This window comes from Phyllobates terribilis, unplaced genomic scaffold (assembly GCF_046119375.1).
Source record: "Phyllobates terribilis strain yellow unplaced genomic scaffold, ASM4611937v1 Scaffold_2__4_contigs__length_985480577, whole genome shotgun sequence".
Classification (NCBI taxonomy): Eukaryota; Metazoa; Chordata; class Amphibia; order Anura; family Dendrobatidae; genus Phyllobates; species Phyllobates terribilis.
The window spans coordinates 742,876,234-743,164,591 of NW_027362762.1; the positions used below are offsets into that span (position 1 = coordinate 742,876,234).

Sequence of the window (288,358 nt, forward strand, 5' to 3'; positions counted from 1 at the left end):
CGCTGCTCTTTTAACCTGACGTAATTGCCTGTAGGAAAGACTCCTCAATTTTACCTTATGAGCACGCACACGTGTGTACTGTGAATCAGATACATACTTCTTGATTGTGCGATGATCAGGATGAAGTGTCTTAGCAATGTTGATTGTAGTGATGCCTTGACCTAAACACTCCACAATTTGTTGCTTCTCAGCAGCCGACACATCCTTTTTCTTTCCCATTTTGGCAGAAAATGTAGGCTGCTTAATAATGTGGGACAGCCTTCTTAAGTAGTCTTGTCTTTCATTGGACACACCTGCCAAACTAATTAGCACAGGTGTCTGCAATTGCTTACAATGATATAAAGAGCCCTGACACACATCACCATCAATGAGTTTAACTGACAAACAAATTCTTCCTTGCATAATAATTTGGAACACAGTGTACATGTGCTTTTCCACAAAACACCAGTGGTTCACGTAGTGAATCTTACAGTTCTAACTTGCCAACCGTGGTCTGTATGGAGTTGTTCAATAAAGGGCCCAAAATTAAGATAACAGACGGGAGAGGTCTCTATGAATAGGAATTCCTAAGTATTTGATACCCTGTGAGGGCCAGGCAAAGTTGGACTGGATGGAATCCTGTATGGATTTGGGGAGGGAGACATCAATGGCCTCAGACTTCGCTGCATTGATTTTAAAATTTGACCATGTAACAAAGTGATCTATTTCAGCCATAACAGCAGGGATGGATATACGTGATTGAGTTATATATACTAGGACATCATCAGCAAATGCAGAGCACTTGTACTCGGTGCCTCCCACCTCAATCCACCTAATATTGGGGTTATGGCGAATTGATGAGAGCAGGTGCTCCGTCACTAGGATGTATAAGAGAGGGGACAGAGGACATCCCTGCCTTGTCCCATTGGTGATTATGAAAGGTGATGAAAATGCTCTGACGCACCCCCTGGGCCTTGGGACACCCGGAGCCGGACCCTTTTTGGTGGATGCTGGAGGTTGTAGTCTCCGTGGCGGCGACCCGGTTCCGTGGCTCAGGGCGGTCAAACCAGTGGCGGAACTATTTATGTGGTTTTGATGTTTAAATGTCCGACTACGCCACCCGTGGATTGCGGTCAGAGTGAACCGCTGCTGCAGGGCAGACCGTTGAGGCTGGTGTTGTGGGTGCAGCAGAGCGTAGTATAACTCCCCACGGGAGGAGTATAGCCTCAGGGCAGTGTATGCGGAGGATGGGGGTGATGGTGCAGGGCAGCAGCAGTAACGACACTGAGTCAGTGATGCAGTCCAGGGCCTTTACTCACAGTTCTTATTATCCAGACCACTTCTGCAGGTAACGGCTGCCCACGTCGCACTGTGCTCACCAGGTGAGGGGCTCAGACAACTCCCAGATAACTTTGGAGCGCTTCACAGGACCCCCTTTGTGTGTCCTTTGTCTGGCCTTTCTTACCAACGCTTCTGTCCGGCTGCCTCGGGCCTCCTCTTGGTAAACTTGGCGCCAGTTTCCCTGACCCTATGTGGTGCCTTCCTAGCGGGTGTAGCGAGGGGCTGCGCCACATAAAATGTCACAGCCTCCGGTTTCTAGCTGAGGGTCGTTTCCCGCCTCCACTAGTTTCGGGGACCGGTCTCCCCCTTTGGCCTGACCCCTCCACGCAGGTGGATTCAGGCGTGCGGTGGCGACTCGCCCATCCGCACCCCTGGGATCCCTTCGTTCCTCGTTCCTGGAGCCTTCTCCGCTCCTCTTCCTTCCTTCTCCCTCTTCCAGGCCTGGGCCTCTGTTACTAGGCCCGCCTCCGGAGCAGAGCTCATGCAGAGCCCCTGCTCCCTGTCACTTCTGCTCAGACTTCTCTGCACTGAACTAAGATGGTGCCCACCTTTTATACTCCCTTCTCAATGCACCCAGGAACTGCTTCCTCCCTGCTCCTGCACTACAGGGTTCCCCTTCCTCGGTGTTCCCTCCCCCCACTCCAGCCAGGGACAGGGACTGTCGTGCCCATCTCAGGGGCATATTGGTTGCCCTGCCCCACGGCAATGTGGTGTAATGCATGCAGGTGTCGGGGTCCTGATCCACACTCCATCCTTACCTGAGAGTGAGATATCACACCTCTGGGTGAGGTGCAATACCTCTGTAGCAACCGAGCCCTCGGGGTGCTACAGGTCCATTTATCTTCAGCCTAGGTGACGTATTGCGATACAGGGCCGTGATTTTGGCTATAAAAGGGTCCCCTAGACCCCTACCCCAAGCTTTTTAAGAGAATAATATATGGCGTGCCAGGAGACTCTATGGAATGCTTTCTCAGCATCCAACGAGAGTATCTAATTACAAATTTTTAACTGCATCTAGCCCAGGAAATACTTTGTGCCTAGTAGCAGTGTCTGCTAGTCAGCAGATTATCCCAGCTGTTAAGCAAGCTACACCACCTGTAGTTTGGACACTTAATTTTTTCAAAGGAAATGCTTTGGGACCCAGGGATACTCAGTGAAGAGCATCAGGAGGCACCCCAAGGCATAGGGGCTGGGACTGGCGGTTGGAAACCTTGCGGTGGACCGCCAAGCTCGATCCTTATAAAAGCTTTTTAACTGCAGCATCTTTAGTGGACGCTACTGGAGCTGGAATTACGCGGCTGCTGGCATGAGACTTGCCCTCCAATAGATCCTTGTAAAAGGATTTAAAGTGTATTCATTCAAATTAGAGAGACAATTTAAATTAAAAAGCTTAGACCTGCCTCCACCACAGGGGGGCTCGCTCGACCCACCAGCGGACAGGCACCAGTATGGGGAGAGGGGGGCTGGCCGTCAGGGTCCACCGCAGCTCTGGCACAAAGCCGGTGACACGGAGGTCGCACGGGCAGGAACGGACTGGCCGTGTCGGCTTCGCACTTTTTTGGTTTTAGAAGGGCATGACATGTCTATATCTGTGTCTCCCCCTCCTTTTACTCCTCCACCTCTTTTCTTTTCGCATGACTATATGTACTTGTCACTTTTCCATGTGTTAGTTGTGTCTTCTGAGCAGTTTGTCAGCTTTTGGACACCTTTGAGGGTGTTTTCTATATGTTTCTATGTGTTTTTGTTTGCCTGCCATTGGTTTTAACGGTGTTCGAAGGTGTTCGACGAACAGTTCGGCGAACATACGGGTGTTCGACGAACCGAACCGAACACGAACACTACGGGGGTGGCTCAACACTAATGAGAAGGACACGATTTGAAGCAATCTAAAAAATTTTGCATTATAATGATAATGCGCAGTGTCCTCCCCGAGACAATCCTAACTTTGATTGTGTATACAAAATTCGGCCAGTAGTTGAACACTTCAGCAGAAAATTTGCTGAGGCGTACAACCCCCAAAGGGACATCGCTATAGATGAATCTCTGGTTCATTTTAAAAAGAGACTAAAATTCCGACAATACCTGCCCAGTAAGAGGGCCAGGTACGGAATAAAACTGTACAAGCTGTGCGAGAGTACCTCAGGGTACACCCACAGATTTAGGGTCTATGAAGGGAAGGACACCCAGATTTCCCCCCCTGAATGCCCTCCTGTCCTGGGGGTGAGTGGTAAATTTGTGTGGGAATTGCAGGATAAGGGTTATCACCTCTACATTGATAACTTTTACTTCAGCTTCCCGCTCTTCAATGCCCTCTTTGTCAGAAGTACAGTTGCATGCGGCACCGTGCGAAAAAATCAGAAAGGCCTCGCTAAGCCACTAATTGGGCAACCACTGAGAAGGGACAAAAGCAGAGCCCAATGATGCCATAACATGTCAGTGGTCAAGTATAAGGACAAGAGGGATGTCCTTGTCTTGACCACCATACACCATGACAACAGCTACCTTGTCACTGTCCGAGGTACAACAACACAAGTCCCAAAGACAGATTGTATCTTGGACTATAATAAGTTCATGGGAGTGTAGATCTCTCAGATCAGGTCCTAAAACCATACAGTACCATGTGAAAGGCTAAAGTATGGTACAAAAAATTAGTGGTGCACATTGTACAGATGGCACTGTACAATGCTTTTGTGCTGTTTAGATCTGCAGGCAAATACGGTGACCTTCCTTCAGTTTCAGGAGGTAGTCATCAAGGGCACTCAGGAAGTTGAGGGTCCCAGAACTTCTGAAACTGATAGTGCCCGTATTGTCTCAGGTCAGCATTTTCCAGGAGAGGTTACCTAAACTGCGAGGAAGGGAAGATCACAAAGATGGTGCAGAGAATGCTCCAAAAGGGGAAACCGAAAAGACACAATTTACCATTGTGAAACCTGCCCTGAGAAACCTGGCCTTTGCATTAAGAATTGCTTCAAAGCATACCACACGTCCACAAATTACTAAAATTTGTTTTTACCCTGTTGACACAACACACTTTTACAATCTGATGTACTCTGCACAATTCACACATACCACATCATGAATCCATACACAAGTAAAACCAAAAGCATTATAATAATTACTATAAAACTATGCCTCTAGATAAATTCCTTGAGGGCTGTAGTTTTCAAAATAGGGTCACTTGTTGGGGATTTCCACTGTTTTGGCACATCAGGGGCTCTCCAAAGGTGACAAAACGCCCGCAGACCATTCCATCAAAGTCTGCATTCCAAAATGTCACTCCTTCCCTTTAAAACCCTGACGTGGCCCAAATAGTGGTTTTCCTCCACATATGGGGTATCAGCATATTCTGGAGAAATTGCACAACAACTTTTGGTGTCCATTTTTTTTCTGTTACCCTTGTGAAAATAAAGAAATTGGGGTGAAAAAATCATTTTTGTGGGAAAAATTAGATTTTTTTTATTTTCAACTCAACATTATCATTTACTGTGAAGCACCTGGGGGTTCAAGGTGCTCACCACACATTTAGATAAGTTCACTAAGGGGTCTAGTTTCCAAAATGGGGTCACTTGTGGAGGGTTTCCACTGTTTAGGCACATCAGGGGCTCTCCAAACGCGACATGGCGTCCGCTCTCAATTCCAGCCAATTTTGCGTTCAAAACATCAAATGGTGTTCCTTCACTTCTGAGCCCTGCCATGCACCCAAACAGTGGTTTTACCCCACATATGAGGTATCAGCGTACTCAGGAGAAATTGAGCAACAACTTTTGGTGTCCGTTTTCTCTTTTTACACTTGTGGAAATAAAAAAAATTGGGCAAAAAGATTATTTTTGTGGAAAAAATGTGTTTCTACGTTATAAACTTCTGTGAAGCACCTTTGGGTTCAAAGTGCTTACTACACATCTAGATAAGTTCATTGAGGGGTCTAGTGTCAAAAAATTGGGTCACTTGTGCAGGGTTTCCACTGTTTAGGCACATCAGGGGCTGTCCAAACGTGAAATGGCGTCCGCTCTCAATTCCAGCCAATTTTGCGTTCAAAACGTTAAATGGTGCTCCTTCCCTTCTCAGCCCTGTCGTGCACCCAAACAATGGTTTTACCCCACTTATGAGGTATCAACGTACTCAGGAGAAATTGCACAACAACTTTTGGTGTCCATTTTCTCCTGTTACCCTTGTGAAAATAATACATTTGGGGCGAAAAGATAATTTTTGCGACTAAAAAGTAAAATATTCATTTTTTTCTTCCACATTCTATTAATTCCTGTGAAGCAGCTGAAGAGTTAATAAACTTTTTAAATGTGGTTTTGAGCACTTTGAGGTGTGCAGTTTTTAGAATGGTGTCACTTTTGGGTATTTTCTCTCATATAGACCCCTCAAAGTCACTTCAAATATGATGTGGTCCCTAAAAAAAATGGTTTTGTAAATTTTGTTGTAAAAATGAGAAATCACTGGTCAACTTTTAACCCTTCTAACTTTGTAACAAAAAAAAATTTTGGTTCCAAAATTGTGCTGATGTAAAGTAGACATGTGGGAAATGTTATTTATTAACTATTTTGTGCGACATATCTCTCTGATTTGAGGGTATAAAAATTAAAAATTTAAAAATTTTCTACATTTTTGCCAAATTTACGTTTGTTTCACAAATAAACGCAAGTCATATCGAAGAAATTTTGCCACTATCATGAAGTACAATATGTCACAAAAAAACATTCTCAGAATCAGTGAAATCGGTTGAAGCGTTTTAGAGTTCTTACCTCAAAAAGTGACAGTGGTGAGAATTGAACAAAATGGCCTGGTCAGGAAGGTGAAAACAGGCTTTGGGGGTGAAGGGTTTAAATCTGATCAGTTGAGAATCTCTGAAGCTTTCCTGCTTTGATGATCTGAGCTGTTCAGTGTTGGCAACTCCCCTCTGCTATTTATACTCGCCTCTGGCAATCAGGATTGCCACTGTTAGTTTTATACTGCCTGGTGTGGAGTTTAAGGTGTTTCTTGAGGAGGCATTTGGGGTGTTGATCTAAAGACTGTTGCTTGGTTATTTGTCTGTATGCATATCCTCATCCTCTCCTATTTGTTTTTTTCCTTCTTATTACTTCCCGGTGTTCCACTCTGGTGTTTGTGAGTGCATATTTGTATGATTGGTATTTTCATTTATGCCTGTATATCTTCCCTTGTTAGTCTGGTTTAGCATAATTCTTATTATTATTTATTATTATAGTGCCATTTATTCCATGGCACTTTACATGTGAAAAAAGGGGTATACATAGAAAACAACAAGTACAATAATCTTGAACAAAAAAGAGTCGCAGGAGGAGGGCTCACAAATAATCTACAAGGGATGGGTGAGGATACAGTAGGTGAGGGTAGAGATGGTCGTGCAGCGGTATGGTGGAGCTAGGGTTACTGCAGGTTGTATGCTTGTCGGAAGAGGTAGGTTTTCAAGTTCTTTTTAAAGGTTTCCACGGTAGGCGAGCGTCTGATATGTTGAGGTACAGAGTTCGAAAGTAAGGGAGATGCATGGAACAAATCTTGCCTGCGATTGTGGGAAGAGGAGGGGAGTGGAGAAGGAGATCTTGTGAGCAACGGAGGTTGCACGCAGGTAAGTACTGAGAGACTAGGTCACAGATGTATGGTGGATTGACAGAGGGCAGAAGCCGGGGAATAGTGGAGTGACAGGTGGATTAGTCGACCAGCAGAGTTTAGGGTAGATTGGAGGCGTGTGAGAATGTTAGAAGGGAGGCCACACAGCAGGAGGTTGCAGGAGTCAAGGCGGTACATGATGAGGGCATGCATTAGAGTTTTTGCAGATTCATGGTTGAGGAGATATTTTGGGTTTGGAGTCAGCAGGAAGTGGAAAGAGCTTGGATCTCAGGTTTGAAGGAGAGATCAGAGTCAAGCTTGCGGGACTGGGGAGAGTGGGCAGTCATTAACTTTGATGGTTAGGTCAGTTGGGGAGGGTTGAATGAGATGGTGGAAAGATTATGAATTTGGTTTTATTCATGTCAAGTTTTAGAAATCTAGCAGAGAAGAAAGATGAAATAGCAGACAGACATTGTGAGATTCTGGTTATTAAGGAGGTGATATCATATAAAGAGATATAGATCTGTGTGTCATCAGCATAGAGGTGATACTAAAAGCCGTGAGACTCTATGACCTGTCCCAGGACGAAAGTCATCTCCAGGACTTTTTCATCTGACCCCTTCCCAGCTACAGAGAGAGCATGTGACCGGAAGTGAGAGAGCGCGCAGGGTGTGAGCACATGGGCTGTGGTGTGGCTGTGGTGAGCGGCGTGCGGCGGGCGGCGAGGTCCGACTCGGCTCGCGGCCCTCCGGTGAGGGAGCCAGGCGGAGGTGACCGAGTGGACCGGGTGGACGAGCGCAAGAGAGCGCTGTGATAGCGTGCAGCGCCGGCCGGCGGAGGGCGCCATGTGGTGGTGACCAGGAGGACCGGTAAGAGGCGACCGGAGGGGCGAGCGCGCTGTGATAGCGTGCAGCGTCCCTAGAGGAGGTGAGTGAGGGGCAGGAGGCCGCGATAAGCGGCCCTACTGAACCCGAGTGTGTACTGTACTGTACTGTATTGTATTTGTATTGTAATTGTATTATATTTAAGTGCTCCCCCCCCGGCCTTATTTAAATTAATCCCCTGTCCATACTTGATCGATCTCCCCCTATCCATAATTAATACAACTTCCCCGGCCATCTTTAGTGATCCACCAGTCCATATTTAATTGATCACCCCCCGTCCATATTTAAATTGATCCCCTGATCACCCCCCATCCATATTTAACTGACCCCCCTGACCACATTTAAATTGACCCCCCGTCCTCATTTAATTGATCCCCCAACCACCCCCGTCCATATTAAATTGATCCCCCCGACCACATTTAACTGATCGATCCCCCCCAGCCCATAATCAATTGATCCCCCTTGTCCATATTTAATAGATTCCCCCTGTCCACTTTTACTGATCCCCAGTCCCTATTTATTTGCCTTATCCCCATCCATATTTAATTAACCCCCTGTCCATAATTAATTGATTGATTCCCCAGTCCACAATTAATTATTTCCCCAGTCCATATTTATTGATCCCCAGTCCATAGTTAATTGACACACCGTCCATACTTAATTAATCCACCTGACCTACTTAGCTGATTCCCCCGTCCATACTTGATACTTAATTGATCCCCCATCCATACTTAAATGATCCCCCGCCGATATCTAATTGATACACTTGCACATCCCTAATTGATCCCCATCCATACACCTATATATAAATAATTGAGTTTTGTACTTGTATTGATATACTGACTGTATCCCCATATTTAGAATGATGTCCATGTTGGCCGGAGCCGTGCAGTGTACATCTTGCGCAATGTATGCATTCCGTGAGCAACCGCTTGAGGATCCATACTGCTGCGAGAGATGTGAGCATATCGTGCACTTTGAAGCCCAAATTCTGGATCTAAGTGCTCAGATAGCGATACTGAGGAGCATCGACAACATGGAACGGAGTTTGCTGCTCACCGAGCAGACACTCAATGGGTCAATACTGGGGGTGGAGCATAGATGGGAAGTGCAGGCTGAACAGGCAGGGAGCTGGATAACAGTTAGGAGGGATAGAGGGAAGAAGTATAGGAAGGCTGGTTCAGAACCGGCATTATTGGAGCACGACAGATCCTCTGACCGCCGGGGGAGTGTATGCTCTAGTAATGAGGGGGAGGGGGGTAGTGTAGGGCAGGCAAGACAGGTTCTGGTAGTGGGTGACTCTATTATTAGGGGGACAGACAGGGCAATCTGTCACAAAGACCGGGATCGCCGAACGGTGTGCTGCCACCATGGCGCTCGAGTCCGGCACATCGCGGATCGGGTTGACAGGTTACTGGGTGGGGCTGACGAAGACCCAGCGGTCATGGTCCACATCGGCACCAATGACAAAGTGAGTGGTAGATGGAGGGTCCTTAAAAATTATTTCAGGGACCTAGGTAGGAAGCTTAGGGCAAGGACCTCCAAGGTAGTTTTCTCAGAAATACTACCAATCCCGCGAGCCACACAGGAGCGCCAACGGGAAGTTAGGGAGGTGAATAAGTGGCTAAAGAGTTGGTGCAAGGCAGAAGGGTTTGGGTTCATGGAGAACTGGGCCGACTTCGCGGTCAGCTACAGACTCTACCGTAGGGACGGGCTGCACCTCAATGGGGAGGGTGCAGCGGTGCTTGGGAAGAATATGGCTAATAGGTTGGAGGAGTTTTTAAACTAGAAACGGGGGGGGGGAACCAAGGAAATAGGTGGGATATGAGGCAAGCAAGGGGGAAGGGGAGAAGTGAATATAATGAGGGTGGAGAGGGGGGTGGGGATAGTACAGTTAGATCGTTAGAGAAGAATAGGATGCTAAATAACCCCAAAGTTTTATCTTGCATGCTGACCAACGCAAGAAGCCTGACCAATAAGGCGGATGAGCTGCGGGCGCTTATATCGGAGGAGAGGTATGACATCGTAGGTATAACAGAGACTTGGCTAGACGATAGCTACGACTGGGCGGTAAATTTATTAGATTATAGTTTATTTAGAAGGGACCGGAAACAGGGGAAAGGCGGAGGAGTCTGCTTATATGTAAAGTCATGTCTAAAACCCAGACTAAGGGAAGATATAGGAGAGGGAGAAGAGGGGGTCGAGTCCATGTGGGTAGAGATAGAGGGGGCAAAAAATAATAATAAAATATTACTGGGGTTCTGCTATAAGCCACCAAATATAACAGAGGAGAATGAGAATCTGCTATTAGGACAAATAGACAAAGTAGCAAAACATAATGAAGTGATTGTAATGGGGGATTTCAACTACCCGGATATTGACTGGGAAACAGAAACCTGTAGATCTCAGAAAAGAAAAAGGTTCTTGACAAATATTAAGGATAATTATCTCTCCCAACTAGTGCAGGAACCAACGAGAGGGAAGGCCATGTTGGACTTAATATTGACTAATAGGCCTGATAGAATAACTGAGGTACAGATAGGGGGTCACCTAGGTAATAGCGACCATAATATTATCGACTTCAAAATGCCCTTCAGTAGGGTTATCAATAAGGGAACAACAAAAACATTAAACTTTAGGAGGGCGAAGTTTGATCAGCTGATAGAAAACCTTCAACTTATTGACTGGGACAAAGTACTTAATCAAAGGAATACGAATAGTAAATGGGAAACCTTCAAAAGAATTCTGAATACTCAGTGCGAGAGGTATATACCGTATGGGAATAAAAGGGCCAGAAATAAGAGGAAACCAATATGGTTGAACAAGAACGTAAAAGGGGTGTTAAATAGCAAAAAAGATGCATTCAAGAGATTAAAACAGGAAAACAGTAAGGAGGCACTAATGTGTTACAAGGAAAAAAAGAGAACCTGTAAAAAACAAATAAAAATAGCGAAGGAGGAAACAGAGAGACGTATTGCTAGGGAAAGTAGATCAAATCCCAAACTGTTCTTTACGTATATAAATAGTAAAAGGATTAAATCGGATAATATTGGACCGATAAAAAGTGAGGAAGGCAAAATCATAGAGAAAGATGAGGATAAAGCTAATCTATTAAATATTTCTTTTTCGACAACTTTCACAAAGGAAATAGAACTAACAGGAGAAATGAGAAGTGACAAGCTTAATCCTCCACTAAGTATGACTAATCTAACCCAAGTTGAGGTACAGAAACGCCTCAGTAACATTAAAATAAACAAATCACCAGGACCTGATGGCATACACCCACGGGTACTAAGGGAACTAAGTAATGTGATAGACAGACCGTTATATCTTATATTTAAGGACTCTGTTGAGACTGGGTCTGTACCACTTGATTGGCGACAGGCGAATGTAGTGCCAATATTCAAAAAGGGAGCGAAAAGTGACGCCGGAAACTATCGGCCGGTGAGTCTGACGTCCGTTGTGGGCAAAATTTTTGAAAGCTTCATTAAAGAGGCAATTACGGAGCATCTTGATGCTAATAATCTTTTAATCCCGAACCAACATGGATTCATGAGGAATCGCTCCTGCCAAACAAACCTGATTGACTTCTACGAGGAGGTTAGCTCTCGAGTACATCAGGGGGAACCAGTGGATGTCGTGTATCTCGACTTCTCAAAAGCGTTCGATAGCGTGCCACATAATAGGTTGGTATACAAAATCAGAATGATGGGGCTGGGGGAAAATGTCTGCAAGTGGGTAGCTAACTGGTTAAAGGATAGAAGGCAGAGGGTGGTTATAAATGGAATATACTCAGATTGGGTAAGCGTCACTAGTGGGGTACCACAGGGGTCTGTACTAGGCCCAATGTTATTTAATATCTTTATTAACGACATAGTCAACGGGATAAATAGTAAAATATCAATATTTGCAGATGACACAAAGTTATGTAAAACAATTAATACAAAAGAGGACAGTGCAGACCTACAGAGGGATTTGGATAAGCTGGGTAGGTGGAGCATTAAATGGCAAATGAGGTTTAACTAGGAGAAATGTAAGGTCATACATATGGTAAGGAAAAATGGAAGTCACCAGTACTCACTGAATGGGAAATCATTGGGGAATTCAGAGATGGAGAAGGACTTGGGCATCTTGATTGATAGCAAACTAAATTGGAGTGCCCAAAGTCAGGCCGATGCTGTAAGGGCAAACAGGGTAATGGGATGTATCAGAAGAGGTATAGCTGCAAAGGATGAGAACATTGTTCTTCCACTGTACAAAGCACTGGTCAGACCACACTTGGAATACTGTGCTCAGTTATGGGCCCCAATATATAGAAAGGATATAAATGAGCTTGAAAAGGTACAAAGGAGGGCAACAAAATTAATAAAGGGAATGGAGGGACTGCAATACCCAGAGAGGTTGGCAAAACTAGGACTATTCAGCCTGGAAAAGAGAAAGTTGAGGGGGGATATAATAAATGTGTACAAATATGTTAGGGGACAGTATAGAGATCTTGCCCGGGATTTGTTCAAAAGGAGGGATATTACGGTAACAAGAGGGCATTCACTAAGACTGGAAGAGAAAAGGTTTCAGCACCAGCATAGGAAGGGGTTCTTTACGGTAAGAGCAGTGAGAATATGGAATTCACTGAGTGAGGAGACGGTAATGTCGGATTCACTACACCAGTTCAAGCGGGGACTGGATGCATTTCTAGATACCAGGCAGATTTCAGTGTATACTTAAAAATAAAATAAAATAGTAGGTTTATACAGGGATTTATTCTGACTGCTGGTTTCAGAGTCGGGAGGGAATTTTTCCTCAGGTGAAGATTGGCTAAATCATTTGGGGTTTTTGCCCTCCTCTGGATCAACTTTAGCAATTACAGAACTAATAGGTCGAACTTGATGGACGCAAGTCTTTATTCGGCTTTACAAACTATGTTACTATGTTACTATGATGGAGAAGAGCAGGGGTCCTAGAACTGAACCTTGAGGGACACCAACAGATAGGGAGTGAGATGAAAAGATGGTATGTGAGTTGAGGGCACTGAATGTCCTGTCTGTTAGGTATGAGATAGGGCCAAGTCTGTAATGCCAAGAGATCAGACTGTAGTAAGAGGGAATGGTCCACTGTGTTGAAGTCAGATGCCAGGTCCAGGAGGAGGAGGACAAACTAGTGTCGCTTGGATTTGGCGGTTAGTAGGTTACTGGTGATCTTAGTCAGGGCAGTTTCAGTGGAATGGTGTGGTCGGAAGCCTGCAGTCAAAGTGGGAGCAGAAAGAGAGGCGGGAGGAAAGTTCAAAATGGAGGTGTTATTCCAGTAGTTTTGAGGCATAGGGGAGAAGTGATATGGGGCGATAGCTAAACACAGAGGATGGGTCAAGGTAGGGATTTTTGAGGATGCGTGTAATCGAGGTATGTTTGAAGCATGAGGGGAAGACACTAATTGTTAATGACAGGTTGAAGAGGTGATTTAGGGCTGAGATGAAGACTGTGGTACGGTTTGGTGTGGTAAGACTGTGGTAAGCTGGCTACACACTGACACAGGAGTGTTATCGCTCCTGTGTCAGTGCATAGCACTGAGCTGCCATGAGAGAGGTCACTTGAGTTCACCAGCTGATGAACCCCGGTGACCTCACTTATGGCACCACCACTGAGTGAGAATTTTCTTACGCAGTAGCGGTGCCATAAGTGAGATCACAGGAGCTCATCAGCTGCTGAACTCCTGTGACCTCTCTCAAGATAACTCAGTGCTATACACTGTAGGAGCGATCACGCTCCAGTCAGTGTATCGCTGGCGGCTGGATAGAGCAGTCACATCTCCCGATGTGACTGTTCTATAAGTGGGATCGCTGTAGGACACTCTGGATTACCGGGATTATGGCAAACAGGTGAGTAATATGGTGGTTTATTATTTTTCCTTTTTTACAGGTGACATGGGCATTGGGGATTAGGCGTTAAGGTGAGTATTATGGAACAATAGATTAGCATTCGATATATTCTATATATGTTATTTTTTGTAAATGGTGTTACTTGATTGAAGAGTGCTGGCCGTATTCATTGTGGATTTATTCCTTGGACACGTGAACCCCAAAATACCAGTACAGAATAATTTTTTTTCTTATATGGATATATACATATTACCTCCATGGAAAACTACAGCAAATGATTCTCTTTAACATCACTGTATTTTGATGCATTCTCTTAACTACTGCTGTCACAAGCTCTGGTTTGCAGATAGATCAGATAAGAAGTCACGACAGCCATCCATATCTTGAAGTGAAGTAGATTGTTTTTTCCTTTTCTGCATTTGTTTTGGCACCAATCTGATGTGCCAATCTCAGTTTGCATTGATGTAAACTGGGTGATGGCAGGTGTTGGCAACCTTTTAGATGTTGTGAAACTACAACTTGTAAGCATGTCCTGCAAGCCGTCAGAAGGCGGCTGGCAGAAAATGTCAGGATATGTAGTTTCACAACAGCTGGAGTGCCGCAAGTTCTGTTTCATACTATAGGGGCACAGCAGCTGGCATTAATAGGGGGCACCTTGATTATATCGTCACCCATTTCATAGAAGCAAAGCATAAATCTCCAAGTGCACTCTTTACTACTCCTCAAAAAGCCCTACCTTGACCCATCCTTTGTGTCTAGCTATCGCCCCATATCACTTCTCCCCTATGCCTCAAAACTACTGGAATAACACGTCCATTTTGAACTTTCCTCTCGCCTCTCTTCCTGCTTCCTATTTGACCGCTTACAATCTGGCTTCCGACCACACCATTCCACTGAAACTGCTCTGACTAAAATTACCAGTAACCTGCTAACAGCCAAATCCAAATTAATGTGTGTTTTAATTATACTATTGCTATAGAGTATATCCTACATATTTGTCTTCTCATATTCACACGGTCACTGTTCAGACAGTGCCTAAAACTAAGCAAACAATGGGGCAGGTCTTTTCATTAATCAAGTAAATAAGACACTTTAAAATTAATATATGAGTAAGTTGAATAAATGCATATTTACAACACTTTTCTTAAAATTAGTTATAAATTGGCAAGCCCATTTACCATTGATAAAAAATAACTAAATTTTTTGCTAAGAAAACTGGTTTGTCTGCGGCTTGATCTTTCAGATATTTTTGCTACAATCACTTCAAAGGCCTTGAATCAAATCTCTTGCTTAAGTGAGAATTTTGATGTTTCATAGCAATTGGGGTAAATCATATGCATATTACTTGTGTTTAACCTTAAAATTTGTACCATACACCACATATGTGCACATGACTTGTTCAGCCAATCACCCAGTAATTTGCACATGAGTGCATGTATGCTACATCATCGCTACAGGACAAAAGACAGGCAGGGCCACAAGAGTGGCAAGGGATTTACCTGGTGGGTAACAGTTATTTTGTTATATATCACATTCCTTCATTTAATTAAAAAAAAACATCCTGTACATCCACTTTTAAACAGCATTCTCATAAGGGAATTTTGCATAATATGAAACATATAAACTAGAAACACCAAAATAAAATATACTGTTCATTTGATTTGAGCAGAAATAAGCAGTCATCGTATGGAAAAGAAAATATTTAAGACATAAATGCATCTGCTTATAAAGAATAGAACAGCTGTCGATTACTAAAAAAAATTGCATTGCAAATAGATTTTGTAGCTATTTTGGAATGCAAAGTTTCAATATTTGAAAAACTATTGTGTTTTTATGGTGATTGTGTTTTTTCTTCCAAGTAATGTAATGATACTTTGTGATTGACGTGGGTCAGGTCTGGAGCACACACACATTATCATTTTCTATCAATTAGGAGTAAACCCTGGCGTTTATGCAAAGGACGCAGATAACAAGCCAAAATGCAAATCTATATAAAACATCGCCTCAGCTAAAATGCGCTGTCTAAACACATATCTTCTTCCAAGTTAAGTAAATACTGTTGTCAGTTTCCTTGTCATCTACAAAGCTTTATTTTAAAACAAGTAGTCAGACTGTGTATATTTCCATTGTAATCAATTGGCCCAAGTCAGATAGATGTCATTTACAACAATAAATATTTATATTATTATTTTTTTTTTTAATAAATTCCCTTTACTCTCATGAGCCACTTCATAAAAATAGTTGTAATTTTTACATTTTAAATTTGGATAGAGAATTTAGTGGCTGCACTCACCATTAAACCTTTTTCAACTTTATATAATAAAGTAAATAATTAAATTGTACCAAGACCAGAAATCTTGAAGTTTTGTAGTCAATTGTTCTTAAAGGGAACTTGTCACCAGGTCTTTCCCATACAGAGTAGGGCCCGCACCTGTAAGCCCTCATATACAGCATTCTAGAATGCTGTATATATAGTAAGTCCCCAATCTGCTCTGCAAAACACACAAAAAAATAATTATTATTATTACTTTTAGTTTGAAACATAGCCTACTCTGATTAAAGCCTGTATGGCTGACAATGATTACTGCTACTTTCTGTCCTGAATCCCAAAATCATTTAGTATAGGGAACCTGTCTCCAGGTTTTTCCCATATAAAGTACAGTCTCACCTGTACGCCCTCATATACAGCATTCTAGAATACTGTATATAAGTCTCCAATGCGCTCTGCATAACACAAAAAATAGCTTTTATTATACTCACCTATGGCACGGTCCGGTTTGATGGGCATCTCTTGTCTTGATTCATCGTCTCCTCTCTTCTTGCAATCGCCGTCCTCCTTCTTCCTTTGTGTGAATGACATGTGCTACGTCATTCACACAGTGTCCTGCATTGCGCTCCTATAGAGATGTACTTCTCTCTACCATGCCGAGGGCAGAGCAAATTACTGTAATGCCCATGCGCGGGAAAGGCCAAAGAGCGTTGGAGAAAAATGGTCCAATTATGTTAATCAGACTCTGATTAGAGTATGATCAGAGTGGGATCCGTTTTTCTCAGAGGTGGAGAATAAAAAAAAAATGACCTGTAAACATGATTTTACTGGTCAGTATGATTATGTAGATGACGCACCCCTGGGCCTGTGTCGCGCAGCGTTGCGCACGCGGGAGCTTACCCGGAGCCGGATCTGTTGAGGGTTGTAGTCTCGTGGCGGTGACCCGGTCCGTGCCCAGGGAGTCAGACTAAGTGGCGCTGTATTAGCAGTAGATGTTGGACGACTACGCCACCCGTTGAATGCAGCTATGGAGCTGCCGCTGCAGGGCAGACCGCTGAGGCCGGTGGTACGGTTGTGCAGCGTGATAGTATCACCCACCAACGGGAGGGGTATGGCCTCAGGGCAGCCGACGTGGATGATGGGGGTAGTAGGAACCACTCAGAGACGATGCGGTGTAGTTCAGGGTCTTTACTGGTGATAAAGATAGACCCTCCCGGAGTACTGGCTAGCGATTGGGGCCTGGTCAGTCCTTGAGCAGATGGGATCTCCCCTGGCCAGGCGGAGTTGTAGGCCTCCCAAACTAACTGTACTCTTCTGGCTACCTTGCTAGAGGCGGGTATAAGTAGCCCACGTCCCTGAGTGTACCGTGTGGTGCTCACCCGTATGGCCGGTGACTCGGGGCCTTCTAGTAGCTTCCGCTCCACGACGGCGGTGCTGGTCCCATGCGTGTGACCGTGCCTTCGGGTTTCTTGGCCAGAGGACCTGGAATCCCCTGCCTGACGGATTCTGCTGCTGGGTAGGAGTTAGTCCCCACAGCCTCGGACTCCGGGTCCGGTAAGAAATCTTCTCAGTCAGGGCGAGCTCTGCAGCTGCCAGCCCCTGACTCCTTGTAACACTGCTCCCACAGAGCTCCAGTTGTTTCTTCCCATAGCTGCTTCTCTTCTCTGTCTCTACTTCTGGCATGGCCCAGGAGTTGGGCCCAGCCGGAGCCACAGCTCCCTGTCAGCCCTCCTGGCTGAACTCTCCCTCTGAACTCCCTAACCCTGCCTCAGCCCCAGGTTTATATAGGGGAAGTTCTTCCCCTCCCAGGACTGGGCAGGAGGTGTGGCATGCATAGGATTCCTGACCAAGAGACCTCCCACCTGCTCTCAGACATAACATTGCCGTTACTGTGGAAACCAGACCCCTGGGGTGCCACATAGACACCAAGCTTGCATAGGTATTATTTTTTTTAAAGTGATGAAAAAAATTCAGAAGCTTGTAAAAAAAAAATAAATTAAAAAAATTGGGGGTTTGGGTTGCCATTTTCCAAGATCTCTAACATATTTATTTTTCTGTCGATGGCGCTGTGTGTGAGCTTCTTCTTAGTGTGGTGAACTGAAATTTTTTAAATTTATTTTTTTAGGAAGATTAGGTGACTGAAAATTCACAATTCTGCCGTTTTGATTTGTTTTCTCTTTAAAGCATTTACTATATTGATTAATCAATTTTATATTTTGATAACCAGAACTTTTGCAGATGTAGCAATACGAAATATGTTTTTTGGCTGAACCTCACAGGAGTATCACATGACAGCAACGACGGCTATCATACCTACTTAAATGTCACTGTAAGAGATTAACAGTATCATCTAAATGGTTAACAGGAGTAATCAGAGCTCATCTCTGACCGCTGTTGTTAGAGACAGATATTGACTATGTAAAATGGCTGGCATCTGCCACGTGTGGATGGAGCTCAGCTCTTGAGTCCCCTCCACAAATGATGAGCTCAGTATCACTTTACACTAAGATGTTAATGGGAGGCCACAAAGTGCCAGATTCATAAAGACCAGCATGAACAATAAGAAGGAGATGTGCTAGAGTTGTAAGGTCTGAATTCATGAAGAGGCATACGGTCTCTTCATGAATCAGGAGCGCTGGAAGACTGGTGTGCACCTCTGTGTACGCCTCGCCACAAATCCTTCTCCAGTCCTTGCAGGAGTAAAATTTTGTGGCATAGTGAATACAGCCGCTCATCCTGAATTTGACATTCGGCGGTCGCCAAGCCCCCATCCTGCCCAAGCCCTGTCCACTTTGGCAGAGCTGGACGTCAAAAGTCGCATAATTTTTGCATATAGTACAGTTGCGTCAAAACTATGTGACTTTTCAAAGCTACAAGAATACTGGTAAAAAAGCCTTGATGAATTGGGCCATGAAGCCTCATTTACATGGACCGGAAATTGGCAAACAAGCATTCATAAGACCGCTCATTTCGATTGGTCGTTGTAAACCTGCTGCTGTTTAGCAGATGAATGAGCAGAACGCTGACTGCACTGTTTATGCCAGGATAACAAGCATTGTTGTTGGCAGCATATCTCCTCGAGGAAACAAAAGTTGTGCTGCTGACAACGTCCATACAATTTGCTTATCGACTCTGTAAATGTGCATAATTCATTGTTATTATCAGTTTTAGGTTACATCCCCAAGTACTGAAACCATTCCATTCCTGATGGACAATAAATGACATTCCCCTCAATGACCATATATAACAGAACATACACCTACAAGATGACCGACTTACTATACACACTGTAGATGTTTTAAAAATTATTGATTGTTCAAATTTTTTCATCATTTTAACTGAACACATTTTTTGTCATCTGACAAATTACATCGTTTTTTTTAGGGATTTTTATTTTAAAGATGAGTACTATGGAAAACAATGGTGGATATGATGGGATTTTTCCATTTTATTACAAATTTGTTTTGATGCTCAATTGCAAGAAAGTTAGACAACAGCAGGCGGCGCTACGTGTATCTTGCATTTCAGCAGACACGTGTAAGCTTTCTTCTTTTGTTTTCCTGGAGGAGAACATTATAACTATTAATGGATGTGAACGTGGCCAACATTTTGCTGTTTATCTTTATAGATTTCATTTAATTAGACTTCTACATTTTTAAAAGAAAGAAAACACAATTTGGGAAACATATATATACATTGAAATAAAACTTGAAATAATAATAATCATTTTATGTATAAAGTGCCAACAGTTACTGCAGTGCGATAGAGGTTACAATTATGTCAACTAACCCCAATCTTTTGCCACAAATATGGTACCCTGATAAAAAATGTTGAGCCATTACATATGTTTAAAATGTTATAAAATCCTTATAGATCCATGAATGCAATATTTGTCATTCACTTCCATAAAAAATATTCACGTTTTTCTTGTTTTTGCTCCTGTCTAACATTATGTCCTCCCTCTGCCTAAAACTGAATCTGTCAAAAACTGAATTACTCGTATTTCCTCCCTCCACTAACCTACCTGTGTCCGATAAAGCCATTTCCGTTTGTGGCTCATCCATTACTCCCCAGCAACAAGCCCGCTGACTTGGGGACATTTTTTATTCAGATCTTTCCTTCACTCCTCACATCAAATCACTTGCTCGTTCATGTCATCTACACCTCAAAAACATCTCAAGAATCAAGACATTTCTCACCTTTGACTCGGCAAAAACTCTTACTGTCGCTCTTATGCATTCTCGTCTCGACTATTGCAACTCTCTACTAATCGGTCTCCCTCTTACTAAACTCTCCCCTCTCCAATCCGTCCTTAGCGCAGCGGCAAGGATCATATTCCTCGCCAACCGCTACACCGATGCCTCTTCCCTGTCCCAGTCATTGCATTGGTTACCCATCCAATATAGAGTTCAATTTACACTTATCACGCTCACCCACAAAGAGCTCCATGCTTCAGCACCACCCTACATCTCCTCCCTTGTCTCAGTCTACCACCCTACACGTGCCCTCCGTTCTGCCAATGACTTAAAACTAAAATCCTCCATAATCCGAACTTCCCACTCCCGTCTCCAAGATTTCTCGCATGCTGCGCCAATTCTTTGGAATGCACTACCCAGGACAGTTCGATTAATTCCCAATACCCACAGTTTCAAGCGGACCCTAAAAACCCATATCTTTAGACTGGCGTATCACTTAAACACACTATCTGTCTGTCCCAGTTTTCCCCCATATTAAAATCTTCTTCAATTTCAGGTTCATACCATCCATGTACTTAATAGCCTCGGTCAGGACTGTACGACCAGTCCATGTATTATTATTTATCCTATTTAGTATATCAAGGCTGCATTATACAATATATGTACATTCTACCTTTTGTGTCTCCCCCATTTCCTCATAGACTGTAAGCTTGCGAGCAGGGCCCTCTCTCCTTTTGATTTGAGATATGCTTATTCTGTATTGTCTGTATAAGTCCCCCCTAAAATTGTAAAGTGCTGCGGAATATGTTGGCGCTATAAAAAATAAATTATTATTATTATCTTTGCTAATAAATATTTGCACATCACTGAATGATTGTTCTTGTTGCTCACTGTTGTAAAAGTTATCACAAACGGCTGAGGAAATCCACACTGTACTGACCTCCAGGGAACACCCGTCATTCCTGTGTATAAACAATTTTATTTAGTTTATTTGATGTGATGCAATGCACCTCTCCAAGGGCATAAAAACATCACATGAATCACTAAGTATTGTACATACTAATGTGATATAATAAGTATAAACATGCGCTAGATTTCTAGGATTTCTAGCATTTATTTGTTGCTTTCTATTTTATGTTCATATATCAGTATAACATTGTGAGGTATTTGCTAGTGTGTACATGGTGTTCTTCAAAATATCCTCCTTACTAAATTATTTAGAACACTGTGTGGGTATGAATTCCATCTGATTAAAAGGAATCTATAGTCAGAGAGTGACAGATTGTGCTGCTTTGCTTATATCACATATCATTTACTTTGATGTTTAGTATTTTTTTATAACTTTCTGTTCCACTACTTATGACAATAGTATGACACTGACCTACAACATAGTTGACACTTCCTATTCTGAAGAGATCACCTCTTACCTAGGAAAAGATTAGGGAACCAGCTCACCTCCTCGGTTCTAGGTGTGCAGGAGCAGGGAAACCGTGTGACCACACGTGTGTTAGCAAGAAAAATGAGGAAAAAATTCCAGCTCCTAAAATCCCAATATTTATTTCAAAGTATTAAAAGCATCCATGGTGCAGAGCAACGCGTTTCGAATGCACGCAGGCGTTCTTCAAAGTCAAGCAAGTAACTTGAAGGAGAAAAAAAAAGGATAACGTGGTGATTGCATCAGGTGCCGAGTCCAGAGATAACAGGGTGACCAGAAGATTAGCAAGAGGGGAATTTTATTGACAACCTGTTTCGGAGTTGTTCTAACTCCGTCATCAGGTACAAAATAGGGAGGCATAGACACCTTCTCAATCAGCTAACATGGATAATTGACTAAAGCATTGGTATTCAAAGATTAAAAAAAAATAATTTTTTTTTTTTACGAATAAAACCCTTAGATTATACATGCAAATAATTTTTAACGGAAATAAATATCTGTAAACAATGTAAGAGAAAAGCAAATCCTGTTATATAAAACAAAATACAACTTACAAGTTGCTCAGCGGGTGTTTTCGATGGTTTCATTTAACCCTTTAGAGGTCAATGTGCATAGTTTGAAAATCCAATAGGACTCCCGATTAATTAATATCTGAAACCAATTGGCAACTGTTCCTGGTATCTGTTCCAATATTATCAAATGAAGACCACTAGGATCCTTGGAATTTTTCATAAATAAATGTTTCAATAAACTAAGCTGCAATATATAATTTCTAATATTGGACATTTGCTTGTTCATACTTTTCCTGGCAGTTTGGATGGTTCTGCCGAAATATTGGAGATTTTTTTTCCCCAAATAGTTTAACAGCCCCTGACATAGCCCTCCAAACAGTATACTGGCCTCCACAATGTACTCATTGATTTAAAAAAAAAAATACTCACCTCTCCTCTTTAACCTGCTGCTTCGATCTCTGCAGCGTGTGGTCTGAACAACAGAAGAACAGCTCTGCACAGGGGGCGCAATGTAGTGATGTCATCACTCCTGCTGCACTGAGACGTCAGAGCTCAATAGCACAGGGAGAATGATGGAGGAGGGAGCTGATGGAGCTTTCAACTGTATATGCATCCAGGACACTGATAAAGTTGAAAGTGTGATGAAGTGGCGGGGGATCCAGTGCCAACACCAGCACTAGGCCCCCCTGGACTCACAAGCCCCATAGGGCCATGCATTCTACCCTTTAAGTCGTACACCACTGATATGTCAATAAGTTATTTTATGACCTTAGCTGCAGACTTTTTTCAAGAATGTACCAATAAGAAGCAACAGGAAAACAAAGAGAGGATAGAAATTAGGGACTATATCAAGAGGGCTTACAAGTGCACTTTAAACCTATGAAGCAGTTGCCATACAATGAATGCTTGTAACTCCATTTCTACTAGTCTCTACTGGTAGATATAAAGATATGAACTTTTTGAATATCCATAATACACCAAAAACATTGTCTATATGCATTTTCTATAAAAATTAAAGCAACAACTAACTTGACATATCATACTGGTGCAATTAACACTATCCATAGTGGCTGATATGGGATCATGGTGTCAGGTGATCTGGGACTGAAGTACATACAATTGAATGCTATGGTGGAGCAAAAAAGCCTTTATCAGCATGCTCCACCATTCATACTGTTAGGCTATGTGCCCACGTAGCGTTTTTGTAGTGTTTTTGCGGCGTTTTTACGGCCGCAAAAACGCTTGTAAAACCGTCTGCCATGCAAAGCAATGTGAATTCGGATGTGCTGTGCACATGATGCGCTAATTAGCTCGCCAAATTCGCACCGCGATTATGCTGCAAATTGGGGCTATTGAGGAACATTGAAATGCAGCAAACCCGCAGGTATATTTGGATTTGCTGCGTTTCAATTAAATTCAATGGCCGCAAATTTGCGGAGTAATCGCGGTGCGTGTGGTACCCTGGATGAAGAGGAGACTACAACTCCTCTTCATCCCGGCTACCACGCTGTGAAAAAAAGAAGTAAAAAAGTTTAAAATAAAAAAAACCTGTATACTCACCTCTCCGGTCTTCTCCCGGCCGCATCCTCTCTCCTCGGCGTCCTGCGGTGTACTTGCAGGACCTGCAATGATGTCATTTAGTCAGCTGATGGTCACGCCACCGTTGACATCAGTGGTCAGGCGATGGTCGCGTGACCATCAGCTGACTAAATGACGTCACCGCAGGTCCTGCCAGTATACCGCGGGACACCGAGGAGAGAGAATCGCCTCCGGGAGCAGACCGAAGAGGTGAGTATACAGGTTTTTTTTATTTTTACATTTTTAATTCTTTTTTTTAACTATAGATGCTGCATTTAAAGCATCTAAGTTGGTCACACAATATAAATCCATGCCAGTTGCAGGATTTATATTGTGTGACCAACTTGTCAAGCACTTTTCCAAGTGATGCTCAAAATCGCTTGGAAAAGTGCTTGAAAAAACGCATGCGAAAATGCATGTAAAAACGCTTCTCTCTGGCAGAAAAAACGCATGTAAATCTGCATGCATTTTTTTCTGCCAGAGAGAGGCAAAAACACACTGCATCAAATCTGCTACATGGGCACATAGCCTTAGAAGGGCTGGAAGAGAGAGGAGTATTGTAAATAGAGGTGATGACATTATTGCCAGCGAGACTGATTTGTCCGGGTCAATGACCGAAAAACATGCTTTTAACATCTTCAGTCAGAGGACACTGTAAATAAATAGATTACTTTGGTTACAATGCCATTTATTACATTGCAGAGTTTGACCCCATGTTTACAACGAAATACTGAAAAGACAATTAAATCAGAACTTGTAAATGCAGTGATGATAATAACAACCTTTTGTTTTTATATTGCTTTAGTTTAAACACAATTTAGCCGCAGTTCACTATCAAGGGAAGCATATGTATGTAAAACAATAAAGTAATGAAAATAATACAGCATCAATTAAAATAAAAGGGCAAGAGAAATAAACCTAATTGTTAAATTTTCACATCAAAGTAGAAAGTCATGGAGAACGCTACACAGAAAAGTTATACATTAAGCTAAAGACATCAATTCCAAATAACATATTAATGTTATTCTAACATAAAGTGTTGATTTTTATGATTTTTTTAAGTACCCCAATATGATGCCTTGAAAATCAATGACACATCTCACAAAAAAGGACCTGCTACAAAACCAAAAGAAATATGAAACCATCACCTGAGAATTTATTTTACTTGCTTATATATTACCACCATATTCCACAGCACTTAGCGGATTTTATTGTCACTGTCCCCACTGAGACATACAATCGAAATTATAAGGGTGGAATCTCCAATATCACAATAAAAAATAATACTAGCAAAAGTGTTAAAATTAAAGCATAACGTTTAACTCTTTTATGACATGTGCCGTACATATATGGCACATGTCAGGTCTCTCCCTTTTGTGCGGGCTCATCGCCGGATCTGATCAGCTGTCATGTGCCCCTAACAGTTGCGAGTGGAATCGCGATCCATCCATAACATGGACTCGGAAGAAGGATGTCATAAGTCCCACCCATCGGCACCCAAATCACATGACCGTGGGTCGCCGATGGGTTGGCATGACAACCCGGGGTCTGCAGGAGATTCCTGCAGTTGTCATTGCCAGGAGGCTATGAGCGCCGCCCAGAGGTCAACACTCATAGCCAGTGAGCATTTTTGCTACACACAGGTGATGATCGCCTGTGTGTAGCACAGGTGATCTGATGATCGCAGCTTCTAGTCTACCATGGAGACTATTAAAGCCAGTGTAAAGTAAAAAAAAATGTTTTTAAAAATATTTAATAAATTGAAAAAATATACAAAAAAAAAATCACCCCCCTTTCAAAATAAAAAAAATAAAATATACACATATTTGGTATTGCTGCATTTGTGGCACCCCAGGGGTCTGGTTTTCCACAGTAATGTAATGTTATGTCTGGGAGCAGGTGGGAGGTCCTTTGGTCAGGGATCCTGTGCATGCCACACCTCCTGCCCAGTCTTGGGAGGGGAAGAACTTCCCCTGTATAAACCCGGGGCTGAGGCAGGGTGAGTCAGACAAGGAGAGTGGAGACAAGAAGCAGCATAGGAAACAGCAGAGTTACAAGGAGTCAGGGGCTGGCAGCTGCAGAGCTCGCCCTGACTAAGAAGATTCTTTACCGGACGCGGAGTCCGAGGCTGTGGGGACTAACTCCTACCCAGCAGCAGAATCCGTCAGGCAGGGGATTTCAGGTCCTCTGGCCCAGAAGCCCGAAGGCACGGTCACACGCGTGGGACCAGCACCGCCATCGTGGAGCGGAAGCCATTAGAAGGCCCCGAGTCACCGGCCATACGGGTGAGCACCACACGGTACACTCAGGGACGTGGGCTACTTACATCAGCTTCTAGCAAGGTAGCCAGAAGAGTACAGTCAGTTTGGGAGGCCTACAACTACGCCTGGCCAGGGGAGATCCCATCTGCTCAAAGACTGACCAGGCCCCGTTTGCTAGCAAGTACTCCGGGAGGGTCTGTCGTTGTTACCAGTAAAGACCCTGAACTACACCGTACCGTCTCTGAGTGGTTCCTGCTACCCCCATCATCCACGTCGGCTTCCCTGAGGCCATACCCCTCCCGTTGGGGGTGATACTATCACGCTGCACAATCCTACCACCGGCCTCAGCGGTCTGCCCTGCAGCAGCAGCTTCCTAGCTGCACTCAACGGGTGGCGTAGTCATCAACTATTTACTACTAATAGACTGCCGTCTAGTTTGACTCCCTGGGCACGGACCTGGTCACCGCCACGAGACTACAACCCTCCACTGATCCGGCTCCGGGTAGGCTCCCGCGTGCGCAACGCAGCGCGACACAGGCCCAGGGGAGCGTCAACTTTGGCGTAGTCGGCAGGATTTCGTGCCCGCAACCACCGGGTACTGCGTGCCTGAAAAGCAAAGACTGTTCAAACTTACCAGTGGTGAAGGTTTCCCGCCATCCGGCGCCATCTTCTACCTTCTTCCCGCCATCCGCGAAGTTTTCCCGCCATCCGGCGCCATCTTCGACCTTCTTCCCGCCATCCGTGGAGTTTTCCCGCCATTGGACGCCATCTTGAGGACGCCGCGCGGGAAGAAGAGGGGCGTGGACTCCGAAAGCGCGCGAGAACTGAAGCCCCGCCTCACGTCCGGACGTTGCGTAAAGTCCTGGAAGGAGCCCAGCAGACGCCGACGTCACAGGAGCGCGACGGAAGGTCCTCAACCCTGACGATCCACTGCGGAGCCGCGGCCTACGGAAGAGGATCATCGCAAGGTAGGCCACGGTCCACTAGGGGGGAGGAAGATGTCGGATACGGAGGAGAGCTTCACTGCCTCAACCCCCGCCAGCGCTACCGCTGCTGCAGTTATGCCCTTCACCATGCCCTATATCCCGGGAGCAGCTTGGCTACCCCAGTACTCAGGGGAGTCACATACCCTGCATGACTTTAGAGAAAAGCTGGATAGCCTCTTCCAGGTGTACCCCCTCACAGAAGAGCAAAAAGTGAGCATCCTGGTGGCCCAACTAACCGGGGCAGCCAAAAGGGAAGTAAAATCCTGGCCACCTGGGAGGAAGACTGTCGCAGGGATACTAACCCGGCTGAAGGACACCTTTGATACCCGCACCTCAGCCGAGATTAAGCTTAGATTCTACGGGTGCAAGCAGCGAGCGCATGAGAGTATAAGGGACTATGCACTAAACCTACAAGAGGCCCTGAGGGCCATAAAGCAGACCGACCCTGATGGGGTGGGAAACGAGGACAGGCTATTGACTGAACAATTTATAGAGGGTTTATATTGCAATGCCCACCGAACCCAGTTGCGGGCAATGGCCTTACAGGATCCCCATCTGGACTTTGCACAGTTCAAGGATAGAGCTATCCGGGTGCTCCGAGAACCAGCACCGGGTGGCGTTGTTACCCACAGGCGCCCAGCTATCACTTACCACCAGGAGGCGGCGCCCTTGTCGGCAGGGCCTGTGGGAGCTGATGCGCAGGCTTTGGACAATGACCCGGCTCCAGACCTACACCATCAGGTCCAAGAGCTAGCTAAGAGCGTTGCTGCGCTAACCCGAACTGTGCAGTCTTTACAGGTTTCCACCCCAGGGAAGATCCAGCTGGCATCCGGACCGGAGGACATCCCGTGGCATCGACCAAGGAGGACCCCACCGGCCAGAGGAAGACCCAGTGACCGATACAGCGAGGACGGACGACCCATCTGCCGCCGCTGCGATCAACCCGGACATATGGAAAGGTACTGTTCTTTAAACGGGCACAACCTGGGGTAGAGGGCCAACCCCCAGGAAAAAGATCACCAGGCCCATCGAACTGGCGCGACAGATATGTGGGAGGACGTCCAGTCTTGCCTGTGGTACTGGATGGCATTCCCATGAGTGCCCTACTGGATACCGGGTCACAGGTCACCACCATCCCATACGTGCTCTTCAAGCAGTACTGGAATGACTCGGATATTACCCGCTACCCTGACGACGACTTGAGTATCATCGCCAGCAATGGCCAGCCCGTGCCACAGATCGGATTTAAAGAGGTGACCCTCAAAATCGGTAGAGTCAAACTGGCCGCACAGGGACTGATCATTGTAGATATTGATAAACATGAGAGTCACCCAAAAATAACTCTAGGAACTAACGTAATTGAAAATTGTCTTGCAGAGGTGATTTTCCTTTTACAGCAGGTTGCCAAGAACGCCAGCTCCGGCGAGCAGCGGGTGCTCCAGAAAGAGATCCGGGCACTGATGCAACGGCAACAAGTGGAACTCTCCGGCGGTGAGATTGGTAGCGTAAGAATGTGTGACCCTTTTCCTATTGCCATGCCCCCAAAAAGTGAAATGATGATTTGGTGCCGGGCAGCTATTGGTCTGAGAGGTAGAGATTACCAGGCAATGGTAGAACCAGTTTACTCAGACAGTAGGCCCACCATTTTGACAGCACGGGGGGTGGTCAATGTACGCCATGGGAGGGTGCCCATTCGCATAATAAATATCGGGGAGAGGGAAGTGTACCTGCCCCGGTATGCCACGCTAGCCAAATTATATATCACTAATCAAAATTCTATACAATCTGTGGAACCCTTGCCTCCATCTCACCCGGAGGAAGGTAACGGCTCTAAGAAAGACAAGGAGGACTGGTGTCAGCAACTACATTTGGGTACTGATTCCACTCCCTCACATCAGAAACAAGGAGTCTATCGGGTGGTTCAAGAGTATGAGAGAGTGTTTAGTAAACACCCGTTAGACTTCGGGCGAGTCAAGGGGGTAGAACACCGCATCCCCACGGGAGATCATCCTCCCATAAAAGAGAGGTATCGACCCGTACCCCCTGCACATTACCAACACGCCAAGGGGATGCTTAGAGACATGAAGGAGGCTGGGGTAATCCGGGATAGCTGTAGCCCCTGGGCAGCCCCACTAGTTTTAGTCAAAAAGAAAGACAACACCATGAGGATGTGTGTAGATTACCGGAAAATCAACCGTATCACACACAAGGATGCGTACCCCTTACCAAGGATAGAGGAGTCATTGGCTGCTTTAAGATCTGCTAACTTCTTCTCTACCTTGGATCTCACTAGCGGGTACTGGCAGGTTCCTGTAGCAGAGGCGGACCGGGAGAAGACCGCATTCACCACCCCGATGGGACTTAGCGAGTTCACCTGCATGCCGTTCGGACTCTGCAACGCCCCAGGAACCTTCCAACGATTAATGGAGTGCTGTCTGGGCCACAGAAACTTCGAGACGGTCCTGTTGTACCTGGACGATGTCATCGTATACTCCAAAACTTATGAGGACCACCTGAAACACCTGGCGGAGGTGTTCGAAGCTCTGGCGAGTTACGGCCTAAAGGTGAAACCCTCCAAGTGTCACCTCCTGAAACCAAAGGTGCAATACCTGGGACACGTGGTGAGCGCTGACGGAGTGGCTCCCGACCCCGATAAGATCACCGCAATTAAGGGATGGCCAAGCCCCTCCAGCGTAAAAGAAGTGCGGCAGTTCCTAGGGTTGGTAGGCTACTACCGAAGGTTTATTCCCGGTTTCACCAAAAAGGCAGCGCCTATGCAGGACCTCCTGATAGGCCAGTCCCGAAAGGCCAAGAACCAGAAGCCGCCCTTCAAATGGGAAGAGCTAGAAGAAGAGTCCTTCTGCCAGCTGAAGATGGCCCTCACGGGGGATGAAATCTTGGCGTACCCGGACTATAGCCAGCCCTTCATCCTCTACACCGACGCCAGTAACATCGGGCTAGGAGCCGTACTGTCCCAGATTCAGCAGGGGAGAGAACGAGTAATCTCCTATGCCAGCCGAAAACTGCGACCCACCGAAAGGAACCCCGAGAATTACAGCTCATTTAAGCTAGAGTTCCTGGCCGTGGTATGGGCAGTCACCGAGCGCTTTAGGCATTACCTCGCTTCTTCCCGGTTCACCGTATACACGGATAACAACCCGTTGACACACCTGGACACGGCAAGACTCGGTGCCCTGGAGCAGAGGTGGATGGCCCGTCTGTCCAACTACGAGTTCACAATCAAATACCGGGCAGGACGCTCCAATACTAACGCGGATGCCCTGTCCAGGATGCCCAACCTGCCGGACGAAGGAGAAGATCCGGAGGGACTGGAAGAAGTTGAACTCCCTGCGTTCCACCGTCATGGGACTATCCAGTATTCCCACCGGGTAAGGGGTAAGCAGGCTGCTACGTTGAACCCCTTACCCCACTACAACTGGGCGGAAACGCAAGACAGCGACCCTGCCGTCCGACTGGTGAAGGAGATGCTGACTCGGCCGGAGGCTCGCCTTGAACCAGACGCTCCGGAGGAAGCCAAACAACTATGGGCGGAGAAGAGTCGACTATTCCTTTACAAGGGGAAGTTGTGCCGCAGAATGGTCAACTCCCGGACGCATGAACTACTCTGGCAAGTAGTGGTGCCACGAAGAGACGCAGCCATGGTGATGGAGGCATACCACGACGGAGCTGGACACTTCGGGTGGAAAAAGCTGGAGTTCCTGCTGCGCGAGCGGTTCCACTGGGTAGGCATGAGGGGAACCATCGAGAAGTGGTGCAAAGACTGTGGCCTGTGCAATCTGAGAAGGAAGGACCGGGCCAGCCAGAAGACTCCCCTGCAGTCCATCGTCACCCGGCAACCGTTGGAACTGGTAGCCTTGGATCATGTAAAACTGACCCCAAGCAGAAGTGGCTACGTCTACGCGTTAACCATCGTGGATCATTACTCCCGGTTCTTGGTTGTCGTCCCCGTCAAGGACTTAACGGCTCAAACAGCAGCTAGAGCCTTCCAGCAGCACTTCTGCCGTCCACACGGGTACCCGGACCAAGTGCTGACGGACCAGGGACCTGCCTTTGAAGCGGAGGTCTTCCAGGAATTCTGCAATCTGTATGGCTGCCGGAAGATAAGGACGACACCCTACCATCCGCAAACTAATGGACTTTGTGAAAAAATGAACCAGGTGGTAATGGATCTTCTAAAAACATTGCCCCTGGAAGAACGCAGTCTGTGGCCTGAGAAGTTGCCCGATCTGGTGGACCTATACAACCACATCCCGGTAGGTTCCACCAACTGTACCCCGGCTTACCTAATGAGGGCGAGACCTGGTAAGTTACCTGTTGACCTGGAAATGGGAGTCCTGACACCTGAGGACACTTCACCAGAAACAGACTGGGACACAGAGAGGCAGCAGCAGTACCGGAGAGTACAAGAGAGCGTGGAGCGAAGTCTCTGTCAGGCTAGGGAAAGACAAGAGAAGACTTACAACCAGTATGCTCCCGCTGTTCCCCTGGTACCCGGAGAGCAGGTCTTGAAGAGGAAAAGACGGCTCCACAAGTTGGATGACCAGTGGGAGAAGGACCCGTACACCGTACTGCCCTCAAGCCACGAGAACCCGAAGGTCTGTACCATCAGTAAAGACGGAGGGGAAACCACAGCCATTGTATCCCGGGACCACCTGAAGAAGTGTCCCGAACAACTGAGGAACCCTGAAGAAGAACAAGAAGACCATCGACCCGTAGAGGAAAGGGAAGATATGGTTAGTACCGTGCTCGGGGACTTCCCTCGGTCTTGGACTCAAGTCAATGGTGCAGTTGTGGTACCCGTACTCACCTTCCTCCAACCATCATCCCAAGAACCTATGGAGCAACGGGTAGAGCTGGAAGAACAGCCGGTCCAGGAGGCAGAAGACTCCACACGAGTAGAACAGGAGAATCAACCCTCTGCTTATAGTGAGCCTGCCGTACCCCTAGTGAGACAAAGAGCCGGTAGACAGCTGCCCAGTTTACCCTTGACAGCTCCTACACCCTGTAGTTCAGGGCCAGGCAGTCAGCTCCGTAGGTCCACTAGGGCCACTAGAGGCCAGTTACCCGCACGCTGGAGAATTTGAAGTGTAAAAATAGTTTTATTTATGTTTATCTGTGTATTGTTGCTTGTGTATAATTTTGTGTTTCCAGTTGTTTTTAGGAAACCTTGGTGGATTTACCGGGAATCCTTGTATATAGTTGGAGCGTAACCCAGGATGGACTAGAGACTGTTAAGGACTCGGGGTAGGACAGACCCCTACCTGGTTACGTCTCCCTGTGTTGGTGAAATGGACACCTTTGCTTTTCTTCAAAGACTGCATCCGGTTGCGGACACGCCGTAACCATCTTATGTGTTTTTCTTATAGTATTGTTATTGTTATACTTTGTTATGTTTTTCTAAATGTGTTTAGTCCCGGAGTACTAAATTTCACTAGGGGGGAATGTGGCACCCCAGGGGTCTGGTTTTCCACAGTAATGTAATGTTATGTCTGGGAGCAGGTGGGAGGTCCTTTGGTCAGGGATCCTGTGCATGCCACACCTCCTGCCCAGTCTTGGGAGGGGAAGAACTTCCCCTGTATAAACCCGGGGCTGAGGCAGGGTGAGTCAGACAAGGAGAGTGGAGACAAGAAGCAGCATAGGAAACAGCAGAGTTACAAGGAGTCAGGGGCTGGCAGCTGCAGAGCTCGCCCTGACTAAGAAGATTCTTTACCGGACCCGGAGTCCGAGGCTGTGGGGACTAACTCCTACCCAGCAGCAGAATCCGTCAGGCAGGGGATTTCAGGTCCTCTGGCCCAGAAGCCCGAAGGCACGGTCACACGCGTGGGACCAGCACCGCCATCGTGGAGCGGAAGCCATTAGAAGGCCCCGAGTCACCGGCCATACGGGTGAGCACCACACGGTACACTCAGGGACGTGGGCTACTTACATCAGCTTCTAGCAAGGTAGCCAGAAGAGTACAGTCAGTTTGGGAGGCCTACAACTACGCCTGGCCAGGGGAGATCCCATCTGCTCAAAGACTGACCAGGCCCCGTTTGCTAGCAAGTACTCCGGGAGGGTCTGTCGTTGTTACCAGTAAAGACCCTGAACTACACCGTACCGTCTCTGAGTGGTTCCTGCTACCCCCATCATCCACGTCGGCTGCCCTGAGGCCATACCCCTCCCGTTGGGGGTTATACTATCACGCTGCACAATCCTACCACCGGCCTCAGCGGTCTGCCCTGCAGCAGCAGCTTCCTGGCTGCACTCAACGGGTGGCGTAGTCATCAACTATTTACTACTAATAGACTGCCGTCTAGTTTGACTCCCTGGGCACGGACCGGGTCACCGCCACGAGACTACAACCCTCCACTGATCCGGCTCCGGGTAGGCTCCCGCGTGCGCAACGCAGCGCGACACAGGCCCAGGGGCGCGTCACATTCAGAATTGCCCGATTTTTCAATATATAAAAAGAATCAATCCGATCAGTAAACAGTGAAATGAGGAAAAAATCAAAACGCCAGAATTACATTTTTTTGGTCAACGCAACATTGCAATAAAATGCAATAACGGGTGATCCAAACATCATATCTACCCCAACAAGGCATCAATAAAAATAAGCCCTCACACGGCCACAGATCCAGAAAAATGGAGACGCTACGGATCTTGGAAAATGGTGACTTTTTTTTTTAACAAATTTTGGATTTTTTTTCACCACTTAAATAAAAATTAACCTATACATATTTGGTATCTGCAAACTAATAATGGCATGGGGAATCATAATGGCAAGTCAGTTTTAGAATTTAGTGCATATGTTAAAAAAAAACAAAAACAAAAAACAACTGTGGAATTGCACTTTTTTGCAATTTCACCGCACTTGGAATTTGTTTACCGTTTTCCAGTACACGATATGGTAAAACCAATGGTGTCATTCAAAAATACAACTTTTCCCGTAAAAAATAAGCATTCACATGGCCATATTGACCAAAAAATAAAAAAGTTACGGCTCTGGGAAAAAGGGGAACAAAAAATAAAACGTGGGATTCGTTTGCTTGTTGGTTGTGACGGAAAGTCTTGCTGGTCAGAATTCATCAAACGTGTTTAGAAGAAAAACGAACCCCTTCATCAGGGATTTCAGCCAGCTACAGACTGCTGTGGTTTATAAAGGTCCATAACGAGCAGAACAAGCAGTCATCTTTAACCACTTAGGATCCATGAAATGCCAGTAAGAGGTGAGTATTAGCCATCCATAAATGTAAATGCAAATAGTTCAATCAAATTGTTTAATCCAGCTGGTATCAATTTATTTAAATGAAAGATCCAGCTTGTTTCAACCTTTCACATTTGTTCTATGTAATCCCCACCTTTCCAATGTTTTTTAACTCTTTCTATCCCCCTAAAGCTAGATTCTTTTAGGCTACCATTGTATTTCTCTTTAAAATATTTAGAAAATGGATGTACAATGTATTATTTATTGATATTGTAGACATGTTCCCCTCATGTGCATATTTAGCTCACTTTTTGTGCATTCCACATATAATTTTTGGCACATAATACAATAAATTACCTCTTTTGTATGGTAAGTGATATGTTGTTTTATTGTGATTTTTGTGGGCTCTTCAGATGATAAGAATGTATGTACTGTTTTATTATCTATTGTAGCCTGGCATATAGGACATTTTATGCATGGGTACAAAAAAACTCATTGGATTTAAAATACAAAATTTTATTATTACCTTATTTAAAAAAAGAATTCCGGGTGACAAATAATGATATGGAACACACTACAGGCTGATCCAACTTAGATGTAATGTCCTTAAAACAAGTCAAAATGAGGCTCAGTATTGTGTGTGGCCTCCACGTGCCTGTATGACCTACCTACAATGCCTGGGCACGCTCCTGATGAAGTTGAGGATGGTCTCCTGTGGGATCTCCTCCCAGACCTGGACTAAAGCATCCGCCAACTCCTGGACAGTCTGTGGTGCAACGTGAAGTTGGTGGATGGAGCGAGACATGATATCCCAGATGTGCTCAATCAGATTCAGGTCTGGGGAACGGGCGGGCCAGTCCATAGCCTCAATGCCTTCATCTTGGAGGAACTGCTGACACACTCCAGCCACATGAGGTCTGGCATTGTCCTGCATTAGGAGGAACCCAGGGCCAACCGCACCAGCATATGGTCTCACAAGGGGTTTGAGGATCTCACCTCGGTACCTAATGGCAATCAGGCTACCTCTGGCGAGCACATGGAGGGCTGTGCGGCCCTCAAAAGAAATGCCACCCCACACCATTACTGACCCACTGCCAAACCGGTCATGCTGAAGGATGTTGCAGGCAGCAGATCACTCTCCACAGCGTCTCCAGACTCTGTCACATCTGTCACATATGCTCAGTGTGAACCTGCTTTCATCTGTGAAGAGCACAGGGCGCCAGTAGCGACTTTGCCAATCCTGGTGTTCTGTGGCAAATGCTAAGAGTCCTGCACGGTGTTGGGCTGTGAGCACAACCCCCATCTGTGGACTTCGGGCCCTCATACCACCCTCATGGAGTCGGTTTCTAACCGTTTGTGCAGACACGTGCACATTTGTGGCCTGCTGGAGGTCATTTTGCAGGGCTCTGGTAGTGCTCCTACTGTTCCTCCTTGCACAAAGGCGGAGGTAGCGGTCCTGCTACTGGGTTGTTGCCCTCCTATGGCCCCCTCCATGTCTCCTGGTGTACTGGCCTGTCTCTTGGTAGCGCCTCCAGCCTCTGGACACTACACTGACAGACACAGCAAACCTTCTTGCCACAGCTCGCATTGATGTGCCATCCTGGATGAGAAAAACTACCTGAGCAACTTCTGTGGGTTGTAGAGTCCGTCTCATGCTACCACGAGTGTGAAAGCACAACCAACATTCAAAAGTGACCAAAACATCAGCCAGAAAGCATTGGTACTGAGATGTGGTCTGTGGTCCTCACCTGCAGAACCACTCCTTTATTGAGGGTGTCTTGATAATTGCCAATAATTTTCATCTATTGTCTATTCCATTTGCACAACAGCATGTGAAATTGATTCTCAATCAGTGTTGCTTCCTAAGTGGACAGTTTGATTTCACAGAAGTTTGATTCACTTGGAGTTATATTCTGTTGTTTAAGTGTTCCCTCTATTTTTTGAGCAGTGTATATATATATATATATATATATATATATATATATATATATATTATTTCATAAATCACCTTCTTGTCCTAAGGCCTTCTGGTTACACTTCCCATAATTCTTGATTACATCCATGGAACACCTTTACGTTCTAATAACCATCCTTATTGGATATAGATGTTCCTAGATTACTCAATAATAAGGAAGAAAGACATTATTATTATGATCATATTAGAGGTAAGTAGGTCAATATTTCTATTATTCCATATTTATTCTTCCTAGCTATTCCTAAAAATAATACCTGGGGGGAAGATAAACATTATTATTATGGTCGTATAGAAGGTGAGTAGATCCATATTTCTAATTTCCCATATTTATTCTTCCTAACTATTCATAAATATATAGTACCAGGGTCTATAATTGATCTTTATTGGATATATCTACACCTTCACTTTAGACATTGTCACTTCATTATATAAATTTAGAGTATCAAAAGAGAAAGTAGGGAAAAGGGATCAACAGCTTTTAAGTCATTTAATTTCCCAAATCAGTTTAACCTCCCAGAAAAATACCCTATTCCTCTGACATATTCGTAACTTATGTCATTATCATTCATTGTCTGATTTTCAACCTAAAACCATGTGCCATAATATTCCAAAACCATAGTTTTTCTTAATGACAGGAATCCCTATTCACATAACAATAAGAGTAAGATTTTATAGAGATTTTTAATTCTTCTAAGAGGGGCTATTCCTGGAGGCCACACAGTCTATAATGACCGAGACTATAAATGAGACCTCTAACCCATAAATTACAAAGGGCCAATTCCAATATATCATCTTTTAATCCAGAAGGAATGCTGAGAAGGTGAAACCCTCATTCAAACCAAAGGAGCTAAAGACCTTAATCTATAAATCCACCTACATTCCTCTTGAAGAAGCATTTTATCCAAATTGCCCTTTCGTGGTCCCTGGGCTAGGTGTTTAATTGCCCATACCTTAAGATCCACGGAATTAGTAGTGTGGACATTTCTCATCTGGACCGATAGTGGTGTATCTGTTTCTGTATTAATCAAACTGATGTGTTTCGACATTCTTCTCCTGCACCGTTTTACCTATGTTTCGTTTCGGACATGGACACATTATCATATATACTACCTCTTTGGTTTTACAGTTAATGTTATCCATTATAAAAAAAATCTTTTTTGTCCATAAGGTTAGTAAATTCCCTCATTTTTGGTAGGTACCTAGAAAAAGTACAGGAACCACAAGGATGGGATCCCTCTTTCATTCTCCTTATTATCCTATCAGATGTGGAGTGGCTTTTTTGTGGGTAAAATGACTGCATCAAGAAGCCTTGTAAATTTTTCCCTCTTCAATATGTTACTGACAGGTACACTCCAATAATATCCCTCAAATAGGATGGGCTCTCAGGATAGGCCAATATTTACGTAGAATGTTGTATGCACTTGAGGCTTATTCCTCATGTATAAATCTTACAATCAAATTCTTCCGTATATCGGGGCTACATCCAACAGCCTATCCCTCTTCGTCATTTTGGCCCTATTAAAATCCCTTTTTGTTACATTCCCTTGAGGTGAAGCACTGAAACAGATTCTGACTCTCTTTACCAAATGAGGCATCACTCGAACAATTACGCCAGCCCTAAGTTACTGTCCAACTGGTATTCTGGCTTTCAGAGATGGGGGGTGCCAGTTTTTCCAATGCAGAAGATTGTTAGTAGAGGTAGGCTTTCAATAAATATTCGTATGAATGTTCCCTTCTGTGTCAATAGAAATAATTTATTTTTTCTGTGTCCAATTTCTTAATGAAGTGCATCTCAATTTTCTTATTGTTGTGGATAGATACAAAATTCAAAAATAATCATGCATCACCATCCCATAAAATCAAAACATCATCTTTGTATCTCCCCCAAAAATGAAATGTGACTAGTGTAAAAAGAAAGATCTTCACAAAAAACGTGTATATCTTGCCACTACCCTAAAAATAAATTAGCAAAAGTTGGTGCGCAACAAGTACCCCTCACGGTACCCCTTATCTGATAAAAGAAGGTACCACTAAAGGTAAAATAATTGTGAGTGAGTACGAAATGTAATAGTGAATAAGGAAAATCACAATGTGTTTGGAATAGTCTACCTTTGGTAGAGAGAAAATGTGACATCACTGTGATACCTAATTCATAGTCTGTATTGCCATAGAGTGCCTCTATATTCCAACTTGTAAAAATCGTGGTATGGGGGACACTTAAATTCCTCAACTTGTGGACCATATCTTTTGCATCTCGAATAAATGAAGGTAATGTCTGCACAAAAGGCGATAACAATTCATCTAGGTACTGGCTGGCATCTTCCATCAATTAATTATTGCCAGACACTATAGGTCTCCCTGGTATCGGTCTGATCTCTTTATGCACCTTGGGCAAGGTGTAAAAAGTTGCTATTGTGGGATGAGGATTCCACACACTTTTAAACTCATCCTCAGATAGCAAGTTTTGCTTCCTTCAATAAGGTGAATAGAGCTCTTAAATAATTTTCTGAAAGATCCATCCTCTCAGTTACCTATGTTTCTTTATCATTTAACAGATCCCTCACCATTCTAATGTAGTCATCCACATCCATCAGGCCAATATTGCCCCCCCTTATCGGAGCAATTTATCACAAATCCCTTATTGTCCTATAGCTCTCTCAATGCTGCTGTTTTTTCCTGGCTCAAATTTGTGGATCTATTACCCAGGGGCATACATAGAAATCATGGGGCCCCAAAGCAGAAGTTCTAGTTGGTCCCACCCCCCCAAAAAATAAAAAATAAATAAATAATTGTCGGGGTCACAGAAGAGCATTTTTCACAATTTTCCAGCTTTTACATAGTAATTTTCCTCCTGCTGAAGTCCCAGTTTCCGCGTTCATTGGCCCCATAAAGTATTATGCAAACAAAAGTACCCCCCAAACACAGACAATCCATTGGCGCCCCATGATCATTTCGCAGGGTCGCCAATGGATGGTTAGAACAGCGTACCCCTGGGATGCGTGCTGCAAATGCAGTCATCACAGATTTAACAGGTCAACAGCCGTGGATCGACCTCCTCTGTAAGAGGCAGTTGATGTCTGAATATCAATTTCTGAGCCTGCAACAAAGTCAGTATCATATGTTGTTAAGGCGTTAAAGAGCTGAAAGAGGTTGTCTGGCCTTAGGGTACAAATCTGCAGTGCCTCTATGTGGCTGCACACTTGTGAATCCTCATAATGTGTGCACTGGTGCCGAGAGTGGGTGGGTGGTCATGTGACTGCAAGTATGCAATTTGCATACTTTTGGCCACATTTTGACTAGACAGGGCTGCCACCAGGAATTTCAGGGCCCCATACTGGCAACATTTTTGGGCCCACTTGAGACTCTCCCCAGGCGCCACCCCAGCTCCATCTCCACCCAGTTCCGCCTCCACCCCTTGAACCTTCCACAGTGCCACCGCCCACTATTGGAAAAACTTCACTTCTGCACCACGTCCTCACCAATCACACATTAACAGTTCCCATCGAACGCCATATCATATACATAGCGAGCAGCTTTTGTTTTGGCCAAAAGATTTTTCAAACCGCCATCATGACAAGGTAGACTCTTCTGGCCAGGCCTTACTCTACCATATTAAACATTTCTTATAATACCCAATACTCTTTTTGATTTATTTTTCTTTATGGTAATGTGTCACATACATTTTTTAAAAATGACCAATAATACCATATACAAGGAACAAATACCGCCACACCATAACCAGACCACATAGTGACTGAATAATACCACATAAAAGGAACAAATACTGTCACACCATGACCAGACCACATATTACCACTACATAGTGACCGAATAATACCACATACCAGGAACAAATACCGCCACACCATGACTAGACCACATATAACCACACTTAGTGACCGAATAATACCACATACAAGGAACAAATACCGCCACACCATGGCCGGACCATATATTACCATCACATAGTGACTGAATACTACAATACTGATCATTAATAAAAAAACACAATACTAATATTACCATAAATGCCATTATACTCAGGAGCTCTGTACATAGTATACAGTGTGTAGTGTCAGTGTATGGGTAATACAGGGATCACCAGTGACATTGTACACAGGAGCTCTGTGTATAGTGTACAGGTAATACAGTGATCACCAGTGACATTATACACAGGAACTCTATATACAGTGTCAGTGTACAGGTGATACAGTGATCACCAGTGATATTATACACAGGAGCTCTGTATATAGTGTATAGTGTACAGGTAATACAGGGATCACCAGTGACATTATACACAGGAGCTCTGTATATACTGTAGTGTATAGTGTACAGATAATACAGGGATAACCAGTGTATAGCGTCAGTGTACATGTAACACACCGACTCACTGGTGACGACTCTAGTTGACGTCCTTCATCTTCACTTTTCTCCTTCATCCAGCACAGACGGCCATCACTTCTTCCAGCCAGAACATGTCTCTGCAGAAAATAACACAGTTATCTAGAGCAGTTTGCAGAGCACTCTCCTCAATTTTTCCCCAACTTCTACACTACAACAGATGAAGAAAAAAGGGATATAGTGCCACCCTGCACAGTAACAGGACTACCCCGTCACTGAAAACAGTTTCTTCAAAAATATAATACATCCTGCCCCATGTGTCTCATCATAACAATCCAGCCCCCATGTGTCTCATCATCACCATCCTGCCCCCATGTGTCTCATCACCAGCCTGCGCCCATGTGTCTCATCATCACCAGTCTGCCCCCATGTGTCTCATCATCACCAGCCTGCGCCCATGTGTCTCATCATCACCAGCCTGCACCCATGTGTCTCATCTTCACCAGCCTTCCCCCATGTGTCTCATCACCATCCTGCCCCCATGTGTCTCATCACCATTCTGCCCCATGTATCTCATCATCACCATCCTTCCCCCATGTGCCGCATCATCACCATCCTGCCCCCATGTGCCGCATCATCACCATCCTGCCCCATGTGTCGCATCACCATCCTGCCCCCATGTGTCGCATCATCACCACCCTGCCCCTATATGTCTCATCATCACCATCCTGCCCACATGTGTCTCATCATCACCATCCTGTCCCCATGTGTCTCATCATCACCATCCTGCCCCATGTGTCTTATTACCAGCCTGTCCCATGTGTCTCATCATCACCATCCTGCCCCATGTGTCTCATCATCAGCATTCTGCCCCCATGTGTCTCATCATCACCATCCTGCCCCCTTGTGTGTCATCACCATTCTGCCCCCATGTCTCCTCATCATGCTGCCCCCATGTCTCCTCATCATTCTGCCCCCATGCCCCCATGTCTCCTCACCATTCTGCCCCCATGTCTCCTCATCATTCTGTTCCATGTCTCCATCTTACAAAAAAGTAAAATAATGTAAAAAAAATAGTTCACCTTACCTTGCTGCCGCTCCAGCGGTGACTCTGGATGCCAGCCAGTCACAGGCCGGCAGTGACGTCATACACCGGCGACGTGCTCACTGACATCAGCTGCCGGCCTGTGATTGGCTGGTGGCTGTTAACTATTGCCATGCGGGAGCTTCCCACATGGTAATAGATTTAAAGTGAACCTGCGTCCGAGGACGCATGTTCAGTTCGCTGGGGCCCGGTGAGCAGAGGGGGGCCCTGTACTCCAGTAAGGGCAGTAATGCCCTGTGACTAAATGTGTCCGGTCTCACTCAATACACTTATTTTGAGTGAGACCACACATGTCTAGTCTGTACATGATCGCATGTATGCAAATCACACACTTGCGGTCACGCGCCCGCACTAGAATCCTCAGAGCACTTGCACAAGATTCACAAGTCTGTAAACACATAGAGTGACATAGAGTGATTGCAGACTTGTACCCTAAGGCCGAACAACCCCTTTAAAATAAATCTGTCACTAGCTTTTTGCTACGACATCTGAGAGGAGCATGATGTATGGACAAAGACCCTAATTCAAGTGATATATTACTTATTGGTCTGCTTGCGGAAGGACACATGCATTCAGCATTTGGTCAGTAAACCAAAATAAGGAGTGTAACAATCAGCGGAAAAATATAATAGAAACACGTGCACCACTTCTGCTTTTTCCACCCACTCCTGGTTTTGTCTTACAAATACTGTTGTAAAATACTGACTAAATACTGAACGAGTGAACGTGGCATAAAAATCACTGTTTGATCTGCTGCAGATCCACCAGTTCTAGGAATGCTGAGCTCTGTATATCCATGCTCACAACACTGGAATCTGGGTCTCTGTCTCTGCTCTCTGATTAGGTCGCAAAAACTTGATGACAGATTGCCTTTAAAAGGAGTTCAAAGCAGTCCTATGTCCTAAGAGACACGTGTCTTTTCTGGGCAATTGCAGACTTTGCAGTAATGTGATCTGCAGCGAATCACTTCATTGCAAAATGAATTTATGGGGAAAAATTTGTCTCTATATTTAAAGCACCACTCCACTGCAACATTTTTTTCATTTTACCTCTGGAGTGGTGTCACTAATGTAAGTTCCCTGCATCCATTGCTTGCTGGGTGAGCTGGAGGTCACTTCTCATAGGAAGTCTATGAGAGCCAAAACGAGCATCTCATACACTTGCATCGAGAGCTGGTGACCTTTACCTCTGACTTCCGATCACTGGCCACAAGCGCAAGCAGGATACTTGGCTGTGACGTGCGGTAAAACGCCGCCTACAACCCTGTCAATCAGGGGGGTGTGTGCGACTGGGTCACGGCTGGGTGAATCAAGAAAGTCCGGAAGTTGATGTGACATCAGCGGACATCAGTGGCGGCTGCAGCCAGGGTCACGTGATCCGGACTGAGCACTCAGCAATAACGACGCTCACAGGCACATATGGCAGCAGAAGGTATTTAAAAAAATACTTATTTAAAAGGTCTAAATCGATGGGTGCATTATACAATGTAGTGGACCACCTCTTTAAAGGAAGATAGACATTTTCCCTCTAATGGCAACAGACTCACTCCTTCTAACTAATAACACATAAGCCATAGGTGGCTACAGCAATGCAATTTATACATTCCAGTGGGGGCCCAGTTGCCGCGTATGTTAGCACACGTACAGGAATTGTTGCTGCATTTTAAAATAGCAATCAAAGTAAAATCCCTTCAGTAAGGCTGTGTGCCCACTATGCCTTTTTTAAGCTTTTCCGCAGCGGCAATTCCGCTGTAGAAACGCTTAAAAAACACTTTGCAGAAGGTCTGCCATGTTCCCCAATGATAATCCGCATGTGCTGTGCACATGCTGCGGAAATTTCCACTGCGGATTATCATTGCGGAAAAATCCGCAGCACTACCAATTATTTTGCGGAATCGCGGCGTTTTCGCCGCCATTGACTTGCATTGGACGCATGACATCCGCATCACTGCATCTGCAGATGCGGATACCATGCGGTTCAATGTGCGGATGGTACCCGGGTTTGGAGAAGAGGAGACTCTCCTCCTTACCCGGGTACCATAGAACCTGTAAAAAAAAGAATAAAATAAAGCATATACATTATACTTACCTTCTGATGGCCCCCGGTGTCCTTAGCGATGCGTCCTGGCTTGCCAGCAGCTCGCAATGGTCTAAAAAGGACCCGCCATGACGTCATGACGACGGCGGTCACGTGACTCGTCACATGACTAAATGACGTCATGGCAGGTCCTTTTTTGTCCACTGCGAGCTGCCAGCAAGCCAAGACAGATCGGATAAGGACACTGGGGGTCATCAGAAGGTAAGTATAATATTTATTTTTTATTTTAAACCATTCTTTTACGGTCACACTATATAAATCCATGCTGGTTGCATGGATTTATATAGTGTGACCAAGTTGTCAAGCACTTTCCAAGTGATGCTAAAATCGCTTGGAAAGCGCTTGACAACCCGAATGCGGAAATGCATGCAAAAACGCTTCACTTATGCTTGTCCCTGGCAGGAAAAACACATGTAAAATAAGCATGCGTTTTTTCTGCCAGGGAGATGCAGAAACGCTCAGGAAAAAATCCGGAGCATTTCAGCATCATGGGCACATAGCCTAACAGTTCTTTCATGAACGTCTTAGCAGTAGAACCATAAGTCCATGTAGTAACCCCTCAACAACATTTCTCTTATAGATTCCATAGTAGTGGAACCACACTTCCCTGCAGGATGTACTCACTCCTTGAGGCAGCAACTCTTTTGTCTCACTGGAATCCAGCCTAGGGCTGCAGCATTCAGATATCTGGAAACACATGGAGTGAGGGCAGAATCCTTCTTTGGGGTAAACCAGGCGGCAGTGGACATCTCCTGGTAACCTGTCTGGTCTGCAGATGTGATTCAGCTCTAGGATTATCTTTTCTCCTCGGGGTTTCCTTGTAAATTCCCCAAAACTGCGATTCAGACAAACCCCCTGATGGAACCACTCACTTATGGGGCAGATGGAGTCACTTTGGACTGGTCTGTGTTCTGTCGGTGTCCCATCATTATAGGCATCTATTAAGCACACAAGAGTGGACGCCCACAGATCTGTGCACGTCTAAAAAGATGGATACAACCAGAGCAGACACCAAACGGACTCCAAAGTGTCTCCATCTGCCTCATTATGGTGGATGGTTCCATTGGGAGTTCAATCTGAATCACATTTTTTGTGGGATTTACAAGAAAACCCCGACGTAAGTGCTCAGCATAGAAAACAAGATTGTGATCCCAGCGTTATTCTGGAAGCGATCGAAAAATATTATGTACAACAAAATGTTACCAATAAAAACCCTAACATCCCGCACAAAACCAGCCACCACTCAGGTCCGTCATCTGTCACTGAAACTATAGGGGGTTCCCACATTACTGGTGGAACAAAGATTCTGGAATAGCGACACGGCTACCGCCCACTCAAATAGAATCCAGTGAATTCTGCGCTCCCAAATCCAAATGCCCCCTCCTTCTGAGCCCCACTGTGCCTAAACCACTGTAAGTGGTCACATGTTTGGCATTATTGTAGTGGAGAGAGAGCACTTAACAATTTACTGGGTGCATGTCACTAGAAGCACAAGCTGGACATAATGTATGGGGGCTCTACACTTTATGGGGGCACAATGTATAGGCACTAAATTGGTATATTTGCAATTCTTCAGAATGAAGCATGGCATAGATGCAGCAGGGGACAATTTCATTGAGAAGTGCAATTTGTACAATGGAGTCACTTTGGGGGGGTTTCTGCTGTTCTGGCACCTTTGGGGCTCCGCAAATGTCACCCGTAAACTACTCTACTAAAATCTTTACTCCAAAAGCCACAGCGCTCCTTCCTTCTCAGTCGGACTAACAGCAATTTCTGATGACTGTGGGGGAAAACCGCGTTTGGGAGAAATTGTGCAATAAATTATGGGGACCAGTTTCACCTATTAACCCTTGTGTACCTGACAAGTTTACAGCAAATACAAAAATTACATTTTTTTACCACTAAAATGTCATATTTCCACGTCTAAATGTAATAAAATTCCGTGAGGTACATATGGATTCAAAATACTCACTAAAACCTTAGATGAATTCCTTAGGCACTGAAGTTTCCAATAGGGGGGGTTCTGCTGTTCTGGCACCTCAGGGGCTCAGCTAATGGAGCCCACAATCTATTCAAACAAAATCTACATTCTAAAAGCCAAGAAGCGCTACTTTCCATCCGATCCCTGCCGTGTGCTCAAACAGTAGTGTACACCACATATGGGGTACTGCCACATTCGGGAGAAATTGCATAACAAAATGTGGGGTCCATTTTCTCCCATTACCCTTAGTGTAAAGTATAAATTTGGTGATAAAACAGTATTTTAGTGGAAAAAAAAACATTTTTTGTTCTCACATATAAATGTTATAAAGTTTTGTGAATCACCTGTAAGTTAAAAATGCTCAGTACACCCCTAGTTGAATTTCTTGGGGGGTCTAGTTTCCAAAATGGGGTCACCAAATGCAACATGGCATTCACAATCTATTCCAGACAAAGAGCATTTTCCTTTCCTAGCCCTGCCATGCGCCCAAACAGAAGTTTTTGACCACATATGGGGTGTGATGAATGGCAGCAGAGAGAACCCGCAGAATCCCACCGCTGCCACCACTTGTGATGAATCCACACCTCGCCACCCGCCTGATGTCACAATTACATCAGACGGATCACGTGATACGGATCTGCCCTTTGCACCAACCACACCCCCTCGGGAATGCGTAAGGTCAGATTGGTACAGTTCTACACAGACACTCCTTGTCCACACGGATGCAGGAAGGCACCGGGAGTGAGAAGAGGCGGCCCATTCAGTCACTGACGTGGCAGCACACTCAATCACACCCCCGACAGGCTGAGAGGTCCCTTCACTAGACCCAATGAAGCAGAACCTTGTAGGCCTGGTCGCGCTGCTACTAGTTTCCATTAGATATAAGTCCCCGGTCCGTTAACGGTGATTATATCGGGCCAGAAACCCGCCCCGTTAGCATGAGAATTAAGTCGAACAACGGATGTGTGGGTTCGTGGATCGAGATAAAAGAGCAGCCCAAGGTTAAATTATATATTTAATTGCCTTAAGGGCACACTAGACATTACACTATATACATAAGGGTTATACATACAAAATAGTCAGAGATGCAAACACAATAGTAGTGGTACAAAAGATAGAAAGCAGTTATTAAGACTCAATTACCACTCAGATGAAAGGCATGGCTTGAGGGGGAGGGCCTGCCACATTGGAGGCTTGTGGGGCCCTCTCTCTTTGTTGCAGGACTTCTCCCACACAATGTATCCTCGCGACCTCCCAGGGAAAAAGACAATGAAGCCAGGGCTGCTGGGCTCTTAATCCCTCTGGGTCACTCCCCATCCTGCCTCCTGGTTGAACCTAAATCTCCACCCCTGACCTCTCTCAGCTAAAACCCCAAAACTAAAATTGGCTATACTTCCTTAATGGACGGTCCTAGGGAGCTGGTTCTGGTGTCATCGGATCCAGCAGGGCCCTTGCTACGCGTGGATACCAAGCACAGGGGCCCTAGAGGCTCCCGCAAGGTTGTGCCGTGTATCTCCCTTTTCCTACACGCTGGACTGTGCTGAAAGCCAGGGTGACATTCATCTGGTTCATGTGTTTCCAAAAATCTATTTGGTGTATCACTGGGATGTATCATATTCCCATAAATCAGTGTTGAGTTATAATTGTCTGATACAAAGAACATGCCGCATGGCTTGGAAGCCACAGGGGGCCTTCCTGTGGCAGCTCACAGCTGCTGGTGGTTTTTTTTTTGTCACTCACTGTGTCTCTCAGCCCCCTCCCTTGCAGAGTGTTCAGTTATAGTTGTACACTGTGATCTGTATAATCCCACGCCAAACAATGATTGACATGGGATTATGTTTTCAATATTCTTCACATGCGGTATCATCATGTACAGGAGAAATTGCATTAAAAATTATGTGGTCTGTTTTCACCTATTATTCATTGTGAAAAATACAAATTTTCATGCAAAAAAAATGAAAATTTTAATATAACAACCCAGTGTTATCAAATTTTGTGCATTACCTGTGGGTTCAAAATGCTTACTATACCCCTGTATAAAATCCTTCAGGGGTTTAGTTTCCAAAGTGTGGGGGGTTTCCACTCTTTAGGCACATCAGGGGCTCTCCAAACGTGACATGATGCCCGCAGACCATTGCATTGTCTGCATTCCAAAGCATCACTCCTTCCTTTCCGAGCCCTGCCGTGCGCCCAAACAGTAGTTTTCCTCTACATATGGGGTATCGGCATACTCAGGAGAAATTGCAAAACACATTTTTGGGTCCATTTTCTCATGTTACCCTTGTGAAAATAAAAAACTTGGGGCTAAAAGTACATTTTAATGTGATTTTTTATTTTCACGGCTCTACGTTATAAACTTCTGTGAAGCACCTGGGGTTCCAAGGTACCCACCACACATCTAGATACATTCTTTGAGTGGTCTAGTTTCCAAAATGGGGTCACTAGAGGGGAGTTTCCACTGTTTAGGCACATCAGGGGCTCTCCAAATGCGACATGGCATCTGCTCTCGATTCCAGACATTTTTGCTTTCAAAAAGTCAAACGATGCTACTTCCATTCCGAGCCCAGCCATACGCCAAAACATTTGTTTTCCCCCACATATGGGGTATCGGCATATCCAGGAGAAATTTCACAACAAATTTTGAGGTACATTTTCTCCTGTTACCCTAGTGAAAATAAAAATATTGGGGCCAAAATACATTTTTGTGGGAAAAATGTGATTTTTTATTTTCCCGGCTCTATGTTATAAACTTCTGTGATAACACCTGGGGGTTCAAGGTGCTCACTACACATCTAGATAAATTCCTTGAGGGGTCTAGTTTCCAAAATGGGGTTACTTGTGGGGGGTTTCCACTTTTTAGGCACAACAAGGTATCTCCATACGAGACATGGCGTATGCTCTTGATTACTGCCAGTCAAACGCGCTCCTTTCCTTCCGAGCTCTGCCATGCGCCAAAACAGTAGTTTTCCTCCACATATGGGGTAACGCGTACTCAGTAGAAATTGCACAATAAATTTTGCGGTCCATTTTCTCCTTTTACCCTTGTGAAAATAAAAAATTTAAGGGCTAAAAGTACATTTTTATCTAAAAAATTTGATTTTTATTTTCATGGCTCTACATTATAAAATTCTGTGAAGCACCTGGGGGTTCAAGTTGCTCTCCACACATCTAGATACATTCCTTGAGGGGTCTAGTTTCCAAAATGTGGTCACTTGTGGGGGTTTCCACTGTTTAGGCACATCAGGGGCTCTCCAAATGCAACATGGCGTTCGCACTCGATTTCAGACATTTTTGCTTTCAAAAAGTCAAGCTGTGCTCCTTTTCTTCCGAGCCTTGCCGTGCACCTAAACAGTAGTTTTTGTCCACATATGGGGGATCGGTGTACTCAGAAGAAATTGCACAACAAATTTTGGGATCCATTTTGCCCGTTACACTTGTGAAAATAAAAAATTTCGGATTAAAGCAAAATTTTTGTGAAAAAAAGTAAAATGTTCATTTTTTTCCTTCCACATTGCTTTAAATCCTGTGAAGCACCTGAAGAGTTAATAAACTTATTGAATGTGGTTTTGAGGACTTTTAAGGGTATAATTTTTAAAATGGTGTCACTTTTGGGTATTTTCTGTCATATAGGCCCCCCAAAGTCACTTCAAATGTGATGTGGTCCCTAAAAAAATGGTTTTGTAAATTTTGTTGGAAAAATTTAAAATTGCTGGTCAACTTTTAACTCTTCTAACTTTCTAACAAAAAAAAATTATGTTTCAAAAATGATGCAGATGTAAAGTAGACATGTGGTAAATGCTATTTATTAACTATTTTGTGTGACATAACTTTCTGGTTTAAGGGCATAAAAATTATTAGTTTGAAAATTGCAACATTTTCAAAATTTTCTCTAAAGTTCAGATATTATCACAAATAAACGCAAGTCATATCAAACAAATTTTACCACTATCATGAAGTACAATATGTCACAAAAAAACTATTTCAGAATCACTGGGAAGCGTTCTAGAGTTATTACCACATAAAGTGACAGATTTCAATTATTTGGCCTGGTCATTAAGGTTAAAATTGGCTCGGTCACTAAGGATTTAAGTCACTCATATCGTTATTATGATTGAGGCGGGTACAATGATTGTGATTGCTGCACTGTAATTTTTTTTACTTATTTAAAGCCACTGATATCATATATAATTGAGGATGACAAAGACTTTATACAGGTCGAAACGTTTCTTGTATTTTGCAGGTGGATGGAGGAATAAAAGGATTTTTTCTCTTTTTCTATCAAATCTTGTGAGGGCTGGCACTTTTTCATTGTACTATGGTTGATTTATCAATTTATCTCCTTTTAATTTCTGGTGATTTGTTGACCAAACTAAATGGTATGCAGTACTTTTATTCCCATTACGTTGGCTTATCATTCACTTTTTTATTTGGTTCCCAACATGTGATTTTTTTTTAAGACATCCCTTCAGGTAACTGCCAAAATAAATGAATAGTGTTACCCACCGTATATATGATTCTCCACATTACATCTTGTTATAAAAAATATCCTGGAAGGTGAACTAGTACAAGTCATGGCTAATTATGTAATGGAATGGGAGATACTTGTCTCTAGCCTTAAAAATCAGGACTATCCTTCCTAGCCTCTGGATATTGTCAAAGAGATGGAAAGAGGCAAGATTTATTATATTTGAACAAATTGAACAATAGGCATTGTAAAAGCAAAAAATTGGAAACATCCCAACATTTTTCCATAGCTGATAGTTTGAAATTTGGATTAGACAGGCAAATCAAATTTCCTATGTGCACAGAACGATTAGTAAGGCCTCATTCAAATGTCAGTTTTTCTCAAGTACAAGAAAAACAGACTGATTATATTAATCAGACTTTGATTAGTGTCATCCAAAAAGTTTCCCTACCTTATCCTACGTGATGGTTCTTAAAAATCAGACTGCACTCGGATGCCATCAGAGTGCTGTCTGACTTTTTCAAGGACTCATAGACTTGCATAGAAGATTCTGATCTGACACTTGGATCCAAATCGGACATGCCTGTGTGATTTTGCACAAACTGAACAGTCCGTGAAAAATCACTGACATACAAATGGCCCCATAGTTATACATGAAAAGTAGGGATAGCACTCGTATGCCAAAAATGGATGTCTGAATGAGCCCTAATAGATCGTTCTATGCACATAAACTGTCTTTGCTCTCAGCAGCACAAGTCCTGTTTACACAGGATGATGTGCTGCCAAGTTGAATGATTTTTAATCCTTCAGAAAAATTTTTCACCTAACAAATGAGCCTCAGGCTCAGACATCAGTATTTTCAACGTACGAGAAAAACAAACCGATTATTCTGATCAGACTTTTATCAGAGTTTGATCAGAGGGTGATCCATGCGTTATCCATATTTCTCGTACGTGGAGAAAAAAAGCTTCTCCACTTTCTCCTTTCTGATAGTTCGTGATGTCATCCGAGTGCAGTCCGATTTTTTCATGGCCCATATACTTGCATTGACGATTTTGATCCGACACACAGATCAAAACCAGACATGTCTAAGATATTTTCCGTGAACCACTTGGTCTAAGGAAAATATCGGATATGTGCACAGTTCCATAGACTATCATAAATACAATTGCTATCTGTGAAAACCATACAAGAAAATCGGATGTGTGAATTAGCCCTCATGCTTGTTTATTGGGTAATTGTCAGCCTGTTTACACTGCCCAATTTTAAGGAAATGACTGGTCTTACAGTGCTGCTCACCATTATTGGCACCCCTTCATTTTTTTCATAGACTGTACAATATCTTCAGAAATAAATGGAAATGTACCAAAGTTATAACCTCAGGATTTTTTAATTGGCGGTCAAAAGTACTACAACAGTAATACATTATTTTTCAACTTCCATGTTGCAATTTCAAAGAAGAAACAGAATAAACAGCATGTGCAGAAATAAAGGCACCCCTAATTAATACTTGGTTGTACACCCTTTGGCATTGATGACAGCCTCAAAACATCTCTTGTAGCTATCTATAAGCTTCTTGCATGTCTCAGCTGGAAATTTCTAACACTTCTTTGCAGTTTGTTCAAGCTCTTGAATGTTTGCAGTTATTTTTCCCCCATGGCAGATTTCACATCACCCCAAAGATTTTCAATGGGATTGAGATCAGGACTGATTGCTGCCCATTTTAACCCCTTTCTGATGTGGGGCATAATAATACGTATCTGCGATCTGGGCCTATTGGATGAGATACATATTATTACGCCCTAGAGATTGCGCCCGCACAGAGGCTGTGCGGGCACGTTCGTGGCCGGGTGTCAGCTGATTGTCACAGCTGACACCTGGTACTATGTGCCAGGAGCGGTGCTGCACCGCTCCCAGCACATTAACATCTGAAATGCTGCAATCAAAGTCGATTGCAGCATTCCGGGAGCAAGGGGAGGTAAGCGCGGCTTACTTACTTTGTCTCCGGCGTCCCGCACTGTCTGTGCCAGGTCCCGGTAGTTGCCATGGTGACCCAATGTCATTATGACGACATCCGGGTCACCAGGCATCAGCAAGTTAGCTAGATCGTGCTCAATGCACGGTCTAACTAACTTGTGTGTGCAGGGGCTGCAGCCTGCATAGCATAGAGATGCTGCTGCAGCATTTCTAGGCTATGCAAGTGATCTGCCTTCAAAAAGTGAAAGTCCCATAGTGGGACAAATTGTAAAAAAAAAAGTGAAATTTAAAAAAATAAATAAATAAATAAATAATAATAATAATAATAATCCCCCCCCCAAAAAAAATATACTGTACCCATAAATATATATTATTATGAAAAAAAAAAAAACAAACCAATAAAAGTACACATGTTTGGTATTGCCGCGTCCGGAACGACCTCACCTATAAAACTGTCCCACTAGTTAACCACTTTAGTAAACACTGTAAAAAACATAAACAAAAAATGAAACAAAAAACTATGCTTTATCATCATACGACCAAACAAAATGGAATAAAACGCGATCAAAAAGACGAATGTAAATAAAAATGGTACCGCTGAAAACATCATCTTGTCCCACAAAAAACAAGCCACAATACAGCTCCAGCAGCTGAAATATAAAAAAGTTATAGCTTTCAGAATAAAGCGATACAAAAAAAATATTTTTTCTATAAAATAGTTTTAATTGTGTAAAAGTGTCAAAACAAGTGTGATTTCTTGCCTTATAAATGGGGTTGGGACCATCAGTTGTGTTGTGCAGAAGTCTGGTGGATACACAGCTGATAGTCCTACTGAATAGACTGTTAGCTGCTTTTTTCTTGCCATAATACAAATTCTAAGTAAAGAAAAACGAGTGGCCATCATTACTTTAAGAAATGAAGGTCAGTCAGTGCGAAAAATTGGGAAAACTTTGAAAGTGTCCCCAAGTGCAAAAACCATCAAGCGCTGCAAAGAAACTGGCTCACATGAGGACCACCCCAGGAAAGGAAGACCAAGAGTCACCTCTGCTTCTGAGGATAAGTTTATCCGAGTCACCAGCCTCAGAAATTGCAGGTTAACAGCAGCTCAGATTAGAGACCAGGTCAATGCCACACAGAGTTCTAGCAGCAGACATATCTCTTCAACAACTGTTAAGAGGAAACTTTGAGCAGCAGGCCTTCATGGTAAAATAGCTGCTAGGAAACCACTGCTAAGGACAGGCAACAAGCAGAAGAGACTTGTTTGGGTTAAAGAGCACAAGGAATGGACATTAGACTAGTGGAAATCTGTGCTTTGGTCTGATGAGTCCAAATTTGAAATCTTTGGTTCCAACTACCGTGTCTTTGTGCGACGCAGAAAAGGTGAACGGAAGGACTCTACATGCCTGGTTCCCACCGTGAAGCATGGAGGAGGAAGTATGATGGTGTGGGGGTGCTTTGCTGGTGACACTGTTGGGGATTTATTCAAAACTGAAGGCATACTGAACCAGCATGGCTATCACAACATCTTGCAGCGGCATGCTATTCCATCCGGTTTGCGTTTAGTTGGACCATCATTTATTTTTCAACAGGACATTGACCCCAAACACACCTCCAGGCTGTGTAAGGGCTATTTGACCAAGAAGGAGAGTGATGGGGTGCTACGCCAGATGACCTGGCCTCCACAGTCACCAGACCTGAACCCAATCGAGATGGTTTGGGGTGAGCTGGACCGCAGAGTGAAGGCAAAAGGGCCAACAAGTGCTAAGCATCTCTGGGAACTCCTTCAAGATTGTTGGAAGACCATTTCCAGTGACTACCTCTTGAAACTCATCAAGAGAATGCCAAGAGTGTGCAAAGCAGTCATCAAAGCAAAAGGTGGCTACTTTGAAGAACCTAGAATATAAGACATATTTTCAGTTGTTTCACACTTTTTTGTTAAGTATATAATTCCACATGTGTTAATTCATAGTTTTGATGCCTTCAGTGTGAATGTACGATTTTCATAATCATGAAAATACAGAAAAAGCTTTAAATGAGAAGGTGTGTCCAAAAGTTTGGTCTGTACTGTACACATTTGCATACATACATACACATAGATTATTCCATCATCACTATATTGATTCACACTGATTAAGTAATCTATTAAAAGAAACTAATTGATTTTCTATAATATATATATTTTACCTTGACAGACCCCCCTAAAATCAATTATTTGCTTTTAATATCCATATGCTAATAATCAGAGGGGGAAAAGAATTGACCCTATGTTAAGGCTATTCTGGAACCCTACGATGTGACGGGCGCGCTGTCCACTTTGGACAGACCCACCGACGTTCCTAAATCTAACTCATACGAAGACCTACAGGAAAGGGATGGAGACCCTAAAAGATCTAGTGACTGGGTAATCGAGGGCCACCCCTAACACAGAAATATGGATATTAACTTTACAAACTCATTTACTTCCGGTAATCGCTCTGGTACAACACTTTTGTTCTAAGGGGAACTGTTTGTTCATAGATGTTGAGAGCCTTAGTAACTTTCCCTGTGGGGCCAGTATTGTCTGGGATATAAGTACAACAATGCTCACCTATCATTTTGCATACCCCTCCTTTTTCTGTAAGCCACATATCCAGAGCTATTCTGTTTTGGAAGGCGATGTTAGATGTGGGTGCTAGTTGGTCAGCTATCCCTTGTAAGGCATCTTTGGTGTAATTGACAAATCTTTGTTGGTTATAATATATGTAATTTATCCAATCTATGTTCTTGTTAACGGTTATTATGGGTATTATGGACTCAAATCCCGCCTTCACTTGGTCTCGGGCCTTGAATTCATCTGGCACCCCCCCATAGCACTCCAAGAACATCAATATATATATGTGGGTCAAAACTGTCTTTGGGGTTAACTTCTCTCTTGGCCCTGTATGTACCTGCAAACGCAGCCTTTATTTCCTTTTTGGATTCCTGGGACTCAGATATAAGGTAAACAGACATTATTGCTTTAGTTAAGGCACATTCCCCAGTCCATTTGCCCTCCAGTGTAATCCTAATCTTCATGTCACCACATTCAAGGAAGAAAACTGGAATATCATTCTCTTTAGTAATAATTGTTTGGAATGCACGTGTTACCGTAACAAATGCTCCCACCCCAGCTACTGTCATCAGAAAAATGAACATTAGGGTTGTGGGTCTGAAACTGCCTTCTTGCAATGGGATGCGTGGACCCATGATGTTCGGCCTTCGACCCTCACAGCCGTAGGTGAAGTAAGCAACACTTGGTTGGGCCCTTCAATCTGGCATCCAGTGTGCCTCGCACGTGATTCTTTATCCAGACAAAATCTCCAGGCTGGATGCTGTGAGTACCTGGTTCAAGATCTGAGTCTGGAATAGAAGAGTACACTATAGCATGTGTTAGTTTTAACTCTTTAGCAAGACCAACAACAAAATTCAGAAGCTTATCACTCCCTGAACTAAGCTGCTCTGGGTAATATCGACCCATTCTAGGTGCCCCCCCCCAAAACAAGATCTCATATGGTGTGAGCCCTGTGGGTTGTCTCGGGGTATTTCGGACTGAGTATAGGGCAATAGGCAGCACCTCCGGGAATGGATGTGACAATTCTTTACTGGCTTTAAGAATTTTGTTTATTAAAGTGCCATTCATCCTTTCAACTTTGCTGCTACTTTGAGGATGATAAGGAGTATGCAGGCCCAAATCCGCCCCAATCATCTCCCAGATTGATTTGGTAACTTCTGCAGTGAAGGTGGGTCCTTGATCACTTTCAATCACTTCTGGAATCACAAATCTGCAGATAAGTTCTGCCAGAAGGCTTTTCACTGTAGTTCTAGCAGTCATGTTGGCTACTAGGTATGCTGCTGTCCAGCCAGAAAACATATCCACCACCACCAGAACATATTCATATCTTCCACTCTTGGGTAATTGCATATGATCAATTTGGAATCTCTGGAAAGAATACTGTGACTTTGCCAGTTTCTTCTTTGGCATATGTTCCGTTCTTCCGGGCTTACAAGTGTTACAAATTTCATAGCTCCTAGTATAGTTTGTAGCAAGAGCTGAGATCTCGGGTGCAATATAGAGTTTATTGATAGCTGAAATCATCTGATTCTTCTCTCTATGTACCTTTCCATGAGCCCACTGAATCACTGCAGGATACAGTGCTCTTGGCAGACATATTCTTCTTCCCACTCTCCAGATTCCGTCCTTACAAAACCTTCCTCTCCGTCCGATCGATCCTTGTTTTTCTTCTTCTGTTACTGCATTCTGCCGGTCCACTTAAGTCCTATGTGTCGGATTCTCTTCCAGTCTTTGCTCCTCTTCATCTTCCTCCTCTTCTTCTTCCAACCCCAAATGTCTCATTCCCATTTTTCCCTCATCCCCTCGTTGTCTCTGACTTCTGGTGAGCACAAACACCTCCGTACCCCCCGATACCTCTGCTTCCTCTGGAAATATTGGTTCCATAGCTGCTGCTTTTGCTGTAATGTCAGCCAGATGATTTCCCTTGGCTTCCTCTGAATTCAGTTTCCCATGAGCCTTAATTTTGATCACAGCCACTAGCCTAGGTAACTTCAGAGCTTCTACCAGACTTCTCACTGCCGCTGCATTCCGGATTGGAGCTCCACTGGCTGTCTTGTAGCCCCTCAGGGCCCATATCAGGCCAAAGTCATGGGCAATCCCGAATCCGTACCTCGAGTCCATGTAGATATTGGCCACTTGACTCTCTGCGCACTTGCAGGCTTCGGTATTGGCCACTCGACTCTGCGCACTTGCAGGCTTCGGTCAGAGCATACAGTTCGGCCTCTTGAGCTGACATATAAGATGGCAGTGGTCCAGCAGAAACAACAGTTGGTGGGGACACCACCGCATATCCGGTATGGTAAGTTCCATATTCATCTGCGTATCTGGACCCGTCAGTATACAGTATCAGATCCGCTTCAGGCAGTGGCTGCTCAGAGACAGTAAGTAGGTGAGAGGTTTCTGCCTTCATGACCTCAAGGCAATCATGGTCACTCGAATCAGGGTATTCATGGTCTTCTGAGGACCCCCCTAAGTCTTCAGAGCAGTCCCCCCTTGACAGAGGAAGCAGAGTGGAGGGGTTCAAGACAGTACATCGCCGAAGAGCTATATTTTCTGGTAAAAGGAGCTCACATTGGATTCTGACACGACGTTGCATAGATAGATGGTTGTGCTGGGTTTGTGCAAGGATAGCATTCAAATCATGAGGGGCCAGTATAGTTGTAGGATGGCCAAGTACAACATCTGCTGTTCTGTGGAGGAGTTCTGTAGCTGCTAGCACTGCTTTGAGGCATGTTGGAACTGTTTGCGCCACTGGATCCAATTTACTGGAATAATATCCAATGGGTCTCATGTGGCCTCCATGTTTTTTGTGCCAGAACTCCTGAGGCAAGACCACACACTTCAGAGACAAATAGAAAGAATGGAAATTCATAGTTGGGAATCCCCAGTGCAGGGGCTGAAATGATGAGTTCTTTCAACTGGTCCATGGCATCTTCAGCTTCTTGGTCAAAATGCAGGTCAAGCTCAGAAGAGTGGACCCGATCATATAGAGGTTGCATGAGAACTGACGCGTTAGGGATCCACTGCCTGCAGTATGTGACCATTCCCAGGAAAGCTTGGAGTTGTTTGACAGTTCTCGGGTACGGGATGTCACGGATGGCAGTTTTCCGCTCTTCAGTGAGATGCTTGATACCTTGGGATATGCAATGACCCAAAAACACAACTTTGGTATAACACCATTGTAGCTTTCGCAGAGTAACTTTGCATCCAATGGTGGCCAGAAATTGGAGCAAAGAATAGCTGAACCTGTGGCAAGTTTGGGGTTGGGACAACAGAGGAGTACATCATCGACATATTGTATCAATGTTACTTCAGGGTTCTCACTCTTCCAGGGTTGGAGACAGGTAGTTAAGGCCAGTGTGAAGTGATGAAGGGAGTTCTGAGCTCCTTGAGGCATAATGGTCCAGGCGTACTAGACTCCTCTGTGTGTAAAAGCAAAAAGATACTGACAGTCTGGATGCAGAGGCACACTGAAGAAGGCATTTGCCAAGTCGATTACTGTAAAATGCGTTGCCTCAGGGGGAATTTCACTGAGTAATGTATGTGGATTTGGCACCACTGGGGTCTCCAGGATTGTAACTGCATTCACAGCTCTCAGATCTTGCACCATCCTGAATTTATCCGGTTCTCCTCTTGCAGTTTTCTTCTTCACTGGAAACAATGGAGTATTAGCAGGAGAAACACAAGGAATTAATGCTCCTTTCTTGAGTAATTCTTGGATCTGGGCATCTAATGACACTTCTTGGGCTGCTTTCAGTTTGTGCTGTGGGAGTCTGGGAATCCGTGCACCTTATTTCAGGAAAACTTGGACTGGTGGGACAGGCAGCCGGCCTATATCATCAGGATCTTGAGACCAGAGTTCAGGTGGTATGCAGTCAAGATAATGCTGTGGTATAGCGGTTGTTGTTGCAAATTGGATGACACACAATGGGAGGGCATGTACCTTTGTTTGTTCCTCTAATGATAACATAGAGACATCTAGATGCATTCCATTCTCATCATATGATATCTGAGTATTTAACTTCTGGAGTAGATCTGCTCCCAACAAATTAAGCGGGCAGGTGTCTGAAATGAGCAATCTGGCCAGCAGCTTCTGTTCTTTCCCAGTAGGCAATGGAAATGTTAGTCGGGATGAGTGTGGTTTTCCATCAACTCTCACATATGAAAAGAAATCATCAGATATAAGCGATTCATAGGGTAAATCTCTTGACCGTATTACTGATCTGGCTGCACCGGTGTCTACTAGGAAAGGTAAAGTTCTGTCCTCTACATCAATTTTGACAGTAGAAACCAGTCCAGATTTAGTGGGGACGTTTTCAACTGAGGTCAAGGTGAGCACGGGTTTGCCACTGTCCTATGCGGGGTAATTCTAGTCTTCCCCCGGAAACCGGCGTGGTGGGTCCCTGTTATTTTGGTACATCTGTTGCGGTGGCAGGTCTCTGTAATTCTGCACAGGATCTCTTGGCGTTGTCTCATACTCTCTGTGGTGGCTGCCGTGATGGCTGTCTATACTCTTGGCGGGAGTACCGTGGATTCCCTTGGTAGCGTGAAGAATCTCTTCTTTCAAATTGCGGGTTGTAGGAGAGTGGCATCGAGCCATAGAAAGGATCCCCTCTATTCTCTGGACATTCTCTTCTGAAATGATCTGGTTGGTTACAACAGTGACAGATTGGTTCCCTTAGTCTTAAACGCAGTCCTCTGTACATTTATTGAGGGCCCATCCATCGTGGGGTTGAGCGGTATAGTTGTTGTGGGTATCCTGGGGGATATGGCAACTGTTCTTGTTGATTATCTGCAGGTTGATAGGCAGCTAGAGGACAGGAGTCGGTGTCGGTGCTGGAGTAGGCTGTGGAGTAGGCCTTAGAGCAGGCCTTGGTACAGCATTCAATTGTTTCTCAATAGCTTTAGCAATGAGGAGCACCTTTCACGGGGACATGTCCACGTATTCTGGCCTGGAGTCCGTAAGCTTTGCTGAGATTTCCTCTCTGAGTCCCCTAACAAATGAAGTGACTAGCAGATTTTGTTGGATCCTCTGACCTTCATCGAACCCTTGATCCTTGAACAGAGTATGGATTCTGGTGTAAAATTTTTCGACCTTCTCCCCTCATTCTTGAGTACAGTCCAATACACTGGTAGATGGGTCTGTGAGCTGCTCCTTGGCCCATTGCTGAAGTTGTTGACAAAAAGCTCCTCCTGATAGGTAAGTCTCCTTGTCTGTCACTTGGCTGTCATTCAGAGCTACTTGAATTATTGGCCAGAAGGCATCTCCTGCTTTAATGCTAGTGATTTCATGAAGATCTTTCCAAGAGGCTGAATAATTTTGTTGAATTTGTCTGATTCTTCAGTAGAATGCCATAGGGTGTCTGTCTGGGTCAGGTAGTTGACTAATCACTTGACTAACTTGCGAGGGTGTGAATGCCACATATCTATTATGGTAGTCTGGCACTGGAGATTCTGACTGAGAAGATGTTGAGGGAGATACTGGCAACATAGCAACAGGAGGTGGGCTTGTTTGTCCAGGAAATAGTTCATTTGGGTTATCTTCTGAGGTCATCTGGCGGCTGAGTGGGTCTGGTCTAGCTGTAGCACTTTCCACAGCTCAGGTGAGAATTTGAGATTTATGATAGTCATTGCTGATTAGTCTTATCTCCTCCAACATAGTTAGTGTAACGGGTCTGGGAGGCGGAACCTCTGAGCTACTATACAAGGGGGCGGACCTTGTAAGGGAGCGGGTGGCGACCAGGCAGGCAGTCACAGCTGGTGACCGGGACAGTCTCTGGGTGTACGGGCAGGAGGTCACGGCAAGTGACCGGGACAGTCTCTGGAAGAACGGGCTGGAGGTCACGGCAAGTGACCGGGGCAGTCTCTGGGTGAACGGGCTGGAGGTCACGGCAAGTGACCGGGGCAGTCTCTAGGTAAAGGGTAGGTACGACCTGTGATGGCTGAACCTCCAGGTAGGCTAGCAAGGCAGATGGCGGAGAAGCGCTCCTAGGTGAGCAGGCAAGAGTCTCTGGAATAGCTGGTGGTCACAGCACGTGACGGCGGAGCCTCCGGGCAGGCAAGCAGGCAGGTAGCGGAGAAGCGCTCCCAGGTGAACGGGCAAGAGTCTCTGGAATAGCTGGTGGTCACAGCACGTGACGGCGGAGCCTCCGGGCAGGCAAGCAGGCAGGTAGCGGAGAAGCGCTCCCAGGTGAGCGGGAAAGAGTCTCTGGAATAGCTGGTGGTCACAGCACGTGACGGCGGAGCCTCCGGGCAGGCAAGCAGGCAGGTAGCGGAGGAGCGCTCCCAGGTGAGCGGGCAAGCTGGTCCATAGACAGACTGACAGGAGTAGAAAGGCAGACCGTCGGACCCCAGGCTAGCAGGCAGGTAGCTGATGTGCGCTCCCAGGTGAGCGGGCAAGCTGGTCCTTAGACAGACTGACAGGAGTTGTAAGGCAGACCGTCGGACCTCAGGCTAGCAGGCAGGTAGCAGGAATAACAGGCAGGAAACAGACAGCAAACTGGCAGGATTCTGGCAGGAATCAGGCAGGTAACTGGCAGGTAACTGGCAACGGGACCTGAGGGCTGAAGCAGAGTAGAACAGTGCAACAACATTGCTCGGGCACCTCCATTTTGGAGGAGGTGCCTTATATATGGTGAAGTCCTCCGGCCATTGGCCGGGGACTCCTTAGGACGGCGTGCGCGGCCCCTTTAAGAGGGAGGGAGAGCGCGCGCGCGCGCCCTAAGCGCAGTGGACGGGAAGGAGCGCGCGCTGCCAGCAGAGCGGGAGGAGGACGCCGAGCACGGAGCAGGGAGGTGAGGGGAACAGCGTCCCTGCCTAGCAGAGGGCAGGGATGCCGGCGCTACAGTACCCCCCCCTTTAGGCCCCCCCTTTTTTAGGCCAGACAGAAATTTAGCTAGGATAAGAGGGGCATGGATGTTCTCCCGGGGCTCCCACGTTCTCTCCTCAGGACCAAACCCCCTCCAATCTACTAGAAAAAAGGTCTTTCCTCTTACCCTTTTGGTGGCAAGAATGTTCTCTACCTCAAACTCGTCCTCAGCAGAAACCGGAGCAGGAGGCGTACCTGTAGACTTGGAGAAAGAGTTAAGTACCACAGGTTTGAGGAGAGATACATGGAAGGAGTTAGGGATCCGTAAGTTGGCCGGGAGTTTTAATTTATAGGCCACCGGGTTGATCTGACTGATGACCTCCAGAGGACCGATGAACCGAGGCCCTAACTTGTAAGAAGGTATCTTGAGTCGGACATATTTAGACGAGAGCCAGACTTTATCTCCAGGACGAAATTGTGGAGGATCCAGGCGTTTTTTGTCAGCGTGTCTTTTCATCCGTTCGGACGACTGGAGGAGTGCGGATCGGGTACTCTCCCAAATGGAGGAAAATTTGCTAACGAGAGATTCCGCAGCCGGGTTGTCCACAGAGGTGGAGACAGGAAAAGGAATCCGAGGATGCTGACCGAAGACTACAATAAACGGGGATTTGGAGGAGGATTCACTCTCGTGATTGTTATAGGAGAACTCGGCCCATGGTAGGAGATCCACCCAGTCAGAATGATGGGCATTAACGAAGTGCCGAAGGCAACTGGTCAGGTTCTGATTGATCCGCTCCACTTGACCATTAGACTGTGGGTGGTAAGCGGAAGAGAAGTCCAGGGTGACGTCTAGCAGTTTACAAGTGGCTCTCCAGAAACGTGAGGTGAACTGTACCCCACGATCCGACACGATGTGGAGGGGCAGGCCATGAAGACGGAAGATGTGGCGGATAAAGTCTTTAGCCAGCTCGGGTGCAGACGGGAGGCCAGGCAGGGGAATAAAGTGAGCCATCTTGGAAAAGCGGTCAGCGACCACCCAAATGACCGTACAACCGGCAGAGACGGGGAGATCAGTTATGAAGTCCATAGCATTATGCTGCCAGGGGGCAGCAGGCACAGGAAGCGGAAGAAGGCGACCGGCTGGCAGGTGTCTCGGGACTTTGTTGCGGGCGCAGGACACACAGGCAGAAACAAAGTCTATTACGTCCTTGTGCAGGGTAGGCCACCAGTAGTGCCGGGCAATAAGCTGGAGGGTCTTTTTCTGACCGGCGTGGCCAGCTAGTTTAGACGAGTGACCCCAGTGTAGGATCTTCTCCCGATCAGGTACTGATACGAACGTCTTACCGGGAGGGAGACGATTTAGACTCACGGGAGCCACCTGCATTACTCTGGCGGGATCGATGATATGTTTAGGTTCTTCCTCGAGATCGGACACCAGAAAGGATCGGGACAAGGCATCTGCTTTGACGTTTTTGTCAGCCGGGCGAAAATGAAGAACAAAATCAAAGCGAGCAAAAAACAAGGACCACCGGGCTTGGTGCGGGTTAAGTCTCTGGGCATGCTGGAGGTAAGCCAAGTTCTTGTGGTCAGTGTAAATTATTACCGGGTGAAGAGCCCCCTCGAGTAGGTAACGCCACTCCTCCAATGCCAGTTTGATGGCCAATAACTCTCGGTCTCCTATGGAATAGTTGCGCTCAGAAGAGGAGAAGAGTTTGGAGAAGAAGCCACAAGTTACCATTCTCCCGGAAGATGATTTTTGAGTAAGTACCGCTCCGGCTCCAGAGGAGGAGGCGTCAACTTCCAGGAAGAACTGCTTGTTGCCGTCCGGGCGATGCAGCACCGGGGCGGAAGAGAAGGCCTGTTTTAGGGAAAGAAAGGCCTCCTCTGCTTCGGGCGGCCACTCTTTGGGATTAGTACCCTTACGGGTGAGCGCGGAAATTGGGGCAGTCCGGGAAGAGAAGTGTGGTATGAAGAGGCGGTAGTAGTTGGCGAAGCCCAGGAATCGCTGAATGGCCTTCAACCCCTCCGGTCGAGGCCATTTCTCGATGGCAGACAGTTTCTCTGGATCCATTCGTAGGCCGGTCTGAGAAATAATGTAGCCCAAAAACGGAAGCGAGGTCTGCTCAAAGAGGCACTTCTCGTATTTAGCGAAGAGGTGATTCTGCCTGAGCCTGAGCAGGACCTGACGAACGTCCCTCCGGTGAGTCTGGAGATCCGGAGAGAAGACCAAGATGTCGTCCAGGTACACCACTACGCAGGAGTAGAGAAGGTCCCGGAAGATGTCATTGACCAACTCTTGAAAGACGGCAGGAGCGTTATAGAGACCAAAGGGCATTACCAGATATTCATAGTGGCCGTCCCGGGTGTTGAATGCCGTCTTCCATTCATCCCCCTGACGGATACAAACCAGGTTGTACGCCCCACGGAGGTCCAGTTTGGTGAAGATTCTAGCCCCCCTCAGGCGATCAAATAACTCCGGAATGAGCGGAAGGGGGTACTTATTCTTCACCGTGATCTGGTTAAGGCCTCTATAGTCTATACAGGGACGGAGAGAGCCGTCCTTCTTTTTGACGAAAAAGAAGCCTGCTCCCGCCGGAGAGGTAGATTTCCGGATGAATCCCCTGGCCAGATTCTCCTCAATATATTCGGACATCGACCGGGTCTCAGCAGCGGATAAAGGATAAATACGCCCACGGGGAGGAGTAGTACCAGGTAACAGGTCGATAGGGCAGTCGTATGGTCTATGAGGAGGTAGTGTCTCTGCTTCCTTTTTATTAAAGACATCAGCATAAGACCAATAAGGAATCGGAAGTCCAGGTAGATTAGCTGGGGTAGGAGAAGGACGGACGGGATGGACGGGAACCAGACAGGTCTTATGGCAGTCCTGTCCCCAGCGAAGGACTTCTCTGGTCTGCCAGTCAAGCACGGGTGCATGTCTCTGGAGCCAAGGTAGGCCTAGCAAGAGGGCGTGAGAGAGTCCAGGCAGAACATGAAAGGAGATGCTCTCAGAATGCAGCATTCCCACTTGCAGAGTTACGGATTCGGTGATGAGTTGGATGGGACGTGGTAAGAGGCCCCCATCCACAGCAGCGACAGATATTGGTACAGCCAGAGGTTTGGTGGGAATGCGGTATTTTTCTACCAGGGACTGTGAGATAAGATTCCCGGCCGCTCCAGAGTCAAGTTGGGCTAGTTCGAAATAACGATTCTCCCCGCAGATAATTGAGACTGACAGTAGCAGAGATGGAGAGGATTTATTCTTGTCTAGGTTGACCTCTCTGAGCGAACCTAGACACAGGCGTTTCCCGACCTCTCCGGGCAGGTACGGATCCGATGCTCCTTACTGCCACAGTAGAAGCAGCTCCCTTCGGCACGGCGTAAGTCCTGACGGGTTTTGACCATCTTGGTCTGGTCGACCTGCATAGGCTCAGGAGAGTGTACCTGGGGAGAGACGGATGGTTTCTGAAAAGTAGGAGATAGACGTGGAAACCTCCTCTCACGGGTGACCTCTTTGGCACGCTCCTGGAACCGTAGGTCAATCCGGGTGGCAAGAGTTATTAGGTCATCAAGAGTGGTAGGAATGTCCCGACCGGCAAGTTCATCTTTAATACGGCCGGACAGACCCTCCCAGAAGACGGATACCAGAGAGTCGTTATCCCAGGCCAGCTCCGAGGCAAGGGTACGGAACCGTATGGCATATTGGCCCACGGTGAGACTTCCCTGATGGAGGCGTAGCAGAGATGATGCGGATGAGGTCTTCCGTCCGGGTTCGTCGAAGACTTTCCGGAAAGCCGTGAGAAAGGCAGGCAAGTCGGACACCAGGGGGTCTCCTCTCTCCCATAGAGGATTTAGCCAGGCCAGGGCCTCCCCGGTGAGATGGGACATGATGAATGCAATTTTGGCCCGGTCGGATTTAACCTGTTGGCACAATAGTTCAAAGTGCAGGGTGCACTGATTTATGAAGCCCCGAGCCTGGGCGGAGTCGCCTCCGAAGCGAGGAGGTGCAGAAAGCCGGGGTCCGGGGTAGGATACCATGGTATTAGTGGGCAGCGGGGCTGCCAGATTGCAAGACATGGTACTGGCGGAGGTTGCTGGTGGAGCAGTCAGAGTGTCCAGGCGAGTATTGACATTCCGCAGGTGACCCAGGATGGACTCCTGTTGGGACCTTTGACGGGACAGTTCATGACACAGGTCCGAGAGCGAGGGAGCTTGGGTGCCACCGGGTTCCATGGCCCGAGCAAACTGTAACGGGTCTGGGAGGCGGAACCTCTGAGCTACTATACAAGGGGGCGGACCTTGTAGGGGAGCGGGTGGCGACCAGGCAGGCAGTCACAGCTGGTGACCGGGACAGTCTCTGGGTGTACGGGCAGGAGGTCACGGCAAGTGACCGGGACAGTCTCTGGAAGAACGGGCTGGAGGTCACGGCAAGTGACCGGGGCAGTCTCTGGGTGAACGGGCTGGAGGTCACGGCAAGTGACCGGGGCAGTCTCTAGGTAAAGGGTAGGTACGACCTGTGATGGCTGAACCTCCAGGTAGGCTAGCAAGGCAGATGGCGGAGAAGCGCTCCTAGGTGAGCAGGCAAGAGTCTCTGGAATAGCTGGTGGTCACAGCACGTGACGGCGGAGCCTCCGGGCAGGCAAGCAGGCAGGTAGCGGAGAAGCGCTCCCAGGTGAACGGGCAAGAGTCTCTGGAATAGCTGGTGGTCACAGCACGTGACGGCGGAGCCTCCGGGCAGGCAAGCAGGCAGGTAGCGGAGAAGCGCTCCCAGGTGAGCGGGCAAGAGTCTCTGGAATAGCTGGTGGTCACAGCACGTGACGGCGGAGCCTCCGGGCAGGCAAGCAGGCAGGTAGCGGAGGAGCGCTCCCAGGTGAGCGGGCAAGCTGGTCCATAGACAGACTGACAGGAGTAGAAAGGCAGACCGTCGGACCCCAGGCTAGCAGGCAGGTAGCTGATGTGCGCTCCCAGGTGAGCGGGCAAGCTGGTCCTTAGACAGACTGACAGGAGTTGTAAGGCAGACCGTCGGACCTCAGGCTAGCAGGCAGGTAGCAGGAATAACAGGCAGGAAACAGACAGCAAACTGGCAGGACTCTGGCAGGAATCAGGCAGGTAACTGGCAGGTAACTGGCAACGGGACCTGAGGGCTGAAGCAGAGTAGAACAGTGCAACAACATTGCTCGGGCACCTCCATTTTGGAGGAGGTGCCTTATATATGGTGAAGTCCTCCGGCCATTGGCCGGGGACTCCTTAGGACGGCGTGCACGGCCCCTTTAAGAGGGAGGGAGAGCGCGCGCGCGCGCCCTAAGCACAGTGGACGGGAAGGAGCGCGCGCTGCCAGCAGAGCGGGAGGAGGACGCCGGGCACGGAGCAGGGAGGTGAGGGGAACAGCGTCCCTGCCTAGCAGAGGGCAGGGACGCCGGCGCTACAGTTAGTCCTCTATACTCCCGTATAGCTTGGACTATTGCTTGGGCACAGGCTTGCATAGGAAATCCATACATTCCAGAACTTATAGTAGGAAGAACAATAGAAGTAAGGTTCCTTGTTCCAACATAGTTCAGAATATTGTTGATTGTAGCTCTAAGTTGTGTCACACACTGATCTTGATGATCTTCATCATACACGTTCTGGGTGTAGTGTGTATTGCGGCCTGTATTCCGGGTGCGCCAACATGGCCACCACCGGAAGGAAGCACACTACAGGAAGGGTGCGCCAAGATGGCCGCCACCAAAGGGACATCTGGTCAGAGGCCGGAGGTGATGCAATGGGTGTAGCAACATGGCCGCTGCAGGAAGGGTTGTAACTTTGGGCGGACATAGGTATAACAGATGAGGATGGGGCACTAGGAGTGGCTTTTGTAGTAGCAAGGGGTGGGCCTCCTGGATGGGGCGCGTGACGTACAACACAATAATCTGCTGACAATGGATTTTGCTGGCCACAATTTGATCACATCCAACAATTCATTGCACCGCCATTATAGGGTGGTGGCGGAGGCATGGTTGGGAGGGGAGGAACAGTGTGACGTCTGGGACGTGGTGCCCCGCATGCAAGACAAGTATCTCTATTATCAGGATTCCACTGACTGCAATTTGTACAGGTCCATCCCCCCCGTCCGCCATTATCGGGCGGTGGCTGGAGAGCAGTATCTTTGTAATACACATAACATGGCATCTTTTCCTTATTGTCTGTATTTTCTTCCTCCACCCACCCTTCTTTTGACAAATTCTCTGCTGTTCTATACCAAACCAAAGCTGTTTGTAACAATCCTTTATCTTCTAGCTTGCCCTTTTTCTTCTTCATAATTTGTTGCCATTCTAGCGGCTGTAACCGGCCCTTATCTGGTAGCTCGCAAAATTTAGGTAACTGTTTAAGTTTCTGCACATACTTTTTCCCTTCTTTTGACAAACTCAGCGCAGCCTTTTTCCACATGTATGCACTTTACAACAACCCATTATCTTCCAGTTTTCCCGTTTTCACAAATTGCTGCATTCAACATCTCGTACTGTAATCTACCCCCCGGGTATAACCCACACAATGAAATTACTCTTTTGGTTTTCTCTACATATTTCCTCCCTTCTCTTGTAGCAACTATATCTTTGGGGTCCTGTCGCTCCTGATCGAGCGACCCCTGCAACACAAACAATGTCTTTAGTTTTTTCCATGATTTTGGCTCCAGGCGTTCCGTCCCCTTAGACTTATGATCAGACCAGGCAGATGATACACAAGTAGAATTGTAACAAGTCCCTACACTCCCTACCAAGCATTGAATTGATTCTTTACGACTTAATGAAGCACTGAAAACACCGCGCACCCGCGTCCTAGTGACATCTTAATATACGGCTTAACGATGCAGTCGGCTCCCAGCGTATTCCATGTCTTAATAGAGGATAAGTTAACCCCGCGTGCCCGGGCCTTAATAACATCTTAATACACGACTTATCAGTAACTTCCCTCCCAGCGTGTCCCACGACTTAATACACGACTTAATAGAGGATTGGTTTGCCCCGCGCGCCCGCTTCTTAATGACGTCTTAATACACGACTTATCAGCAACAACGTCACTCCCCTTGTGCTCGCATTATAAACAAAGAAATTTTCCTAAATTCTCAAGTGTATACGTGTACACCCCTGCGTACAAAGATCGTTCTAATGGGACGGAACACCTAAGATACCACAGAGCAGCAGTTAGCCAGGATCGACTACACACCAGAGTTCTTGGAATCACACAGCGGGGACCCGCCCAGTCGCACGGGCTGTCCCTAAGGGCCAATCTAGACACCACAAACTCACCAGAGACCGCTCAAAATACGAGTAAGCACTTCGGATTCATTAAATCTGCAGACTTACCGTATTCAGTGATGAGAGTTGATCAGGCTCTCGCTTTGAGCAGTCCCGGCCCGGTGGTCCGGTGATGGGCACCCCGAGACCTAGACTCCCCTCGAGTGTGATCCGAGTCACAGCACCATTTGTGGAGGTTTCACCAATTTAAGATACACTAGGTAACTGGTCTTCTCCAAATTAAAGATGTCCGAGTGCATGCAGAGAAGCTAATTAGCCAAATCTGCTAATCTGGTTGAAAAACTTCACTCAGAGACTGAACCATGCAAATGGCATACTTTATTACAAAGACATGGTGTTAAATAGTATTCTCCTTCTAGGTGGGATTAGTAAAATGTATTGCTCTTTTCTGATGACTCGGCACACTGTAATTTGCTCATCTATGTATCTCTTGGTCTGAGTAACGCCTTAGGAATTCCGATGGGAGGGGGTGAGTTCGTCTCTCAGCGCCATCTTTGCCAACTCGACATGAATCTCTCTGTTATCAGCCATGCATATGCATACGTCATTCCCAGTAAATCATTTCTACAATAAGAATAGAAACTGTTAGTTATACAGTTATGGCCAAAAGTATTGAGAATGAGACAAATAGTAATTTTTCCAAAGTTTACTGCTTCATTTTTTGTAATGGCAATTTGCATATACTCCTGAATGTCAAAGAGTGATCAGCTTAACAGCAATTACTGTACTTGCAAAGTCAATATTTGCCCAGAAAATGAACTTTAACCCCCAAATCATATTTCAACATCATTGCAGTCCTGCCTTAAAAGGAGCAGCTAACATCGTTTTAGTGATTGATCCATTAACACAGGTGTGGGTGTTGATGAGGACAGGGCTGGCGATCAATCAGTCATGATTAAGTAAGTATGACATCACTGGACACTTTAAAAGGAGGATGGTTCTTGGTATCATTGTTTCTCTTCAGTTAACCATGGTTATCTCTAAAGAAACACGTGCAGCCATCATTGCACTGCACAAAAATGGCCTAACAGGGAAGAGTATCGCAGCTACAAAGATTGCACCTCAGTCAACAATCTATCGCATCAACAAGAACTTCAAGGAGAGAGCTTCCATTGTTGTCAAAAAGGCTCCAGGGCGCCCAAGAAAGACCAGCAAGCGCCAGGACCGTTTATTAAAACTGTTTCAGCTGCGGGATCGGACTACCAGCAGTGCCGAGCTTGCTCAGGAATGGCAGCAGGCTGGTGTGAGTGCTTCTGCACGCACTGTGAGGCGGAGACTCTTTGAGCAAGGGCTGGTTTAAAGGAGGGCAGCAAAGAAGCCACTTCTCTCCAGAATAAACATCAGAGACTGACTGCTATTCTGCAAAAGGTACAGGGAGTGGACTGCTGAGGACTGGGGCAAAGTCATTTTCTCTGATGAATCCCCTTTTCGATTGTTTCGGACATCTGGAAAACAGCTTATTCGGAGAAGAAGAGGTAAGCGCTACCACCAGTCTTGTCTCATGCCAACTGTAAAGCATCCTGAAACCATTCATGTGTGGGGTTGCTTCTCAGCCAAGGGAATCGGCTCACTCACAGTCTTGCCTAAAAACACAGCCATGAATAAAGAATGGTACCAGAATGTCCTCCAAGAGCAACTTCTCCCAACCGTCCAAGAGCAGTTTGGCGCCCAACAATGCCTTTTCCAGCATGATGGAGCACCTTGCCATAAAGCAAAGGTGATAACTAAGTGGCTCATGGAACAAAACATAGAGATTTTGGGTCCATGGCCTGGAAACTACCCAGATCTTAATCCCATTGAGAACTTGTGGTCAATCATCAAGAGACGGGTGGACAAACAAAAACCAACAAATTCTGGCAAAATGCAAGCATTGATTATGCAAGAATGGACTGCTATCAGTCAGGATTTGGTCCAAAAGTTGATTGAGAGCATGCCAGGGAGAATTACAGAGGTCTTGAAGAAGGGGAAACACTGCAAATATTGACTTGCTGCATTAACTCATTCTAAAGGCCCCGTCACACTAAGCGATGCAGCAGCGATCCCGACAACGATACGACCTGTCAGGGATCGTTGCTGCATCGCTAATACATCGCTGGTGAGCTGTCAAAAAGGCAGGCTCACCAGCGATGAGGGGAGCAGCGATATCGTGGAAAGAATCGTTCCACGATGTCCTGCTCCCGTTCCCAGCCTGCTGCTTAAGCAGGAGCAGGCTGGTAACTATGGTAAATATCGGGTTACTAAGTGCGCGTGTGCCCCTAGTAACCCGCTGTTTACCATGGATACCACTCTGCTACGGTGCGCTGGAGCCTCCGCTCACCGTAGCAGAGTGGTATCTATGGTAAACAGCGGGTTACTAAGTGCGCGCGTGCCCCTAGTAACCCGATATTTACCATGGTTACCAGCCAGATCGTTGGTCCCGCTGGTCACACACAGCGATGTGTGCTGGCCAGCGGGAGGCCAACGACCAAAAAATGGTCCAGGACACTTTGCAACGATCAGCGACCTCACAGCAGGGGCCTGATCGTTGCAAAGTGTCACACATAGCGACATCGCTGGTGAGGTCGCTGGTGAGTCACCAAAACCGTGACACAGCAGCGATCTCGCTAGCAATATCGCTTAGTGTGACGGGGCCTTAACTGTCAATATAACCAATTGGTACTCATAATATGATTGCAATTATATTTCTGTATGTGATATAAACATCAGACAAACACTAATAAAAAACAGAGGCTAGCAGATCATGTGAAAATATAATTTTGGTGTCATTCTCAAAACTTTTGGCCATGACATTATATTCATTAACTATTAACATAATCCATGTGCATATACACATTTGCATACATACATACACATAGATTATTCCATCATCGCTATATTGATTCACACTGATTAGGTAAATATATTAAAATTATTAAAAGAAACTAATTGATTTTCTATAATATATATATTTTACCTTGACAGTTAGGGTTAGGGTTGTGCTAGGGTTGGGGTTAGGGTTGTGTTAGGGTTGGGATTTTTTCAAAGGTAAAGAAAAAAAAATGAAGACGATATGGCAACTAGTGTTGAGCGCAAGAGCTCGCTACTTGACTTTGCATTGGGTGATCGGGCATGCACCGAGTTTTGCGGGTGCTCGAGTGACATGATCGAGTCTCCGCCCCATATGTTTCGCGGCTGTTATACAGCCAAAAAAAACCTGCCTGCCATGCACAAGCGATCCCCGCATGTTTTGTTTTGGGTGTCTAATAACCGTGAAACATGCGGGATGGGGACTTGAGCATCCACGATACATTGTGCATACCCGAGCACCCGATGCAAAGTCAGGTAGCAAGCACTTGCGCTCAAGACTAATGACAACTTATTCAATATGATGACCTAATATTATCAAATTCTGTGTTCAAAATGTTCACTATACCCCTTGATAAAATCCTTGAGTGGTGTAGTTTCCAAAATGGGGTCACTTGTGGGGGGTTTCCATTGTTTAGGAACATCAGGGGCTCTCCAAACGTGTCCGCTCTCGATTCCAGCCAATTTTGCGTTCAAAAAGTAACACAGTGCTCCTTCCCTTCTGAACCCAGCTGAGTGCCCAAACAGCGTATTTTCCCCACATATGGGGTATCGGGGTACTCAGGAGAAAATGCACAACAGTTTTTGGGGTCCATTTTCTCCTCTTACCCTGGTGAAAATAAAAAATTTGGGGCTAAAGGATCATTTTTGTGAAAAAAGTTTTATTTTTTTACTTTCATGGCTCTACGTTATATTGGGTTCAGGGTGCTCACCACACATCTAGAGAAGTTACTTGAGGGGTCTAGTTTACAAAATGCAGTCATTTGTGGGCAATTTCCACTGTTTATGCACATCATGGGCTCTTCAAACGTGACATGGCGTCCGCTAATTATTCAAGCAAATTTTACCTTCAAAAAGTCAAATGGCGCTCCTTCCATTACGAATCCTGCCGTATGCCCAAACAGTGGTTTTCCCCCACATATGGGATATCAGCTTACTCAGGAGAGATTGCACAACAAGTTGCATTGTGCAATTTCTCCTGTTACCCTTATGAAAATACAAATTAGGGGGCTGAAAAAATTTTTGGGGGAAAAATTAGAAAATTTTATTTTTACGGCTCAATGTTATAAACTTCTGTGAAGCACCTGGGGAATCAAGGTGTTCACCACACATCTAGCTCCCTAATGGGTCTTTTTAGAATGGTGTCACTTTTGGGTATTTTCTGTCATAAAGGCCCCTCAAAGTCACTTCAAATGTGATGTGGTCCCTAAAAAAATGGTTTTGTACATTTTGTTGGAAAAATGAGAAATCGCTGGTCAACTTTTAACCCTTATAACTTCCTAACAAAAAAAAATTTGGTTCCAAAATTGTGCTGATGTAAAGTAGACATTTGGGAAATTTTACTTATTATCTATTTTGCGTGACATCTCTCTGATTTAAGAGCATGAAAATTCAATTGTGAAAATTGCAAAATTTTAAAAATTTTCGGCAACTTTCCGATTTTTTCACAAATAAACGCAAGTCATATCGAATAAATTTTTCCACTATCATGAGGTACAATATGTCACGAAAAAAACAATCTCAGAATCAGTGAGATCTGTTGAAGCGTTCCAGAGTTATTACCTCATAAAATGACAGTGGTCAGAATTGTAAAAATTTGCGAAGTCATTAACGTGCAAACCACTTTCCGGGATAAAGTGGTTAAAAGAGTCCATTTTTTATTTTTCAACCATTCCTGTGTATTTTTGGATGTGTTCTTTGGATCATTGTCTTGCTGAAGGACCCATGATCTTTGACTCAAACCAAGTTTTCTTACACTGGGTAGGACATTTCGCTCTAAAATCTCTTGATAATACTCTGATTTCATGATTTTTGTGATATGGTCAAGGCCTCCAGTACCAGATGCAGCAAAGCAACCCACAGCATTATGGATCCTCCACCATGCTTAACTGTTGGTAAGGTGTTCTTTTCCTTATAAGCTTCATTGCGCCATCTGTAAACAAACTGTTGCTTTGTATTGCCAAAAAGTTCTAATTTTGTTTCATCTGTTCACAGAACATTTTTGCAGAAAGATTGTGGTTTGTCAAGGTACTCTTTGGCAAAGATCAGTCTTTCCTTTTTATGTCTTTTCTTCAGCAATGGTTTCTTCCTTTGCCTTCGCCCATAAAGCTCTACTTGGTTTATTGTGCGGCATATGGTACTTGTTGAAACCATGACCCCAGACTGTTCTAGGTTGGCCTTCAGGTCTTTGTATGTTTGACGTGGTGTTTTTTCCACCATTCGGACCACCTTTCGAAGACATCTCTTGTCAATTTTCCTCTGTCTCCCATGTCCAGGAAGGTTCTTGAAGGTTCCATGCTTGGCAAACTTCTTAATAACATTACATACGGTTGAAACTGGGATACTGGTCTTTGGAGATGGCCTCATACTCTTGAAGTCTTGTGTTTGCTAATAATAGCAGTTATGATGTCATCAGACAGCTTCTTTGTCTTTACCATTGTGACAAAGGAACAGGGCCTACCATGTGGCTTTTTAAAACAGTGAAGTCATCATTCAATGACTAATTCATGTCACTTGGGCACCGAGAATTAATCACAGTAGAATCTCTTTTGTGATTTACCACAGGCGAGTCAAAATGTGTTTCCATACTAAATTAATGTAAAGGGTGCCAATACCAGTGTCACAGCAAGCTTTAGGTTTTTCTATTTTTCCCTCCCATTGTTTTTGGTTTTAAATTATTTTTTATCATTTGCTCTTTTGTATTTAACATGAGTGCTCTATACCAAAAAACTGTTTCACTAGATTCATTTTTTTCAGGGGATATTCCACATTATGTACTTAAACTTCATGGGTGCCAATAACAATGAGCAGGACTGTAGGAATACTCGGTCATGATAATCGGCCAGTGTAATTCCAACAGTGTCTCTTGTGATGACTCATTCACAGGTCAGTTTTTCATGTACGAGCGCTATCCATTTTTTGTCACTGATAGCACTCGTACCTATGACAGTCTATAGGGCTGTTCTCATATCCGTGCAAAATCGCAGAGTAATGTCTAAAATTGATCTGTGTCAGATAAAAATTGGCAGCTCAAGTCTATGAGTCCGTGAAAAAATTGGAAAGCACTCAGCCATCTGTGTACTCTCCGTTTTTCACTGGTGAAAAAACTGACGAAACTCCAATGAAATTCTGATGACTGACGAAAATCTGATGAAAATCACTGATGAACCTTGGTCTGTTTTTATCGCACGCCAAAAAAACAGACATTTGAGTGAGGCCTTTGGCTGTAACTTTTGGTAATAAACTATCTCCCAGTCATTATAGTGATTGCATTAACATACGAGCAACTTGGCTGCAACATAAGGGTTCATATACCGTAAATGTGGTCACACATGGTGCATATGGTTCTTTATTATGAAATGTACATGAAAGGAATTTAGCCTTCATTAAAAATGCCAATTTTGCATTTGAATAATAATACACTGCTCAAAAAAATAAAGGGAACACTTAAACAACAGAATATAACTCCAAGTAAATCAAACTTCTGTGAAATCAAGCTGTCCACTTAGGAAGCAACACTGATTGACAATCAATTTCACATGCTGTTGTGCAAATGGAATAGGCAATAGATGGAAATTATCGGCAATTATCAAGACACACTCAATAAAGGAGTGGTTCTGCAGGTGGGGACCACAGACCACATCTCAGTACCAATGCTTTCTGGCTGATGTTTTGGTCACTTTTGAATGTTGATTGTGCTTTCACACTCGTGGTAGCATGAGGCGGACTCTACAACCCACAGAAGCTGCTCAGGTAGTGCAACTCATCCAGGATGGCACATCAATGCGAGCTGTGGCAAGAAGGTTTGCTGTGTCTGTCAGCGTAGTGTCCAGAAGCTGGAGGCACTACCAGGAGACAGGCCAGTACACCAGGAGACGTGGAGAGGGCAACAACCCAGCAGCAGGACCGCTACCTCCGCCTTTGTGCAAGGAGGAACAGGAGGAGAACTGCCAGAGCCCTGCAAAATAACCTCCAGCAGGCCACAAATGTGCATGTGTCTGCACAAACCGTTAGAAACCGACTCCATGAGGGTGGTATGAGGGCCCGACGTCCACAGATGGGGGTTGCGCTCACAGTCACAGCCCAACACTGTGCAGGACGCTTGGCATTTGCCACAGAACACCAGGATTGGCAAAGTCGCCACTGGCACCCTGTGCTCTTCACAGATGAAAGCAGGTTCACACTGAGCACATGTGACAGACGTGACAGAGTCTGGAGACGCCATGGAGAGCGATCTGCTGCCTGCAACATCCTTCAGCATGACTGGTTTGGCAGTGGGTCAGTAATGGTGTGGAGTGGCATTTCTTTGGAGGGCCGCACAGCCCTCCATGTGCTCGCCAGAGGTAGCCTGACTGCCATTAGGTACCGAGATGAGATCCTCAGACCCCTTGTGAGACCATATGCTGGTGCGGTTGGCCCTGGGCTCCTCCTAATGCAGGACAATGCCAGATCTCTTGAGGCTGGAATGTGTCAGCAGTTTCTGCAAGATGAAGGCATTAAAGATATGGACTGGCCCGCCCGTTCCCCAGACCTGAATCCGATTGAGCATATCTGGGACATCATATCTCGCTCCATCCACAAATCTCGCTTGCACCACAGACTCTCCAGGAGTTGGTGGATGCTTTAGTCCAGGTCTGGGAGGAGATCCCACAGGAGACCATCCGCAACCTTATCAGGAGCATGCCCAGGCATTGTAGGGTGGTCATACACAATACTGAGCCTCATTTTGACTTGTTTTAAGGACATTACATCAAAGTTGGATCAGCCTGTAGTGTGCTTTTCCACTTTAATTTTGGGGGTGACTCCAAATCAAGGCCTCCATTGGTTAATAAATTTGATTTCCATTGATGATTTTTGTGTGATTTTGTTGTCAGCACATTCAACTTTGTACAGAACAAAGTATTCAATGAGAATATTTCATTCATTCAGATCTAGGATGTGTTATTTGAGTGTTCCCTTTATTTTTTTGAGCAGTGTATATCAAATGTAACACCAGTTACTTTATGTTGCATACCTAATATCATGCATCTTTCAATTTCAATACATTGGTTGTACAAATGGCCAACTGAAAGTTAGAATCCAACATTTTTCCAATGTTGGTAAAAAAAGACATGGGGCGCACACCAAATATTATACATTGATCTACTGAGGCAAGGCAAAATTTTAAAAACTGAACATGAGAGTCTATGTTAATGGAAATTGTCACCTACAAAAAGGCTTTAAACCTGCAGATATAATTGTAATTTGCAGTTAAATAGCTTTTACACAATGTCTAGCTGCTTTACTGAATGAGTGGCACCAGGGGCGTACATAGGAATCATGGGGCCCCATAGCAGAAGTTCTAATTGGGCCCCCCTGTCCCCCAAAAAAATAAAAAAAATAAAAATTAAATAATTGTCGGGGTCACAGAAGAGCAAATTTCACAACTTTCCATCCTTTACATAGTAATTTCCTCCTGCTGAAGTTCTAGATTCCTCTTTCATTGCCCCCATAAAAAGAATGATGCCAACAAAAGTGCCCCCCCTAAACATAGTATGATACCCCCATGGTGAATTCCTCCACGTGCACAGTATAATGACCTTACTGTACCCCCCCTCAACTCCCAAGACAAAGTATGGTGACCACCAGGGGTGTACATAGGAATCATGGGGCCCCATAGCAGAAGTTCTAATTGGGCCCCTACCCCCACAAAAAAAAATGTAAATAATTGTCGGAGTCGCAGAAGAGCAGATCTCACAACTTTTCAGCCTTTACATAGCAATTTTCCTCCTGCTGAAGTCCTAGATTCCTCTTTCATTGCCCCATAAAGTATGATGCCAACAAAAGTGTCCCCCAAACACAGTATGATACCCCCATGCTGAATTCCTCCACATTAGCCTCCACATGCACAGTATAATGACCCTATTGTATCCCAACTCAACTTCCAGAGCAAAGTATGGTGACCCTAACACAGTATGACCCCCAACTGTGACCCCCACACAGCCCTCCATGCAGTATAATGGGCCTACATACAGTATAATGTCCCCCACATAAACCTTCACACTCCACAGAGTATAATACACCTACCCATGGTCCTCCACACAGTATAATCCACCACCCCATGGTTCTCCACACAGTATAATGCACTCCCCATGGTCCTCCACACAGTATAACACACTCCCCATGGTCCTCCACGCAGTATAATGACCTCCCCATGGTCCTCCACACAGTATAACAAACTTGCCATGGTCCTCCACCCAGTATAACGCACTCCTCATGGTCCTCCATACAGTATAATGCACTCACCATGGTCCTCCACACAGTATAATGCACTCACCATGGTCCTCCACACAGTATAATGCACTCCCCATGGTCCCCCACACAGTATAAGACACTCGCCATGGTCCTCCACACAGTATAAGATGCTCGCCATGGTCCTCCACACAGTATAATGCACTCGCCATGGTCCTCCATGCAGTATAATGCACTCGCCTTGGTCCTCCACACAGTATAATGCACTCACCATGGTCCTCCACACAGTATATTGCACTCATCATGGTCCTGTATGCAGTATAATGCACTCGCCATGGTCCTCCATGCAGTATAATGAACTCCCCATGGTCCTCCACGCAGTATAATAAACTCCCCATGGTCCTTCACACAGTATAATGCACTCCCCATGGTCCTCCACACAGTATAATGCACTCCCCATGGTCCTCCACGCAGTATAATGAACTCCCCATGGTCCTCCACACAGTATAATGCACTCCCCATGGTCCTGAACACAGTAAAATGAACTCGCCATGGTACTCCACACAGTATAATGAACTCCCCATGGTCCTCAACACAGTATAATGCACTCCCCATGGTCCTGCACACAATATAATGCGGCCCCCATGGTCCTCAACACAATATAATGCAACCACCATGGTTTCTCCACACAATATAATGCGGCCCCCATGGTCCTACACACAATATAATGCGGCCCCCATGGTGCTCCGCAAAGTACAATGCGACCCCCATGGTCCTCCATACAGTATAATGCGGCCCCCATAGGGCTTAGTGTGGTCCCCATAGGGATTAGTGTGGCCCCCATAGAGCTTAGTGCGGCCCCATAGGGTATAGTGTGGACCCCATAGGGCATAGAGCAGCCACAGTCCTCCAGTAATATGGGCACCACATTTAAATAAATACATACTTACCACTCCTCGTTCCCTCGCTGCTTCGGTCTCTGCAGCGCGTCTCGTCAGCTCCACTGCCTGACCCAGCATGGTGCGATGAAGTGACGTCATCGTGCCGCTGCGTCAGACGCAGAGGGGGAATGATGGGAGAGGGAGTGTCACATGACGCTCCCTCCTCCATCATTGCCTTCAACTGTATCGGCATCTGCCGATACAGTTGATTGTGGGTCAAAGGGCAGTGCTGGCTGTGCGGGGGGGCCCAATGCGGGCGCTGACATCGGGCCCCGTAGCAGTTGCGTGGTCTGCCGCCATTGGCGTTAGGCCACTGAGTGGCAAAGTCTTTCATCCATGCACCGCTCAAGGCATTTGTCCACAACATGCATCGACTTAAATGTGAGCTGGATTTTTTCACTTTATCTTTGCTATATGTTCTCCCTGTATTAACTCTTCTAATAAACCAGCTCAGCATGATTTAAAGCTATTCACCTGCATATTACCCCCATTTCTGCAGGGAAAAGGCATTTTTGCAGGTGACAGGTTCCGTTTAACATTTTGATCAAAGTCTATATGCACAATCAAAGTAGATCAATGTATAATATTTGGATATGCAGCTCATGTCTTTTTTTTCTACAGTTATGGTATCAGTTCGATGTTGGCAACTATCCAGCAAGAAATGTGCAGCCAAATCCCTGTACTTTTCACAAGCTTCCATTTACAGGCCTACTGCAAGTTACTCTATTTACCAGATCCCAGGTTCCTTGGCTTTCACCCCTGTACAGGAATTTACACAGGGACCCTTGGATTAGGGCCATAGATTACTCTGTTGACTGGTGGAGCAAAATGGCAGAAAGAAGGGTAGGCAAGTGGGGTTGATACCAAGAGGTGAAGTCAGGGACAAAATTGGAAAACAAACGGGTGGTCAAAATACAAACCAAGGTCAGAAAACAGAATAAGCAAAGCAGCACAACAGAAGCAATTGATCAAAGCTGTAACCAGGTCTAGCAGAACTAACTAACTGTGAACCACAGACTGTCTGCTGGGCTTTGTATTAAAGGGGACCCACCCTTGGCTACCAGCAGAGAGCTAATTACATTATCAGCTCACTTCAGAAAACAGAGATGGACAGGAAAAGGATAACTAGTCTCAGCAATCTTAAAACGTAACAGCCACACGCTGCAATCGTCTAGCAGTAACCACGGTATTAGTGCGATGCCAGCTAGGGTAGAGACCGAGGTAGAGCTAGAAGTGGTATGTTCAGACATAGATGTGACACTATGACTAAGGACATAGCCGAGGTCAGCAGCTGTTGATGGTTGTTATACTACATTATAATAAAATCTGAGAATTTTTTATCCAATACTGTGGTGCTGGAATTTTCTATATTTTGGCTACTAGGGGTACGGACCTGTAGCTGGTATTTCATGCCCTTACATAGGTCTGCACATTACACTGACTTTTTGAATTAAGTTGTCTTTCTTGGGTCTATACTTAGAGAGTCTGGATTGTGATGTATATTTCTTCTGGGGTAAATAGGTAAGGGGTCTGGGGAATTTCATTATTCATTAAGCAGCAAAGAGGCTAGGCACACCCCATTCTTGAGCATTCTGTTCACTCCACTTGCAGAAATATAAGGGTATGCGCCCACGATCAGGAGCCCCTGAGTTTACTTTCCGGAGAGATAGGCCTTTTTATTTAGCACAATTTTTTATGGTCTTTACAAGGGGGTGTTGCTCACAAAGTAATTATGTAGAGCAGCCTAAAGACACACCCTCAGAGAATCCTGTGAGCGGCGCCCCCTCGGAAAAAACTATTTGGATATACCATTATTTATTCATGGCAGCGTTCTTAGGCAAAATTGTGAGTAAGCCCACTCCGTGGATGAAAAGTAGCCCCACACAAGGATGGTCTCAGGATGCTTTACTGTTGGTATGGCACAGGATTTGTGGTAGAGCTCACATTTTCTTCCCTGGACAATTATTCTTTCAGATGTCCCAGAGTCTAAAAGGGGCTTCATGAGAGAAAATAAGTTCTCAATAGTCCTACTCTGTACTTGATATAAAGTTATTTTCTCTGATGAAGCCCCCTTGAATCTTTACATAAACTTGTTAATAAAAGTTTAAGTACTTATGAAATGCTTATAATTGTCCTTCAGTAACCATAGAAACTGTTGACTAAAATGATCTAAAAGCACTGAAGCTTTGTGATAACCAAAATTTGCGTCAGTCTCAAAACTTTTGGCCACAATTGTAGTAACCCTTATAGTATATACAGTAAGTCCAGTTTCCAGGTTGTTCAACTTATTATCCAGGATGGATACAGTTGTACCCCCCTCCCACCTTTGAGAAATATACATGGCCGACGCATTGTCGATGAGATGCACTTGAAATATATTGGAGTAGTTTACAAATTGACTACAGATGAAAAATTTTTACTGGGGTTATCCAAACTATTTTTTTTTTACTATGGGTCTAAGAACTAACAGGCAGGTAGTTGCTACCTACCTGCCTGTTGTGCCTGGTGCTGAACTCTGCTGGCACAGATTGGTCACAGACAGCAATTCAGCAGCTTCCGCTAACCTCACGTTAACAGAGCAGCAGCTTCTTTTTCGCTCTGTTCTGTTGACGGGGCATGACTGTCTACTTCATGCTGATCAAAAAAGGCAACCGGATTGTAAGTGTTCCTGCGCTCTTTGCAATTATGACACGAGTTATAGTAGATAAAATTGCAGGTTTAATGCCAACGCGTTTCAGAGTCCACCGACTCTTTCCTCACGGAAACCATACAAAAATAGTTCTTTACAGTTAATACTTCATGCTGATCGACAGCCGGCTCCCTGTTGCCTAACTGCGGGGAGCCGGCTGTCAATATGCAGTTTTTGAGCGGTCTCGCCCTGTTGACTGATCACAGAACAGGAAGAGCTGCTCTGTTGACGTGGAGCAGCTGAATTTCCAGCAGCCAATGACCGCTCTGTGCCGTATAGAACAGGCTGGTAGCTAGCAACTACCTGCCTGTTGGTTTTTAGGCCCATAATAAAAAAAAATCAAATAGTCCTGGATACACCCTTTAATGGCAGTGCCAGTATGCCATAACACTACAGCTTATGGTGCAGCCATTCTCAATTTGCATGCAAGTAACACATGAACCCGGACTCAGGTCCATACAGTTATTAATTTCTATGTGAAAACAATCATGTTCCCATTCACCGACAGCAAATAGCTGGAAAATGGCAAAGTATAATATATTTTTACATACCTTCATATTATTCAGTGATTAAGGTTTATTTATATGAACCGAAGAAAAAAAATGTTACCTCTCAGTTACTTAGAAAACAACCACTTCCTACAGTGAGCCAAGTGAAGGATGTAGAGTTTGTGCCAGCTGCCTGCCCCCTCAGATCAGAGTATATAGTGTATGTCCTGTGCCTCCCCTCACTCCCACCCCAGCACAGGAAGCACTAGATGCTCCATGCATCACATCCATACTGATATATTGATATTATTGGCACACTGCATTCTGTTCCCTAATATTCTCTGTGGGGTCCCACCAGGCCCCCTCCCCCAGAGCTGCCTTGCACACTGAAGAATGCTTTTGTGTGTATGTTTTCAGCCTTGGCTGGGAGGAGGCAGGAGTGAGGAGAGTGCTGGGTGGGATGGAGGCTGAGAGTGCTTGTGATGACAGGTGGGTCCACTGCTGGGTGCAGGAGAGAGGTGGCAGGGGTAGTGAGTGCTATGGTCAGGTGACTGTTTTTTGTCAGGCTGCCTAGCGTGGGTGGAATTTCATGTGTGGGCTGCTCAGAAAAGGGAGAAGCAGTGGCGCCCCACTTGATCACTTGCCATGTGACATAGAGGAAGAAGTGGGAGGGAGAGGAGCTGTGGGCAGACTACTGGCAAGAAATGAGACGAGCCTGCGGGGGCATGAGAGTCTATAAAGGCAGGTGTGTGGAGAGTGGCACACAGGAGGCGAGAGAGGTGCAGGAAGGGAGATTCCCATGCTGCCTGGTACACAGTGGAGTGGAGCAGTCATGTATCCTGTGAACACTATCTAGGAAAATGGGAGGACTGGAGAGAAGCCGGGCAGCACTCCTACACTGCTAGCTCTCTGTGTCCTCTACTCCTTGGACTGTCCCTGGGCATCAGCAGGTAAGGCACAGGCATGCACATGCTGCTAGGACTAGTGCTGCCCTCAGGGCTTCTTGTCTTCTCAAGGTATTTCTGGATTGTGCTTGCATTCCTCTCCTGTTACCACACACACACACAGAGACACTTGGATCTTGTACAGGTGTGAATGGAGAGAAGCAGACCAACTTTCTATTGCATATTAATGTGACCAAGTGTGTTTTTTTTGTGTGTGTATTTTGCTTGTTGAGGATTTGTTTTCCCTTTTTGTATCCACAGACTTACTGTAAAAGTATAACAAATAACAAAAAACAATAATAGAAGGAATAGTAGTAATGCAGAGAGTCCTATTCTAACCTGTTGTGAAATGAAAATTGCAAAACTTCAGAGCTAAACTGGCAAAATAATATATATATATATATATATATATATATATATATATATATATATATAAATATATAGTGTACTAACAATAGGATCCCACTGTATAGTAATATAAGAATGTTATTATGCTATTGAGTGTCCTGGTAAAGTTAACCCACAGTGTATAAAGTGATGTACATGACTCTACTTTACATTCATAGGGTCAATGCTATTATTGGATGCTAGTTCGCTAAGAGGTTCCTTAAATTGCCCTCCGTTACATTAATAGTCGTTACTGTACAGTACAAAGTTTTCAGATTGCGTGGAGAGAGGTTAGAACGAGTGTTCTTAGATGTTAAAAAAAAAGTCAAATATTTAATGTATTGATCCAACCACACTTATATCTCCTATGCTGATCACTGTTCAACAGTCGCCCAGTCTGTATCATTATAGATAATGTGGGTTTTTTAGCTACACCATGGATCCGTCCCCGTTTATCACTTCTCTGAATGTGCAGGAACAGGCAAATTTAAGGGGAACCAGCTTAGTGTAACATAAAAAGTAGTAAAAAAAAGTCACTAAAATAATATTCAGTGCTTACAATTCTCTTAATCTTCTACTCCTACACACTGCACAGCATCACAGCGTCTTCAGGGAGAATTCAATTGGTTGGTACAGAAATTTATATAGCTTCACATAGAACAATTGGAAAAAAAGGTAACCCTTTCCTGCCTTTTTAAGTAGCAGGACTAATCACTGAAAAGGCACATGGACACATAGGCATAGGACTTAATGAAATATTATCTGACTTCAAAAACATTCATCAAGCTGATGTAGTTCATGTGTCAAATTCTAAAAAATATATATTTATGGCTGAAGCCAATACATTTAACATGAACATTTGCCACTTTGTCTTATTTTGCTAATGCATCAATGACATTTATAGTTATCGACTTGTCTAATAGCCTCCAATTCCTCTTAATTTCACGTAAGTTTTATTACCGTAAGGCTACATTCATACATCCCTTGTACATGTCCATTAAAAAAAAACGTACAGTTCACTGACCCAATGAGTTTCATGGATTTAAAAATGAATCCATGTGTCCGATCCGTGACTCTCAGAGCAGGTCCTGTACTCTTCCATTTTGCAAATCAGACTCGGCCATTAAAGTCAACGGGGAACAGTTAAACATGGATGAAAAATGGAAGACAACCTTTTCACTTCAGCGCTCCAATCAAGATTCATCTATTTTTCAATAAACCATTGTTAGTGAGTCAGTGGTTAAATATAGGTTGACACAGTTTATATCCTTCAGTTTTTAAAAAAGGATTTGAAAAAAATGGAGGCAGCACGGTTGCAAAACCCGAGGCAAAATGGATGGCGGGAAAGGAAAAATGGTCCTTTTTACATTGATGTAAAAAAATGACTCAGGTGTGTGAATGTAGCTTTAAAGAAGCACTCTCATATGTATATATATATATATATATATATATATATATATATATATATATATATATATATATACAGTGGTGGCCAAAAGTATTGGCACCCCTGCAATTTTGTCAGATAATGCTCAGTTTCTTCTTGAAAATGATTGCAATCACAAATTCTTTGGTATTATTATCTTCATTTAATTTGCTTGCAAGGAAAAAACACAAAAGAGAATGAAGCAAAAATCAAATCATTGATCATTTCACACAAAACTCTAAAAATGGGCCAGACCAAAGTATTGGCACCCTCAGCCTAATACTTGGTTGCACAACCTTTAGCCAAAATAACTGCGAACAACCGCTTCCGGTAACCATCAATAAGTTTCTTACAATGCTCTGCTGGAATTGTAGATCATTCTTCTTTGGCAAACTGCTCCAGGTCCCTGATATTTGAAGGGTGCCTTCTCCAAACTGCCATTTTGAGATCTCTCCACAGGTGTTCTATGGGATTCAGGTCTGGACTCATTGCTGGCCACTTTAAAAGTCTCCAGTGCTTTCTCTCAAACCATTTTATAGTGCTTTTGGAAGTGTGTTTTGTGTCATTGTCCTGCTGGAAGACCCATGACCTCTGAGGGAGACCCAGCTTTCTCACACTGGGCCTTACATTATGCTGCAAAATTTGTTGGTAGTCTTCAGACTTCATAATGCCATGCACACGGTCAAGCAGTCCAGTGCCAGAGGCAGCAAAGCAACCCCAAAACATCAGGGAACCTCCACCGTGTTTGACTGTAGGGACCGTGTTCTTTTCTTTGAATGCCTCTTTTTTTTTCCTGTACACTCTATGTTGATGCTTTTTCCCAAAAAGCTCTACTTTTGTCTCATCTGAACAGAGAACATTCTTCCAAAACGTTTTAGGCTTTCTCAGGTAAGTTTTGGCAAACTCCAGCCTGGCTTTTTTATGTCTCGGGGTAAGAAGTGGGGTCTTCCTGGGTATCCTACCATACAGTCCCTTTTCATTCAGACGCCGACGGATAGGACGGGTTGACACTGTTGTACCCTCGGACTGCAGGGCAGCTTGAACTGTTGGATGTTAGTCGAGGTTCTTTATCCACCATCCGCACAATCTTGCGTTGAAATCTCTCGTCAATTTTTCTTTTCCGTCCACATCTAGGGAGGTTAGCCACAGTGCCATGGGCTTTAAACTTCTTGATGACACTGCGCACGGAAGACACAGGAACATTCAGGTCTTTGGAGATGGACTTGTAGCCTTGAGATTGCTCATGCTTCCTCACAATTTGGTTTCTCAAGTCCTCAGACAGTTCTTTGGTCTTCTTTCTTTTCTCCATGCTCAATGTGGTACACACAAGGACACAGGACAGAGGTTGAGTCAACTTTAATCCATGTTAACTGGCTGCAAGTGTGATTTAGTTATTGCCAACACCTGTTAGGTGCCACAGGTAAGTTACAGGTGCTATTAGTTACACGAATTAGAGAAGCATCACATGATTTTTCAAACAGTGCCAATACTTTTGTCCACCCCCTTTTTTAGGTTTGGTGTGGAATTGTATCCAATTTGGCTTTAGGACAATTCTTTTTGTGTTTTTTCATTGAAGACAAATTAAATGAAGATAATAATACCAATGAATTTGTGATTGCAATCATTTTCAGGAAGAAACTAAGTATTATCTGACAGAATTGCTGGGGTGCCAATGCTTTGGGCCACCACTGTACATATATTTATATATGTATTTTTTTTTCATTAAATATTATGTTCATGCAATATAGTGTGAGTGTATTAGTATACTAACCTACTGCTGCCCTCTTGAGTGTCCAGGGCCATCCTCCTTCGCTTCTCAGTGACGTCACTTCGATTGCGATTAGCCGGCTCACTCTATGATCTCTACGTGAGCCGGAAGTCTCTTTTACAATATAAGTTTATGGAACCTCGTTCTGACTCTCCATAACATTGTAAAAGTCACTTCTTGGTCACACAGAGCGCAGTCTGACCCGGAGAGTCTGAAGAGCAGTAACGTCACTGAGAAGAGGAGAACAACGGTGCTGGACACTAGAGAGAGCAGCGGTAGATTAGTAAAGGAATATACTCACACTACATTATGTGTATATATGTACAAACATTTAATGAAAAAAATATATAGATGGGAGTGCTTCTTCTAAGTGTTACCATCATAGAGAAATTGACAAGGTTTTTTTCTCACGTGTCATTCTAGCTGCATCTGTTTTTGCTTTTCTGTTTGTTATTTTTTCACTGAAGTGGTGGGCTTACTTCCAAGTCAATAAAAAGACCCCTAGAAAATCACGTTTTTATTTAAATTTATCACTATCAACAAATCCATGAAACACGGATGCCAATCTTAAGCAAATCGGAAGCCTCCCAATTTCCATCACAGATGTTCATGGACTTTAATGGCCGATTCTGATCTGCAAAATCAGATCAGAGCAAGACATGCTTGGAGTCACATGGATCCCACTCTCAGATCCATGATTTTAATGGATGTGTGAATACGTCCATTCTACTCTATTGAATCCGAGTGCTGTCAGAGAATAAAATCAGAGAGTACTTGGGCATTTCTCATGGATGTGTGAATGCAGCCGAAGGCTATGTGCAGAGAGAGGTTTTGGGGATTTCTTTTAGGAAATTCGCTCCAAAAACGCCACTAAAATTGCCAAAAAACACTTGAAAGACTCTTCCTATTCAGTTCACTGATAGTCCTCATTGCTGTTCATACAGTGCTGGTCAAAAGTATTGGCACCCCTGCAATTCTGTCAGATAATACTGAGTTTCTTCCTGAAAATGATTGCAATCACAAATTCTTTGGTATTATTATCTTCATTTAATTTGTCTTCAATGAAAAAAACACAAAAAGAATTGTCCTAAAGCCAAATTGGATATAATTCCACACCAAACCTAAAAAAGGGGGTGGACAAAAGTATTGGCACCCTTTGAAAAATCATGTGATGCTTCTCTAATTCGTGTAATTAACAGCACCTGTAACTTACCTGTGGCACCTAACAGGTGTTGGCAATAACTAAATCACACTTGCAGCCAGTTAACATGGATTAAAGTTGACTCAACCTCTGTCCTGTGTCCTTGTGTGTACCACACTGAGCATGGAGAAAAGAAAGAAGACCATAGAACTGTCTGAAGACTTGAGAAACCAAATTGTGAGGAAGCATGAGCAATCTCAAGACTACAAGTCCATCTCCAAAGACCTGAATGTTCCTGTGTCTTCCGTGTGCAGTGTCATGAAGAAGTTTAAAGCCCATGGCACTGTGGCTAACCTCCCTAGATGTGAACGGAAAAGAAAAATTGAGAGATTTCAACTCAAGATTGTGCGGATGGTGGATAAAGAACCTCGACTAACATCCAAACAAGTTCAAGCTGCCCTGCAGTCCGAGGGTACATCAGTGTCAACCCGTACTATCCGTCGACGTCTGAATGAAAAGGGACTGTATGGTAGGATACCCAGGAAGACCCCACTTCTTACCCCAAAACATAAAAAAGCCAGGCTGGAGTTTGCCAAAACTTACCTGAGAAAGCCTAAAACGTTTTGGAAGAATGTTCTCTGGTCAGATGAGACAAAAGTAGAACTTTTTGGGAAAAAGCATCAACATAGAGTGTACAGGAAAAAAAAAGAGGCATTCAAAGAAAAGAACACGGTCCCTACAGTCAAACATGGCGGAGGTTCCCTGATGTTTTGGGGTTGCTTTGCTGCCTCTGGTACTGGACTGCTTGACCGTGTGCATGACATTATGAAGTCTGAAGACTACCAACAAATTTTGCAGCATAATGTAGGGCCCAGTGTGAGAAAGCTGGGTCTCCCTCAGAGGTCATGGGTCTTTCAGCAGGACAATGACCCAAAACACACTTCCAAAAGCACTATAAAATGGTTTGAGAGAAAGCACTGGAGACTTCTAAGGTGGCCAGCAATGAGTCCAGACCTAAATCCCATAGAACACCTGTGGAGAGATCTCAAAATGGCAGTTTGGAGAAGGCACCCTTCAAATATCAGGGACCTGGAGCAGTTTGCCAAAGAAGAATGGTCTACAATTCCTGCAGAGCATTGTAAGAAACTCATTGATGGTTACCGGAAGCGGTTGTTCGCAGTTATTTTGGCTAAAGGTTGTGCAACCAAGTATTAGGCTGGTGGTGCCAATACTTTTGTCCGGCCCTTTTTTGGAGTTTTGTGTGAAATGATCAATGATTTGATTTTTGCTACATTTTCTTTTGTGTTTTTTCCTCGCAAGCAAATTAAATGAAGAGAATAATACCAAAGAATTTGTGATTGCAATCATTTTCAGGAAGAAACTGAGTATTATCTGACAGAATTGCAGGGGTGCCAATACTTTTGGCCAGCACTGTATGTAGGGTTTTTTGAGCGTTTTTTCCCCTTCAGGTTTTGAAAAATACCTGGTTGAAAAAAAGAAAGTATACAGTGGGTACGGAAAGTATTCAGACCCCTTTAAATTTTTCAGTCTTTGTTTCATTGCAGCCATTTGGTAAATTCTAAAAAGTTCATTTTTTTCTCATTAAAGTACACTCTGCAGGTCATCTTGACTGAAAAAAAACAGAAATGTAGAAATTTTTGCAAATTTATTAAAAAAGAAAAACTGAAATATCACATGGTCATAAGTACTCAGACCCTTTGCTCAGTATTGAGTAGAAGCTCCCTTTTCAGCTAGTACAGCTATTAGTCTTCTTGGGACTGATGCAACAAGTTTTTCACACCTGGATTTGGGGATCCTCTGCCGTTCTTCCTTGCAGGTCCTCTCCAGTTCCGTCAGATTGGATGGTGACCATCGGTGGACAGCCATTTTCAGGTCTCTCCAGAGATACTCAATTGGGTTTAGGTCAGGGCTCTGGCTGGGCCAGTCAAGAATGGTCACAGAGTTGTTCTGAAGCCACTCCTTTGTTATTTTAGCTGTGTGCTTAGGGTCATTGTCTTGTTGGACGGTGAACCTTCGGCCAAGTCTGAGGTCCAGAGCACTCTGGAAGAGGTTTTCATCCAGGATATCTCTGTACTTGGCCACATTCATGTTTCCTTCAATTGCTACCAGTTGTTCTGTCCCTGCAGCTGAAAAACATCCCCATAGCATGATGCTGCCACCACCATGTTTCACTGTTGGGATTGTATTGGACAGGTGATGAGCAGTGCCTGGTTTTCTCCACACATACTGCTTTGAATTATCACCAAAAAGTTCTATCTTCGTCTCATCAGACCAGAGAATCTTATTTCTCATAGTCTGGGAGTCCATCATGTGTTTTTGAGCAAACACTATGCGGGCTTTCATATGTCTTGCACTGAGGAGAGGCTTCTGTCGGGCCACTCTGTCATAAAGGCCCAACTGGTGGAGGGCTGCAGTGATAGTTGACTTTGTGGAACTTTCTCCCATCTCCCTACTGCATCTCTGGGGCTCAACCACAGTGATATTGGGGTTCTTATTTACCTCTCTCACCAAGACTCTTCTCCCACGATTGCTCAGTTTGGCTGGATGGTCAGGTCTAGGAAGACTTCTGGTGGTCCCAAACTTCTTCCATGTAAGGATTATGGAGGCCACTGTGCTCTTAGGAGCCTTGAATTATGCAGAAATTCTTTTGTAACCTTGGCCAGATCTGTGCCTTGCCACAATTCTGTCTCTGAGCTCCTTGAGCAGTTCCTTTGAGCTCATGATTCTCATTTGGTCTGACATGCACTGTGAGCTGTGAGGTCTTATGCAGACAGGTGTGTGCCTTTCCAAATCAAGTCCTATCAGTTTAATTAAACACAGCTGGACTCCAATGAAGGAGTAGAACCATCTCAAGGAGGATCACAAGGAAATGGACAGCATGTGACTTAAATATGAGTGTCTGAGCAAAGGGTCTGAATACTTATGACCATTTTTTAATAAATTTGCAAAAATTTCTACATTTCTGTTTTTTTAAAGGGGTCTGAATACTTTCTGTATCCACTGTATGTCACTTTGAAGTGGATCTTTATGGAAATCGCTCCCAAATAAGTACTGTAATCAAAAAGCTGCAAAGAACGCGTTTGGAAAAAAGTCTACTTCAAGCCGCTTCAAAAACTCTTCAATCCCGCTCCGCTTAATGAAACACTTCAGAAGCAACAAAACTCTTCCAGAATCTTCCTCAAATAGGAATGTTTCCTGAAGCGGCTTCTGCATAAAAAACTCGTAATTTTTGAATACCTCAAAAAGTTCTGTTTGCAAATAGCCAAAAAGATAGGTCACAATCCGTGAAACATAGTCAATAAGCTGTTTGATATCAAAATATTTCCAGTGTGATTAGGGTACGGGTTTCTGATGTGACGATACCTTATTCTGCAACTTGTTTTTCTTTTATATTTTCTTTTAAATAAATTGTTCTATCTTCTTATGGTTGATGACATCTTGATATTGCATGTACATGGCATGTTTTTCTTAACCGCCGAAGTCAACTGGGAAGTCATTAGGAAAGAATTCTGGAAATAAAACAGCATCACTGCAGATAATAAGATGTTTTTATTACTTTGTTTGAAACTGAATTAAATAACTGAATAAAGAAAATATTAACTATAGTATCCCATCTAACTAACCATCAGTAATTGTCCAAACTAACGAAAAATTATAATTGTGAAAGTAATATTACAAGAGTAGAGGAAATCACAGTATTTGCTGGAAACATTATAAAAAAATATATATATATTTAATACCTAGTGCATACCCTCCTGCTACAGAGCTGATGAGTCTGTAGTTCTTGGCAGTCTTTGCTTATTTTTTGGAGTGATGATGTGCGACAATAAGCATGCTGCAAACCAATTGCTGGCTTATCAGTGATGCTAGCATGTAGACAAATGGCTATTGAGTCCAGTGATTGGCTGCAGTGGTCAGGTACATTTAGACATGGCATCACCGCTTCAGCCTGTAAAAACACATTGGGAGCTGAAGCAGAGAGGTATGACTGGAACACGGGAAGGTGAGTATTGCTGTAATTGTTATTTTCATCATCCACAAGCCTAAGGTCAAAAGAAAGATGGAAGAAGAAAACACCTTTAAATTTGCAACTCCATTGATAAAAATAATGTTAAGTTATTGTTATGTCATCAAAATCTCCCAATAACTGTGAATTCCAAGTTAGGATTGAATTTGACACATCAAAGAAACAGGCATTTTGATTACCACTATGGCACCTTCAGAGGCACCATTATTTATTGAAAAGGATCCACCATCAAGTACGAGTCGAGAAAACAGCTTCCAGATTCCTTTGAAGAAGCACCACACCAAAGACAAACATCTCCTGAACCATCAGGACATCATGAGCCGAGATGGAGCCATCTTACCCTTGGGGATCTCAGGAGGAAATAAAAAAATATGATGTTCCATTGGATGCTATATTAGGGGAATATTCTCTCTTCTAAAGCATTGTCTTTAATGAAAGTATAGCTCCATACCAACAGTCATAATATGTTGGTGCAAGATGGGTCTATATTACTGAACCGAATTGACTCCGTTTTTAACTATACAGGCTCCTTGTACATTACTCTCTCCCCATTGGATTCTTTTGATTTTTGTAGATGTATGATAGGTAGCATACAATAAGAATCTAGGATATTTGATATCTATCTACTAAAACTCCTCCTGATAAAAAGGGATGAACAAGTTATTTACACTGTAAAGGTGATAAAAATAGGATTGCTGAGGGTCCCACCACTGAGTCCCCCACCAATCATGACAACACGGGCTCAGTTGTGTCACATGTTGTAATGAAGCCGTGGTCACTCTTGCCCTGTATTGCCCCATGGAATGCAATGCGCAATTGTGACTTACCTCTCAACCAAGCAGGGGATGCAGGAAGGCTTGTTCTCATGATTGGTGCACTATCATGCATTTATCACTTTTGCTGAGAATAGGGAATAAATGTTTAAGGGACAACTTCTTTAAGAATTCTTTGCTTTTTACCTTTACAGAGTAGTTTATATAACTCTCCTTCACAATGGCTCAGCTGGATAGAAATTAGTGCTATGATTAAAGGGGATATATGGGACTTAAAAAATGTGGCTACGCACCAATAGGCATTTAGTTGCTACCTACCTGCCTATTGTGCCCATCACCATTCTCCGCCCTGTCAACAGGAAGAGAAACTGCTGCTCTGTTGACAGGGAGCAGCTGAGTCTCTGGTAGGAGCGGTCAACGACCGGTGACGGGTACAACAGACAGGTAGTTGCCGCTGTTAGCAACTACATGTCTTTGTTTTTAAAGTCCCGGATATCCCCTTTAACCTTCTCCAGCTGTTCTCTATAAAGTTATAGTAGAAACCCAGCAAAACAGTCAGTCAAATCCTCCAAAAAGAAGCCATGATAGTGAAACATTTATTGAGGAGTAGGTTAAATAAAGAGAGAGTTTTTTATTCATTTTTTAGTAAAGTTTATAATGCGTAATAGTTGTGCCTTATAAAGAGGTCTCCTGTACCTTTTCCTTTAGAGAAGTAGTAAACAGGGAAAAAGTCCACAGTATTAGGGAAAATCTCACATGATCTAGAGTGACTCAGACCAGGCAACTGCTGAGCAGTACATGTAGGAGATCTGTGTGGTCTAATCAATAGATAAAGTACATTTGACTCTTATGTTTTGATATTGAGGACACTGGTGAGATATTCTACACTTTTATTCTGTAAAGTTTGGTTACAACCAACATATAAAAGGAAAATTATTGGATTAACGGGATGTTAAAATCTTGGTGTGCTAGTAAAAAACCCAGAACGAAAAGTTTTAGTATTGCACATTTGTATTATATATGGGACAGCATTATTATGCCCTTTTGGGGCTATATTAAAGACGCACTCCCATTAACTTTTTCCCCTACACATGTGTACAGTATATGTGCATGTACAGAAGTGTGAGTGTGATAATATACTCACCTACTGCAACCTTCTCTGGTATTCAGTGTCATTCTGCCCCTCTTATGAGTGATGTCATTGCTCTTCAGATTCTCCAGGTCACATTCTGCTGTGTGACCTGGAAGCGACTTTTACTATGTAAGCCTATGGAGTGTCAGAACAAGGCTCCATAGGCTTACATTGTAAAGAGACCATAGAGTGAACCAAAGAGTCTGAAGAGCAGTGACATTACTGAGAAAGGAGCTGGGTCCCAGAGATCCTTCTCCTGAGTGATGTCACCGCTCTTCAGACTCTCCAGGTCACACTGCACATTTTACAATGTAAGTCTATGGAATGTCAGAACAAGGCTCCATAGGCTTACATTGTAAAAGAGACTTTCGCCACATGCATAGAGTGAGCCAAAGAGTCTGAAGAGCAGTGACGTTGCTAAGAAAAGGAGCGTTGGATCTCTCTCCTGAGTCACCGCTCTTCAGACTCTTTAGGTCACACTGTGCTCTGCGTGACCCGGAAGGGACTTTTACAATGTAAGCGTATGGAGCTTCGTTCTGACGCTCATTCTGAAACTTCTGACTCGGAGAGTCTGAAGAGAAGTGATGTTACTGAGAAGAAGAGCAGAATGGTGCTGGATCCCGGGGAAGACGGAGGAATGTGAGTTTCTTAACACACCGACAGCACACTAAATGCACATATAAACATGTTTATGGGAAAAAAGTTCATGGGAGGGCTTCTTTAATTCCTCGAACACTGAATTAAACCATATAAAGTGATTATAGATGACTATTCTATGTTATGATATACATGCTGAGGGTTTGTGGTGTTTTTGTGGGATGGCCACTATTGTCCAAACCTTTTATAGGACAGTGATTTTATCTTTCTATTCTACTACTATGTAGGGAAATCCGATAGTGGATAGATATTATTTTGTTAGTTCGGAGTAGAGGCTTTGGAATTTTTATTTGGGATGCATTTCTCATGTGTTACTGGTCACTGAAGTGTCATTGGCAGCTGTTTATTATTATTTTCGTATCATGAGCTCATTCTAGTATCCTAAAGTGGTAGGATAAAGTGTTTTATTAATAACTACGTAGTGATTACAGAGGTCAATTATGTGTATTAATTTCTACTAGTAGGGTAGAGTGTTTTACATTAAGCTACCCACTTTGAGTTCTTTTTAATGTTCCTCCAACTTTGTGTGTCTATTAGGTCCAAAATTATGTATATAGACAAATATTCAAAAAGCACAAACACTTCATAGTGGCTGGAGACTTGTATCCTCTTGTCTCCCCATTAATACACTCAGACAAGAAATATGCAGTGGGTAATTAAGCACTCAAACCTACATTTGGATGTATATCATCCAATAAGCCACTTGCGAAAATATATAATTCTAAATTCTTTATTCAATATATTAAAAGGTACAACAAAATGCAATGTCAAGAAAAACATCGCAATAAGATGAAGAATGAGGAGTTTCAAGGTATAGGGTGAAATGGTCCAAGGTAAGGTCAGACTACATAAATTATGTGAATACTCTGATGAGACTGTTCTGACGGTCAAATGACCTAAGGGGAAGAGGAGGAAAGAAGGCTAGGTGCTACCATCATCTATACTAATTAACTAATGAGATCAAAAATAATAATAAATGTGCAATCTCTAATGTCGATTAATAATCCATTCATATAGCCAGAGTCTATTAAGTAGCAGAAAAAATCCCCATTATGTCACAAGGCAAAAGTTCCCACTAATGCAATATTTTTCTCCAAAGCAGCCATAAACCCTAAAGCAGGCACATAGAAAATAACAGACCGTTCCGGTGTTTTGGTAGAAATCACTTACCCATATGGAATTTTAGGAGAAAAAGGACCACCACCAAAGACAACCCTGACGCGCATTTCGCACTTTTGCTGGCTTTCTCAAGGGGAGTGTGTGACAAATTAAAGCCCTTCCTATATATACCTGTTTCCACAGAAAAATGCGCCAATGACCGTGGCGCATGCATGTACCGTGTCCGGGTCCCAGGTGCATCTGGTTTCGGCACTCCTTTCCGGTATGCGTCAGGGGAATACCCCGTTAGACGTAATAAGCACATACCGGAAGTGACAGAGGCCTTTGCCAGTGCAAGGGTACGCAAACAAAATTGTGCATGAAGTAATCTTGCAAAAAATCTTTATCTGGTTTGATGACTTGATTTTTTAGTATAGAGCCCTAAGCCCCTAATTGCCTTCACACAAGTCATAGAAATGAATGGGATTGTCTGGCCGATATATATATAAAAAAGGCTCAAAATGTTGTAAAAAATAAAAATAAAAAATGTCATACTGCTTCCCCAAGACAACCACTTTGACTTTTTTTGCAGGTCTACTGCCAGTCTCTACCTTTTCGTCCCTTTCAAAACCCATAAAATGATCTACCTCAGCCAGATTGGCGAAGCACTAATTTCCGTTATGTTGAGAAGAACCAGGAAGCAAAGACCAGCAAGTGACCCAGATTACTGCTTGATGCTAAAAATCTATCTTTGCCAACCTCTTAGATAGATTCTATGTCACACCATAGTCTTCAGCATGTTTAGAGAATCATTGATTTGTGGAGTCAGAGGGAAGCTGCAATGTAGTATAAAAGATCCAGTATTCTAGTGCAAAATCTGTAATTGGGTTTCTTGATTGTTGTATGTCATGTATAACACTAATGCCAAATCAGTAGTACCATGGTTTAGCTACAATGTCTTCACCTCCTATAGTGATGTAATTGAGTTCCTTTACATATTCATTTACCTGCTCCAGGTGTAAAAACACTTTCTTCACAATGACCAGAAGGTAGCCAGGTGCTGGGTTTTCATGTTTAGATATCATTAAATTGTGGTCCACTACTGGACAACCCCTTATTAATGGGTCCGGGGAAGGGAGAAAATTGTAAAAAATGATACTTCCCTGTGTGGTGCTGCTACTTGGTAGACAGCTTCCTCTGGGCTACAGCTCTCATGCGAGACTTGGCTCTCCACCCACTTGTCACATTTTGCAATACAGTTTCTCTGCTCTCACTAGAGTCAAATGCTCAGCGATTTGCTGGAACCTCTTCTGGTGCAGGCTTTGGCTTCCTGAAGGAAGTTTTAGCAAACAAGGGGGTTGAGTCACATTAACAGACATCTACCCAACTCCTCGAGCATGCCTATTATATAGATGCACTTGTACACGGCCAACGCCTAACGCATTTTTACGTCAGGTGCAGTTATTCCATGCATCATGTCACCTAATAGAAGATTGCTAACACTGCCAATTAAAGGGGAAAGCACCACTAAACCCAGAATAAATGACATTTACATCAGTAGCGGTAACATTATACAGTGGACAAAGCAAAGGATAACTTGCATCCTTGTACAGTACGTACATGACAGACATAATACCAGGTGCAACCAGAGCAAAATACTTGATACAATTCCTACCTTGGAAATTATGGACCGCTTGCTTTGCAATGGATTTGACCTGGTTCTTAGCTGAGGAGTGGGATCTAAGGAATTCCATGGCTTTAACAATTGAACCCCTGTTAAGTGATCTGGACTTTGCTGCAGGGAATTCCTAGGTCATAATCAATTAGTAGTCACAGTTAGCAGCAACTGACTGATTATGAATTTTCATATGTAATGCCAGAAGTAGAGCCATATAGTCAGGTGGGCCAGGGTTAATGATAGTCTGGAAAAAGTTAGGGCAGGAATCAGAAGGAAAAGAATATTAACATATAAGGAACAGGATGGTCAACTCAGAAGAACACCTTAGCACCAGCAGTAACTTAGAGAAACTTATTTCTCAGGCATTTAGTGATGGTAATGGTTCCCCTATGTATCCTCAGTCAGCATTGGTTGGAAAGATCAGTGCATGCTGTATAGGTAGCAGCAGGGGTTCCAGCAGGAAGTGTGTTGAGTACTTGACTCAAGCTGGATTGTAGCAGGAGAGCAGGAAGGTGTAGTCTGCCAGGGACCAGCAGCCATTGCATTGAGCAGTCCTGACATTACTAATGTGATTATCCCGATCTCCACTTTGTTACACTCACAGGTCTCCAGAAATATGAGATGTTGGAATTTATTCAACAGAGTGCTTTTACAAAAAGACATTTGACTACTGGTGATTTTATTTCACAAATCTAGATTTACCAGTAAGAGAAAAAACCCTCCACTGACCATTTTAGATATGATGATGGCTAAATGTATAATAAATATAATAAAGTGTCCTTTTTCAATTCTGCATCCTGTAACATACTTACTGACCTTACTCAGCAGGTGGTACGACAGCAAGGGAGACAGCAATGTTGTCAGCACTGCTCATTATTTTATCAGGCAAGTGATCTTTCCTGTGACATCACAAAAGTTTCCTAGCCAAGCCCTATGGATGTTCCTCCTCCTGCTACTTCTGGGTGGTGTAATCGCTGTCCAGACATTTAGTTATTTTACTGAGTGTATTTAATTTAATATAGATTAGTTCCTATTGACCGGCTTACATCTGAGGCCAATCAGTGGTCCAGTGCTAGGACAAGGTTCAGTGGCAAATATGCCCCTATTGGCCACCGAACCTAGTCCTAGCACTGGACCACTGATTGGCCTCAGATGTAGGCCTGTCAGTATGACCTAATCTATATTAAATTAAATACACTCAGTAGGACCTACATTTTATAGCAACCTTTAAAAATCTTAATATCACTCTTGATCAGAGCAAGTTTGTTCATTGTTACTTTGTACCTATTTTGTGTTTATACCTCTGCATATACTGAAATCACTGCTCTGCTGATTATCTTTATTGGACTTGACCCTGGATAATTTGACATCTCTTTTGCTTTTAATTTTTGCCTGACCATACTTGACTTGAATCTGTTTGTCCTACTGACCATGACCCTTTCTACTGATTTGATCATTCACCACCTTGTTTCTGACCTGACTTGTTTGCTATTCTGCTGTTAAAAGGAATCTGTCAGAAGGTTTTTGATACGTCATCTGAGAGCAATGCAGTGTAGATAAAGAGAAGCTGAATCCAACAATGTATCACTTAGATTAGTGGGTGCAGCCTTCTGACACAATCAGAGCTTTTATATTTAGCATGAAGCAGAGCTGAGTAAGCTTTCCCTGCCCACACCAGGATCTCTTTGAAGAAAGTCCATAGACAGTGAGCTGCTTATCACAGGAAGGGGCGTTACAAGACTAATGTAGTTCAGCAATGTTAATCTCTTAGTGATAAATCCTTCACAGTTAGTAAACAACAGCACACACTTTGACAAGAAGTAGCACATCCCTGAATTCTGCCTTTCACCCCCTATCTCCTGCTATCTTCAGATTACAAAGCAAAGTCTGCTGACAGATTCCCTTTAGCTTAACATCTAGTCTGTGGCCACAACCCAAGGGCATCTGCTGCGAAAGCCAGATTCCTGTATAAGAGTATAAGGGTGAACTCCAAAGGGTTCCCTGTTAAACAGAGTGGCTTGGATTAAGTCTTTCTGTAGAAGCCCAAAAAAATTGATCCCCACTACACATGCTATAGGGGTTGACCAGAAGCCTAAATTGGCAATTTATTTGATGTCGCATATTAAACAAAATTCTCAAGTCCTCTCAAAATGCTTGTGTTCATTATCTACTGGCTCAAATGTTTTTGACACAGTTTACAATTGAGTCATTGGGAAAGTTTTCAATTTCTGTACCATTTATCAGAACTGTCACTTTAGATAAATTGTTTAGACTCCAAAATGGATATTTTTTAACACATTTAAAAAGTAAAAAAAAACTCAACATTGCAGCAAAAACTCTGTTAATTGTTATTTTAGCCTTTATATTGACTTGAGTTTTTAGAAACGGTAGAAGTGTTTTAGAATTCTTTATAAAAATGTTGCTCATTCTGTGCTTTTCAAAAATGTTTGATTTCTTTTCATTCATGCCCTTTAAAAGGCATTTTTTTAAATACAGGGATATGTGCAGATTTGGGATTGACATGTTTGTGTTTATCATTGCAAGTTTGAAATCTTTTCCTATCAGTTGAGTTGTTCAGATTGTGCTGAGCATTATCGAAACATATATTAGATTTACCTCCTTAACTTGTTTTCACAAGGTAGTTGTTTTTCAACTGGAAATTTTTAACTTGGATTGCTTATTTATCTACTGTAGAATTCATGCTATATATGTCCCCTTAGGGAGCAATCTTTTACTGCTTGGTTCACCGCTTGCAGCAAATATTAAATGGCTAGGAGGTTTCATGAGGTTTTCTGCTGTGATACTGAAGTGTTGGAAAACTGTTCCTCAAGTTTTATCGTAAAAATTGCTCTTTTAACTGAGAACCATGAATATGTTTTTGAGGTTATAAAAATATTGGAAAACAATGCAAAAAAATCAGTTAACAGTTCGTATTACTCATCAGATGAATATTTTGATTTGATCTATTGTTCCACTTATCTTATTAGGAAAAAAAATGAACAAAAATGAGCCTAATCGCACATCATGCTGTTGTTTGGCACATTAAAATGTTTTCCGACTGAGAGGATGCAAGCTGATAGGAAAAATGTGCATTTAGAATCCCATTGAAATCAGTGGAATTCACTGTCAGATTAATTCTTTTATATTTTTAAATAGAAAACATACAAGATATGTATTTTATCGTTTTTATTACTTACACAAGATCTGTAACCTCCTGCACCCCATGAAACCACTAAACTAAATTAGGATTAACAAGGGTTGCCATGCTAAATTGTTCCAGGTTTTATAGCCATTTTACAGCTGTTTGAAACCACTCTTAAAGGGAATCTGTCAGCAGGTTTCTGCTATGTAATCTGAAGACAGCAGGAAGATAGAGGCTGAAACACAGAATTCAGAGATGTGTCACTTGTCATAAGTGCGTGTTGTTGTTTACTAACTGTGAAGGATTTATCACTAAGAGATTAACATTGCCGGACTACACTAGTCCAGCAGCGCCTCCTCCCCATGTGATAAGCACATCACTTTCTATGTACTTTGTACAGGAGAGCCTGGTGTGGGCAGGGGAAGCTTTTTCAGCTCTGCTTCACTCTAAATCTAAAAGCTCTGATAGTGTCAGAATGGCTGCACCTAGTATGCTAAGTGATACATCACTGGATTCAGCTTATCTTTGCCTACATGACACTGCTACCAGGTGTGGTAACAAAAACTGCTGACAGATTCCCTTTAATATACAATGTTAGGACTAATTGAACTGTATATTGACAGTTCAATTGCATTGTTTAAAATATGTCTCTTAAAGGAGTTGTGTCATCATAATTACTGGGTAAAAGTGCTTGTAAAAACAAGCAGCTTTGCAAATTACTTCTTATTAAAAAATCTTCTCCATTCTCAAGAACACAGAGATTTTTAGACATATTGTGCACAACTCATTTCCTAGATTACTAGACACCCTGCAGTCTCAGAGTGGCCGGTTTCCTGGGCAAGGTGTGCATGCTGCTTGCAGGCTCTATGCTTTAGAGCCTACAAGTGCCCCTACCAGGCTAGCCAGATCAGTACAACTTCAGAGCAGCTGTGCTTCTGCCATGTTTCTAGCAGCATTAGAAAGTGCTGAGTTTGGACCTGTGGTGCAGCCATGCCACTGGTCCTGAATGTCAGTTTTCAGGAGCGCACTGATTCCCAGCAGAAAGGAAGCTAGGATGCAGTGGAACTCTGTGCTCCTGAATAAAGAAGATAAAACAAATCCTTTAACTTTTTTGGCCAAAGCATGAAAAAATATTCTAAAGGGATTAACCTAGAGTGGAACAAATCTAGGAGGCAGGTAGTTAACCTTACTCAAATTTACTACTGGTAACTAGGTTCTTTGGTAATTATCTATTGATGTCTATGAGAGTATATTTTATCTTGCAATGATCTATCTGGTTCAGAAATTTTACAGTACTTTATCTATTTCTGGGCTAACACCATGTTTCACTTTCAATTTTAAAGCGAACCTGTCAGCAGGATTTAGCCCTATAAACTAAAGGCATGGCCATAATGGCGCTGTGATGCTAATTAATCTGATACCTGATGTGAAGGGATCCGCTCAGTGGCATCTGAATACTCACCTTATAAAGTTTTCAGAATATTAAGTCTTGTGTACTTTGGGGCGTGACGTGGGGGCAGAGTCTTCTTCTCGTTCTCTGCCTCCCACCAGTTTCTTCTGTTCCTTCTGCAGGTCACTGATTATTCAGTGACTACCCTTCTTTTTAAAATTCTGTGCCGTCGCCATCATCGTGTGGGCGGCGCATGTGCAATGGGAGCCGGCGTCCTGTGTGCAGGATTTCAATAACATGGCGCCGTAGGCGGCGTATGTGCAGATTGAGATTTCAGCTCTGAGCTGAGTCAAGATCTTGATCTGCTTATGCGCCGCCTCTGGCACTATTTTATTGAAGTCCTGAACACAGGACGCGAGCTCCCACTGTGCCCGCGCCGCCCGCACAATGATTGCGGCGACACGAAATTTTAAAAAGTAGGCAGGTCACTGAATAATCAATGATCTACAGAAGAAACAGAAGAGACTGGTGTAGGGCGGAGAACGAGAAGAAGACCCTGCCCCCACATCCTGCCCCGTAGCACACTGGAGCACAGAAGACGTCTTTTTCTGAAAACTTCATAAGGTGAGTATTCAGAAGCTTCTGAGCGGATTCGTTCACATCAGATATCATATTAATCAGCAACAAAGTACCATTATAGCCGTGCCTTTAGTTTATAGGGCTAAATCCTGCTGACAAGTTCACTTTAAGCAGAATAAAGAGTATTATTATGCAAAGTGTAAAAATAATCAAAGCCTCCATATCACAGATGGCCCTGTCATTAATTGTGAAGCTGGTGCAATTAGGAGGGGTAAACAGAATTTCATAGCTCCATTTTACGCTTTACAAATTAAGTACAACACATGCCCCAAGCAGTCCACATGCCCAGGAACAATAATGCTGTCAACACTTATCAAAAACGGGTAATAATTATTAACACCACACATGCAACATAATCATTGGTGTCAACGAAGCAAAACTATTAACGTTTTAGCTTTTAATATATAAAAGTACACAAAATAGTCCCAAAAATAGATAAATATAGGACAGAAGTGAAAAGGAGAATGAACGGAAATATCCAATATTTAGTACTTCCATCCAGTAAAGTAATTTTACTGCTCGAGGGCCATGGCCAGAAACTACATAATTCCAATTGGATTGTGTCGCCAAAATGTGGGTTGACTCTCAACTGACAAATTATGTCAGAGAAGAGAAGGATCGGGCAATTGCTATTCTCTCCTCTGGCAATAGAAAACGCATGGACAATTGACCATGCCGAACAGTCATGTAGCTCGGGAAGTCAAAAGCGATAGGTGTCTGATGAGCATTCAGGCTGCAGTTATCTCATAAATATGGCCAGCTTCAGGCATGGATAGGTAGATAGTTTTGTCCTTCTACTGGAATCAGCCCACTTGGGTCTAGGAAGCCATCCCATTACCTATAGCACAAATAAGAGCAGTTAAAAAATATTATGTATTGTTACTCCACCTCAATAAAGAACCATCTACCATAATGGTCATCCTCTGTCAAACTATCTTACCACTTGATGATCAGCTAGTTATCAAACATGACCCAATTAATTATCACAGAAGAACCAGTAAAAATATGTCCAAAGGTAATAATGCTTAAATTTGACTGAAAGCTTAAAGGTCATCTGTTCTTTCAAGCAACTTTTCGTAATATGGTGTCTTGTATGTGATGATGATGAATAAGCCTATTTCAGGCCATTATATGACTTGTTTCCTGCATTTTCACCAATTTTCCCTTCTTCAGGCTCTATCTCTAATTTGCACTCCACTGTGATCTGATGAGATGAGACTAGCTGCTATGATCACTTGTATACATAGCACATCACACAGAGGAATTCCTGCTCTTCATTACTTTTTTAGCACAGATAGAGAAGCAACAACAGCATGGATGACATTACATAGCAGTAGAGATGAGCGGATCATTTCAAGGAGGATCGAGCTTGAATCGAATTTCCTGGTATTCACGGATTCATGCAAATTCAAATATTTCAAGATTCGATTCATGGTTTGCAACAAAAAAATGCCCAACACCATTTCCCACATTACTGCAGCATCAAATAGCAGGCAAAAATCATTTTGCATTGACATGCTGCTTTCTCATAATTCTCTGCAGCTTTGATATTAAGCGGATCAGTCCTTGTACAGTGGTTGGCAATACCTGTGCCATCACAGATAAGAGGTTCCCAGCAAAGCATAGTTTGTACAGCAGAGTCGTTTTCCATCTCCAGAGTCACTGGGTAAGTCTCTCACTTCTGTAGAGTGTAAGCTCTTATAATCAGTGGAGTCCTCTCTCTCTCTTTCTCACTTCTGTAGAGTGTAAGCTCTTATACTTAGTGGGGTCTTCTCTCTCCTTTAGAGTGTAAGCTCTTATGGTCAGTGGGGTCCTATCTCTTGCCTGTATAGTTTTAGCTCTTATGGTCAGTGGAATCCTCTCTCTCTCACCTATAGAGCGTAAGCCTTATGGTCAATAAGGTTCTCTCTCTTTTCTACCCCACATGTATTTTACAAGCAATTACAAGCTTTCCGGTATTGAAATCCATCCAAATTTATTTGCCTTGTCTTAGCCAGACGGATTTCAGCTGTTTTTTTTTTAGAGTGGATGGTGAGTTCTGGAGGGGGGGACGGGTGGTAGTGATCAGTGGGGAAGGAAGCGAATAAGATATAGAGTTATGGATTAAAGTGTTGGCACCCTTGACATTGTTTCAGGAATTAAATATTTCTCCCAGAAAATTATTGCAACTGTGCATGTTTTGTTATACACATATTTATTTCCTTTGTATGTATTGGAACAACACAAAAAAACAGAGAAAAAAAGGCAAATTGGAAATAATTTTACAGAAAACTCCATAAATGGGTTGAACAAAATCGTTGGCACCCTTCCAAAATTGTGAGTAAACAACTTTGTTTCAAGCATGTGATGCTCGTTCAAACTCATCTGTGACAAGTAACCGGTATGGGCAATATGAAAATCACACCTGAAACCAGATAAAAAGGGGAGAAGTTAACTCAATCTTTGCATTGTGTGTCTGTGTGTGCCACACTAAGCATGGAGAATATACAGAAGAGAAGAGAACTGTCTGAGGACTTGAGAACCAAAATTGTTGAAAAATATCAACAATCTCAAGGTTACAAGTCCATCTCCAGAGATCTTGATGTTCCTTTGTCCACGGTGCGCAACATAATCAAAAAGCACTGTAGCTAATGGCACTGTAGCTAATCTCCCTGAACTTTGACGGCAGAGGAAAATTGATAAAAGGTTGCAATGCCGGATATTCCGGATGGTGGTAAGCAGCCCCAATCAAGTTCCAAAGAAATTCAAGCAATTGTTCTGCAGACTCAGGGTGCATCAGTGTCAGTGCATACTATCCGTCGACATTTGAATGAAATGAAATGCTATGTCAGGAGACCCAGGAGGACCCCATTGCTGACACATAAACAAGACAGACTGCAGTTTACCAAAGAGTATGTGTGTAAGCCAAAATCCTTCTGGGAAAGCATAGATAGAGCTTTATGGTAAAGCACATCATTCTACTATTAACCGAAAATGGAATGAGGCCTACAAAGAAATTAACACAGTACCTACAGTCAGGGCTGTGGAGTCGGTAAGCCAAACCTCAGACTTCGACTCCTCAATTTCCATGACACCGACTCCACGACTCCGACTACCTCATACATGGCTCATGTTTAAGTGATAAATTTACTGTAGCACATTTATAGGACATTTCATAACTTTCCCAAATTCTTATGAAAAAATATTCCCCACAAACTGAATTGAATTACTATACCCAATTTATCATATATTTTAGGAGTCGAAGTCGGTCCATTTTATACCAACTCCGACTCCACCAAAATGGGCTCCGACTCCACAGCCTTGCCTACAGTCATATATCGTGGAGGTTCAAAGATGTTTTGGAGTTGTTTTGCTGCTTCTGGCATTGGGTGCCTTGACTGTGTGCAAGTCATCATGAAATGTGAAGATTATCAAAAGATTTTGGGTTGCAATGTAGTGTCCAGTGTCAGAAAGCTGGGTTTGCGTCCTTGGTCATGGGTCTTCCAGCAGGACAATGATCCCAAACATACTTAAAGAAGCATCCAGATAGAGATGGAAACAAAGTGCTGGAGAGTTAAGAAAGTGGCCAGCAATGAGTTTGGATCTAAATCTCATTGAACACCTGTGGAGAGATCTTAAAATTGCTGTTCGGAGAAGGCACCCTTCAAATATGAGGGATCTGGATCAGTTTGCAAAAGAAGAGTGGTCCAAACTTCCATTTCAGAGGTGTAAGAAGTTTTGTTGATTGTTTTAAGAAGTGATTGATTGCAATTATTTATTCCAAAGAGCGTGCAACCAAATATTCAGTCTAGGGCGGCAACAATTTTCTATGGCCCGTTTCTGGGGTTTTGTGTGAAATTACGTCCAATTTGCCTTTTTTTCTCAGTTTTTTTTTGTGTTGCTCCAATACACACAAAGGAAATAAACATGTGTATAACAAAACATGTTTAATTGCAATAATTTTCTGGAACAATATCAAAGCTGCCAACACTTTTGGCCAAGACTGTATCACTAAGTTTCGTATATTCGCCTGTAACATTGATGTATGTAAAGTTTGTGGAAAGTACAGTTTCCATTGCACAATCATGGGAGAGATATCTCAATAAACTGGAACAGGGCAGGGAAAAGCTGGCCAGGGGCCGCTTTTTACTAGTTTGTAGTGTTGAGCGAATTTGTTTTGGCATTTCAAATTCGGGTTCGTGTTCGGGGTTCCGGCTTGTTCATGCCAAAAAATCGGCTCCGCCCATGAACATCCCTGATTTGCCACGCTGTCACACAGATAACAGGTCAGCTTCTCAAACTATATTTTCTCTGAAACGATGCAACATTTCAGAGAAAGACTTACATGACTGCAAAAGTGCAGGCTCTGATTCATTATGCCTGTGGTTTGGGCAGCATGAACCTAATGACCAGTTCCCTTTAAGATCTACATACCAAGGTTGATATTTGCAGATAAGAGAGCGTATAACTGCCTTGACTCCAATTAAGGGAGATTAAAGAAATATTTTTTCTTCCGAGATCATTTATAAACCATCTTTACTAATGAGTTAGGGACGTGGGCTCAGTAATAATTGCTGGTTTCTACAACAATACATATAAATCTGGCTGAAGTTTCTGAGAACAGCAGTATATAAAGAGAGGAAAGGTGAAAACCGCAAGCTGCGGAGAAATGCCAGGAAATCAGCCAGAGGAATCAGTTGTTGAAATAGAAAGCAGAGTGAGGTAAGGAGCAAGAAATGTGCATGTATTACAGCCGAGGCTGACCGAACATATGGAAAAGTGTATCAAGGACACTGAGAGCAACAGACTAGCAGCTAACCTAGACTGACCTGGGAGTGTAATTAGGGCAACCAATAGGAGCTAATGGAAGCAAGACCAATTAGGTGCAAGCTGCGAGTTCCCCGGACTGGTATGTCACAGCAAACACAAGGTGCATACTTGTAATTCTTGACTGCTTGCTCATTAAAGGGGAAGAAACCAGACCTGAATGTAACGGATGGCAAGTCCTACAATCTTTTGAAGCATTTGACCCTTTGTACAAAAACATGCACAGGAATTTTAAGTTTTTTTTTTTGTTTTAATCTGCAGTGTTTCCATAGTAACAGACTTGACAATGCTATTAGGATATCAGTATTCTCAGAACATGACATCGTATAGCTGGGGAATGCTTCAGCTTACATCCATGTGAACTTTATTTTTTACTGTATGAAAAAGCCAGTTTCTAGGGCTAAATGAAATAATGATTGAAGTAAGGAAGAACCTGACTGCTAAAGAAGCTTGTGCAGTCGCCATACCACATTTAGAAGCCATCCAAATTTAGGATGAAACAAAGCTAAAATAGCTGCATGTTAGGCTGTTGTGATCTATTTGACCATTGGTATTATTATTACATTAGAATTGCCTTTATTGTCAGTCTCGTCGTCTAGAAAAATATAATCCTACTTTTACTGATGAGTAGGAATGGCTCCTAAACAGCCCTGTCTATGGATGGGAGTCGACCAAGACATGTCTCAAAACTTATTTTATGTTCAGACATCAAAGGGTTATTCCCATCTTTAAAGATCGGTATAATTGTCAAGTTATCATAAAAATAAGCAACTTTCCAATTTACTTCTTATTTTAGTTTATTTGTCCTGATTTAACTAATTGTGTTCTTTAATACTTATACCTTATTGGCTAGGGAACCGGCCACCACTGTGGTCTAGCAGTGTTAGCCTTGCATGCACAGTGCTTACAAGCTCTTTTCTATCGTGCACTGCCCTGAAGCTGACCGGGATCCCTGGAGAGCAGTTAGGTTACAATGCTGCAGAGGCAAGGTTGTATTATATAGCTGCATCGGGAACACACAGTTTGTGTCAGTTGCGCAAGATGCCACTGGTCTGAACTGTCAATCAAGTAGGAGCTCACCGCCCCCAGCAGTGAGGAAGTTGGCTGAGTGGGGAGAGGTGCGGTCAACCTTTTAACTTGCAGCATAGTCACCGCAGACTACACAGCGCTCCTGTTCTCAAAATGTCTGCTGGTGGGGGAACATGACCCAGACGTCTCCATCATCCTCTTTAAGAAGCAGCTACCTATGTGAAGTGTTTTTCAGCTGGAGGAGTCTGATGGACAGGTCTGGTAAATGCTCTTCTATCGACTGCTATTTTGAGAACTTTACAGTCTGTGGTGAAGACCGCAATAACAAGTACAGGAAGAGAACATATATTGTAATATTGATATATTAGTAAGTGCCACAAAATCTTGTTCCCAATGCAAGGTCAAGTCCAACAAGTTTAACCCTTTAAACTCCTTAACAACCTTTAACATTCATTTTTGTTACAGGTTGCATGCAGAGTGTATAGAGCGGTCTCACGAGCTGAGCCAGCTCCATACCGGGCAGATACTGGCTTTATTTTATAGCCGCATGTGCTTCTATCAGCAATGACTCCGATTGCTGCCGTTTAACCATTTAGTTACCTCTGTCAAGCACTTACAGCAGCATTTAAATGGCCTGCGTGCACGAGCGCTCTCAACGGCTCTCATCGCCACTCCCCAACGCAATGTATTCATGAGAATATTAATTACACTATATACTGCAATACTGTAGTGTTGCATTATATAGCAAGAGTGATCAATGATCTCAGGTTGAAGTCCCCTAGGGAGAGTAAAATATAAAGTAAAAATTGTAAAAAAGTCCTGTACCAAATAAAAAAAATTAAATATGTAAAAAGTTTAAATCACCCCCTTTTTCCTCATTCTAAAAAAAATTAAAACTTAAAAAAACAAACATTTCATATTGTGGTGTCCTTACAAGTCTAGTCTATCAAAATATTAATTTATAATTCTAGTTTATGTTAGATGCTGAAATTAAAAAGTAAATTAAAAAAAGAAAATTGACATTTTTCGTTCACCACATTTCAACCAAAAAATGCAAAAAAACAATCAAAATGTCTTATGTACCCGAAATTATATAAAAAACTACAGCTCAGCGCGCACAAAAAACAAATCCTCATACAGCTCCATCGATGAGAATCATATTATCAGTTCATTTTTACAGCACAATGAACTCCATAAAAGCAAAATTCAAAAATAATGACAGAACTGCTTAGGTCACACTGCGTTTTTGCCCTACATTTTGTGTGTATGCCTGGAAAGTTCCGGGTTTACACTTTAAATGTGTCCATAGTATTATCTTAGCCCAAGGGTGTTTACTAAAAATAGTAGACAAGGCTATTTTATACACAGGATCCTCTAAAATTGTATTTGTCAATCTGTTAAATGGATACCATAATAGCCTGTTGGTATGACATAGGTAACAGGCATATGTGTAAAAGACACATCTTTTCAGTAGGTTTTCATGAAACATCCATTAAATGTATGAGAACATAGTCTGTGGGTGACAGCTGCCTGAGTCGGATGCCATTCATTACCCTTAGGCTATGTGCCCACGATGTGTTTTTTAAGCGTTTCCGCAGCGGCAAAGACGCTGCAGAAACGCTTAAAAAACGCATGGTAGAAGGCCTGCCATGTCCCCCAATGATAATCTGCATGTGCTGTGCACATGCTGCGGAAATTTCCGCTGTGGATTATCATTGCGGAAAAAAACGCAGCACTACCAATTATTTTGCGGAAGCGCTGCGTTTTCGCCGCCATTGACTTGCATTGGAACGCATGGAAACCCCATCACTGTATATGTAGATGCGCATTCCATGTGTTCCAATGTACGGATGGTTCCCGGGTGTAGAGGAGAGGAGACTCTCATCCAGACCCAGGTACCATAGTACCTGTGAAAAAAAGAATAAAATAAAAAATATATGTTATATTTACCTTCTGGCGGCCCCCGGTGCGCTCGTCCTTTCATGTCGGCGGATCGCGATGGACTGAAGGACCTGCGCTGACGTCATAGTCATGTGACGTGTCACGCGATGCTGACGTCGGCAGGTCCTTCAGTGTACTGCGATCTGCCAGCAGCCAGGACGGAGGGAAGCAAGACTGCGGGGGCCATCAGAAGGTAAGTATATATTTTTTATTTTTTACCATTCTTTTACGGTCACACTATATAAATCCATGCCGTTTGCATGGATTTATATAGTGCGACCAAGTTGTCAAGTACTTTCCAACTGATGCTAAAATCGCTTGGAAAGCGCTTGTCAACCCGAATGCGGAAATGCATGTGAAGAACGCTTCACATCCGCATGTCCCTGGCAGGAAAAATGCATGTACAATCCGCATGTACAATCAGCATGTACAATTCGCATGCGTTTTTTCTGCCAGGGAGATGCAGGAACGCTCAGGAAAAATCCGGAGCATTTCTGCATCGTGGGCACATAGCCTTAGACTTTTATAGTATCCAATTAAGAGATACGTGGTACAACATATCCATTAAACTGATTCAGTTATAGCCTGTGGGTGATGGACGCCACTGTTAGGCATTTATGACATCCTTCGTTTAGCTTTTAGTTTATATTCTAATTTATTAGTGCAATGTGAACATAACTTCAGTTTGGTTTCTAAAAACTACATGCAGTGCAGTGACAGATTGTAATGATATGTCCCTGTGATGTTTTAGTCTTTAGGGCATTGTCACTGTCTTCTCTCAATGTTTAAGCTATCAGGGAGTAAGAGCACATTTTATCTGGTCTTAAAGCCCAGAGTGTCAGGCTTTTTAAAGGTAATCTGTAATAAAAAATATATATATTTGCGTATACAGACATAGTGTTAATTTACTTATATGCATGTAAATACTGTTGTAAACATACAGTACACACCAAAAGTTTGGACACACCTTCTCATTTAAAGATTTTTCTGTGTTTTCATGACTTTGAAAATTGTACATTCACACTGAAGGCATCAAAACTATGAATTAACACATGTGGAATTATATACTTAACAAAAAAGTGTGAAACAACTGAAAATATGTCTTATTTTCTAGGTTCTTCAAAGTAGTCACCTTTTGCTTTGATGACTGCTTTGCACACTCTTGGCATTCTCTTGATGAGCTTCAAGAGGTAGTACTAGTCACCGGAAATGGTCTTCCAACAATCTTGATGGAGTTCCCAGAGATGCTTAGCACTTGCTGGCCCTTTTGCCTTCACTCTGCGGTCCAGCTCACCCCAAACCATCTCGATTGGGTTCAGGTCTGGTGACTGTGGAGGCCAGGTCATCTGGCGTAGCACCCCATCACTCTCCTTCTTGGTCAAATAGCCCTTACACAGCCTGGAGGTTTGTTTAGGGTCATTGTCCTGTTGAAAAATAAATGATGGCCCAACTAAACGCAAACCGGATGGAATAGCATGCCGCTGCAGGATGCTGTCGTAGCCATGCTGGTTCAGTATGCCTTCAATTTTGAATAAATCCCCAACAGTGTCACCAGCAAAGCACCCCCACACCATCACACTTCCTCCTCCATGCTTCACGGTGGGAAAAAGGCATGTAGAGTCCATCCGTTCACCTTTTCTGCGTCGCACAAAGACACGGTGGTTGGAACCAAAGATCTCAAATTTGGACTCATCAGACCAAAGCACAGATTTCCACTGGTCTAATGTCCATTCCTTGTGTTCTTTAGCCCAAACAAGTCTCTTTTGCTTGTTGCCAGTCCTTAGGAGTGGTTTCCTAGCAGCTATTTTTACCATGAAGGCCTGCTGCACAAAGTCTCCTCTTAACAGTTGTTGTAGAGATGTGTCTGCTGCTAGAACTCTGTGTGGCATTGACCTGGTCTCTAATCTGAGCTGCTGTTAACCTGCGATTTCTGAGGATGGTGACTCGGATAAACTTATCCTCAGAAGCAGAGGTGACTCTTGGTCTTCCTTTCCTGGGGCGGTCCTCATGTGAACCAGTTTCTTTGTAGAGCTTGATGGTTTTTGCAGCTGCACTTGGGGACACTTTCAAAGTTTGGCCAATTTTTCGCACTGACTGACCTTCATTTCTTAAAGTAATGATGGCCACTCGTTTTTATTTACTTAGCTGCTTTTTTCTTGCCATAATACAAATTCTAATAGTCTATTCAGTAGGACTATCAGCTGTGTATCCACCTGACTTCTGCACAACACAACTGATGGTCCCAACCCCATTTATAAGACAAGAAATCCCACTTATTAAACCTGACAGGGCACACCTGTGAAGTGAAAACCATTTCCGGTGACTACCTCTTGAAGTTCATCAAGAGAATGCCAAGAGTGTGCAAAGCAGTCATCAAAGCAAAAGGTGGCTACTTTGAAGAACCTAGAATATAAGACATATTTTCAGTTGTTTCACACTTTTTTGTATATAATTCCACATGTGTTAATTCATAGTTTTGATACCTTCAGTGTGAATGTACAATTTTCAAAGTCATGAAAATACAGAAAAATCTTTAAATGAGGTGTGTCCAAACTTTTGGTCTGTACTGTATGTGGCTGTCTAACTGGATGTTTGGTTACAGGTAGAAAATGAAGTTGTATTCTCTCTGCAGCCACTCACTTCCAGTCATCTAGGCAACATCGGGGTCTGAGAGCTGTCAGCTCTCTGTATGCATATACAGGGTGGGCCATTTATATGGATACACCTAAATTAAATGGGAATGGTTGGTGATATCAACTTCTTGTTTGTGGCACATTAGTATATGGCAGGAGGAAAACTTTTCCAGATGGGTGGTGACCATGGCGACCATTTTGAAGTCGGCCATTTTGGATCCAACTTTATTTTTTTCAATGGGAAGAGGGTCATGTGACACATCAAACTTATTCTCTACCCTCTCTCCAGAGCAACAATCCCCACTCCACAAACTTGCATACCCTCGCAGAAATCTCAAACACCTTGACCTATACTCACTCTCTGAATCCCTTCTCCCTCTTACAGACATTAGCTCCTTACATGATGCAGATGTTGCTGCCACTTTATACAACACCACAACAGCTGCAGCTCTCGATTCAGTTGCCCCCCTCACACATACCAAAACTCGCAAAATCAACAGACAACCCTGGCACACCAGCCTAACTAAAGAACTGCGACAGGCCTCCAGGGTTTCTGAGCGTAGATGGAAAAGGTCCCACTCTAATGAGCACTTCATTGCATTCAAACAGTCCCTCACTACCTTCAAGTCCACACTCACTGCAGCAAAACAAACATACTTCGCATCTCTCATATCCTCCCTGTCTCACAACCCCAAACAACTATTCAACACCTTCAATTCTCTCCTCCGTCCCCCAGTGCCTCCTCCCTCTCCTCTTATTTCAGCCGAAGACTTTGCCTCATTCTTCAAGCAGAAGATTGACACCATCAGACAAAGCTTTTGCCTAAAGCCCCCACAGCTCCTCCCCACATCTACTCAACCCTCCTCCTCCAAAACCACCTTCTCCAGCATTACGCAAGATCAGCTTTCCTCTTTACTCTCCAAATCACACCTCACCACCTGTAAACTTGACCCAATCCCGTCCCACCTCATCCCAAACCTTACCACTATCTTCATCCCACCCCGAGCCCACCTCTTCAACCTGTCACTAACAACTGGTGTCTTCCTCTCATGCTTCAAACATTCCTCAATCACACCCATCCTCAAAAAGCCCTCCTTTGACCCATCCTCTCTGACTAGCTATCGCCCCATATCACTTCTCCCCTGTGCCTCAAAACTACAGGAACAACACGTCCATTCTGAGCTGTCCTCACACCTCTCCTCCTGCTCCCTCTTCGACTGCCTACAATCTGGTTTCCGACCGCACCATTCTACCGAGACTGCCCTGACTAAAGTCACCAATGACCTACTAACCATCAAATCCAAGGGACACTACTCTGTCCTCCTCCTCCTGGACCTGTCATCTGCCTTCGACACTGTGGACCATTCCCTCTTACTACAAACTCTCTCATCTCTCGGCATCACAGACTTGGCCCTATCCTGGATCTCCTCATACCTAACAGACCGGACATTCAGTGTCTCCCACTCACACACCACCTCCTCATCTCGCCGCCTGTATGTTGGTGTCCCCCAAGGTTCAGTTCTAGGACCCCTACTCTTCTCCATCTACACCTTAGGCCTGGGACAGCTCATAGAGTCTCATGGCTTTCATTATCACCTCTATGCTGATGACACACAGATCTACCTCTCTGGACCCGATATCACCTCCTTACTAACCAAAATCCCACAATGTCTGTCTGCTATTTCATCCTTCTCTGATAGATTTCTAAAACTTAACATGGACAAAACAGAATTCATCATCTTTCCGCCATCTCATTCAACCCCCCAACTGATCTATCAACGTCAATGGCTGCCCACTCTCCCCAGTCCCTCAAGCTTGCTGCCTTGGGGTAACCCTGGACTCTGAACTCTCCTTCAAACCACATATCCAAGCCCTTTCCACTTCCTGCCAACTCCAACTCAAAAATATCTCCCGAATCCGCACATTCCTCAACCATGAATCTGCAAAAACACTAAAAAGCACTAGTGCACGCCCTCATCATCTCCCTCCTTGACTACTGCAACCTCCTGCTCTGTGGCCTCACTTCCAACACTCTCACACCCCTCCAATCCATCCTAAACTCTGCTGCCCGACTAATCCACCTGTCCCCCCGCTATTCCCCGGCCTCTTCTCTCTGTCAATCTCTTCACTGGATCCCCATTGCTCAGAGACTCCAGCTCAAAACCCTAACCATGGCATACAAAGCCATTCACAACCTGTCTCCTCCATATATCCTTCTCTACTCCCCTCTTATCTCCTCCTCCCACAATCGCATACAAGATTTCTCCCGTGCTTCCCCCCTACTCTGGAACTCTGTACCCCAACACATCAGACTCTCGTCGACCGTGGAAACCTTCAAAAGGAGCCTGAAGACTCACCTCTTCCGACAAGCTTACAACCTGCAGTAACTACTGCTCCACCATACCACTGCATGACCAGCTCTACCCTCACATACTGTATCCTCAACCATCCCTTGTAGATTGTGAGCCCTCGCAGGCAGGGTCCTTGTGCCTCCTGTACCAGTCGCTGTCACATTGTGTTCAAGATTATTGTAATTGTTTTTGCTATGTATACCCCTTTTTCACGTGTAAAGCGCCATGGAATAAATGGCGCTATAATAATAATAATTGAGAATTTCATAAGAAAAACAATGGTGTGCTTGGTTTTAACGTAATTTTATTCTTGCATGAGTTTTTTACAAGTTTATGACCACTTATAAAATGTGTTAAAGTGCTGCCCATTGTGTTGGATTGTCAATGCAACCCTCTTCTCCCACTCTTGACACACTGATAGCAACACCGCAGAAGAAATGCTAGCACAGGCTTCCAGTATCCGGTGTTTCAGATGCTGCACATCTCGTATATTGATGGTATGGTGTGGTATATGGGGTACAAAGATAGTGGTGCCATTCTTCATCAATGGAAACCTCAATGCAACTGGATTTCTGAAATTGCTACATGATGATGTGTTGCCCTCTTTATGCACTGAAGATGGCACGTTCCCTGAGTTATTTCCAACAAGATGGTGCACCACTACATTATGAGTGTCAGGTCCGAGCATTCCTACATGAACAGTTTCCTGGAAAGTGGATTGGTCATCGTGGGCAAGTTGAATGGCCACCAAGGTCTCCTGATCTGACCCCCTTAGACTTTTATCTTTGGGGTCATCTGAAGGCAATTGTCTATGCTGTGAAGATACGAGATGTGCAGCATCTGAAACAACGGATACTGGAAGCCTGTGCTAGCATTTCTTCTGCGGTGTTGCTATCAGTGTGTCAAGAGTGGGAGAAGAGGGTTGCATTGACAATCCAACACAATGGGCAGCACTTTGAACACATTTTATAAGAGGTCATAAACCTGTAAAAAACTCATGAAAGAATAAAGTTACATTAAAACCAAGCACACCATTGTTTTTCTTATGAAATTCTCAATAGGTTTGATGTGTCACATGACCCTCTTCCCATTGAAAAAAATAAAGTTGGATCCAAAATGGCCGACTTCAAAATGGCCGCCATGGTCACCACCCATCTGGAAAAGTCTCCCTCCTCCCATATACTAATCTGCCACAAACAGGAAGTTGATATCACCAACCATTCCCATATAATTTAGGTGTATACATATAAATGGCCCACCCTGTATATATTTATATTCAGTTAGGTCCAGAAATATTTGGACAGTGACTGAATCTTCGTGACTTGGCCTCTGCGTGCCACTATTTGTTATTTAAAATGAAACAACTGAGATGCAATTGAAGTGTAGTTTAATTAAAGGGGTTGAACATAAAAATCCTGTGAAACATTTAGGAATTGCAACCATTTTTCTGCAACGCCTCATTTCAGGGATTACAGGGGCTCACAAATAATTTATCAAAAAATGCATGCTCGATGGGGTTGAGATCTGGTGCTTGACTCGGCCATTGCAGAATATTCCACTTCTTTACATTAAAAACCTCCTGGGTTGCTTTCACAGTATGTTTTAGGTCATTGTCCATCTGTAATGTGAAGCACCTTCCAATCAACCTTGCTGCATTTGATTGAATCTTTCTTCAGTCACATCATCAATAAACACTAGTGACCCAGGGTTATTGGAAGCCATGCATGCCCATGCCATCACACTGCCTCCACCATGTTTTACAGTGGATATGGTGTGCTTTGGATCATGAGCCTTTCCAAGCTTCCTCCATACTTTCTTCTTCCCATCATTCTGGTACAGGTTGATCTTAGTTTCATCTGTCCAAAGAATGGTTTTGCATAACTGGGCTGGCTTCTTTAGATATTTTTTGGCAAAGTCAAATTTGGACTCTTTATTTTTAATGCTGATTAATGGTTTGCACCTTGTGGTGAACCCTATGTATTTGCTCTCATGAAGTCTTCTCTTTATGGTAGACTTAGATACTGAAACACCTACTTCCCGGAGAGTTTTCTTCATTTGGGTGGATGTTGTGAATTGTTAAAATGCATAGTAATCTTAGTGTATGTAAACTTTTGACTTTGCAGGAAGTAAAAAAAAATGCCTTAAAACATTCTCTCTCTCTTATTATTCTGGCATTTGGCAAATATTAAAAATTATGGTAATCCTAATTGACCGAAAACGGGAAAGGTTTATTCTGATTTCATGTCAGATATTGAGAAAAACATGCATATGTGTCTTTTTATATAGTGTATGTAAACTTCTGATTAGAGATGAGCGTTGTTCTACTCGAACTGTTCGCCAATCTCAAATTCGAGCTGTTTTGGGCGGTGTTCGAGCCGTTCGGCGAACATGAACAATTTGAGAAAAATTCGGAAGTTCGAGGTTATGTTCGATAACTGTTCGTGCACCAAAATCATAACTGGATTTTTTCTCAGTAATGATGAAAATTAATGTTAATACGCAGTTTGAGTGTACAGCGGGGTGGGGGGAGGGGCAGGTGATGGATCTCTGCAGGAACAATGAAGATCTCCATTTTTTTTCTCTTTCCCGCATTTGCAGTGGGGAGGTGCAATCTGTCAGCCTATCAGCAGCGCACACACGGAGCGAAGTGCTTTTTTTCACACAAGCACGGGCATGTGTCATTGGCAGTGTATGTCACATGTCCTTGCCCTATAAGACCAAGCCATTTTCCTTGTCGCCACCATTTTCTCACTGCTGCAGCTGCGTGTTAGACGGCACCGCTGTTGCTGTGTGCGCTATACCTTGTTAATTTCAAGACAATTTTCGCACAAATCTACAGATAGCTTGGGAGTAGGGAATAGTTGTGATTGCAGTCCTTTTAAGGACTAGGTTACAGCATTTCCTACGACTTTTATCAGGCAGGTCTGTGCTCTTAAATAGATAGATTGTGGGAGTAAAGACTAATTGTAATTGGAGTCCTTTTCAGGACTAGGTTACATCAGTTCCTATCAGTTTTTGCCAGGCAGGTCTGTGCCAGTGCTGTGCAAGTTTTTTTCACAGCATTTGGCTGAATCTAGCAAAGCTAATCCTTTTTGGCCTATTGCAGAGTGTGTTAGTCAGTGGAGTAGCCTATCTGTGTTGCAAGATATACCACCTGTGTATAGAATACCAATTTTTTTACTGCACCTAGTGAAGTAAAATCTTTAGGGCATAGCATCATTCTATTAGTCCATCTATACTGACCTCCATCAGGTTGCAAATTGAATATAATTTTTTTCTGCATCTAGCTCTGAAAAAATATTGGGCTTCTAGCTGTGTGTGGGACTTGTTCTATTAATCCATCTATACAGACCTCCATCAGGTTGCAAACTGAATATATTTTTTTCTGCATCTACCTCTGAAAAAATATTGGGCTTCTAGCTGTGTGTGGGACTTGTTCTATTAATCCATCTATACAGACCTCCATCAGGTTGCAAACTGAATATTTTTTTTTCTGTATCTACCTCTGAAAAAATATTGGGCTTCTAGCTGTGTGTGGGACTTGTTCTATTAATCCATCTATACAGACCTCCATCAGGTTGCAAACTGAATATAATTTTTTTCTGCATCTACCTCTGAAAAAATATTTGGGCTTCTAGCTGTGTGTGGGACTTGTTCTATTAGTCCATCTATACTGACCTCCATAAGGTTGCAAACTGAATATAATTTTTTTCTGCATCTACCTCTGAAAAAATATTTGGGCTTCTAGCTGTGTGTGGGACTTGTTCTATTAGTCCATCTATACTGACCTCCATAAGGTTGCAAACTGAATATAATTTTTTTCTGCATCTACCTCTGAAAAAATATTTGGCCTTCTAGCTGTGTGTGGGACTTGTTCTATTAGTCCATCTATACTGACCTCCATCAGGTTGCAAATTGAATATAATATTTTTCTGCATCTAGCTCTGAAAAAATGTTTGGCCTTCTAGCAGTGTGTGGGACTTGTTCTATTAGTCCATCTATACTGACCTCCATCAGGTTGCAAACTGAATATAATTTTTTTCTGCATCTACCTCTGAAAAAATATTTGGGCTTCTAGCTGTGTGTGGGACTTGTTCTATTAGTCCATCTATACTGACCTCCATAAGGTTGCAAACTGAATATAATTTTTTTCTGCATCTACCTCTGAAAAAATATTTGGCCTTCTAGCTGTGTGTGGGACTTGTTCTATTAGTCCATCTATACTGACCTCCATCAGGTTGCAAATTGAATATAATATTTTTCTGCATCTAGCTCTGAAAAAATGTTTGGCCTTCTAGCAGTGTGTGGGACTTGTTCTATTAGTCCATCTATACTGACCTCCATCAGGTTGCAAACTGAATATATTTTTTTCTGCATCTACCGCTGAAAAAATATTGGGCTTCTAGCTGTGTGTGGGACTTGTTCTATTAATCCATCTATACAGACCTCCATCAGGTTGCAAACTGAATATATTTTTTTCTGCATCTACCTCTGAAAAAATATTGGGCTTCTAGCTGTGTGTGGGACTTGTTCTATTAATCCATCTATACAGACCTCCATCAGGTTGCAAACTGAATATATTTTTTTCTGCATCTACCTCTGAAAAAATATTGGGCTTCTAGCTGTGTGTGGGACTTGTTCTATTAATCCATCTATACAGACCTCCATCAGGTTGCAAACTGAATATGATTTTTTTCTGCATCTACCTCTGAAAAAATATTTGGGCTTCTAGCTGTGTGTGGGACTTGTTCTATTAGTCCATCTATACTGACCTCCATCAGGTTGCAAATTCAAAATAATTTTTTGTCTGCATCTACCTCTGAAAAAAATATTTGGCCTTCTAGCAGTGTGTGGGACTTGTTCTATTAGTCCATCTATACTGACCTCCATCAGGTTGCAAACTGAATATAATTTTTTTCTGCATCTAACTCTGAAAAAATATTTGGCCTTCTAGCAGTGTGTGGGTCTCATTGTATTAGGCCATCTATACCAAGCTCCACCAGCTTTTCAATTAATAATAATTTTTCGCTGCATCTAGCCCTGAAAATAATTTTTCTTCCCAATAGTGGTAGCAATAGAAATATGGGGCGCGCTCCTGGCTTACAAAAATATACGCTTCATAACAAAAAACACCAGCTTAGCGCACTGCATTAATAAGATGGCATCATCGTCTCTCCCAGTGCTAGGCCTACTACCCAGGCTAGCATTCCTGTGCCTAAAACACAATGTATGGGTCCGCGCTAGCCACTATGCTGAGGGGTCTAAAGCTGCTGCTAACGCTTTATAACAATTCAATTGGCAGATTTTCACAGAGCTCTTCCACAATGCCCACCCATCGGGACAACAGTTGCCCACCTTCCCTATGGGATCTAGTGGCGAATAGTTGATGCCATTAATCAGAGCGTCAGTTGCCCCGTCGACGTGGCAAGCATACGGTAAGGCATGGGAAGAGTGGACACGACTAGTAGCAGGCAGACGGGTTGACCAATGTGAACAAGCCAGATCACAAGTCACCATAGAATTTCTCCACCAGCTAATGATGAGGGGCATATCAGGGGCGTCAGCGCAGCGGTGTCTGACCGGAGTAGCATTTCACTTCCAACTACTGAATTGGGGAGATGTGACAAAGATTCATCATCAGACAATCCATAAAAGGGTGGAAAAGGGGTCAGCCAAGTCAGGAGTGTAGACGTCCCGTCCCGTGTCACTAAAACTGATTTCTCACATCATATCCCTAACACCATTAACATGACACTCACAATTTGAAGCAACACTACTGTCTACTGCATTTGTGATCGCCTTCTTCGGGGCGCTATGCATAAGCGAATTAGTCCCTCAATCCAAAATTAGCACCAGTGGAGGCTTATTACACCAGGACGTAGTCATAGGCAATAATGCAATACGTCTACGCATACACAAATCGAAAATGGTTCCAGCGGGCAGGGGCACTTGGGTACTTCTACAACCCACAAACGGTACACTGAGTCGGGTAACAATAGTAAAACCATATCTAACCATCAGATCACAAAGTAATTTGTTCCTATCACACATTGATGGGACGCCATTATCAAGATACCAGTTCCAAGCTATATTTAATAAATGCATAACATCGGCAGGGAACCACCCCAAAGATTACGGGACACACTCATTCCGCATAGGCGCGGCCACAGAAGCAGCAAGAGCAGGACTGTCAGAAACGGAAGTTCAGAGGATAGAGAGATGGTGATCCACGTGTTTGGCAAGATACATAAGACCGGACTTGTTATCCTAATGTGGTTTGTTTCTTTTACAGGTGACGCTAAGCCAACAGTGTGGGTGATAGGCCACTCGTATATATATTGGGCAGATTAAAGGGCGAAAGTCCGCCCAGGCGGGAGGAAATTAGAGTTTCATAACACATATTTCAACTGGAGAGGTATTAGAGGCCTGCTATGGCCACAGGTACTAATGGAGGTAATCAAGGTAGGGAGAGAGGCAAGATGTCTGGTCATCTTAGTTATACAGGCCGGGGGAAACAACCTAGGTCATCACAAGAGCGCATAACTAATGGCAATAATGAAACTAGACACTGAGCGCTTCAGAGAATTTTTCACAAAACTAGCTATAGTATGGTCAGAGATTGTGCCGATAGCGGTATGGCAAGGTGTGCGAGACATCACGGCCATCGAACGGACAAGGCGGGTAATAAATATTCGGATGGCAAAATTTAGAAGACACAGAGGCGGTGTAGTGGTACGACACCGACAACTGGAAGGAGATAAAGCAGGCCTCATACGGCCCGACGGTGTTCACTTAATGGATATTGGACTGGACATATTCCTGTCAGGACTCCAGGACGGAGTGGAACAAGCGTTAAGAGTGATGGGTGGGGGTCAGAGTCCTGCATACGAGTACGCAGGATCCTCCATGGCCTGGAAATAGAAAGGACATGTTGGAGAGTTACACTTGTTGGCCAAGTTGCCGGAGTGGAGACCCAGGGCATGCTGCAACAAGCTGAATTATTTTAGAAATAAAATGTCTTTCTAATGGAATGAGTATAAAGAGTTAATAAAGCTGTGACCGATCCTCACCCATCCAGTTGTAAGAGTTACATTATTGTATTGTCAAGGAAAGGGGGGCGGTAGGGGGGCTGAGCGTCTGGGTTTGGTTGGGGGTCCCCACAGTCTGCCTAGGCTAGATGCATTTAAAAATTCTTATTAGATACACAGGCGGTGCAGCTTGCTTCGCAGCTGGGCTACTACGCCCAAAGTATTGCCTAGGCTAGATGCAGTTAAAAATTCTACGCTGACTAGCAGACACTGAAGATTTGGAGCAGACCTCTGAGTAAACAGCTCTTCAGACTCAATCATCTGTGTTACCCCAAGCCATAGTGTATGTAGTTTCTTACAGTTAAAAGGGGGGGGGAGCGACCCAACCCACCTGGAATTGACGATGCCAACGTCACGTAAGACACAGCAAGGGGACTCCAAAAAGAGTTTCCATTTTTTCCCAAAATTGTGGCACAGACACCACTTAACCCTAGAATGCATACCTGGGGCCTCGCAGTCCCGCCCTGTTAATTGTTTTCTATTTTCTGCAAGATTACTTTAGTTAGAATTTTGAAACTCTAGGTATTCTTCATGTATATAGTTGTTTGTCATTTGAGTTTGAGTTATTCAATGTTATTTGCACACGGGCCTAAAAGGCCCCAGGTATATGAAAGTGTAGATTTTTATGGTCATGCGTTCTAGGGTTAAGTGGCATCAATTGCCCCACAGTTGCTTAAAACGGTTGGTGAGGTGATATTACCAAATCCTCAAGCTTTTAGCCTCCCAAGGATAACACAGGATTAGAAAAGTCCTTGCGAATCCATGATTTGTTCATCTTTATGAACGTGAGTCTGTCTACATTCTCAGTGGACAGCCGCGTGCGCTTATCTGTCAGCACACCATCAGCAGCGCTGAACACACGTTCAGAGAGAACACTGGCTGCAGGGCATGACAAGATCTCCAAGGCGTGAGTGGCGAGCTCCGGCCATTTTTCCAGATTGGAATACCAAAATGAGCAAGGGTCCAGTGACACATGGCTTCGATGTTCACTTGGAGATACTCCTGCACCATCCTCTCTAGGCATTGACTATGTGTCAGACTTCTTGTCTCCTGTGGCCTTGCAAAGGATGGTCTAAAAAAGTGGTGAAACGATTTCACAAAATTGCTGTTACCAGCAGATACTGTGTTACTGTTACGGTTTGAGTGATGAAGACTCGACAGTCCCGCGGTTGGCAAGTTAGAACTGTGAGATTCACTTTGTGCACCACTGGTGTTTTGTGGAAAAGCACATGTAAGATTCTGCAACAGCGTCTGCAGATACTCCTGCATGCGTCAATCCCTTTTTATGGCAGGAATTATTTAGGCAAATTTACTTTTGTACCGGGGATCTAAGAGTGTGGCAACCCAGTAGTCGAGATTACTTCGAATTCTGCAATCTGAGGGTCATGTTGCAGGTAGTGCAGCAAGAAGGCACTCATGTGTCTTGCGCATCCAGGAGGACCAAGTCCTTGTTGTGTTGGTAGCGAGGTAAGAATCATGCTTCTTTCCTCTGCCCTCTCCCCCCAACCTCGCACAACAGAAATGTGATCAAGGTCTCCCTCATCTGATGAGTCTTCCATGCCCATCGCCAGTTCATCCTCCACTTCTTCCTCGGCTCCTGCACCTTGCTCAACAGTTTGGCTGCTACCATGCGCCCTGTTTAATCCCTCTCCCCCACCCTCCCATGCCTGCCTCCTTGGTGCTGCCAACCGTCTGGACCTTGGAGATGTTATCCCTTCCGCATACGACTCCTCCTCTACTTCCTCCACCTCCTCTTGTCCGACCACCTGACTCTGAATTCTGTTTAATGTGTGCTCCAGCATGTAAATCACTGGAATAGTTTTGCTGATAATGGCATCGTCGTCAGCACTAAACATCTTCGTCGCCATTTCAAAACTGTGCAGAAAGGTGTGTGGCGCCCCTGAGGGTGCAGTCACCACAGAGTTACTGCATCTCACCCAGAGGTGTGGTATCTCACCCTCAGGTAAGGAAGGCGTATGGCTCGGGACCCTAACACCTGCATCCAACACATACCCTCAGTGGGGTTAGGGCGAGATTGCTCCTAAGGGAGAGCACAGTCCCAGGTCCCTAGCTGGTGGGAGGATCCTATGTAGTGGGTGCTTAGGGGAGCAGCTTAGGGGAGCACATGACAGGGAGAGTGTAAATAGGAAGCCATCTTAGAAAGAGCAAGCCAGTCAGAGGAGGAAAAGTGACAGGAGCAGAGGCTCGGCATGAACTCTGCTCCGGAGGCGGGCCTAGCCTGGGAGGCCCAGGACTGAAGGAGAGAAGAGAGGAGTGGGAGCAAGAAGGCTCCAGGAACCGAAGGGACCCTAGGGCTACGGGCCGTGCAGAAGGCCACCTGTACTCCCGCTGCTACCAGGAGGTAGAGGGGTCAGGCCAGATAAGGGGAACCGGTCCCTCAACTAGAGGAGAAACAGCAAGGCTCAACTAGAAACCGGAGGCTGCAGCATTTCATGTACTGCAGGCAAAAGTCCACACCAGTCTCACTAAGAAGGTAGCCACATAGGACCCAGGGGACGGAACACAAGTCGCCCGCCAAGGCCCGAGGATACCGGATAGAAGTGTCACTGGGTGTGAGGTGCAGGGAGAAGGCGAGAGAAAGGACACACAGAAGGGGGTCCTGCTAAGTACTCCGGTGCTATCTGGGGGTGGACTGAGCCCCTCACTGAGTACGCACAGCACGACGGGTGAGATAGCTCTGGTACCTGTAATCTGTACTGCAACAACTGTGAGTAAAGATCTTAGGACTGCATCACACGGACTCTGTGTTCATTACTGACTCCCTGCACTACAACCACCATCATCCACCCACACTGCCCTGAAGCTACACTCTTCCTGTGGTGAGTAATAATACCATTGCAGCAAAACCACCAGCTTCAGAGGACTGTTCCGCAGCGGCGGCCCCTTTGGCCGCACTCCACAGGTGGCGTAGTCGGACATTATAAAATCCATATATACAAATTACCGTTGGATTGACCGCCCTGGGTCACGGACCGGGTCACCGCCACAGTGACTACAACCCCCAGCGTCTACCGGCCCGGCTCCGGGTACCCCACGGCCCAGGGGGCGCGTCAACTTCATAGGTCCCTGATCTGAGACCACTCCTGCTGTGTGATTTGCCCCACCTCTGAATCTCGTTGGCCCAGGCTATACGTCAGAAACTATTGCACCAGGGCTTGTCGGTGCTGCCACAGTCGCTGCAACATGTGCAGAGTTGAATTCCACCGTGTCGGCACATCGCATTTCAGCCGGTGAACTGGCAGGCCCAACGACTTCTGTAGAGATGTAAGTCATTGAGCTGCGGGATGCGAACGGCGGAAGTGAGCACACAGCGACCGTGCCCTCTGCAGAAGGCCATCTAGTCCGGGATAGTGGGCTAAAAATTTATGGACAACCAGGTTCAACACGTGAGCCATACAAGGCACGTGTGTAACATTGCCCCGGCGAAGGGCCGCACCCAGGTTTGCAGCATTGTCGCACACGGCCTTCCCTGGTTGCAGGTCCAGTGGAGACAACCATTCATGAAACTGGGTCTCCAGAGCTGACCACAAGTCCTCAGCTGTGTGACTCACATTTCCCAGACATTTCAAAGTAAACACTGATGCCGTTGAGCCCTGCTGCCAGCATAGTAAGGAGGTGCGCAGTTAGAAAGCAGGTGGCATTACCAGACAGGCTTTGGGTGCAGGTGGAGGACCGAGTGGAGGTTGAGGAGGCAGAAGCAGTGTAGGAACTTCTAGATAAAGAGGATTGACGTACAACTCGCGGGGATGGCAAGACTTGGACAGCAGCCCCTTGTCCTGCTGTCACCATAGTTACCCAGTGCCCTGTCAGCGACATGTAACGCCCCTGTCCATGCCTACTCGTCCAAGTGTCTGTGGTGAAATGCACCCTGTCACACACAGAGTTTCTCAAAGAAGCGGTGATGTTGTGTGCGACATGCTGGTGGAGCGCAGGCACACCTTTGTTTGAGAAGTAGTGCCGACTGGGCATCTGGTACTGGGGCACTGTTATGTTCTGCTACCAGAGCTAAGGAAAGAGAGGAGATCTGTCCCTACGATAGAACTCAGCTAAATCCCTACGATGTAACAGGGGACCTGATCCTGCGATCAGACCTGCTAAAGTCCTAAGCTAGTCTGTACGGAGACCTATAGATGTGGGGAAGGAATCCCTACAAGTACTAAGGACTGGGAGGAATATGGGACACCTCCTAACAGAAATAGTAGCAGACAGACGAACAAACAAAATATATAGAACATAGAGGTCAGTAGACCAAGCAAACTAACAGAGCAAGACACAGAGCACAGGCTAGCTAGAAAGTAGATATACAATGAAGTCCAGCAAAGCCAGAAGGGCGGAGCAGGCTTAAATAGGCCAACAAGGTCATGTGACCAGCAAAGGAAAAAAAACCTAAGAGCAAGGTTCTAACAGTACCCCCCCTTCTAAGAGAATCCTCCGGATCCCCTAGGACCAGGCTTATCAGGAAATCTCCTGTGAAACGCTCTGATAAGTCTGGACGCGGAAACATCATCCGACCTCACCCAAGAGTTATCCTCGGGTCCGAAACCTTTCCAGGCCACAAGATACTGCAAACTACCTCTATACAGTCTAGAGTTAAGGATGCGAGAAATTTCATATTCCCCGTCCTCCACCACCGGAGGAACAGAGGCAGAGGCGTCACAATCCGATACAACAGCTTTTATTAACAGAGAGACATGAAATACCGGATTAATTCTCCAGGAGGTAGGAACCTCCAACCTAACAGCAGATTGGTTGACAACCTGAAGCACCTTAAAGGGCCCTACAAACTTGGGACCCAATTTCTTAGAAGGAATCCTCAACCGCAGATTCCTAGAGGACAACCAAACCATGTCACCAACAGCGAACAAAACCTCCTGTCGTTTCCTATCAAAGTAGTCCTTAGATTTTCTGTTGGCCTCCTGAAGATTACCACGCACATCCGTCCAAACTCTCTCCAAATCACCGGAAAAATTCTCCTCCTCAGGCACGGCAGATCCCAACTTGGAGAACGACCCAAACGACGGATGTCTCCCAGAACAACAAAAAAAAGGCGAACAACCAGCAGAAGAAGATGTATGATTGTTCAGAGCAAATTCAGCAAGTGGCAGAAACTCAGACCACCCCTCTTGATTGTCTGCCACAAAACAACGCAAGAACTGCTCAACATCCTGGTTTTTCCTTTCTGTCTGGCCATTAGATTCAGGATGATATCCGGACGAGAACGATAAATGAACTCCCAACCTGTCACAAAAGGCACGCCAAAAACGAGCCACGAACTGAGGACCCCTATCAGAAACAATGTCAGTAGGAACGCCATGAAGTCTGACAATTTCCTTGACAAAGGCCTTAGCGAGAGTTTTAGCGCAGGGCAGTTTGACAAAGGGAACCAAGTGACACATCTTGCTAAAACGGTCCACGACCACCCAGATGACAGTAAAACCCTCAGAGGGGGGAAGGTCAGTTATAAAGTCCATAGCCAAATGTGTCCAAGGAGCACTGGGAACCTCCAAAGGACAAAGCAACCCCGCAGCAGGAGTATGTGAGGACTTAGATCTAGCACATATAGTACATTGACGCACCCACTTAATGACTTCCTTCTGCCATCCAGGCCACCAAAAACTGCGACCCACCAGTCTCTTGGTCTCAGAGATTCCGGGATGACCTGCCAACCGAGATTCGTGACACTCAACAAACAAATCTCTCCTAAAGGTCCCAGGCACAAACAACCTCCCATGAGGAGTGTTAGAAGGGGCATTCTGCTGTGCTTTAAGAATCTCATTTTCCAAAACGGAGTCCAAAGCAGCTATCACAACACCTTCTTGTAAAATGTTCTCCTCTTTCTCAGCACCGACTATGGGAGAAAAACTGCGAGACAAGGCATCCGCCTTAACATTCTTAGTACCAGGGATGTAAGTAACGGAGAAATTAAACTGCGAGAAAAACAGTGCCCACCTAGCCTGACGGGCATTCAGGCGCTTGGCAGCATCAAGATATATCAGATTTTTATGATCCGTAAGAACCTGAACGGGAAATTCCGCACCTTCCAAGAAGTGGCGCCAGTGTTCAAATGCGAGTTTAATAGCCAATAATTCCCGATTACCAATATCGTAATTCAGTTCAGTCTCCGAAAATTTTTTTGAAAAAAAGGCACAGGGATGTAATCCATCCCCGTTATCCTGAGACAATACTGCGCCAACCCCCACAGAGGAAGCATCAACCTCAACCAAAAACGGCCTAGTAACATCAGGCTGCATAAGGATGGGAGCAGAGGTGAACCTCTCCTTGAGATACACAAAAGCTTCAATGGCCTCAGAAGACCACTGAACCGCATCAGCACCTTTCCTGGTGAGATCAGTCAGAGGCTTGACAATACTAGAAAAATTTTTTATGAATTTTCTGTAGTAATTGGCGAAACCCAAAAACCTCTGTATCGATTTCAAACCAATAGGCCTAGGCCATTCCTGCACAGCCTGAACCTTAACCGGATCCATCTCAAAACCTTTGCTGGAGATAATGTAGCCCAAAAAACTAATTCTCTGTACAGCGAACTCACATTTCTCCAGCTTAGCAAAAAGCGAATTGTCCATTAATAACTGTAATACCTCACGCACGCTCCGCCAATGAGACTCCAGATCCGGCGAATAAATCAAAATGTCATCCAAATACACAACCACATTTTTGCCGATGAAAGGTCTAAGGATGTCATTAATCAGATTCTGAAAAAATGCAGGAGCATTAGTAATAGAGATGAGCGGTGTTCGACTAGAACTGTTCGCCAATCTCAAATTCGAGCTGTTTTGGGCGGTGTTCGAGTTGTTCGACGAACCCGAACGATTTGCAAAAAATTCGGCTGTTCGAGGTTATGTTCGATAACTGTTCGTGCACCAAAAGCGTGTCCTGCATGTCTGGCACTATTTAGAGCACCAATCATGCAGGGATTGTCTGCCACTCACTGTAATGCCACAGCCATGGTGGTTGTGGCATTACAGTGATTGCCCAAATCGATGGGAACAGTGCCAACAGTGAAACATGAAAAGCCGGCAATTCAGCAGCGGCATACACCGGTACCCGACAATTTAGAACCGAAACAATAGAGCTTCACACATAGATTAGATAGATATAAACATGTCAGCCACATATATACGAAGTACAGTGAAAGTGCTGCTTACTGTACTTGTCATTTAGCATAAAGGATTTATCAAAAAAAATAATAGTGTTTTCATGCACCGTCTCTTTAAAAAAGTCGGCCGGCAATTCAGCATCTGTACCCGACAATTTATAACAGACAGAATAGAGCATCACACATAGATTAGATAGATAGAAACATGTCAGTCACATATATATGAAGTACAGTGACAGTGTTGCTTACTGTACTTGTCATTTAGCGTAAAGGATTTATCAAAAAAAATAATAGTGTTTTCATGCACCGTCTCTTTAAAAAAGCCGGCCGGCAATTCAGCATCTGTACCCGACAATTTAGAATAGAAGGAATAGAGAATCACACATAGATTAGATAGATAGAAACATGTCAGTCACATATATATGAAGTACAGTGATAGTGTTGGTTACTGTACTTGTCATTTAGTATTAAAATAAAGGATTTATTATTAAAAAAATTGGCGTGGGGTTCCCCTTAATTTTAGGCTCTAGCAGAGGTTAAGCAGATGGCTGGGGCTGATGTTTGATGCCTGGGAAGGGGGTAATACCCACGGAGCTTCCCAGGCTACTAATATCAGCCCCCAGCTGAATACATAGCCTTTACTAGCTATTAAAATGGGGGACCACCCAAAAAAAATGACGTGGGGTCCCCCCTATTTTAATAGCTAGCAAAGGCTAGGCAGACAGCTGGGGGCTGATATTAATAGCCCAGGAAGGGTTCCATGAATATTGGTCCCCTCCCAGGCTAGAAACACCAGCCGTTAGCCGCCCCAGAAATGGCGCATCCTTAGGATGCGCCAATTCTGGCACTTAGCCTCGCTCTTCCCACTACCCTGTAGCGGTGGCAGTGGGGTAATAGGGTTGGGGTTGATGTCAGCTTATAATGCCAGCTGACATCAAGCCCAGGTTAGTAATGGAGAGGCATCTATAAGACACCCCCATTACTAACCCCATAGTCAAAGTTAAAAGAAAACACAAACACCCAGAATAAAGTCCTTTAATTGAAATAAAGACACATTCCTTTATTGTTCTAAATTAAACCATACTTACCATCACGCCCATTCCAGCTGAAGCCAGCGATCTCCTGCAATAAAAGAAAAATAATAAAGCAACCTCATCCTTACCTTTCCATGGTTCCCACGACAGCTTCAGCTCTGCTACATCGAGATGACAGGCTGGACCGCAGCAGAACGCTGCCATCCAGCCTGTCATCCCGCAGACACTGAGAAGCGCAGGCATGCTTGCGCTCCTCAGTGTCTCACTGTGACGGCATCCAGATGAGCCGAGGTCATGTCCAATGAACTCGGCGCACCTCATGCACGTCATGAGGTCAGCTGAGTTCATTGGACATGAATGAGCTCACCTCATGCACGTCACTGACAGCGTGGGAAAATTCTCCTGCATTCAGCGCTACAGCGTGAGAATTCTCCCACGCTGTCAGTGACGTGCATGAGGTGAGCTCATTCATGTCCAATGAACTCAGCTGACCTCATGCACGTCACTGACAGCGTGGGAGAATTTTCACGCTGAAGTGCTGAGTGCAGGAGAATTCTCCCACGCTGTCAGTGACGTGCATGAGGTGAGCCGAGTTCATTGGACATGACCTCGGCTCATCTGGATGCCGTCACAGCCAGACACTGAGGAGCGCAAGCATGCCTGCGCTTCTCAGTGTCTGCGGGTTGACAGGCTGGATGGCAGCTTTCTGCTGCGGTCCAGCCTGTCATCTCGATGTAGCAGAGCTGAAGCTGTCGTGGGAACCATGGAAAGGTAAGGATGAGGTTGCTTAATTATTTTACTTTTATTGCAGAAGACATTGGCTTCAGCTGGAATGGGCGTGATGGTAAGTATGGTTTAATTTAGAACAATAAAGAATTGTGTGTTTATTTCAATTAAAGGACTTTATTCTGGGTGTTGTGTTTTTTTAAATACTTTACTAGAAATTCATGGTGGTCATGTCTAATATTGGCGTGACCCCATGAATTTCGGGCTTAGGGCCAGCTGATAATGCCAAGCTGGCCTTAACCCCTTTATTACCCAGTGAGCCACCGCACCAGGGCCCTGGATGAGTTGGGTACAGCGCCAGAAGATGGCGCTTCTATGAACGCGCCATTTTCTGGGGCGGCTGCGGACTGCAATTTGCAGCGGGTGAGGCCTAGAAAGCTTGGGCCTCCCTGCGCTGCGGATTCCAGCTCCCAGCTGCCTAGTTGTACCTGGCTGGGCACAAAAATAGGGCGAAGCCCCACGCATTTTTTTTTAAAATTATTTCATGAAATTCATGGAATAATTAAGAAAAAAAGGGCTTCCCTATATTGTTGTGTCCAACCAGGTACAAATAGGCAGCTGGTGGTTGGGGGCAGCCCGTCCCTGCCTGCTGTACCTGGCTGGACACAAATATAGTGCGAAGCCCCACGTCAATTTTTTTTTAATTATTTCATGAAATAATTTTTTTAAAAAAGGGCTTCCCTATATTGTTGTGTCTGGCCAGGTACAAATAGGCAGCTGGTGGTTGGGGGCAGCCCGTTCCTGCCTGCTGTACCTGACTGGACACAAATATAGGGCGAAGCCCCACGTCAATTTTTTTTAAATTATTTCAGGAAATTCAAGAAATAATGAAAAAAAAATTGATGTGGGGCTTCGCCCTATATTTGTGTCCAGTCAGGTACAGCAGGCAGGAACGGGCTGCTCCCAACCACCAGCTGCCTATTTGTACCTAGCCGGACACAACAATATAGGGAAGCCCTTTTTTTCTTAATTATTCCATGAATTTCATGAATTTAAAAAAAAAATACGTGGAGCTTCGCCCTATTTTTGTGTCCAGCCAGGTACAACTAGGCAGCTGGGGGCTGGAATCTGCAGCGCAGGGAGGCCCAAGCTTTCTGGGCCCCACCCGCTGCAAATTGCAGTCCGCAGCCGCCCCGGAAAATGGCGCGTTCATAGAAGCGCCATCTTCTGGCGCTGTACCCAACTCATCCAGGGCCCTGGTGCGGTGGCTCACTGGGTAATAAAGGGGTTAGGGCCAGCTTGGCATTATCAGCTGGCCCTAAGCCCGAAATTCATGGGGTCACGCCAATATTAGACATGACCACCATGAATTTCTAGTAAAGTATTTAAAAAAAACACAAACACCCAGAAAAAAGTCCTTTAATTGAAATAAACACACAATTCTTTATTGTTCTAAATTAAACCATACTTACCGCCACGCCCATTCCAGCTGAAGCCAATGATCTCCTGCAATAAAAGTAAAATAATAAAGCAACATCATCCTTACCTTTCCATGGCTCCCACGACAGCTTCAGCTCTGCTACATCGAGATGACAGGCTGGACCGCAGCAGAACGCTGCCATCCAGCCTGTCATCCCGCAGACACTGAGAAGCACAGGCATGCTTGCGCTACTCAGTGTCTGGCTGTGACGGCATCCAGATGAGCCGAGGTCATGTCCAATGAACTCGGCGCACCTCATGCACGTCACTGACAGCGTGGGAAAATTCTCACGCTGAAGCGCTGAGTGCAGGAGAATTTTCCCACGCTGTCAGTGACGTACATGAGGTGAGCCGAGTTCATTGTCGGCTCATCTGGATGCCGTCACAGTCAGACACTGAGGAGCGCAAGCATGCCTGCGCTTCTCAGTGTGTGCGGGATGACAGGCTGGATGGCAGCGTTCTGCTGCGGTCCAGCCTGTCATCTCGATGTAGCAGAGCTGAAGCTGTCCTGGGAACCATGGAAAGGTAAGGATGAGGTTGCTTTATTATTTTTCTTTTATTGCAGGAGATCGTTGGCTTCAGCTGGAATGGGCGTGATGGTAAGTATGGTTTAATTTAGAACAATAAAGAATTGTGTCTTTATTTCAATTAAAGGACTTTATTCTGGGTGTTTGTGTTTTTTTTTTAACTTTGACTATGGGGTTAGTAATGGGGGTGTCTTATAGACGCCTCTCCATTACTAACCTGGGCTTGATGTCAGCTGGCATTATAAGCTGACATCAACCCCAACCCTATTACCCCCTGCCACCGCACCAGGGCAGCGTGGAAGAGCGAGGCTAAGTGCCAGAATTGGCGCATCCTATGGATGCGCCATTTCTGGGGCGGCTGACGGCTGGTGTTTCTAGCCTGGGAGGGGGCCAATATTCATGGCTCCCTTCCTGGGCTATTAATATCAGCCCCCAGCTGTCTGCCTAGCCTTTGCTAGCTATTAAATTAGGGGGGACCCCACGTCATTTTTTTGGGGGGGGTCCTCCATTTTAATAGCTAGTAAAGGCTAGGTATTCAGCTGGGGGCTCATATTAGTAGCCTGGGAAGCTCCGTGGGTATTACCCCCTTCCCAGGCTTCAAACATCTGCCCCAGCCGTCTGCTTAACCTCCGCTAGAGACTAAAATTACGGGGAACCCCACGCCAATTTTTTTTAATAATAAATCCTTTATTTTAATACTAAATGACAAGTACAGTAACCAACACTATCACTGTACTTCATATATATGTGACTGACATGTTTCTATCTATCTAATCTATGTGTGAAGCTCTATTCTGTCTGTTGTAAATTGTCGGGTACCCTGCTGAATTGCCGGCCGGCTTTCTTAAAGAGACGGTGCATGAAAACACTATTATTTTTTTTGATAAATCCTTTACACTAAATGACAATTACAGTAAGCAACACTGTAACTGTACTTCATATATATGTGGCTGACATGTTTCTATCTATCTAATCTATGTGTGATTCTCTATTCCTTCTATTCTAAATTGTCGGGTACAGATGCTGAATTGCCGGCCGGCTTTTTTAAAGAGACGGTGCATGAAAACACTATTATTTTTTTTAATAAATCCTTTACACTAAATGACAAGTACAGTAAGCAACACTGTCACAGTACTTCATATATATGTGACTGACATGTTTCTATCTATCTAATCTATGTGTGAAGCTCTATTCTGTCTGTTATAAATTGTCGGGTACAGATGCTGAATTGCCGGCCGGCTTTTTTAAAGAGACGGTGCACGAAAACACTATTATATTTTTTAATAAATCCTTTACACTAAATGACAAGTACAGTAAGCAACACTGTCACTGTACTTCGTATATATGTGACTGACATGTTTCTATCTATCTAATCTATGTATGATTTTCTATTCTGTCTGTTATAAATTGTCGGGTACAGATGCTGAATTGCCGGCCGGCTTTTTTAAAGAGACGGTGCACGAAAACACTATTATATTTTTTAATAAATCCTTTACACTAAATGACAAGTACAGTAAGCAACACTGTCACTGTACTTCATATATATGTGACTGACATGTTTCTATCTATCTAATCTATGTGTGATGCTCTATTCCTTCATGTCTAAATTGTCGGGTACCGGTGTATGCCGCTGCTGAATTGCCGGCCGGCTTTTTTAAAGAAAGCGTCTTCTGAGCAGTTTGTGAGCTTTTGGACACCTTTGAAGGTGTTTTCTATGTGTTCCTATGTGTTTTTGTTTGCCTGCCATTGGTTTTAACGGTGTTCGACGGTGTTCTAAGGTGTTCGACGAACAGTTCGACGAACAGTTCCTCGAACATCCCGGTGTTCGACGAACCGAACCGAACCCGAACACTACGGGGGTGGCTCAACACTAATTAGTAAGACCAAAAGGCATAACCAGATTCTCAAAATGACCCACAGGAGTGTTAAAAGCAGTCTTCCATTCGTCACCCTCCTTCATGCGCAACAGATTGTATGCCCCCTTAAGGTCAATTTTAGAGAACCACTTGGCCCCCATTAACTGGTTAAACAGATCAGGAATCAATGGCAGTGGGTAAGGATTGCGTACAGTAATTTTGTTAATCTCACAAAAATCCAGACAAGGACGTAAACCGCCGTCCTTTTTTTTTACAAAAAAAAATCCAACCGCCACAGGAGACTTAGAGGGCCTATTGTGACCGGCGGCCAAACTTGTCTGTATGTATTCCTCCAAAGCCTTCCTCTCAGGAATAGTAAGGTTAAATAAACGACTTTTAGGAAGAGTCGCTCCAGGGACAAATTCAATAGAACAATCATAGTCTCTATGGGGAGGCAAAACCTGCGATTCCTTCTCAGAAAAAACTCTCCAAAAATCCTGAATAGGAACAGGCAATTCTCCCCTATCCAAAGCTGCAATACGCCCGTTACAACACTTGTCATAACATTTATGGCTCCAGGATTTAATTTCACTGGTAGACCAATCCAGTACAGGATTGTGAAATTTTAACCAGGGCAATCCCAATATTATTGGAGAAGGCAAGTTATTCAACACTACCAAATCCAATATCTCATGGTGAACACCATTAATGGTGAGAGGAAATTCACAGACCTTGAGAGTAATATTCTTCAAAGGGGAACCATCCACAGAAACCACAGCAATGGGGGATGATAAAGGTTCAGGTTTTAAATTGAGTCTTTCCACGAATCCCCCATCAATTACATTCAGAGTAGATCCGCAATCAACAAACACCCGAAATTCCATTAATTTTTTCTGAGCAATCGTGGAAGCAGCTAAAAATATACCCTTGGAATTTAAACAGGCAATACGGGCGTGACTGACCATTTTTTTTTTCTTTCTTCATACGAAGCTCACAGCCTTTAATCAAATGACCAGATTTTCCGCAATAGAAACACAAGCCTTCAAAAAATCGACGGTCTTTTTCTTGAGAGCGAGGTGCCACCGATCCAATCTCCATCGGTTCACCACTGTTAGTACACACATTCTCATAACCAGAAACTGACATAGCAGAGGATTTGCTCTCATTAACCCTTGCACGCAGTCTTCTATCCACCCGTATAGCTAATTGCATAGCCTGTTGCAAATCTTCAGGTGTAGGATAAGCAATTAGCAGGTCTTTAACCCTTTCACTGAGCCCAGCAAGAAATAGACTTTTCAGAGCAGAATCGTTCCACCCTGTTTGAGTAGACCAACGACGGAAATGAGTACAATATTTTTCCACATTACCTGATCCCTGTTTTAAACGTCTCAACTCAGTCTCAGCTGATGCGACACGGTCAGGATCATCATATAATAGTCCCAAAGCAGAAAAAAAACTATCCACTGATCTGAAGCATGTATCACTAGATTGCAAAGAAAAGGCCCACTCCTGAGGCTCTTTGCGCAAAAGTGACATTATGAACCCTACGCGCTGGGATTCATCCCCAGAGGACTTAGGTCTCAAACGAAGATACAATAAGCAAGCATTTTTAAATGAAAAAAATTCTCGGTGTTCACCAAAAAATAAATCCGGCAAACATACCTTAGGCTCCAAGAAATGTGCTCCAGGACAGTTACTCACGTGCTGACAGAGCTCGGCCACCTCCAGAGAGAGTCCCTACAGGCGATGAACCAAATCCTGAACCGACACCATGATGGAACAGAAAAATCTTTCCTTAGAGAATTTGCTGGCTGGACTTACTGTTATGTTCTGCTACCAGAGCTAAGGAAAGAGAGGAGATCTGTCCCTACGATAGAACTCAGCTAAATCCCTACGATGTAACAGGGGACCTGATCCTGCGATCAGACCTGCTAAAGTCCTAAGCTAGTCTGTACGGAGACCTATAGATGTGGGGAAGGAATCCCTACAAGTACTAAGGACTGGGAGGAATATGGGACACCTCCTAACAGAAATAGTAGCAGACAGACGAACAAACAAAATATATAGAACATAGAGGTCAGTAGACCAAGCAAACTAACAGAGCAAGACACAGAGCACAGGTTAGCTAGAAAGTAGATATACAATGAAGTCCAGCAAAGCCAGAAGGGCGGAGCAGGCTTAAATAGACCAGCAAAGGAAAAAAAAACTAAGAGCAAGGTTCTAACGCACTGCGACGGACATAAGGTCTCAAAAATCCACTGTGTCCTCCAGGCGGAAAGGCAGCATTTCTGTAGCCAACAGCTTGCAGATGGTGAAATTCAACCTCTTAGCTTTCTCATGGCTAGGAGGAAATGGTCTTTTACTTGTCCACATCTGAGGGACCGAGGGCTGGCTGTTGTGCTTTGACGGGGTTGAGTAGGATGTCCCTGGCAAACTGCCGGTCTGTGAGGAAGATGCAGGCGGACATGTTAGGTTGCCTTGATCCAAAGGTGGTGCTCTCGATGTCAGAGAGCTCTCAACACCAGCAGGTGTTTCCACTTCCCAATGAACTGACGACCTGCCAATCACACTGGCTGTTGCAGGTAAAGAGGTGGCAGGTCTGCGTCCAAAAACATGTGTGACTGCTGTCCCCCCCAGTCACAGAGGATGAAGAGGCCGCGGATGCACAAGATGGGGCAGACGGTGGTTGGCCCAGCCTGCTAGGCCGCATTGTAGCACAGTGAGCTTCCCACTGCAACTTATGCTTCATATCCATGTGACGGTACATGCATGAAGTACTCAAACTATGGATTTTTTGGCCTCTACTTAGCTTTTGGTGACAAATATTACAGATAACACGAGTTGGGTCATCCTTATCGATCTGAATAAATGCCCAGGCTATGCAAGGCTTAGAGCCCATGCGACCTGAAGAGCCACTACGACTTGTGGTCAGAGGCGGAGTTGTGGTTGAGGATGCAGTTGTTGACGTGCTTCCAGTACTCCGTCTCTGTCCAGGAAGGCGCAACCTAACCTCGTCGTCAATAGCATCTGTGACGCCCCGCTGCGCTTGGTATCACAGATCCTAGAAGAGTGTATTGATGGAATCCTCCACAAGAGGCCCCCATAAACATTCACACATCTCCACCTTCCACCTCAGACCAGCAGAGGGAGCCCGTTAGGGATATAAATAGGGAAGGTGGAGCTAGGCAGTTCAGTTCCTCTGAAGAGTTCCTGCAGTAGAGAAGCCTAAGAGAGGTAAGTCTGCAGTGGAGCTCAGTCTAGTCTAGAGAACTCAGTTAATAGTTCAGCAGTGGAGCACGAGGCTCCTGCTAGCTAGATTCAGGGAGCCCAGATAGAGCTTAAGGTGTGCCGGCGTCATAAGATCGGTGAAGCGCGGCAAGCTGCCGTTAGTGTGTATAGCCTATTGAGGGCCCGAGTAGGCCGAAGGCGAGTGGCGAGTTAGTACATAAGGGGCAGAGGAGCTTAACCAGCTCACCCCGAAGCATTTACCGGACACCGGATCCGAGCTTACCGGGATCTCTATGACCCAGTAAGGCATAACCGGAATGCCTGGAGAACTACAAGTCCCAGGATCGCTAAGGTGCTGATACGTAACAGAGCCAGGAGACGCTTAGGCCCCGCATACTGGGAGCGTGAACTTCAAGAGAAGGCCCTACCACAAGGTCAGCCAGCGCACGACAGAGACAAATTTAGGCCTAGCTCCAGGCAGGTCAGAAACTTACTACGCAGAGGCAAGAAACAGGAGGCCCTACACCCGCTCATTGGGGAGGATCCTGATATGCACCCTTCACCCTACAGTGCTCCAGGATGTGCCTGAATTTCCTCCAGTAAAAGGTACTGAAGTGACTACCGTGTCCGTTTCCGTTCTTGCTCTGACCCAGCTGGGTCTCGCCTGTCCTGCATTCCCCCTGCATACGCTGCCCTGAGACCTAGCTCCACCTGTGGGGAGCTATACCATCGAGCTGCCTTATCACGGGCCTCAGTGGACTGCTGCAGCGCTGGTGCTTCTCACCAGATACCACAGGTGGTGTCACAAACTCTTATAAAATTAACAATTATCCACCCTTTTAAAGAGTGACCCCAGGGTACGGGCCACCGCGACATCCCAAAGGCCAGGCAAAGGCCCGGGTGACCTCATCGACTGGCTGACTGTGGGTTGACAGTAAGTGGGATCTCCAACCTTGTCATCATCACCCTGTGTGTTATCACACCCGTCGTCCTCAAAGCCAACCTCTTCCTGCCCTGACCGAAAAGTCAAGTTGTCGCTCCAATCAGGTATTTGAGTCTCATCATCGTCTTCATCATTGTCTCCACCAACAGGAGTTACAGTTTGGGAACGAGGGTCTACATTATGCTCAGAACCTTCTTCATCTGGTCCTGGATCCGACTTATAAAGATTCTGGGCATCAGTACAGATCATTTCCTCGTCTGGATTAACAGAAGCTCTGGAGCAGACCTCCGTTTCCCAGGCTATAGTATGAGTAAACAGCTGTGCAGACTCAACCATCTGTGTTACCCCATACTCAGACGGGCAGCTGGAGACTTGGGAGCTGTGAGGAAGCAAGTGCGATTGGGGTGACACCTCTGAGGACTGGAGTATTTGTGATGTTGAAGTTGAGGTGGAGGAGAGCCCACTTGAAGGAGCACTTGATATCCGCTGAAGCACCTGCTGTTTTTGTGCCTCATCTGGAATTTGTAGCGATGGGCGTGTCCGTAACAAAGGGATCGTATCACATTGTCCACGAAAAGAAGTCGACATGTTAGTTTGGCTGGAAGATGGTCTTTCTTCTGCAGATGTTACCCCCCCCCCACCGCGGGGGGCTCGACCCACCAGCGGCAGGCACCAGTATTAGGAGAGGGGGGCTGGCCGTCAGGGTCCACCGCGGCTCTGGCACAAACCCGGCGACACGGAGGTGGCACGGGCAGGAACGGACTGGCCGTGTCGGCTTCTCACTTTTTGGATTTTAGAAGGGCATGACATGCCTATATCTGTGTCTCCCCCTCCTTTTACTCCTCCACCTCTTTTATTTTCGCATGACTATATGTACTTGTCACTTTTCCATGTGTTAGTTATGTCTTCTGAGCAGTTTGTCAGCTTTTGGACACCTTTGAAGGTGTTTTCTATGTGTTTCTATGTGTTTTTGTTTGCCTGCCATTGGTTTTAACGGTGTTCGAAGGTGTTCGACGAACAGTTCGACGAACAGTTCGGCGAACACATGGGTGTTCGACGAACCGAACCGAACTCGAACACTACGGGGGTGGCTCAACACTACTTCTGATTTCAACTGTACATGCTGTCAAAACTTTACCAAATACTTTTAAATGGCTTTTAATGGGAGTTAGATCTCTAGAAAGTGTCATTATACTGTAAGAAGTAGATAAATAGCGTCACTGTACTCTGTGGTGATAACTGCTTGTATGGGACAAGACCTCTGAGGCCAGTGATTGGCTGCAGCAGTCATGCTCATATCTCGGGCATGCCATCACTGCAGTGAAAGACCAAAGGGCACCAACAAATTTCGAACACATCAATCTATTTGTTAATGCATTCTAAAGACATGAAGACAGCAAACCAATTTGGAAATCAGTTAGAAAAATGTGCTCATCTCTACTTGCCAATCACTGTTGCCCCTAAAGTAGACAAACTCTGCCCAGTTTTATTGCTTTCTTGGCCTGGCAATCTGTTCCTCACTGGGTTCTGTTCCAGTTCTCCACCTCGGCACAGTGGGTTCAGGATTTATTGGCAAGTTAGTTTCAAGCAAAAATGTTGGCTGAAAATTAACATTAAATGCAATTTTCTATATTACGGTAAGCTAAAAATACCACACAGGAAAAAGGGACAGTCTGAAACGAGAAGGAAGATAAACATGTTTTTATTTTTTCAGTGCAACAGATGGACCACCAATCCATGACAGTGGTGAATATGTAAAAATGTACAACTCAGCACGGATTATTCAACTCTTAAAGGCATATGCTGGTAAAATTTCCTTAGTCAAATCAGCCTCCTCTCTTCTATGTATTTATGTCTGATCTACACATTAATAGTGAAAGGTTGTGGTTATATAGGTAAACCCCCAAGTGTTCCGGTATGTATGGCTGTAGAGTAAGGTAACTTCCAAGCTCCTTATTTTTTCTCAGATTAATGACACATTTTAGTGCTGATACTACACTGAGAATGCTTACAGCATGCAACAGTCAGTGATTCACAGACCGGTAAATGTTTGCTATGATTAAGAAGAATACATAGTCTTATTTTTGTTATGACTATATACAAACTAAATTATGAATAATTTGTTCATTAATTTTGAAGCATTTTATTTATATAAATATTATTGATAAATTAACTTTTAGATTAAAAACTTACAATGTATTATGATTGTTATACTAAGTGTGTGTATATATATTAGTGGGCAAAATAAGTATTTGATACACTGTCTGATACACATGATTTTTAAATAATTTAATTGCATTTTATTGCGTGAAACAAGTAACACCTACCAACCAGCAAAAATTCTGGCTCTCACAAACCTGTTAGTTTTTCTTTAAGAAACCTACCCTGCACTCATTACCTGTATTAATTGCACCTGTTTGAACTTGTTACCTGTATAAAAGACACCTGTCCACGCACTCAATCAATCACACTCCAACCTCTCCACCATGGCCAAGACCAAAGAGCTGTCTAAAGACACCAGGGACAAAATTGTAGACCTGTACAAGGCTGGCATGGGCTTTAGGACAATAGGCAAGCAGCTTGGTGAGAAGGCAACAACTGTTGGCACAATTATTAGAAAATGGAAGAAACACAAGATGACTGTCAATCTTTCTTGGTCTGGGGCTCCATGCAATATCTCGCCTCGTGGTATAAGGATGATTCTGAGGAAGGTGAGGAATCAGCCCAGAACTACACGGGAGGACCTGGTCAATGACCTGAAGAGAGCTGGGATCTCATACATTACCATTAGTAACACTCTACGCTGTAGGATTAAAATCCTTCAAGGAACGCAAGGTCCCCTGCTCACACCAGCACATGTCCAGGTCCGTTTGAAGTTCGCCAATGACCACCTGGATGATCCAGAGGAGGCATGGGAGAAGGTCATGTGGTCAGATGAGACCAAAATAGAACTTTTTGGTATCAACTCAACTCGCCAGGTTAGGAGGAAGAAGAAGGATGAGTACAACCCCAAGAACACTGTCCTAACCATGAAGCATGGTGAGTGAAACATCATACTTTGGGGGTGCTTTTCTGCAAAGGGGACAGGGCTACTGCACCATATTGAAGGAGGATGGATGGGGTCATTTATCGTGAGATTTTGACTAACAACCTCCTTCCCTCAGTAAGAGCATTGAAGATGGGTCGTGGCTGGGTCTTCCAGCATGACAATGACCTGAAACACAGCCAGGGTAACTAAGGAGTGGCTCCGTAAGAAGCATTTCAGGGTCCTGAAGTGGCCTAGCTAGTCTCCAGACCTGAACCCAATAGAAAATCTTTGGTGGGAGCTGAAACTCAATGTTACCTAGTGACAGCCCCGAAACCTGAAAAATCTGGAGAAGATCTGTATGGAGGAGTGGGTCAAAATCCCTGCTGCAGTGTGGACAAACTTGCTCAAGAACTACAGGAAAAGTCTGACCTCTGTAATTGCAAACAAAGGTTTCTGTACCAAATATTGAGTTTTGTTTTTCTATTATATCAAATTCTTATTTCATGCAATAAAATTCAAATTAATTATGTAAAAATCATACAATGTGATTTTCTGGATTTTTTTTAAGATTCTTTCTCTCACAGTTGAAGTGTACCTACTATAAAAATTTCAGACCTCTCCATTTTTTGTAGGTGGGAAAACTTGCAAAATCGGCAGTGTATCAAACAATTATTTTCCCCTTTCTATATATACTGTACACACACACTTATTGTAACAGTCATAATACTTTTCTTCCATTTTGTATTTCTCTTATACATTACTTTCTTCCCGCAACATATTACAGGCGTCAGTACTTCTGTACAACTGTTTGATAACTCTTCAGCGGCGGTCTTTTTCTTCAGCGGCGGAGCTTTGTAGATGGAGGAGGCTCCCTTTGGGCTGCCAATGAGCTGTCATGGCAAATGAGATCTAACAAAACCTCCAGATCTTCCATGCATGACTTCACACATGTTAAAGTCTCTTAACAGATCTAAAAATAAAAGGAAATAAGAATATAAATGTATAAAAAAATAAAATAAAAAAACATATTTTGTTAAATGTATATATTTACTATTAGTACAATAACAATGCCATTATGAATAACTATGAATGAAATGTCACAAGCCCTCTCGCCTACTCTTGAGTACAGCTGAGGAGTCAACTAGGTGACCACTACAGCCATTAATCAAGAGAAAAGGGATTGTGAAGCACTTGCAGGACCAGCTTGGTGGATTGAAACTGTTCTTTTCCAGAGATGCTAAAAATAAAAACATAGAAATGTTATGGTTAAACTGGTTTCTAGGTCTTCAAACTAGCGTTGTCAGATGTTTTTGGAGGGTCAAAAGTTACTAACAGATTCACCTAGTGTGTCTGTTTACTGGCCACTGTGTAACATTGAATTCTAGCTAATCTTAGATGGTAGTCATTTGATTATATTTAGAAACCTAATCATTGTTCTAATAATGTGAACCCTTGCTGCCAAACCCAAGGAGAATTTAGTGATGTTATTTTAGCATTTCTATGGGAAAGTCCAGTTAAGGGTTTTTCCCAAATGTCATCAATTTCTATATCTGTGTAGAATATGGTTTTTACCAAAAGTACATTTGTATTTCTTTGTCAACCTGGTTTTGTACTGTCATAGATATACACTCCCTGACAGAAGTTATGTCGCTTATCCATGTTATGTAAATAAAAGCTTATAACCTGACGTTAAATTCATCCATTGGTTTTATAAATTACTCTTTTGAAAGCTGAAACCCTCCCAAATTTGGTTTAGGTTAAGAAAATAAATTGCCATCAATGCTGAAATATTGATCATTTAATGAACACAGAATGGTCAGATTTTGGCAAGACAAAAGTTTTGTCGCCTGGTCATATAATGCACCCAATCCTAGTTTACATCCTCACCAGTGCTCAGTAAATAATCGGTTAATTAGTGGGTGTGTATAAAAAGAAATCCAGCACCCCAGACCTTCACTTGAACTGCAACTTGAGCTCTGACAACATGCCAAAAATCCACCCTGTGACCAAAACCTTGATTATCAAGAGGCTGAAGACCAGATCCACTGCAGAGGTGGCTGGCACCTTTATTGTGTCTCAGCTTCAAGCACAAAGAATTAAAAAAAGATTTGAAGAAACTGGAGATGTGTTTGACAAGCCCAGGTCCGGCAGACCCCGCAAGACAATTGCTCAGGAGGAACGTTTGTTGGTTAGAAAATCCAAAGCAATCCCCTCTTCCACTGCAGCAGAGCTCCAACAGGCCTGGTCACCTCAAATCCCTGTGTCAACTAGAACAGTTTGTAGGATTCTGTCTCGAAATGGCCTCCATGGTCGAATCAGTGCCCAGAAGCCAGCACTAAACAAAAGGCAAATAAAAAAACGTGTGGCATTTGCAAAGTCCCACAGCCTGCTAAACAGATGGACGCTGGAAAAGTGGCAGAAGGTGGATTTCTCTGATGACTCTTCAGTAGAATTACACCACAGCCTCCGCAAATACTGCAGGAGACCTACTGGAGCCTGTATGGATCCAAAATACACCCAGAAAACAGTTAAATTTGGTGGTGGAAAGATCATGGTCTGAGGGTACGTTCAGTATGGGGGTGTGCGAAACATTTGCAAGGTGGAAGGCAATATCAATAGCCTAAAATATCAAGTAGTATTAGCTACCTCTTAGGCTATGTGCCCACGTTGCGGAAATGAAGCAGAAAATTTCTGCTTCATTTCCGCATGTCCTCTCTCGGAAAAACGCATGCGGAATTCCGCACGCGTTTATCATACGTTTATCGCTCGTTTTCGACATGCGGAATTGCCTTGCGTTTTCTATTGCATTGCAAAGGCAATTCCGCTTGCGGAAATGCAAAATTAATTGACATGCTGTGGATTTTTGCGCGCATCAAAAACGCTGTGGAAAAATCCGCAGCATGGGCATAGAACTTGCGGATTCCCCTTGGGGACCATGGGGGGCGGATTACCTAGCGTTTCACAAGCGTTTACGCTGTGGAAATTCCGCAGCGTATACGCTTGTAAAACGCTACGTGGGCACATACCCTTACATTCCAAATCATAAAAGGGGTCAAATTCTGCAGCAGGATGGTGCTCCATCTCATACATCCATTTCTACAACAAAGTTCCTCCAGGCAAAAAAGATCAAGGTGCTCAAGGTCTGGCCAGCCCAGTCCCCAGACATGAACATCATTGAGCATGTTTGCGGTAGGATGAAAGAGGAAGCTTGGAAGACAAAACCAAAGAATCTAGATGAACTCTGGGAGGCATGTAAGACTGCATTCTCTGCTATTCCTGATGACTTCATTAATAAATTGTATGAATCATTGTTGAACCGCATGGATGCAGTTCTTCAAGCTCATGGAAGTCACACAAAATATTAAATATGACTCTAATAGCACCACAACTTCATTCACCAATGTTATGTAACATATATTTGTATTTTAAGATAATTATTTGTTTGAATATCACATTACTTTCTGTGGGCGACAAAACTTTTGTCTTGCCAAAATCTGACCATTCTGTGTTCATTAAATGATCAATATTTCAGCATTGATGCCAATTTATTTTCTTAACCTAAACCAAATTTGGGAGGGTTTCAGCTTTCAAAAGAGTAATTTATAAAACCAATGGATGAATTTAACGTCAGGTTATAAGCTTTTATTTACATAACATGGATAAGTGACATAACTTCTGCACAACTCCAGGTATTGTATATGCTGCTACATGTCCCTGTTCATTACTATATGTGGGAAAAGCGAACCAGCAATTTAGGAGACGTATATTGCAGCATATCGGATCCATCAGGAATAGCTATGATCTGCCTGTGTCACGACATATGAGATTCCACCACAGTTCGAACCCTCTCGCTATACAATTTTGGGGTATCCAAAAAGATTCTCTCAAACAGAGGAAAGGTGATCTTGACTAGTATTGAGCGAATTTGTTCAGCATTTCAAATTCGTGTTCGTGTTCGGGGTTCCGAATTGTTCGCGCAAAAAAATTGGCTCCGCCCATGAACATCTCTGATTTGCCACTCTGTCACGCAGATGTCATCAGGGATGTTCATGGGTGGAGCCTATTTTTTGGCGCAAACAAGTTGGAACCCCAAACACGAACACAAATTTGAAATGCCGAACAAATTCGCTCAACACTAATCTTGACCAACTCTTATTGAGAGAGGAAGCTAAATAGGTATACCGCCTAAAAAGTAAGTCCTGACGGTCTGAACGAAGGTTTTTCTTATGATGCCTTTCTGTAGACGTGATAATGGGTTATAAAACATATGTGTCCATGTGCATGTATACATAAAAATGCATATAGATGGATAGATTAACATAGTTTATTAGCTTGAGATGTACTAATAAGGAGTTAATTCATTATAAATAATCAAAGATTAATTTATGTAGTTTAGGGGTATTTTATTTTAAAGGTTTTAATTAAGCACTTATTCCATATATGGCCTAGTAAAATTCTTTAAATCCTTGGATACGTTCTCCAATAATAAAGGTAAACTCTTATATCAATATTTATGAATAAATTGATTGTAAAAGAGATTTACCGATTTATATTGTAACATCAATGTATTGATATTCATATATTGTCTGCTATTAGCGATGATAAAAGATGTTACCGCTGGAATCTAGTCATTGAGTGATAGGTTAGTATAAGAAGGTTATGATCGCATTCAATTATACTATCTAGTGTTGTGATGATGCCTGTGATCACACATGCGCATCTATTTGGATAAATGTGATTATACCTATGATCAATCATATTGCGCCACGTCAATATGACAGGGGTTGTGATGTGCTTACATCTGATTGGCTGCTCCTAATGGGATATCCCATTGGATATCGTGACTGTGTTAGCAGCCAATTGAAACGCTCTACGTCAGTATGACGAGTGCAATGGCGCGTCAGCGTCTGATTAGATGTTCAAAACGGGACGTCATTCCTTTATCATGATTGGATGAGCGTTGTTACATCTCGATTGATTTACATAGCCAATGAGGGTGTGCCACATCACAGTGACAACTATGATGATGTGGCCATCTATGATTGGTGAATTGCAGAGAACTAAATGCGCTATTGGATGGCTGTTTCCATGGTCACAATGAGGTATGATGCACATGATGATGACAAATCATTGTGCTCCTTATATCAAGTTCATGCTAGATGTATGGCTATTTGCCATTGGTGAAAACTAATATGTGGTCATTTCCTCTATTTGGCTAAACATGCTCCCATTGGCTATGAGAAACATATAGAGGTTATATATGGGACACATGTCTGGCTGGCAACCATTCACGTTAGTGTCCCATCCCCTGATGACGCCACTCATGTGGTGAAAGATCTTGTTGGGACGTGCTGAAATCAACTTATCCCATTCAGCTCTAGTGGTGACACCCCACGGTGCCATCAGAATGTTATAGATTTTAGTCTATTTATTATTTAGGCAGATTAGGGATAAAATTTTAATACCCTCTACATTTACATTTTAATAAAGAGATTAAAAGCTAAGTTTTATAGCCTGTTTAGAGAGTGATAATTACATGGGTTTTCCCATTTGGTTCATTATCGTCATAGATATACTTGAGAAGTTTTAAACAGTGCAGCTTTGGGTGATTAAACCCCCGCCCAAAATTTAATTGAAATGGCAGTGGCACTTAGTAACTCTGATTAGAAAGAAATACAGATGGGCATCGCAAAATAATTCCACTGGATGCTACAGGGATGTGCATGAACAACTATTGTGATCACAAAACAGCATCACATAACATGAAATATCCAAATACACCCAAGAGTATGGAGAAGTTATCAAATTATCCTTTTTATTACATTGACAGAAATCCAATATCGAATTTTTAAACAACTTAATACCGTACAATATTCATAAGTAGCAAATAGTATGACTGTTGCACCATCTTCAGAATAAGGAGAGGCAGAGATCCTATTCCAGCCCACCTTAATAATAATAATAATAATAATCTTTTTATTTATATAGCTCCAACATATTCCGCAGCGCTTTACAATTCTGACAATTCACAGATATTATGGGCACATTCCCCATTGGAGCTCACAATCTACATTCCCTATCAGTATGTCTGGAGTGTGGGAGGAAACCGGAGAACCCGGAGGAAACTCACGCAAACACGGGGAGAACATACAAACTCCTTGCAGATGTTGTCCTTGATACAATTGTAGTCATAAGTTTGCATATACCTTAACAAAATTCACTAAAACTCATTTTTTCACAATTCTTAATACTGTAGGAACCTTTCTTTGGACCCTGGCAATGAAAAGTGACTATACAATTACATGCATAGTGACCCTACCTGTTGCCATACGTTTGTCTCCCAATGTCTTCTCCTCTCAGATCACTGTTACATTTTTTCTATTTTCAGGATGGTTCTTACAATGTCGTGGGGAATCCAAAGGTAAGTCTAAACCACACATCTCCTTGTCTTTCCTTTCCCACGGCACAGGAAAGGCAGGGAAGGTTAGGTTTAGACCTTGCACTGTGCTCTGCAAGCCACAGCGACAGTCATCTTGGAAGCAGGACTAGTGCAACGCCAATTTGGGCAGTGGAGGCAATGGGAGGAAGATTGAGGTCACTAGGTAGGGTGACTATACATGAGAAAAGTGTAGTCACTTTACAATCCCCGCTGTGAAAGGTCACTTTAATCGTTGTATACTGTAAGTCAGTTAGGATCGCTACTATATTTTAGGAATGTGACAATTCTGAGCAATACTAGAAACAATTATTTCAGCTATATTTCTTTCAACATATTCCCAATGGCTCAGATCAAACTTCCCATTGCAAGCCTACGGGTCCATGAAAAAATCGTACCGCACACAGATGTTATCAATGCGCTCTTCTTTTTTTTACTGACTGTTTAATAGGAGAAGCTTGAGTAACCTCCGTCGTTTTTTTTTTTGCATACGAGGAAATCTGATTAAACTTTGATGGTAACTCCTGACCAAATCCTGATGAAAATCTGGTCAAAAAAACTTAAACCATTTTTGACATAAGAAAATAAATCACTGTTGTCTGAATGAGTCCTAAATTCAGCAGACCACCTTAAAATTATGTGGAAGCCAACATTTTTCTTTAGAGGTCAATATCTTTATTCTTTATTGGTTGAGCAGATGTTTAGTGGTATTCCACCACAGAACCCCATTTAGAGTTTATTAGTCTTCGTTCCACTGACAGCTTAACTTGCGTAAAGTTTGGCTGATAGCTGTCTCACCCAACTCTCCATAAACAGGAACGCTTGGCTCTGTGTTCTGTATTGGAGAGCTGCTGCCTGACACCTTTGGCAGTGGCTTATCTCCCTACCAAACAGTAGGATTAGTTGCTGCAGTTACAACTGCCAGATCCTTCTCTCTCCCTACACCGTCTGTCGAGTAAGAGTTGTGAGGACCTCATACAAATTAGATGGTTGGCAATCCTAACAAAATCGTCTGGTTGTACCGAATTTTTATCTAATCTGTTTGGGGGCCTTTACAAAAGCAACCAACAGACTTTATGTGTCCAGCATTATTAAAAATAGCCATCATTGTTGGCGATACCTTTTAAGGGCCTATGTGCACAACTATATTATGACTTTGCACCAGAGCTGAGTATTAGAGCCAAGGTTGACATTGTATCCCATCTTTTCATGGGCTAGTTCTTCCAATATATACTAGTTCTTCCAATATATACAAATTAGCTACCTATTTTGCTATTATTTTCTAGAAAATTCAGGAAAAATTATAGAAACATCATAGAAAATGAAAGAGAAATAGTCAATTCTGCCCTGGATGGACAGTAACAGTATGATGAAATGGGCCAGGTGATTGTGGAGGAATTAGAGGGTTCAGCAACTGGAATAAACTGTGTAATATGATTAAATCTACCTAAGGGCTCGTGCAGACTGCCGTATTTTCGGTCTGAGTGCCATCTGAGGAAAAAGTCAGACATGTGCACGGCCCCATAGAATAATATTGGTCCGAGTGCGAGCCAATGTTTTATTGGATTGCACGCAGATGGTCGTCTGTACGAGATCATATACTGAGAAAACAGCATTATTAATAAAAAAATCATTCTGCTTAACATGACACATTTGTATTACAGTCACCATAATGACCAGAAGAGTAATAGCCACCAGTTTCTTCCAGAATAGGAACATTTTATACTCAAACATACCCCAAAAAGACTGCAACTTTAATTCCTCACTGACCTTTATTTTGCCTGTGTTTTTAAAAGCAACTTAATGATGTATTGTGCATTTCTTTTTTTCAAGGAGACGTGTTGCCATAGTAATTCTTCGCCAGCCTAGTAACAATGAATACCGACTGATATTTTTTTTCCTACATAACAAGTGCCACTCCATCTTCAATTATTTTGTCAGCAATGAATTATTTTGTATCTATGAAAGTCACTTCTTATCAATATTGTGAAATCAGTGGACTTACTTCATTTGTCTTTGTGAGCAAAGTACAAAGAGATAAATCAGTCATCCACTTGGGTTTGCTGATAAGTGAAGCCATAAAAGTCTTTCACTTGTATGTTGAAATATTAGCAAATTTTAGTATATTTTTAATGAACCATAATTAAGTTGTCTATCTACCGTATTTTGCGGACCATAAGACGCACCGGACCATAAGACGCTCCCCAAATTTTGGGGTCCAAAATAGGAAAACATTTTTTTAAATAAAATGGTGGTGCGTCTTATAGTTTATTTTAACAGTAGCTTACCTGGGAGGCGGCGGTAGTGGAGTGGGGTCACAAGAGGCAAGGTCGTTGCTTCATGGAGCTCCATGAACTTAGTATAGTTGGATCACTTGCCTCTCTCTCTATCCCTGTACTATTATGCTTCATGACCCCTTGGATGGGCCCCCTGTAGAGGTCAGCAATAAAAATCGGGATTATTTGTCCGCATGTCTCTATCTTTATAATATCTTATATATTTGATGTGATGTACTAATTTTAAATAAATTATTAATGAAATAAAGCTTCTTATGCCATTATACTCAATGGTTCTCCTATCTATATATATATGTTTCTGAGTAGGCACTTTTGTGTGGAGATGGGGCTGAATCTCCATTCTAGACCCCCAACCTACACGATCTATTATGTGGGCTGCAGTTTGTTTATAAAACAATAAATTGTCTACACGTCTACAAGTCTATCTCTCTATCTATCTATCTATCTATCTATCTATCTATCTATCTATCTATCTATCTATCTATCTATCATAGGAGCAAAGCTGCACTTGTAGACACTGGTAGGTAGGTGGCTGCCATAAACATGTATCTTGATACTGAATCTAGTATTAAGTCCCAACGCTCCAAGTGAATTTGGAAAGTGTATTCCCCATAACATGACCACTCATCCCCAAAAATGGCAATATCAATTTTGCATGTGAAAACATTTGCAGGATTTTATTCCATTCCGGTGTAAGTAGAAATAATCATTATAACCGTTTGCTTTTATTGACACAAAAAATGTATAATGTAAATTATAATACAGTGTATATTAATATAAGGTGCTACAGTGCCAAAGTACTAAAACATCAATATTATGTATCTAAAAATCAATTGAGTGTATCATTGTATACCCATTTGTATACATATTACATAATTCGATTAACGTGCAGGAGACACATAAATAGATTTTAAAGACTCACCAAAGAATTATATCTCTCCAATAATATAATATTATTCTCAGGGCTCTTTAGTGTGCGTAACATTATGTCCAGGATGTATTGAATGATAGAGTGTAGAAGGGCAAATCAAAAACACAGATGTCATCGTGCATTGTGCATGCATGGCTGCAGCACATCATATTGCTAGTGGGAATAGCCAATATACAGTAATACAGTAATTTCCCAACAATGCATGTACACAGTGTGCAAGAAAATAGTACAATTAAGGGTACACAACAGCCAATGAATAAAAGCTACGTATTTCACTATCCTCATAGCTATAAACTAATGAATGCTATGGGACCTTTGAACAACAACACATTAAAACATAGTCCATGGAGGCAAAAATTAAGAGACCACTGAACAGTTTTCTATTGGAAAGACTGGTGGAAAGCATGCTAAGAATGAAAGCTGTGATTAAAAATCATGGTTAGTCTACCAAATATTGATTTCTGAACACTTACTGAGTTAAAACATGAGTAATTTGAGGTCTGAAAGCACTGTTTCTTTTTTAGTATTTTGACACTTTATCATTTGCTGCAAATAAATACAAAATTTTTAGCTTTGAATTTCGGAAACATGTTGTCAGTAGTTTATAGACTAAACTACTGACAATGTACATTTTACTCAAAAATATACCTATAAAGAGAAAAATCAGAGAAAATGAAAATTTTGCAGCGGTCTCTTAATTTTTGCCAGAGCTGTGTATATATATATATATATATATATATATATGTATATACATACATACATAAATATCTATATATGCACACACAGTATATATATGTCCTGCTGGTCCCCGCGCGTGCGTAGTGAGGCTGTGTAGTTTGCTCAGCCTCACTGCGCACGCGTGGACCCGCGGACGGATTTTAAAAAACTGCACATGCGCCCCAATACTATCAGCGCTTGCTGGGAGCAGTATTCAAATACATGGGCGGTGCCAGCAGTGAGTGAATGCCGTGCTGCCCATGACTGAATAGCAGGATCACATCCCTATGACTGAAAACGAGCAGGTAGGACAAAGTATACATAATGTTTTATACTCATTATAATACCACCAATTTGAATGAAAAAAGCTTGTTAGCGATGCACATTGCATCACTAACAAAGCAATGGGGGCAGTGTAGATAGCAACTAGGACATGACAAGTTCCCTTTAATGGTGTCTTATATAGTCACTGAGGTTTATCTGTTTTTCCTAATTGGAAACAAATACGTCTCATTTCTGAATGGGTAATTTCATACAAATACGATCCATAAGGTGAGATTGAATGGGGCCCCAATCAGTCTTCCATAGTACAATTCTACTATTGTTAGGTCACCCTTTTGGATGTGATAGTGCTACCCCCTGCTCTGATGTCTGTCCTCATTTATAGTAGGATGCAAAATGTTATCTATTGGGTCATTCAAGTATTAGCAATCACTCCAGTTTTTTTTTTACCTAGAGCATCCTCTTGTATTTTCCTGATTTGCAAACTTATACTCTTCTAAGAATGTTGTTAAATGCATTTATCTTTTGTAACAGATGTAAAATCAGAGTCATGAGCAATCCTTATGCTCCTACATGGATATTGAGAACTCATGATTTTGACATTTAGAACAAAAATGAGTCCTGACCATTTGCTGTTTTTTTTTAAAACAAATTATGATTGTACAGGATTATGATAAGCACCGAAAAGTTAATAAAGTTTGAAACATTGATAATTTACTGTACATAGAGCTATAAGTGGCATTTATATATAGGACATTTTGGTAGCAGGTCTGCTTGTGGTTGTCTCGTATGCCTTAATATAGCTGAATATTTATAGTCAAAGAACATTCAATGCCAGTGAGTAAAAGATCAAATGGCTTTTGGGAACCACTCATTTATAATTTCTCAAGATGCCAATATATCCATTACTGAATAAGGTAATGGAGTTTCCCTTTGGGGAATAAACAAAACACTATCCCTGATACAGCACTGGTAATCAATAAAAATGGTACTGAAAGCTAAAATGCAATAAAGGTGACACAAAAAGTATCCAAAATATACATAAACCTGCAATGTGCCTGATACACCTAAGCCTAAAGATGTCTGGGCACCCACCCTGTAAAGAGAAAACAGGTCCCAAAAAGTGCCCAAAGTCCCAAAGGTTCCAAAATCAACGATTAATGATATTATGACATATGATTTGAGGCAAACAGATATGGTACATGTAATTGGCAAACAATATATTGGTATAAAAGAAGGGTTCTGATGTTGGGAGAGGGTCTGATTGTGTGATCATGTTCCTTAAATATCAGGATATAAAGTTCCAGTGCCAGATATAATACTGGTATGAAAAGTATGGTTAATACAGTGTGTTCACAAAGCTTGGTTTCTGCTGCATAAGCTTCACAGCCAAATGTTCTCGTCTGCTCAGATTGAGGGATAGTTCCTTCATTCAGCAGATGGTGAATTTCTGTGCTTCTTTTTATGTTTTTCATTAGCTGAAAAATGTATGCGTATAGGAATCCTGCTCAGTATCACCAGCTCCCATCATTGACCTCATCACAGGGAGAGCTATACTTGTGAAACCATGGAACATACATTTGGGGGCTTATTTAGCATCTGTTTATTGGGTGGATATCTTGGACGCCACTTCATTTTCTCCCTACATATCCATGTCAGTGTATACTGAGAATTGATATACAGCTTTTAAGCGATTTCTTCATCTTCAGAAAATTAGTGGTATCACAGCAGCTACAGAACACCTTTATTGAAAATCGACCAAGCTTGAAAGATGCTACATGAGGAATTTAGCTTCTGGAATGCCTCTGTCTCAGAAAACAAGGGCATCTATAACATGGGTATAAAATGTTAAAGCAGGGAAAGCTATGACATCCTACTATACATGTTTTGGGAGCTGTATACTCTGCTTGGCATTTAGCTGAAAAGGAGATTTGGGAGGAGCATGTGACGTGTAAGATGGTTTTCCTCAGCTAATCAGTATCTTGACAGCATTATTTAGATAACAGACAGGGCTGAAATCCCAATGGCTCTGGCAAATGTCCTTTTCAGCTAAGTGAATTACTCAGTACACAAGCCCCCCAAACGCTGTTATTGAAGGAGTTCTTAACAGTTCTTGTATTAATACTGTTGTTTTCATACCAGAGGAGAAGTCTGTGTTCGGGATTCTCATCTGTTGGGTAGATCATAGAGAGGTTACAAAGAGGACCTTTAGAGGACCTGTCTTGTCCATGTATTACAAAAGCCATCCCCCAAAAGAAAGCCCATGCCACTGCCATCTTGGTCTTTCAATGAAGCCTAGCTCATACCTGGACTTCATAATGGTTTTGTATTATCAATACATTCTTCAGTACTAAAGTATTTCAGTGTGTAGCAAGCGATCAAACAATCGCATTAACATGTCTATCCATCCTGTGATTTGCATAGTGCCACGACTTTTGATTCTCACTGTTGCAATTTCAATGTGGAGGAGAGTTTATATACATTATATATTTATTTATATATGAAGTACAGACTGTATTCCCATGAGGGAAGGGTTATCTTTCCCACTGTACCAGTGTTAAAAAAAAATATATAGGAATAAGTCTATTCACCTTTAGGGGTGTGGAGTTTGTGCAATCCCGCACGGATCCAGTCAGAGCAGCTGTGATGAGGACTAGGAAAAAATACAAAATGATCCAGCGGGAACTGCTAAAAAGTTAGCAAAACTTAGCTTTTATTTAGCCTTTAAAACATAATACTCCACCACATGTTGTCATTAGTGCACAATAAGAGTTACGACCTACGCGTTTCGACGTTAGTCTTAATCATGGTCTGACTATCCTGATGGTAACAATGACATATATAAGGACCCCTCAAAGTTCGTATAAGGAGGCATCTGTCTGATGCGGCTAATCCCCAAGCTTTCAATACATCTGCGGCTTCTAAACATTTTTTGATTAAACATGGGGGAGATATATCAGCGTTCATATTTCAGGGGATAGAAAAGGTTTATAGACCTATGCGTGGTGGTGATCACAAACGCAAGCTGCTTAACAGAGAATCCTTTTGTATTTTTTTATTGGAGACATGTTCACCTCATGGGTTAAATCTCAGACATGAGTTGATTTTTCAATATTAGCCAGGTATGCGTATGGATTTGTTATTTGGTCGCTTATATACTTTTTGAATAAGCTTTTATGTAATTCTCAATAAGGAAATGATGTTTGTTGTTGTGATTTTAATTGTATGTTAATGATTCTATTCTAATTGTTTTTTCTGCACATAAGGGTAACACCCCTTTTTTTATATATATGTCACTGTTACAATCAGGACAGTCAGACCGTGATTAAGACTAACGTTGAAACGCGTAGGTCGTAACTCTTATTGTGCACTAATGCCAACATATGGTGGAGTATTATGTTTTAAAGACTAAATAAAAGCTAAGTTTTACTAACTTTTTAGCAGTTCCCGCTGGATCGTTTTGTATTTTTTCCTAGTCAGTCACTGTTATTTTGTTGTATGTTCTCCCCGTGTTTGCGTGGGTTTCCTCCGGGTTCTCCGGTTTCCTCCCACACTACAAAGACATACTAGTAGGGAATTTAGATTGTGCGCCTCATCGGGTACAGCGATGATGATGTTTGTAAAGCGCTATGTAATTAATGGTGCTATATAAGCAAGTAAAATAAATAAGTCATGAAATAATAATTTTGTTCATTGTGGTTTTATATTTGTATTTTGTAAGTAAACTCTTACAGCACCATAGAATAAATAGTGCTCTAGAAATAAATAATAGTAATAATATATATATATATATATATATATATATATATATATATATATATATATATATATACGATTTGATGACCCTTTAAGAAGTAAATGATGTAATTCTTCATTTATTATTATCAGTAATTGCATGAGGCCAAGGAATGTCAATGGTGAACGTTTTCTTTTTTCTGTTCCGCACAGTATACAGTCTAACCACAAACCCTCAGGACACTGAATATGAGTCACGTGCACTCATAAAGAAAAGTGTCTTTGTTATATCTAGTATCAGACATTTGTATTTCAGGCAAGGACTTTTCTAAACAGAAATTCCGGAACACATAGGTTTTCCCGCTGACATGTTAGTTGAATCATTCTAACATGGGGACTGTCCCAAATCCCCAGTGGGGAATTCAAAGCTGCAGATTAGTGTAGGCAGTGGTTCAGTTATGAATATGCACAAGTATTTGCTTAAGCAAGATAAAATGTGGCATTTCCTCTTAAGTGGTATTTGACCAGTGATCTTATTCAGAAAAGTTTAGCTGACAATATTAATATGAACATCTAGCTGTCAGAAGCAGTAAGGTTTTGTTCCTCTTCATCCTATAGGCAAGAACCATGAGCAGCAGCAAAGCACGGTCACCTGGAAGACATCACCGAGAGCCAAAGGTAGGACAGTCATTGTTAGTGAAATGCTGATACTCCTGTATGTGCCACATGCAATGTCACATTTTGTGGCGTTTTAGCTTGGTATACAATTGCAGTCTTAGGGCTTGTTCACACACTGTGCAGCATTTTACAGCGCTAGCAAAGTGAATGAGATTTGTGAAATCTCATGCATACGCTGCTTACATTTTCTTTGCGTTTTTTCACATGTGCAACTTGACAATCCTTTGGTGTTTTTGCAGCATTTTTTCACCTAACCAGATGAACTGGAAAAAAATGTAAGTAAAAACACATCAAAAACACAGTATTTTACACAGCATTTTTCCTGACAACACTCTGGTTTTTGTTGCAGAAAAATCTGCTGCAAATACTCATTGTGTGCACATAGCCTTACTGTGCTCTATAGATTTGAGACTGGATATGGTAATCCAAGGGCAAAAAGTAAATCCCAGCCTTGGTGGCACATAACTTATCACCGGGGAGGAAACAGTAATGTTTGTTCTAGAGCTCAGACACAACAATTTTGTTTTTGTTTCTGAGGTGATGAAATGGGTGATGATCGCTGGCTGTGTCTTCCCATTTCCTTCCTCTCAACAGCAGCCGCACATTAAAAACACTTTCTAAATCTTTTGAAGACAGTTTTGAACTGTTTGACAATTAAAGAGGGCAAAAAGCTCATTGCAAGCTACTGGAAGCCACATCTTCTGACGTGTTCATTATAGTCCTGTTAACACTGGCAATTGGTTGTGGTCTCTGCTGTAAACCCCCAACTGATTACATTTTTTGCCCTACCTCATTGACATGTAAAGGTGAACCTGCACTTAAAGGAACCTGTCATGTGAAAAAACGCTATTAACCTGCAGATATGGTGTTAATCTGTAGGTTAATAGCGTTCTGAACATGTCCGGCGACGGCACTGAGAGCCCTGCTGCCTGGAGGAAATTAACTTTATTCCTCCCGGTAGTGACGCACCCCTGGGCCTGTGTCGCGCAGCGTTGCGCACGCGGGAGCTTACCCGGAGCCGGATCTGTTGAGGGTTGTAGTCTCGTGGCGGTGACCCGGTCCGTGCCCAGGGAGTCAGACTAAGTGGCGCTGTATTAGTGGTAGATGTTGTACGACTACGCCACCCGTTGAATGCAGCGAAGGAGCTGCCGCTGCAGGGCAGACCGCTGAGGCCGGTGGTAGGATTGTGCAGCGTGATAGTATCACCCCCAACGGGAGGGGTATGGCCTCAGGGCAGCCGACGTGGATGATGGGGGTAGCAGGAACCACTCGGAGACGGTACGGTTTAATTCAGGGTCTTTACTGGTGACAAAGATAGACCCTCCCGGAGTACTGGCTAGCGATTGGGGCCTGGTCAGTCCTTGAGCAGATGGGATCTCCCCTGGCCAGGCGGAGTTGTAGGCCTCCCAAACTAACTGTACTCTTCTGGCTACCTGGCTAGAGGCGGGTATAAGTAGCCCACGTCCCTGAGTGTACCGTGTGGTGCTCACCCGTATGGCCGGTGACTCGGGGCCTTCTAGTAGCTTCCGCTCCACGACGGCGGTGCTGGTCCCACGCGTGTGACCGTGCCTTCGGGTTTCTTGGCCAGAGGACCTGAAATCCCCTGCCGGTCGGTTTCTGCTGCTGGATAGGAGTTAGTCCCCACAGCCTCGGACTCCGGGTCCGGTGATAGCTTATCAGTCAGGGCGAGCTCTGCAGCTGCCAGCCCCTGACTCTTTGTAGTACTGCTCCCACAGAGCTCCTGATGTTTCTTCCTATGCTGCTTCTCTTCTCTGTCTCTACTTCTTCTCTACTCACTAACCCTGCCTCAGCCCTAGGTTTATATAGGGGAAGTTCTTCCCCTCCCAGGACTGGGCAGGAGGTGTGGCATGCACAGGATCCCTGACCAAGAGACCTCCCACCTGCTCTCAGACATAACATTGCTGTTACTGTGGAAACCAGACCCCTGGGGTGCCACATTCCCCCCTAGTGAAATTTAGTACTCCGGGACTAAACATATTTTTAGAAAAACATAACAAGGTATAAACAATAATAATAGTACAATAAGAAAAACATATAAAGATGGTCACGGCGTGTCCGCAACCGGGTGCAGTTTTTGAAGCAAAGCAAGGTGTCCATTTCACCAAAACAGGGAGACGTAACCAGGTAGGGGTCTGTCCTGCCCCGAGTCCTTAACAGTCTTTAGTCCGTCCTGGGTTACGCTCCAACTATACACAAAGGATTCCCGGTAAATCCACCAAAGACTCCTGTAAATAACTAGAAACACAAAATTATACACAAGCAACAATAACAGACAAACATTAATAAAATAACTTAAACACTTAGATCCTCCAACGTGCGGGTAACTGGCCTCTAGTGGCCCTAGTGGACCTACGGAGCTGACTGTCTAGCCCTGAACTACAGGGTGTAGGAGCTGTCAAGGGTAAACTGGGCAGCTGTCTACCGGCTCTTTGGCTCACTAGGGGTACGGCAGGCTCACTATAAGCAGAGGGTTGATCCTCCTGTTCTGCTTGTGTGGAGTCTTCTGCCTCCTGGACCGGCTGCTCTTCCAGCTCTACCTGTTGCTCCGTAGGCACTTGGGATGCTGGTTGGAGGAACGTGAGGACGGGTACCACAACTGCACCATTGACTTGAGTCCAGGACCGAGGGAAGTCTCCGAGCACAGTACTAACCATATCTTCCCTTTCCTCTACGGGTCGATGGTCTTCTTGTTCCTCTTCAGGGTTCCGTAGCTGTTCAGGACACTTCTTCAGGTGATCCCGGGATACAATGGCTATGGTCTCCCCTCCGTCTTTACTGATGGTACAGACTTTCGGGTTCTCATGGCTTGAGGGCAGTACGGTGTATGGGTCCTTCTCCCACTGGTCGTCCAACTTGTGGAGCCGTCTTTTCCTCTTCAAGACCTGCTCTCCGGGTACCAGGGGAACAGCGGGAGCATACTGGTTGTAAGTTTTCTCTTGTCTTTCCCTAGCCTGACAGAGACTTCGCTCCACGCTCTCCTGTACTTTCCGGTACTGCTGCTGCCTCTCTGTGTCCCAGTCTGCTTCTGGTGAAGTGTCCTCGGGTGTCAGGACTCCCATTTCCAGGTCAACAGGTAACTTACCAGGTCTCGCCCTCATTAGGTAAGCCGGGGTACAGTTGGTGGAACCTACCGGGATGTGGTTGTATAGGTCCACCAGATCGGGCAGCTTCTCAGGCCACAGACTGCGTTCTTCCAGGGGCAACGTTTTCAGGAGATCCATTACCACCTGGTTCATTTTCTCACAAAGTCCATTAGTTTGCTGATGATAGGGTGTCGTCCTTATCTTCCGGCAGCCATACAGATTGCAGAATTCATGGAAGACCTCCGCTTCAAAGGCAGGTCCCTGGTCCGTCAGCACTTGGTCCGGGTACCCGTGTGGACGGCAGAAGTGCTGCTGGAAGGCTTTAGCTGCTGTTTGAGCCGTTAAGTCCTTGACGGGGACGACAACCAAGAACCGGGAGTAATGATCCACAATGGTTAACGCGTAGACGTAGCCACTTCTGCTTGGGGTCAGTTTTACATGATCCAAGGCTACCAGTTCCAACGGCTGCCGGGTGACGATGGACTGCAGGGGAGTCTTCTGGCTGGCACGGTCCTTCCTTCTTAGGTTGCACGAGCCACAGTCTCTGCACCACCTCTCGATGGTTCCCCTCATGCCTACCCAGTGGAACCGCCGACGCAGCAGGAACTCCAGCTTCTTCCATCCGAAGTGTCCAGCCCCGTCGTGGTATGCCTCCATCACCATGGCTGCGTCTCTCCGTGGCACCACTACTTGCCAGATTAGTTCATGCGTCTGGGAGTTAACCATTCTGCGGCACAACTTCCCCTTGTAAAGGAACAGTCGACTCTTCTCAGCCCACAGTTGCTTGGCTTCCTCCGGAGCGTCTGGGTCAAGGCGAGCCTCTGGCCGAGTCAGCATCTCTTTTACCAGCCGGACGGCAGGGTCACTGTCTTGCGTTTCCTCCCAGTCGTAGTGAGGCAAGGGGTTAAACGTAGCGGCTTGCTTACTCCTTACCCGATGGGAATACTGGATAGTCCCATGACGGTGGAACGCGGGGAGTTCGACTTCTTCCAGTCCCTCTGGATCTTCTCCTACGTCCGGTAGGTTTGGCATCCTGGACAGGGCGTCCGCGTTGGTATTGGAGCGTCCTGCCCGGTATTTGATTGTGAACTCGTAGTTGGACAGACGGGCCATCCATCTCTGCTCTAGGGCACCGAGTCTTGCCGTGTCCAGGTGTGTCAACGGGTTGTTATCCGTGTACACGGTGAACCGGGAAGAAGCGAGGTAGTGCTTAAAGCGTTCGGTGACTGCCCACACCACTGCCAGGAACTCTAGCTTAAATGAGCTGTAATTCTCAGGGTTTCTTTCGGTGGGTCGCAGTTTTCGGCTAGCGTAAGCGATTACTCGTTCTTTCCCCTGCTGGATCTGGGACAGTACGGCTCCTAGCCCGATGTTACTTGCGTCGGTGTAGAGGATAAAGGGCTGGCTGTAATCAGGGTACGCCAGGATTTCATCCCCCGTGAGGGCCATCTTCAGCTGGCGGAAGGACTCTTCTTCTAACTTCTCCCATTTGAAGGGCGGCTTCTGGTTCTTGGCCTTCCGGGACTGGCCTATCAGGAGGTCCTGCATAGGAGCTGCCTTTTTGGTGAAACCGGGGATGAATCTGCGGTAATAGCCTACCAACCCGAGGAACTGCCGCACTTCCTTTACACTGGAGGGACTTGGCCATTCCTTAATTGCGGTGATCTTATCAGGGTCGGGAGCCACTCCATCAGCGCTCACCACGTGTCCCAGGTACTGCACCTTTGGTTTCAGGAGGTGACACTTGGAGGGTTTCACCTTTAGGCCGTAGCTTGCCAGAGCTTCGAACACTTCCGCCAGGTGTTTCAGGTGGTCCTCATACGTCTTGGAATATACGATGACATCGTCCAGGTACAGCAGGACCGTCTCGAAGTTTCTGTGGCCCAGACAGCACTCCATTAATCGTTGGAAGGTTCCTGGTGCGTTGCAGAGTCCGAACGGCATGCAGGTAAACTCGCTAAGTCCCATCGGGGTGGTGAATGCGGTCTTCTCCCGGTCCGCCTCTGCTACAGGAACCTGCCAGTACCCACTAGTGAGATCCAAGGTAGAGAAGAAGTTAGCAGATCTTAAAGCAGCCAAAGACTCCTCTATCCTTGGTAAGGGGTACGCATCCTTGTGTGTGATACGGTTGATTCTCCGGTAATCTACACACATCCTCATGGTGTTGTCTTTCTTTTTGACTAAAACTAGTGGAGCTGCCCAGGGGCTACAGCTATCCCTGATCACCCCAGCCTCCTTCATGTCTCTAAGCATCCCCTTGGCGTGTTGGTAGTGTGCAGGGGGTACGGGTCGATACCTCTCTTTTATGGGAGGATGGTCTCCCGTGGGGATGTGGTGTTCTACCCCCTTGACTCGCCCGAAGTCTAACGGGTGTTTACTAAACACTCTCTCGTACTCTTGAACCACCCGATAGACTCCCTGTTTCTGGTGTGAGGGAGTGGAGTCAGTACCCAAATGTAGTTGCTGACACCAGTCCTCCATTGTTTTCTGAGAGCCGTTACCTTCCTCCGGGGAAGATGGAGGCAAGGGTTCTACGGACTGTATGGAATCTTGATTGATGGTATACAATTTGGCTAGCGTGGCATACCGGGGCAGGTACACTTCCCTCTTCCCGATATTTATTATGCGAACGGGCACCCTCCCATGGCGTACATTGACCACCCCCCGTGCTGTCAAAATGGTGGGCCTACTGTCTGAGTAAACTGGTTCTACCATTGCCTGGTAATCTCTACCTCTCAGACCAATAGCTGCCCGGCACCAAATCATCATTTCACTTTTCGGGGGCATGGCAATAGGGAAAGGGTCACACATTCGCACGCTACCAATCTCACCACCGGAGAGTTCTAGCTGTTGCCGTCGCATCAGTGCCCGGATCTCTTTCTGGAGCACTCGCTGCTGGCCGGAGCTGGCGTTCTTGGCAACCTGCTGTAAAAGGAAAATCACCTCTGCAAGACAATTTTCAATTACATTAGTTCCTAGAGTTATCTTTGGGTGACTCTCGTGTTTGTCAATGTCTACAATGATCAGTCCCTGTGCTGCCAGTTCGACTCTACCGATTTTAATGGTCACCTCTTTAAATCCAATCTGTGGCACGGGCTGACCATTGCTGGCGATGATACTCAAGTCGTCGTCAGGGTAGCGGGTGATATCCGAGTCATTCCAGTACTGCTTGAAGAGCACGTACGGGATGGTGGTGACCTGTGACCCGGTGTCCAGTAGGGCACTCATAGGAATGCCATCCAGTACCACGGGTAAGACTGGACGTCCTCCCACATATTTGTCGCGCCAGTTCGATGGGCCTGGTGATCTTTTTCCTGGGGGTTGGCCCTCTACCCCAGGTTGTGCCAGTTTAAAGGACAGTACCTTGCCATATGTCCGGGTTGATTGCAGCGGCGGCAGATGGGTCGTCCGTCCTCGTTGTATCGGTCGCTGGGTCTTCCTCTGGCCGGTGGGGTCCTCCTTGGTCGACGCCACGGGATGTCCTCCGGTCCGGATGCCAGCTGGATCTTCCCTGGAGTGGAAACCTGTAAAGACTGCACAGTTCGGGTTAGCGCAGCAACGCTTTTAGCTAGCTCTTGGACCTGATGGTTCAGGTCTGGAGCCGGATCATTGTTCAAAGCCTGCGCATCAGCCCCCACAGGCCCTGCCGACAAGGGCGCCGCCTCCTGGTGGTAAGTGGCAGTGGGGCGTCTGGGGGTCACAACGCCACCTGGTGCCGGTTCTCGAAGCACCCGGATGGCTCTGTCCTTGAACTGTGCAAATCCCAGATGAGGGTCCTGTAAGGCCATTGCCCGCAACTGGGTTCGGTGGGCATTGCAATATAAACCCTCTATAAATTGTTCAGTCAACAGCCTGTCCTCGTCTCCCACGCCGTCAGGGTCGGTCTGCTTAATGGCTCTCAGGGCCTCTTGTAGGTTCAGGGCATAGTCCCTTATACTCTCATGTGCCCGCTGTTTGCACCCGTAGAATCTAAGCTTGATCTCGGCTGAGGTGCGGGTATCAAAGGTGTCCCTCAGCCGGGTTAGTATCCCTGCGACAGTCCTCCCCCCAGGTGGCCAGGACTTTACCTCCCTTTGGGCTGCCCCGGTTAATTGAGCCACCAGGATGCTCATTTTTTGCTCCTCTGTGAGGGGGTACACCTGGAAGAGGCTATCCAGCTTTTCTCTAAAGTCATGCAGGGTATGTGACTCCCCTGAGTACTGGGGTAGCCAGGCTGCCCCCGGGATATAGGGCATGGTGAAAGGCATGACCGCAACAGCGGTGGCGCTGGCGGGGGTTGAAGCGGTGAAGCTCTCCTCCGTATCCGACATCCTTCTCCCCCCTAGTGAACGGTGGCCTACCTTGCGATGATCCTCTTCCGTAGGCCGCGGCTCCGCAGTGGATCGTCAGGGTTGAGGACCTTCCGTCGCGCTCCTGTGACGTCGGCGTCTGCTGGGCTCCTTCCAGGACCTTACGCAACGTCCAGACGTGAGGCGGGGCTTCAGTTCTCGCGCGCTTTCGGAGTCCACGCCCCTCTTCTTCCCGCGCGGCGTCTTCAAGATGGCGTCCAACGGCGGGAAAACTCCACGGAAGGCGGGAAGAAGGCTGAAAATGGCGCCGGATGGCGGGAATCTTCACCGATGGCGGGAAGAAGGCTGAAGATGGCGCCGGATGGCGGGAATCTTCACCGATGGTAAGTTTAAAAGTCTCTTTTTTTTTTTTTTTCAGGCACGCAGTACCCGGTGGTTGCGGGCACGGAATCCTGCCGACTACGCCAAAAGTTGACGCACCCCTGGGCCTGTGTCGCGCAGCGTTGCGCACGCGGGAGCTTACCCGGAGCCGGATCTGTTGAGGGTTGTAGTCTTGTGGCGGTGACCCGGTCCGTGCCCAGGGAGTCAGACTAAGTGGCGCTGTATTAGTGGTAGATGTTGTACGACTACGCCACCCGTTGAATGCAGCGAAGGAGCTGCCGCTGCAGGGCAGACCGCTGAGGCCGGTGGTAGGATTGTGCAGCATGATAGTATCACCCCCAACGGGAGGGGTATGGCCTCAGGGCAGCCGACGTGGATGATGGGGGTAGCAGGAACCACTCGGAGACGGTACGGTGTAATTCAGGGTCTTTACTGGTGACAAAGATAGACCCTCCCGGAGTACTGGCTAGCGATTGGGGCCTGGTCAGTCCTTGAGCAGATGGATCTCCCCTGGCCAGGCGGAGTTGTAGGCCTCCCAAACTAACCGTACTCTTCTGGCTACCTGGCTAGAGGCGGGTATAAGTAGCCCACGTCCCTGAGTGTACCGTGTGGTGCTCACCCGTATGGCCGGTGACTCGGGGCCTTCTAGTAGCTTCCGCTCCACGACGGCGGTGCTGGTCCCACGCGTGTGACCGTGCCTTCGGGTTTCTTGGCCAGAGGACCTGAAATCCCCTGCCGGTCGGTTTCTGCTGCTGGATAGGAGTTAGTCCCCACAGCCTCGGACTCCGGGTCCGGTGATAGCTTCTCAGTCAGGGCGAGCTCTGCAGCTGCCAGCCCCTGACTCTTTGTAGTACTGCTCCCACAGAGCTCCTGTTGTTTCTTCCTATGCTGCTTCTCTTCTCTGTCTCTACTTCTTCTCTACTCACTAACCCTGCCTCAGCCCTAGGTTTATATAGGGGAAGTTCTTCCCCTCCCAGGACTGGGCAGGAGGTGTGGCATGCACAGGATCCCTGACCAAGAGACCTCCCACCTGCTCTCAGACATAACATTGCTGTTACTGTTGAAACCAGACCCCTGGGGTGCCACAGTAGCATTTGGCTTCCAGCTATAGAGGTGTTGCCGGCACGATTTCAGTTACGACCCTGTATATAGAGAGCGGTGGCTGCAATCTCGCTCCCGGTACTGACTGACAACCAGACCTAATGCTGAGCCTGCAGCCAGTCAATGCAGGTGGCACGGTTACAGCCGCAGCTCTATATACACAGAGCAGTGACTGAACCCGCACCGGCTGCACCCCCATGACTGGAGGCAGAACACTGACTGGGGGAATAAAATTCATTCCCTCCCGGCAGCGGGGCTCTCAGTCCGGGTGCCGAGTAGATTCAGAGTGCTATCAACCTGCAGATTAACCCAATATCTAATGTTTATAGCATTTTTTCAAATGACAGATTCCCTTTTAACGATACAGACATCTTTTAATAACTAATAGATTTTTTTGGATTGTTCGGCACTGATTTACATCGGCGCACCTTCTAACCATGCTACTGCAACGCTACACTTTGCAAATTTGTAAAATTGGAGGAGATAAAAGCATGATCGTGTCCGGGTGGACAGTCATTGACTCATGAATTATGTTGCAAGTTTTAAGCTGCCCAGAAAGTAATTTTTTTCAACATCTGTAACTCTATTGTTCATGTAGTAATCTTCCCCTAGAATTATCCAGTAAGGTGAGGGTGCTACAACATTTTATGACTTGTCATAGCAGTATATTGCTGAAATAGCGATTGTAAGTGTCATGAAATGTACCTTGTCTTGTATCCAGTTCCCCAAATTTGTACTTTTGCTATATATAACAGGTGTAGAATGACGGGCTACTAACTGATGGTCCATAATGTATTATTATGAGCCTTTTAACCATAGCAGCCTAACCTAAGAAAACACCAGAAATGAAAGCTTTCCATAAATTCACATCTAGTCTATAATTGGCACTATTTTATTGATACCCAGGACCATTAATATTATATAATTGTGCTACAGATATAAAATCTGACACTTACAAAAAGTTTAATTTAACTATTATCCGATGGTGTTGTTTTTTCTATAGGGGGGATTTTACTGCTTCCATCGGGCTGTTCTTTGGTAGTGGTACGAAGTGTGTGGTCTTTGGGTCTGACTAATGCATTTATGTACTGTGACTGAAAATACCTCCTAGCCTGCCAGGGCTGACTGGGACTTGAGGAATGTGGTTCACATTCTGCTCCTTTAACCCCCTCCCTCTCATCCCTTTTAACTATCCAAAGCTAGTTTTATAAATTGGCCTTCCGCTTATTTGGAGTTGGCATCGCTGCACGTAATCGATCCAGATCATGCAGTTTATCATCTCTGCTGATTTGCACAAGAACTCCCTATTCTCCATTATCCCCCTCCTCATCAGACTGACAGTTGAATGAGCTACAGAGAGAATGAAAGGGAGGGGGAAGAGAGAAAAATGAGAGGAAGAAGGAAGGGGTGGGAACAGAGGGGCCCATTTCCCCTTTTTTTTATAGAAAAAAAAAGAAAGAAAAAAAAAAAGCATTGCCAGCTGGTTGTGTCGTAGTTCACATGACAAAGTGCTATGGAGACGAGCAGTTAAACTGAGGCCAGCTTGGAAGAATGGTCAGCTGATTTCGCAGTCATTTCCCAGGTTATCAGCTGATGTTGAGTAATGCAACAGCCCAGTGTGGGGAGACTTAGAGGAACCCAGGTAGGAGTGATGCCATGCGCTGTTATACCAACTCTGTGCCAGTGTCAGATTTTAATGTGCCTATCACATGTCTATGTTCCAGTCCTGTGCTACTGATTTTATTTGCCTTTTACCTTGTACTTATGAGAAGCTGTTGCACCTTTTACACAATATATATGCACATATATATATATATATGTGCGTGTGTTCCGCATGTGTACATGCTCTTATGCAAGTAAAAAAAAAAAATACTTCTGGAAATCCCCCCCGAGCGGAATATAACATGAATAGTTTGGATCAGCTAACAAAATAGCCAAATTCCTCCGCATTTATTCCTAGGCATTAACAGCTTACTGGAATGAGGAAGTTTAGACAATTTTCAACATGTCAAAGAAGAATCATCATTCACCGTCAATATACATGGTACACGTTGTTTTTCTTTGTTTGTAAATGAAACAGTATTCAGGGCAGGGCAATAGCAAGTAACTGTGAACTTTATCATTGTAAGCCGAAATGGTGCTTCCTATAGAACTGTTAGGAGGTGGAATAGACCTTTGGTTGCGAAGTGGTTACTGAAAGTTATTGATGTTGGTTTCAGATTGGCTGCCCTCTTGTGGAATAGTGTGTCATTACAGGAGTTGCTTATATGGCAAGAGTGATGGTTTCGCTAGGCAGAAGGGTTTCGACGACTGGGGGGACGGCTTGCCATTAAAAGTATAAACCTCAGCTATGCCAGGGACTGACCTTCTGAATCTCAGTTATCCAGATCTAATGAATTTCCCCGTACTAAAGTGAAAAGAAAGCAGTAGATCTCCTTTCTATATAGTTAAATAGAAAAGTAATTGTATGTGGGTGTTTTTTCCAAATGTGCAGATAATTATCAAAGAGGTTTCTGCAGAATATTTCTGGTATTTTCGTGATGCCACTGTATGTCAAGAAATATAGCCCACACTCATCATGTATGTAACAATATGTAAGAATGTATCTACAGTTTCCAGCATTTTACAACAATTTCAACAATGCATATGAGATTACAACAAGGGTCGGCATTTTTTTTCTCCAGAAGCAGCTGAATTTACTGTTTGTCAATGTCGAGTATTAAAATTTAGCCTCATTCACTTGCATAGGAATGAGCTGCAATACTAGACACTGTATAAAAAAGGCCAATGGATAAGAGACATGGGAAACTTAAGCAAACACATATTTATAACCTTTTATAATCCACTTTGAGGCATAGGAATTATAACTTTCTCAATTTGTTTAGACATAGAAACAAATTAGAAAAAAATAATAACATTCGCTAAAGGATAAATTCATACATAGAATATGGACATAGCATTAGGTATAGTACGGATGGCAAAGTGTATTTCAATTTAAAATACATTTTGTTGCCATGGTTGTTGAATATAATGAGGTCCTGTATGAATTAATGTAGTTGCTCATTATGTGCATCAGCCAATATCAAATTGCCTTCATTGGCAACAGTCAAAAGATCCTGAGTCCAAAATAATAAGTATCAGGGTGGCTGAACTTCAATAAAAAATGCGGTTAACGAAAAACTTCTCAATGCGAAACAAATTGTGCAGCATTTTTAAATATAGTATTGAAACCTGTGATTAATATTAAGACAACCCCTCTCTGTAGGACATTTTAGATTAAAGCGCACCTGTAAGCAGGTTTGTGCTCAGTAAACTACATACACGGTCAGGTGGGTGACAGTACACTGATTAAATTGATACCTTGGTTGATGAAATCTGTGCTGTGGTTCTTGTGTAATCTTTACTTTCAGTTTGGAGATAATGATATGCTCGTGCTTTGGGGCGGCCTGTAGGGGGTGCTCTATCTGGTGCTCTGCTTACATATTCATATGCAAAATAAGGAGCATGGACCGCACCTCCAAAAATCATACATTTGATCTAATGCCTCTCGGCAAAAATATATGTAACTGAACATGAGGTTCTTAGTTTAACATTCTGATCAGACTGTATGAAGCCCACTGCCACGTCACGGCAAACCTCGTAGTGGGTCCTAACATTTTCTACCTGAACGGGAGCGGAGCCGTGCGCCAACCACCGCCACAGCGACAATGCACCAGCAGGGCGGGCGGCCTGGTGCCTCATAGTACCCATGCTGCAAGACCGAGTCCCCATGACTCCAGGCCACGCCGCCCCACAAGCACAAAACCACAGCAACAATGGCCGACACACTGCACCAACACCACAAGAAAGGATCATTGTGACTCACCTTCCTCAAGCTCTCCAATGAGAGCAAAAATAGGCTAGACCCTCTTTGCAGTCTAGCCTGTGAGGCACCAGGCTGCCTGCCCTGCTGGTGCATTGTCACTGTGGCGGTGGTTGGCGCACGGCTCCGCTCCCATTCAGGTAGGAAATGTTAGGACCCACTACGAGGTTTGCCGTGACGTGGCAGTGGGCTTCATACAGTCTGATCAGAATGTTAAACAAAGAACCTCATGTTCAGTTATGTATATTTTTGCCGAGAGGCATTAGATCAAATGTATGATTTGCGGTCCATGCTCCTTTTTTTGCATTACATATTCATCTGTACGCTCTTATAGCAGCTCACTGTGCCTTCACTGACCTGCCTCCTATTTTACATAATGCATCTAGTAGGTATGATTGGTATGTATCTGGGCAGTAGTTAGTGAAGTGGTACTGTAACTCTGCCAAATGATATTGTGTGAGATGAAGGGTTATCTACTTACCTGAACTATAAAATAACAGCCCCTACTGTGCCAAGATGAAATTGTTTATTGTATTTTTTTCATGATATAGAGGGCACAGTAGAGGTTGTGTAATGATCATCAGAAAGTATGTGCATGCCTCACCTAAATTATTAATAGTGTTATGGGATGGAGTTTTAGGATGGATATTTACCTAGGTTGGGCTTTTCTGTGTTTTTACTTGTTTTTTATTGTTATTGAAGTGTTCTGTGTATGTATTCAATAAAGTTTATATTTTTTCTAATTTACATGTTTGGTGATCACTCCAGTATAGCATGTCTCTTCTCTTGTTTTTTACCTAAATTCATACATGTGTGTGTCATGGATTGAATACAAAACAAGATGCACGGACCAGTTGTTGGCCTCCTGACCAAAACTTTACAGCCTAATAGGCATATATGAGACTGTCATGTTTGGGTCAGGAGACTCACAGCTGGTCTGTGCATTGCAGCCCGATGTGTCTATATAGCCTAAGAGTCACTCAAACTTTGATGAACTTAAATAATCCATAAGTGACATGTTTATCCATACAGCTAAATGACTAGAATGTAATACAACTTCTTCATACAGCAGGACAAACGTATGGCGAGTCGAAATACTCCAGTGTGATAACAGCTGATCTCTGAAGTTTAAAAAAAAGCTATCTTTAGAGGTATTTAAAGGGGTTGTCTAATGAACCGAATTTATCACTTAACATATCCATAGTATGTGTGATAAATTTATGCTAGATTGGGGGCTGAATGATGGACTCCCACCAGTCACTACAATGGTGTTCTCATGCTCCCAATGCGAATGGAGTGGTAGTGCACATGTGATAATCCATCCATAGGAGCTGTAGTGCTTATGTGTGACAACCGCTTCCATAGACACTGAATGGGTATTACTTATGGTCAAGACAACTCTATTCACACATACATATTGGTGTTACATGGTGGTGCAAAACCTCTTTTAAAGGGAACTTGGCATGTCCCTGAAACCTCAGAAATCACCACAATACAATTTAGAGCTTCATAGTAGTGAATTATACTTGAGCTGGTATCAGAAAGATAAACTTTTAATGTTATCCTTTGCAAATGCCAATGGACATGACTAGTGCAGGTGGGGAGGTGGGTGGCATTTCGCTGAGCAGGGCTATGGAGTCGGTTACCCAAACCTCCGACTCCAACTCCGACTCCTCAATTTCCATGACACCGACTCCAACTCCGACTCCCTCATACATGGCTCATGTGTTAGTGATAAATTTACGGTAGCACAGATTCATCTCAGCTAAAAGTCTAGATAGACCCTTAGATCAGGAATAGGACACACATTTATAGGACATTTCATAACTTTCTCAAATTGTTATGAAAAAAATATTCCCCACAAACTGCATTGAACTACTGTACCCAATTTATTATATATTTTAGGAATTGGAGTCAATCCATTTTATACCGACTCCGATTCCAACTCCACCAAAATAGACACCGACTCCACGACTCCGACTCTACAGCCCTGTCGCTGAGAGCCGTCTGGCTTTATATGATGTAATCAACATCCCCTGGGCATGATTGACATCCTCCTGACTCACTATGTCTTATGAAGCAATGTACATGTGCAAAACACAGCTCAGGAGAGAAGATGAATTGAGTCAGGAGGATGTCAGTCACGTCATGTCACCACCCATTGATGGTATCTGTGTAGAGATTCATCTCTCATGTGGCGGTGCTGCAGAGATATGAAGCACTTGCTATTCAAAGTGGACCAAGGTTTTGTTGAAGTATTGAGCAGACCATTGTAGAAAGCCTTCTCGTGTATAGGTGGTTGGGTGTTGTCTGGTCATATCTTCACACAAGGTACTGTGTTGGTGGAGTAAAGCCTCAGAATCCTTTTATAACCATACTACACTCCCTGACAGAAGTTATGTCGCTTATCCATTTTATGTAAATAAAAGCTTATAACCTGACGTTAAATTCATCCATTGGTTTTATAAATTACTCTTTTGAAAGCTGAAACCCTCCCAAATTTGGTTTCGGTTAAGAAAATAAATTAGCATCAATGCTGAAATATTGATCATTTAATGAACACAGAATCGTCAGATTTTGGCAAGACAAAAGTTTTGTCGCCCACAGAAAGTAATGTGATATTCAAACAAATAATTATCTTAAAATACAAATATATGTTGCATAACATTGGTGAATGAAGTTGTGATGCTATTAGAGTCATATTTAATATTTTGTGTGACTTCCATGAGCTTGAAGGACTGCATCCATGCGGTTCAACAATGATTCATACAATTTATTAATGAAGTCATCAGGAATAGCAGAGAATGCAGTCTTACATGCCTCCCAGAATTCATCTAGATTCTTTGGTTTTGTCTTCCAAGCTTCCTCTTTCATCCTACCCCAAACATGCTCAATGATGTTCATGTCTGGTGACTGGGCTGGCCAGTCCTTGAGCACCTTGATCTTTTTTGCCTGGAGGAACTTTGTTGTAGAGATGGATGTATGAGATGGAGCACCATCCTGCTGCAGAATTTGACCCCTTTTATGATTTGGAATGTAAGAGGTAGCTAATACTTCTTGATATTTTAGGCTATTGATATCGCCTTCCACTTTGCAAATGTTTTGCACACCCCATACTGAATGTAACCCCAGATCATGATCTTTCCACCACCAAATGTAACTGTTTTCTGGGTGTATTTTGGATCCATTCGGGCTCCAGTAGGTCTCCTGCAGTATTTGCGGCGGCTGTGGTGTAATTCTACTGAAGATTCATCAGAGAAATCCACCTTCTGCCACTTTTCCAGTATCCATCTGTTTAGCAGGCTGTGGGACTTTGCAAATGCCACACGGTTTTTTATTTGCCTTTTGTTTAGTGCTGGCTTCTGGGCACTGATTCGACCATGGAGGCCATTTCGAGACAGAATCCTACAAACTGTTCTAGTTGACACAGGGACTTGAGGTGACCAGGCCTGTTGGAGCTCTGCTGCAGTGGAAGAGGGGCTTGCTTTGGATTTTCTAACCAACAAACGTTCCTCCTGAGCAGTTGTCTTGCGGGGTCTGCCGGACCTGAGCTTGTCAAACACATCTCCAGTCTCTTCAAATCTTTCTTTAATTCTTTGTACTTGACGCTGAGACACATTAAAGGTGCCAGCCACCTCTGCAGTGGATCTGGTCTTCAGCCTCTTGATAATCAAGGCTTTGATCATAGGGTGGATTTTTGGCATGTTGTCAGAGCTCGAGTTGCAGTTCAAGTGAAGGTCTGGGGTGCTGGGTTTCTTTTTATACACACCCACTAATTAACCGATCATTTACTGAGCACTGGTGAGGATGTAAACTAGGATTGGGTGCATTATATGACCAGGCGACAAAACTTTTGTCTTGCCAAAATCTGACCATTCTGTGTTCATTAAATGATCAATATTTCAGCATTGATGCCAATTTATTTTCTTAACCTAAACCAAATTTGGGAGGGTTTCAGCTTTCAAAAGAGTAATTTATAAAACCAATGGATGAATTTAACGTCAGGTTATAAGCTTTTATTTACATAACATGGATAAGCGACATAACTTCTGTCAGGGAGTATACAATCATCTCAATATTGCAAGCATTGTCTAGACCAGATTTACATTGTCATTAGAGTGTTCCATAATCATGTACAATTTATTATTACTTGTCTATCAGGAAAAACATGAGCCTTGAATCAGCAAAGCCATTTCGCCAGAATTCTGGCATAAATTGCTTTGAAGTCATTAAATTTTGTGACTTTTGCCGTTTTCACAACAGTTTCTCCCAGCTCTTTCAAAATGGATGGAGCACGGGCACGGGTGGGGGCATGACGCCTCTGCTCATTTAATTCTTGACAAGCTGTGGCATTCCCTACACCTGAAATCTTACTCCATCTTGAGGTTTTTGGAGAATGAATAGCTTAAGTTGAGTATTTTGATTTCAAATGACTACCACTAAAGGCACATATTTGGCCTTTTCCGGGAAATTGAAACTTGACTAGATGTCTTGTAGTGTAACTGTAATGTACTGGAAATACAATCCCCATTCTCCTCCTGTAGTGAAGTTTTGAGCAAGCTTATCCGCGATCTTAGTCATATGGATGAGTCACGTATTGCGCAGTAACAGCTACTATAACTTTCCACTGCCTTTGCATTTCCTTTTCCTGAAAATCTATTCAAGATCTGCAACAGAAAGTGATGTGGCTTTTGGGGAGCCCTTGTAAACGTATCCTCTGACAATATCTTCTGAGTGCGCACATGGACATTCCTTTGTTTGCATGTTTCACATACAAGGGTGTATTTGTGGGTGGATGCCAAGGGTGGAATTTCCTTGTGGAGGATGAGAAGAAAGTGGAAGTGTGGATGCTTTTTCTATAATTTGATGTAATAAGTGGTTAACTGTGAATGTGCAGGTAGGTGACCCCTGTTAGTTGAACCTGTAAAGGGAGACATAAATTAGGGTTCAGTACATTGAGCTTGATCATATTAATTGTAGTAATTGATGGAGCATGCCCTGATTTATCATTTACACCAACTTACAAGAAATCTTTATAGCATTTTTTTTCCACACAAGAACTGATCAATTATACTAGTCAGGGAACATATCAATGTAATTGTTCAAAAAAAGTTAATATAATTAAAAATATATATTCTATCTATCTATAAAAATAATAACAGCTGCACCGTGGAATATTAGATACAAGCTAGTGAATGCTGACCTAGGGTCCTCTCTATAAACCAGTGGATTCAACACTCCAAATAAAGTGTATAAAAGACTTAGGATACTTTATTGAGATAATGCTTGAGAAAAACTCATCTGCCTATGTAAATATGAGTATATGCAATGTAAATAGAAGATTATAATTTTCTTCATTAAGACATGTAGAAATTCAGCATATCGTAAAATTCTATAACGTTGCCCTATAGTCTTCATGGTACATTGTTAGCATAATATAGATTGTTTTATATTTTCTCTTAAACATTCAAGACTACATTTTTTATATTTTCTTTCTTGTAACAAACACACACACACAATTAATATAAAAATAAAATATTGCTCAAAATGTAATAAATCTTCTACAAGTCTATACATATATCTATGTATACATACAGTGAAGGAAAGAATTATTTGATCCCTTGCTGTTTTTGCAAGTTTGCCCACTGACAAAGACATGAACAGTCTATAATTTTAAGGGTAGGTTAATTTTAACATTGAGAGATAGAGTATCCCAAAAAAAATCGAGAAAATCACATTGTATAAATTAGATAAATTTTACATAAATATATCACTCCTAATTTAATTTCTGTTTCCACCCTTCACAATGTTCAAGATTTATTTTTACCATTTTTGAATAGAAATGTTTTCATTAAAAAGAATAGCACTTTAATCTGCAAATTTTGGTGCATTCCTTTCTCGTCATCTGATTTTTAAAGAGGTTCGTAAAGAATTATATATTAATGTAATCCTAGACATAGGAAATGTGACCTTTCCACTGTACCCTTTCCTATGAATATACTTTTTATTGTTTTAGGTTATTAGAAAATGGGAATCACGAGTATATTTTACATGTATGGAATAATTCTGTACATTCTTTAGAAATTCCTCCCAAAGAATCCCGAATCCCTCTACTATTCAAGCCTCTTATCAACCTGGGATCCACAGTGAAACCTTCTTTGAAGAACTTGGTTCAATCTTTTGTGCAAAACCCAAATTATTATTAATCTCCTGGGAGCACAGTAGCTCAGTGGTTAGCACTGGCGCTTTGTAGACCTGGGTTCAAATCCCACCAAGAACAACATGTGCAGGGAGTTTCTATGTTCTCCCAGTGTTGGTGTCAAATTTCTCCCACCCCCCCAAAGACATACTGATAGGGAATTTAGAATGTGAGCCCTAATGGGATAGTGATGACAATGTCTAGAAAGAACTGTCGAATATGATGGCGCTTTGTATGATAAATAATAGTAAGCGTCAATATATCTGAGCCACTGGGATACATTAAAATATGTACTGCTTTTTAAATGAGACATTCATCATCTTGAAAGGTGCATCATGAATAGATTAATTTTCTCACCTTGTATTTTTTAGTATACGCTTTTTTTCCATAGTGAATTAGGACTATCTCTGAAAGAGAAGCGGCTTTGTGCTGCCTTCTACCAGCTATTCTGACATGACCCACATCATGAAAGTACGCTTGGAATTTGTTCATCCGGAATTCCATTCGTGTTTCTGCCGCAAGTGAAGCAAGCCTCATCTGTATAGTTACTTCATTGTTGTGCCTGGAGGGCTGTATGACAGCACTGTACATTGAGGTTCCCAGGCCATATTCATAGCAGCTGTAATAAGGGTTTAAGCAGAATTGTTCAGGGTTGTTGCTTCTGCTTTGTACAGTATATAATTCATGGAATTTTTGGAAGTTGCCATTTCTTTTAATGACTATTTTTTTCAGCTATTTTAGTCCGTTATTTGATACCAAAAACTTGTCTAAAGTGTTACCAGCATTTAATATTAGATAGAGAAGATCAGAACAAAACATAACTCCAAGTAAATTAAACTTCTGTGAAATCAAACTGTCCACTTAGGAAGCAACACTGATTGACAATCAATTTCACATGCTGTTGTGCAAATGGAATAGACAATAGATGGAAATTATTTTAAATTATCAAGACACACTCAATAAGGAAGTGTTTCTGCAGGTGGGGACCAAAGACCACATCTCAGTACCAATGCTTTCTGGCTGATGTTTTGGTCACTTTTGAATGTTGGTTGTGGTTTCACACTCGTGGTAGCATGAGACGGACTCTACAACCCACAGAAGTTGCTCAGGTAGTGCAGCTCATCCAGGATGGCACATCAATGCGAGCTGTGGCAAGAAGGTTTGCTGTGTCTGTCAGCATAGTGTCCAGAGGCTGGAGGCGCTACCAGGAGACAGGCCAGTACACCAGGAGACGTGGAGGGGGCCATAGGAGGGCAACAACCCAGCAGCAGGACTGCTACCTCCGCCTTTGTGCAAGGAGGAACAGGAGAAGCACTGCCAGAGCCCTGCAAAATTACCTCCAGCAGGCCACAAATGTGCATGTGTCTGCACAAATGGTTAGAAACAAACTCCATGAGGGTGGTATGAGGGCCCGATGTCCACAGATGGGGGTTGTGCTCACAGCCCAACACCGTGCAGGACGCTTGGCCACAGAACACCAGGATTGGCAAAGTCGCCACTGGTGCCCTGTGCTCTTCACAGATGAAAGCAGGTTCACACTGAGCATATGTGACAGATGTGACAGAGCCTGGAGACGCCGTGGAGAGCAATCTGCTGCCTTCAACATCCTTCAGCATGACCGGTTTGGCAGTGGGTCAGTAATGGTGTGGGGTGGCATTTCTTTGGAGGGCCGCACAGCCCTCCATGTGCTCGCCAGAGGTAGCCTAACTGCCATTAGGTACTGAGATGAGATCCTCAGACCCCTTGTGAGACCATATGCTGGTGCGGTTGGCCCTAGATTCTTCCTAATGCAGGACAATGCCAGACCTCATGTGGCTGGAGTGTGTCAGCAGGTCCTGCAAGATGAAGACATTGAAGCTATGGACTGGCCCGCCCGTTCCCCAGACCTGAATCCGATTGAGCACATCTGGGACATCATGTCTCGCTCCATCCACCAACGTCACATTGCACCACAGACTATCCAGGAGTTGGCGGATGCTTTAGTCCAAGTCTGGGAGGAGATCCCACAGGAGACCATCCGCAACCTCATCAGGAGCATGCCCAGGCGTTGTAGGGAGGTCATACAGGCACGTGGAGGCCACACACAATACTGAGCCTCATTTTGACTTGTTTTAAGGACATTACATCAAAGTTGGATCAGCCTGTAGTGTGTTTTCCCACTTTAATTTTGGGGGTGACTCCAAATCCAGGCCTCCATTGGTTAAAAAAATTTGATTTCCATTCATGATTTTTGTGTGATTTTGTTGTCAGCACATTCAACTTTGTACAGAACAAAGTATTCAATGAGAATATTTCATTCATTCAGATCTTGGATGTGTTATTTGAGTGTTCCCTTTATTTTTTTGAGCAGTATATATATGTATATATATATATATATATATATATATATATATATATATATATATATATATATATATATATATATATATATATGGTTCCCTGGAAAAATTCGACATTTTACTATGGAGCCTCATTGTTAGTTTGACTGCGTGCATTATTTTTTCTTGGCAGCATTATTTTATTAATTATTTCTGTGCTTAGACATCACTATTATGCTGGTACTGTCACAACCAAGGCTGGTGGTAAACTTCCTGTGTTGTAACTGAAAAAATTATCCCTGCAGTGTGATATTGTAAGAATGGTGGACCAACAATTGCGTCAGTGTGATATAAAGTGTTATGTGAATTGCGTCTTGCATCTTATGTAATTATTGTGTTATGTGAATTGTGTGTACTAATGTAAAGTTTATTGTGTAGTTGTCTGTTGGGCAAGTTAGGCGTTAATGTTTGGGACTAGCCCATAGTGGGAGGGGGCATTCTTAGGGAAAGGTACTCTTTTCGGTTAGGCAGGCAGGTAGGGTCTGGAGCACGAAGTGAGCAGTGTTGCATCGGAGGGTGACCCTGAGTGAGTGGAGACTGGAGAAAGAGGGATAGTGAGATCCTGAGTAAAAGTGACAAGAGACAAAGTGGCGTTCCGGAGTCGGGTTCTTAGAGAGGACGCCTAGCTACAAGACCTTGAGCTTGTAACACAGAAGGTAACGGGCCTTAACAGAACTGAGAAACTGGGACTAGTAAAGGGTCCTGAGCGGACGTTCCAGGGCCCAGTAGTGGAAGAAACACAACGCAGAACCGCTGAACAAGTAAAGGAGACTTGTTAACCAGGACTGTAGCGTTAAAGCTGGGTTGTGGCGAAGTAGGGAGAAACAGCGGACATAGAGATCCCTGGAGTATACTACTAAGGAAGGAGACTGTGTGGAAAATGCTTCAAGTTGCAAAGGAAATGTTTTTTTTTAAATGGTGGTCTCTCTTATTGACCTGTGAAACATGGTCATGGCAAACCCACAACATTGGTTACATGTGGCCTTCACGGGTGTAAGGCCCTCACAGCACAAGTCCACACACCATCCAGGACCCCCACTTTCATGTAACGTGCCGGGGCACTGAAGACGAGTGCCTCTGTGCATTATCTCCCTATTATTACTACATCACTGTGTGTATTATCCATGAAGGATGACATCGCTTTGTGCATGATTCCTAGAGTATGACATCATTATTCAAGTTATTCCACTATTAATATTACATCACTGTGTGAATTATCCCTTTTAATATGACATCTTTATGTGATGTGGACCTGTGCATTGGGTAGGCTGATCATACACTTTCCTGAACATGTTACTAAAAATAGTTATGGTGGAGTGTTGTCCCATTCCAGGTTTTGCTACAAATGTAGCCATTAATGAACTTTTAATCAAGAAAGATATCACGGCACAGAAAGTTTACTTGAAGGGGTTGGCTGCTACTTTTTTTTATAGCTGGCTTATCTTCAGCATAGGCCATGAATATCTAGTCTGTGGGGGTATGAAACCCGGCACCCCTGCCGATCAGCTTGGGCTGCAAGTTATTGGATGCTGCTGGAACACAGCAGGTCCCTCATTTCTATAGTGGCCTTGGCCGGGTACTGCTGATTCACCCACTATCAATTGAATAGCCACCCCAGCCACTATAGTTTTGACGGAGTTGCTTTGTTCCGGCAGCATCCAAGAACTTCCGGATGGCGCCGGTAGCAGCTGATTGGTTGGGGTGCCGGCTGTCGCACCCCCACCGATCAGGTTTTGATGGCCTATTCCAAGCATAGGTCATCATTAAAAAAGTAGTGGACAACTTATTTAAATTTATATTGTTAGGTGTTGAATCATACTCTTCTGCGCTGAGTTATCTTTCTGCATTGTGATATCTGATATTTGTATGTGGCCCCATGGTCATGTGTAATACCCCTGTCAAAGGATGCCCATGCACCAGACTTCTTGCTATGGTTTTTTGAATGAGTTGGAGTTGGTTGACCTAGTCTTTGCCTTTATCGTTGGGTTGCACATCTGTGGCTTGGCGAAAAATTCTTTGCATATATTCTCATAAAAATACATCAAAGTTGGCATAAAAGTTCAAAATTTATGGTAAACTATGCTCTTATCACTGTAAGTAATACTATGAAAATAACCTGTGCTTTGTTAGTGGGATGCTGTTTATTTAGACTGTGTTACAGTGAGCCCAAACAGGACAGTTTGTAATAAGGAACATTTTTCCCTGTGGTTGTTCTGTTTACCTTTGGTTTCACTGTGGTTTGAACATGGTTAACGCATTGTGGCTATAAGTAATTCCAGCTCGATTGTATGACTATGAAGGAAGGATCCTGAAGTGAAAACTCGTGGGAGCCAACTGGTTAAGTCAGAGCAGAGAACTTTGTGGTTTCTGTGGAAGGTGTGATGTCAGGTAGTAGAGCATTTATGTTTTAAGAGTTCAGCAGACACTAGGCATGGCCAAGATAAACATGAATACAACCAAATAACAGTTTTCATTCAGACCATTTAAAGGATACAATGTGCTTGTGGCCAACAGTCATCGTCACATATTTTTCGCAAGCCTACACAGCCAACTGTTGGTATTAGCAATGTGAGAGAAAAAAATCATATGGCCAAGTCAGATGATTCTTTTCACAGACTGAATAACTTAATCTGTCACAGAGAAAAAATATTGTATCTCAAGTTAAGGATATTTTTCTTCAATTTCCAAGATGAAATGCTGAATGAAAAGTAGACAAAGCTTCTGATAAATGGACTACTTGGAGGGGACCATGTATGATCTTAATGGGGTTCACTTTTCAATCATAACTTGCATTAGTCAGTTTAGGGTTAATTTAAATTTAGGATTCTCCTTTAGGTACTTGGTACTACATATACAGTATGCATGTTGTGTGTCAGGTTTATGAATGCAGATTTTCATATAATGCATATTGGATTACTCAAATAAAGCAATTTGTTACTGATATAAAATAATGCAAATTGTTACTCATCTAAACATTTTGAGGTTTCCGGAGTCCCGTCATCCTCAGAGTGAATGAAAACCTCCCCATAATCATTCTAACTTTAAAGAGGGCCTATCACCCCCACAGTAGCTTCATAAGTAATATGGAACCAAACTATTAAAGGGAATTTGTCACCAGGTTTTTGCGTCCCCATCTAAGAGCAGTATTATATAGAGACAGAAGCACTGATTCCAGCAGTGTCACTTACTTAGCTGCTTGCTGTCATTTTGATAAAATCACTATTTTCTCTGCTGAAGATCTCACAGTTATCTGAATGTTCAATTCTATATAACCCCACTTCCACTATTGATTGGCATCTTTCTGCCCATGTACACATGCCAATCAGTGATAGAGGTGGAGTGGTACACTTGACTACCTGGCAGCAGGTAGTCCTCTAATAATAATCTCCTGCTGATAAAACAGTGATTTTACCAAAACTACACTAAGCAACCCAGTAAGTGACACATTACTGGAATCAGTGTTTCTGTCTCTACATTATGATGCTCTCAGATTAGGTGGCAAAAACCTGGTGACAGATTCATTTTAAGCCTTTCTCAAATATATATAATGAAGAAAACTACATAATTTCCTCTCTAATTTAGTGATAAAAGCTCTGGGTCTTTAATAAAGGGAGACTGGAGTCAGCTGTTTTCCAAGTGTGCACTGTCTCACTATTTTGACAGGTTTTAGAGACTTACTTTGTTTTTATGTTGGGCGAGACTGAGTGTGCAGCTTGCTAACACAGAGGAGATCTGTGCTGCAGTCTAACTTCATACTGAATATTATTAAATAAAAAGCAATGTAAAATGGATTACTGAGTATTATGAAGCAGCATACGGAGAAAAAATAGGCTAGAAGTGGTAGAAACCAAGGAAAATTCTGTCAAAGCCTTTTCTTCATTTTCGCTGTAAGTTTTGTGCATTTTACGATAGATTCAGATAAAACCTTTACAAGCAGCTGTTTCCTTCTTTTGCAGTTTAACACTTTAGAAGCAGCTATGTCCTCTTGTTGTAGATTCACTTTTTATAAGCAGCGATATCTAACTCTTTCTCGGTTGCATATTACACAGAGACATCTTAATACATGGATGATAAAAATATATATATATATATTCTGTATAAAGTTCAGGCTTGTGGCAAAAGGTGAAGAAAACATTTCCCAAAATTTGCATATTGCTTATCGTTGACTATTGGAATGCATTAGTAAATTAATTTACCTTGCTTGTACTTCACTTTTTGAGAATTTATAAAAAAATAAAGTCGATTTTTTTCCATTGGATTATATAGACCACCAACTCAAGAAAACAATGAAACAGGCAAATGAATCTGCTCATCTTAAATCCTAATAGATCTGAGCTAAAAGCACCACTCCAGCATTTTTTTTATTTCAGCACTGCAGTAGTACTACTAAACTAAGTTCACTGACCCTAGTCATATACTTACCAGCTACCATCTTCAACTCTTCCTGGCACCGCTCTGATCCCGCGCCATCAACTTGTGACCGCATCTTCCGACTGACCGGAAGTAAGACGTAACAGTCACAAGCTCTCAATGTATGTCTATGAGAGCCTCGTTCTTCCTCTCACAGACTTAAAGGGACTTTGTCAGCAGGTTTTTGTTACCTCATCTGAGAGCAGCATGATATAGGCAAAGAGACCCAGAATCCAACGTTGTATCACTTAGTTTACTGGGTACAGCGGTTCTGGCACAATCAGAGAACTGACAACGTCTATAGACAGTGAGCTGCTTATCAGAGGAGGGGCAGAGTCAGACTAGCATACACACGCTACTGTAGTCTGGGGAATCATAATCACCTGGTGATAAAACCTAAGAGCAGCATGATGTAGGCAAAGAGACCCTGAATCCATTGATGTATCACTTAGTTTACTGGGTACAGCCGTTCTCACACAATCAGTGCATTTAGATTTAGATTTAGAATGAAGCAGAGCTGAGAAAGCTAACCCCAGGCTCTGTGTACAAGGTCCATAGACAGTGAGGTGCTTAGTTGCCGGACTAGTCTGGCAATTTTAATCTCTTAGTGATAAATCCTTCATAGTTAATAACTAACAGCACTCACTTTGACAAGTGACACATCGCTGAATTCTGTGTTTCAGCCTCTATGTCCTGCTGTCTTCAGATTACATAGCAAAAAACCTGCTGACCGATTCCCTTTAAATTGAGTTGTGATTTACGTACCACTCCAGCAAACACTGGAGCGATCCGACTGTCACAAACTGCTGGAGACTAACCAGAAGGGTGCTGATAAAAGATGAAGATGGCAGCTTGTAAGTAAAAGACTAGGGGCAGGGAACTTATGCTAGTGGCACCACTCCAGTGGTTCTTTAAGTCTTTACCATTAAGATGGTGCATAGAATCACACCTCCTTCCTCACAGTTAGCTCCGCCAATAGAAGAGAATCTTTCCGAATTTTTAGCTCACTCTGCTAACATGAAAGTAAAACCTATGTCCCTGTTATACTTGTGGAAATCGTCTGATTTTCTAATGATATATATTTGAAAGTAGTCTTACAATTTTTTCTATTCTCAATTTTTGTTTGTTTTTCTCAGAACCAATAAGTCTTTGTTACTCTTCTTTGTCAATAGCTACTATGAACATTAACATGAGAAATAGATTTCCTAGTACTTTATTCACAATTTATTATATTTCGTTAACATTGGCAATATTGCTATCAATCAAAACACAAGTGGTCCTTCCTAAATATCTGTGCATGCCCCGTCACTTGCTTATTATCTCTTGATCATCATGTTGGCATGCTCCAAGTAAGAGCATGTCTGAAAGTCATGGCCGAAAGTGTTGGCACCTTTTGAAATTATTTGAAATTATTCCTAAAGATGAAGTATTTCTCCCATAAAAGTATTGCAATTACTCATGTTTTGTTATACACGTTTATTTCCTTTGTGTGCATTGGAAAAACACAAAAAAAAACAGAGAAAAAAAAGGCAAATTGGACATAATTTCACACAAAACCTCAAAAATGGTCCGGACAAAATTGTTGGCACCCTCAACATAATATTTGGTTGCCCACCCTTTGGAATAAATAACTGCTATCAATCGCTTCCTATAACTATCAACAAGCTTCTTACACCTCTCATCTGGAATTTTGGACCACTCTTCTTTTGCAAACTGCTCCAGGTCTCTGATATTTGAAGGGTGCCTTCTCCCAAGAGTAATTTTAAGATCTCTCCACAAGTGTTCAATGGGATTTCGATCCGGACTCATTGCTGGGCACTTCAGAACTTTCCAGCACTTTGTTTCCATCTCTTTCTGGATGCTTCTTGAAGTATGTTTGAAGTCATTGTCCTGCTGGAAGACCCATGACCTAGGACGCAAACCCAGCTTTCTGACACTGGGCACTACATTGCGAACCACAATCCTTTGGTAATCTTCAGTTTTAATGATTCCTTGCACTCAGTCAAGGCACCCAGTGTCAGAGGCAGTAAAACAACCCATTTTTGGTAAACAGTAGAATGATGTGCTTTACCAAAAAGCTCTATCTTGGTCTCATCTGTCACTGAGAAGGACCTCCCTGTTCATTAAGGTATCCTAGAAGTGAACATCATGTAATATCTAACCTCTATAATCAGCCCATTAGGGAAATATAGCAAATTCAATCAAGCAGTATGGAGTAAGGTATCCACCAGTAGAGGACGCCAAACAATCAAAAATAGAAAGACATAGTCATCCAATCAAACCAGTAAAGGTTCTATGAAGTCATATGATACACCAATGATGAGGTATGACATCAATAGGTCAGCCACTCATTTTGTCGTATAAGGTCATAAAATTATTATTTATTAGTTCTATTCAGTCAGTCTAAAAAGTATAGTGAGAGTAAAAAGTAAAGTAAATCAGAGTAAAAAAAGATATGGCTTATGTAGTGGTAGATGCAAAATGAAAATTCATCCAATCACATCACACATTGTCTTACGATGCCAACCAATCATTATAAAGCATTAAACTTTTAAGGTCAACCAAGAAGGGTATGTGCACACATCATCTTTAACATGCAGGTTAACCTGAAAAGTTTTCCAAAGGTTAGATGCTTAAGAACATGCTGTGTTTTTTTAGTAGTTCCTTGACCGCTTGTTAGATGTTTTTGACTGGCAGGTGTTTTTTCAGTGTTTTTCCCACTTTTTGGGCTTTTTTTCTACTGGCATGTTCTGGTTGTTTTTTCTTTTCTCCATTGAAGAATGAATAAAATTGCTAGTGGTTTCTGAAGTGAAAATGCTGGGGAAATGTTGAAAAATACCCCCTATGCGTATTCAGGGTGTTTTTTGAACCTTCCCATTGACTTTTATTGCAAGGTATAGAGCATTTTCAGAGTGGAAAATGCCTGAAGAACGATCAGGTCACTTCTTTTAGTCAATTGGCATTTTTGAAGGCTGAAGCGTTTAGAATAAGCTCAAAACACATGCACATGTTCATTCTTTTAAACGGGTACTTTTTTAGGCAGAAAGACGTTGTGTGCACCTACCCTTAGGGCTCGTGCACCTACCCTTAGGGCTCGTGCACATGACTGTATTTTCGGTCCGAATGTTATCCGTCAAAACATCGGATCAATGTTATTCTATGGGGACGTGTACATGTCCCGGCCCGTGAAAACAAAAAATTGCAGCATTCTTGAGTTTGATCCGATATTCATATCGCACTCATTCATGTAAGTCAATTAGTCTGTATAAAACATAGGACTGCACTCATATGACATCTGAGTGCAGTCCAATTATCACGGACTGACACAATGGAGAAGATGGAGACTTTTTTTCTCCATCTTCTCATCCGTGATGAGATCATATTCTGATCAGAGTGTGATCAGCATAATCGGCCCAGCGAGAGAATTTACGGTCATCTGCACCTGCCCTTTATGTAAGACATTAACAAATTTTAACATCATGCCTTCACTGGTGATAAACAAAAGCTATATAGTGTGAATAGACAATTTAAGTAATGAATATAGAGACATATGAAACATTGGAAATGAATGGGTTAATAGCAAAATAAAGTGTAATGCAATAATAATAATTCATAATAAATGTAAGAGGAATTAATGACTTTATGTGGTGGGTGGATATGTGGTTTTCAGCTCACCACCACCACAGTGTGTGGATGTACAGTCATATGATGCTGCTTCTATGATCCAGAAATGTGTGATTCAGAGTAAAATATTTGTAGAATGATCTGCATTTTCTGTATCCATGGTTACGAGAGCAGTTGTTCAGAGTTGTTCAGTCATGTGGTAAAGCTGCCCAGATCGCATGATTGTAGCAATAGACTAATTGTTATGAGAGCATAACAGGCTCGGTTGTTAAGTAGCAACAATGTTTCAACTAATTTTGTAATTCTAGATACAGTCATAGGAAAAGTACACCCGCTTATGCATTTTGGCCTAATGTTTGATAAATAACGACACGGTGTAATATGTCATGTGGTGTTCTTCATCTAAAGTCGTATTTACCTAATTTTAAGACCTCGTCAGGAGGAAATGTTTTTTTTTGTATGCCTGATACATAAAATTAAGGAATTTAAAGAGTCCCATCAGGCCGCGCGCCCTCCCATCAGTCTTGCCACCCTCTCATCAGCCTGGGCTAAGGATGAGGAGAGTGGCGGCAGCAGTGCTGAGGAGATGGCGCATGTGCCCACAGGTAGGACTGTAATATATGAAGAAACCAGCATTCAGCATTGGAACGGGCCGAGGTGAGTAGTTATTTATTTATTTTTTAATGTGGGGCCACTATACTGTATGCAGCACTATGTAGGGCCATTATACAGTATGCAGCACTATGTGGGCCATTATACAGTATGCAGCACTATGTGGGCCATTATACAGTATGCAGCACTATGTAGGGCCATTATACAGTATGCAGCACTATGTAGGGCCATTATACAGTATGCAGCACTATGTAGGGCCATTATACTGTATGGAGGACTATGTGGGCCATTATACAGTATGCAGCACTATGTGGGCCATTATACAGTATGCAGCACTATGTGGGCCATTATACAGTATGCAGCACTATGTGGGCCATTATACAGTATGCAGCACTATGTAGGGCCATTATACAGTATGCAGCACTATGTAGGGCCATTATACTGTATGGAGGACTATGTGGGCCATTATACAGTATGCAGCACTATGTGGGCCATTATACAGTATGCAGCACTATGTGGGCCATTATACAGTATGCAGCACTATGTAGGGCCATTATACAGTATGCAGCACTATGTAGGGCCATTATACTGTATGGAGGACTATGTGGGCCATTATACAGTATGCAGCACTATGTGGGCCATTATACTGTATGGAGCATCATGCGGAGCCATTATACTGTATGGAGCACTATGTAGGGCCATTATACAGTATGCAGCACTATGTGGGCCATTATACAGTATGCAGCACTATGTGGGCCATTATACAGTATGCAGCACTATGTGGGCCATTATACAGTATGCAGCACTATGTAGGGCCATTATACAGTATGCAGCACTATGTAGGGCCATTATACTGTATGGAGGACTATGTGGGCCATTATACAGTATGCAGCACTATGTGGGCCATTATACTGTATGGAGCATCATGCGGAGCCATTATACTGTATGGAGCACTATGTAGGGCCATTATACAGAATGCAGCACTATGTAGGGCCATTATACAGTATGCAGCACTATGTGGGCCATTATACAGTATGCAGCACTATGTAGGACCATTATACAGTATGCAGCACTATGTGGGCCATTATACTGTATGGAGCATCATGCGGAGCCATTATACTGTATGGAGCACTATGTAGGGCCATTATACTGTATGGAGCATCATGCGGAGCCATTATACTGTATGGAGCACTATGTGGGCCATTATACTGTATGGAGCATCATGCGGAGCCATTATACTGTATGGAGCACTATGTAGGGCCATTATACAGTATGCAGCACTATGTGGGCCATTATACTGTATGGAGCATCATGCTTAGCCATTATACTGTATGGAGCACTATGTAGGGCCATTATACAGTTTGCAGCACTATGTGGGGCCATTGTACAGTATGGAGCACTATGTGGGCCATTATACAGTATGCAGCACTATGTGGGCCATTATACAGTATGCAGCACTATGTAGGGCCATTATACAGTATGCAGCACTATGTAGGGCCATTATACTGTATGGAGGACTATGTGGGCCATTATACAGTATGCAGCACTATGTGGGCCATTATACAGTATGCAGCACTATGTGGGCCATTATACAGTATGCAGCACTATGTGGGCCATTATACAGTATGCAGCACTATGTAGGGCCATTATACAGTATGCAGCACTATGTAGGGCCATTATACTGTATGGAGGACTATGTGGGCCATTATACAGTATGCAGCACTATGTGGGCCATTATACTGTATGGAGCATCATGCGGAGCCATTATACTGTATGGAGCACTATGTAGGGCCATTATACAGTATGCAGCACTATGTAGGGCCATTATACAGTATGCAGCACTATGTGGGCCATTATACAGTATGCAGCACTATGTAGGACCATTATACAGCATGCAGCACTATGTGGGCCATTATACTGTATGGAGCATCATGCGGAGCCATTATACTGTATGGAGCACTATGTAGGGCCATTATACTGTATGGAGCATCATGCGGAGCCATTATACTGTATGGAGCACTATGTGGGCCATTATACTGTATGGAGCATCATGCGGAGCCATTATACTGTATGGAGCACTATGTAGGGCCATTATACTGTATGGAGCATCATGCGGAGCCATTATACTGTATGGAGCACTATGTGGGCCACTATACTGTATGGAGCATCATGCGGAGCCATTATACTGTATGGAGCACTATGTAGGGCCATTATACAGTATGCAGCACTATGTGGGCCATTATACTGTATGGAGCATCATGCTTAGCCATTATACTGTATGGAGCACTATGTAGGGCCATTATACAGTTTGCAGCACTATGTGGGGCCATTGTACAGTATGGAGCACTATGTGGGGCCATTATACCGTATGGAGCATCATGTGGGGCCATTATACAGTATGGGGCACAATGTGGGGCCCTTATACAATATGGAGCACTGTAGGGTCATTATACAGTATGGAGCATCATGTAGGGTCATTATACAGTATGAAGCATCATGTGGAGCCATTATACAGTATGGATCACTATGTGGCCCCATTATACAGTATGGAGCATCATGTGGGGCCATTATACAGTATGGAGCACTATGTGGGACCATTATACAGTATGGAGCACTATGTGGGGCCAGTATACAGTATGAAACACTATGTGGGGTCATGATACAGTATGGAGCACTATGTGGGGCCCACTATACTGAATGGAGGACTATGTGGGGCCCACTATACTGTACTATACTGTATGGAGGACTATGTGGGGCCCATTACACAGTATGGATCACTATGTGGGACCCATTACACTGTATGGAGGACTATGTGGGGCCCATTACACTGTATGGAGGACTTGTTGTGCCCATTATACTGTATGTAGGACTATGTGGGGCCCATTACACTGTATGGAGGACTATGTAGGGCCCATTACACTGTGTGGAGGACTATGTGGGGCCCATTACACTGTACAGAGGAGTATGTGGGGCCCATTACACTGTTTTGAGGATTATGCAGGGCCAATTACACTGTATGGCGGACTATGTGGGGCCCATTACACTGCATGGAGGACTATGTGGGGCCCATTATACTGTATGGAGGACTATGTGGGGCCTATTTCACTGTATGGAGCACTATGTGGGGCTCATTACACTGTATGGAGCACTATGTGGGGCACATTATACTGTATGAAGGACTTTTTGTGCCCATTATACTGTATGGAGGGCTGTGTGGAGATTACAGTTGGAGAATCATACTGTGATGGGGTCACCAATCTTTGTTGGGGGAATTGAGGGGAGGGAAAGGGGTACAGTAGGGTCATCATACTGTGCGTGTGAAAGAATTCACTGTGGGGGTATCATACTGTGGTTGGGGGGCACTTTTGTTTGCATCATACTTTATTATCTGTTTTATTCAAGGTGTTTTATCCTTTGTTATTACATATTTAAATTAGGCCATTGGGTCATATGCTTTTTACTGCTCTTACATAACATATAATTCCAAAAGTTAATCGTTTTATGTGATAAGGAAAAACAACCTTACATTTTTTAACAAATATCAAGGTTAGCCAGCGACTTTGTCCAAGCTGTTCACTTTGTCTCTGTGTGTATTTGCGTTTGACACCCCTGGCTTAAAGGGTTATTATCATTATGATAAAGGATTACAATTGTAAAGAGGTTGTAAAAACAAACAAATTTGCAATTTTACTTTTGATTAAAAATCCTGTCCATTCTCAAGAACAGACCTCCTCTGCAATTGGTGGCAAGTATCTTAGGCTTGGAGTACAGCGCTTAATAGCTCTTTGCTATAGACTGTATAGCATGCTAATGTATGAGTTGTTTTTCTAAACGAAAACTTCAGTATTCAAGTTAAATTTCCGTATTGGCAGTTTGCAAGAAATAAGTGGGTTTTGGATTGCAGTTTGGGCACTCAATCTCTAAAAGGTTCACCATCACTGGTCTAGGGTCACGTGACCTTTTTCTCCACATCCGAGAAAACCGGTCCGATTATACTGATCAGAGTTTGAACAGAGTTTGATCAGAGTGTGATCCAATTTTCTCGGAGGTAGAGAGAAAAAATGTTTCTCCACCTTCTCTAGAATGTCAGTCCATGAAAATCGGATGTCATCCGAGTGTGTCCAATTTTTTACATGGACGCATAGAGTTGAATGGGCGAGTTCCATCCAATTCTAGGAGGCAAATCGTGTATACTGTAATTTTTTTCCTCGGACAGCTGCACAGCCCCATAGAATAACATCAACACGATGGATAGCACTAGTCCGATTTATGCTCCTGTCTGCATTAACTCATAATGCAAGTAAATGTTATTAATTAGTAATGTTCAGTGAAGAGCTGACGACAAAATGACTTCTTCCTGCTACCAGAATTTCTGTAAGGAAAAACTCTATAAAATTAAATGTATGAGCTTATATAGCTTTGTTATATAATGTATTCATGAAAAAAGTTGGAGGATGGGAATTTCCAGAACGATAAAGTGTTTTCTTTTTTTATATAAAAAGTTGTACCTGTTCATGGGCTGTGTCTGTGCGGCTCTTTTCTGCAAGCTTGTAGGCATTAATGAAAAATGTATAACTGCCCCCTAGCTATCATGTGCCATTTATAATACTGGTATGTTCTCATGTGTCAGAGGGGCCTTTGGTCCCCCTGAACTAGCATGGTTGAGACTGATACTTGTACATCTCCTACAGTTAAGCCTATGTTCATCTCCATTGCTTGAGTTGCAAAACCAGACACTGACAAAAGTGGTGTTGTCCCTGGAAAAAATATACCAAGTGATAAGAATGAGATTAAAACATGTTTAGTCCATTTGCAATTTCACTGAACAATTACTGATGTCACCAAGGTTTGGTAAATATTTGTTCCACATCAATGCGAAGAGGAGTGTTGAGGGTAATGGTTAGTCAATTGAATTGGGCAAAGTAGCACTTGCTCCATCTGTCTCCACTTGAGTAATTGTGTAATTATGTAACCACCACCAACAGTTAACCTCAGACACTGCTGTAGTGTGACGATAAAAAGTGCAATCTTTGTAATATTTTGTATCAAAGGGATTGTCAGGCATTATTAAAACATGGCTGCGTTCTTTCACAAAAAGCATCACACTTGACCATGAATTGTGTGTAGTATTGCAGCTCAAATCTATCTTCTTCAATGAGGGTGAGTTGCAATACCAGAGACAACCTATGGTCAGGGTGATGCTGTTTCTGGAAGAAAGCAACCATGTTTTTCCAATCCTACACAACCTTTTTATATTAATGAGGTTGGACTATGGAGAACATTTATCAACCATCAATAGATCACATATCATAACTATATGATTCTTAGGGGTTCCCAATGTTTGGATCACCACCACTGATGAAAATGAGGGTCCCGTGTCCTCTGTTGGGATTAAGCTATGGTCATGAACACTCGTTATTGACTGAATGTCAGTCCCATAGACATTAAATAAAGCAGTAATGCACATGTGTGACCACAGCTCCATTCAAACATGGAACATTGGACTCTCATTCTCATTTATTCATAGGACTATCATATATTTTTTCAAATATTCTCAATTCAATCAAATGTATGGGAACCCACAACCCAGATATCATACATTTTATCAAATAACTCATGGATTGATAATGTTGTTCATGGCCCATCATCTTTATCCCTTCTCTATTTCACTCTTTTCTCTCCCTCTTTTATTATACACTTCCCTTGGCAAGAATATGTTTCAATTTTTCCCAGAGGAAGAAATCTCTATCTAGCTATGTAACAAAGGTTTAACTCTGGGCAAAATTCTGAAACCAAATACAAAACTCAATTTTGATAGATCCTGTTTATTACTCCACAATTTAAAAAAGAAAGATACAATTTTTGGATCTCTTCACCTTGCCTTCAGTAGTTAACTTTAGGTTATTTTAAAGGGTTCTACAATAATAGAATATATAATAAAATGGCCACCATCAAATAATTCAAATGGCAGTCCATCCTTGTCATGTGTCAGGACAGTATGCAGTCTGAAGAAACACAGCTCCCGAGACCTGTGTCTCAACTGACAGAGGAGCTGTATCATAAACACACTTCCGTGAGCTGAGGAGAAGGGCTGTGACTGCCGAAGAAATATATCTTCTCTGCTGACTGACCAAGGAGAATTGAGGCTGAAGACTCTGTGCTTAGTCAGCCGAGGTGAAGATTAATTTATTCTGATGTAACAGCCCTTTTCTTTGGCTCAAGGAGATACGTGTGTTTACCATACAGCTCCTCTGTCAGTTAAGACACAGGTTTCAGGAGCTGTGTTTTTTCAGACTGCAGTCTATCCTGACAAGTGACTAGGATGGGCTGCCGTTTGAATTACATGACAAGGATCATTTTATTATTACATTCTTGGAAAACCCCTTTAATGTCATGTGAATTTTCAAGCGAAAACTTCATAATCTTGTTTTGTAACTGTTGCCTAAGACGTGAACCATATCAATTTTCCTAAACACAAGTTCAAAACTTTATTTCTTACTATTTATTTTCTCCTAGAGTTGGCACATACCTTCAAACCTGCCTGCAGGCCCTCCACCCAGACCTTCAAGTACTTTAGGTGTGGTGCTTTAACATGATGAAACACGGAGGGGTTGTTTTTTTAGAACAGGTCATGAAATGTTGGTCTCCCACACCATACCTGTTGTTGTGGACAGCATAGCCAAGTTCCCGCTTGTCCTAAAAATTAGTTATTATATAGATGATTATTCTTTTGGTGAATGGCTGCATGTGCATTTTCTTAATGGGTTATTAGATATTAATTAGAATCAAATAAAATATAACTGACACTCAAAAGTTAATGTGCAAACATTTCACTGAACCTCAAAACTCAATGAGCCATGCATGACACCAGTTTAGCTATCTGTGGTTTTCTAATACTTGTATTTTTTATTTTTCTAGGATGCCGTCAGGCTCTGTAGTGTTGGGGTATCCATCCTTGTGGGGTGCATCTATGTATTCCTGGGCAGCCCACATGACCTAATAGTATGAAGGTTACCAATAGGCTGTATGCCGACATGGTGCACTACACGTATTTGTACGAGCCTTATCCCTATGCATCTATAATAATAATCAGACCGCCCACCGCCCCCATGGATGATATGTGTGCGAGTGGTTGTTCATCAGTATTTTGCACCTGTGTTGCCTCTGCCTTTTATTATGGGGGCCTACTCCATCATGCAGTACATTAATACTAAAATCAGAGATATTAAGCAAATAAAACACAATTGCCAATAGCTAATCTAACTTTGAATTTAGTAATAATTAGAATTTCATACATTTTAGGTGGAACTTCATTTATATCAAAGAGCTTCTTCTACAGTGAAATCATTTTTTTACTAGTATGGATGGTTTTAAAATAATAACTCACCTTTTAGCGCTCCCGCGGATTCAGCGCTGTTTGCTCCAGAGGTCTGCACCTTCTCCGAAAGCACGTCATCGGATGTTCCTCTAATGATGCAATATTCTAGTTACCTGACGGCTGCAGATTGTGATTGACCCTATGATTTCCAAACAAAGCAGACACCACTTCCAAAGACGGCACCAGTCTTCCAGAGCAACCTGTGCTGGACCCATGGGGATAATAGAAGCGTTGTATGACTATTATTTTAAAACCATCCATGCCTGAAATAAAATTGATATCACTGTTGAATAAGCCCTTTAATATTATTATTAAAGAACAATCCTATTGTGAATGTATTCTTTTATATCTCCTTATAAAAATTCATTCGGGTTAGTGAGGATTCTCTTGCTGTCTTGTAATGGTTGAGTCAAGACTCTCCAAAGCACCAGTACAACTTGACATTTGCTCGAATTTTTCTTCAAACTAGAGATTCTGTCAAACTACCTGAATGGCAAAAAGAGAGGTGCACACTGACATTTTACTAGGCATTGTATTCCACTCATACATATCATGCATTTTATTGCTTAAGGTTAAGCCATATAATGCACATAATATCATTGTCAGCTAAACCTGACGACTTTTACTGTACAAACCAAGTATCTAATGTGTGTGTGGTTGACTCTCACCTAATGGCAGATGTCAGGAATGAAGGGTCGGACATGTTAAATTTATACATGCTCAATCATTTCGTTTTTACCGGAGATAAGCTGTTGCCAAAGGAATTAGACAGCAGTTTAGTCCCCGTCTCCTCACTGACAACACAGACACTCGGCAAAGCTGAGCATACATGTATATGAGGGGATTGGAGGATTAGATGTTGGTTGAAGGTAACTATTTGAAGTGCATGACGAGCTGTACAGATAAGACTGGTTTTACACATTAAACGCTCTGCATCAAATCTGCTTCGTGGGCACATAGCCATACAGTGCTCTCCATTGAGCACTGAATCAGGGTTGGAATCCTCGAAAAACAGGATTTCAATGTAAACTCCAGCAGGCCCCCGACGGAGCCATTTACAAGATGTCAACGGAGTCACTTTCTGGCTCATTATAGTGAATTGCTCCATCAAGGCTCTGCCGGAGGTTTCCTTTGGAATCTTGTTTTTCAGGGTTTTCGACGGAAATCCCGACTCAGTGCTCAGAAAAGAACAGTGTGTGTGTGTGTGTACGTGTGTGTGTGTGTACATGTGTGTGTGTACGTGTGTGTGTGTTCATGTGTACGTGTGTGTGTGTACCTAGACTAAAACTGAGGAGCAGCTAAAGGACCAGTTTTCATGTTGGAAGTCCAATCTGAATTGGTATTCCTTATACTACAGGTCATGGTGATATACTGTATATGTAGCTTTTTTATCTTTACCTAGTATGCAAAATATTCGCTCGGATGCTAACTGAGTATCTTCGGCGTGCTCAAAGAATAGGTTTGAGCCGCCGCAACTGCATATCTCGCGGCTGTTTAACAGCCGCAACACATGCAGGGATTGACCAACAAACAGGCAATCCATGCATGTGTTGCAGCTGTCAAGACATGCAGCTGCGGCGATTCTAACCTATTTTTTGAGCACGCCGAAGATACTCGGTTTGCACCCGAGCACGTTCACTCATCACTTGTGCTCGTGTTTCTATTATATCTTTCCTGTGATTGTAAGCCAAAGTCTGGAGTGGAACAAATACTGATATAAAATACTAACCAAATATTGAATGTGTGAATGTGGCCTTAAGGAGTGAAAAACGCTACAAAAACGCTGATAGAACTGACATGATGTAGATTCGACTAGTGCGTTGATAGTTAAAATCCACAAGAAAAAATAAGCAGCATGTGATTTCAGAAATAAAATTCATATTGCTGGTACTGTAAAATGCATGTTTTTTTAACCCTTGAAAAATACATGGAAAAAGACTTAGCAAGATCTCTACGTGTGAACAAGCCCTTACAGTGGCAGTCACTGGGCCACCACGACACCCCGTGTTCTGTTGTCAGTTTTATTTAGAAATTAAAACAAATATACCATATGCTAAATTATTTACATACAGTTTTAGCTTTTCTGGATATTTGTCTTTTTCGGAGTCTAACATTAGGATGTTCTGGATCATGTATATTCTTTATTGAACAACACAAAAGTCCAAACTATAGAAGAAAATCTAGGGATGTAAGAGTTAAGCGTGTGAAAGTTAGTGAAAGGTGTTACATGGGAGGAGGATTACTACAAGACCTGAAGTTAGGGAGTGGAGCAGGAAACCCTGTTGGTGTTAGCTGAGATTGGAATGTTTAAAAGTAAGGGGGCTTGTAATTTCCAGGATAAGGGCGGCTGCAGTCTGTTGGGGCTGTGGGAAGTCCTGACAGCATCAACCTGCCCACTCACAGAATACACTAAGGAAGCCTGACCAGAAGGGTAGAGGTCACTTTTATGCCTTGTAGCATTCTGGCCAGAGATTGTGAAGGATAGAGTGGCTGCATATCCTGAGATTCCAGCCCTGAACTCATACTGTGTAACTAAGGGTGTGCTGCAGGATGCTGGGTGTGTGTCGTGCGTGGGCTGCTGTCTCAGATGATAGTGGGTGGGGATTGCTGCTTTTCAGACTCTTTTCCTCCGACACCTTTAAGAGGTGTAACTCTATTGTCATATAGTAGGACTGCAACACAATGGAGAACTAGTCTGTAAAACAACCGATACCTATTATCTCAGCCGTCCCATCTTACCCAGCTCTCACCACTACCTCTTTGTGGAGGTGTTTGTCACCCTTTTTTGGCTCACTACAATCAAGAAAAGACACAAAATATATAAAATAATATAAATCCATTTACTTATGTAGAGTGAGACCCTGGTAGCAGAGAGAAAGCTAATATCTATAGACCCTTGTCTACACTCGCCGCCGAGCACATGTTACACGGTGAGTGATGTCATACAAGTGCTCAGAGGATGTCTACAATTTGTTCCATGCCTGCTTCCTTCACAGACTTGCCATGCCGTCTCGCTGTGGGACATGTACACTGCAGCCAGGTCTTTTTTTTTTTTTTTTTTTTTTCAAAAAGTGATTTTTCAGATGGTTTTTACTAATGAACAAATATGCTAATATCTACAGTTCAAGATGTTATAGCAGCCTCTTAATGATGATGCTCTTTACATTGCGTTCAAATTATCTATTCCGTTATTATTTGTTTGTTTTTTTTATATGATAGTTTTAGTTAGGCCACGGCCCCACTATCAGTATTCGGTCAGTATTTTTTCTCAGTAGTGGGAGACAAAACCAGGTGAGGAACAATCAGAGAAAAGGTATAATAGAAACAAGTCACCAATTCTGCATTTATCACCCACTCGTGTTTTTTTTTCTCCCACTCCTGAGAAAAAATACTGACCGAATACTGATAGTGGGACCGTGAATACCAGGAAGTAACAAAAACAAAACAGCTTTATTTGAAACATTCATAGACAAAAAATAAAAATTTCATATTTTATTGAATCAAAAGTTAAAATTATGAACCAATATTAAAATAAGCAGGAGAATATTTTCAGCTTAGCAGGGACTCATGACACGAGTCTGTATATGTCCTCTAAGTGCTAATCATGCACATAGCATGTAGCTGCACCCCGACGACGCAGTTTCGCCACGCTTCTAAGGGGGCACCTTAGAAGAAGCGTGGTGAAACGGCGTCGTCGGGATGCAGCTACAGGGCTCATGGACACTTTACCTATATAATTGTAAGTACGCTGACTATGCCATCTATACATATATTCTATTTCTCTTCATCCTTCATGGGGTGGATCTTGCCATGATATCCTTTGGTGTTAGACACTTGCCCTTTAATCTATTGATTTTGAATATTGCAGGAAGGACTATTTACCACACATCTATTTTTGTTAGCCTGATCTATTCTAGATATAGAAAATAGCGTATATTTCTTGATGAAATCAAAGAATTCTATTATCTTTTGTTGTCAGCATAATATTCTATGTGAATGATTAGCACTTAGAGGACATATACAGACTCGTGTCATGAGTCCCTGCTAAGGTGAAAATATTCTCCTGCTTATTTTAATATTGGTTGATAATTTTAACTTTTGATTCAATAAAATATGAAATTTTTATTTTTTGTCTAACCTCTTTTGTACCGATGACTGCACGTCGGTGGGTATTGTGTTATTAGCATTGAATTTTGGAGAGAAATATTTAATGTTTGACCATGTGGTAATTTATTGAAAACATGACACACCAAAAAGACAAAAAATGCAGCATCAAAAACGTGATAAAAACGCATGTAAAAAACACAATGAAAAAACGCAAGTAGCCTAATTTACATAACGTGTGCAGAAATAATGCAGAAAATCTGCAACATCAAAAACTCAACAAAGCTCATCCTGGGAACACAGCCTAAGGCCACCTTCACACTATCAGTATTTGGTCAGTATTTTACATCAGTATCTGTAAGCTGAAACCTGGAGTGGAACAATCACAGGAAAAGTATAATAGAAACACGTCACCACTTCTGTATTTATCACCCACTCCTGATTTTGGCTTACAAATACTGAGGAAAAATACTGCGCAAATACTGAACGTGTGAACATGGCCTTAAAGGTGAACGTATATTACTGATTGAGGACGTAATCCAGGAATTAATCATTTGCCGTTCTTTTTCCTACTTAGTGGATTTCGAGAACATAAAAATAGTAAAATAGACATGACAATAGACACAGTAAAAATGTACAGTGCAATATTAATTAATGAACTAGGACATACAGTAGATCTGAGTGTGGTACATAAGTCGCGTTTATATACTTAGTTCTTAAATGAGCTATACTCCCTTCCACACCAACTAACTAGTCCCTTGGGGATGTTCAGAGTTGTGACACAGAATGAAGAAGTTATTCAGGATTAGAGAAACATGGTTGTTTTCTTCCAGCCACCCACATCTTCCCATTGTTGCAGTTCAACTCTATTCACATTTATAAAGCCAAGCTGCAATACCAGACACAACCAATGGACAGGTGTGGCACTATTTCTGATAAAAAGCAGTCATGTTTTTCTGAACCCAGATAATCCCTTCACATGGGTAGCAATTTTATAAGGCTAGCCATAAATATTTGGCTTTCAAAAGCAACACAGTCCTGATGAATTAAATGCATTGGGGCTGATTCAAACAGTATGCACCAGAAAGCTGTGAAAAAATGTTGTCCCTGCAGAAATCAATCACCTTTTCAACTCCTGACCCAGCTGTTCCGCTTCTCCCCCTACCAGGGAGTTTTGCAGTAACTTATGACTCATACAGAGAAAATTGTCCTCCTGTTTCTACATAGAGCTTAGAAGAATTCAGCTAGTTTGTTTTTAATCACATGATGTCAAACCTAATGGAGAAGAGAAGAATTAGCTGGGTAGAAAGGCAAAATGAGCAATTGTAAGTACAGTGTCATATAATATAATTACAATATATGAGGAGGATAACATTTTTTTATGGGAGTGCTTCTTTTAATCTGTTGCAAAACGGCAACGAATAAATAAGAAACTGTGCATTCGACTTCAGGAATCTCTTTCACTTTGCAGGTCCTAGGAAACCCTTAGAGTTTTGTGATAAAGCTGCATAGAAAAAACACAACAAAAAATAGACAAAACTGCAATATGTGCACCCTACATCAAGACTGGTGTACAAAATGTCAGTCTTGATGAACAGGCTCTAAGTTTTCTTTTAAAGGGGTTGTCTGAGACTTTTATATTGATGGCCTTTTCTAAGGATAAAACCAGCACCCCGGCCAATGAGCTGTTATTATTTCTGACGGCAGCCGGATGGGCTGAGCTGCAGAGCTGCACAGCTCCATCTATTGCATAGTGGCTGCAGTCGGGTACTACACATCTGCCCTCTATTCGAATCAATAGGAGCCAGATGTGCAGTACCCGGCTGCAGCCGCTATGCATTAGATGGAGCTGTCTCAGCACATCTGGCCGCCCCTTACGCCAGGAACAGATGAGCAGCGTTGGTACTAGGTGTCACAACCCCATTGATCAGATATTGATGACCTACCCTAAGGATATAAAAGTCCTGAAAAACCCCTTTAATACTGTAGAACTCAAGATCCCATCATTACATTTTCAGCATCTTTCATATTCAAGTGGATAGGAATTTACTGCAATATTAGACCAGACAAAACTTGGGACAGGTGCAGGACTGATTCTAGAAAAAAATCGAATTCTGGACAATCCATCTTAGAACATCTCCAACGGGAAATGCAATATTTAACCGATTCTCCGTTGTCTGTTAGTATGTGGAGTTATAACTGTATTGAGAATAGAAAAACATGGCTGCTTTCATACAAAACACAGTGTAATTGAGCTTTGTGAGGTTTTGCAGCTTAATGTTATGTCAGTAAGGCCGGGTATAACGCTGGTGGGTGTAAATCCACTGCGCCATGGGCCGTGCTTACTCTAGAGGGTCATAACTATGTATCTACAGGGTATTCACCAGAGCCTCTGATAGTGATGATAGGCTGGACTGCTGCTAGACATTGCTCCAGTGCAATCCTAGGCACTTCAGCAGCTGACCAGAGTGTCAGAGACTCGGGTATGGGGTACCGGTGGGTGAGACAGAAGCGTAGTCAAGACAGTCTGAGGTCGGGTCAGGCAGCACAGGTTCAGAATTCCTAACCGAGGTCAAGAGTGAAGAGATTAGGGTAAATGAGAAGGCAGCCGGGTTGAAACAGATGAGACAATACAGGAATGTTCCAATACAGGGAACTAGCTACTAAGAACCTAAGTTCACGCGAGGAATCGAGGATGGAGTCGCCTGATATATCACCTTCTGACAGGTGATAGGCTGGGGAAGCAGATCTCTGCAGGACAGAATGGATACGAATTCCTGCAGAGTTCGACCTCTCCCCCTATGACTCACAAATAGCATAGCTGGAAGTGTAGCAGATCAGAGCAATGGTCAGGTACTGGGTGGAGCAAGGCGGCGCTTAGAAGGCGTGCGAATGTCTGGCATAAAACCGGGCTCAGGCTAATGTAAAAAAACACATGATTTTTCATCCGTATTGTCATCTGTATGCATTCCATTTGCAATCCGTATGTCAGTCTTTTTAATCCGTATGACATTCTTGTGGTATCCAATTGTTACATCAACAATTTAATGTATAATAAATAACAATAACTTTCTATGTTAATAATTGCAATGAATGCTTGAAAAAATAAATACCATGTGGATGGTAACCCATATGTGTTCTGTTTTTTGCATACCTGTTGAGTCATCATGGGAGAGTCTGATCCTAACTATGGATCAAAATAGTGCATGCTGCAATATTTTACACGCGGACAAGTAGTCTATTTATAAAAAAAAAATGTATTTTACCCATTTTGCATATGGTTAGCACATGTCACGTCTGAATGAGCCCTAAAGATGACTTCCAATACCAGACTCAACCCATGGACATGAGTCCCCTGGTGAGCTCCTTCTACCTTCCTAGTTTCTTCCTGCCTATATGCAAATAGAGACCTGCCAATCAGGTCAAGCATGTTTGGGAAACACCCAGGGGAACCCGATAGTGAGCTCTTCTTAACATGCCATGCTCCATTTTCACACAATGTTTTATTCCTCTGAAATATTCCGGAATAAAACATAGTTCACTGTAATGAGGGACCATGTCAAGAGTTTATAATGTCCAGGTTTCCTGCAGCATAAAACTGCTGATAGGTTCCCATTAGTCCTGGAGCTGGAAAAGAAAAAAAAATATGTTTGTGATCCTAAAATTAATTTTTCTTATTCAAAATTAGTGTTTGGTAAGTGGCCCATGAAGCTTGAGGGCATAGATCACTCTCTGCCTGCTCACGAACCACAAATCATGTGAGTGATGGGACTATTTCTTCATAGACTCAAAGAACTAGATAGCAACAGCCAAAAACACAAATGGGTGCCAAGGCAATAACAGCCAAAGCTCACAGTCTCCGAAATAAAAACATAAAACCTTTTTATTAGGACATCTAGAAAAAGGTCTAGTTTTTACCATAGTCTTCCTTTAAACCGGTAGTAATGTCACAATGCAAGTCAAACATCTGCAGCATTGCGGCAACTTCACAATTCACACTTTTCTGCAAATGAGTGTGTGTGTGTATATGTATATATATATATATATATATATATATATATATATATATATATATTAAAAAAGCATAATGTTTCATGTAGGTAGTTAATGAGGTGCCAGAAAATGAACACAATTCTTATCTCCTTCTCTTTATCCTATTGACACATGAAGGAGCGCTAAATTACATAGCAGGATCCAGACATGAAGAGGTATTGCCATTCTTGTGAAATCTGCTCTGAAGTAGTTACTATGTGATTACGGCAGTTCACTTTGCTGATTATATTATGAGCACAGGTACAAAGATTACAGTACATCTGTGAAGCCGGCTGCTGAGGTTTTAAGCATAGTAGGAAAAAAGCCATATTCCCCAGTCGCTGCCACTGCGCTGAGTGCTTTTTTTTTCCTTTTTTTTGTCTTCCATTTAAATTGTTCCAACGTCTAGAACACGATGTCTGTAGAAAGATTGACTTCACTTTTACAGGTTGCGTGCTGATAATTCATTGACATTGATAGCCGAACAGATTAGCAATTGTCATGCATCTGTTTACGTATGCTCATCATCATTACGTATGCTTTGCATCTGTGCATTATTTGCTTTTTTTTTTTTAAAGGAGTGCGGCAACTTTAAGAGCATTAATGCATGTCAGAATGAAAAGGTAATTACTGTGATTCAGACTGTTCCAGTCTTTCTTTTTTTTTCTTTACCCACCACTGAGAAATACTTACATTTTAAAAGAGAAAAATACATTTGGAATTAGTCATAAGAACATGATTCAGATCTGCCACATCCCTGTCCTCCTTCTTAGTTTTGGAACTTAAGTTCCTTTCACTCCGCCATGGAAAATAATTAGCCAAGAAAAAAAATTTCATGTTATGTAATTGCCCAAAAATACCAGCTTGCTTTTGCTCTGGTACTAAGCGTGCGGTTGACTTAGTTAAGACATTCCAGCGAGTAAACATTGACCATAAACTTTGTAAAGTCTGTTTTTTACACATGACGCACTCCTCACATTATGAGATAAATCATTGTCGTAGACTGTCCTTTGAATCTATGCCACAGGGAAACAATGTGAAGATGTCGGAGGGACAATATATCAAGGTCTGCAGCATTAGCTGCCTTTGTATGGTCAGAAGACATTTTTCTTCCCTAATGGATGGAGATCATGCATATATTGATTTGAATTATACAAAGTTATACAAAGCAGCTTGTGTCTTTAGTTTCATATCTTCGTAAATGAAATAATATTGGCAATGGGTAAAAGCAACCAGCTAAAGATAAGATAATACAGGCATTTATTGGACTAGTATCAAGTGCATAATATACCGTAGGCGTCTTATACTATGAGCTCCAGAGTCATATTCTTGATAAAATGTAGATGTAGGGAACAAAGTGCACAATAGGGTGATACCCTATGGAGGGCTAGGGGGTAAGTGCTTGGTTATCTCTCTCCTGGAGGAGCTGTGACAAACACAACTCCTATGTAGGCATGAATAATCAGCTACCGCCCCGGAGCTGGTGGAGAGGTCCTCCAGGAGATACTGAATCCAGTTGGATAACACACTTTCGATGGGTTGCGCTGCTGGAGTCATCAAATTCTTCAACAATGGTCATAATAAGGTTTTTTTTTTATTCATAACGCATTTCAATACTGTACCATGCTCTTTATGAAGTGAAAAAAAACAAATGTGACATATGTTTCTTTTACTTGATAAAGAGGCCAGTATGGCATTAAAACATGTTGTGCATGAAAAAAGAACCGTATTATCATCATCATTGTTGAAGAATCTGTTTACTCCAGCAGCGCAGCCCATCGAACGTGTTTTATCCAACTGGGTCTGAAAATTGAGATTCTGATTTGGGTTTTATCCTAAGCCATATTGCAAGACTCGTTAAAGGGTTGATAGTAGCTAATAGGATCGCTGCTTCCAATAGGTGGCGCTATAGATGTTGTAGTCCTCTTCCTCTCTGAAGAGACAATTTGCAGATTTAATTTCCCAGAGGAGCATTGCATGGCGAATAAGCCTCCTTACACTGGCATGCAACTCTCCACAAGGAAAAACGTTCCCCCTTAGACCTCAAACCAACTGGGTCCAAAGTCATATTCTTTGATATAGGTCCTGATGCCTGAGGGGGATGAACGACCCCTCTGCCACACAAGAAGACACCTTCATAATAAATGGCACAAATGGATCTTTGATGCCCCTGTTATAGACTTTAGATTGGTCATATCTATCTGGAGAAAGAAAGTCTATATAGAGGGTGCTGATAGCAGATTGTGCATGGTCGTCATACAGGTCCATGAATACTGACACTGATGACTCCACTAAGTGCTTTTAACGTGAGACTTCACTTTCTCAGCTAGTTGAATAATTGTTAGAGAGCCATATTAAAAGCAATTCCCTTATATAACACTATTATAATAATCCTCCCATTTTACAAGTAGAAGTTATCTGAAAATAATCCCGCAGGGCTGCCGAGAATTCCCCACCATTCCCCTGCAGGAAATTCCATACATTCCTGTAGAGTTATTGATTCAATCCCACTTCCACATTATTTTAATTATTTTAGTTGTATTGGGGAATTGCTATTTATGCAGCATTCTGCTATAACTTTTAATGTGATTACAAGGTAAATGATTTGCTTAAAAAGTGTTTTCTTGCAGCATTTTTTACAAAAATCAGACTTAATTTGTGTCATTTTTTTATTACTCTGTTTTTTTATTTTTGGCGATAATGCAGTTGGAAAATGTTATACACTCTTAAAACAGTGACAAAACCAAAGAAAAGAGCCCAAAAATAAGAGAGCCCAAATGACCAGAGATTTTGTACACATCAATATTACTTTATTAAACATATATTGCACGATTAAAACACCATAGTGCTACACAAGGAGGACACTGTTAGCTCCAATGTTCCTTTAATCACAGTTGGACATGTTTAGGGTACATATAAAATATATAATATAGAGGATTACCTTAGACCACTGTTTCTCAACCCTATTTAAACTAAAGTGACAAGTGCATAGTGCAAAAAAGGATTTTTTGTCAATTCCTTGTTGGATCCATGAGACATCAGTCCAACATTGCTACATAGGGAGATGCATAAGATGTTTATATAGCCATTATATGCTTAACTATCTAGTAAGGTGGCCCTGGTGTGGCTATGAGTGGTGCACCCCCACTGGGTTCCTATCTATTTAAGACCCATATATATAAAGCCTTCTAACAGGTAATTGTCCGTACTTACATTAACAGGCAGTAGCAATGCATGTGTCCTCGCGCCCCTACGCACGTTTCGCCTTCGCTTTGTCGGGGGGCGTGCTCTAGGGTGAACTGACGTTACCTTATATCAGGCACATCGTCCAATGGCATTGTCCGGTCTCGTAATGGTCCCGGAGTGCGGGGTAGCTTCATGAGTACGGTAGCAATGCAAGACTCTGTTGGCGCATGCGCCACCACACGTCACATCCTGTGGGACACTTCCGCCCGCCGACTGTGGAACGCTAGCGTGCCATCAGCGGTGCACACACCGGCGCGCCCTGTGTCAGGGGACGAAAAAGTCCGGAGCAACAGCGGCACGCATGCGCACTGGGGAGTGGAATGAAAAGAACTTATACAGATGGACGGTGAGCATAATAAAGAAGAAGATCCTGCACTATTTAGACATGAGTATATTCCACAGTATAATGGCAAATCTAATTGGGAAGAACCATATGAGAGTTATTACTGTTCTATATTGTTTATAAAAAGTCAAAGCAGTGCATTTTTATGTATTTTCTTCAATTTTTGGGTCTCTACCATTTATTTTCCAAATGCTGCCTACTGTAGGTTTGGTATTTTCTCATAGGCTTCTCTATAGGAAGAAAAATATGCATGAAAAAAAAAAAAACGAAGGAAAAAAACATCATTTGGGTTTTGGTGAGCTTTTGATGTTGCAGATTTTCTGCACCATTAGGTTACTTGCGTTTTTTCAGTGCGTTTTTTAGTGTGTTTTTTACATGCATTTTTTGTCTCTTTTTGGTATGTCATGTTATAAATAAAGCTGCTTTGCTTTTCACACTTCCTGGTATGTGGCTGTGAAAAAACGTTATTGCTATGCAGTTTTGATGTGTTTCTGCACTAAAAACACACGTGCGTTTTTTACCTGCAGATTTTCCAAAACTCATGCAAATCTAAGGCGAAAATTTGCACATAAAATTCTGTGTACCTGCAAGAGAAATTACTTGTTGTGGATTTGAAACACGCACTTCTGGTCAGTTTACGCTGAGTAAAAATCACAGTAGGCATGAGATTTCTATAAATCCCATCCACTTTGCTGAAACTGTAAGGCCACATTGCAAATTGCCTCTTCTGGCAACTATTGGAAGTAGCAATCCTACAAGTCACTATCGACCCTTTAACAAGTCTTGCAATATGACTTAGGATAAAAGCCAAATCAGAATCTCAATTTGCAGACACAGTGTTTTGGGGTATTGTCCTTTGTCAATGCAGATCTGATTTGGCTGGGTGAGAGGCTAAAACTGGGATCTAAGGGGTACGTTTTCTCCTTATGGAGAGTGACAAACCAGGTCTGGCATGCCAGTATGAGTAGGCTTAAACGCCTTGCATGCTCCTCTAGGAAATTAAATATGCAAATTGTCTCTTCAGAGAGGAAGAGGACTTGAACTCTAGTGCTACCTATTGGAAGTAGCAATCCTAGAAGTCAATATCGACCCTTTAACAAGCCTTGCAATATGACTTAGGATAAAAGCCAAATCAGAATCTCAATTTGCAGACACAGTGTTTTAGGATACTGCCTCTCGTCAGTGCAAAGTATGAGATTTGATTTGACTGGGTGAGAGGCTAAAACTGGGATCTAAGGAGTAAGTTTTCGCCTTACGGAGAGTGACATGCCAGGCCACATACACACGTTGAGTATTAAGTGAGTTTTTTACATTAGTATTTGTAAGCCAAAACCAGGATTGGGTGATAAATACAGAAGTGGTGACGTGCTTCTATTATACTTTTCCTCTGATTGTTCCACTCCTGATTTTGGCTTACAAATACCAAATATCACCAAATACTCAACGTGTGCACGTGGCCTAAGATGCTGCATTTCTGGCACAGCGAAAATACGCAGAATCAAAAACTCATTATGGGCACACAGCCTAAAAATCCTAAATATTTTATAATATGTAATAATAAATTGAAGTATTTATTTTACTATATATACAATAGTGAAAGCCTTTAGGTACACAGCCCTGTAAGATAAATCCAACCTGGTACTAGTGTCTACAGTACTTAATAGAATAATGAGTAGTGCGGAGCGGGCAGCTGATCTCCTGTAATCTTCAGTGTGCTCTTCTAGGACTTATTTCAAGCATTGATGTAGTTGTTGTAGGGTTGACTGTAGTGGCAATTTTAGATCGGAAATGCACTGAAGTGCTTTACTGAGACATTTCAGGAGTGATTAGTTTCTCCCTTGATGACTGTTATGAGCTGAACTATCATAACTGATAGCTGAAATGTTCACACTTGCTTTGAAGTGTCAGTTTATTGCTGGAGACATTTTTGTGGAAGGTGTGCCCTTTTTATTGATACAATACCAAAGTACACATTTCACATTCTTTTGTCGTGAGTCACCAATGTATAGAGGCAGTTAGCAATTTTTTTTTTTACCACATTAAAATTCCATGCTTTTTGCATGTTATAACGCATGATAAGCCTCATACCTGTAATATCTTCTTCTTAATAAAAAAAAGGCGTTCCAACATTGTTTTAATTCTTGACATAGCACAAATGATTAACGTGAGCTTTCTTCTAGGGACATCACAATTCACAATCTTTTTGCGCAAAATTAACTCATAATCTACTATTATAAAAAAAATCACAATTTTGGGGCAGTTACTAAATTGGAGATACAATACTTAAACATTAATAGGGTTGATCAATGACTCCAAAATATGCGCAAGTAAAAAATAATCCACATATTAAAAATTAATAAACAAGTAAAACCTTCTCCATATATTCAAGATTAATTAATGCATTCAATTGTTTAGGAGAATCCTTTCATTGTCAATCATACAATCTTGGGTAAGGTAGAAAATGTACAGTATATTTATACTGATTATTATTTATGTAGCAGTAAGCAATCCTGGAGGCAGAACTATATAAAGGGTAATTATAACAATGCTGTAATTATAATGTTTCACTGACAAGATGCAATAGGAAATAAAATGGAATAAATGGAAATAAATGAGTAGAAGAATGCAGTTATGTGCCTACAAATTAGGTTTTGGGGCAGTTATACTAGTAAAAGATTCTAAACTTGGTTGGGATGTGAATGGTTTGGTGACCCTCTACAATATTTAGCATGCAGTGCATCAGTAAGAATAGTAATAATAAGGATAATATTAACTTTTAATGCAGTGGCAATATTATAGGGAAACATACAAAAGGACAAATAACACAAAACAAACATCTATTTCAATTAATCTAAGGGAGATGCGAAACAAAGGGAGATGCAAACCTATTAATTATATAAAAGGAGATGCGAAACAAAGGTAGATGAGAATTTATTGGGAAAAAAATCCATGAGGTGGGAGAGAGCAGATAGAATAGATGTGGATTTCATCTTGTAGACTGGCCACTTCTGCACATGTCAATGGTAGATAGAAAGAAAGACATATAAATAGAGCGATAGATAGAAACACAGAGAGATAGATAGATAGATATGAGACAGATAGATATGTGATAGATAGAAATTAGATAGATATGAGACAGATAGATAGATAGATAGATAGATATGAGGTAGAAACAGAGAGATAGGTAGAAATGAGATAGATAGATAGATATGGATAGATAGATATGGATAGATATGAGACAGATAGATAAATAGATAGATAGATGTGTCATTTTAACATTTTTATAATTCAGGTTGCTTATGTTAGTATCTCTCCATCAGAAACTAGTAAATGTGAGATTCAATTTAGTTTTTCTTCATTTCTCAACATAACAGATAACTGCAGTTTATAAATAAAGGTAAAGAAAATGTAATTAATAACTATAAATAATTGAACTCAAAATGACTTTCACTTAAAACAAATCTTTTTGTAAAACTGGATTAGAAAAATTGATGATAAAATGATGTTGTACATAATTCAGTTTATTTTTAGACAATACAGTTACATATGTTTATTCATACTTTATAATTTTATTAACATTTAGATATTAGTGATTCCAAACTGGCTATAATGCTCAAGATGCAGCATGTACCTACCATATGGTGTAAAGATGTTATTGTATGCATAATTTGATTATTAGGGCTAGTTTTTCCTTTGGAGTTATGATAAACGCTAGTCTTTTACACTGGGTTAAAGGAAATAATTAATCTTGTAAATTGATAATTGATAATTTTACTTTCATCAAAGAAAACACATATAATACTTAACTAAAAATGAATCCATACTGGAAGACAATCCTCTGTTGCAGGAAAAGTGATATACCATTCCTAGTATATACAGTATATTTAGATAAATTGGTAAAAGGTGGACCTACATTACAGTGTGCTTTGCTTTTGGTTATTGTTTTTGCTTTTGTTATTTCCTTACCCTGAAATATGTTTAGCATCGGTACATGTATTTTCATCATGGCTTATTGTTCTCTAACTTTGCGTGCTCTTTATTGAGTGTTATGGCTTTTTTACATAACTTTTTATAGGTTTGTTAGAATATTTTGATGTTGCTGTATTCTTTCAGCATCCTTACAAAGTTGACTGTTCTTTTTCTGAAATTCAACAGTTGGTCACGTTTCTATTGTACTTTTGGGATTGTTTCTGGAATGGGCATTCCTTCCTCATTTATTTTGGGTATATATATATATATATATATATATATATATATATATATATATAAATTTTGTTCATTTAACTGTTAAACATTATGGTTTATGTTTGGTAGCTTACCTTAGAACACCAATTTTATAAATTAAACAAAGTCTATGATTTAATTAATTAAACGTAATAATTTCTCATTTTAAAAATATATTAGATGGTGAGCTTTTGATTTTTGTGATTTTCTCAGAGTTTTTCAAACCCTTTTTTTTTTGCTGACCTTATGTCCAGCTATTGTATCCGATAAAATACATTTTTCCATACTTGTTTATTTTTTCCAATAATTGTCAGAATCATTCCAATCGGTTGTCAATCAAAAACTATATCTGTTACTATGAACTAAACCATAGTGTCCTTATGACAGAACTTACAGGTGCCTCAGATCATTTTTAATCCGTTCACTCTAGACATGTGCCGAAGACTTTGCATTAGGAAAAAAAAACTTTAAGGATATGCTAAAATCGTTACGCTGCTGTTATTATTACTGATGTTAGTATTTTTTATTTTATATGCCATTTTTATTTTAAGAAAAAAAATACTTCTTCTGAAAGGCATTTTAGTACACTGAGGCAAAGGAGACACAATCCAGTGGTGCTTCAGTGTGTTCATCTCTGCTAGTTAATTGTTTCCTTTGTGAATAGTTCCTTTGCGCTGCACACTATATGTGCCAGACATGTTTCCTGTAAGAGATATGAGTTAGTGGCAGTATCTGTGACTGTGCGAGGCGTTTCCTGCAGTTTCTCCTGGGCGTTTTTTTCAGCTCCAGAGCACTGCCTATTTTTTTCTGAATGAGTGTCCTTTGTGTAACCTCAGTAATTCAGAACTTCTTTGATTCAGATGGGACTGCCCTTTTTTTGACGTGATTGCTTGCACCCAGCAGCATGTGATTGGTCAGCCTCTAATTGGCGCTACTCTATAAGACTCCAAGCACTTGAGTTATGCTAGACTTTCTCATTCCTGCCGCTCTGACAATCACACACTTCAGGCAAAGCTGTATGGGAAACTCTGGATTTATCAATTGCATTGACAGAAAGCTGCCTCTGCTGGAGGAACTCAAGGGCTGGGATTGAATGTGTTCTGCAACTTGAAAAGTCTTTCTAGGATTGTGCGCTGCTGGCTAAACCCTCAGGAATTCCAGCTAAGGCTCATTTTCTAGCCATCCCTAGTCTGTTTTGGATGTTAGGAGAAAACCAGAGGAGATCATGTATAGAAAGCTGAATAATGTTCTTTTCTCTTCCCTCTAGTATGAAAGAATGAGACTAGAACAGAAGATGAGATATTATCTTCAATTCCTCTTTACGGTGAGTTCAATAAGTGAAAATGTATCTTCAATTAACATCTTGCATATCATTTTAATTAATTTAGGAAACTAATGTTAGGGAAACAAGTAGCTTTTATTTTAAACTAATGAGAAGTTCTTTGTTCTTGTAGTAATAAGTTAGAGAAGACAATAGAATTCCTTTAATGTTTCTTTTTACTCTATTATGTTATACTACATACTACTATAGTTATGACGCTGCCTTTTACTAGTTAAATCTGCCACTATCGACTTGCTTGAAGCACATGGCAGGAATGATCTTCTACTGACGTAATGCTAATGACAGACGACATAGCGAGTCAGAAGTATTTACTAATCCACGGTCTGTTATATGTTAAGATAGAGAAGTTACAATACAATAGCTCCTTTCATTCATGGAGACTTGCTCTCACACTTCAGTGACAAGCAATGGAGAGAAAAGTGAGCTGCATCTCAGGGTCTAAGTACTTGCCTGTGGCTGTATTGTATAGAGGTCCCATAATTTGTTGTTATAGTGTGTATGTACATATGTGTGTGTGTGTGTGTGTATATATATATATATATATATATATATATATATATATATATATATATATATATATATATGTATGTATGTATATATATATATATATATATACACACTTGTATATATACATATATGTTTGTGTATGCATGTGTGTGTTCTATATATATATATATATATTACACACACACACATGTATGCTTGAGCTGTTCGTATGTGTGTATATTTATACATATGGGTGTGTGTATCTGATCTGTGTGTATGTATGTGTATATATACATACTGTGCATATGTAGCCTATATTTTATTATCTGAACAGTTTGTGATATGCTATGATTTTTTTTTTATTGCATTACTATGCAGCTGACAAGTTTGATTTGATAGTCTGTCCTCAAGTTTCTTTACAGGGTTATAAACTTAGCACCCTATCTGTTTTATGACCCCGCTCTATGCATTTAAGATCTAAACAGGAAACATTTTCTTAAGTGTAAAAGAAACCGACAGTGATAAGAAAAAAATGTTCAAGGAGCAATGTCCCTGAGCTAACCAGAGGTTTTACATTTTGCCCAGGTGAAGGTGTGTCAGTATTTTATTCGCTTAGTGCATGGTAATGAAAGATTGCTGCCAGAATGTGATATTGCCCAGTGACTGTGTGAACAAAGAACTTATATATTTTTATAATTTTTTTTTTGGGCTACAGAAAATTGGAGGAAGTATCTTGTTAGCAGACGGCATGCTGATTTGTGAAGTCAAGTGCTGCATAATCTAATACCTCGACTGTGTGTGATCTTATGTAAGTAACGTCACATCCTCATTCTTTCCTACGTGAACTAGCTTTGTCACATCCTAGTGTCCAAATATCCTAAGTACTCCAACTTATTCTCGTGACGCTTGCCTTCAAATGTCACGCTGGTGATCTAATTTGTGCACTGATGTGGAAAATGTGTGGGATTGTCCTGGGCTGTTACAAACTGTAGCCAAGAGTGCTTACGAGTGTGTTAAGTGTCCTACAGCCTGTCCTCTCTATGTATATGGCCTGAATACCAGAATTATTACAACATGTGCTTCTTTTATTTTCAGCATTAAAGCTTGCCAAGATTTCTCCATATTTCCAATTCTTATGTCACATAATAAAACAAAATTTCATGCTATTACATCTTAAAAGTTTATAGGATAAAATACAATAGACAAAATATAAATGAATCCAAGCTAAAAGAAGTATAAAGCTGTCATTGCTTCGATTCCATTCAGTAAAAGCAATACCCAAGTAGTGTGAAAGACAATTTTTCACAAACTGAACATAAAGGGTTATTCCCACCTCCATGATCCGATCCCAATACGTAGTAGGTGTAATAATAATAATATTAGCAAACACCTCCAATTAGAAATGTAGTATTTTTTCCTGATTCGCTATGTCTCTTCCTCATGTGCAGGCAAAGTAGGTACCCATGGTTACGACCATTAGCAACTAGCTAACTGTCACTATATCAGTGGTCGTAACCATGGATACCTAAGCTACTGCAATGCCTGACCATGAGGAAAGAGACATAGCGAATCAGAAAAACTATACTACATTTCCAATTGGAGGTATTTGCTAATATTATTATAACACCTACTATATATTGGGATAGGATCTTGGAGATGGGAATACTCCTTTAAGTGCCCAAGACCACACTGTAGTCAGTGACTTGGGTGTGTAGTTTTGAGAACCTATTTTATATACTCTATTAGCTATTCTGAGTTAATAGTGGCTTATTATCATATCTTGACCACAGTCAAGAGCATCTTTCACTTTGGACGATCTGACCTGTCCTCCAGTACAGGGACAAATCATTAATTTAAATAGGCAGTGCGTAATGCTTAATATACCCTGCGGGGTGCTGTTAAAAAATTGTTCACTTCTAGGCTGGTTTCCATCAGTTGTATAGACTTTGAATAGTGGTAGTGTGCATACATAATCTTTGTGTCATTGAAACTCTTAAACACTGTGGTCATGCAGGTAAGGAGAAAAATGGAATTTGGGACCCTATTGTGGTGATTTATGGGGTCTCTGCTGTGGTACCTACAGCAGTCATAAAATACTGTGCAAAAGTTTAAGCAGATGTGGAAAAAGTGCTGTCAAGTAAGAATGCTTTCAAAAATAGAAGTGTTAATAGTTTTTTGTTTTTATCAATTAATAAAATGCAAAGTGAATGAACTAAAGAGAAATCTCAATCAAATCATTATTTATTGTGACTTCCCTTGCCCTTCAAAACTGCATTAATTCTTCTAAATACACTTGCACACAGTTTTTGAAGGAACTCAACAGGGAGATTGTTCCAAACATCTTGAAGAACTAACTACAGATCTGTGGATGTAGGCTTGTGCAAACTCTTCTGCCTCTTCATGTAATTCCACACAGACTTGATGATGTTTTGATCAGAGCTCTGCAGGGGCCATTTCATCACTTCCAGGACACCTTGTTCTTCTTTACATTGAAGATAATTCTTAATGACATCGGCTGTATATTTCGGGTCATTGTCCTGCTTCAGAATAAATTTGGAGCCAACAGTTGCTTCCATGATGGTACTGCATCATGGATAAGTATCTGCTTGTATTTCTCAGCATTGAGGACACAAATAATCTTGACCAATTCAACATCTCCCTTTCCTAAATGCAGCCCCAAACTTGCAAAGAATCTCCACCATGTTTCACTGATACCTGTAGACACTCATTATTGTACCACCCTAAAGCCCTTGACAAACAAACTGCCTTCTGTTACAGCCAGATATTTCACATTTTTACTCAACAGTCCAGAGCATCTGCTGCCATTTTCTGCATTCCAGTTCCTATGTTTTCGTGAATAGTTAAGTCACTTGAGTCACAGCTTTGTTTCCATGTCAAAGCTATGGTTTTTGCCCGCAATTCTTCCATGAAGACTATTTCTGGCCAAACTTCTCCAAACAGTAGATTAGTATAGCTGGGTCCTACAAGTTACTGCCAGTTCTGAGCTGATGGCACTGCCGATTCAGAAGGGAATTATTACATGATGTTTCTTTCATCTGCTAAGGCTTTGTGCCCACATAGCAGATTTGATGCAGAGCGTTTTTGCCTCTGTCTGGCAGAAAAAAACGCATGCAGATTTACATGCGTTTTTTCTGCCAGAGAGAAGCGTTTTTACATGCGTTTTCGCATGCGTTTTTTCAATCAGTTTTCCAAGCGATTTTTAGCATCACTTGGAAAAGTGCTTGACAAGTTGGTCACACTATATAAATCCATGCAACCGGCATGGATTTATATAGTGTAACCAAGTAATAGTTAAAAAAAAGAATAAGAATGGTAAAAAATGTAAAAAAAAAAAAAAGAATTATACTCACCTTCCGGTGTCTTCCCGGTGTCATCTCTGCTGTGTCCGGTCTCTTGCATTGCTTGCGGTGGTGTGAAGGACCTGCAGTGACGTCATTGACTCATGTGATGGGTCACATGACTCAGTGACGTCATGGCAGGTCCTTCACAACAGCGCGAACATTGCAAGAGACTGGACAGTGTGGACAAAACACCGGGAGGACATCGGAAGGTGAGTATAAACTTTATTTTTTATTTTAAATTCTTTTTTTTACAGATTGTATGGTACCCAGGTCTGGATGAGACTCTCCTCTCCTCCAGACTTGGGTACCATCCGCACATTAGAACCCGCCAATTACGCAAGTACAGATGCAGTCTTGCGGAATTGGCGCGTTCTAATGCAAGTCAATGGCAGTGATTACGCTGCGTGTCCGCAAAATTAATGGACATGCTGCGTATTTTTGAGCGCAGCATAAACGCTGCGGAAAAATACGCAGCATGGGCATTGAAAGTGCGGAATTGCATTGGAGACCATGGGGGAAGGTTTACCAAGCGTTTCCCAAGCGTTTACGCTGCAGAAATTCCACAGCGTAAACGCTTGACAAAAGCATCGTGGGCACACAGCCTAAATCAAGTTTCCGTAGCCAACAACTGCATCTACAATCCTCAACACATTCATTTCCATTTCTTGGTGTCCTCAATTCTGAGAAATACTGGGAAATACTTATCCATCATGGAGTACCATCAAGGAGGCATCTAACTGACTTAAAATTTATTCTGAAGCATGACAACAACCCTCAATACATACAGCCAATGTAACTAACAACTATCTTCAGCATAAAAAACAACAGAGGAATCCTGGAATTGATGACATGGCCCCCTGGCTTCCACTTTCTGGCACTATGGTGAACTCCTGAAGATTAACAGTCTGGGCCAGTGGCATGACTGAACAACTAGCCATTTTGCTATTCCATTCAGAAAGCAGAGGCAGTTTTGTCTTTGAAGCATCAAAGGAGCGCAGAGGCTCTGAAGATGGCTAAATCTAGTGATCAACCAGTCTCAGAGGAGCGTTTGCAAGTTCTTTACCAAAGAGCTTGGAAGAGCATGCTCCTTGCCTAGGAAACAGGCTATCTTGGATAGGCTGCAGAGGTGGTTGGTAACCTACACAATGAGAAGAACACCATAGAATTAAAAATCCCTCTGTTCTTGAGAATGGAGAAAATTTTTAATATTAGGTAAATTCTTAAGTTGCATGTTTTTACAAGTTCTTTGAAATTTTACGCATTTATGATTGAGAAAAATGTGTTTCAAATTGGTATTTGCCAGATTAAATCATGGACTCAGATCTGAACTTTCATGGTTATTGGTTGCACTCTGATAAATAAGTAAAGGGGATCTGTTGCCAGGTTTTGCTACTTAATCTGAGAGCAGCATAGTATACGGGCATAGCCACTGATTCCAGCAATTTATCACTTACTGCTTAGTGTAGTTTTTATAAAATTGCAGTTTTATCAGCAGAAGATTAACACTGGAGGACTACTTGAACTGATGAGAGGTAGTTCAACTATGCCCCCACCACTGACTGGTAGCTTTATGCCTATGCACAGTGTACACAGGAAGCTGCCAATCAGTGGTGTGGATGGAGTTATACAGAGCTCAGCATTCAGAGAACTGTTGGATCTGCAGCAGAGAAAACAGCACCCAGTAAAGTAATTTATACATTGCTGGAATTATGGTCTCTGAACCCTAAATCAGGCTCACAGATGGGGTTTCCAAAAACCTGGCGACAGATTTGATTTAAACATAAGTTTGTATATTAAACAAAACCTAGACTACTACAATGTACTTTGATTGTTTCACCAATTATCAAGTGTGGTGCAACAAAAAGAACTGAACAGATAGGAGAGTAAGGTTCAACAGTACCCTGTCAGCACGCGCAGCTAGAAAATCTCCAAAATTCCCAATGAGATCAGTTACACTTCATGATGCATTATAACTTAGATTTCAAAGCCGAGAACAGACAATACTTTTTTTTAAATGTAACCCATCACCTATATTTTATACTTAATTAATCCAGATACTGGAACCTTATTTTTTCTAATCTGTCTTTTTTTTGGGGGTTTGTAGATTATTTTACTCTATTTTCTGCACAGGATTATGAGTGTAGCCATCTTGCCTGTATTTCTATTGATAGCATTTCAACAGGAAGGTGTTGTGGGCACGCTCTGTAACCTGTGCAGAAGTCATTTTGCAAAGAGGGGGAGCAAGTGACCTGTACCCAACTATTGTTAATGGGGAATGCCGTATTATTGATATATAGGTGTTATCTTCCATTATAATCCTGCCTGTAATAATAAGATTACTATTAAATGTGATCTCTGTCAGTGTCTCCGTGTACGGATTGAAAATAGCAAGATTTCAGTATTTGTTTTAATAATGATAGTGACATGTAAAATCATCAACTTTTTTAATAATACATTTAAAGGGTTAGTCTCAACATGTGTTTTAAAGAGCACACTGATCACAAGCCTCCTGACTTTCTTGTTACTCGGTGGCAAGCACTCCTTCTTGAGTGATAGTTCTAATGGAGCATTATTGTCCTGCTGCTGAACTGAATATGCCACATGTCAAGTCAATGTGCTTGTTCCAAAGTCTGCACTGATATCTATACATTTACATGGAGACATTTACATTACAGTGCATTTGAACAAGTGAAGTGCACTGTTAAGCAGCTGAAAGTGAGCAGTGATTAACTGCTCAAGCAGCTGATTGGTAATGGCTAGGGGCTTGTGATTTTCAGGACTGATAACAGCAGCTCTGAATCAGAAGTTGACAGGTAGGGAGGGGCAAGGTGAGTAGCACTGACAAAATTCTCAAAAATTGAATGGGCTGGAGAAAGACTACTGGGATCTCAGGAGTTAACTGTCAAATCCGAGTCTACTGCACCTTTTTGGCCATCTTCTGGCCATCTCCCCTTGGCAACTAGCTATAAATAATATAAGACAAAAACTCTTATAGCAGGAGAATGACAGCAGATCGAAAAAGCAAGTCATTTGCAAATTTACTTATTTTCATTCTGTCTAACTATTCCAATTTAATAACACAAAAACAACCCTTTAACATAAAAACTTGATTTGAATAATAGGTTTCTAATGATAGCAAAATACACGAACTGACACATAGCTAAAGATAGCTGGCAGAGAATGTTCCTAATGTGCTGGATGAGTGTGGGGTGTGAGGGTGGGGGCAAACGTTCATTAATATGGTTTAATCTAATGTTAACCTGTATAAATATTACATGGAAAATCCCTTTTTAAGGAAAATAGTCCCCCTTATACAATAAAAACACAGGATGCTATTCTCCTGTACCAGCGCCATTCCAGCGATGCCAGGGCTCGCATGACACTGTTATGCCATGTGAACCCTGCAGTCAATCAGTGGTAGCTAATGGCTGCTGCACTCACTTCTTCTGTTTGTCCAAGTTTCACACCTTCAGATGAACCTTGGACAAACGGAAGTAGAGAGAGAGCAGCAGCCTAAGAGCAGTCTCTTATTGGCTGCTGGACTCAAGTGGCATAACAATGTCACGTGAGCCCTGGTGCTGATATTGCTGGAATGGCGCCAGTACAGGAGATGAGTATACATCTTTACTCTTTAGTTTTCATGATGGAGACCAGAATTTTTATATCTATACACTGGCAGGAAAACTATAGGTTGATAACTTAGGGTTTCTTTTTCTCTTTTTACATTACCACAGTTTTTATGGATTGCCTTGTATATTATTTAACAGGCCAGTATCTCAGTTATCCAAATCATGTCATATCTCAGGAGAGGTAACAGATTCTCTTTAACTTCTTTCTCTTTAACCTTACATAAGATAGTCAGTGGAGAATTTTATGTTTTAACTATGTTTTTAGGAAAATATAGCTTGATTTTGGCTTTGAATATAGTAGAGTTGTAGTTAACCATGTGTTTAGATTATATCAATGGACATCAGCATTGGTACTACCATTGATGGCTTAACAAGCCATGCCCTCTTTACCATAATACATAGCTCCTGCTTGTGGAAGAGTCTAATTTCGACCTGCCCTGGTTCTGGCAACTGAGAACCATCTGTTGTAACCCTCAGACTGGTTTGGGAGGTGCAGAATACCTACCATGTGAATCAAGATTACTGGTGACTGAGTTGGGTGTGGTGGCTTTGAGTCAGTGCAATGCTATTTTAACTATAGATCTTTTGCTTTTTGGAGGTGGGGAAAAAGCTTGATACATTAAATGTTAGACTGGTGGTCCATATAAGATCACTATGAATAACTGGGCTTTTCACATTTTAGAATAGGTTTGCATCCCATTGAAATAAAATATTATTCTTGCCAAAAATAACCATGCAACGAGGGTCGTTGTGATGAACAGCAAATAACTATATGCAATTTATCTTATATTCTTCTAAGTGCTCCAGTCTCACAGATTATTTGAAAAGGGCATCATGGCCCAATGGGGAGTCATTTCAATGAAGTGCATATATATACACTGCTCAAAAAAAATAATGGGAACACTTACATTGTGTTGTTTAACTCCAAGTCAATAACACTTCTGTGAAATCTACGTGTCCAGTTATGAAGCAACACTGATTGTGAATCAATTTCTCCTGCTGTTGTGCAAATGGAACAGACAACTGGTAGAAATGATCGGCAATTAGCAAGATACCCCCTATAAAGGAGTGGTTCTGTAAGTGGTGACCACAGACCATTTCTCTGTTCTCATCCTTTTTGGCTGTTGTCTTGGTCGCTTTTTCATTTTCCCATTGCTCTCACCCCTAGAGGTACAGTAGCATGAGGCGGTGTCTACAGTACAACCCACAGAAGTTGCTCAGGTAGTGCAGTTCATCCAGGATGGCACATCAATGCGAGCTGTGTCAAGAAGGGTAGCTGTGTCTGTCAGCACAGTGTCCAGAGCATGGAGCAGATACCAGGAGATGTGGAGGGGGACATAGGAGGGCAACAACCCAGCAGCAGGACCGTTACCTCCTCCTTTGTGCAAGGAGGAACAGGAGAAGCACTGCCAGAGCCCTGAAAAATGACCTCCAGCAGGCCACAAATGTGCATGAGTCTGCACAAACGGTGAGAAACCGACTCCATGAGGGTGGTATGAGGGCCCGACGTCCACAGATGGGGGTTGTGCTCACAGCCCAACACCGTGCAGGACGCTTGGCATTTGCCACAGAACACCAGGATTGCCAAAGTCGCCACTGGCGCCCTGTGCTCTTCACAGATGAAAGCCGGTTCACACTGAGCACATGTGACAGACGTGACAGAGTCTGGAGACGCCGTGGAGAGCGATCTGCTGCCTGCAACATCCTTCAGCATGACTGGTTTGGCAGTGGGTCAGTAATGGTGTGGGGTGGCATTTCTTTGGAGGGCCGCACAGCCCTCCATGTGCTTGCCAGAGGTAGCCTGACTGCCATTAGGTACCGAGATGAGATCCTCAGACCCCTTGTGAGACCATATGCTGGTGTGGTTGGCCCTGGGTTCCTCCTAATACAGGACAATGCCAGACCCCCTGTGGCTGGGGTGTGTCAGCAGTTCCTGAAAGATGAAGGCATTGAAGCTATGGACTGGGCCACCCTTTCCCCAGTCCTGAATCCGATTGAGCACATCTGGGGCATCATGTCTCGCTCCATCCACTAACATCACGTTGCACCACAGATTGTACAGGAGTTGTCGGAAGCTTTAGTCCAGGTCTGGGAGGAGATCCCACAGGAGACCATCCGCAACCTCATTAGAGCATGCCCAGGCGTTGTAGGGAGGTCATACAGGCACGTGGAGGCCACACACAATACTGAGCCTCATTTTGACTTGTTTTAAGGACATTACATCAAAGTTGGATCAGCCTGTAGTGTGTTTTTCCACTTTAATTTTGGGGGTGACTCCAAATCCAGGCCTCCATTGGTTAAGAAATTTGATTTCCATTCCATTTCATATATAGGTTTCAGAACTTAGTTTCTTTAAACCTATTAAATTAATGTAACACCCCAGTTCACCAGTTCATAGTCATAAGTGTAGCTACTTGGAGAAGCAATAATTTGCCTATACATAGGTTATTGTCGTCATAATTTCTCATCCTTTCTGGTGCTACATTAATAAATGATACTTAGTTACATATAACTTACCATATTGAATTGATTCCTTAAAGTGTAGCTATAATTTTGTAAAACTTTTCATATATTATTGGTGCTGCATAGTGTTGCTGATCAGTGGTGTTCAGGTCCCGAGGCCCCCTCTGATCGGTCAAAATACCACTGTATGAGTAAGCGTACGGATCTATAGACTTACTGTTGAGCCTGTGCACTGCTCTGTGAGTGCAGGTCTCACAGGAGTTGTGTACTTTAGAGCAGTGTTTTGCCAATCGGCGTGGGTCTCAGGACCTATAATCTTTAAAAAGTTTTACAAAATGAGTTACCTTTTAAGCATTGAAAAATTATTTCTTCTTCAACTCTGCCAAGACAATGGTACATATAGAGCAGATGCTCTATATGTACAAAGGTGCAGATAGAGCAATGATCAATTGCATTAGTTTGTTAGGAAATAATGATTAGAATTTCTATCTGAGCCTCTGCGATCCCCACCTCCTACTCAGAATTCCCATACATAAATTGCTTAAATAGAGTGTACAGATCTTGATGAGCAGCAGTTGAAAGTAGCTTTAAAAGAATATGAACTGGACATTGAAATAGCACTGCAACATATTTGAGAGAGGAGGCGACAAAATAAGGTAATGAGGTATATTCCCAAAAAATCATAAATGTTAAATTCCTGAAGAATATTTAAAGAATGATAACTGTTAATCCAGTTGTGACATAGGAAGAGTAACAGGTACAGGATGCATAAGATGGTATTGGGGAGTGGGTGAAGAGAAGGCATGCAGGAGACTGAGACCATGAAAGCAGACTAAACTTCTCATGAGCCATTTCTTGATATTTCTATGAAACATAAATCAGAAATTCGATGTGACATTTGAAAGCTTTGTCTTGTGACTACTGCCATCTCCATCCAGACTCGAGCAACGTTTCTCTAATCCATCTGTAACTGCCTTCTATGAAATGACTCAGTTCCTGCTTTTCTGAAGGCAGTTTGGTTAGGGGATCTTAAATATATCTGAGAATGTGGATGTGGTCAGCATAGTCATCCCACAAACATTTAAAAGGAAACCCACAATAACTGCCAAGAGTGAACTATGAACTCCTGCTTTGCCAAGACAAGCCAGAGATCTGCATGTTTGGATTATTCACACACATTAGTGTTATCACTTAGTAATGCCCTGCCTCTCTAATTACTGTACGATTAGTCACAATAGATAACTGATACATCGCGCAAACACTTGCCATCATGGTCTAGAAACAGATCCTTTTAAGTTCGGCAACTGTATACCCCAGGGAACAATAAAACACATTTTATGGCCATAAATATTTTCTGATATTATAAATAAAGCACGTCGCTGAAAATAAATTGTACACATGAGAATAATTCCCAAGTTTATAGATTGGACAGTTGTTTTAACTTTTGAATGGAGTCGTAATAAGGAACACATTATATTGTCATTTTTCAGTAGGGTAACGGAGTCCAAATTTTTTTCTCAAACAGTTAAAAGGGATGCACAGAAAAACATTTGCCCCTTTTTCCAAACCAGTGTCAATTCTATCCACAGGTTATGTGTGGTATTGTAGTTCTGCTCCTATACATTTAGAAATGAACGGCAATACTAAGTGGGTGTTGCATAGGATGGCATGCTATCTTGGTCTACCCAGGGAATTAAAAGTTCAAAAGAGTCCAAGACACTGCCAATATGATTAACTACTGCTTCATTGTGGAGCGTATCAGCTAAGAAGTAATTTCAGCTGTATTAAACAATGCTGATTTTTGCTTATGTGCTAGAAGTAAGGCTATGTTCACACATGTTGGGTTTCTTTTATGTCACAAATCTGCAGCAAAACTGATCTGTCAGGAAATCAGCTGCGTCAAAAACGCTGATTTTGCTGCGTTTTTTTCAGCATTTTTTCACTGTCCTTCTGTCTCTAAGTAGGCTTGTACATAAAGTTCTATAAAAAAAGAACCCCATTCTGTTTTGCCTTCAAAAACACTGATGCAAATTTTGATGCGTTTTTTTCACCTCCCATTACTTCCTATGGGTGAAAAAACGCTGAAAGAATTGACATGCTCTATTTTCCCAAAACCCAACCAAGTTACAAAATACACAGCAAAAAAAAAAAACAAGACGTGTGAACAGAGAATTCTGGTTTCTCATAGACTTTACTGGTACTGCAAGACGCAGCTGAGAATTTGCATAAAAATCTGCAGCAAAAAACGCTGAAAAACCCAACATGTGTGAACATAGCCTAAGTGATCATATTGGTTGTTCCTTGGACACTTTTCCAATTTTTGGATGCAATATCAGTCACAACCCTTGGAAGGTGTGGTGCTATTTGTAGATAAAACAGTCATGTCATATATTTCATTTTATATATTTTATTGCACATAATGCCATCCACTAATAAATGAACAGAAGTGAACATAAGAACATTTATAGATGGCCGAAAAGGTTATTAAACCTTTTCATAGTCATTTTGTTTTCTGAATGACAACCAAAATGGCTTCCCCAGACTTCTAATAGGAAAATGACCATATAGCTGGGTCATAAACCTTGTTGGCGATTAATACATATTGATATTGGCAGTCACCTAGTGTACAGAGCTGCACATGGAACCAATCATGTTCGCAAATAATGGACATGACTGGGCCATTTTTTGATGATTTTAAGACCCTTTAAACAGCCGTTGACTGAATGCTATCAGCCACAAATCTGCTGTAAATATCAAAATGTATTTGTTGATCTTTATTTCCAGAATTTCCAGACATGGAGAAATTGTACATGATAAAAATCTAATATTAAGCAATAAGAGAAATGATAGCATTTTTTGGGGTAAAAACTATCTTCACCCAAAATGAGACTTTTTTTTGTATGTCTTATTAACAAGTTTGGATCTAGGAGGATGAATACGTAGGTGGGCTGCGCTGCTGGAGTAAATCAGATGATGACGACAATAAGGTTTTTTTATTCACAATGTGTTTCAACACCGTACCGGCGTCTATCAAGTGAACAAAACCCAACTTATTAACAGGTTTAGACTTTTCTTCCTGGTCATTTAGTAGCCGGATTACACAGGCAGCCCAGCTTCATGTGCGGACTGGACAATCTGTAATGGATCATTCAGTGAGTATTGGCTGCCGTTGTTCTAGACCAGTGGTCCCCAACCTTTTTTGCACCAGGGACCGGCTTGAAGCAAGATCATTTTTCCATGGCCCAGCAAGGAGGGGGTGGGGTGGGCGGGGCTTTGGTCATATGGGGGCGGGGTAATGGAGGGATTTGGAGTTTAGTACATACTTATCATATAGTGTAGACCAGGTCCCCGCCAGGAGCTATGCCAGGAGCCCCACATAATGTGCTGTGCCAGGAGCCGCATCACTGAGGCCCCATCACGCCCTGCAGCAGGACAGGGCAGCTGTCCTGACAGCTGCTGTTCAGCTGCATTTACTTCATCCCAGGGGCGGACACAGATTGTAGTGGGCCCCTGTGCAAGAAATTTTTGGGGGCCCCCCCCGCCCTTCATAAGGCAACAAAGTTATGTAAACATAACCCCCCCATGTGCATCTCTCACCCCCCCATGTGCAGCTCACCCCCGTGCATCTCTCATCCCCCTCCGTGCATCTCTCATCCCCCTCCGTGCATCTCTCATCCACCCCCGTGCATCTCTCATCCCCTCCGTGCATCTCTCATCCCCCCCGTGCATCTCTCACCCCCCCGTGCATCTCTCATCCACCCCCCGTGCATCTCTCATCCCCCCCGTGCATCTCTCACCCCCCCGTGCATCTCTCACCCCCCCGTGCATCTCTCATCCACCCCCCGTGCATCTCTCATCCCCCCGTGCATCTCTCATCTCTCCCCTCCCCCATGTGCATCTCTCATCTCTCCCCTCCCTCCCATGTGCATCTCTCATCTCTCCCCTCCCCCCCGTGCATCTCTCATCTCTCCCCTCCCTCCCATGTGCATCTCTCATCTCTCCCCTCCCTCCCATGTGCATCTCTCATCTCTCCCCTCCCCCCATGTGCATCTCTCATCTCTCCCCTCCCCCCATGTGCATCTCTCATCTCTCCCCTCCCCCCATGTGGATCTCTCATCTCTCCCCTCCCCCATGTGCATCTCTCATCTCTCCCCTCCCCCCCATGTGGATCTCTCATCTCTCCCCTCCCCCATGTGCATCTCTCATCTCTCCCCTCCCCCCATGTGCATCTCCCATTCCCCCCACTCCTAGTTAATTGTATTTAAAAAAAAATAAAACTTGTTATACTTACCCCCATGCGATCCCTGCAGAATCCTGGCGCTCGTCCAAATCGCTGACACCAGGTTCTCCTGACTTCCGGCCATGTGACGGCGCCGTCACATGACCGGAAGTCAGGGGAATCATGAAGGTGCTGCCGCAGCAGCGCAGCGCTAAGATGTCCCGGACCCGGCGCTTAGCATGCGGCCGGGGGCCCCATGAGGAGAGAGACGCACAAGAGGGGGGCTCCGAGGGGGCTCCTACCGGCCGGGCCCCATACTGGAGTCAGGGCAGTCATGCCCTGATGGCGGCCCTGCTGGAGGCTGGAAGGGCCCCCTCTCCCCGCGGACCGGCTGAAAAACCCCAACGGCCCGGTCCTGGTCCGCGGACCGGCGGTTGGGGACCTCTGTTCTAGACAGTGCGAGTCCTCGTTACACAAGAAGATGTGCTGCTGAGAGCGATGAGCTTATGTGCAGCACAAAATATAATTTCGCCAGATGAATGAGCATTTTGCTCTTATGTCAGTCGATCGTCACCCTATTTAGACGGCAAGATTATCATGCAGCAAACGTTCCTAGGAACGCTCCTTCAGAATAATCTGCCAGTGTAAATGGGCCTCTCATGTAAGACGTAAAGGTAATTATTATCAAATGTCAGTGAATGCCATTAAAGATATTGTTGAGGTCTGACTTTGGTTTCTGCATGTGACTTGGCAGTTGGAAACTTGTTTCGTAGTGAGTTATGCAAGAAACACACCTTGCCCAGCTTGCTCATACTAGTAGTCTCTGGAAGGAGTGTGAATGAAAATGGTATTTGGCATGAGATTTCCTTGAACTGTTCAGTCTGTTCTTTAGCAGTGTATTTTTTTTTTTTAGCCCTGCAACTTACTAAATAGTTAACGTCAAAGTCAAGTGACAATAAGCTCGTGATATTACAATGTTTGATTAACGGTCACAAGATTTCAGGTATGTGCAATCTATAATAATACTAAACGTGTGACTTCACTATTACGTAACATAGCTAGTGTGATCAATGATGACTGTTTATGGCAATATCTAAGCCCAGTAAGTGATCCATCACTGGAATCAGGGTCTCTGCCCTATATTATACTGCTCTCAGATTAGGTAGCAAAAAACTGGTGACAGATGATCTTTAAGCCAAGAAGCAAGACATTCTTTCTTAAAATCTGTAATAGTTGTATCACAAACTAAAACTGCTTTTTGATACAAATACATACCTACATATGAAGTCACAAACTCTAGTAATTTAAGGACCAACAAGCATTAAACAGGTTCTAAAACCAAAACGTACTTTTCTAGTATTGTACAGACACTGCCTGTTTGTTTCTACAGTTTAGGTTTAGGGGACAGTGTCAAACTTAAGAGGGGAAAGCATCTAATACAAATCAATCAGATTATTTTAATACATATTTATGCAAATGGTTGAAAAAGTTCTTGTAATTTGAGGTATTTGACAATAGGGGAGACTATTTTAGACCTGTTTGTAATTCCATTTTAGAACACTACAATCTGTTTCTTCTCAGTTTGAAATAGTTTTATTCTAGATACTTTCTATGTGCCCTATTAGAACACAAGGGGTGTCCTTCGCTTGGGAATCCCATCTGTTGTGAATAGCAGCTCTTGCCTAGGCAGAATCAACCTGTCCATATTAGATAGGCATTTATGTGAGAGGGGAAGGTATGGGCAGTTAGGACTTCCTTTTGAAGATAGTAGTTGACTAGTGTCCACCTGCCGATCATTGGGCTGCCTTCAATATATAAATAAGTTGTCATGTTTATCATAAAAGAAGTACAGTTGCCTCCTTGTTTTTGAAATGGCTAAAAGTAACCTATATGTATAGTAGGTATGTCATTGCTTTTCATAGAAATGTGTAAGATTGATTGATTGTAGCCTTTAAGATGCCTGAGGAGTGAAGAGAAATGACCTCTCCCTGTCTCCACAAGATTTACTAGATTAAAATATTTAGCCATACAAAGCAGTCACGTTTTCTAGCCATTCCCAGTCATACTCTTAAACATCCAATCATAACCATAAATTTCCTGCTGGGACATTCATCTCTTTCAAGAACAGGGCCCATTTCATGCTGTCTGAGAATACAAGCGAGCGTGTTAATATTTTGGAACTCACATTCAGAGCCCCTCTTCCTTTGGATCTGCCATAAATATTTGAGTTTAAGTTATAATTGGCAATTCTGGCAACTTTTTAGTCCGTATAATGCCAGCATATCTTTTTCCATGCTTCTCATCCCTTCATTTTCAGCAGCCAAGATATTGTAGGTAAGCAGCAGATTAGTAGTTATTGTGCTGATCTGTTGTTAGGGATGGGCATGGAAAATTTGGGATAGATACAAATGGTATGTTTGTCAAAATGCATCCCCCTGTTATTTGGTAAGGTTACCTGCTTCATGATAACTTTGGACTCCATTATGGATAGTAAACCCTTGACACAATGGAAAAATTGAGGCCCTAATTCATCAAAACCGGTGTTGTTCATGTAAGTGTTGATGAAGGGGCGAGGTGTACACCTCTTCACCTCTTAATAAATTAGGTACATCTGAAAAGAGGCATGCGCCTCTGTACGCCTCACCGCAAATCTTACTCCAGTCATCACAGCTTGTCATGAATTTGACCATCAGGCGTTGCCACACCTCATCATTCCCCCATCTCTCCCCCGCTCCATCCATGTTTGTGGAGCAAGCCAAAACTGCTGTGAAATGCCAAAAGTCTCAAAAATTTCTGCGCTACTGCACATTGCACAAAAATGTTAACACCTTTTTAAAGCATTTTACACAAGAATTCTTGAGTAATAGCTTTGATGAATAGGGGCCTAGGTGAATATTTAGCTGTATCATTCCAGGTGACTTCGTTTACAAGGCACCACACACGATGTGATTCATTCATTGAGATATTCCAAATTCTTTCGGCTTCTGAGCATGGTAAAATTGTGCAGGTTGGAACTCCTTTCTGCATCACTCCAATATTTAGCTTGTAAAAAGTGGGTTAAGCAATTACATCTTCAGTGGAATAGAAATGACATGGCAATATGCAAACTTTACCTGGAATGTAGATAAAGTTATGCAATCTTGACGGTATATCATTGATCATCATTGCTCTTGTAGAGTCAATGTGCGCATCCTGTCTCTAATCAACGTAGGTTAATGATGGCATTATCTGGAATTATCTTCACATAATGATAAAGTCTCATTCCAACAATTCATCAAGTTATTACTTCTTGTCACTATTGCCACGTTTATTTAGCAACCCACCTGTCTATATATGTCCACACTCCATACACAGCAGGCTCGATAGTTCAGTTTGTCTTCAATTTGAAGGTCTAAGAGGTAAAGTTTCTACTTGTGAAGAGCACCAAGGTGCAGTGGGAAGATTTTGAGGCTAACCATCCTCCCCTTCGAAATTAAAGATGCCACAGTATTTTTTTTTTCCTGATCCCTCCAGCACCGCTCTGGTCCTCTTGTGGATGATGTGACCGCTCTTCGGTTTTGTTGTCTCCCCCAGTGTCTACTCTGTGGGATTGTGCTACTTTCCCAGTGTAAGTTTATGAGACTCAAAATAAGGTTTCACAAACTTACATTAACAAAACAGCTTTTGGTCAACAGGTAAATCCCTGTGTGATCCGGCTAGTCTCTTTTCAGGTCACGTGGGCCAGAAGAGGACTGGAGCAGCACCAGAAACTGTAAGAGAACAGGGTCTCAAGTGCAATATATTGGAAGTAGCAACCTTATAAGTCAATATTGACCCTTTAAAGTGCCTTGCTACATGACGTAGCATATAAAGCCAATGCTTTTGCTCATCATCAGTGAAAAGTAGGAGTATTACTTGACTGGGTGAGACAGCTGTATGTCTGTATGCAACTGAAATTCTTGTTTGGCTTTATGTGCTAAGCCACGTGTCAAGGCTCTTTTATGGGTGTTGATATTGATTTATAAGATTGCTACTTCCAATAGGTGTTCCTAGAAACCTTGCCCTGTTCTTCTGTGAAAGTCTTTTTGCATTTTTAATGTCCCAGGGGATCATTGCATAACCTATGAGTCTCTCTATGTCTGCTTGGTGCTCTCCACAGAGAGAAGCTTTGCCCCTTAGATACCCTGTCAAAATCCAACAAGTCCTCCTACTGAGGGGCAAAAACCCTAAGGCTATAAAGCCAAACCAGAGTCTTTGTTTGCATGGAGCTAAGTTGCGTGGCAAGACTCTTTGAAGGGTTGATATTGACTTACAGTATTGCTAATTCCAATAGGTGACCTTAAAGCCCTCATACATATTAGATGGCTGAACGATGGTTCGGCCAATCGTTCAACAAGCAGCCATCTCGGCTGTCTCTCCCTTACACAGGAGTGGTGATTCTGCAAAGGCCTCCTTTGTTCTCTGTAAAAATACCTCTGCCAGAGAGAGAAGTAAAGGTTCGGTAGTCCAAAGTCAGACATGCCAGGTCCTTAATTCCCATAACAATCGTCGGGGGTACCATACCCATTATGGTCAGCTGAACCTGTTGTTGATGGTTTTAACCTATATAAGTTTAATGTGTATGGGAGGGGGGGTTAAAAGACCCCGTTCTTTCTCTTTAAAGAGGCGATTTACATATTCATCTTCTCCTAGAAAGTAACTATTATAGGTATGATCATAGCCACAAATGAGGAAGCTAGTTCTTCCAGCAATGTGCATGCAGATTGTCTAGTCCAAGTGGACTTATGTTGGAACCCTTGGTATATTAGAATACATTATTTGATCTTTTTGGTTTTATTTGATTCCATCTGCTTCATCATCTATTAAAGCTGTATGCATTTTTACCTATTATGACTCGCTACAACTAAATATTATAAGTTAGGGTTATTCCTCCATTTAAATTTGAGCACATCCATGTGGGAGTCAGATGACTTTATCATGAGTCACGGCTAGGTGGTTATGCACTTGTTATATGCTTTCAGGTTTTTTATAGTATGCGTGGTGTCTTTTTTTGTGTAAATATAGATTGTTATATTTTTACATTACAAAATACTGTCTAGGCCATGCCTTCATTTTGTTTGTGTATCTTGGTCTTTAGGACAACGTACTAGTATTTAACCTAACATTGCACATTTTCTGACTTGATTATTAGATTACAGTGCCCTCCTTAATATATTAGAATGAAATGCCGGGAAGAAAAGTTGTTCTACACTCTCTGGAGTCACAACAAACCGGTGATAAGGTTTATTGTCTATGCATTTCTGAGTTCACTGGTTATATATGGTTGTCCTGAGGAAGGAGTCAGTGGACTCTGAAACGCGTAGACAAACTTTCATTTTTACATTATCACTGGTTGGTCGTGACTCCAGAGCGCTCAGAACAACTTCCGGCATTTCATTTTGACATATTCCAAGGAAGCTGCAGCATCTTAATTCCATGTCTCACACAACCCCTCTAGGTGAGCGGTTCTATATATTCTATTATCAATTATATTACGTGGATAAGACCCTATTGGGCTCTTGCATTTTTTATACTCCTGAATATATTGATATACTTAGCCGCAGTTTGGTTTGCAGCAGTTCTCAGGTTAATGTGATGTTGTTTTGAGACCCCAAGTGTCTCTTGGAATTTTTGGAATCTCAAAAATGTGGGTCTGTATAGACCGTGCTGAACAATCAGCGAACTCCTAAAACAGTCTGGGACATCTCATGGAATACATTACATGCCCATAGGTTCTCCTCGGCTGTAGCTATTTGTTGTGTTAAGTATGTGTACCATATTGAATTCAGGACTCTTTGATATAGAGTTGATTTCAGCAAGTATTAACAAGCCTGTATATGTGACTCAACTGCCCTGCAGTCAATTGATTTCATATTCATTGCACAACCTAATACATGAACACCATAGTTTTAATTCCCCTCTCATGTACAACTCTATTGTTTAGAAGCTACTCTGCGTTTGATTCTCACATCCACAAGTATTTACTCAATGCTAATGAAACTGCACCCATTTAATAATATGTTTTCTCACATGTGAACTTTTCTCTCCAGTGATTGTTCATTCCCTGAGGCACTTTGTGGGTGTTTTTGTATAACCACCTTCAAAGTTTTGTTTTTTTTTGTAATTAACTAGGCCAAATATTTTAAGTATAAGTATGTACTGGTTTTCCACGTATATTCATTTTATGATAATTACAACATTGAAAAAGAAAATTTATATAAACAAGCAACCTTTTTTTGTACTTGGGAATCTGGAAATATTTTATGAAAATTTCTTTATATACATAAAAAAAACAGTTGTAGCTATTGAAATATTGCTTAGTGTACTCAGTGCCCCGAAAACAGAGCAAAACAAATTCATGTATATTTGTCAGTTCTCAAGAGTTTAGATGTTTTTCTTTTTTAACTGACACTTATAAAAATCAGCACTTCCTTACATTATTATTGGAATAGTTTATGCCATACATGTAATTTTTGTACAATTGCCTCCTATTGTTTGCCTGAAAATTGAGCATCACTTGTTCTTCACATAGTGCAGATTTAAAGCACCACTCCAGCCGGAGTGTTACTACTGTATTAATCTAAAATCCTTGCCCCTAGTATTATACTTACCAGACTCTGTCTTCTGCAGTTCTCAGCTCCGCTCCGCTCGCTCTCCAGCAGTTTGTGACATGCTGCATCGCTCCAATGTTTGCTGGGTGCGATGAAGGTCACTCTAGACTTACAATGAGAGTTTCTGTACTTCTGACTTACGGTCAGTCGGAAGTTGCAGTCACAAGATGGTGGCGCAGGACCGGAGAGGTGCCAGGATCAGCTAAAGACCTCGACTGATAAGTGTAATACTAGGATCAGGGATCTTAGATTAGTTGAACCACTTCAGCGTTGAAATGAAAAAAAAATACGCTGGAGTGGTGCTTTAAAAAACTTTTCTATTTATTACTACTTTGAGGGTCACTGCATCCATTTAGGAAACAGACCAAAACTACACCAACTTATTTGTGCAAACACGGACTTAAAGTAGACTTGTCTGTTCCTTTGATCTTTCTGCTTTAGTAAATATTTTCATTCCCCATAAAATAATTCTAGAACATTTATTCGTATAGTTCTATGTCCCTGTGTTATCCCTTTTAGAAATGTATGAATACATTGACTCTCTTGTGAAGGGGAGTGTCCCTACACTATCTGATTGGACCGTGACTGACAGTTATAGTGAAACACCCCCCTCAACAGATAAACAGTTTCCTTTATGCCAATTTCTGCCATAATATGTCCACAGCTTAGACCTGAGTTTAATGGGTACTATTACACTTCTCTTTAATCATTGTGATGTAAATTTCATTAAGTTGAACTGTTGGGAGACATTGTGGCATTGATTCATCAAAGTGTTCTCTGGCGGAAAAAGACTTTGATCAGTCTCAAAAATGTTGCGAATTTTGGCATTTTCACGTTAGTTTCGCCCAACTCTTCCAAAATGGGCAGAGCTGGGGCAAGACTGGAAGTGCAGAACAGTGTTGTGACGCCTTATGCCACAAATCTTACTACAGTCAAGAGTGGGTGCACATAGAGGTGCATCCACTTTTCAGACATGCCTTCATGAGGAGCCATGCGAGGAGGCGTGCACCAATGACTCCAGCACACCCACTCATCAAGGCTGGCGTGAACATTGCTGGCGATGATGAATCAGGGACTAACATACAGCCATTTGATGGAAATCTGAACCTGGCTTTAGGCTTGTGCATCTTCTATTTTGAAAGAGATCCAATAACATAATTGGAAACTTTAGGAATTAGAAAATTATCTATACTCTTAGTAAAATCAACACGTAAATAAACTACTACGAAGGTGAATTTAGTTTGAACTTGACCGCAGTTAAATATGATACTATTATTGGCTCTAAACTCCATATAACTTAGCCCATCTCAGCAAAGTAATATTACTTTTATTATCACCACTTTTTGAATTATTTGAGATTACATCTCCATTGAGGAAAGTCTATGGCCAGACAGCTGAGAGAGATTCACTAATACAAGCGTTATTTCCTCTAATAAATTAGCTACATTAAAACTGCCTTAACATGCTGCAGCCATGGTACGTATCTTTAAAGCTGTCGTAGTAAAACCGAAGCATTTTTTCAGCAGTTTTTGAAACAGCAAAAAATGTAAAGTGACTGCAGTATGTGAAAGTAGCCTAAAGATTTTAATTTCTATTACTAATTTTATTTTGTGCCCTGCAAACGGCATCGGCCCAAGGGATTGTCATACAGATGTCACTTGCTTACATTATTCACCCCCAAAACATCAATTGGTTGATCTGCATAAGAGTGGTGGGTATTAAACGTCCAATAATAAAACTAAGCCATTAAATATATTTCCTTAAGATAAATATATATATGACACTCCCATAATTATAATGGGAACTTACTACATAGAGATTACTAAGGAGGACTTAATTCAATTTCTTTCTTAGCACTATGCCTTGTGGATTTAGTTTTTTTGCCTTATTGTTTTTTGGCTTGCAGTCATTTTGTATTAATATGGTAGCAAACAGTGAGTTGTCTTCTAATACAGAATAGATTAACACATCCAATTTTCTGTTTTTATCGAAAAACGAAATCAAGAATTACATTTGCAGGAGAATTTTGTGATTTCTGTCAACCTGTCTGCTGTAAATAGCTGCTAGATAAAACCAAATGTCTGATTTCTTGTTTCTTTTATTTTAGGCTATTCAGAGGTGTTTAATACATAATGTGAATGGTAATAATAGTGTTGCAAGTCGCTCAGTAACCAGTGTAGATCCTGTGTTTTGTTCAGCAGCTACATCTGGCTACTGGGTCTCTGGCTGCATTTACAATCACAAATCTGGCTTTTACGAGAGTTGGGTAGAGCGGTAGAACGCCATCAGCTACTATCAAGAAAATGTATTCAGCTTTATTCTCTGTTTCTCTGTAAAACATGTCTGTAGTAGTGCTTGTTACATTCTTGTGATCTCTTCGATTTCTCCATTCTAAATGAAGGTTACAGGTAAAAAAAAACAGAGGAACTAGGAGTTTCTTTTACAAAAATATGACAAAATCTTTATTAAATACACATGTATACATATTAGTAAAAAGACAATATAGATAAAAACAGTGTGCATAAGGGCCAGTGTCAGAAAACCCCTTGACTTCCCTTCAGAAAGCAACGCACAGGCAACGCGAAACGCGCGTTGGGAAGACGCTATTCCACCCTAGTCACCGGTCTGAGGGTCCTTGGGATACTACAATTTAGGGTAAGCGGTCATAGGCTGTTTTGTCCAGTATTCTGATACTTATACATTTGCTGATGGTGGTCCTGGGAGTTCGCATTTTAGTGTGGCACACTGTGTGGCTATACTCTTATAACTTGCCCTATATAGATCACCTGGGTCAACCTGTTACCACTAGCCTAAAAACACTCAGTTTTTCCCGGCCTATACCTTACATAGTATGTAACTCTATCTCTGACTGGCTTTCCCCTGGGGGGGGGGTTCTGACACTGACCCTTATGCACACTGTTTTTATCTATATTGTCTTTTTACTAATATGTATACATGTGTATTTAATAAAGATTTTGTCATATTTTTGCATAAGAAACTCCTAGTTCCTCTGTTTTTTTTCATGTTTTTGGAGTTGCATGGGCACACTCTTACTTATGCATGTTGATGTGCCCTAGTTTAATATGATTTTGGGAAACTTTTATATAAAGGTTTACAGGTAAAGTATTAGATGTTGGAACATGAAATATGCAATGTACGCTGAAGACCATCCAGATTGTGGCATGCACCTGGCACACAATGTAGATATCTGTGTTTGTGAAGCAACAGCTACATTGTCTGCTGGGTTTCAGGCTCAATGGAAATATCCTCCAGCATGATGGATCAGAATAAAGAAACATGAAAGTAAATTAAGTGTTTTATGTGCTTTTGTGTTTCCAAAATATAAGGAATTTATTGCCTTTTTTCATTAGTGTGTTAATTTTTTCTAAAAATAAAGTTTATGGAGTCTTCATTCTGCTGGTTATTCATATTCAGTATGAAAATGGAAAAGAGAAAGTATATTTACTATAGTAATTTACTTTGTTCTAGGTTATAATGTTTTCTAATGAAAGGCAACCCAAGATAGATAGGTAAAGCAATTACATTAGCAGTGTGGGAAATCCTACAACTCACTAAAAAGGAGGTTCAGCCATATATTTTTGACATATTCAATGCTCTGACCTACTTCCCGTTCTTGCAGGATTTTCAGCACCCATCCATATACTACTTTCAGAAAGTCACTATCTAGAAAATACATCATAAGTCAAATTTGATATAATAGTTGGGAGCCATCTATAAATTTAATACCTGAAGGCCAATGTAAACCCGAGGTCTGCCTTATTTGAATAGCACACTTTTCCAATGAATGACCAAATAGACTTATGAAGGTAGTTTATCATTGGCCATCTGCCAAAGTTTTTCAATTTTTCCAAAATTAATCCTCTTGATGTTGACATCATTATTAATAAAACTATTAAAACATAATCTCCCTCCTCTCACCAAAACTTAGAGAGATTGCCCAGTATTGTAAGGAGGGTTTTTTTCTGTGAAACCACATATATAAAATAAAATAGTTCCTCTGTCTTATTTATATATGTAAATAGTATATTACTATGTAATTCATTCAATACTTTTGAAACTCAAATAGTTCTTTGGGACCTTGTATGAAGAAAGTAGTCCCACTTTTCGAAGCTGACCTTTTGTTAGTTACAAGTGCAATGTTTTGTACAATTCCATACGGCAGTTTATCAGACCTATGCTCATACAAAGTCCCCTGTAATGTTTGCAGCATTTCCATATTGCTATACTTCCAGCATTTTTAGTGTAAAGGTTGGAAAAGTTCATGGATTTCAAAGACCTAGACTCATTTAAGTTTTTCAGATAGTACTGTTTAAGAATAAGTGTGTTTTCATTCATATAGTTTATGCGTTTATGTAGCGCCAGCATATTCCAAAGCACTGTGTATTGACACTTACAATGTAAACTTCATATTGACCTATCAGTTTGTTTTGAGAGTGTGGGAAGAAACTTACACAAACATGGAGAGAACATACTAATTTGAACTTGGACCCAGAGCCCCAACACTGCAAGGCACCAGTGCTACCCACTATGCCCTACATATTTATTGATATTGTCTTCCTGTACATGCACAGCTGTAATTTTAGTAGCTTCATGAACAGTTGTTTCAACATCTAAATACAAATAATTAGGTAATGCAAAAACCTGACTGGGCTGTTCTCCACCCCCACTACGGTTCCAAACATGCTTATTAATCTACAGTCCAAATATTAGTAGAGAAAATAGTACATAAAACAGAAGAAACTGAATGTTTGTAGCTAAAAATACAGCATTTAACATGTAGCTCCTCTATATTCTTCAGCAGGTAGACTGTCTTTTATGTTTCAAAAGAAATGGAAATGTTCCCACAATTGCTAAGTAGGTGGGCATGAGGTGAATGAAAGCATGGTTAGAGAATGAGGAAGCAAAAACATAAGGGACTGGTTGAAATACTAATTCTAATGTTCTGATCTATAAATGGATTTAAGAAAAAATTAAATCATGTAACAAAACAGCTCCACATATTATGACGTGTTTCATAAGATTTAATGAGAATGCCTTTCTTTAGGTACTGAATTCTCAGAATTTGATTTCCATCATTTAGTTATGTAGTTTTTATTGGTTTGATTGGAACATTACAACATGTACCTCATTCAACCTCGGGTACAGTCGTGTCCAAAAGTTTTCAGACTGACAGATTTTGCTTTTCAAAAAGTTTACTGCTTCATTATTTTTAGAACTTTTAGTCGGATGTTTCTATAGTTAGTGATATACACTGCTCAAAAAAAATAAAGGGAACACTTAAACAACAGAATGTAACTCCAAATAAATCAAACTTCTGTGACATCAAACTGTCCACTTAGGAAGCAACACTGATTGACAATCAATTTCACATGCTGTTGTGCAAATGGAATAGACAATAGATGGAAATTATTGGCAATTATCAAGACACACTCAATAAAGGATTGGTTCTGCAGGTGGGGACCACAGACCACATCTCAGTACCAATGCTTTCTGGCTGATGTTTTGGTCACTTTTGAATGTTGGTTGTGCTTTCACACTCGTGGTAGCATGAGACGGACTCTACAAGAAGTTGCTCAGGTAGTACAGCTCATCCAGGATGTCACATCAATGCGAGCTCTGGCAAGAAAGTTTGCTGTGTCTGTCAGCGTAATGTCCAGAGGCTGGAGGCACTGCCAGGAGACAGGCCAATACACCAGGAGACGTGGAGGGGGCCGTAGGAGGGTAACAACCCAGCAGCAGGACCGCTACCTCCGCCTTTGTACAAGGAGGAACAGGAGGAGCACTGCCAGAGCCCTGCAAAATGACCTCCATCAGGCCACAAATGTGCATGTGTCTGCACAAACGGTTAGAAACCGACTCCATGAGGATGGTATGAGGGCCCGCTGTCCACAGATGTGGGTTCTGCTCACAGCCCAAACACCGTGCAGGTCGCTTGACATTTGCCACAGAACATCAGGATTGGCAAAGTCACCACTGGCGCCCTGTGCTCTTCACAGATGAAAGCAGGTTCACACTGAGCACATGTGACAGACGTGACAGAGTCTGGAGACACCGTGGAGAGAGCTCTGCTGCCTGCAACATCCTTCAGCATGACCGGTTTGGCAGTGGGTCAGTAATGGTGTGGGGTGGCATTTCTTTGAAGGGCCGCACAGCCCTCCATGTGCTCGTCAGAGGTAGCCTGACTGCCATTATTTACCGAGATGAGATCCTCAGACCCCTTGTGAGGTGCTAGTGCGGTTGGCCCTGGGTTCCTCCTAATGCAGGACAATGTCAGACCTCATGTGGCTGGAGTGTGTCAGCAGTTCCTGCAAGATGAAGGCATTGAAACTATGGACCGGCCCGCCTGTTCCCTAGACCTGAATCCGATTGAGCATATCTGGGACATCATGTCTCGCTCCATCCACCAACGTCACGTTGCACCACAGACTATCCAGGAGTTGGCGGATGCTTTAGTTCAGGTCTGGGAGGAGATCCCACAGGAGACCATCCGCAACCTCATCAGGAGCATGCCCAGGCGTTGTAGGGAGGTCATACAGGCATGTGGAGGTCGCACACAATACCGAGCCTCATTTTGACTTGTTTTAAGGACATTACATCAAAGTTGGATCAGCTTGTAGTGTGTTTTTCCACTTTAATTTTGGAGGTGACTCCAAATCCAGGCCTCCATTGGTTAATAAATTTGATTTCCATGGGTGATTTTGTTGTCAGCACATTCAACTTTGTACAGAATAAAGTATTCAATGAGAATATTTCATTCATTCAGATATAGGATGTGTTATTTGAGTGTTCCCTTTATTTTTTTTGAGCAGTGTATATATACATATATATATATATATACGCACTGTATACATACACTGTGCTATGTTTTTGGAGAACATATTTCCTTTGTATTGAAAAACTTGCCAACTATGCCTTTATTACATGCAGTATAAGAAAGGGTATGCTCATGCACACATTCTGTATGTATGCCAAACATACACGCTTTTGGAACATGTCCCTCATATTAAGGTTAAAATTTATTATCAAAATAAAAAAAGCTAATAAATACCAGTAAAGTACTTTCTTTGTTTTTCTAAAGACCGTTATTTTTAGACTGCATTACTCAAAGATCTTCAATAACATTTGGCAATCCTCATATATCCTTACAAGTCTGATAAACAGCTGTTTTCTGTGTTGAAATAAAAATCATTTAAATAAGGAGGTAAAAACATTGTTTCAAGTGGTTTAATAATAATAATGAAAATCTTTATGCCAGTAAGACAAGATGAGGAAATTTAGGATGACTGATTGTACACTTTATTAATCATCTCTCTATTGCTTGCAGATTTTCTACCTTACCTCCACTATGATAAGCCTGCCTTCCCTATATCTGTTCTCTGGCACAGATCTGGGTTTCACCTAGAACATAGGTCACCCTGGCTCACTAATAATGTAGTTCCAGAAAGTAGTGAAAAAGGCAATCATTTCTGTCACTTCTAATTGTTAAATAGAAAGTAAAAAAAAAAAACATCACAGTAAAACTTTTTTAAGCTGAAGTTAAGGTCATTGCTAATGGGTAGAAATGGGGATCATGGGAAACCAGGACAAAATCCGTTTTAGTCGTCACGTAGAAAAATCAATGTTCTTCTCAATTGCAAAGGAATACAAATCCTGAATAAATTATTTGGAGCTATTCCTCAAAATGAAAAAGTAGCTTTTTGGTTAAAATGTTTCATTATGTCTAGTGAAAAGAAAATGCACATGTGAGCGAATCGACAGATGTAGTAATATATTTAGGTTGTGGTACAACGAAAGGTTATTAAATTTTTCTAATTTACATTATGAATGAATTCTTCACAGGATTAATATTTCTACTGGTTCTACTTTATTTATTGAGTAGATATATTTTTATTATTTAATTTTCTATTATATAAATCAAATAATATAAAGTAACTTTGCAGGAAGTTCAGGGATTGGACTGCCGATGACTGGGGTACAGTTATTCTTTGTGATGAAGCCCTGTTAGACTGTTTGGGACATCTGGAAGAATTGTTGTCCAAAGAAGAAAAGTTGAGTGCTACCAAGAGTCCTGTGTCATGTCAACAGTAAGGCATCCTAAGACCATTCATGTGTGGGGTAGTTTTTTATCCAGGGGAGCGGGAACAGTCACAATTTTGCCTAAGAACACTGCCATGAATAAAGAATGGTACTGTATTTAAACAAGAGGAACTTATCCCAATGATCCAGGAGTAATTTTGGCGATGAGTAAAGCTTTTTTTCAGCATGACAGAGTACCATGTTACATGGCAAAATTGATAAATAAGTTAATTAGTGAACAAAACAGTTACTTTTTGGGTAAATAGCCAGAAACTCCACAGATTTGTCCCAATGAGAGCCAGTGGTCAAACCTCAAAAAGCAGATGGATAAACAAAAACACAGAAATGATGATAACGTTTAAGCAATGATTACACAATAATGAGTTGTCATCAGTCAGGATTTGGTCCAGAAATTGATATCCAGCATGCCAGAATGAATTGCATAAGTCTTGAAAAATAAGGATTAACACTATAAATATTGAATCCTTGCATAAACTTTATGTTTTTATTCATTTGTGGCCTGCTGGAGGTCATTTTGCAGGGCTCTGGCAGTGCTCCTCCTGTTCCTCCTTGCACAAAGGTGGAGGTAGCGGTCCTGCTGCTGGGTTATTGCCCTCCTACGGCCCCCTCCACGTCTCCTGGTGTACTGGCCTGTCTCCTGCCTCTGGACACTATGCTGACAGACAGAGCAAATCTTCTTGCCACAGTTCGCATTGATGTGCCATCCTGGATGAGCTGCACTACCTGAGCAACTTCTGTGGGTTGTAGAGTCCGTCTCATGCTACCTCGAATGTGAAAGCACAACCAACATTCAAAAGTGACCAAAACATCAGCCCGAAAGCATTGGTACTGAGATGTGGTGTGTGGTCCCCACCTGCAGAACCACTCCTTTATTGAGGGTGTCTTGATAATTGCCAATAATTTCCATCTACTGTCTATTCCATTTGCACAGCAGCATGTGAAATTGATTGTCAATCAGTGTTGCTTCCTAAGTAGACAGTTTGATTTCACAGAAGGTTGATTTACTGGGAGTTATATTCTGTTGTTTAAGTGTTCCCTTTATTTTTCTGAGCAGTGTATACAGTACAGACCAAAAGTTTGGACACACCTTCTCATTTAAAGGTTTTTCTGTATTTTCATGACTATGAAAATTGTACATTCACACTGAAGGCATCAAAACTATGAATTAACACATGTGGAATTATATATTTAACAAAAAAGTGAAACAACTGAAAATATGTCTTATATTCTAGCTTCTTCAAAGTAGCCACCTTTTGCTTTGATGACTGCTTTGCACACTCTTGGCATTCTCTTGATGAGCTTCAAGAGGTAGTCACCGGTGATGGTCTTCCAACAATCTTGAAGGAGTTCCCAGAGATGCTTAGCACTTGTTGGCCCTTTTTCCTTCACTCTGCGGTCCAGCTCACCCCAAACCATCTCGATTGGGTTCAGGTCTGGTGCTTGTGGAGGCCAGGTCATCTGGCGTAGCACCCCATCACTCTCCATCTTGGTCAAATAGCCCTTACACAGCCTGGAGGTGTGTTTGGGGTCATTTTCCTGTTGAAAAATAAATGATGGTCTAACTAAATGCAAACCGGATGGAATAGCATGCTGCTGCGAGATGCTGTGGTAGCCATGCTAGTTCAGTATGCCTTCAGTTTTGAATAAATCCCCAACAGTGTCACCAGCAAAGCACCCCCACACCATCACACCTCCTCCATCCTTCACGGTGGGAACCAGGCATGTAGAGTCCATCCGTTCACCTTTTCTGTGTCACACAAAGACACGGTGGTTGGAACCAAAGATCTCAAATTTGGACTCATCAGACCAAAGCACAGATTTCCACTGGTCTAATGTCCATTCCTTGAGTTCTTTAGCCCAAACAAGTCTCTTCTGCTTGTTGCCTGTCCTTATCAGTGGTTTCCTAGCAGCTATTTTACCATGAAGGCCTGCTACTCAAAGTATCCTCTTAACAATTGTTGTAGAGATGTGTCTGCTGCTAGAAATCTGTGTGGCATTGGCCTGGTCTCTAATCTGAGCTGCTGTTAACCTGCGATTTCTGAGGCTGGTGACTCGGATAAACTTATCCTCAGAAGCAGAGGTGACTCTTGGTCTTCCTTTCCTGGGGCGGTCCTCATGTGATCCAGTTTCTTTGTAGCGCTTGATGGTTTTTGCCACTGCACTTGGGGACACTTTCAAAGTTTTCCCAATTTTTCGCACTGACTGACCTTCATTTTTTAAAGTAATGATGCCCACTCATTTTTCTTTACTTAGCTGCTTTTTTCTTGCCATAATACAAATTCTAACAGTCTATTCAGTAGGACTATCAGCTGTGTATCCACCAGACTTCTGCACAACACAACTCATGGTCCCAAGCCCATTTATAAGGCAAGAAATCCCACTTATTAAACCTGACAGGGCACACCTGTGAAGTGAAAACCATTTCCAGTGACTACCTCTTGAAGCTCATCAAGAGAATGCCAAGAGTGTGCAAAGCAGTCATCAAAGCAAAAGGTGGCTACTTTGAAGAACCTAGAATATAAAACATATTTTCAGTTGTTTCACACTTTTTTGTTAAGTATATAATTCCACATGTGTTAATTTATAGTTTTGATGCCTTCAGTGTGAATGTACAATTTTCATAGAAAAAAGAGAGGGGTCGCTCACTGGTCTATTCGGGTGCTCTGAAGAACAAAGTAATCTCAATTGCAAAAAGAACTTCGGCACTCCATACATGAATATATAAGAAATATTGTATCTAGACTAATGTCACTTTGAAAAATGAAGTTTTTTTGCGCATAATTTGGCCAATTTATGTGTGCCCATCAACCATGACAAGGTCACCTTCGTATGATGGGAAACTACGCTACGCTACCACTGGATATGCCACTCTTGGGCTGTAAGCCTGTATGAACAATATGAAGTCTATCAAAAAACCCGGCACTCAGAGAGATAAGTAAGATTATGTATTTTTAATCAAGTGAGTACAAAATAAATATCAGACGTTTCGGTCCCTTAGGACCTTCATCAGTGTACTACAAAGTAAAATGACAAACAAAAACAAAATTAGATACAAAAAGTGGTCAAATTTCAGTAGTATATATATAAAGACAAAGTTTACATGGATACGTTTATTTCATCCGAAATATAAATCTACCTTCTTGAGATACGACATGGAGGGAGGGAGAGATTTGGGAGGGAGTTTGGTTGGATGTCCCGTGAGAGATAAAAGAGGAAAAGGTAACATACCGGAGTAGAGGTCATGCGAGTGGACGATTTCCACTAAGGAGCTGTAAGGGAGAGGTGACTGGATTAATAGTGACCCATGTGAAGTTGAAGTAAGACATATATAAACTAGAGCAAACCTGAAATGGAAGCTGTAACAGTAAAGCTGTAATGTCCAAGAGGTATGGAGAGTCTTGTAAAGGAGACTAAAGAAGAAGAAAGGACACAATGATGAAGGAGGTACCTTGGGGATCTCCTCCCCTCCTGACTAGCGGTGGATTCCGCGTCTCCTGAGGACACTCCACATGACTGAGAGCCACAGGTACTTGCTTCCCTCCATAGACTTCTTTCTTGGGGGAAGCTATATACATACCTCCTTCATCATTGTGTCCTTTCTTCTTCTTTAGTCTCCTTTACAAGACTCTCCATACCTCTTGGACATTACAGCTTTACTGTTACAGCTTCCATTTCAGGTTTGCTCTAGTTTATATATGTCTTACTTCAACTTCACATGGGTCACTATTAATCCAGTCACCTCTCCCTTACAGCTCCTTAGTGGAAATCGTCCACTCGCATGACCTCTACTCCGGTATGTTACCTTTTCCTCTTTTATCTCTCACGGGACATCCAACCAAACTCCCTCCCAAATCTCTCCCTCCCTCCATGTCGTATCTCAAGAAGGTAGATTTATATTTCGGATGAAATAAACGTATCCATGTAAACTTTGTCTTTATATATATACTACTGAAATTTGACCACTTTTTGTATCTAATTTTGTTTTTGTTTGTCATTTTACTTTGTAGTACACTGATGAAGGTCCTAAGGGACCGAAACGTCTGATATTTATTTTGTACTCACTTGATTAAAAATACATAATCTTACTTATCTCTCTGAGTGCCGGGTTTTTTGATAGACTTCATTCTGGTTTGGTACCTTACCCGTAGCACCTACAACAATCAGGAGGTGCGATAGTTTTTTGTATAGACTGTATGAACAATATGTCTCTGCTTGGGCTTTTAACCTACAATGTATGGGCTGGTAGAGCTAGTTAAAACCACCTGTGACTGAATGGGAGGGACACATGGTCAGAAAAAAAGCTGTCAAACTTCTAATAGTGTGAACACATACCTGCTGCAATGTTCCAGGAGCGGGATCCCAAAAATGATTAATAGAAAAAGGAGAGGGGTCGCTCACTGGTCTATTCGGGTGCTCTGAAGAAAAAAGTAATATCAATTGCAAAAAGAACTTCGGCACTCCATACATAAATATATAAGAAATATTGTATCTAGACTAATGTCACTTTGAAAAATGAAGTTTTTATGCGCATAATTTGGCCAATTTGTGTGCCCATCAACCACGACAAGGTCACCTTCGTATGATGGGAAACTACGCTACCCTACCACTGGATATGCCACTCTTGGGCTGTAAGCCTGTATGAACAATATGTCTCTGCTTGGGCTTTTAACCTACAATGTATGGGCTGGTAGAGCTAGTTAAAACCCCCTGTGACTGAATGGGAGGGACACATGGTCAGAAAAAAAGCTGTCAAACTTCTAATAGTGTGAACACGTACCAGCTGCAATGTTCCAGGAGCAGGATCCCAAAACTGATTAATAGAAAAATGAGAGGGGTCGCTCACTGTTCTATTCGGGTTCTCTGAAGAAAAAAGTAATCTCAATTGCAAAAAGAACTCCTGCACTCCATACATGAATATATAAGAAATATTGTATCTAGACTAATGTCACTTTGAAAAATGAAGGGTTTTTGTGCATAATTTGGCCAATTTATGTGTGCCCATCAACCACGACAAGGTCACCTTCGTATGATGGGAAACTACGCTACGCTACCACTGGATATTCCACTCTTGGGCTGTAAGCCTGTATGGACAATATGTCTCTGCTTGGGCTTTTAACCTACAATGTATGGGCTGGTAGAGCTAGTTAAAACCACCTGTGACTGAATGGGAGGCACACATGGTCAGAAAAAAAGCTGTCAAACTTCTAATAGTGTGAACACGTACCTGCTGTAATGTACCTGTACAATTGTCTTAGTTATGAAAATACAGAAAAATCTTTAAATGAGAAGGTGTGTCCAAACATTTGGTCTGTACTGTATATTTATACAGTGGGGGAAAAAGTATTTAGTCAGCCACCAATTGTGCAAGTTCTCTAACTTAAAAAGATGAGAGAGGCCTGTAATTGCATCATAGGTAGATCTCAACTATGAGAGACAAAATGAGAAAACAAATCCTGAAAATCACATTGTCTGATTTGGAAAGAATTTTTTTTTTAATTTTGGTGGAAAATAAGTATTTGGTCAATTACTAAAGTTCATCTCAATACTTTGTTATATATCCTTTGTTGGCAATGATAGAGGTTAAACTTTTTCTGTAAGTCTTCACAAGGTTGGCACACACTGTTGCTGGTATGTTGGCCCATTCCTCCATGCAGATCTCCTCTAGAGCATTGATGTTTTGGGGCTGTTGCTGGGCAACACGGACTTTCTACTCCCTCCAAAGGTTTTCTATAGGGTTTAGATCTGGAGACTGGCTAGGCCACTCCAGGACCTTGAAATGTTTCTTATGAAGCCACTCCTTCGTTGCCCTGGCGGTGTGCTTGGGATCATTGTCATGCTGAAAGACCGAGCCACGTTTCATCTTCAATGCCCTTGCTGATGGAAGGAGGTTTGTGTTAGAACTCTCCTGTTAGTTTTTTTTTAGCTTGCTGGTCACATGACCATTTTTGCCTATTTAATCCGGCTCCGCCCTCCTGGTCTTGCTGGACTTCATTGTATTTACTACTCTTGAGCTAGCTTGGTGCTCTGTTGCCGTTCTGTTAGTTTTGCTAGGTCTTCTGACCTCTATGCTTTTTGTTGTGTGTTTGTCTTTGATTGCTACTATTTCTGCTAGGAGGTGTCCAACTTATCCCAGTCCCTAGTTCTTGTAGGGATCCCTCCCTCACATCTATAGGTCTTCGTTCAGACTAGCCGAGGACTTTAGCGGGTCTGATCGCAGGATCAGGTTCCCCGTTACATCGTAGGGATCTAGTTTAGTTCTATTGTAGGGACAGTTCTCCTGTCTTTCCTTAGTCCCTGTAGCAGATCATAACAGTTTGCACTCAAAATCTCACGATACATGACCCCATTCATTCATTTATTCTTTCATGTACACGGATCAGTCGCCCTGGTCCCTTGGCAGAGAAACAGCCCGAAAACATGATGTTGCCACCCCCATACTTTGCAGTAGGTATGGTGTTCTTTGGGTGCAACTCAGCATTCTTTCTCCTCCAAAAACGACAAGTTGTGTTTCTACCAAACAGTTCTACTTTGGTTTCATCTAACCATATGACATTCTCCCAATACTCTTCTGCATCATCCAAATGCTCTCTAGCAAACTTCAGACGGACCGGACATGTAATGTCTTAAGCAGAGGGACACGTCTGGCACTGCAGGATCTGAGTCCCTGGCGGCGTAGTGTGTTACTGATGGTAGCCTGTGTAACATTGGTCCCTGCTCTCTGCAGGTCATTCACTAGGTACCCCCGTGTGGTTCTGGGACTTTTGCTCACCGTTCTTGAGATCATTTTGACCCCACGGGGTGAGATCTTGTGTGGAGCCCCAGATGGAGGGAGATTATCAGTGGTCTTGTATGTCTTCCATTTTCTAATTATTGCTCCCACAGTTGATTTCTTCACACCAAGCTGCTTGCCTATTGCAGATTCAGTCTTCCCAGCCTGGTGCAGGGCTGCAATTTTGCTTCTGGTGTCCTTCGACAGCTCTTTGGTCTTCGCCATAGTGGAGCTTGGAGTGTGACTGTTTGAGGTTACGGACAGGTGCCTTTTATACTGATAACAAGTTCAAACAGGTGCCAGTAGTACAGGTAATGAGTGGAGGACAGAGGAGCCTCTTAAAGAAGAAGTTACAGGTCTGTGAGAGCCAGAAATTTTGCTTGTTTGTAATTGACCAAATACTTATTTTCCACCAAAATTTGAAAAAAAATTCTTTCCAAATCAGACAATGTGATTTTCAGGATTTGTTTTCTCATTTTGTCTCTTGTAGTTGAGGTCTACCTATGATGTCAATTACTGGCCTCTCTCATCTTTTTAAGTGGGAGAACTTGCACAATTGGTAGCTGACTAAATACTTTCAGGGAAGGGGCAAACACTTTTTCACACACCATATGTATATATATATATATATATATATATATATATATATATATATATATATATATATATATATATATATACACACAGTGGTGTGAAAAGTGTTTGCCCCTTTCCTGATTTCTTATTGTTTTACATGTTTGTCACACTTAAATGTTTCATATCACAAAACAAATGTAAATATTAGACACAGATAACAAAAGTAAACAAAAAATGCAGTTTTTAAATGAAGGTCTTTATTATTAAGGGAAAAAGAAATCCAAACCTACAGGGCCGTGTGAAAAAGTAATTGTCCCCTAAACCTAATAACTGGTTAGGCCACCCTTAGCAGCAACAGCGACAATTGAGAGTTTGCGATAACTGGCAATGAGTCTTTTTCAATGCTCTGGAGGAATTTTGGCCCACGCATCTTTGCAAAATTGTTGTAATTCAGCCACATTAGAGGTTCCTGAGCATGAACTGGCTTTTTAATGTCATGCCACAGCATCTCAGTCAGATTAAGGTGAGGATTTTGACTAGGCCACTCCTTAATTTTGTTTTTCTTAAGCCATTCAGAAGTGGACTTGCTGGTGTATTTTGGATCATTCTCCTGCTGCATAACCCAAGTGCGCTTCAGTTTGATGTCACAAACAGATTTTTTGGTGGACAGTAGAATTCATGGTTCCATTTATCAAAACAAGTCTTCCGGGTCCTGAAGCAGCAAAACAGCCCCATACCATCACCATATATTACTGTTGGTATGATGTTCCTTTTCTGAAATGCTGTGTTACTTCTACGCCAGATGTAATGGGACATACACCTTCCTAAAAACTTTTGTCTCGTCAGTCCACAGAGTATTCTTCCAAACGTCTTGGCGATCATCAAGATGTTTTCTGGCAAAATTGAGGCAAGCCTTTATGTTGTTTTCGCTCAGGAATGGTTTTCATCTTGGAACTCTGCCATGTATGCCATTTTTGCCCAGTCTCTTTCTTATAGTGGGGTAATGAACACTGACCCTAACTGAGGCAAGTGATGCCTGAAATTCTTTGGATGTTGTTGTGGGGTGTTTTGTGACCTTTTGGATGACTCGTCACTGCGCTCTTGGTAATTTTGGTCAGCCGGCCACTTCTGGGAAGGGTCACCACTGTTCCATGTTTTCACCATTTGTGGAAAATGGCTCTCACTGTGGTTCACTGGAATCCCAAAGCTTTAGAAATGGCTTTATAACCTTTTACAAACTGATAGATCTTAATTACTTTGTTTCTCATTTGTTCCTGAATTTCTTTGGATCGCAGCATGATGTCTAGCTTTTGAGGATCTTTTGGTCTACTTCACTTTGTCCGCAGGGCGTATTTAAGTGATTTCTTGATTAAGAACAGGTGTGGCAGTAATCAGGTCTGTGTGTAGCTAGAGAAATTTAACTCAGCTTCCCAAAGATGTGATAAACCACAGTAAATTTATGTTTTAAGATGGGGGGGCAATCACTTTTTCACACATGGCCCTGTAGGTTTGGATTTCTTTCTCCCTTAATAATAAAGACCATTTAAAAACTACATTTGGTGTTTACTTGTGTTAGCTTTGTCTAATATTTACATTTGTTTTGTGATCTGAAAAATTTATGTGTAACAAACTTGCAAAAGAATAAGAAATCAGGATGGAGCAAACACTTTTTCACACCACTGTGTGTATATATTGTAGGGATGGTACTCACTCAGGTGCGTTGAGAGGCAAACAGGAGGCAGGTTCCTTTAAATGTCCACAGCGGTTTATTAACTTCATAAACCAGCAAAAGTAAAAAGTGCAAATAAACAGCCTTTAGTGCAGGCACAACAAAGGAGAACAGTACTTTGAACAAAGTTTCTGGTACACCGAACCTGTGGTCACACAGGCTGGTGAGCGTACAGCACACAGCTCAGTGTGGAAACAAAACACTGGAGGCCTTCTCCCTCCAAACACAGACCATGTGCCAAACAAACAGCCTCCATTTTATAGGCTGTTAACCACACCCAGAGGTGAAGTATGTGGGTTGCTGGACCCGCCCATCTCTCCTAGCAACCCGTACCCTGGCTTCCAGCTGCACCAATTAAGCCTCTTAGTGCATGCGTGCACTAGAGAAAATGCACCGGGTTACATCCCAGAGACCAGCCGTTTCTGGCTGGCTTTATATCTCTTATTCCTGAGGCGGACAGGTCTACAAAAATGGGGCAGTACCAGAAGGCCTTTGTTGCGGAACTAATAAAAAAATTCCTCCCATCTGAAAACGCTGGCGGCAGAGGGCACACTTCGTTGGACAACTAAGGAGTACAGGCGAGAGAGACACAACTTCAATCCGGCAGAGGCAGGGGAACACTGTCAAAGTTCTGGGAGAGTTTTCTCAGACCCTCCCATCGCGCAGGCCCTGAGGTACTCTCACAAGGAGTGCAAGGTTCGGGAAGATGCTGAGGGAGTACCTTGCCAACCGTACCAATGTCCTCCGTGATTCCGCTGTGCCTTATAATTATTGGGTATCCAAGTTGGATACGTGGAATGAACCGGCTCTCTATGCCTTGGAGGGCATGGCCTGCCCTGCCGCCAGCGTTTTATCAGAGCGGGTTTCTAGTGCCGCTGGTGGAATTATAACTGATATGCGCATCCGCCTGTCAACTGAAAATGCTGACAGGCTGACTCTTATAAAAATGAACAAGGGCTGGATTAGGCCAGACTTCTCAACACCACCAGCGTAACATAAACAGCAGCGTAACAAACTCAAATCCTGTGTCTTTTCTTGGGAGGTGTATTCCCATGCACCTTTTCACACCCTCACATGGGTATATGCTTCCTGATTTTGGCTATTTGCTCTTGTCCTCCTCCTTCTCCTCATCCTCCACCACCATATCACCAGGGTGACCGTGGTCCATGATGCAACACCCACATAATTTTTTTAAAGGGTGTTTATGATGCCTGTAAAAAAAAATTTTTATACAGTATGTTCATGTATACCCCCCAGGGGTAAATGTTTGTCAGCCCATATACTTAGTGCATGGGCATTTCAAGTATAGGAGGCCCGATCATTTCTAATGGGAACATTTTTTTAAGAGGCCCTCCTCCACGTCTCTTCCAATGGGCATTGAAGTGCCTCCAAATTTTTGGCAGCCCTTGCATTCACTGCATAGGCCAACACTATGGGAGACTCTCTCCTTTCTAATGGGAATTTGTCGTTACTGTGGCCCTGCTCTTTGTGTCTTTAAATTCTTAGTGGGGTTTTTCCTAAAATTGGTCAGCCATAGGACTCACTGCATACCCTATAACTGTATAGCAGACCCTCTCCTTTCTAATGGGAACATGTCGTACTTGTTACTGTGGCCCTGTTCTGTGTGTCTTTAAATTCTTAATGGGGTTTTTCCTAAAATTGGTCAGCCGTTGGACTCACTGCATACCCTATAACTGTATAGCAGACTCTCTCCTTTCTAATGGGAACATGTCGTACTTGTTACTGTGGCCCTGCTCTGTGTGTCTTTAAATTCTTAGTGGGGTGTTTTCCCAAATTTTGGCAGCCCTTGCAGTCACAGCATGGGCATTACCACTATAGGAGACTCGCTCCTTTATAATGGGAACATTTTTTTTACTGAGACCATCCTCTATGTCTCTTCATAGGGGTATTGGGTTGCGTCCAAATTTTTGGCAGCCCTTGCAGTCACTGGATACTCAATAACAGTATAGGAGACCCACTTGTTAGTAATGGGAACAACAAAGCATAGCCGGCTGATGGCTCTCTAACAAAAGCGAAGGCCAACTGCTGGCCTTTTAAGAATAGTAAGGGTCATCTGATGTCCCTATAAAAATAGGCTTTATGACTTTCAGAGTCCCTCCATCATAAATAAAACAGGATGTGTCTTATGATGTGTCACACACCACATTGCCAGATAAGGTTGTAAAATGTTAAAATGACATTTCCCGGTGAATGCATTTGTCTTAAAAAATAACGTAAAAAAACCAAAACAATAGGATCTTTTTTTAGTATAAAAAACAGCGTCACCAATTTAACCTCAATGTAATCACATTGTTCAGCTCATGCACCTCCTCCTCCATCTCCAAAATGACCACATCAGTCACAAGCTGACAGCACTGCAGCACTGCCTTGGCCAAGCGGCAACAGGCTGTGCTGAAGATAACATGCTTAATGCTTAATTGATAAACTGCCCAGCGGTGCAGAGTTGTTGAAAGCTGTAACACAGCAGCCTGATCTGTGGCTCTCACCACTGAACATACAGCCAGGCATGGTCGTGTGTGACAATGGGCGGAACTTGGTGACGGAGAAATGACAGCCGGAGTAGATACGGTTTCCCTCTATGCCAGTCCTTTCACGGAGCTAAATACAACTCTCAGCAAAAAAAGTTGTGGACTGGCTCCGTACCGTCCCTGGCCACATTCACCTGTCCAAGTGTTTGTGGTTAGGCGGTCCTTCCCAGTAAGTGCACTGGGGAGGGCACGGGTACTGTTATGGGACCCGTGCTTGTGCAAGGTGGAGACGATACCGGGAGAAATAGTGGCGGCTGGGGACCGAGTATGGACACCCGGCCGCCACCGGCATGAGGTTGTGAAAAGCTTCCGCCTCCACGAGCTTAAAAGGCCATATTTCAAGTGCAAGCAGCTGCCCAGAAATCTGTCAGTTTAGTGTTGCGGCCTGTGGGTGGGTGGGTGGCTGGCTGTATACTTGCACTTGCATTCCAAGTAACAGAAAACTAAGCAGATGGTGGCCTCTATCATCATCATGGCCTCACCTCGGCACTATGAACTCTCCTGAAGGAGAAGCCAGGGCCCGCCGGAAGAGTCTCCGATTCTCTGGTGGGCCCGTCCAACCCTGCCGAGAAGCAGCCCTGGCTAAGAAAAGTGTGGCGGAAGGTTCCCGGACACTCTATGGCTGCTTTTTTAATGTGGATCGGCCATGCTTATGCATGTTATTTCTTAAACCGCATTACAGATCAGGCCATTGTCCAACTCTGTATTCAAGAAATTAAATGCGCAAAGAAAGATGTGTGAAAGATGTGTGTGTGTCAAAGCACCACCGACTAGTGCGAGTTGATGTTGGACGGGCTGCCATTGCTTCTGCAACAAGCTGCATTAGAGGACTTCCTGGGAGAAATGACACCCAGGGTAGATACTGTTTCCCTCTATGCCAGTTCTTTCACCGAGCTAAATACAACTCTCAGAAAAAAAGTTGTGGACTGGTTCTGTACCGTCCCTGGCCATATTCACCTGTCCACGTGTTTGTAGATAGGCAGTCCTTCCCAGTACATGCACTGGGGAGGGCACGGGTAATGTTGTGGGACCCGTGCTTGTGGAAGGCGGAGATGATACTGGGAGAAATAGTGGCGGCTGGGGACCGAGTATGGACACTCGGCCGCCGCTGGCATGAGGTTGTGAAAAGTTTCCACCTCCACGAGCTTAAAAGGCCATATTTCAAGTGCAACCAGCTGCCCAGAAATCTGGCAGTTTAGTGTTGCGGCCTGTGGATGGGTGGGTGGCTGGCTGCATACTTGCGCTTGCATTCCAAGGAATGAGGTAGGGACAACTGAACGCTGCACTGGGACAAGGACGTGGACTGTGATTTTTGCAAGTCTGCAATGGCAGGTGCATGGCGGGAGGCATCTTTGCATGCGCCAAGGATCACTTATGATGGGCACACTTTTAGGCAGTGACCTGGGAGTCAGAAATGCTTCCAGAGGTCTTCCCCATGCTGTTTCCATGTCTTTTCAGCACTGTATGCATGTGTCTGATGATGTGTCACACACCACATGGCCAGATAAGGTTGTAAAATGTTAAAATAACATTTCCCAGTGAATGCATTTGTCTTTGTTGAAAGCAATGCAAAAGTGCAAAAACGCATCAAAAACGCTACGTGTGAACAAAGCCCAAGGTGTGGAGGAGTATTTTTGTTTTTGGTTATTTATTTTGCTTTATATACATTGTACATGTCATGGAAAGGATGTTCCTTAACATATTACCCAGGAAAATACATTTTTGTTTAGTTTTGGTATGTTTTATTGTGAGTCCGTAAAAGTGGCGTAATACCTCTGACAACGTTGTTGGCAGCAGTGACCTGGGAGTCAGAAATGCTTCCAGGGGTCTTCCCCATGCTGTCCCCATGTCATTTGAGCACTGGTCCCATCGATTTGGGCAATTTTTAGGCCCTCTGCAGACCGCCGGAGGGAGCCGCCTGAAAAATGCTCGAGTTTCCCATTGACTTACATTGGGCTCGTTGCTCGAGTCGAGCACCCGAGTATTCCAATTTGCTCGACCCGAGCAACGAGAACCCGAGCATTTTTGTGCTCGCTCATAACTAATTGCTTCAACTTTACTGAATTGGGGTTTGATCTCGCCTCTACCAACCACATAACCGAGGTATTTGGCCTCTTCTTTTCCCATGGCCCATTTCTTCGGTTTTATCAAAAACCCCGCCTTCCTTAGTGCATCAAACACCACCTGGACCTTTTTCAGATGACTCTCCCAGTCTGGGCTGAATATAACAATATTGTCCAGGTATGCTGCAGCGTATTTCTTATGGGGTGCCAGGATTCGATCCATGGCTTTCTGGAAGGTGGCAGGGGCCCCCTGCAGTCCAAATGGCATTCAGACATAATGGAAGCATCCATCCGGTGTAGAAAACGCAGTCTTCTCCTTGGCTCCCTGTGCCATGGGGATCTGCCAGTAACCCTTCGCTAAATCCAAGATGGTTATGTACCTTCCTGGCCCAAGTCGCTCGATCAACTCATCGACACGTGGCATGGGATATGCATCAAACTTGGAGACTTCATTCAACTTCCGATAGTCATTGCAGAATCTCTATTCACCATCGGGCTTTGGGACTATGACAATCGGGCTCGACCAACCGCTCTTGGATTCTTCAATGACACCAAGTTTCAGCATACGAACCACCTCTTTGGAGATCACCTCTCATCGGGCCTCAGGTATCCGATAGGGCATCTCGTTCACTCTCACATGTGGCTCCATCAGAACTTCGTGTTCTATGACCCTTGTGCAGCCCGGCAATTCCAAGAACAGATCCCTGTTCTTGTGCAGCAACTCCCAACACTGCTGCTTTTGGGCCTTCGTGAGCATTTCCGCTATTTCAACTCCTCCAACGTCACCTTCTGGCTTTCCCAGCAAGCATGGAACTTCCTCAGCCTCTCTGTCTTGCCACGGCTTGGTGAGGTTGACGTGGTATATATGGTATGGCTTACGTCGTCCTGGTTGATGAATCTTGTAGTTCACCTCACCAACTTTTTCTACCACCTCTTACGGCCCTTGCCATTTGGCCAAGAACTTACTCTCCATTGTAGGTATTAGTATGAGGACTCGGTCTCCTGAATTTAATTGCCTCACCCTGGCTGGCCAGTTGTAGACCCTGGCCTGAGCTTCTTGTGCCTGGAGGAGATGTTCCTTTATGATGGCCATCACCTTCACAATCCTCTCCTGCATCAGAGCAACGTGCTCGATGACGCTCTTGTGGGGCATGACCTCGGCTTCCCAGGTTTCCTTGGCTATATCCAGGAGACCTCACGGATGTTGGCCATAGAGCAGTTCGAATGGCGAGAACCCCGTAGATGACTGTGGAACCTCTGAGATGGAGAAAAACAGATACGGTAGGAGACAGTCCCAGTCTCTACCATCCTTTTCTATGGCTTTCCTCAGTATACTCTTCAACGTTTTATTAAATCTCTCCACCAGGCCATCTGTCTGAGGATGGTACACTGAAGTTCTCAATTGGGAGATTTGCAGGAACTTGCATAACTCCCTCATCACCTTACTCATAAAAGGTGTTCCCTGGTCGGTCAGGATCTCCTTTGGTAAATCTGTCCGGGAGAAAACATAAACCAATTAGCGGGCTGTACTCTTTGTGGATGAGTTTCTCAGGGGAATTGCTTCTGGATAACATGTAGCATAGTCCAGGATGACCAAGATATATTGATGCCCATGAGCAGATTTAACCAGGGGACCGACCAAGTCCATGGCAATTCTCTCGAATGGCACTTCCATAATGGGCAATGGCACAGTGGGACTTCGAAAGTGAGAGGTGGGGGTGTTTAGCTGACACATAGGGCAGGACCTGCAATACTTTAATATTTCCCGGTGACACCCAGGCCAGTAGAACTTTTGCATAATCCGTTCCTGTGTTTTTTCCACCCCTAGATGTCACCCCAAGATATGTGAATAGGCCATGTCCAACACCTTCCGTCTATAGGGGCCTGGCACTATTAACTGCTCCACATGCTCCTCCTCCACTTTCGTGATGCGGTACAATAACTCCCCACTCACCATAAAATGGGGAAACCTTGTGTCAGCCCCTGGCTCCTGAGCAACCCCATTTATGACAGTGACATTATTAAAGGCTTCTTTCAGAGGTAGGTCCCTATGTTGTGCAGACCCAAATTTTTCACTGGTCACCCCTAACTCTGGAATGTCAGGCTCAGGGGACACTACCTCCTCATCCCCCACAAGAACACAAAAAGGAAACCCATCTGACTCTGGGTGTGGTGTTACCTCTTCAGGGTTACCTGACATCTCAACCGTGCCAGCCAACCCTTCCCTCACAGATCCCAAAAAAAACAAAAGTCTCGGCCTATAATAATAGGGTGCAACAAGTCCTGAACAACGCCGATCTCGTGGGACTCGGTACCGTGGGCTGTTTTAATGTCCACTATAGCCATCGGATAGTCCTTTGCATTCCCATGAATGCACCGTACGCAGACGTCAGTTGGAGGGGAAGCGTGGCCCTCACAAGGGTAACCAGACTCCTGGAGTCTAGCAGTGCTGTTACCTGCCACCCGTTCACTTTCACAGGACAGGCTCGTGGGACCTCGATGGGTGGACAGTTCACACTGCAGGCCGGATACGCATAATAAGAACAAAGTCGTCCTATTCTGCAGTCCATCTGCTCGGGGTTCAGGAGACAATGGGCAGCTATATGGCTTGGGCCGTGGCACCTCCAGCAAACAACATCACCAATAGGGACCTTGGGCACCACCTCCCCCTCCCCTTTGGACCTTGGATGCCCCACCCCCTTTTGGGCCTCCGCCCCCTGCCTGGGAACCCCAGTATGGAGTGAGCTGCCTTCCCATGATTGAGAGACATGATTGGGAACTACAGCCTGAAAGCTTTGACCCTTGTTTTGAAGGAAGTGAGCTGAAAGGAGAAGAGAGGAGGCTGGTCATCGACGGCATGATGATGCGGGGGGCAGCTTTCTCTTTAGGCGAATGGGACATGGGCCTCGCCCAAGTAGTAGAGCATCACATTCGGTTGAAGGATCAAAAGCCTTTCCGAGAGAGATCCTGAAGATTGGCCCTGGCAGATATCGAAGATGTCAGGCAGTATCTACGCGGTATGTTAGACACAGGAGTCATCATAGAGTCTAGTAGCCCCTATGCTTCCCCCATCGTGATAGCTCGAAAAAAAATGGAGCTATTCGGATGTGTGGTGGATTATCGTACCTTGAACAAACGTACGGTCCCTGGCCAGTACACTGTGCCCCGAATCGATGAAGCTTTGGATTGCCTGCAAGGGAGCCAATGGTTTTCTGTGTTAGATCTCCAGAGTGGATACTATCAGATACCCATGTCAAAAGAAGATCAAGAGAAGATCGCTTTTATCTGCCCCATTGAGTTCTTCGAGGCACTGGGTCCCCCAATATACAGCTCCTCTATATACAGTAGAGTGGACCCATAGCTCCCTTATACAGAGTAGGATGTCCCCACAGCTCCCTTATTTACAGTATGATTGGCCCATAGCTCCCCTATGCACAATATAATGCCCCACAGCTTCCCTATACACAGTATGGTGGGCCCACAGCTCTCATATACACAGAATTACTGTCAGTACATGAATGCAGCACCAGAGCCACTATACTGTAGGTAAATGAATGCAGTGCCAGAACCACAATCAGTAGATAAATACAGCACTAGAACCACACTTTTTCTACTCTGCATACTGCCCACAAGATAATGTGCCTTCACATTAACATCCTTCATATACAATAAAAGACCCTATAACTTTTGCTCTTTAAGACGCTTACCTTTCCCACTTCAGCAGCAGGGTGACGGCAGCAGCAGGGTGACAGCCACAGTAGGGAGCAAGTGGCAGAAAGGTGACTGCCTCAGCCGGGTGACGACCACGGTCAGGACATGAATCCATTACAAGATCGATTGTCAGTACATGAATCCATACTGCGCTCCCTCTTCTCCATATTGTCCCCAAAGCGCTTGACGCGTGGGTGAACCCGGTGCCGGGCCGGTCATTGCTAGGGTAGATGTCACAGTGGCGGGACCCGGTCTGTGACCCAGGGCGGTCAATCAAAGGGGAATTATTCACAGGGGATTTATAGTTTTTATATACAGTTCGTGACGCCACCTGTGGTATGTGGCTACATGGAGCCGCCGCTGCGGAGCAGGTCCTCTGGAGCTGGTGTGAATGCAGCAGAGTTGGTTTAACTCTCCACAGGTAGAGCTTAGCTCCAGGGCAGTGTAGATGTTGCTGTTATGAAGTAGCACTCGTGGTGCAGTGTAGTGCAGGGAGTGATGGCGCAGCAGCAATAAGTGACAGAGACGGTGGGGTGTAGTCTTCAGGGTTTTACTCACGATTTTCAGACTTCAAGTTACCAGGGCCAGGGTAACTTCCCACGTCGTCCTGTGCTTACTCAGGGAGGGGTTCAGCCAACCCTCAGGTACCTCCAGAGTACATAGCGGGACCCCCTTCTGTGTGTTCCTTCTGGCCGTCTCCCTTCACCTCACACCTAGTGTCCCAATCCAGTGACCATGGGCCTTGTCGGGCGACGTCTTCTCTGTCCCCTGGGTCCTCTATGGCTACCTTCTTGGTGAGACAGATGTGGCTTGTGGCTGCAGTACCTGAAATACTGCAGCCTCCGTTTTCCTAGTTGAGGCTTAAAGAACTCTGCTAGTTTAGGGACCGGTCCCCTCTGTGCGACCTGACCCCTCCACCGCCTGGTAGATTTGGGTGTACGGGTGGCCTCCAGCACTGCCCGTACCCCTGGGGTCCCATCTACATTCCTGGAGCCTTTCTCCTGCTCCTCAGTCTGTCCTTAGCCTCTCTCTAGGCCCTCCTCCAGAGCAGAGCTCCTGCAGAGCTTCTGCTACTCTCACTGTCCTCCTCTGACTGACTCTTTTAGATTGTTCCACCCTCTTTTTATATCACTTCTTACTGAGCACCCCTGAACTTCTTCCTCCACCCACACCCACTACATGGTTCCCCCTACTTTGGTTCCCGCCACTCCAGCCAGGGACAGGGCTCAGCAGGGAAGCGACGCATCTTGCCCCTCCTGCTAGTCTGGAGTAGTGTAGTGTTGGATGCAGGTTTTAGGGTCCCCGGCAGCACTCTATCCTTACCTGAGAGTGAGATACCACACCTCTGGGTGAGATGCAATACCTCTGTGGCGACTGAGACGCAGGGGCGCCACATACCCCCCTGGTAAAACCCTGCACGTCCACTGGCTGGAACAGAGTAAAAACACATTTTTAGACATACAATTTTTAGATGCATCAAATAGAAGAATTTTCAAACAACTTTTCTTCCCTTTATGGGAGGCACATTACTTAAACGTTGTAGGTTACTATATAAAACGTTTTAAAGAACACAGTTTCCTTTTTCACACATATAAAACATTCTTCACATAAAACATTTCTCAACAGGTTACAGCGCGATCTGTAACCAGGTGTCCATTCCACCAAACTAGGTGCAATCTGTGCAACATGAGGGACCTGTCCGAAAACCCTTAACGTAGGCCCTGGGCGTGGCTGCAGGGCATAGGTGATCCAGGTCTTGGACCACGTCTTCGGCCACGCCAAACAGGTTTTTGTTCTGAGGTCAGTCTTGTTGTATAAAACCACTTCTTACTGAGCTCCCCTGAACTTCTTCCTCCACCCAAACCCACTACATGGTTCCCCCTACTTTGGTTCCCTCAACTCCAGCCAGGGGCAGGGCTCAGCAGGGAAGCGATGCAACTTGCCCCTCCTGCTGGTCTGGAGTAGTGTAGTGTTGGATGCAGGTGTTAGGGTCCCGGGCAGTACTCCATCCTTACCTGAGAGTGAGATACCACACCTCTGGGTGAGATGCAGTAACTCTGTGGCGACTGAACCCACAGGGGCGCCACACGCTCACCTCTCCATACTGTCCCCTCATGCTCCCATCTCTACATACTGTGTCCCCAAAGCTCTCACCTCTCCATACTGTCCTAACAAGCTCGGATCTCTACATACTATTTCTCCACTTCTCCATACTGTGCCCTCACTTCTCCATATTGTCCCCATGCTCTCATTTCTCCATACTGTCTCCCCATGTTCCCATCTCTACATACTGTTCCCCTACTTCTCCATGCAATCCCCTCACACTCACACTTCTCCATATTGTCCCCACACGATCCCAATTCTCTACCCCCATTTTTCCATATTGTCCCCAAAGCTCCCACTTCTTCATACTGTCCCCTCACGCTCCCATCTCTACATACTGTATCCCCAAAGCTCTCACCTCTCCTTACTGTCCAGCCACACTTCCATCTCTACATACTGTTCCTCCACTTCTCCATACTGTGCCCGCTCTTCTCCATATTGTCCCCCACGCTCTCATCTCTCTATACTGTCCCCCCCATGCTCCCATCTCTACATACTGTTCCCCTACTTCTCCATACAATCCCCTGACACATCTCCATATGGTCCCCACACGCTCACAATTCTCTATCCTGTACCCCCATTTCTCCATATTGTCCCCAAAGCTCCCACCTCTCCATACTGTCCCCTCACGCTCCCATCTCTACATACTATATCCCCAAAGCTCTCACCTCCCAATACTGTCCTGCCACATTCCCATCTCTACATACTGTTTCTCCACTTCTCCATACTGTGCCTGCACTTCTCCATATTGTCCCCCATGCTCTCATCTCTCCATAGTGTCCCCCCATGCTCCCATCTCTACATATTGTTCCCCTACTTCTCCATACAATCCCCTAACACTCACACTTCTCCATATCGTCCCCACACACTCCCAATTCTCTATCTTGTACCCCCATTTCTCCATAATGTCCCCAAAGCTCCCTCCTCTCTATACTGTCCCTCCACTTCTTCATATTGTACACCCATTTGTCCATACAGTCCATCCACGCTCCCATTTTTCTATATGGTCCATCCACGCTCCCATTTCTCCATATGGTCCATCCACGCTCCCATTTCTCCATATGGTCCATCCTCGCTCCCATTTCTCCATACAGTGCCCCCCACACTCCCACCTCTCCATAATGTCCCCCACTTCTCCATATGGCCTCCCACTCATCCATATCGTTCCCCACTTCTCCATACAATCCCACCATACTCCCACTTTTCCATATGGTCCTCAGATGCTCCCAATTCTCCATCCTGTTCCCCCATATTGTCCCCCATGCTCCCATCTCTCCATACTGTTCCCCCACTTCTTCATATTGAAAACCCATTTCTCCATATGGACCCCCCATGCTCCCATTTCTCCATATGGCCGCCACCTCTCCTTAATGTCCCCTTCTCCAAATGGTCCCCCCACTCCTCCATATTTTCCCTCATGCTCCCTCCCTTCCATACCATCCAAACACTCCTCCATATTGTCCCCCATGCTCCCTTCTCTCCATTCTGTCCTAACGCTCCTCCCTATTGTCCCCCATGCTCCCTCCTCTCCATATGGTCCACCCACCCCCATGCTGTTCCCTCTCACAATTTTCTGACCACTGTAACTTTGTGAGGTAATAACTCTAGAACGCTTTAACAGATCCCACTGATTCTGAGATTGTTTTTTCATGACGTATTGTACTTCATGATAGTGGCAACATTTCTTCGATATGACTTGTGTTTATTTGTGAAAAAACAGAAATTTGGCCAAAATTTTGAAAATTTTCCAATTTTCAAAATTTTAATTTTCATGCCCTTAAATTAGAGAGATATGTCACACAAAATAGTTAATAAATAACATTTACCACATGTCTTCTTTACATCAGCACAATTTTGGAACCAAATTTTTTTTTTGTTAGGAAGTTATAAGGGTTAAAAGTTGACCTGTGTGATTTCTCATTTTTCCAACAAAATTTACAAAACCATTTTTTTTGGGACCACATCACATTTGAAGTGACTTTGAGGGGCCTTTATGACAGAAAATACCCAAAAGTGACACCATTCTAAAAACTGCACTCCTCAAGGTGCTCAAAACCACATTAAAAAAGTTTATTAACTCTTCAAGTGCTTCACAGGAATTTTTGGAATGTGTAAGAAAAAAATAAACATTCTAACTTTTTCACAAAAATGTTACTTTAGACCCCAATTTTTTTATTTTCGCAAGGGTAACAGAAAACATGGACCCCAAAATTTGTTGTGCAATTTCTCCTGAGCATGCCAATGCCCCATATCTGAGCCCCTGATGCACCTAAATAGTGGAAAACCCCCACAAGTGACCCTATTTTGGAAAATAGACCCCTCAAGGATTTTATCAAGGGGTAGTAAACATTTTGAACCCAGAGGTACGACACAGAATTTGATAACATTAGGTCATCATATTGAACAAGTTGTCATTAGTCTTGAGCACAATTGCTCCCTACTTGAGTTTGCATTGTGTACTTGGGTATGCACCATACAGTATATTGCGGGTGCTCGAGTGACATACTTGAGTCCCCGCCCCACATTTTTCACAGTTGTTAGACACCCAAAACCTGGCAGGCAATCCCCGCATGTTTTTTTTGGCTGTATAACAGCCGCGAAGCATATGGGGTGTTGAGTCAAGCATGTCACTCAAGCACCCGCGATACTCGGTGCATACCTGAGTACCTGATGCAAACTCAAGTAGCAAGCACTTGTGCTCAACACTAGTCAGCATATCGTTATCATTCTTTTTTCTTTAATTTTGCAAAAATCCCAACCCCAACACAACCCTAACCCTAGCACAGTCCTAAACCTAGCACAGCCCTAACCCTAGCACAACCCTAACACAACCCTAATGCTAGAATTTATTTTTTACGCCATTCCTCGTGTGGTATAAGTGATTAGACGACTTTATTCTTCGGGTCGGTGCGATTACAGCGATGCCAGATTCATATCTGGTTTTTATGTTTGGCAGCTGTCACATACTAAAAGACACTTTTTTAACGAAGACTAGTTTTTGCAATCATTTTTCCATATTTCAGCCAACAGGGTCATGTAAGGGCTTGTTTTTTGCGGGACAAGTTGACGTTTTTATTGGTACCATTTTCGGGGACGTGACATTTTTTGATCGCTTTCTATCCTGATTTTTGGGAGGAAGAATAAACAAAAACCAACAATTCAGGAATTGTTTTTTTGTTGTTTTCTTTTTATGCCGCTTCGCGTGTGGTAAAATTGATAAGGCAGCTTTATTGTTCGGGTCACTACATTTACAATGGTACCATATTTATATTTTTTTTATGTTTTGGCTCTTTAACATAATAAAAACTATTTTCTAGAAAAAATAATTTTTTCGTATCGCTTTATTCTGAGAGCTATAACTTTTTTATTTTTTGGTTAATGGAGCTGTATGGCAGCTTGTTTTTTGTGGAACAAGATAATGTTTTCAGCGGTACCATTTTTATTTACATTAGTCTCTTTGATCGCGTTTTATTCCATTTTTTGTTTGGCGGTATGATGATAAAGCATTGTTTTTTGCTTCATTTTTTGTTTTTTTTACCGTGTTCACTAAAGGGGTTAACTATTGGGACAGTTTTATAGGTCAGGTCGTTCCGGACGCGGTGATACCAAATATGTGTACTTTTATTATTTTGTTTTTTTTTATAATAATATTTATTTATGGGTACAGTATATTTTAACTTTTTTGGATTATTTTTTCCTTTTTTTTATATTTTTACAATTTTTTTTTCACTTTCCTACACTTTTTTTTACTTTTGGCACTGCTCCTGGCGCATAGCAATGGGTGTCAGCTGTGAGAATCAGCTGACACTCAACGGCAATCACCCCGCACAGCTTCTGTGAGGGCGCGATCACATTGTGCGTAATAGTACGCACCTGGTCCAATAGGCCCAGGGCACAGAGATGTACTATTACTGACAATGTCAGAAATGGGTTAAAGGACTAAATAAAGCATTATTATTTTATATTGTGGAAGCTGGATTCCTTTTCTTTTCGCAAGTGTGCATCACGTCCGGCAGGAGACTTCCGTGCTCCACATCCTGAACCTTCCGGGACCTACACCAAGGGTGAGCTGCAATTATTTTCCACAATTTCAAGATACCTGAAGATGCCTCATTCATCTGTGCAAACAATTATACGCAAGTATAAATAAGATGGGAATGTCCAGACATCATACCGCTCAGGAAGGAGACAAGTACTGTGTCTCAGAGATGAATGTGCTTTGGTCCGACATGTGCATATCAACCCAAGGACACAACAAAAGACCTTGTGAAGATGATGGCGGAAGATGGTAAGATTGTGTCAATAACCACAGTGAAACGAGTACTGTATCAACATGAGCTAAAAAGTCACTCTGCCAGGAAGCAGCCATTACTCCAAAAGAAACATAAAAAAACAGATTAATGTTTGCAAATGCACACAGGAACTAAGACCTTAACTTTTGGAGACATGTCCTGTGGTCTGATGAAACTAAAATTTTTGGGCATAATGACCATCATTACATTTGGAGGAGAAAGGGAGAAGCTTGGAATCCTAAGAACACCATCCCAACTGTGAAACACGGGGGGTGACAGCATCATGTTGTGGGGTTATTTTGCTGCAGGAGGGAATGGTGCACTTCACAAAATAGATGGCATCATGAGAAAAGAAGATTATGTGGCAATACTGAAGCAACATCTCAAGACATCAGCCAAGAAGTTAAAGCTTGGGCGGAAATGGGTCTTCCAAATAGACAATGACCCAAAGCATACTGTCAAAATGGTAACAAAAGTGACTTAAGTATAACAAAGTCCATGTTTTGAAGTGGCCATCACAAAGCCCTGATCTTGATCCTATTGAAAATTTATGGACAAAGCTTAAATGGCTGGTGCGAGCAAGGCGACCTACAAACCTAGATCAGTTACACCAGTTTTATCAGGAGAAATAGGCCCAAATTCCAACCAACTATTGTGAGAAGCTTGTGGAAGGATATCCCAAACGTTTGACCCAAGTCATTCAGTTTAAGGGCAATGGTAACAAATACTAATGATATGTATGTAAACTTTTGACTTTGCAGTAAGTAATAAAAATGCCTTAAAACATCCTCTCTCTCATTATTCTGGCATTTTGCAAATATTAAACATTATGGTAATCCTAATTGACCTTAAATGGGAAAGGTTTATTCTGAGTTCATGTCAGATATTGAGAAAAACATGCATATGTGTCATTTTATATAGTGTATGTAAACTTCTGGTTTCAACTGTATATATACTGCTGAACACATTTCCAAAATTTTTATAAGGCTGAGTTTCATAGAACATTTTTTAACCCATAACATGAAAGTAAGGCTAATAATATAACTTTCATAACAAAATCTTCAGTTTTACTCAAATTATTTGATTCAAAAATAACTACACATCATATCGAAAACTACTAAATCTAGTATTTTGTATGACCTCCATGATTTTTGAGGACAATACCAAGTCTTCTAGACATGGAATGAACAAGTTGGGGATATATTGCCATATTTTTCCTTTCTTCAACAACAACCTCTTTTAGGATGTTGGATGGAAAGTGATTCTCAACTCGAGACTTTGGAATTCCACTTAGGTGTTTGATTGAGTTCAGATCAGGAGACATACTTGGCCACTGAATCACTTTCACCCTGTTCTTTTTCAGAAATGCAAAAAATGTGTGTTTTGGATTAATGTCATGTTGGAAAAGAGCACATCTACCAAGAGCACTGAGTGTTGGTAGCATCTTCTATTTCAGTATACAGCAGTATATGTGTGAATTCATGATACCTTCAATGAAATATAGCTCCCCGACACCAGCAGCACTCATGCAGACCCACATAGGGACATTTACATCTACTAAGGGCAAGGAGTGATGATAGCATCTTCTCTTTCTTTTATAGGGCAAAACATCTGTGAATTCATGATACCATCAATGAAATGTAGCTCCCTGACACCAAGAGCACTTATGTGTCCCCCTATAAGGACATTGCCACCATGTTTCAATGTAGGCACCATGCATTTTTCTAAATTTATTTTTCTAAATTCATAGTGCCTGTAGTGAAACAGTGTCGGGGAGTTACATTTCATTGATCATGAATTCACAGATGTACTGCTCTAAATTGAAAGAGGACATGCTACCATCACTCTCCCCTTGGCCCTTGGCAGATGTGCACTCTTCCAACACGACAATGATCCAAAACATACACCTGTTGCATTTTTTAATAAAAACAGTTTTCATGTATCTTTTAATAAGATGTATAGTTGAGGGGCTACACAGACAATAAAACTAAAGGAAGGCAAATTTCCAATGGCTAAGAGATGATTTTAGTGCCATAAATTTGGACAGTGTCCTGAGAAATAAAACTACACAAAGCAAATGAGACACTTTTATAAGCATCCTGAATATGACCTGAGCACAACATATACCCTGTGGGAATAAACAAGCTAGAAATACAGTGGGGGAAAAAGGTATTTAGTTAGCCACCAATTGTGCAAGTTCTCCCACTTAAAAAGATGAGAGAGGCCTGTAATTGACATCATAGGTAGACCTCAACTATGAGAGACAAAATGAGAAAACAAATCTTGAAAATCACATTGTCTGATTTGGAAAAAAAAATTTCACATTTTGGTGGAAAATAGGTATTTGGTCAATTACAAACAAGCAAGATTTCTGGCTCTCACAGACCTGTAACTTCATCTTTAAGAGGCTCCTCTGTCCTCCACTCATTACCTGTAGTACTGGCACCTGTTTGAACTTGTTATTAGTATAAAGTATAAAAGACACCTGTCTGCATCCTCAAACAGTCACACTCCAAACTCCACAATGGTGAAGACCAAAGAGCTGTCGAAGGACACCAGAAACAAAATTGTAGCCCTGCACCAGGCTGGGAAGACTGAATCTGCAATAGGCAAGAATCTTGATATGAAGAAATCAACTGTGGAAGCAATAATTAGAAAATGGAAGACATACAAGACCACTGATAATCTCCCTCCATCTGGGGCTCCACACAAGATCTCACCCCGTGGGGTCAAAATGATCTCAAGAACGGTGAGCAAAAATCCCAGAACCACACGGGGGTACCTAGTGAATGACCCGCAGAGAGCTGGGGCCAACATTACACAGTCTACCATCAGAAACACACTACGCCGCCTGGTACTCAGATCCTGCAGTGCCAGACGTGTCCCCCTGCTTAAGCCATTACGTGTCCGGGCCCATCTGAAGTTTGCTAGAGAGAATTTTGAAGATCTAGAAGAGTATTGGGAGAATGTCATATGGTCAGATGAAACCAAAGTAGAACTGTTTGGTAGAAACACAACTCATCGTGTTTGGAGGAGAAAGAATGCTGAGTTGCATCCAAAGAACACCATACCTACTGTGAAGCATGTGGGTGGCAACATCATGCTTTGGGGCAGTTTCCTCTGCCAAGGGACCAGGATGACTGATTCGTGTACATGAAAGAATGAATGGGGCCATGTATCGTGAGATTTTGAGTGCAAACCTCCTTCCATCAGCAAGGGCATTGAAGATGAAACGTGGCTGGGTCTTTCAGCATGACAATGATCCCAAGCACACCGCCAGGGCAACTAAGGAGTGGCTTCATAAGAATCATTTCAAGGTCCTGGAGTGGCCTAGCTAGTCTCCTGATCTAGACCCTATAGAAAACCTTTGGAGGGAGTTGAAAGTCTGTGTTGCCCAGCGACAACCCCAAAACTTCACTGCTCTAGAGGAGATCTGCATGGAGGAATGGGCAAACATACCAGCAACAGTGTGTGCCAACCTTGTGAAGACTTAAAGAAAACGTTTGACCTCCATCATTGAAAACAAAGGATATATTAAAAAGTATTGAGATGAAATTTTCTAATTGACCAAATTCTTATTTTCCACCAAAATTTGAAAAAAAAATTATTTTCAAATCAGACAATGTGATTTTCAGGATTTGTTTTCTCATTTTATCTCTCATAATTGAGGTCTACCTATGATGTCAATTACAGACCTCTAGAAAAAAGAGAGGGGTCGCTCACTGGTCTATTCGGGTGCTCTGAAGAAAAGAGTAATCTCAATTGCAAAAAGAACTTCGGCACTCCATACATGAATATATAAGAAATATTGTATCTAGACTAATGTCACTTTGAAAAATGAAGGTTTTTTGCGCATAATTTGGCCAATTTATGTGTGCCCATCAACCACGAGGTGGAGTGCCGAAGTTCTTTTTGCAATTGAGATTACTCTTTTCTTCAGAGCACCCGAATAGACCAGTGAGCGACCCCTCTCTTTTTTCTATTAATCATTTTTGGGATCCCGCTCCTGGAGCATTGCAGCAGGTACGTGTTCACACTATTAGAAGTTTGACAGCCTTTTTTCTGACCATTTGTCCCTCCCATTCAGTCACAGGTGGTTTTAACTAGCTCTACCAGCCCATACATTGTAGGTTAAAAGCCCAAGCAGAGACATATTGTCCATACAGGCTTACAGCCCAAGAGTGGCATATCCAGCGGTAGCGTAGCGTAGTTTCCCATCATACGAAGGTGACCTTGTCGTGGTTGATGGGCACACATAAATTGGCCAAATTATGCGCAAAAAACCTTCATTTTTCAAAGTGACATTAGTCTAGATACAATATTTCTTATATATTCATGTATGGAGTGCCGAATTACAGACCTCTCTCATCTTTTTAAGTGGGAGAACTTGCACAATTGGTGGCTGACTAAATACTTTTTTTCTCCAGTGTAGGCGGAAGCCACTATTTCTAACTAGAGCTGTAATGGGCGCAATAAATGACAAAAAGAAAATATTCAGAGAATTGAACCAAGAGGGGAGTGACAAGGTATTAAACAATTATAGAAAACAAATTATGTAAAAAGCAAATCAAGGCAGCATAGACAGATATATAATGGGTAGAAAATCACCAGCTCACCTAAGCTCAGGCGCCTTGAAGCATGGAAATGAGTAACCACTCGTGGAGTATCCAAGCAATGAGGACGAAAGATTCCAGCTTCGTACATAGACCAAAAATGTATTGAAAAATACTATTAAAAACAGATTCCAGTGTCATATTCCATAGCCAGTCTTTCAATCCCATACATCTGAAAAGAGGATGTTTCTCTATTATGGTTTTCAATTAAATGGCTAGAAGCACAGGAAATATTCTGATTAGAAACATTGTAAATGTCACCTAGATGTTCTGCTATACGTCTCTTCATTTTTCGTATATGCGTTGCTCTGTTTGTGTTTGTGAAATCTGCAGCTAAAACGCTGAAAGAATTGTCATTCTGCAGACTTAAATCTGCCCCAAATCTTCAAGTCAATAATAAGCAACATGTGCATGAAACTTCAGGATTCTCATTCACTTTGCTGGCATCAGGAAACCCTTCAGGTTTTATGACTAAACTGAAGAAACAGAAAAAACGCTACAAAAAGTAAACGTGTACACACAGACTTCTAGTTATTCCAAATTGGTGCCACTGAAAAAGACAACTTATGCTATATAAAAACAAGCCCTCAATGGTCATGACAAAAAATGAAAATGTATTGTGACTGATTCATCAAGACCAGCGTTTTATACACAAGTCATGATGAAGGATCCGCCGTCTGTCTTTAAATGAATTTGGCACTTAATATAGCTATTGTGCACCAGCATAAAAGATGCACTCCAGTCATGGAATAACAAATTCACCATTATGATGAATTTGTGAAGCCATGATTGGGCATGCACGCTGCCACTAAGCGCTGCCCACTTGTTATTATTATTATTATTATTTATTATTATAGCGCCATTTATTCCATGGCGCTTTACATGTGAAAAAGGGGTATAATACAAGAACAATTACAATAATCTTGAACACAATGTGACAGCGACTGGTACAGGAGGAGCGAGGACCCTGCCCGCGAGGGCTCACAATCTACGAGGGATGGGTGAGGATACAGTAGGTGAGGGTAGAGCTGGTCGTGCAGCGGTATGGTGGAGTGGTGGTTACTGCAGGTTGTAGGCTTGTCGGAAGAGGTGGGTCTTCAGGTTCCTTTTGAAGGTTTCCACGGTAGGCGAGAGTCTGATACGTTGGGGTAGAGAGTTCCACAGTAGGGCGGAAGCACGGGAAAAATCTTGTATACGGTTGTGGGAGGAGGAGATAAGAGGGGAGTAGAGCAGGAGATCTTGTGAGGATCGGAGGTTGCGTGCGGGTATGTAACGGGAAACTAGGTCACAGATGTATGGAGGAGACAAGTTGTGAATGGCTTTGTATGTCATGGTTAGGGTTTTGAACTGGAGTCTCTGAGCAATGGGGAGCCAGTGAAGAGATTGACAGAGAGGAGAGGCCGGTGAATAGCGGGAGGACAGGTTGATTTGTCGAGCAGCAGAGTTTAGGATAGATTGGAGGGGTGCGAGAGTGTTAGAGGGGAGGCCACAGAGCAGGAGGTTGCAGTAGTCAAGGCGGGAGATGATGAGGGCGTGCACTAGTGTTTTTGCAGATTCATGGTTTAGGAATGTGCGGATCCGGGAGATATTTTTGAGTTGGAGTCGGCAGGAAGTGGAAAGTGCTTGGATATGTGGTTTGAATGAGAGTTCCGAGTCCAGGGTTACCCCAAGGCAGCGAGCTTGAGGGACTGGGGAGAGTGGGCAGCCATTGACGTTGATAGATAGGTCAGTTGGGAGGGTTGAATGAGATGGCGGAAAGATGATGAATTCTGTTTTGTCCATGTTAAGTTTTAGATATCTGGCAGAGAAGAAGGATGAAATAGCAGACAGACATTGTGGGATTTTGGTTAATAAGGAGGTGATATCGGGTCCAGAGAGGTAGATCTGTGTGTCATCAGCATAGAGGTGATAATGAAAGCCATTAGACTCTATGAGCTGTCCCAGGCCTAAGGTGTAGATGGAGAAGAGCAGGGGTCCTAGAACTGAACCTTGGGGGACACCGACAGATAGGGGGCGAGGTGAAGAGGTGGTGTGTGAGTGGGAGACACTGAATGTCCTGATCTGTTAGGTATGAGGAGATCCAGGATAGGGCCAAGTCTGTGATGCCGAGAGATGAGAGAGTCTGGAGTAAGAGGGAATGGTCCACTGTGTCCACTGTGTCAAAGGCAAATGACAGGTCTAGGAGGAGGAGGACAGAGTAGTGTCGCTTAGATTTGGCGGTTAGTAGGTCGTTTGTGACTTTAGTCAGTGCAGTTTCAGTAGAATGGTGCGGTCGGAAACCAGATTGTAGGCGGTCAAAGAGGGAGCAGGAGGAGAGGTGGGAGGACAGTTCAGAATGGACATGTTGTTCCAGTAGTTTGGAGGCATAGGGGAGAAGTGAGATGGGGCGATAGCTAGACACGGAGGATGGGTCAAGGGAGGGCTTTTTGAGGATGGGTGTGATTGAGGCATGTTTGAAGCATGAGGGGAAGACACCAGTTGTTAGTGACAGGTTGAAGAGGTGGGCTATGGCTGGGATGAAGATCGTGGTAAGGTTTGGGATGAGGTGGGACGGGATTGGGTCAAGTTTACAGGTGGTGAGGTGTGATTCGGAGAGTAAGGAGGAAAGTTGATCTTCAGAAATGGTGGAGAATGTAGTTTTGGAGGAGGAGGGTTGAGTAGGTGTGGGGAGGGGCGGTGGGGGCTTTAGGCAAAAGCTTTGTCTGATGGTGTCAATCTTCTGCTTGAAGAATGAGGCAAAGTCTTCAGCTGAAATAAGAGGAGAGGGAGGAGACACTGGGGGACGGAGGAGAGAATTGAAGGTGTTGAATAGTTGTTTAGGGTTGTGAGACAGGGAGGATATGAGAGATGCAAAGTATGTTTGTTTTGCTGCAGTGAGTGTGGACTTGAAGGTAGTGAGGGACTGTTTGAATGCGATGAAGTGCTCATGGGAGTGGGACCTTTTCCATCTACGTTCAGCAACCCTGGAAGCCCGTCGCAGTTCTTTAGTTAGGCTGGTGTGCCAGGGTTGTCTGTTGATTGTGCGAGCCTTGGTATGCGTGAGGGGGGTGACCGAATCGAGAGCGGCAGCTGTTGTGGTGTTGTATAAAGTGGCAGCAGCATCTGCATCATGTAAGGAACTAATGTCTGTAAGAGGGAGGAGGGATTCAGAGAGAGAGTGTAGGTCAAGGTGTTTGAGATTTCTACGAGGGTATGCAAGTTTGTGGAGTGGGGATTGTTGCCCCGGGGAGGAGAGAGAAGAGAATGTGAGTAGGTTGTGGTCAGAAAGAGGGAGAGGTGAGTTAGAGAGGTTAGATAGGGAACAGAGGCGGGTGAAGATGAGGTCCAGCGTGTGGCCGTCTTTGTGGGTGGGTGTGGAAGACCACTGAGTAAGACCAAAGGAGGAAGTGAGGGATAGAAGCTTAGAGGCAGCTGAGAGGGAAGTGTCAATGGGGATGTTAAAGTCAACGGAGAGGAAATGAAGGAGCCACTTGTTGAATATGAGATACGGTGCTGTGCCCGAAATAAGCAAATAAGCAATCTATGAGACTGTTTTTTTCTAACCTGTTAAAGTCAACGGAGAGGAAATGAAGGAGCCACTTGTTGAATATGAGATACGGTGCTGTGCCCGAAATAAGCAAATAAGCAATCTATGAGACTTTTTTTCTAACCAGTACCTGTTTACACCAGGGGTCTCAAACTCAGCTGGGTATATGGGCCGCACACGGAAAAACATTTAATTTGGGGGGCCGCATTATTTGCAGGACAAAGTGACATTTTTAGTGATACCATTTTTTTTTCTATACACCTTTTGAACTGGTCCTCATCTTGTAGTAATGTCCCATGGTGGTCCCTATCTTGTAGTAATGTGCCCCATCCAGGTCTCCATATTGTAGGTATATCCCAATCCAGGTCCCCATATTGTAGGTATATCCCCATCTTGGTTCCCATATTGTAGATATATCCCCATCCAGGTCCTCATCTTGTAGTAATGGCCCCATCCAGGTCCTCATCTTGTAGTAATGGCCCCATCCAGGTCCTCATCTTGTAGTAATGGCCCCATCCTGGTCCTCATCTTGAAGTAACGTCCCCATCCTGGTCCCATTCTTGTCGTAATATCCCCCATCCAGGTCTCCATATTGCAGACATGTACCCCATCCAGGTCCCCATATTGCAGACATTCCAGGTCCCCATATTGCAGACATGTCTCCCATCCAGGTCCCCATATTGCAGCCATGTCCCCCATCCTGCTCACATGTCCCCATCCAGGTCCACACCCCCATACTGAGCACAGGTCACCCCCCCATACTGCGCACAGGTCACCCCCCCATACTGCGCACAGGTCACCCCCCCTTACTGCGTACAGGTCACCCCCCATATACTGCGCACAGGTTCCCCCCCCATACTGCGCACACGTGTTTCCCCCCCATAATGCGCACAGGTACCCTTCCCCTATACTGCACACAGGCTCCCCCCCATACTGCGCACAGGTTCCCCCCATACTGCGCACACGTGTTTCCCCCCCATACTGCGCACAGGTTCCCTCCCCTCCATACTGCACGCAGGTCCTCCCCCATACTACGCACAGGTGTCCCCCCCATACTGCGCACACGTGTTTCCCCCCCATACTGCGCACAGATGTTTTCCTCCCCCCATACTGTCATTTCACATAGACATGACAGAAAAAAAAAAAGATTCTTCTCACCTGTCCTCCATTCCCTCAGCGTCCTTTCTGCACCTGTGGCCCGCAGGCACCATAGACCCCTTGATGATCGCGGCCCCGTCCAGCAGCCGCCGACATCAGCACTGTAGTGCAGTGTAATACCACGCAGAGACCGGCTCTCTACACAGCAATACCAGTGGCAGCCGCCGGCCTATCAGAGGCCAGCAACTGACATCTGCGTCTCAGCGCAGCAGCATTTGACGTCACTGCTATGCGCAGATGTCTCTGGCTTATGTGCACCCTTGGAGGGGTCAAAAACTTAGTGCACTGTTCCAACCTCCAATTTGCCTATTGAGAACTGTCCCTAATCATAATTGACACGCCACGCCACAGGTGCACTGATGCATTGGCATATAAAATAAAAGTTAATTTATCTGTAACTATAACAATAAAATGTATATTGCTTGTTTGATTTTTATTTTTTTACAGTGGCAAAGTCCCCTTTATAAATGTTTCAGTAGTTTAATTTGGATTTTAGTGGTGACTGACTCCGTTTCCTGTGCAACTCATCTAAAAAAACAAAGCTGCATAAAGCTAATTGAAACAAACAAATAAAACCTTCCAAAATGTAATTCAGAATCATCCCAAATTTTTGTTAAAAAAGAATGTCTCCGATATTAGTGAAACAAATGATACATGTAACTCAGTTCTGCAAACCCCTATGTTTTAGAATAACCATTACTTCCCATTTTTAAAAGGGAAAACATAATTTCATATGACAACAATATTCACTGAGGTAGTGAACATGTTAAACTAGTGACAAATCTAAAAAGTATATTTTCTGCGATTGACCTGAAAACTATTTTGTTTACTTTTTAATGCCTTTTATTATGAGAAAATTGAGTGTTTCAAGATTCTTTAACCGCTCTTTGAATTCACAAATGTAAAACAGCCAAAAAAAGGAATGAGTAACCTGCGACTAACACTGGCTAAAGATGATTGAATAAACATTATATATCTTCTGCCAGGAGGTTAACACGCACATATAGAGTGTTGAGAAGGTTAACTCCAATAAAAAAAATGTATTAAACAGCAGAAACCAAAAATGTTTGAATATAATTAAGGAAATTTTATGCTGGACCACCATCCTCTTTTTTGGAGGATTTCCTGTAAATGGAGCATTGAAATCATGAAATTTGTAAAGCCTGAAACACACATGTAGTTTTGGATTCTGGTTAAAGAGGATCTGTCACCAGGTCAAAAAGTGGCCAGTTTTTGCTTGTATTTTATATCCACTGCTTTCCTCAGTATTCCGATTTTTATTTAATCCGACATACAGTTCCAGAGATATGGGCTTTATATTTAGTACTCATTTTTATGGTGTCACAAGGGGATATTAGTAACAGTATAATAATCCAGAGCAGTCTAAAAACAAGTCCCTGACAGAATCCTGTGAGTTGTGTCCCCTTTGTAGAGACATAAATATTGATATTAAATATTAGTACGAGGTAAAAAGACCCATATTTCTGGAACCATGAAAAAGGAATAATGAAATACTTGAGAGCTACAGGACTAAAACCTGAGCAAAAACTGTCCACTTTTGACTGGGTAACAGGTTCTATTTAAGGCCAGACATCCATTTTCATGTACATGTTTTATCTGTAGTTTTCACAGAACAAATACACATAATAGTCTTTGGACATGTTTACATGTAAGATTTTTTTTGTATGGATCAAGCATCCGCTAAAAAAACAACAAGCTTACTGCCATACCGGTGTCATCCAAACACTGTCCATTTTTTACTACTTAAAGGAGTTTTCCCACAAGCAAAAGTTAATTTTAATCAATAGATCTTTGAATAATAATAAGTTCCACAATTGAATGTATTTAAATAAAATGCCTCCGTGCTGAGATAATCTTATAAATGTTCCCTGTGTAATGGCTGTGTCTGACTGTGTATGGAACATGGTCTGATCATACCACATCTCCTGGGCAGAGGAGGAAGCCAAAGATTATAAAGACATTACCGAAGGGGATTGCAGCTGATTCTTTCTTTGAAGTAAAACATTGTTTAAAAACAAGCAGGGAAATGTTTTACCTCACAAAAAGAATCAGCTGTGATCTCCTGCTGTAATGTCTGTATACTCTTTTGCTTCCACCCCTGCCCAGGAGATGTGGTATGATCAGACCGTGTTCTGTACATGGTCAGACACAGCCATTACACAGGGGAACATTTATTAGATTATCTCTGCACAGGAACATTTTATTTAAACACTAGAGATGAGCGGTGTTCGACTCGAACTGTTCGCCAATCTCAAATTCGAGCTGTTTTGGGCGGTGTTCGAGCCGTTCGGCGAACACGAACAATTTGAAAAAAATTCAGCTGTTCGAGGTTATGTTCGATAACTGTTCGTGCACCAAAATCATAACTGGATTTTTTCTCAGTAATGCTGAAAATTAATGTTAATACGCAGTTTGAGTGTGCAGCGGGGCGGGGGGAGGGGCAGGGGATGGATCTCTGCAGGAATAATGAAGATCTCCATTTTTTTTTCTCTTTCCCGCATTTACAGTGGGGAGGTGCAATCTGTCAGCCTATCAGCAGCGCACACACGGAGCGAACTGCTTTTTTTCACACAAGCACTAAGCACAACAGCCAGCCCTCGGTCCCTCCGATGTGGACAAGTAAAAGACCATTTCCTCCTAGCCATGAGAAAGCTAAGAGGTTGAATTTCACCATCTGCAAGTTCTTGGCTACAGAAATGCTTCCTTTCCGCCTGGTGCATACAGAGGATTTTCGAGACCTTATGTCCATCGCAGTGCCCCAGTACCAGTTGCCCAGTCAGCACTACTTCTCAAAGAAAGGTGTGCCTGCGCTCCACCAGCATGTCGCACACAACATCACCGCTTCTTTGAGAAACTCTGTGTGTGACAGGGTGCATTTCACCACAGACACTTGGACGAGTAGGCATGAACAGGGGCGTTACATGTCGCTGACTGGGCACTGGGTAACTATGGTGACAGCAGGACAAGGGGCTGCTGTCCAAGTCTTGCTGTCCCCACGAGTTGTGCGTCAATCCTCTTTATCTCAAAGTTCCTCCACTGCTTCTGCCTCCTCAACCTCCTCTAGGTCCTCCACCTGCACCCAAAGCCTGTCTGGTTATGCCACAAGCTTTCTAACTGCGCAGAAGGGATCCTGCACACCTCCTTATTAAGCTGGCAGCAGGGCTCAATGTCATCAGGAGGTTTTTACTTTGAAATGTCTGGGAAATGTGAGTCACACAGCTGAGGAGTTGTGGTCAGCTCTGGAGAACCAGTTTCATGAATGGTTGACTCCACTGGACCTGAAACCAGGGAAGGCCGTGTGCGACAATGCTGCAAACCTGGGTGCGGCCCTTCGCCGAGGCAATGTCACACACGTGCCTTGTATGGCTCACGTGTTGAACCTGGTTGTCCAGCAATTTTTAGCCCACTATCCCAGTCAAGATGGCCTTCTGCAGAGGGCACGGTCGCTGTGTGCTCACTTCCGCCATTCGCATCCTGCAGCTCAGCGACTTACATCTCTACAGAAGTCGTTGGGCTTGCCACTTCACCGGCTAAAATGCGATGTGCCTACCCGCTGGAATTCAACTCTGCACATGTTGCAGCGACTGTTGCAGCACCGACAAGCCCTGGTGCAATACGTTCTGACGTATAGCCAGGGCCAACGAGATCCAGAGGTGGGGCAAATCACGCTGGAGGAGTGGTCTCAGATCAGGGACCTATGCACCCTTCTGTACAGTTTTGAAATGGCGACGAAAATGATTAGTGCTGACGATGCCATTATCAGCATGACTATTCCGGTGATTTACATGCTGGAGCACATGTTAAACAGAATTCGGAGTCAGGTGGTGGCACAAGAGGAGGTGGAGGAAGTAGAGGAGGAGGAGTTGTATGCGGAAGGGCTAACATCTGCAAGGTCCAGACGGTCGGCAGCACCAAGGCGGCAGGCATGTGAGGGTGGGGGAGATGGTTTTACCAGGGCGCATGGTAGCAGCCAAACTAGTGAGGAAGGTGCAGGAGCCCAGGAAGAAGTGGAGGACGAACTGATGGAAGACTCATCAGATGAGGGAGACCTTGATCACATTTCTGCTGTGCGAGGTTGGGGGGAGAGGGCAGAGGAAGGAAGCATGATTATTACCTCGCCACCAACACAGCAGGGACTTGGTGCTCCTGGATGCGCAAGACACATGAGTGCCTTCTTGCTGCACTACCTGCAACATGACCATCGAATTGTGAGAATTAGAAATAATCCTGACTACTGGGTTGGCACACTGTTAGATCCCCGGTACAAAAGTAAATTTGCAGAAATTATTCCTGCCATAGAAAGAGATGGACGCATGCAGGAGTATCAGCAGAGACTGTTGCAGAATCTTACTTGTGCTTTTCCCCAAAACACTAGTGGTGCACGTAGTGAATCTCACAGTTCCAACTTGCCAACCGTGGGACCGTCGAGTGTTCAGCTCTCAAAACGTAACAGAAACACAGTATCTGCTGGTAACATCAATTTTGCGGAATCATTTCACCACTTTTTTAGCCCATCCTTTGCAAGGCCACAGGAGACAAGAAGTCTGACACATAGTCAACGCCTAGAGACGATGGTACAGGAGTATCTCCAAGTAAACATTGAAGCCATGACTGTGTCACTGGACCCTTGCTCTTTTTGGGCTTCCAATCTGGATAAATGGCCGGAGCTCGCCACTTACGCCTTGGAGATCTTGTCATGCCCCGCAGCCAGCGTTCTGTCTGAACGTGTGTTCAGCACTGCTGGTGGTGTGCTGACAGATAAGCGCACGCGGCTCTCCACTGATAATGTAGACAGACTCACATTCAAAAAGATGAACAAATCATGGATCCGAAATGACTTTTCTACCCCTGTGTCATCCTGGGGAGAGTAAAAGCTTGATGATTTGTTAAAATCACCTCACCAACCGTTTTAAGCTTTAAAATTACTAATCATGTTTATCTGTATCTTGGCTGGAAAATAATTTGGGCCTTGTAGCAGTGTGCAGTACTGATTCTATTAGGCCATCTATACTAAACTCCACCAGATTTAAAATTACTAATCATGTTTATCTGTATCTTGGCTAGAAAATAATTTGGGCTTTGTAGCAGTTTGCAGTACTGATTCTATTAGGCCATCTATACTAAGCTCCACCAGCTTTCAAATTAATAATAATTTTTAGCTGCATCTAGCCCGGAAAATAATTTTGGGGCTCCTAGATGCGCAAGACACATGAGTGCCTTCTTGCTGCACTACCTGCAACATGACCCTCAGATTGTCAGAATTCGAAGTAATCCTGACTACTGGGTTGCCACACTCTTAGATCCCCCACACTCTTCGATCAACCTTTTCATTTTAATAAAGAAAAAAAAAATGGTCATTTTTGAAATTATAAGCATTAGCAGGTTATTAGAAACTGAAATCAAACAGTTTTCAACTCAAAACTTTATTCTAGGTGATGTTACATTTGCACATAGGACCCCTTGTTCGAAAGGAGCTTCTCAACTCTCTCGTCCATTGAATTTGTCAGGTTTTGTATGGTTTCTGCTTCAATTGTTTTGCATGAGGACAGAATACCCTCCCAGAGCTGTTGCTTAGATGTGAACTGCCTCCCGCCATCATAGACACTCCTTGTTAGAACTCTCCTGTTAGGTTTTTTCTATTTTGCTGGTCACATGACCTTTTTTGCCTATTTAATCCTGCTCCGCCCTTCTGGCCATGCTGGACTTCATTGTAATTTCTACTCTTAAGCTAGCCAGGTGCTTTGTAACTTTTCTCAGTCAGTTTAGCTAGGTCTTTTGACCTCTATGTTCTATGTCGTTTGTTTGTCTTTTAACTGCTACAATTTCTGCTAGGAGGTGTCCATCTTTCTCCCAGTACTTAGTTCTTGTAGGGATCCCTCCCTCACATCTATAGGTCTTCGTTCAGACTAGCTGAGGACTTTAGCGGGTCTGATCGCAGGATCAGGTTCCCCGTTACATCGTAGGAATCTAGCTTAGTTCTATTGTAGGGACAGATCTCCTGCCTTTCCTTAGTGCTTGTAGCCTATCATAACACTCCTTTTGATGATGCTCCAGAGGTTCTGAATGGGGTTGAGGTCGGGGGAGCATGGGGGTCACACCATAAGTTTGTCCCCTTTTATGCCCATATCAGCCAGAGATGCAGATGTGTTATGTGCAGCATGAGATGGTGCATTATCATGCATGAAAATGATCTTGCTGCGGAATACACGGTTCTTCTTCTTGAACCATGGCAGGAAGTGCTGTTTGAGAAACTCCACATACATTATGGAGTTCATCTTTAGCCCTTCAGGGATCCTAAAGGGGCCGACAATCTCTCTCCCCATGATTCCAGCCCAAAACATTACTCCACCTCTTCCTTGTTGGCGCTGTAGCCGTATTTGCGTGGAGTGTCCATCAACCAGCCATCCTCCACTCCATCCATCTGGACCATCGAGCGTTGCACGGCACTCATCGGTGAACAAAACAGTTTTGAAGTCAGTCTTCATGCATTGTTTGGCCCACTGGAGCCGTTTCCGCTTGTGGGCAGTGGATAGAGGAGGTCGACAGGATGGCTTACGCAAAGCTGCAAACCTCTGAAGGACTCTGCATCTTGTTGTTCGGGGGACGTTGGAGGCACCAGCAGCTTCAAAAACTTGTCTGCTGCTATGACAAGGCTTTTTTGCCACTGCTCTTTTAACCTGACATAATTGCCTGTAGGAAAGAGTCCTCAATTTTCCCTTATCAGCACGCACACGTGTGTACTGTGAATCAGCTACATACTTCTTGATTGTGCGATGATCAGGATGAAGTGTCTTGGCAATGTTGATTGTAGTCATGCCTTGATCTAAACACTCCACAATTTGTTGCTTCTCAGCAGCCGACACATCCTTTTTCTTTCCCATTTTGGCAGAAAATGTAGGCTGCTTAATAATGTGGGACAGCCTTCTTAAGTAGTCTTGCCTTTCATTGGACACACCTGCCAAACTAATTAGCACAGGTGTCTGCAATTGCTTACAGTGATATAAAGAGCCCTGACACACATCACCATCAATGAGTTTAACTGACAAACAAAAAAATTCTTCCCTTATCACTCCTAAACACTTTTTGCATAATAATTTGGAACACAGTGTACATGTGCTTTTCCACAAAGCACCAGTGGTTCACGTAGTGAATCTTACAGTTCTAACTTGCCAACCGTGGTCTGTATGGAGTTGCTCAATAAAGGGCCCAAAATTAAGATAACATAGACGGGAGAGGTCTCTATGAATAGGAATTCCTAAGTATTTGATACCCTGTGAGGGCCAGGCAAAGGGAAAGTTGGACTCGATGGAATCCTGTATGGATTTGGGGAGGGAGACATCGAGGGCCTCAGACTTCACTGCATTGATTTTAAAATTTGACCATGTAACAAAGTGATCTATTTCAGCCATAACAGCAGGGATGGATATATGTGATTGAGTGATATATACTAGAACATCATCAGCAAATGCAGAGTGCCTCCCACCTCAATCCACCTAATATTGGGGTTATGGAAAATTGATGAGAGCAGGTGCTCCGTCACTAGGATGTATAAGAGAGGGGACAGAGGACATCCCTGCCTTGTCCCATTGGTGATTATGAAAGGTGATGAAAATGTTCCATTTATCTTCAGCCTAGGTGACGTATTGCGATACAGGGCCGTGATTTTACCTATAAAAGGGTCCCCTAGACCCCTACCCCAAGCTTTTTAAGGCAATAATATATGGCGTGCCAGGAGACTCTATGGAGTGCTTTCTCAGCATCCAACGAGAGTATCTAATTACAAATTTTTAACTGCATCTAGCCCAGGAAATACTTTGTGCCTAGTACCAGTGTCTGCTAGTCAGCGGATTAACCCAGCTGTTAAGCAAGCTACACCACCTGTAGTTTGGACACTTAATTTTTTCAAAGGAAATGGTTCGGGCCCCCGGGATACTCAGTGAAGAGCATCTGGGAGGCACCCCAAGGCATAGGGGCTGGGACTGGCGGTAGGACGCCTTGCGGTGGACCGCCGAGCTCGATCCTTATAAAAGCTTTTTAACTGCAGCAGCTTTAGTGGACGCTACTGGAGCTGGAATAATGCACTGCTGGCATGAGACTTGCCCTCCAATAGATCCTTGTAAAAGGATTTAAAGTGTATTCATTCAAATTAGAGAGACAATTTAAATTAAAAAGCTTAGACCTGCCTCCACCGCAGGGGGGCTCGCTCGACCCACCAGCGGACAAGCACCAGTATTGGGAGAGGGGGGCTGGCCATCAGGGTCCACCGCAGCTCTGGCACAAACCCGGCGACACGGAGGTCGCACGGGCAGGAACGGACTGGCCGTGTCGGCTTCGCACTTTTTTGGTTTTAGAAGGGCATGACATGCCTATATCTGTGTCTCCCCCTCCTTTTTCTCCTCCACCTCTTTTCTTTTTGCATGACTATATGTACTTGTCACTTTTCCATGTGTTAGTTGTGTCTTCTGAGCAGTTTGTCAGCTTTTGGACACCTTTGAAGGTGTTTTCTATGTGTTTCTATGTGTTTTTGTTTGCCTGCCATTGGTTTTAACGGTGTTCGACGGTGTTCGACGAACAGTTCGACGAACATACGGGTGTTCGACGAACCGAACTGAACTCGGACACTACGGGGGTGGCTCAACACTATTAAACACATCCAATTGTTGGACTTATTATTATTCCAAGATCTATTGATTAAAATCATCTTTCGTTTGTGGGAAAACCCCTTTAACTAGTGTTGAGCGATACCTTCCGATATCGGGAAATATCGGATCGGATTGGATCGGACCGATACCCAAAAAGTATTGGATATCGCCGATTCCGATACTGGAAACCAACGCAAGTCATTGGGACACAAATATCGGAATGAAAATAAACCCTTTCTTTCCTTGTAGGTTAATTCTACATGAAGGAAAACAACTAAGAATAATGTAGAATGTATTAAATGAAAAGCCGGCAATTCAGAAGCGGCATACACCGGTACCCGACAATTTAGAACAGAAAGAATAGAGCATCACACATAGATTAGATAGATAGAAACATGTCAGTCACATATATAAGAAGTACAGTGACAGTGTTGCTTACTGTACTTGTCATTTAGTGTTAAAGGATTTATTAAAATAAATAATAGTGTTTTCATGCACCGTCTCTTTAAAAAAGCCGGCCGGCAATTCAGCATCGGTACCTGACAATTTATAACAGAAAGAATAGAGCATCACACATAGATTAGATAGATAGAAACATGTCAGTCACATATATAATAAGTACAGTGATAGTATTGATTACAGTACTTTTCATTTAGTGTTAAAATAAAGGATTTATTAAAAAAAAAATGGGCGTGGGGTTCCCCGTAATTTTAGTCTCTAGCAGAGGTTAAGCAGATGGCTGGGGCAGATGTTTGAAGCCTGGGAAGGGGGTAATACCCACGGAGCTTCCCAGGCTACTAATATCAGCCCCCAGCTGAATACCTAGCCTTTACTAGTATTAAAATGGGGGACCCCCCAAAAAATGACGTGGGGTCCCCCCTATTTTAATAGCTAGCAAAGGCTAGGCAGACAGCTGGGGGCTGATATTAATAGCCCCGGAAGGATGCCATGAATATTGGCCCCCTCCCAGGCTAGAAACTCCAGCCGTCAGCCGCCCCAGAAATGGTGCATCCACAGGATGCGCCAATTCTGGCACTTAGCCTCGCTCTTCCCACTGCCCTGTAGCGGTGGCAGTGGGGTAATAGGGCTGGGGTTGATGTCAGCTTATAATGCCAGCTGACATCAAGCCCAGGTTAGTAATGGAGAGGCGTCTATAAGACACCCCCATTACTAACCCCATAGTCAAAGTTAAAAAAAAACACAACACCCAGAATAAAGTCCTTTAATTGAAATAAACGCACAATTCTTTATTGTTCTAAATTAAACCATACTTACAATCATGCCCATTCCAGCTGAAGCCATTGTCTTCTGCAATAAAATTAAATTAATAAAGCAACCTCATCCTTACCTTTCCATGGTTCCCAGGACGCCTCCAGCTCTGCTACCTTCACATGACTGGCTGGATCGCAGCCGAAAGCTGCCATCCAGCTTGCCATGCCGCAGACACTGAGAAGCGCAGGCATGATTGCGCTCCTCAGTGTCTGGCTGTGACGGTATACAGATGAGCCGAGTTCATGTCCAATGAACACAGCTCACCTCATGCACGTCACTGACAGCGTGGGAAAATTCTCCTGCGCTTGCCTTAAGCGCAGGAGAATTCTCTCACGCTCACGGCAAGTGCAGGAGAATTTTCCCACGCTGTCAGTGACGTGCATGAGGTGAGCTGAGTTCATTGGACATGATGTCAGCTCATCTGGATGCTGTCACAGCCAGACACTGAGGAGCGCAAGCAAGCCTGCGCTTCTCAGTGTCTGCGGAACGGCAAGCTGGATGGCAGCTTTCGGCTGCGATCCAGCCTGTCATGTGAATGTAGCAGAGCTGGAGCTGTCCTGGGAACCATGGAAAGGTAAGGATGAGATTGGTTTATTATTTTACTTTTATTGCAGGATGTCGTTGGCTTCAGCTGGAATGGGCGTGACGGTAAGTATGGTTTAATTTAGAACATTAAAGAATTGTGTGATTATTTCAATTAAAGGACTTTATTCTGGGTGATATTCATGAAATAATTAAAAAAAAATTGACGTCGGGCTTCACCCTATTTTTATGTCCAGCCAGGTACAACTAGGCAGCTGGGGGCTGGAATCCGCAGCGCAGGGAGGCCCAAGATTTCTCGTCCCCCCCCGCTGCAAATTGCTGTCCGCAGTCACCCCAGAAAATGGCGCGTTCATCTTCTGGTGCTGTACCCAACTCATCCAGGGCCCTGGTGCGGTGGCTCACTGGGTAATAAAGGGGTTAGGGCTAGAGATGAGCGTTGTTCTACTCGAACTGTTCGCCATTCTCAAATTCGAGCTGTTTTGGGCGGTGTTCGAGCCGTTCGGCGAACACGAACAATTTGAGAAAAATTCGGCTGTTCGAGGTTATGTTCGATAACTGTTCGTGCACCAAAATCATAACTGGATTTTTTCTCAGTAATGATGAAAATTAATGTTAATACGCAGTTTGAGTGTACAGTGGGGTGGGGGGAGGGGCAGGGGATGGATCTCTGCAGGAACAATGAAGATCTCCATTTTTTTTTTCTCTTTCCCGCATTTACAGTGGGGAGGTGCAATCTGTCAGCCTATCAGCAGCGCACACACGGAGCGAAGTGCTTTTTTTCACACAAGCAAGGGCATGTGTCATTGGCAGTGTATGTCACATGTCCTTGCCCTATAAGACCAAGCCATTTTCCCCGTCGCCACCATTTTCTCACTGCTGCAGCTGCGTGTTAGACGGCACCGCTGTTGCTGTGTGCGCTATACCTTGTTAATTTCAAGCCAATTTTCGCACAAATCTACAGATAGCTTGGGAGTAGGGAATAGTTGTGATTGCAGTCCTTTTAAGGACTAGGTTACAGGATTTCCTATGACTTTTATCAGGCAGGTCTGTGCTCTTAAATAGATAGGTTGTGGGAGTAAAGACTAATTGTAATTGGAGTCCTTTTCAGGACTAGGTTACATGAGTTCCTATCAGTTTTTGCCAGGCAGGTCTGTGCCAGTGCTGTGCAAGTTTTTTTCACAGCATTTGGCTGAATCTAGCAAAGCTAATCCTTTTTGGCCTATTGCAGAGTGTGTTAGTCAGTGGAGTAGCCTATCTGTGTTGCAAGACATACCACCTGTGTATAGAATACCAATTTTTTTACTGCACCTAGTGAAGTAAAATCTTTTGGGCATAGCATCATTCTATTAGTCCATCTATACTGACCTCCATCAGGTTGCAAATTGAATATAATTTTTTTCTGCATCTAGCTCTGAAAAAATATTGGGCTTCTAGCTGTGTGTGGGACTTGTTCTATTAGTCCATCTATACTAACCTCCATCAGGTTGCAAACTGCATATATTTTTTTCTTCATCTACCTCTGAAAAAATATTGGGCTTCTAGCTGTGTGTGGGACTTGTTCTATTAATCCATCTATACAGACCTCCATCAGGTTGCAAACTGAATATATTTTTTTCTGCATCTACCTCTGAAAAAATATTGGGCTTCTAGCTGTGTGTGGGACTTGTTGTATTAGTCCATCTATACTGACCTCCATCAGGTTGCAAACTGAATATATTTTTTTCTGCATCTACCTCTGAAAAAATATTGGGCTTCTAGCTGTGTGTGGGACTTGTTGTATTAGTCCATCTATACAGACCTCCATCAGGTTGCAAACTGAATATATATTTTTTTGCATCTACCTCTGAAAAAATATTGGGCTTCTAGCTGTGTGTGGGACTTGTTGTATTAGTCCATCTATACTGACCTCCATCAGGTTGCAAACTGAATATATTTTTTTCTGCATCTACCTCTGAAAAAATATTGGGCTTCTAGCTGTGTGTGGGACTTGTTCTATTAATCCATCTATACAGACCTCCATCAGGTTGCAAACTGAATATATTTTTTTCTGCATCTACCTCTGAAAAAATATTGGGCTTCTAGCTGTGTGTGGGACTTGTTTTATTAGTCCATCTATACTGACCTCCATCAGGTTGCAAACTGAATATATTTTTTTCTGCATCTACCTCTGAAAAAATATTGGGCTTCTAGCTGTGTGTGGGACTTGTTCTATTAATCCATCTATACAGACCTCCATCAGGTTGCAAACTGAATATATTTTTTTCTGCATCTACCTCTGAAAAAATATTGGGCTTCTAGCTGTGTGTGGGACTTGTTGTATTAGTCCATCTATACTGACCTCCATCAGGTTGCAAACTGAATATATTTTTTTCTGCATCTACCTCTGAAAAAATATTGGGCTTCTAGCTGTGTGTGGGACTTGTTCTATTAATCCATCTATACAGACCTCCATCAGGTTGCAAACTGAATATATTTTTTTCTGCATCTACCTCTGAAAAAATATTGGGCTTCTAGCTGTGTGTGGGACTTGTTCTATTAATCCATCTATACAGACCTCCATCAGGTTGCAAACTGAATATATTTTTTTCTGCATCTAGCTCTGAAAAAATATTTGGCCTTCTAGCAGTGTGTGGGACTTTCTCTATTAGTCCATCTATACTGACCTCCATCAGGTTGCAAATTGAATATAATTTTTTTCTGCATCTAACCCAGCCAATAGTTTTGGCCTAATACCACAGTTTGGCCACTCAGCTCTGCTCGGTTACCATCCATTGTTTTTTTGTGCAAACTCCAGAGTTGTGAATTAGTTAACCACCAAAATGAGTGGAAAAAGGCCTGCTGCTGGTGGAAAGGGGAATAGGCGTGTTGGGAAGGGGAAAAAAGGTTGTGTCCGTGGGGTAGGTGTTAAAGCAACAGTAACATCTGCAGAAGAAAGACCATCTTCCAGCCAAACTAAAATGCCTACTTCTTTTAGCGGACAATGTGATAAGATCCCTTTCTTACGGCCACGCCAATCGCTACAAATTCCAGATGAGGCACAAAAACAGCAGGTGCTTCAACGGATATCAAGTGCTCCTTTAAGTGGGCTCTCCTCCACATCAACTTCAACATCACAAATACTCCAGTCCTCAAAGGTGTCACCCCAATCGCACTTGCTTCCTCACAGCTCCCAAATCTCCAGCTGCCCGTCTGAGTATGAGGTAGAACAGATGGTTGAGTCTGCAGAGCTGTTTACTCATACTATAGCCTGGGAATCAGAGGTCGACTCCAGCACTTCTGTGAATCCAGACGAGGAAATGATCTGCACTGATGCCCAGAATCTTTATGAGTCGGATCCAGGACCAGACGCAGAAGGTTCTGACCATAATGTAGACCCTCATTCCCAAACTGTAACTCCTGTTGGTGGAGACAATGAGGAAGACGATGATAAGACTCAAATACCTGATTGGAGCGACAACTTTAGTTTTTTGTCAGGGCAGGAACAGGTTGGCTCTGAGGACGACGGGTGTGATAACGCACAGGGTGATGATGATGAGGTTGGAGATCCCACTTACTGTCAACCCACAGTCAGCCAAGAGATGAGGTCAGCAGAGGAGGTGGAGGAAGATGCTAGTGACGACGAGGTCAGGTTGCGCCTTCCTGGACAGAGACGTAGTACTGGAAGCACGTCAACAACTGCATCCTCAAACACAACTCTGCCTCTCACCACAAGTCGTGGTGGCTCTTCAGGTCGCATGGGTGCTAAGCCTTGCATAGCCTGGGCATTTTTTCAGATCGATAAAGATGACCCAACTCGTGTTATCTGTAACATTTGTCAGCAAAAGCTAAGTAGAGGCCAAAAAATACATAGTTTGAGTACTTCATGCATGAACCGGCACATGGACATGAAGCATAAGTTGCAGTGGGAAGCTCAGTGTGCTACAATGCGGCCTAGCCGGCCGGGCGAACCGCCGTCTGCCATATCTTGTGCATCCCCGGCCTCTTCATCCTCTGTGACTGGGGGGACAGCAGTC

The 288,358-nt window shown here is 43.0% G+C and overlaps 1 long non-coding RNA gene across 1 annotated transcript; it reads left to right on the forward strand.

The window, feature by feature from the left end:
- Positions 1 to 82,732: 82,732 nt before the first annotated feature.
- LOC141252961 (uncharacterized) lies at positions 82,733 to 235,139 on the forward strand. The gene is made up of 5 exons (XR_012314171.1): positions 82,733 to 83,087; positions 157,184 to 157,243; positions 211,798 to 211,854; positions 213,074 to 213,166; positions 234,859 to 235,139. It is a non-coding gene; the product is annotated as an uncharacterized lncRNA (long non-coding RNA).
- Positions 235,140 to 288,358: the final 53,219 nt, after the last annotated feature.